At 49.7% G+C, this 285,176-nt stretch overlaps 4 protein-coding genes, 3 non-coding genes and 1 pseudogene across 19 annotated transcripts; 4 read left to right on the top strand and 4 right to left on the bottom strand.

Annotated features, from left to right (window-relative positions):
• Window positions 1–14,087: 14,087 nt before the first annotated feature.
• Window positions 14,088–21,462, bottom strand: PPP1R15B (protein phosphatase 1 regulatory subunit 15B). The gene is made up of 2 exons (XM_059674175.1): window positions 19,047–21,462; window positions 14,088–15,134 (listed from the first exon to the last, which is right to left on the bottom strand). Exons 1-2 carry the CDS (start codon window positions 20,871–20,873, stop codon window positions 14,922–14,924), a joined length of 2,040 nt encoding a protein of 679 aa, XP_059530158.1. The 5' UTR covers window positions 20,874–21,462; the 3' UTR covers window positions 14,088–14,921.
• An 8,977-nt stretch (window positions 21,463–30,439) lies between these two features.
• Window positions 30,440–107,413, bottom strand: PIK3C2B (phosphatidylinositol-4-phosphate 3-kinase catalytic subunit type 2 beta). Of its 4 annotated transcripts, XM_059674567.1 has the most exons (34): window positions 107,042–107,411; window positions 78,896–78,987; window positions 77,652–78,668; window positions 73,639–73,739; window positions 72,986–73,140; window positions 72,588–72,708; window positions 68,995–69,106; window positions 68,793–68,872; window positions 68,388–68,451; window positions 66,878–67,024; window positions 66,290–66,323; window positions 64,977–65,172; window positions 63,617–63,739; window positions 59,801–59,968; window positions 59,146–59,257; window positions 57,883–58,025; window positions 56,405–56,593; window positions 54,927–55,020; window positions 54,687–54,781; window positions 53,899–54,079; window positions 52,766–52,873; window positions 52,037–52,129; window positions 50,194–50,323; window positions 48,272–48,408; window positions 45,239–45,408; window positions 44,552–44,708; window positions 43,871–43,980; window positions 41,878–42,079; window positions 41,325–41,449; window positions 39,584–39,701; window positions 37,496–37,577; window positions 37,025–37,131; window positions 32,867–32,995; window positions 30,440–32,377 (listed from the first exon to the last, which is right to left on the bottom strand). In XM_059674567.1, the coding sequence occupies exons 3-34, from the start codon at window positions 78,579–78,581 to the stop codon at window positions 32,189–32,191; spliced, it is 4,902 nt and encodes a 1,633-aa protein (XP_059530550.1). In that variant the 5' UTR covers window positions 78,582–78,668; window positions 78,896–78,987; window positions 107,042–107,411; the 3' UTR covers window positions 30,440–32,188. The 4 variants fall into 4 exon arrangements, 3 of the variants coding, with proteins under 3 accessions (XP_059530550.1, XP_059530549.1, XP_059530551.1); XM_059674566.1 differs by lacking the exon at window positions 78,896–78,987; XM_059674568.1 differs by lacking the exons at window positions 52,766–52,873; window positions 78,896–78,987 and having other exon boundaries at window positions 107,042–107,412.
• A 6,548-nt stretch (window positions 107,414–113,961) lies between these two features.
• LOC132221502 (U6 spliceosomal RNA) lies at window positions 113,962–114,070 on the top strand. Its single transcript, XR_009450031.1, has one exon. It is a non-coding gene; the product is annotated as a U6 spliceosomal RNA (small nuclear RNA).
• Window positions 114,071–117,031: 2,961 nt separating this feature from the next.
• Window positions 117,032–117,104, top strand: TRNAK-UUU (transfer RNA lysine (anticodon UUU)). Its single transcript has one exon. It is a non-coding gene; the product is annotated as a tRNA-Lys (tRNA).
• Window positions 117,105–117,408: 304 nt separating this feature from the next.
• Window positions 117,409–117,481, bottom strand: TRNAK-UUU (transfer RNA lysine (anticodon UUU)). The gene has a single exon. It is a non-coding gene; the product is annotated as a tRNA-Lys (tRNA).
• A 2,099-nt stretch (window positions 117,482–119,580) lies between these two features.
• On the top strand, window positions 119,581–158,286 carry MDM4 (MDM4 regulator of p53). 9 transcript variants are annotated; one of them, XM_059674385.1, is made up of 11 exons: window positions 119,598–119,723; window positions 132,101–132,211; window positions 133,975–134,049; window positions 137,417–137,550; window positions 138,947–139,002; window positions 142,693–142,760; window positions 143,478–143,577; window positions 145,560–145,690; window positions 146,855–147,004; window positions 149,058–149,138; window positions 151,031–158,286. In XM_059674385.1, the coding sequence occupies exons 2-11, from the start codon at window positions 132,134–132,136 to the stop codon at window positions 151,601–151,603; spliced, it is 1,446 nt and encodes a 481-aa protein (XP_059530368.1). In that variant the 5' UTR covers window positions 119,598–119,723; window positions 132,101–132,133; the 3' UTR covers window positions 151,604–158,286. The 9 variants fall into 9 exon arrangements, 6 of the variants coding, with proteins under 6 accessions (XP_059530373.1, XP_059530372.1, XP_059530371.1 ...); XM_059674389.1 differs by lacking the exons at window positions 149,058–149,138; window positions 151,031–158,286 and adding an exon at window positions 148,643–149,014 and having other exon boundaries at window positions 119,594–119,723; XM_059674386.1 differs by lacking the exon at window positions 146,855–147,004 and having other exon boundaries at window positions 119,596–119,723.
• A 24,126-nt stretch (window positions 158,287–182,412) lies between these two features.
• LOC132221088 (large ribosomal subunit protein uL11-like) lies at window positions 182,413–186,906 on the top strand (annotated as a pseudogene).
• A 13,588-nt stretch (window positions 186,907–200,494) lies between these two features.
• LRRN2 (leucine rich repeat neuronal 2) lies at window positions 200,495–260,571 on the bottom strand. Of its 2 annotated transcripts, XM_059673392.1 has the most exons (4): window positions 260,107–260,571; window positions 215,656–215,869; window positions 209,633–209,850; window positions 200,495–203,492 (listed from the first exon to the last, which is right to left on the bottom strand). In XM_059673392.1, the coding sequence occupies exon 4, from the start codon at window positions 203,271–203,273 to the stop codon at window positions 201,111–201,113; it is 2,163 nt and encodes a 720-aa protein (XP_059529375.1). In that variant the 5' UTR covers window positions 203,274–203,492; window positions 209,633–209,850; window positions 215,656–215,869; window positions 260,107–260,571; the 3' UTR covers window positions 200,495–201,110. The 2 variants fall into 2 exon arrangements, with proteins under 2 accessions (XP_059529375.1, XP_059529376.1); XM_059673393.1 differs by lacking the exons at window positions 215,656–215,869; window positions 260,107–260,571 and adding an exon at window positions 210,830–210,949.
• Between the last annotated feature and the right edge of the window lie 24,605 nt (window positions 260,572–285,176).

Raw genomic sequence — 285,176 nt, forward strand, 5'->3', positions numbered from 1 at the left:
ACTGTTCCAGCTTTCAGTGTCTTCCCCTCTCATCTTTGCCACTCACCAGTCTACTCTTCTGTCTTCTATGTTCATCAAGTACCTGGGCTCCTTGCTCTCCATCCCTTAACTCCCTCATCTTGGGTGATTTCAGTGCTAATGTTAATGAGCTATCCATTGTCCTAACCTCACAGTACTTACTATCCTCAGCTCCAGGGATACGCACCTCCACTTCAATAAGTGGCTCACACCCAAGGCCATGCCTTAGATTTTCTCATCATTCAGATTTACTCCAACTTGGGAAACATAAACTCTAATCTCCCACTTTCTAACCACAGTTTTGGTCTTTCTAACACCCTGATTCCTCTCTTCCCTTTACACCTGTCCCTTGCCTTACTACAGTACCTTTAGCCTTTCAGTTATTTTCCTACTGTAGCCTGCTTCATTCCTGCACGATTTCGCCCAAACGCATGGCCTCACTTGATACCCTCACTAGTCAGTATCCTTGTTGACTTGTCCTCAGCTTTGTGCACACTGTAAAACCCTACTCTGGATTAATCTGCCCACCTTTTCTGCTCCTATGCCCAGGAAAATATCCCACCAAGCCATTTGGAGAAATTATAAACAAATGGGACAACATCAAACTAAAAATTTTTGCACAGCGCCCTAGCTGCTTTTACTCAGTGGATAGAGCATCGGCCTGTGGACTGAAGGGTCCTGGGTTTGATTCCAGTCAAGGTCACATGCCTGGGTTTCGGGCTCGACCACCAGTAGGGGGCATGCAGGAGGCAGTGGATCAATGATTCTCTCTCCTCATTGATGATTCTATCTCTCTCGCCCTCTCCCTTCCTCTCTGAAATCAATTATATATATACATATATATATATATGTATACACACACACACACACACACACACATTTTTTTTGCACAGCAAAGGAAACCATCAACTAAACAAAAAGACAACCTACCGAATGGGAGAAGATATTCATCAACTATACATCTGATAAGGGGTTAATATCCAAAATTTATAAAGAATTCATAAACTCAACACCAAAAAAACCCAAACAATCCAGTTAAAAAATAGGTAGAGGCCCTGACCGGTTTGGCTCAGCGGATAGAGTGTCAGCCTGCGGACTCAAGGGTCCCAAGTTCGATTCCAGTCAAGGGCATGTACCTTGGTTGCGGGCACGTCCCCAGTGGGGAGTGTGCAGGAGGCAGCTGATCGATGTTTCTCTTTCATCGATGTTTCTAACTCTCTATCCCTCTCCCTTCCTCTCTGTAAAAAATCAATAAAATATATTTTTTAAAAAAATAGGTAGAGGACCAGAATATACAGTTCTCTAAAGGGGACATATAGTTTCCAATAGACACATGAAAAGATGCTCAAAGACACTAATCATCAGAGAAATGCAAATTAAAATCACAATGAGGTATCACCTCACACCCATCAGAATGGCTGTCATCAACAAATCAACAAACAACAAGTGTTGGCGAGGATGTAGAGAAAAGGGAAGCCTCATGCACTGTTGGTGGGAATGCAGACTGGTGCAGACACTAAAGAAAACAGTATGAAGATTCCTCAAAAATTAAAAATGGAACTGTCTTATGACCCAGTCATTCCACTTATGGGCATATATCCAAAGAAACACAAAACACTAACCTGAAAAAATAAATTCACTCCTATGTTCATTGCAGAGTTATTTACAATAGCCAAGAATGGAAGCAACCTTAGTGCTCTTCAAGAGGCGAGTCCTAGCCGGTTTGGCTCAGTGAATAGAGTATCGACCCGTGGCTGAGAGGTCCCGGGTTTGATTCCAGTCAGGGGCATGTACCTTGGTTGCAAGCTTGATCCCCAGCCCTGATAGGGCACGTGCGGGAGGCAGCCAATTGATGTGTCTCTCTACATTGATGTTTCTCTCTCTCTGTCTCTCCCCTTCCCTTCCACTCTCTCTAAAAATCATTGGAAAAAATCGAAGAATATCCTCAGTTGAGGATTAACAAAACAAAAACAAAAGAGAGAGAGAGAGACAGACAGACAGACAAGTGGATAAAAATAGTAGCAGTATATATATAATGGAATATTACTTGGCCATAAAAAATAATGAACTCTTATTAAATATTACTTGGCTATAAAAAAGAATGAAGTCTTGCCCTAGCTGGTTTGGCTCTGTGGATAGAGCGTCAGCCTGTGGACTAAAAGGTTCCTGCTTGGACTCCAGTCAAGGGCATGTATCTTGGTTACAGGCTCCTCCTGGCCCAGGCCCTAGTTAGGGTGCGTGCAGAAGGCAACCAATTGATATGTTTCTCTCACATTGATTTTTCTCTCTGTATTTCCCTCTTTATTCCACTCTCTATAAAAATCAATGGAAAAATATCCTCGGGTAAGGATTTAAAAAAAAAAAAGGAAAAGAATAAAATCTTATCATTTACAACAGCATAGAAGGTAATATACTAAATAAGTCAAACAGGGTGAGACAAATACCATACAATTTCACTTAGCTATGGAATTTAAAGAACAAAATAAATGAATAAATAAAATAGAAGCAAATTTATAGTTGCAGAGAACAGACTGATTACCAGAGAAAAGAGGGGTGGGGGGCAGGGTGAAAAAGGTGAAGGGATTAAGAAGTACATTGGTGGCCTGGCCAGAGTGGCTCAATGCTTGAGCATCAACCCATGAACCAGGAGGTCACAGGTTTTGGTCTTGATCCCCAGTAGGGGGAGTATAGGAGGCAGCTGATTGATGATTCTCTCTCATCATTGATGTTTCTATCTCTCTCTCTCCTTCTCCCTTCCTCTCTCAGACCAATACACGTTGTAGTTACCAGAGTCACAGCATAGGGACTACAGCCAATAATATTATAGTAACTATGTCTGGTGCCAGGTGGGTGCTTGCACTACCAGGGGAATCACTTTGTAAAGTATATGGCTGTCTAACTATTATTTAGTACACCTGGAAGGAATACAAAATATTTTGGAATGTAAACTTTAATTGAAAAATAAAAAAATAAAATTTCACAGGTCAAAAAAGAAAGCATAGGAAAATTAGAAAACACGTTGAACTAAAATAAAATGAAAACACAACATATAAACATGTTTGAGAAGCAGCTAATGCAGGGCTTCTAAGGGAATTTATAGCATTGTGCACTTATATCAGAAGAGAAAGGGGCTTTAAAACAGTGGTCTAAGCTTCACCTTAAGAAATTAGAAAAAGGAAATCAAATTAAATGCAAAGACTATAGAAGGAAGGGGATGGTCTAGAAACCAATGGACTAGAACACAAAACTCAGCAAAACAAAGCAAAAAAAAAAAAAAAAGAGGAAAACCAGTGAAACCAAAAGCTGGTTCTCCAAAAAGATCAATGGAATTGATAAACCGTTAGCCAGAATGATAAGGAAAAAAAGAGAGAAAACATAAATTACCAACATCAGGAATGAAAGAGAAGATAGCACCAATCCCATTGACAAGACAAGGATGTCTGCTCTCACCACTTCCATTCAACAATGTACTAAATACCCTTAAAAAATAATAAAAGGCATACAGGTTGGGAAGAAAGGGGCAAAGCTATTTTTGTTCTAAAATGTGATCATCTGTGTAAAAAATCCCAAGGTCACAGGATATAAGATCAATATACAAAAATAGTTAGAAATTGAATTGAAAACAATCCAATTTACAATAGCATTTTAAAAATAGGAAACATTTAGGGATAAAGGTAACAAAATCAGAATATTGAAAACTACAAATATTGCTGAAGGAAATTTTAAAAGTCCCTAAAAAATGAGGCATATACTAGGTTTACGAATCAGAATACTCAATATTGTTAAGATGTCAACTCATCCTAAATCCATCTGTAAAGACAATGTAATCTCATTCAATAGCTCAGCAACTTTTTTGTGTGTGTGGTATGAATCAGCTAGCTTTAAAATCCAACTATAAATGCAAAGGACCTAGAATAGTCAAAACAATTTTTTTTTTGGGGGGGGGAGTAATTTCAAGACATTTATAAAGATACATTAATCAAGTGTGGTGTTTATGTAAGGACAAAGATGCAGATCGATGAAATAGAAGATCCAGAAATAGACTTCAATATACTGGTCAATTGATTTTTAATAAAGGTGTTAAGGTTATTCAATGGAGAAAATATATTCTTTTCATCAAGTGAATATCTATATGCAAAACCATGAATCTCAACCCTTACTTTATACCATGTACAAACATTAACTCAAAATGGATCATGGACTTAAATGTCAGAGTTAAAACTATAATTCTCCCAGAAGAAAATAGCAAAAATATTTGTGACCTTGCATTAGGGATAGATTTCTGTGATAGGATAGAAAAATCATAGACCATGAAAGAAAAATTTTGAAAAATTGAACTCCTAAATTTTTTTAAAATTTTGCTCTTCAAATAACACTATTGTGAAAATGAAAGAACAAGCCACAGATTAGAGAAAATATTTACAAAGCATTTATATGATAAGGGACCTATATCTAGAATATATTAAAAACCATACACATATACACAAACAAACAACTTGGTTTAAAAAAACAGACAATAGATCTAAACGCATACTACACCAAAGAAGATATTTGCCATTGCAAATAACCATATAAAGAGATGTTTCATATCATTAAACATCAAGGAAATATAAATTTACACCAAATTAAGATGTCACTACAAATTCACAAGACTAGCTAAACTTAAAAAGACTTACAAAATCAAGTGCTGGTAAGCATATGGAACAACAGAGCCTCTCATACGTTGCTGCCAAGTGGGAGTTTTCTTATAAAATTAAACATATACTTACCATATGATCCAATAATCTCACTCCTAAATGTATCCAAAAGGAATGAAAATGTATGTCCACAGAAATACTTGTATGCAAATGTTCACAGCAGCTTTATTCATAATAACCACAAACTGTTGTAAACAAACCAACTGTTCATCAACTAGTGAATGAATAAATTGCAGTGGAACACTATTCAGCAATAAAAAGGAATGGACTATTGATAAACTCAACAACGGAGATGAATTTCAAAAGCATTGCAGCCAGGCACAATGATATGTTGAATACCATTTTTATGAAATTCTGGAAAAGGTAAAATAGTGATAAAAATGGCTGCCAAAAACTGGAGATTGGTTGAATACAGAAGAGCATGAGGAAACTTTTTGGGGTGATGCAAATGCTTATTTTGATTGTGGCAGTAGTTACATGTTTGTCATTGATGAATTGTACTGTATGTAAATTATACCTCACTAAGCTGATAAAAAATGTTCCTAGCCCTAACCAGTTTGGCTCAGTGGATAGAGCGTCGGCCTGCGGACTGAAGGGTCCCAGGTTTGATTCTGGTCAAGGGCATGTACCTTGGTTGTGGGCACATCCCCAGTAGGGTGTGTGCAAGAGGCAGCTGATCGATATTTCTCTCTCATTGATGTTTCTAACTCTCTTTCCCTCTCCTTTCCTCTCTGTAAAAAATCAATAAAATATAAAAAGAAATTTTTTTTAAATGTTCCTAACTACCTAGGAAAACTGGATGAGTGCAACCCTGCCTAATGAAGAAGTGCTTTGCATAACATTGGTCAACTCCCCTACTCTCATGCTCTCACTTGAAAGATCAGTAATGAAGACGTAACATAAACTGATTTAAAACCTTAGGTTTAAAGTCATCCCTAGTAATAATAGCTTCTCAAATATATCTCAAGTACTACAAATAAACATAACATATACATTGAATATAGGCCTTTTCACACATTTGATTGCTTATGTGAAACACAAATTAATCAACTACTTAATTGTTGTGTGTGTGGGGGTGGGGTGGGGGGGGAGCCTATCCATTAGGAGGAAGCTGTGAAAACTGTCACTTGAGTTAAAGTGTACTATGCACCTAAGACATTCTGGTCCCTGTGCTGGGAACCCTCCCACCAAAGATGAGCTGCGATCTACAGGGAAAAAAGGAAGTGTGATAAAAAGGTTAATATTGAAAACAAGATCATGAACTATGAAGACAGAGATGGAGTCAATATCAGGGAAGCCTTGAGAGCAGCGGTTCTCAACCTGTGGGTCCCGACCCCTTTGGGAGTCGAACGACCCTTTCACAGGGGTCGCCTAAGACCATCGGAAAACACATATATAATTACATATTGTTTTTGTGATTAATCACTATGCTTTCATTATGTTCAATTTGCAACAATGAAATTGGGGGTCACCACAACATGAGGAACTGTATTAAAGGGTCGCAGCATTAGGAAGGTTCAGAACCACTGCTTTAGAGGGAAGGTGAAGGAGATCAAGGAAGGTTCAGAACCACTGCTTTAGAGGGAAGGTGAACGAGATCAAGGAAGGTAAATATTTCCAACAGGCCCAGGGGAGTCTATGCCCACGGGGCAGGGGGGAGGGTGCGGGGTGGATAAGAAGGGACACTGGTCTAATGTAACTTGTCATCCACGTGAAACAACCTGGGAAGTTAATTGCCAAGAACATGCACCTGATTCAACACTTCGACTTCCCAGCAGGACTTCTCTTCTGTGGTGGAATATTCCTCTAAGAAATGGCCACCTCTTAGGCCAAGAAAGCTGTGAGTTTAGGCAGGTTGTCCTGGGGAAGGGAATCTGTTCAAAGGTGAATGTCTAGAAAATATGACAATCAGTAGTAAGAATAAAAAAAAATAAAAAAAAACCTCCTCTGTAAATTCCTGAAGGTAAAAAAAAAAAAGAAAGAAAGAAAAGTCTTACCCTCCTACCCAGTCAAATCAAGCTGAAATAGCCCTAGCCCATTTGGCTCAGTGGATAGAGTACTGGCCTGCGGACTAAAGGTTTCTGGGTTTGATTCTAGGTCAGGGCACATGCCTGGGTTGCAAGCTTGATCCCTAGTAGAGGCGTGCAGGAGGCAGCTGATCAATGATTCTCTCATCATTAATGTTTCTCTCTCTCTCTCCCTCTCCCTTCCTCTCCAAAATCAATAAAAATATAATTTTTAAAAATCAAGCTGAAATAAAAGAAAGGAAAAGTACTGCCTGGCCAGAGTGGCTTCATTGATTATTACCCGTGCACCACAAGGTTGCCAGTTCAGTTCCTGGTCAGGGCACAACCTGGGTTGTGGGACCGAGGCAACTGGTTGGTTCTCTGTCTCTTTCTCTCTCTCTCTCTCTCTCTCCCCCCCGCCCCCCCCCCTCAATGCCCTCAGATGAGGATTTAAAAAAAAGAAAGGGCCCTAACCGGTTTGGCTCAGTGGATAGAGCATCGGCCTGCGGACTCAAGGGCCCCAGGTTCAATTCTGGTCAAGGGCATGTACCTTGGTTGTGGGTACATCCCCAGTAGGGAGTATGGGGGAGGCAGTTGATCGATGTTTCTCTCTCATCGATGTTTCTAACTCTCTATCCCTCTCCCTTCCTCTCTGTAAAAAAATCAATAAAATATATTTTTTTAAAAAGTAAAGTACACAATAATGCAGTTGAAAGGTCCTGTCACTGCAGGCACAGGAAAATTGTATGCAAATGCACAGTGACCTTCCGTTCTGAAATGGACCCAGGGCAGCCGTTGGAGCCAATACCAACCTAGCGAAGAGCAGCCCTGGTATCCACCTGTCCTTGGCTACTAGTTCTAAGAGGGCAACAGGCCACACCAGCATGAGCCCCAGGCCAGCAGTTCTCCAGGCGCTTTTCCTCCTGCAGGCCAGCCACACTGTCACCAGGTAACAGTGACGCTCCGTGCCCTGAGCAATGCGGCACCGTCTCCCCTCTCATTGAGAACTACCCTTGATGCCCAGGGATGCCATAGGAAGCTGGATGCTGAACATTCCGTAAAAACAAAGCCCCAACTGGGAAAATTCAATACACAAAACCCAGCAAATATCCCTACCTCTGACCTCCAGTCTCCTAAATCATCATTATGTTCATTTTATTCATTTGTTTGAGTTCAAATACAAATACAAATCTTGGTTCTCCCATAAGGAACAGCCCCCAGTTCTGTTGGCTACCACAAGCTGGGAAGTTGTACAGCTTGTTTATACCGAGAGATGACTTCCACCCTAGCAACTGCCATTAGGTTAGTGATGACGGGGATCCATCAGCCATTCCAAGATGGTAACACCATCTAGTGGAATCAACAGAGCATCTCTAGCAACCTAACGCCCATCTTCCCTCTGGGGCAGTGGGAAGAATACTCTTGTACTCCAATACAGAATATTAATTCCAGAAAAGAAGTGTCTCAGCTGATTTGATCACATATTAAATCCATAAATTAACATGCACCTTATTAATGACATTCAAATTAATTGATGTGGTATCCCTAGCCAAAATGAAATTTGTAATTACATGCTACAAAGTTAGAGCTTATTACTGCTTCTCTCTAAGGACCTTTCAGATCTGTGATTCTACATCATCTATGATTGTGGAACAGTTGTTTTTAATCAGACATAATTGTGTTGGTGAAACCTCAGTAAAGGCTAGATGAAAGGTGGCTTAAAAAGTTGGTGACTCATTCTACAAGTATCTACTGACTATCATGTGCCAAGCAGGTTCTGGGCTCAGAGCAGATAAGACATACAAGGTCCCTGCTCTCAGGGAGTTTACAGACTATTGAGGGTAGCGGCAGACAAGAAACAAGTAAAAATGTTAATAAAATGAGGGCAGAGTGACCATAATTTTAAAAGGTAAAATAAAAGGGAAAAGAGGGGTTGGGGTGGTGAGATGTCTCCTGGAGGAGATATCTGAGATCCAAAGAGGAACCAGTCTTCTCATGATGAAATTTCTTTTAAAAACAACCATTCCAGAACATAAATCCAGATGAGCCTTTTTCAACTTTTTTGGGACCCCTCTCTGGTTTTTGCTTTCAGAGCCAATGTATGAACTTTATTAAAAAAGCAGGCTTGCCCTAACTGGTTTGGCTCAGTGGACAGAGCGTCGGCCTGTGGACTAAAAGGTCCCAGGTTCGATTCTGGTCAACGGCATGTACCTTGGTTGTGGGCACATCCCCAGTAGGGGGTGTGCAGGAGGCAGCTGATCAAAGTTTCTCTCTCATTGATGTTTCTAACTCTCTATACCTCTCCCTTCCTCTCTGTAAAAAAATCAATAAAAATATATTTAAAAAAAAATAAAAAAGCAAGCTCGCCCTGGAGGTGTTGCCCCCGTACACTGAAAGATTGAGTTTGATTCCAGTCAAGGCACATACATAGGTTGTGGATTCGATCCCTAATGAGGGCATGTACGGGAAGGCAACCAACCAACCTATCTCTCTCTCTCTCTCTCTCTCTCTCTCTCTCTCTCTCTCTCTTCTCTTCTCTTTAAAATCAAGAAGCATGTCCTCAGGTGAGGATTTAAAAGAAAGAAAAAAAAAAAGCAGGCTTAACTCAAAGACGCATAATCCTTACTTTGACCCTGAACATCTCTGGAATATTTCTGAAAGCTGCTCCAGTCTCAGCGTATATATTAACCTGACGCTCTGGTCGGGGAGTGTGCAATTAAGCTCTGGAGAGAGCTCCAAGGTCCTTTCTTCTTGATGGAGAGTCTCTCTAATGAACACACACCGTGGCAATTGTGCTGTGCTTCTCTTATGAAGGTCCTCATCCTCTCCTAGGTGAGTCTCTATACAACAGTAGTGACAAAAAAAATCAGCAAAGGCAGGAGGAAACTAAGAAAAGGATAGTACAGCCCAGCTGGCATGGCTCAGTGGTTGAGGGTTGACCTATGAACCCAGAGATCATGGTTCCATTCCTGATCTGGGCACATGCCCAGGTTGTGGGCTTAATCCCCAGTGTGGGGCTTGAAGGAGGCAGCTGATCAATGATTCTCTCTCATTGATATTTCTCTCTCTTCTTTCCTCCCTGAAATCAATAAAACAAATATATGTATGTTTTAAAAGGATAGTACTGATTTCAAGGGAAGAATAAAAGAACAAAACCTGGAAAGCAGTTCCAAAACCTCTTCCCTTATAGTTCAGTTTTCTAGACCTTCTGTTCTCATTGTATCTCTAGGGTACCCTCCCAATGGGTTCAGCCACCCACCTTCCATAAACTGCTTCCCCTCCTTCCCTGCTGAGGTGAGGAAGTCTGCCAATGGTAAAACACTGATGTAACAATACGTACCCCACCCTGTGTTCTCTTTCCACATATGATTTCTCTTTAAATTCCCTATGTTTAACCTGTCACTAAAACGTATTAACTGAAAGCTTGCTTGATAAATCCTCAAAGTAAGCAGGATTAAGAGATCTATTTATCCTATTTATTACACCGATTGTTATAGATTTTGATATCATGCTGCCTCTGCATTTTGAAGTCATAACTGACCCCCACACACGTAGTTTTGCTGGAGCAAATCCAAGGAGAAAAAAGCTGTTTTGTATTGATTACAGAGCATTCAACCAAGTCCATAAGAATCCTAATTTCGGATGTAGAAGAATTCCAAACAGCTGACATTTGTGTCTTAAGCAGTTAAGTGAAGAAATATCAGCTTGGCCTGCATGGCTCAGTGGTTGGGTGTCAACCTATGAACTAAGAGGTCAAGGTTTGATTCCTGGTCAGGGCATATGCCCAGGTTGCAGGCTTGATCCCCAGTAGGGGGCGTGCAGAAGGCAGTTGATCAATGAATCACTGATGTTTCTATCTCTCCCTCTCTGAAATCAATATATATGTATTACCTCTTTACACACATAAAAAGAAATTAAGGCATTAGCCAGTTTGGCTCAGTAAATAGAGCATCAGCCTGTGGACTGGAGGGTCCCAGGTTCCATCCCGATCAAGAGCACATGCTTGGGTTGTGGGCTCGATCCTCATAGGGGGCATGTAGGAGGCAGCCGATCAGTGATTCTCTCGCATCATTGATATTTCTCTCTTTTCCTCTCCCTTCCTCTCTGAAATCAATAAAAATATATTTATAAAAAAAAAAAGAAATTAACTCTCACCTTAAAAGGTACCCTGGGGGCAGCATACTTACTTTTAGACAGTACCAAGAATGCCTTTATAGCCCCAGCTGGTTTGTCCCAGTGGATAGTGTTGGCCTGTGGACTGATGGGTCCCAGGTTCAATTCCAATCAAGGATACATGCCCGGGTTGCAGGCTCGATCCCCAGTAGGAGGCGTGCAGGAGGCAGCCGATCAATGATTCTCTCCCATCATTGATGTTTCTATCCCTCTCTCCCTCTCCCTTCCTCTCTGAAATCAATAAAAACATTAAAAAAAAAGAATGCCTTTATATTATCTCTATATTAGGTACTTTCATAAATGATACAATTTCTTTGAGAAAAAATTAAGTATTTCCATTATTTTTAAAAGGTACATAGAGGACCCAAAGAAGTCTCTAAATGAGACCACTAAATTCTATGTGTAACTATCGAAATTTCTTGGGTCAACAATTAAATCTTCTGTTAAAGTAGAAAAACCCACAGCACAATTTCTATAGGATATCAGGATAGTCATAGCAATACATCTGGTTTGATGTGAATATGGCCATTTTCATATATTTCCCTGGAAAGAGACAAAAATGCTTAAATCCCCAAGACAGTAATAAAAAGAACTAGCAATTCAATTGGTGCTAAGTACTAATTATCTGCAACTAAATGTTAGTTTCTTTCCTTCCAGTTCAGAAATATACCTTTAATAATTTTCTTCATTAACTAAGATCCATATGCCTTAACCCATTAAGGGGCTTGCTGTAACCCAAATGTTTATCTTTTTTTCAGAGTAGAACATTTTGTTTTGTTTTTCTGATGTTACTATCTCATCCAATATCATACAGGGGAGAATATCATGATTTACAAAACCATGGTTATCAATAATGCACAAAATAGAAAAACAAATTTCCCTGCTACTTAGGAGAAACACTGTGCTAAGCCCAGCACATGAATTTTACTGCTTCTTTTTACTGTTTTCTTTGCACAGAAGCAGATGGTTGGAGCCAATTTTGGATTCTAATCCCCAGTCTCTAAGTGGGGCCTTTCATACTCAAAGAACCAAATTCTTTCTACTACTAAAACGTGGTTTCCAGTTACTAGTATATTTACCCCATTATCATTCCTGTCCTTCAATGAACTGAGGTGCATTTTACATATCACAGCCATTTTAAACCACAGAAATTTGTCCAGCCCCTCTAAGCTTCTACAAAAATACCCAATTTAAACCTGAAAATCCTTTTCAGTAATTCCAAAGCCAATGTAAGGTACTATGAAACATAAAATATAAAGTTGAACCAAAATATCACATAAAATTTAATAATTGCAAATGTATTTATTACAATGTACAGATTAAATTATATACACAAATAGAATTTTACTATAAAATCCCAACAAAATGGTTACATTTTACTCATTGGATCAGTAGAAGCCAATTCAGACATCTTCTAGCCCCCTAAATTCACCTTCCTTAAATTATAAAAAAATAAAATCTGATAGCTTTGATTTCAAGTTAATGATGAAGAGGTGCTGTTATTACTCAAAAAGGGAAATTTTACCTGTCTGTACGAAGCCTTTCACATGTTACATTGATACATAAACCATTGAATAGACTTGAATTAAGCAAATGTTCAATTAGAATATTCAAGATTTTTAAGATTTGTATACTGGTCTGTTTAAATTCAACAAACTTTGAAGAATGACAACTTACAACAGAATTACAAGAATTTTTTCTCCTTCAATCCAACTTAAACGTGATCCCTTCTGTCCTTCTCCACCACCCTCTGATCACTTCTTTTAAAGGAGGGAAGTAAAAGGGAGAATTGTTAACCACGCTGTTACTCATTTGGTAGTGAGGTTGAAGTTGGAATTCCAAGTGAACAATCTCCCGCAATCCAGTTAATGTAAAATAGCCTGCTTTCCGTATCGGCAGAGCTGCTAGACTTCAGAAGCACAAAACACAACCTAAATCTCTGACATAAGGTAGCATACTTCACTCCAGTTTTAAAGAATGCATATGCATTTTCAACAAGCTTTTTTCAGGGCAAATAATGCCTTCTTTCCACCTGACACAGCTGGTGCCTGGAACCAACCTACTTTCATGGTGCTTCACATTCTCTATGACTACCTAACGCGGGGGAGCACAAAACACCTTGACAAGAATCTGACCATATGCTGCTGCACTCTCCATGTGTTTATGTGAAAAAAAAAAAAAAAAAAAAAAATATATATATATATATATATATATATATATGAACGCTAGAGGCAGTTCTTGGAGCAAACCAGATAGAAATAAAATGACCAAGTAGATTATTAACTGAGGTAGTAACCCTGCAAGCACTTCTAATGAAACATCATCCCTACAATGAAACTAGTTCAAAATTAAGAGGTCATCTATTCTACTCACGTTTTCCATGACAAGAGGCTCGTGGAGTAACAATTGACCGTTAAGGAGTTGGTTAGCACTCCCTCAACCTAACAGGTGCACACCAGGTGGAGCTACCTAAATGAACCAAGCACAACCAGTCACTGCAAAAACTTGGATTCAAAAGCAAATTTTGGGCTAGAGATATTAAGACTTCCTGGTTGTTAAATCTATGGTCCTTTCCTTTCCTGAACGTATAGCCCCTGCTTCTCTCATTATTCCTTCTCTCCTTATTAAAACAAAACACAATAAACTTGGATACTGACTGAAGTCTCTATTTTACATTTCAAACTGGAAAATTCCAAACTGCCCATTCCCAAGTTTACAGTGTCACCCTGACAGATTTTAAAAGTGACACAGTGCCGAGGCCTGACAATAATAACACTGCTTTCTGTTGAGAGCATATACAACAAAACCATATTGCTCTGATGTCTCTTATATTCTTCCTAGGAGAATTCTAAGCTTTTAATTTTAAAAAATATAAATACCTATGATGTAATTATTACTTTCTGATCTCTTTTACAACAATTTCCATCTGTTAAAAGATACAAAGAACCATTTACCTAGAAACTACAATAACATATACAGGACCCTCTCCAAAACATTTTGCACGGAAATTAAATATATTAGATATTAAAATTTGGCAGAAAGATGTAGCTTTCCTAAAGTAACAGAGTACACACATGTTGATTTTGTGGCAATCCTTGGAAATATCTTAGTAATAATTAACCTAGAAATGAAAGCCTACCCATTTTCTTACAAAGAAAAAAAAAGTGACACAAAATAATGTACCTTAAATTGGTAGCATACACAAGATTATTTTCTTAGCCTTAAGGTGGAAAGGCCAAGTCACTGAAATAAGATAATACAGAGAAAACATAAAAGCCCATTAATTTCAGAATGTTGGAGGGAAAAGCCCTGGCCGGTGTGGCTCAGTTGGTTGGAGTGTCATCCCAAAAGGTGTTGGGTTCGATTCCCAGTCAGGGCACATCCCTAATCCAGGTTGGGGCGAGTATGGGAGGCAATTTATCTATGTTTCGCTCTCGCTCCCCCCACCCCCTTCCTCTTTCTGAAATCAATGGAGAAAAAATAAAATAAACTGGGGCGGGTGTGGGGTGAAGGGGGGTGGTCAGTGGGGGGGAAAAAAGGACAATTGTAGCACTTTTAACAATAAAGATAAACTGGGGGAAAAAAGAATGTTGGAGGAAAAAAGTAAAAAGAGCCCAGTTTTCAGACAGGTACACGTAATTTAAATTAAAATATAAAATGGGCTGTGAACCCTACATTGTTTCCCAAGAAAGTAAGTTTTGAAAGTGCAGAGTTACACCTTAAGAGGTTCCTTTTTCACCTCAAGAAGCACACACAATCCAAAAACACATCTGACTAAAGAAACAAGGTAAGATTAGAAATTACACATCTCATCCTTCATTATCAGGGCTTGGCTTCCAACCTGGACATTTCTGAGTGGGATATGTTGCAAAACAATATTAAACAAGGTTGCTGGATCCAAGTTACATATCCTCTAAAAAAAAATGGTCCAAGGACAGCTGCCAATTTTTGTCTTGAAAGAAACCTCTGAAGTAAGAGTTATTTAGTGTATGCTAGGGCTGGAGGCTATTACGTCATCTGAACTTGGCTAGAAAGCATCAAGTCCCTTGAAGCATGCTTCCTGGAGTCTCTGAAACATTCTTTCTCTGTGCTCAAATGTCAAGCAATATCCAATAGCGTCTTCTGTTTCTTGAATTCGTTTCTGGAACCTGCATCCATCCCGTGCAAATTCTTCCCATGGTCCTTTGCGATCCTCATCACCACTTATATAATACTCAGTAACTTCTTCAAGGAAGGTTACCTATGAAGACAAAAACTAACTTTAATCACTCTCTAGGATCTTATAATCATCAATGAGGTAGTTAACCTTTTATGCTACTAACTCTTTAAGAATATCAAATATCTTACAAGAATATTTGGTCTCAACTATAAAAGGAAGTGAAAAAAAAAAAGGGTTCTGACTAGATGGCATCTGAGTAAAAAACAATGGGCAGCCCTAGCTGGTTTGGCTCAGTAGATAGAGCGTAGGCCTGTGGACTAAAGAGTCCCAGGTTCGATTCTGATCAAGGGCACATGTCCAGGTTGCGAGCTCAATCCCCAGTAGGGGGCGTGCATGGGGCAGCTTATTCTCTCTCATCACAGAAATCAATAAAAATATATTAAAAATAACAACAAACCAATAGGCACCTTGTCATCTACCCTATCCCTTGTGGTTTTTGATGTTAATAAAATGAATCCAGATGGGGAATTGCGATTTTCCTGATGCTATTAATCTTTACTTATTAAATCCTTAGTGATATTCAGTTCTGTGAAACCCTTCTTCGAAAATGATAAATGTCTTCAAACAAAAGTTTTCGGAAATATATACCTGGAAGTCAAGGCTATTATTTTAACACAAAAGCTTAAACAGAATCTTTACTTATTTCTATTCTTCCTTTTTAATAGAAGTTACTTGTCAGTGCTTTCCAATTTTTTAATCATGAACATGTGGTGTTATTCTTAATATTGCTTTTGTAATCAGAGTACAAAACAGGAATTTACTTAATTAGCAAAGTGTAACAAAATTAACATCTCTTTAAGGTTATCTGTATCTATAAACGCCTAAGCGACCAGTTGACTGTTAGCTATGACGTGCACTGACCACCAGGGGGAAGAAGCTCAACGCAAAGGCATGGAAACATGGAACAGACTGATGAACCTCAGCGGGAAGGGGGGAGGGAGGAGGACGGGAAGAGATTAACCAAATATCTCACATGCATACTAGAGGCCAGGTGCACCCATGCACTGGTGGGGTCCCTAGGCCTGGCCTGCAGGGATCAGGCCAAAACTGTCAGTCTGACATCCCCCAAGGGATCCAGGATTGCGAGAGGGTGCAGGCCAGGCCGAGGGACCCCACCAGTGCACGGACCTCTAATACTATAAGAGATTTTGTAACTAAGTTAAAAATCCTTCTTGTATTCCTCTTCAACATGCTGTCACTATATACAGGGTGTCCCAAAAACATGTATACACACTTTAAAAGCTGCTAACTCACTTAATTTCACTCCTTTTCAGGTTCAACTGATTTGAAATAATGGGTGAAACCAGACTAAGCTCTGAACAAAGAAAATTTATGCACTAGACATTTTTTGGGGATACATAAAGGATAAAGCTTACGGTACAAAACCATCAACAGCTGATGAATTGAGGCACACAAATACCGAACAAAATGATTCTTGATGTTTGCGATTCCATTGCTTCGCGTTATCAGTAGTGCCTGGACCAGAATGGTCATCGGTTTGAAAACAGGCATTGACAAAAAAAATTATTCATTTCTGTAGATTCTTTTACATTTTGAAAATGAACTGTATGTTAACAAACACTGACTTTATAATCATTCAAAGTGTGTATACATTTTTTGGGACACCCTATATACATAAAATTGTGCATATTGTCATACACATGATCACATGTAATGAGTCACAGTCCCCATTAATCCCTATTTAATTTCCAATAAGTCTCTTTGTAAGATATCAAACCCCAAAAGTAAATAGGTACTTGCTTTTAAAGTATGCTCAACAGTTTCATCAGCTAACCCCACTGTGGCCTACTACTTTCATTCCCTTTACATCAGGCCAATAAATGCCCCCGAGGACAATTAGTAGATATGGTATGTAAACCCTTACAGATATTGCATTCTAGTGTCACTTACTGTCACTAAGATAAATAATAGCAACATTTACATAGTGTTTACCATATACAAGGCTCTTTTTCAAAGCACTCTACAATTTTTATCTCGTTTAATCCTCACATCAACCCTATAGGGTACTATTATACAGATAAGGAAGCAGACAAAACAGAAGTTAACTGACTTGTTCAACTCACACAGCTTCTATGTGGTATAAATAGGATTAAAACCGTGAGTCTGGCTCCACAATCTGTACCATGTTAGGCATTTTAAACTCCTAGATCTAAGTAAGAGCTTCATTTTAAGCACTGGGCACCACCGATTATTCCCATATATCTGAAGAATGGCAAGTAAGCAAAGGCTGTCAAATAATTTAGCCATATTTTAGGCATAATCTTTGATAAATGTTGCTTCTAGTTCGGCCAACAGTCTCAAACCTACCTGACTCATTCCATTTTTACTCAATGAGCAGGCTAAAATGAGACATGCAACTGGCTTGACATCCCTGAACAATAAGAGCTACCATTTAAAGGCAAGACAATGAATTGCGAGTTTTGTTTACTCATCTCGTTTGAATCATGCAATAACTCATACGGTATTATTATTATTCCCATAAGATAAATGAGTTATTCAAAGCCATGAGAGGTCAAGTTACTTCCCAGGTTTGGCTGTATTCCCAAACCTCTTGGCCCTAACCACTCAGAAGTAGGGAACACAGGTCTCCAGGTGGCAAGTGGTCATTCCATTGCCTGGCTGTTTCTTGCATAATTCACTAAGTAGGTCATTGAGTCAGGGGCCCCTTAAAAAGATAAAGAAAAGCCCTAGCTGGCTTGGCTCAGTGGATAAAGTGTCAGTCTGCAGACTGAAGGGTCCCAGGTTCCATCCCGGTTAAGCGCACATGCCTGGGTTGTGGGCTCAATCCCCAGTGGGGGGTGTGCAGGAGGCAGCGGATCAATGATTCCCTCTTGTCATTGATGTTTCTATCTCTCTCTCCTTCTCACTTCCTCTCTGAAATCAATAAAGAAATATATATTTTTTAAAAAAGATAGAGAAAAGCTGTATTATGATAATACCTAAGTGTAAACTAAAATTTCCATTTTTTAACATGACTTACTTTGCATCTACAGGTAAGACATAAGATTATCACATTTTGACGATATTTTCTACCCCCAAAATAGTTTCAAAGTATTAAACTAGACATTTAGAGCCAATGGGTGAGGGTACTCTCCACTGGAAACTCCCAGATGCTGCAGAATGTGAGGTCACTAATCCACCCACTCCTTTCTCTGTCCAAATAAAGGTACAGGTAACCAAAGAAACTTTTCCTCTACAATAAAAGATACCCTGTGTGTTTGGAGAGGCTTTCTCTCCAATTAATAACTTTAGCTGAAAGATAAAATGCTCCATAAAGTTTTATAATTAGACTGGGAATAGGAAACAACTACTTAAGGTAAACCAAATAAGTGACCATCATTGCTTTACATAATTATTAACCTGTAGCGCTAATGACAATATTGCATTCTTAAAGGCAACACTATTTCCTGTGTTTTTTTAAACAGAATTAAAGTCATGTACATGTCACAATTTTTAATACTAAAATTATTTCCTTTCATGGCAAAAACAAAACAAAACAGGTTAATCTGACTTGCTCCTTGGTCCCATCATTCCTCTAAGTTCGAATGGAAAGGAATGAAGACACTTAGTATGACATACCACATTTAACAACATTTGAAAATTCTGTGGCTATACTAGGCCTTCCCAATCTCGGGAAATTAAATCATGTATACACACGGCTTAACTTTTCAATTCCTTAAAAAAGAGTGTAAAGTTGAAACTTGTAGGGATATACCTCCCAGTTGCCAACGAAAATGGCACTTCCCCGCTAACATCTGCACACGGGCATCTCCCACTTGGACAGGAACAACATTCTACTTGTCAAGCATATGCACTGTACTACTGCCCCTCCAGAAAAGTCATGCTGCTGTACTTAACCAAATCACAACAGTCTGTACATATCATCCAACAGGTTAAAAGAAACAAACAAACCTTTTTTCTCTTGATATGCGTGTGTCCTCCAGAAAGAACCCCACCCCTTACCAAGTCTGGACATTCACTGACTCGGCTCCCTAACAGTTGCACCTCACAGGAAAGTAAGGTGTGACACTCAGAGATGGTCACAATGGGCTCAGATGGCCTCTCTGAGTCATGACAGCCTTTCCAACTTTTCCCTGCTGTTTGAAAAGGAGCCTTAAAATTTAAAAGGTTGTAGGGGTCATCCGAATTACAGAAAGAGTTCCACAGTTTGAGGCTCTCTGCTTCATCTGCACTAGATTCCCAGTCATCTTCCTCCCCAGAATGACAGTCAGGAGACTCAGGAAGGAGGCTTCCAGTCTGGGGAGAATTCTCCTCCAGATCAGACTTGTCGGACAGATCCTTGTCTGAGTCAGAGGGGTCTCCAGGAGCAGTTCGGGCAGCAGTCTGGATCGCTGCTGTAAAGTTTTGGGGATTATAAGGATCTACACTGTGGAAAGAGTTCCAAAGGTGAAGCCCTTCAGAGTCTTGCTCAAGGTCTGATTCTGAGAGCGAGCCATCACTGTCAAAGCCGTCATCCTCAGCGTCCTCATCCCAATCCTCACCTTCTGAGTCAGAACTTGCTTCCAGGTCACTGGCCGCACCTCCCAAAATGTAATCTATCAACCGGTTGCTACAGGCCGGCCTGGCAGACACCGGAAGGTCATCGTCTATGTCTGAGAAGTCAGCTACACTTAGGTGGTCCTCCTCGGGCTCTCTTTCCATAGGTGCCTCACCAGACTGACAGCTTTCCACTGGGTCCTGCCTTTCCCCAGCAAGAGGAGCCTCTTTGGTCAACTCTTGTCTTTCTCCCGTGGGCTCCTGGGCGGTTCCGGGACTGGCTCCGGCAGGAAGAACGCCTCCGCACGGCTTCGGGTCCATCCGGAGGAGGCTGTGTTCCTCCTCCAGGCTATGGTAGCCATGATCTTGGTCAGGCGTGGGTAACGCCTGCCCCTTGCTAGGCGGCTGAAGGAATTCCAGCCGCTTCATGCGAACGTGGTGAATCTCGGGCAGGCCTTCCCTCGAGCGAGGCGGGCATCCCTGCCAGGAGGAGCAGGCGACCTCGGCCTTCAGCGGCCGCGGGGGAGAACGGTCCTCCGGGGGACAGCTGCTCTCCGGGCCGGTTACCGGCTGCAAGTCCACGAGCTCGCCACTGGCGATGAAGTTCTGACAGCTCCGCTCCACCGGGGAAAGGCAGTCCAGATAAGAGGGGCTCAGCAAATAGGAGACGGCGCTGAAACTGCTGACGCGGTGAACGTGCTGCGGCCCGGAGGGCGCCAGGCCAAGGTCCCGGCCAGATAACAGCCGGGCGGTCAGGCCGCCCTGCAACAGCTCCACGCGCCACAGCTGCTGCTCCAGCAGAGCCGCGTGGGGCGCGGGGTGCGAGGCCCGGCGCTGGGCTTTCGGGTCGGGGGGCGAGCACTCCCAGTGCATCCCCTCCTCCAGCAGGTCCAGAAGATCGGCGGCGGCGGGGTCGACCGAGGCGTCCAGCCCCAGCGAACTCAGAGATTTGGGCCCCGCGGGGGCGGCGGGCTCCTCCCGGGCTCTCAGGACGCTGTAGCCCGCGGCGAACTCGAACCACCGGGCCGGAACCAGGCCGCCGAGGAGCTGGCTCCACACCAGCAGCTTCTGCAGCAGGCCGGGGAGCGGCGCCAGGAGCTGGGAGAGCAGCTTCACCCAGAAGCTGGACCGAGCCTCGGGCCCGGGCGAGGACAGCGGCTTGGGGTCCCCGGGGTGCTCGGCGGCGGCGCCGGGTGGCGAGCGCCGGGGGAAGAAGGGCGGCAGGTCCGCTCCCGGCTCCATGGCCTCTGCTCCCGGCAGGGTCTCAGCGAGGTGCGCGGCCCGGCGGCTGGATCGGACGCGAGGCGGGGAGGCCTACACGGCCCCGACCTCGCCTCGTAGAGGAGTCGGCGTCCCAGACAGGTCCCCGGGGCAGCAGAAGAGCCACAGAGGGCGGCGGCCTTGGCCGCGGGCAGCAGACGGCAGTCCGGAGAGGCCGGCGCGGGCGGCGACACCCATCCCGGCGGGAAGGAGGGTCCTAGTCCGCTCGAGGCACCATACAGAGGCCTCTCGCGGCGGCAGCACGACTTTCCACCCCTCGCAGCGCGTCCCCCCGCAAGGGCTGGGCGGCCCAGCAGACGGGCGCGGGGACTAACCGAGCTCAAAATGGCCGCAGGGCCGGCGTCGAGCGGGACAACCCCGGCCACCCGGCGGGAACGTACGGCGGCCGGGACGCCCACCCTTCGCCGCGGAACGTCACTCGCAGAGCCCAGGGGGCGGGCCCTTCCGCCTTCTTCCCGCGGCAGCTGATTGGCCAGGCCCGGTCCCTGTCGGCTTCCTGACTCTCCCCGACGCGCCGCTCGCCGGAGGTTGCATCAGCCGGCCCCGGCTCTGCGCGTGCGCACTCGCTTCTTCGGTCTCCTAGGAGACCGCCCCTCCTCCTCCCTCGGGCGACAGGGAGCGTTTCCCAATAACCCGTGAGTTCCCCGGGGCCCTTTTAAGGGCCTAATGCAGGCACACGTGTGCACACGGGTTGCATGTATCAGGGGTCAGTGCTAAACAGATCATCACCTGAGATCTGAGTTTAGTAAGTGTTGGGCAACGCTGTATCAATACACCTCGAACAGTGTTAAGACAGGAACAGTGTTAAGACCTAGAGTAAATAACACGAGTGAAAAATTGCCAGTGAAAAGTGAATCATTCGCATGCATGCATTCCTGCCCCCTCAATTTCAGTGTTTCTAAATAATTCGTTAGCTTTGCCTGGAATCCAGATTTAAGGTTTCTCAGCATCCAACCTACATACATCCCCCACGAAAAAATGTGAATTCTTTTTTCTCAAGTAGGTCCCTAGTAGACTTTCCCTTTTCAGCTGGGCAAACTGAAGTCACAGAGGAAAGAAACATAGCCTCAGAACTGTGTCTCTCTTTAATGCTTCCCAGCAGGCAAGCATTCACATCACATTTATATCCTGAGCCCGCAGAACTAAGGATACAACAGCCAAAGGAGAAAGCAGAGAACATTGTCCTCTGAAAAATATTTTGTCATAATTTTATTCTTTTGTGAGTTTGGTCTTAGTTCATTTCCTTATTCCTGCCAAAACGTTTTTAATTGACACCCCTAAAGTCAAGTATCTATTACAGAGGGAGGGTAGCAGTTATGATCACTTGGGAGAACAGAAAGCTTTTAGAAGCCAGGAGAAGCCAGCATCTCCTCATGCTTCATTGGGACGCCAGCAGCTACTTCTTTCTGGAAAACTAAGAGGTCCTCAATTACCCCTTATTATATTATACACTAGAGGCCAGATGCACGAAATTCGTGCAAGAGAAGGCCTTCCTTCCCTGGCTGCCGGCACCAGCTTCCCTCTGGCACCCGGGACCCGGGCTTCCCTCGCAGCCCCGGCTTCATCCAGAAGGACGGAAGGATGTCTAGAAGGACATCCAGTCTAATTAGCATATTATGCTTTTATTATTATAGATTATCTCTGGAAATATCTCATTTTCAATCCTCAGAACTTCAAAACGATGGGTTAGTACTAGGGGTCAGCTTAATAATAGAAAAGAGAAATCCAAATATGCACATTAACAACTCAGAAGCCTCCGTTTCTTCCTTTGTAAAGTAAAGCGAATAATTGCTCTTTCAGTGGGTTGGAGAGAACACAAAATTCTTACTACAGAGCCCAGTCTAGATAGAGTAGGGGGACAAACACTAATTAATGTGTTATTTATCAGCTAATAACTGGTTCCCGCTGCCTACAGAATAAAGACTCTGTACAGATGCCTCCTACTACCCTTTTCCAGGCTTCTCTCCAGTAACTTCCCTTCATGCATGTAATGTTCGAGGAATGTTGGACTTGCTTCATGCCTTTACCCCTGCTCTTTTTCAGCCAAGAATCACCCCCCTCCCCCGTTCTATGCCCACTTATGTTTCAAGGTCCAACTCAAATGTCAGCTCCTTGAAATCCTGGCTAACTTCCCCAGTCAGAACCATACTAGAATCTTTTAAAGCACGCAGTTCACTACACTAGATACTGCGTACCTGTCAATGTTCTTCTATCCTGCTTGTCTCAGCTCCTTGAAGGCTATGTCCCAATACCCTAGCACAGTGGTTCCCAAAGTATGGTCTGGGCACCCCTGGGGATCTCATTTTAAGATGCTTTCAAAGGGTTCTCAAGATCAATAATATTGCCAAAACCGGTTTGGCTCAGTGGATAGAGCGTCGGCCTGCGGACTGAAGGGTCCCAGGTTCGATTCCGGTCAAGGGCATGTACCTGGGTTGCGGGCATATCCCCAGTAGGAGATGTGCAGGAGGCAGCTGATCGATGTTTCTCTCTCATCGATGTTTCTAACTCTCTATCTCTCTCCCTTGCTCTCTGTAAAAAATCAATAAAATATATTTAAAAAAAAAAAAAAAGATCAATAATATTTTCATAATAATACCAAGCTATTATTTTCCTTTTAACTCTCATTCTCATGAGTGTGCAGTGGACATGTATCTTCTAGGGCAGGGGTCCTCAAACTTTTTAAACAGGGGGCCAGTTCACTGTCCCTCAGACTGTTGGAGGGCCGGACTATCGTTTAAAAAAAACGATGAACAAATTCCTATGCACACTGCACATATTTTATTTGGAAGTAAAAAAACAAAACGGGAACAAATACAATATTTGTATTTGCATGTGGCCCGTGGGCCGTAGTTTGAGGACCCCTGTTCTAGGGCAAGCATGTCAAACTCAAAGGCTAACATGGGCCAAATAAACGAGGCATGCGGCCCACCGGCCACGAGTTTGACATGCTTGTTCCAAGGGACATATGATTTATGATCTGGCAATGGATTGAACGCAAAAGCAGATAGGAGGTTCCAGCTGTTTTCTATTAAGTCAGATATTAAAGATATTTGGGGGGGGGGGATGTAAAACTGCTGCTCTTCTTGCTAAACTTTTTTTGTTTTGAAAAATAATATTTTCATGAATAATGTTATTTATGTTAGCATGGAATGGGTATATTCTTTTTAAATAAATATTTTTCAATTCCTCCATTTTGAATTCTAAAACAGTAACTATCAATAGATATAATGCACATAAAAATTCCTTGGGGCCCCCAATTATTTTAGAGTGTAAAGGGGTCCTAAGACCAAAAAGTTTAGGAACTACTGACCTAGCATGTTGAATGGCACATAATAAGTGACCGATATCCCTATATACCACAGTTTCCGGTTTGATCCCTGGTCAGCAAACATTCAAAAACCAATTAATGAATGCATAAGTAAGTGGACAACAAATCATTTTCTTTCTAACCCTCTCTCTTTTTCTCTCCTTTCCTCTCCCTCTTCTCTCTCTCTCAAAAAAAAAAAATCAATAAAAAATTTAAAAAGAAACTAAAAATAAGGGATTAAATGTTGATTAAGAAGACTCGTAATGCTTTAAAATAATAGCATCTTTCTTATGACCAAGCATCTCGCATTCCACTCTCAACTTTATCACTAACACTACATAATCCTGAAGATAATTTCTTTAAAACTTTCTTGAATGGTCTTCCCCATCCCCATCTAGTCATTGGATACATAATTTTCTTTTTTTAAAGGGGAAAAATGCAATCAGAAAGAATTGGAAAGGCTGTAAGAATATGCAACTGCCTTGTCAGTCTTGACAGGTAAATAAAGTGTGAAACAGGCGCGTCCAGCCTGCTATCAACCGGAGGCAGAGGCAGGGCAGCTCTGGACACAGAGATAACGTGCCGCCTTGCTGTGTGCATCCGGGTGAGACAAGAAGTCTTTGGCCTGGCAAGCTGACTGGCACTTTAGCAGAAGATCATTTAAACCTCAGTTAAAAAGGTTTATGTATGTATTTATTTATTATTTTAATATGTTGATTTTTAAAGATTTTGCTGCACCTGAGGTAAAGGGTGTATAGCTTTTGACTTCATTTTTTCAGAGTTAGTAACATCTCCAAAATCTTCTTTCCAGGCATTCCACACTCTGGACACCACCATCTTTCTAACTCACTGCCCTGGTATTACTATTCAGTGACTTACAAACCCCCAAAACTTCAAAACCATTGCCATTACCACTTCCCTCCTTACTGAGCGTAAATGCCATGATCCAGCATTAAAACCACCCCCTTGCAAAGGCCCTTCATTCTCTCACCATTCTCCTACTCCCACCTTCTTTTCTGGCAAAGTTCCAGCCTTAATTAAACCCAACCATGCACTCATTCTGAGCCTACACTCTTGCAGCTAACCAGTGCCCGAGAAAAGCACTCAGCTATGCTGACACACTTCATATTTGTGATCACAAATTTCATCAATGCCAGGCACTCCTACAGATATCCATGTCCATATCCATAGCAGCTTTGTTGCTCCTACACTGAGACTGTTTCACGTTTCTTTATTCGTATTTCCAGCATGCCCGCAATCACACTCTCAATTTACGATCACACCTCTTGCTTCATTGGGAAAAATAAATACAATTAGACACAAATAACCTCACCTTTCCATCACCCAATTCACCAGTCTACCTGCATCTGGACCCACACACTCTGCCTCCAATCCTATTACAAGCAAAGAAGCCTCCTGGGTCCTATCCCTTCATGTCTATTCATGGAATTCTGGCCTCCCGTATCCTTCTTTCTTTCCTCTAATATATACTTTTATCTCCCAAGCTACTAGAGCGCTCATAGTAACACAGGTTAACATCACCTACTTTTAAAAATAAAAAAACTCTCCCTCTTTTGAGATACTTGCCCTTCCAAGTTTTTGTACCACTACAGCAAAATTTCTCAAGAGTTATCCATGCTAAAAAAAAAAAAAAAAAAAAAAAAAAGTTATCCATGCTGCTGGTCTCTGTTTTCTCATCACTTACTCTCCTTAACCTACTCCAATGTGGCTTTCATTGCCTCCACTCATTCAAATAGATCTTAACAAAGTCACCAAGAACATTTCTTTAAAATATATTTTTATTGATTTCAGAGAGGAAGGGAGAGGTAAGAGAGATAGAAACATCAATGATGAGAATCATTGATTGGCTGCCTCCTGCCTACCCCCTACTTGGGATCGAGCCCACACCTGGTCCTGTGCCCTTGACCGGAATCGAACCCGGAACTCTTCAGTCCACAGGCTGATGCTCTATCCACTGAGCAAAACCGGCTGAGGCTCACCAAGAACATTTTGCCAAATAATTCTGTCAGGGGTTGAGTTTTACTCCCCTATAAGATGTTGAGGTCCTAATTCCCTAATTACAGTACCTTGAATGTGACCTTTATTTGGAAATAAGGTCTTCACAAGTTAAAATGAGGTCACTAGGGCGGGCCCTAATCCAGTATGCCTATATCTTATACAAAGGGAAAAGTTGGACACAAACAGGCATGCACACACAGGGAGAACACCATCTGAACACGAAGGCAGAGATTGGGGTGATGCACCTACAAACCAGGAAGGCCAGAGATCAGCAGTCAGTCAGTCTGTGGTATTTGTTAGGGCAGTCCTAGAATGTTGATAATACTTACCGTTAGGCTCCCAGGACACCCATCTCCTGGTTTTCCTACAATTTCAGTGGCTCCTCCTCCTTCTCTAAATGGCCTGCATCAGAGCACAGTCCACCCATGTCTTCTTCTAGCCTCTCTAATCTAGGTGATCTCATCCAGTTCCATGGCATCTAATGCCACCTAAGTGCCGATGGCTTCCATATCTAAACTCCAGAAGGGGGCAAGGGAATCCTAACATATGGTAACAGGAGAAGATGACTTGGGTGGTGGGTACACGGTGCAATATACAGATCTTGTAACACAGAAACCCACACCTGAAACCTACATGTTCATGTTGACCAGTGTCACCCCAATCAATTTAATAAAAACAAAATTCCAGACTGACCTCTCCCTTTTCCACGTTGTCCCTGAGATACTGCACTATTACCTGTGACCCTGTCCGCCGCCTTAGCAGGACAGAGCTTGAGAGCAGGACCCACACCTTTGTCACCTGAGTAGCCTGAGCCTGGTGCCTCGCCGGACCCAGAGAAGGCCACCTCACACAAGTCCCAGCTGCCACAATGACCTCGGAGCTTAAAACGCTGCCTCACTTTCAACCTTTCAAAATGAGTCTTTGTTGGGTTACTTCGTTTTTGCCACTTGTCTTTGAACTCAGAGAACTGGCCTCCTGGGCTGCTTTTCTCTCCTCCCAGGCAACCCCGTCCTCTACTCCCCAACTCTCTCATTTCCACTCCCTCGGGGTGGTTCAGATTTCGACCCCATTTGGCCAAGAAATTTCCTTTAACTAGGACTCGTGCCAGATTCCCGTTCTGGCTTTGAAAAGGTCCACTGGGGCTTGTCCAGCATACAGTGACACCTCAACGCCGCTCAGAACCCCTGTTTACCACTGAAAATCCCTTGGAAGCTTCATAAATTTCCCAGCACGAAATACTACTCCCACTGGAGAGTTTTGAAAACTTCTGGGTAAGATGCTTGAACAAAGATCACTTCATCTCCCACTGGGGGGCCAGGGGGAGTTAAACTCTGAGCTACTGCTCTGCTCTTAGAACTTAACAGTTGCAAAGCAACTCAGAGGTCCAGTTCCCTCTCTCCTAAAATGAGGCTGGAGAAATATCACCAGGCAGTGAACTTCTTAAATGTAGAGGGTTGTCTCAATTTACCTTGTAGCCCTCCGCCTGGTACCTGGTACAGGAGGACCCGTGCGCAACTCAAGGCCTGTATGCCCTGTGAATGGAGGCCTGCTATGTGAACTAGGCAGCACTGGTAAGCACAGCAAACGTCTGGTGACAGAATGAATGAATGAGCCACATCTACTTTCCAGGATAGTTGTAATGGGAAATGACATCCTGTGTATTAAAACACTCTGAAAGCTAACATATCATACCACTGTAAGGGATTGTATTTAACATGGCCTAGGACAGTGTTTGGCAAACTGCGGCTCGCAAGCCACCTGCAGCTCTTTGGACCCTTGAGTGTGGCTCTTCCACAAAATACCGACTTCTGTGCATGGGCCACGAAGTTTCAATCGCACTGTACATGCGCGCCTACACGTGGTATTTTGTGGAAGAGCCACACTCAAAGGTCCAAAGAGCCGCATGTGGCTTGCGAGCCACAGTTTGCCGACCACTGGCCTAGGAGGAGTAGCACAAGATTTGGAGTCAAATAAACTTGCATTCAAATTCCAGATCCAAGCCAAGATAGTCTCTTCAATAAATGGTGTTGGGAAAATTGGACAGATATATGCAAGAAAATGAAACTAGACCACCAACTTACACCATATACAAAAATAAACTCAAAATGGATAAAGGACTTAAATGTACGACAGGATACCATAAAAATTCTAGAAGAATCCAAAGGCAAGAAAATTTCAGACATATGCCGAAGCAATTTCTTCACTGATACAGCTCCTAGGGCACTTGAAACTAAAGAAAAAATGAACAAATGGGACTACATCAAAATAAAAAGCTTCTGCACAGCAAAAGAAACCATCAACAAAACAACGAGAAAACCCACTGTGTGGGAAAACATATTTGCCAATGACATATCTGATAAGGGCCTAATCTCCAAAATTTATAGGGAACTCATACAACTTAACAAAAGGAAGATAAACAATCCAATCAAAAAATGGGCAAAGGACCTAAATAGACACCTTTCAAAAGAGGACATTCAGAAAGCCAAGAGACATATGAAAACATGCTCAAAGTCACTAATCATCCGAGAGATGCAAATCAAAACAGCAATGAGGTACCATCTCACACCTGTCAGACTGGCTATCATCAACAAATCAACAAACGACAAGTGCTGGAGAGGATGTGGAGAAAAAGGAACACTTGTGCACTGCTGGTGGGAATGCAGACTGGTGCAGCCACTATGGAAGACAGTATGGAGTTTCCTCAAAAAACTGAAAATGGAACTCCCATTTGACCCTGTGATCCCACTTCTAGGAATATATCCCAAGAAACCAGAAACACCAATCAGAAAGGATATATGCACCCCTATGTTCATAGCAGCACAATTCACCATAGCTAAGATCTGGAAACAGCCTAAGTGCCCATCAGTAGATGAATGGATTAGAAAACTGTGGTACATCTACACGATGGAATACTATGCTGCTGTAAAAAGGAAGGAACTCTTACCATTTGCAACGTCATGGATGGAACTGGAGAGCATTATGCTAAGTGAAATAAGCCAGTCAATAAAGGAAAAATACCACATGATCTCACTCATTCATGGACAATAGAGACCATTATAAACTTTTGAACAATAATAGATACAGAGGCAGAGCTGCCTCAAACAGATTGTCAAACTGCAGCGGGAAGGCCGGGGAGGGTTGGGGGGCAGGAGGTAGTGGGGTAAGAGATCAACTAAAGGACTTGTATGCATGCATATAAGCATAACCAATGGACATAAGACACTGGGTGATAGGGGAGGCTAGGGGACTGTCTAGGGCGGGGGGATAAAATGGATACATATGTAATACCCTTTGTAATACTTTAAGCAATAAAAAAAAAAATATTATTGAAAAAAAAAATAAAAATAAAAAAAAAAAAAATAAAAATTAAAAGGAAAAAAACACCCAATGAAAAAAAAAAAAAAAAAAAAAAAAAAAAAAAAAAAAAACAAATTCCAGATCCAAGACTGACTGGCTTGGTCCTTAGGCAAGTTCCTTAATCCCAAACAGCCTAAGTGCCCATCAGTAGATGAATGGATTAGAAAACTGTGGTACATCTACACGATGGAATACTATGCTGCTCTAAAAAGGAAGGAACTCTTACCATTTGCAACGTCATGGATGGAACTGGAGAGCATTATGCTAAGTGAAATAAGCCAGTCAATAAAGGAAAAATACCACATGATCTCACTCATTCATGGACAATAGAGACCATTATAAACTTTTGAACAATAATAGTTACAGAGGCAGAGCTGCCTCAAACAGATTGTCAAACTGCAGCGGGAAGGCCGGGGAGGGTTGGGGAGCAGGAGGTAGGGGGGTAAGAGATCAACTAAAGGACTTGTATGCATGCATATAAGCATAACCAATGGACATAAGACACTGGGGGATAGGGGAGGCTAGGGGGACTGTCTAGGGCGGGGGGATAAAATGGACACATATGTAATACCCTTTGTAATACTTTAAGCAATAAAAAATTAAAAAAAAAAAAGTTCCTTAATCCCAACTAGCCTCTGTTTCTTCATCTGTAAAATGGGGAAAATAATTCTCACCTGTTGTATCAAGTTGTGAGGCTACATTTCGCTGACACAGGTAAAACATCAGTGCAGTGCACCAGCGTATATAAAAGTTACCATTTGTAAACCATTGGTATTGTTTTCCTCCTGTATACCAGATGTTTACATCTAAACATTTCAACATCAACCAATAATGAAAAGGATAGTTTTGCTTTCCTCAAGTGTCATTTATTAGAAAATACAAATCCAGAGAAAGTAGGAGATACAAGGACATCTGGAAAGTGGGTACAATACACAGACCTCTGTAAATCGGGGAATAGAAGGTCAAAATAAAATGAGCTACCGGCCAAAAGCCAGTAACGCATCTATGGTCCATTCATCTGGAGAAGTCCACTCCTGTTCCCCACTTCCCTAGCCCCTCCCCACAGCAGCCAGCTTGATCCTTGGCATTTTTTAATGTAAAAGTTTAAACTTCCTGCTGCCCTATGGCTTCAATGGATGGAGCTTCTTTCTCCAGTTACGGAATGAGTCACCAAAAGGGGGAATTTCTGATCCTTGGAGCTGGGGAGGGAGCTGAGGAGGGACAGACAGTTCACCAAGTGTCCCCCATGAATTCCGCCCAGCCAATTCCAGTTTAAAACATTCATATTAACCTCAAAGTCTCTCCCTCATTTTTTTTTTTCAAGGAAGATAAGCCTTTAGAGTAAAGCGCAAGAGTGAATTTCAAATCCAAGCGGCAGGAAGTGAGGAGCATGGAGAGAGGAGAGCCAGCCTCTGCCTCCCAGCTCCAGGGGAGCAATCGCCGTCCAGGGCAGCCTCTGAGAGCCAAGAAAACCACTGGAAAAAACAAAGTTTTCATGGGGCCCCCACACCCCTTTCCTTCAGATAGGGCATCCCTTTGGCTCCAGACTAAATAGGTTTATGGCCCCACAGAATGAGGGAAATTCTTATAAAAACTGTGACAGAAACGGAGTTTGAGAGAGAAGCAGCATGAAGAAGTGGTGCCTTATGGACAAGGCCTCCAGGCAGCCACACTGGGGTCTGCAGCCCAGAGGCCCCTTCCCAGGGCGCAGATGCCCTCGGGTGAGACAAAACCACAGGGGCCTGATGGCTCCCACAAGGGCCGAGAGTGGAGGGGTAGAAGACATACACAGTCAGGGCCAGACCTGGCTGAGTAGGGGAAGACCAGAGGAAACACTCCCCCAGAAGAGCACGGGTCCCTGAACGCAGGTCCTTTGCGGAACCCCATAGAAAGGCCTTCCGTGCACACACAGGTTTCAATAACATCGCTCTCCTCTGGAGGCAAAACCTGAAAGGCCGGGCAGCGCAGGCCTCGGCGGGGCACCCGCAGCCCTCTCTGCCCCTCCCTGGCTGCCCTTAGGGACCGGGGCTCTAACCGAGGACACACTGGGCCCCACCCCAAACGATTCCTATAGAGAGAGAAACAAAAAACAAACAAACACCAAGTTAGGGGGAAGTCCAATCAGAACCTTAGTCATACAGAAGGTCCCAGTGGGCTTCCTCTCTCTGACTTGGGAGGCATACGCAAGTCCCTTCTCAAGGCTTCCTGTCCAGTTAGGACGACGTTACTATTTCATTTTTTAAAAATAAAAATAAAGATATCCCCCCAGCCTCCCTAAAACGCTACTTCATCCTACAGCCCCCCCACCCCGCACCCCGCACCCCTCACCCCAAACCAGGCTTTGCTCCCTTGACACAAGGTAAACTTAAAACTTTGCTGCAACCTCACAGCCTCCACGGGACTGCTCATCACAACCAACTCAAGCTCATTCTGCAGAGGAGGGGACAGCCGTGCCCCCCTCCGGCCACAGAGCCCCTTCCCCTGGACGGCAGCGAGGCCCGCCAAGGGCCCTGCCTCTGCACAAGGAAAGGACCGGTCACACCGGAGGAGTCCTCTCCCGCGGCTCCACCACCAGCCCGGGGCCCTGCTGGGCTCAGGAGGCCTCGTGACTCCGAGATCCCAGAGCGAACCAGCCGGTCTTCTCCTGGGCCAGGTCCAGCTCCCGCAGGCGGATGTGCACCTCGCCGAGGAGGACGTTCTCCCAGAATCCTTGCTCGCTCAGCACACTCAGCTGGAGCTCCCGCTGCTGCAGGTCTCCCTTGGGGATCCCGTCATACACCAGCTGCACACACAGAGGTGGGGACGAGGGGCGCGGTGAGGGGGGGAACGGGGCAGAGGGAGATGCCTGAGCCTGCGGTCACTCGGTCCGTGGAGGCGGACACCACTGCATCTCCCCAGCCAGAGTCCACGGGAATAGAGGGCACACCACACCGAACCCAAGGGAAGCTTTCGAGAACTTTGTTCTTGGCTCAGAGTTCAAGCAGGCGAGGGGCTTTTTCATCAGGGCCATCAGTATCAGCAAAGGATCGGCAGGCTCCTTCTCCCGGCGGGACAGGGTCCAGGCCACACCCCAGCTGTGGGAGCCCAACCCTGAGGCTTGGGGAACGGTCCATGTAGAGGGCAAGATAGGAAACCTGGCTTTCCAGGTCATCTCGTCTGGTCTATGTCCCCAGCTACTCAACCCTGCCGCTGCCTAAAGGGTAGGTGTGGCCACCTGCCAACCCAACTTCATTTACAAGCCCCGCCCCACCCGCTCGCCTTCCCCACACACCATTTCATTGTAGGTGGGGTTGCACGTTTTCCGGGCCACTTTGGTTTTCTTCTTAGTGGTTTTCTGAGGGTCCGGAAGGAGGTAAATCTTCACATAGGGGTCAGGGTCATTCCCGTCCGGGAGCACTTGCTACAAAGAGAATGAAAACAAACAAACAACAAAGATGAAGATTCTTGCATCTGCCTCTTTATCTCCAGCCCTGTGATCACGCCCTGATCCGGACTCTCCGCTCCCACACCTGGCTTCTTGCAATGCATAGTAATTTATTTGGCTGCTTCCCAGCTCACTCCATTCTGATAAAAAATATCTACCCTAGGCCCTGGCTGGTGTGACTCAACTGGTCCTCCCAAACAGAGAAGGGTTGCTGATTTGATTCCCGGTCAGGGCACATGCTTGGGTTGCAGAAGCCAGCCTATGTTTCACTCTCACTGTGGGAAGCTGCCTATTTCCTCTCTAGCAGAGGGGTGTGGACAAGGAGCCCGGAAGGCTGGTGACCCTTGAAGCCATGGCAAAGGTCAGAGCTATGCATCCACTGTTTAGTCCAGAGCCAGTGGTTCTCAACCTTCTGGCCCTTTAAATACAGTTCCTCCTGTTGTGATCCAACCATAAAATTATTAAAATTATTTTATTTTCGTTGCTACTTCATCACTGTAATGTTGCTACTGTTATGAATTGTAATGTAAATATCTGATATGCAGGATGGTCTTAGGCGACCCCTGTGAAAGGGTCGTTCGACCACCAAAGGGGTCGCGACCCACAGGTTGAGAACCGCTGGTCCAAACGAAGGTAGCTAAAGCAACTTCCCCACCAGATAGTCATGTAAATCCTTACTGATAAGATAGTTTGCCTTGCCCTAGCCTGTTTGGCTCAGTGGATAGAGCGTCGGCCTGCAGACTGAAGGGTCCCAGGTTCGATTCTGGTCAAGGACATGTACCTTGGTTGCAGGCACATCCCCAGTAGGGGGTGTGCAGGAGGCAGCTGATCGATGTTTCTAACTCTCTATCCCTCTCCCTTCCTCTCTGTAAAAAAAAAATCAATAATATATATATATATATATATATATATATATATATTTTTTTTTTTTTTTAAAGATAGTCTGCCTGTTACTGGAACTTGCCTGCCTAAGGGCTATGGGTGTATCCTAAACTCAATAAAAGGATGACAAGGCCTGAGCACAAGCGAGTCCATCCTTTTGGGATGGGCTCTCGCCTGGCCCCCCAATTTCCAAATTATCTCTTGTCTCCTCTTTCATTTGTGTGCGGCTCCTCTTCCAGATCCTGAACCCTGAACCATGCGGGGAAATATTACACACTCACATCAATGTTTCTCTCTCTCCCTTTCCCTTCCTCTCTCTCTAAAAACCAATAAAAAAATCTTTTTAAAAAATCTACCATGTTAGGTGTTCTACTAAAATATCAATCAGATCGCCTATTATATCCAGTTTATACTTTTTATACAAATGCTCAGGGTGTGCCATATACTTGGTCTGTTGTGAATGAACCATCATATCCCCAGATATCTCCCCGCCTAGCCCAGTGTCTTCGTCTATTTTGTTATTTGATCCAAGCAAACCCCTAAGAGGTGGAGAAATGAGTCAGATTAAGTTCCTTGCTCGGGGTCAACCAACTATTGATTCACCCAGCCTGATCCTTTTAAATCTTAAGTTAGATCTTATGTTTGTGGACCCTGAGAAGAATGATTGATTTGATGTGAAACCCAAGAAGGAATTTTCATGCTGAGATGGACTCCCCAGGGTCAACCTAAATTTTATGAATAATAAGAGCCTCAAGGCCATTTGCTGGCACAGGCTTCTCACGTACTCTGTATGCCAGGAAGAACCTGAACTGAACTCTCAGCTGTTAGCACTATGCCCTACCTATTTACACCAGCTGAGTCAACTAACGTAAGAGAGTTCCTGATGGAGTCTTCTGACCAATGTACCAAGACCTGCCCGTCCAATCAGAACTGCTTCATAATGACCAAGCAGAACGGAATAAATTTGAACTCATATTTGCATGAAATTGGGAACTTGGGCAGGAACTTTCCATATAAAATATAGTCCCCACCCCTGCCGGTGTGGCTCCGTTGGTTGGGCTCTGTCCAGTGTACTGAAAGGTTGATCGTTTGATTCCTGGTCAGGGCTTTGGGCTCAGTCCAGGGTGGAGGGCATGCAGGAGGCAGCCCACTGATGTTCTATCGATGTTTCTCTCTCTCTCCTTCCTCTCTATCTAAAAACCAATAAAAATCTTAAAAACAAAATAAAGACAGCCTTCCTTTTCATGGTGAAGCAAAAAAAAAAAGTTATTTTTAATTTTAGAGAGGGAGGAAAGGAGAGAGAAAAAAAATCAATTTGAGACAGACACATTAATGGGCTGCCTCCTGTACAAATCCACAACCTAGTTATGTGTTCTGACCAGGAGTCAAACCCACGACCTTCCTGTACATGGGATGATGCTCCAACCAGGTGGGCCACACCGGCCAGGGCTTGATGAAAGACAAGTCAGATTGCTAACCGAACCTGTGTCTCCCTGGTGACAGCTCCTTTTGCTCAAATGAATGCTTTTTCAGTCTTTATTACTCTCAAATATTAATTTTGGTTTACATGCCTCTGCTCAAAACCCTCTCAAGGTTCGCATCTCACTCAAGGTAAAAGCCAGTCCTGACTATGCCCTCTAGTCAGCTGTGCTCTCCCCAGTCGCATCAACCCCTTTCATCCCCCTTGCAGTTCCCCACGCACCTCAGGCAGGGTCCTGGCTTTTGGATTTAACAGGACCCTCTGTCTGAAACAGTCCTGTCATACATGCCCCCTCCTCACCTCCTTCCATCTTTGCTCAAATACCGCCTCAACAATGAGGGCTTCCCTGACCACTCCACGCAAAATTGCCACTACCCTCAGTCCACCCGTGTTATTTCTCCGCTATATTTCTCGCCAGAGCACTTGCCACATATTTGTCTGTCTGCCTCTTCCTACTGGAATGTAAGTTCCCTTAGGGTAAGGATGTTGTTGTTTACCCTGTACCCAGGGTTAGGGTAGCAGAGCCTGATTCGCAGTAAGCACTAGGTGAACATTTGTTGTATGGATGAATGAATGAATGAATGAATGATGTTGTAAGAGTGAAACCCAGGTTTGTCTGATTCCAAAGTTCCAGTTCCTTCTGCCACATACCAATGCCCCAACCTACAAAAGTCCAGCGCAGTGCCAAGTATTCAATAATAGTTCCCTTCCCCCTCCACTCACAATGTTCTTAGAATCATACCAAAATTTTTTTTTATATATATTTTATTGATTTTTTACAGAGAGGAAGGGAGAGAGATAGAGTTAGAAACATCGATCAGCTGCCTCCTGCACATCTCCTACTGGGGATGTGCCTGCAACCCAGGTACATGCCCTTGACCGGAATCGAACCCGGGACCCTTCAGTCTGCAGGCCGACGCTCTATCCACTGAGCCAAACCGGTTTCGGCCCAAAATTTTTTTAAAAAATATATTTTAGTGATATTTGACAGAGAGGAAGGGAGAAAGATAGAGAGTTAGAAACATTGATGAGAGAGAAACATCGATCAGCTGCCTCCTGCACACCTCTTCCTGGGGATGTGCCTGCAACCAAGGTACATGCCCTTGACTGGAATCGAATCTGGGACCTTTCAGTCCACAGACCGATGCTCTATTCACTGAGCCAAACTAGTCAGGGCCATACCAAAAATTTTAGTAATTATATACTGCCTTTATTATGCTCCAAGGTGGTCTTGTGGCTGCCTTATCTCTACAGTCAAGTAAAACATCCCTGGGCCTCTCTCTTATTATAATCACCATCATCACCATAATAATACCGAGCATTATGTTAAGCATTCTGGATGCGTTATCTCATTTAATACATTATCTCATTTAATAACAACGCTTTGAGGTAAATACTAACATTATCTTCATTTTAATGAGGCTCAGAATACTTAGGCCACTTGCCAAATACCACAGATGGTGAGACGCTGTGTCTAGCATTGCTTGGTCATACTCTATGCCTAGCACACTAGCAGGCCCCTTGGCGAGTACCCAGCAACCCTGGGGTTACCCTCAGGAAACAGGGGCAGAGCAGGCCTGACCAATCAGAAAAGCACCCGGAGAAAGATAAAAACATCGAATGAGTACGACGCAGGCACTTACCAAGCCTCGAATATGCATCACCATGATGAAGAGTTTATTGTTTTTGTAGGAAATGGACAGCTTCACCTCCCCACCCACCTTCTCGACCGGCTGGGCCCAAGAGCCCTCTGTGGGGACAAAGGACACAGAGAAAGGTCACGAGGCCAGCCATGTCCCCACCCCGTTCCGGGCAGGTATCTCCATGCTGGGTTTCTGAAATCCCTGGGGGACTGCCAAGCGGCATCTGCGGACATGAGTTGGGTTGGGATGGGTCCATCCAACTTGTGTGATCACCCACGGAACATCCAGTCCCTGGGGAGCTGCCCAAAGAGCAGGGGACCCAGAGCCTGAGTGGGAAGCCAGGTTCTCTAGCCAGTAAGCAAAGGAACAGAGACCAGGCAAGGAGAGAGAACTGGGGAAAGGTGGGGCAGAAGTTACCCTTGGGAGCGGTGCAGAGGGACTGGCGGACATGTCACCGAGAAGGCACTGTACCTGAGGACTTGGGGGCCAGGCTGGTGCCCGCAGCTTTCTCGTCCCGGGGCAGAGGGTGGAAGAAGGTATATACCAAATCACACTGGAATGGAATCAGAAAACAGGGGTGGCTCTTCAATGAGACAAGGGCCCAATAAAAAAAAAAAAAAAAGGAAAAGGAACTGTTCCAGATTAAAAGAGACTTATTACGCATAACAACCAAGTGTAACATGCAGTTCCTGTCTGTGGTAGACAGACAGACGTGAGCAGAGCAAGGACGGTACTGAGCAGGCTGCAGGAGGTCACCAGGACGGAAAGCCCCAGGTGCCTAACAATGGACAATCAATTGTAGGGCGAGACCTTCCTTGAGGGTGACCTTTCCTCCACTAGCATAGCGCTGGCCCTGGCCCTGCGGGTTGGACTCCCTCGCCTTTCCTCCCTGGAGATACCATCTAGGCCTCAGTTGTATTTCAGCTCCAGGCCCAGAAAAGCAACAAACCCAGCCACGTGGACGGGACGGGAGGATCAGCTGCATTCGATAATGACCCCCTGCCTGGCGCCGGCCAATCAGTGGAGACCAGAACCCTGAAAGGACACACCTGGAAAACCACTGAAAATTCTATTGCGATCTTCCCCTGGGACCTCCCCTAAACTCTCCACCCTTAGGATAAAAGACTCCGAGCCAGAGCAGCCCTGTCTTTCCTTTCCTCCTTCCCCTCCTGGCCTCGGGCACCTGACCATCAGCTTCCTCACTCCCAAGCTCCTGGGCCCTTCCTTTCAGTCTAGAGCAGTGGTTTTCAACCTTCCTAATGCCGCGACCCTTTAATACAGTTCCTCGTGTTGTGGTGACCCCCAACCATAAAATTATTGTCGTTGCTACTGCATAACTGTAATTTTGCTGCTGTTATGAATGGTAATGTAAATATCTGATATGCAGGATGTATTTTCGTTGTTACAAATGGGACATAATTAAAGCATAGTGATTAATCACAAAAACAATACACTGGGGCCTTGACTTACCAGTTTAATTCGTTCCGAGACCGAGCTCGTGAAGGAGCTCGTTAACTCAAATTACTCTGTCAGCTCAATGCAAAAAATCGGCAGAGAAACAGCTGGTATCTCAAAAAACTCGTTAGTCGGGACACTCGTAAGTCAAGGCCCCACTGTATGTAATTATATAGGTGTTTCCGATGTCTTCGGTGACCCCTGTGAAAGGGTCGTTCGACTCCCAAAGGGGTCCCGGCCCACAGGTTGAGAACCGCTGCTCTAGCGCTTGTTTGCCAAGCCCATTTCTTCTAGGAATTTCTACCCCTGTAATTTGCCCACTAAATGTTCTCTTGTGGTTTGGGCCTTGCTCTGAATTCTTTCCTAGCCAGCACCCACTTAGAGACTCTAAAACGTTTAAGGTCTGTGCAATGCTACCTTGTCATTTGCTGCAAGTTTCGCTGCTAGAACTGTTACCAAGCCTGGGATGTTTCTCAGGACCAGGCAGTGAACCAGCGGAAACCACCGGCGAGGCTGGGGCAGGCTGAGGACCCTCCCACGCCCGCCTCTGAACTTTCCTCTACCCGGGGGCAGAGATGCTCTGCCGGTTTTGAACACGCGATGCATGCACAACCTGGAATGCCCCCACCGAGACATGCAAGGAGGACGTCTGCCTTGACGTTTATGCGTGATTTCCCCTAACGCTCTTGGGTTGGAGGCCTCGTTGCGGGACACACTGCTCTGGGAACCTCCGGGGGTCCTGGCTTGCTGGCTCCAATGGCGCTCCTTCTCATAAAATCACCTCGGAGTGGTTGCTGGCTGGCAACTACAGAGCTGCGGTCCAGGAACAGATACACACGCCACCCGCTCAAAAAACTCCTTTCCTCGGGACCCCGTTCCTTCCTGGGCGAGCATCTGACTGTGTGCCTGGCTGCATCCCGTCCTTGGTTACCGTGCCTGACCCCTGAGGATGAGCCGCCACCTCGCCCCTCCGCCTCTGCAGCGCCGGGCAGACCAGAGGAGCCAGTGGCCTTCTGACTGCCCTTGGGCTCCGCACCTTCCGCAGCCTCCCCCACACCCCGCAGCGGCGCCCCAACAGCCCGGCCCAGAGGCCACGCCACCCACCTCGGCCACCTCCGGGGTGGCGCGGATCAAATGCCAGATGTAGCCGTTCAGCTCCTCCCTCCGCCGCTCGGCCCCCGCCTCTCCCCTCGGGCGGCCAATCAGGAAGCGACTTGGGAAGCTGAGGGGGCGGGGGTAAGTAAGACAAGGAAACAGGCTTCTGTCACATTCATTTGCATTTTCAGTCACCTGACCCACATTTCTTCCCAGGGACCCCACCCCATCCCTACTCCCACTCACTCCAGCTCCCTATGTCTGTGCCCAGGGCACCCCCCACACAGTGTCAGGAACCCCAGACAAGAAAGTCACACTGTTGGGGAGAGCCCTATGGGTCCCCAGAAGCGCCTCAGGGGCTTTGGAGCCCCCAGGGTACCCCATCAAGGTATAAATCATTAAAAAAAAATTGGTGGTGAAATACACTTAATAAAATGTACCATCTTAACCATTTGCAAGTATCAAGTTCAGGGGCATGAAGGACATTCACACACAAGTGCAACAATCACTACCATCATTCTGCAGAACTCCTCATCTTGCAAAACTGAAATTCTACCCATTAAACAACTCTCCATGCTCCCCCTCCCCACCAGACCTGGGAAACCACCATTCCACTTCTTGTCTCCATGAATTTGACTATTCTAAGTACTAATGTAAGTGGAATGTCGCATAGTATTTGTGTTTCTGTGACTGATGTTCAGTTAGCATGATGTCCTCAAGGTCCATCCGCATTGTAGCACAGGGATGGGGAACCTTTTTTCTGTCGAGGGCCATTTGGATATTTATAACATTACTGGAGGGCCATACAAAATTATCAACTTAAAAATGAGCCTGCTGATGGGACGCTGGGGGGTGGGGGAGGCCAGGGGATAGTCAAGGGCAGGGGAAAAAAAAAAAAAAGACACATATGTAATACCCTTTGTAATACTTTAAGCAATAAAAAAAAAAAAATTAGCCTGCTGTATTTGGTCAAACTTCTAATTAACTCACCCCTCATGCCTCGGCAGGGCCAGACCACATGATTTTGAGGGCCTATATGGCCTGCGGGCTGGACGTTCCCCACCCCTGTGCTATAATGTGCATGTGCCAGAATTTCCTTCTTTTTGAGGCATATATTCCATTGACACCAGCTTTTATTTATCTATTTGAAAAATACTTTTACTCTTTAAAAGGTTTGAAACCTTGCCCTGACCAGTGTGGCTCAGTTGGTTGGAATGTTGTTCCATACCCCGAAGAGTCGTGGGTTCTATTCCCAGTCAGGGCACATACCCAGGTTGCGGGTTTGATCCTGGGTCACGGTGCATATGTTTGACCCCTGGTCAGGGTGCATATGGGAGGCAACCGATCGATGTTTCTCTCTCTCCTCTCTCTCTCTCTCTCTCTCTCTCTCTCTCTCTCTCTCTCTCTCCCTCTCCCTCTTCCTCCCTCTGTCTCTAAAATCAATAAAACCAAACAAAAAAACCATATCCTCAGGTGAGAAGTTAAAAAAAGATTTGAAACCTCTTCACAGATTTAGTAAACCCTCTACCTTTAGACCCAGTTTGCTCGCCTTCCAGGAGGTGGACCCCGGCTTATTTTCAAGGCTGGAGAGCTTGGCCAGCCAGCAGGGGGAGTACTTGTTATCAAACTCATTACCAAGTTCCTTCTGGTGATGTGGACTCAAGAGTTTCTAGCTCCTGCAGTACTACCCAACCCCCATCCCTTCTCCCTCCCCAGTGTCCCTCTGGCTGAGAGTAAAAGGGATAGCTACCTGGGCAAGAGAGAAGAAGGGAAGAGCAGCCGCAGCTTATTGTGTAGCTCCTGGAACTCCTCAAACGTCCGCTGGATGTAAGTGGCCTCATGAGAATTCTCTCGCATCACCTTTACCACATAAATCTGCAAAGGTTCAAGTCTTAGAGAACACCTGCCACACCCTCCGCACCCAAGGAAGGGGGAAGGCAAGGGAGCTGAGGTGTGTGTGTGTGTGTGTGTTGGGGGGATGACACTTTCCAGAAGGGAGACGGCAAAAGTATCTCCAATGGAGACGAAGAGGATATGCCTAGGTACATATGCAGGAACTTGAGAGCAAATATTTCCTGCACATATTTCCCAAGACCCTTTACTCAGAAGGAGTAAACCACCCAATCCAGCTCCCTGATTCCAGGCAGGGCACTTGAGCAAGGGAGAGGGACGTGGTCTGTGACTGCCCCCAGCCCAGGATGCTCGGTGACTCCAGTGCCCACGGTGTGGATGTGAAGCAACAGAACCCGGTCAGCTGGGGACACTGGGGAGCAAGAGAGGATCGGACTGGAGAAGACGCTTACGTAGGTCTTGTTGGGGTGGAAGACCTTCTCCTGGCGGCAGAGAAAGACATCACTGAGGCGGCCAGAGCGCTGAAGCGTGTGCGTGCGGGGGGCAAAGGAAAGGGTCAGCTGGTCGTCTGAGCCCGTGAACTTCATCTGAGCCAGGTTATGGATGAAAAAATTGAGCTTTGTGGCTACGCTGCCCAAGCTGGATTCAATCAACCTGTTGGTGCAAGAAGATGGGAAGAGGGTGTCACCACGGACCCACATCCCCACTGCCTGGACAGAGCTAGCTCAAGGAACATCCTCTGACACCTGAGACTAACATTTCGCTCACATCAAGTCATTTCCCTGTGTGACATCCTCATAGAGCACATGGCTGGCACGCAGTTAACTACCTGCAATTTATTCATGCGAACCTGGGGGTCTTATCTCCCCCTGCTGCCCTCCTAAGCCAAAGACCAGCCGTGGGCAAACTACGGCCCGCGGGCCGGATCTGGCCTGTTTGAAATGAATAAAACTAAAAAAAAAAAAAAAAAAGACCGTACCCTTTTATGTAATGATGTTTACTTTGAATTTATATTAGTTCATACAAACACTCCATCCATGCTTTTGTTCCAGTTTAAGAACCCATTGTGGCCCTCGAGTCAAAAAGTTTGCCCACTCCTGCCAAAGACAGTTAACGCAAGGTAGGAAGGGATTAGGGATTCCACCTGGGGTCACCATGTAGATATGTAAATATTGTTGTCAAACTGAATTTCAAGGTTCAGTACCAAGCACTGCTCAATCTAGAGATTTCAGTTCAAAAGGAAAGGTTCTAAAAAGAAAGGAGCAAATAAAAAGAAAGGGTCTGTGTTACACCAATAGAAAAACTAGTTTGCAAAGTTCCAAAAAAAAAAAAAAGGGTGCATAATTAGCCTGGCCGGTGTGGCTCAGTGGTTGAGCATTGACCTATGAACTAGGAGGTCAAGGTCTGATTCCCAGTCAGGGCATATGCCCGGATTTCGAGCTTGATCCCCCTGGGGCATGCAGGAGGCAGCCAATCAATGATTCTCTCTCATCATTTATGTTTCTATCTCTCCCTTTCCCTCTCTGAAATCAATAAAATTTTTTTTAAAAGAGTGCATAATTAAATGGAAATATTATTTACACAGATAAAACTGTAGACATTTGTACATAGATACTTCCCTGCTTTCAGATATAGTGTGCTTAAAAACATTGTCAAATATGGGAACATGAAACCATGAAATTCATGTTTTGATAAGGGAGAAGGAAGTTTGGATCCAGAGGGCTAAAAATTCATACTTGCCCTATAAACAAATTCTTTGACCAAGACCTAGTGAGAGTGCAAGTAAGAGCAGACTGCAATCCTATATAATAAAAGCCTAATATGCTAAGTGTCTGGTCGGCTGTTCAACCAATCAAAGTGTAATATGCTAATGATATGCTAAAGACACTCATCTGCTCACTATGAATTGCACTGACCATCAGAGGCCAGACACTCCAACAGGTAGGTTTGCTTGCTGCTGGGGTCTGGCCGATTGGGACTGAGTGAGACGGGCTGGACGTGCCCTTGAGCCCTCCTGCTGTCCCTCCCGGGCTGGCCAACCTCCCATGTCCCTCCCCGGCCCTGATCATGCACTGGTGGGGTCCCTTGGCCTGGCCTGCACCCTCTTGCAATCCAGGAGCCCTCAGGGGAGGTCAGAGAGCCTGTTTCGGCCCAATCCCACAGGCCAGGCCAAGGGACCCCACTGGTGCACGAATTCGTGCACCAGGCCTCTAATACCTCTATAAACAAAGGTCAGCACCAAAGTGCATACGGGCAATAGTCTGAGAGATGTGAAGTAAGTTACCTAAGTCAGAGGCAAAGCTGGGACAGCACACCCATGTTGTCCACCAGGCTCTGCCACCTGACCTAAGCCTTTCCCATCTCCCTCGCCCGGCTCCTCCCCAGCAGGCAGCCTGGAAGTTAATTACTCAGTGTGGGCAGCACATTTTGTATGCAGGGCATTACCTAGTAAAGTAGGTAGTGGCATTGGCCTCTGTGTCCTGAGGCCTCAGGGCATCATACACATACTTGAGGTCCTCCAGGTCTGAGAGCTCAGGGATCCCACAGGACAACATCTAGAAGGAGAGTAAAGGAGGAGAGAGGGTGCCTCTAACAACCAGGAAGTCTTGCTTCTTCCAGACCAAAAAGCAAGACTTTCCATAGCTAGGCTCTTCTTCCCACCCTTCTAGGGGGGGTCCTAGAAGGTGGTAGACAGAGGCTGTGGATAGTGGCTAGAGGGCCACAAGAATGGATGGGCTGCCCTGGCCGGGTAACTCCATTGGTTAGAAAGCTGTCGTGATACTCCAGGGTTGTAGGTTTGCTCCGTGGTCAGGGCACATACAAAATCAACCAATGAATGCATAAATGGGTGGAACAACAAATCGATGTTTCTCTCTCTCTCTCTCTCTCTTTCTCAAATCAATAAATTTTTAAAAATATGTTAAAAAGAAAAGATTGGACGGGCTGGAGCAGGAAGTCAGACACCTGCACAGACACCGTTGTCCTGGGTAGCCTGGGCCCTCCCTGCCTTTATCTAGAGCTCAGAAAAGCAGATCTCCAAGAATCCTTTGAAGCAAGACAGGGTCGTCTTAAGGACAGTGCCAGAGGATAAGAAGGAGGGGTTCAGAAAGGGATGGAGCTCCTCACCAGGCCCAGAAGGTTGAGGAAGAGGTGGGTGTGCTTTCGAATGAAGTTGTAGGCTTGGCAGCAAAGGTCAACAAAGTCATGGAAGCGGCTGGAAGGCTTGTCGCCCCCGTTGATGACATACGCCATATCCGAGGTGAAGACAAAGGGGGCCCGGTCCCTGGGCCACGGGGAACACACAGGGAGAAGGTCAGCACGGAGGAGGAAGCCCAGCTTGGGGGCCACAGTGGGGATGGCTCCCCTCACCCCTCATCACCGATGCAAACCTGGGTAGGTGGGGCTTGCTCTGTTTTCTTTTTCTACCTAAAACGTCCCAGAGACATCCTCCACGGGTTTCCTGTCTGCGAGCTAGCAGGATTTCTTCCTGGATTTCTAATTGTGTTCCCTTTGCTGCAGTTTGGGCTCATTTCCCTTTGCTCAGTCCTCAACAGGGAGAGAACGGCTGGTCCCCGCCTTCTGCAAGGCCCTGCAAGGCCCTGACCTCTTTCCCAGTCTTCTCTTCTCCAAAGCTGCTCAGTTCAAAGACCGCCCCCCCTCAACCCCCACCCCCTGCAGTGCAGCTCCTTCCATCATGGGCTTATGTCCCGGCTCGGAACCATTTCTGCTGACCACGCCGCCCCCCCGCCCCCCCCCCCCCCGCCCCCGTACACACACATCCCTGTTTTCAGGACACCACTTAGGACCACTTACCTCTTGATGTTGCCAAACATCTGGGCGTGGCCCAGGAAGCGGCCAAAATCTATGTGGAACATGTGGCCAGTCGTCTTCAGCATGATGTTGTCATTGTGTCGGTCACAGATGCCCAAGACGTACGTGGCCACGCAGCAGCCAGCACAGGAATAGATGAAGTTCTCCACGGCCTGGGAGGAGGGGAGGGAGAGGGAGGAGAGGGTATCAAACTGTCTTGGAAGGGATCCAGGGGCACAGCAAGACTGAATCCGCCAGCTCTGGCCTCTTTCCCATGAGTCCCAGCAACACCTCACATCTGCCTGTTGAGCCTTCATCACAGACCAACATACACACGGGTACACCCAGAATCGTCTCTCGTGTCTTATGTATGAGAAGATGGAAGGTTTCTATGCGCGTCTTCGCCACTTTATCTGAAAGTCACCTTCTTCTGCACCTTTCTTTCTCCAGGGAGCACGGTTAGGAAGACAATGAACTCATCCGCAGCCCAAACCTGACCAGCCCAGACTGAAGAGAACTTAATAGACAGGAAGACTGAGGGGTACAACTTCCCCAACCAGTTGTGACGATCTTAACTCAAGGCTCCTTTCCTGACTGCTCAGAATCCTCCCATCCTTCTCCCTGCCCCCCAAAGGACACCCACCGCCAGTGTCCTTAGTAACAGCTACATGCTAACGGCACTGAAGTCTTCACTCCAAGAAGAGCTGAGGCAGCGGAACAGTTCTGGGTGCGTTTTACACTTGAAAACCAGCCATCTCTGGTTAGTAAAGGGCGTTAAAGATATTTCTGATTTTAAGGGAGGAGGGGATGGGGAAGGGGTTAGATCCACCTTATTTTATCTGGTCAACACCTGTTCCCTTATCTGTCTTCCCAGAAAGTAAAAATATGCGGAATTAGCAACTGGACACCTTTGACCTTCTAAATCCTCTTTGTGACGTTTACAGAATTCCCAAGAATTCAGGAAAGGCTCATCAGCAGAGGGCAACAATCATCACAGCCAACCAGATGTACACAGCTGGGAAGGGCAGAAAGCTTCCCAGGCAGAGAATGAGTGCCTGCCCTACACCCTCTACAAGTATCTGCCAGACGTCAGGGAGCTTCCTTGAGTCCCACGCCTTTCGCAGAGCTTCCCAGCTCACACCGACTCCTCCCATTGAGCCCCCACAGCCCCACTGCCACACCATTCCCTCAGGGCTTGGTCTCCTTCCTCCCTCAGGGTCTGGGTTGCAGGTTCAATCCCTGGCCCCTGGTCGAGGTGTGTGTGGGAGGCAACAAATGGATGTATCTCTCTCACATCGATGTTTCCTCTCTCTCTCCCTCCCTTCCCTCCCTCCCTCTCCCCTCATCCCCTTCTCTTTCTCCCTTCCTCCCTCTCTAGAAATCAATGGGAAAAATATCCTTGGGTGAGGATTAACAAAAACAATCAATCAAACAAAAAAAGAAGCCCAGTGGCTCTGGCCTGGGTGACTGCAGATAGTCATACCCTTTACTGAGAGGAAACACACAAAAAGCCAGTTTCAAGAGAGGAGAGACAAAAAGCTGAGTTTTGCCTACACCGAGTTTGAGATCTGGGTGAAATGCAAGTGAGATGTCCAGCAAGCAGGTGGCCAGAGTGCACAGCTCAAGGGAGGGAAGCGGGACGGGCTCTGGGAGGCATCAGCATATGGTGACGAGCTAACAGGAAGAATGGAGACAGTATAGCAGGTCAGGAATTAAACCCCGAGGAACGTCAACATCTAAGGTCATTTAAGATCATCTACTTAGATGTTCACTCAATAATATTCTGATTATAATTTGTCCATGTGGCTTTGCCTCAAGGATGAAATGCATCAATCAATGTACATTAGTATTTGGAAGCTAAACTATATAAATGAGCATTTCTGACTTACAGTCAGTCCCTTATGAGTTTAGTCATTGTGATTTGGTTCCTCCCCTAAACTCAGTTAACCCAGGGACTAGAGCCATGAAACTGTACACCAGCCATGGACCCTGACAGCAAGTCTCCAAGGCCCTACCACCCTTTGCCCTCATCTCCATCTCCAAACTAACGTTAATCCTGGCTTCCAGTTATAGCCTTGCCACAAACCTGGGAACAACTGAATGAATCTTGATTCACATCTATACATCTATGAAAGGATGAGTTGGATTAAAATGATCTTTAAGGTCTCTTCCAACTAACTCTTTTTTTAATCCTCACCCAAGGATATTCTTCCTTTGATTTTGATTTTTTTAAATATATTTTTTATTGAGTTTTTTACAGAGAGGAAGGGAGAGGGATAGAGAGTTAGAAACATCAATGAGAGAGAAACATCGATCAGCTGCCTCCTGCACTCCCCCTACTGGGGATGTGCCCACAACCAAGGTACATGCCCTTGACCAGAATCGAACCCGGGACCCTTCAGTCCGCAGGCCGACGCTCTATCCACTGAGCCAAACTGGTTAGGGCTCCTTTGATTTTTAGAGAGAGTGGAAGAGAGATGGTAAGACAGAGAGCAATATTAATGTGAGAGAAACACATCTATTGGTTGCCTCCTGGACACACCCCAATGGATCATGTACTCACACCCCAGCAGGGCCGGGGCTGGGGAGGAGCCTGCAACCAAGGTACATGTCCTTAAGCGAAATCAAACCTGGGACCTTTCAGTCTGCAGGCCGATGCTCTATCCACTGAGCAAACTGACGAGGGCCCAACTAACTCTTGTTCTACAAAGAACTGAACCCTTTGGAGGGCACAGAAGAACTGAACAGGATCCAGGAGCAGGAGAGATACAGGCAGGTTCTCAAAAGTTGGCCCCCTCCTCCACTATCCAATCTGCCATGGGAACCCGATGGTTTCCCAGTTGAATACCAAGAGGTTTTCTGTCAGCTTACCCATCATCTGACCCACACCTAGACATCTGGATATACCAGTCAGCCACGAAAGAGTATTTCCTTCCTCCCCTCTTCTCTGAGCATGTGCAGGTCTCGTGGTCACAGAACCATGTGCCAGAGTCGGGCACCCCCCAGCCCAGCCTCGTCTGCCACTCCCAGTCCTACCTTCTCGTACTCGACCTCCCCAGGGTTGTGCTTCTGCAGCCAGTCGGCCAGAGGCCGGTCCTTGAAGGAGCCGGTCACGCCGTGCTCCACCTGGATCTTGCGCAGGGTCTCGGCATTAGGGATCATCTCCACCATCCCTGTGGGGGAGGCACCGGGTCACTCTCCAGAGCAGAGAGAAGGGCCTGTCGGGGGAGAACTACACGCGCTTTGCCGGCTGCTTCTCCGGAAGTGACACGGTAGGGCATTTGGACCAAGTCTGATAATAAGGGAGCAGGTCAAGGCAGAAAGGACGCCATTCTCAGGTCTCACTTTCCACCTTGTGACTCTGGTTTCTCTGATTCTCAGCGGCTGCTTCTTTTTGTTTTTAATTTTTACTCTGGAAATTTTCAAATAGATTTAAGAATAAAGAAATGGATCATGGCCCTGACTGGTTTGGCTCAGTGGATAGAGCATCGGCCTGCGGACTCAAGGGTCCCAGGTTCGATTCCAGTCAATGGCATGTACCTTGGTTGCAGGCACATCCCCAGTAGGGAGTGTGCAGGAGGCAGTTGATGGATGTTTCTAACTCTCTATCCCTCTCCCTTCCTCTCTGTAAAAAATTAATAAAATATATTAAAAAAAAAAAGAAAAGAAATGGATCATGTACTCACACAGAACCACTACCCAGTTTCAAAAAATCATCAACAGTCCTAGCCAGTTTGGCTCAGTGGATAGAGCATTGACCTGTGGACTGAAGGGTCCTGGGTTCGATTCCGGTCAAGGGAACGTGCTCGGGTTGCAGGCTCAGCAGCTGATCAATGATTCTCTCTCATTATTGATGTTTCTATTTCTCTTTCCCTCTCCCTTCCTCCCTAAAATCAATAAAAAAAATATATTTAATAAAAAAATATCTATAAAAAATTATCATCACTTTGCAAATCTTGTTTATTCTCTTTCACTCATCCAACACTGCTGCTTCCACCCCCTGGCTGGAGTATTTTTTAAAAAATATTTTCGCTGATTTTTAGAGAAAGGAAGGAAGAGGGTGAGAGAAAGAGAAACATCTATGTGAGAATGGACCATTGATCGGCTGCCTCCTGCACGCTCCCTAACTGGGGATCCAGCCCACAACCCAGGCATGTGCCCTGACCCCTAACCTGGAATCAAACCAGTACCTTTGGGTGAATGGGATGATGCCCAACCAACTGAGCTACACTGGTCAGGGCATGGCTAGAGTATTTTAAAACAAATCCCAGACATGTCATTTCACTCTTACATTTTTATTTTATTTTATTGATTTCAGAGAGGAAGAGAGAGGGAGAGGTAGGAAGGGAGGGGGAGAGAGAGATTGAGAGAGATTGAGAGAGAGAGAGAGGGAAACATCAATGATGAGAGAGAATCATTGATCAGCTGCCTCTTGCACACTCCCTATTGGGGATCGAGCCCACAACTCAGGCATGTGCCCTTGACTAGAATCAAACCTGGGACCCCTCAGTCTACACGACAACGCTCTATCCACTGAGCCAAACCAGCTAGGGCCACTCTTAAATGTTTAAAGTAAGACTAACAAAGATAAAACCACCATGCCATTATCTCATCCAAAAATCAGCAATCATTCTTTAATCTCATTTCATCTAATCTCATCTAACCCAATCCATGTTCATATTTTTCCCACTTGTCTCAAAAATATCTTTTTACAGTTGGTTTGGTTGAGTCAGGGTCCGAAGTCTATGGAGTACGTTTGGTTGCTGTTTGTTTTGAAAGTCTCTATCCCCCACCTTCTTTTTATACCACCCCACAGCTTCTGAGGAAATCATCTTGCCCTCTCCATGTTTCCTGAGAAGCGCACAGTTGGTGTCGGGAATAGGAAAAAAGGACGGTAAGCAAAGGGCACCCCCACCCTACCCTCCACCTGTTCACAGCTCCGCCCACTGCCAACTGACCTTTGCCCCTTCCGGTGGAGAAGCAGCGGAAAATCACCATGCGCATGTCCAGCCCCTCCTGGACCCAGATCTTGTTCATGATGCGGATCATCTGCAGGGTGAGCATGTCCTGACGAAGGTCGTCCCCACACTGGAGGGAGGGAGAGAGCGATGACCAGAACCACCTCCACCGCCCCCGTGGTTCCCAGGTCTCCCAGGAGGATCCAGCTCCTGTGACAGGGAGGGCCTGTCCCGTTCTCCACCTCTGACCTGCCCACTCAGCTCATACCACGTCAAACCACCAGAGATGGGCATGTGGTGTGCCGGCTCTTCCCCAACCCCACGTTCCCATCGAACTGAAGTCAGGTCCTCTCCTTCATGCAGCCCTCCTGACCATCAAGCCTCTGTAAAACCTGAATGTTTATACCTTGGATTCAGAACTTACACACACTCTATCTATCTACCTACCTACGTACCTATCTATATATATATATGGGCAAAAGTAGGTTTATAGTTGTATGGAAAAATGATAGAATAATTAAATAATAATAATAATACAAGAATAAACTGTTTCGTGTACTCACAACTGTAAGCCTACTTTTGTCCATCCCTACATATACCTATACCTATACCTATACCTATACCTATACCTATACCTATACCTATACCTATACATATATACTAGAAGCCCGGTGCACAATAATTTGTGCACTGGCGGTGGGGTGCGGGGTCCCTCAGCCCAACCTGTGCCCTCTCACAGTCCTGGGACCCCTCGGGAGATAACCACCTGCTGGCTTAGGCCCGCTCCCCTGGTGGCAGATGGCACACCCAATTCTGCGGTGTCTGCCTCGTCTCCCCTGGTCGCAGATGGCAGGCCCGGATCCCGGGCTGGGTCGAGCGGCCAGTCAGATCATGCTGCTGCCCACCTCGCCCCACACATGGCAGGCCCTGGATCGCGCTGCCGCTCGCCTGTGCCGCACAAGGCAGGCCCGGATCCCAGGCTGGGGTGGGCAGTGGCTGGGGATCTTGCTGTCGCCCGCCCTAGGCAGGGCGGCACAGCGGGATCTGCCTGCAGTATGCAAATTAGCCACCATCTTTGTTGGTGGTTAATTTGCATATCACACTGATTAGCCAATGGGAGGCGTAACGAAGGTACAATTAATTACCATGTTTGTCTATTATTAGATGGGATATATATGTGTGTATATATACACATATACATATGTGTGTGTGTGTGTGTGTGTGTGTGTGTATGTATGTATACTAGAGGCCCGGTGCACTGGAGGGAGGTCCCTCAGCCCAGCCTGCCCCCTCTCACAGTCTGGGAGTCCTCAGGGGATGTCCTATTGACGGCCTAAGCTGCAGTCTTGCCTCCCTCTGTGGGAGGCGACCAGACCAATCAGGGGAAGGCACCATCCCCATCACCAGCTGCTGCTGCCACTGCTGGCTGCCGGCCCTCCTCGGCCCTCGCAGCCACTGCAGCTGCCGGCCCTCCTCCTCGGCCCTCGCAGCCACTGTGGCTTTGTCCAGGAGGACATCGGGAAGACGTCCGGTCTATCAGGTCTATCTGGTCTAATTGGCATGTTATCCTTTTATTAGTAGAGATTACAGCATGGGGGGGGGCAGGAGCAGGCTGGAAGAGGTTAATGGGGGGGAAGGAGGACCTATGTAATACTTTCAACTATAGGTTTAAAAAATAAATAAATAAGATCAATTTTTTAAAAAAACTAAATAAGTAAAATAAAATTATAGCACAGAGTAGCAGAAAGAGAACTGGCCTGGGGCTGCTTCTGCCACCTGTGGGCTCCCTCCTCCCCTCCCCTCTCCCACCTCCATCCCACCAGGCTGGAGGGAAAGTCCTCACCTTGAAGATGACTCTGATGTTCTCCCCCAGTGGATCCACATTCTGGAAGGAGAGCTTGAGGGGGACTGCATTGGAGTTGAAGTAGGAACAGTCCTGCCACGGTAAAGAGGGGAGGGAGCGAGGTCAGGGTGGGCCACACCCAGGAAGGAAAATGGCTGGTCTACTTGGGTCCAGCTGCTGCCGGTCCACCTGCTCAAGGTTTCTTCCAGATTTCCTCGGTATCCCCATCCCCTCCTTCCTGACTGCCCAAACCTATTCAGCTTGTTCCAAGCTCAACTCGAGCCCCTGATCTCTCATCCCTTTGGTTCATTCTGCACACAACTTCCTAGCTGTGTGACTTCTGGAAAGTCATGTGTTCCCTCTGTACCTCAGTTTACTCCTCTGTGAAATGGGGCTCCCAACAGGAGCGACTTCATAAGAGTCGTGAGGATGAAATGCGATGACCGGCCTGAAGCACTTAAAGCAGTGCCAGGAGCAGAGAACATTCATCCATAACAGACGACAGCTTCCCCAGCCGGCCTCAACCCAACATCCCGGGATACTTATCCAGCCCCCACCCCATCCTCCACCCGGCACAGCTGTCGGGCAAAAGTCCCTATGCGTTAGGGTTGGGGAGAGAGACCCCAATATGCCTTTCTTCCTCACTTTTCTCAATGACCAGGTCTGCAAGGGCCTCACCTCCACCAAGCCCTCCCCACTCCGAGAGCCCCAAACCCACTGGGCACTCACCCTGGGCACGATGCCCTTAACCAGCAGACTGGGGCTGAGGGGCAGGCGGCAGGAGCCATTGAGGGCAAAGAACTGTTTTACCTCTTCCAGGCCCGTGCGGAGGATCCCCTGAGAGGGACAGGAGGAGGCAAAGGAGGAGGGGTGAGGGGAGGGCCCCTAAGCTCCACTCAGAACCAAGCCCCTCCCCAGGGCAGGCACCCAGCAGGAACTGGTATGAAACAGCCCCCGGAGGAGCATGGGCAGCCTCCGGGAGACCACGGAGAAGGAAGACCACCCTCCCATACCCAGCCTGGGAAGCGGCTGCATGACAGCAGCTCACAGCAGGCCCCGTGCACTGAGAGGCCAGGCTGCGGGTCACGGGGGAGAGGCTGCTCAGACTGTTGCCAAGAAAAGCTAACAATTTGGCCCGGCCAGTGTTATCTCAGTGGTTGAGCGTTGACCTATGAATCAGGAGGTCATGGTTCAATTCCCGGCCGGGGCGCCCAGGTTGCATGCAGGAGGCTGCTGATAGATAATTCTCTCTCTTCATTGATCTCTCTCTCTCTCTCTCTCTCTCTCTCTCTCTCTCTCTCTCTCTCTCCCTTCTTCTCTGAAATCAATAAACACACACACACACACACACACACACACACACACACACACACATATATATGTAAAGAAAAGCTAACAATTTGGACTTTATAATCTCTCCGTTTTCTAATGTTAGCAGCAGGCACGCTGCTGGCCTAATACAGCCCATGTGTGCCACAGATAAAGGTGCCCTCTCTGAGTGGCAGCAGCCTTGAGCCGTGGCTCGCAGCCCAGCGAACAAAGTCTGACTGGATCCCAGCCCTCACCTGCCCCCGCTGCCTGGGTGCTCTTGTGCAACGAACAGCTTATACCCCGGTGCGTGGCCTTTAAGGCAAAACGTTCAATAAACATTGTGACACTTCGCCGGCCAAACAAAGCATATGCATGGGCTTTATCCAGCTTGTGACTGTCAGTGTGTGGCCTGTACCTCAGGGAGCGTCACGTCCTTCATCCCCTAAATCAGGGATCAGGTGCCATCCTGCTGGTTAGGATGCCCGAGAAGTTCACGACTGGCTGCAGAAGCCCCGGACCGGAAATGGTAGGAGCAGCCTCGCCCCACTCACCTGCCGTGCAGATGGCGTGGCCTCCCGGACCTGCTGGGCCAGCTTGGCCAGGGTGTTGACGAGCCAGCACTGGCGGTTAAACTCCTCCCTCAGCCCCTTGCCGCAGCAGCACAACAAGGCCGCCAGCAGGTACTGGTAACGGATGCTGAACTGGGAGTCCTTGAGGCCGTCCTTCAGCAACCTGCAGGCACAGGCGTGGGGGTCAGGCCACTCAGGGGATCACAGGCAAAGGGGGGCAGTCAGAACCCACTCCAGTTCTGGAAAACCCACCCCAAGCTTGGGAGGGAAAACAGCTCTGTATACACAAAGGCGTCACCGTAGCCCAGCCCGGGCCCACTCGGCCTTTAAGTAGAGCTCATGGTTCTTCAGCATCTGTTTCTCCTTTCTATTTTTAAAAAATATTTTATTGATTTCAGAGAGGAAGGGAGAGGGAGAGAGAATCATCGATTGGTTGCCTCCTGTACACCCTACACTGGGGATTGAGCCTGCAACCCGGGCATGTGCCCTGATCAGGAATCAAACCATGACCTGCTGGTTCATGGGTCAACAATCAACCACTGAGCCACACCGGCCGGGCTGCTTCTGCTTTCTTTTTGCCGTGTGTGGGTGGAAGGAGGGCCAGGGAAGGTCCTCGCTGTGCTACACGGCAGTGGACCGAGACGCCCTGAGCATAAGGGGCCCAAAGCAACATGCAGGGACCCAGCAGGCTCAGCTGCCACCCTGTGCCTGGGAGCGGAACATCCGGCGGAAAGGACCCACGTCTCTGCCCCTTTTGCAGGCGGTTTTACCAGAAGAAGTAGTGAGTCACCCTCAGGTCAGAGACGGCCCGTTTCAGGAGGAAGCGCACCAAGGGGCTGTCCAGGTAGCACTCGTACTTCAGGGCCTGTTCAGGAGGGAGGATGAGGCTGCAGGGACTGCCTGTCACCGACACCGACCACCATCTCCACCTGGTCCCGAGGGGCAGCATGCGGACCACACGGGGGCTCGGGGGTGGGGCCCCGGAACCGGAGGGCAGGCAGTCCACCCACCTGCACAAGCTGGGGCAGGTAGTCGAGCAGCTCGGCATCCGACAGCGAGCCGATCCACTGCACCGCCATGCGCCGCACCTCCTGGTCCGGGAAGCTGTGAAGCAGAGCCCAGCGCCTGACCACCAAGCCGCAGGCTCCAAGGCACCGCAGCGGGCCAGCACCCTCACACCTGAGCTTCAGGGGCGCGGGCAGAGACACGGCAATGTCCCCCCGGCTCCGCCAAAGCCCTTAAAAGCATCCTTAGCGCCTTCTCTGGATAGAAACCTCAAGAATGGCCCTGCCCCCGGTCAGAGGCGGACTCAGGCCCCGGGTGAACAGGGGGATGTCATGCTCCTTCCTGGTATGACTTAAAGAAAACAGGACACGGTCCTCAGTCCCACTCCCAGGGACCTTTTCCCGACTCCACTGTGCCAGAAATCCCCGTCATCAAAGAGCCCTCGTGAGGGTTAAAGCATTACTGTGTCTTTTAAAAATATATATATATTTTCATTGGTTTCAGAGAGGAAGGGAGAGGGAGAGAGAGGTAGAAACATCCAGGATGAGAGAAAATCATTGATCGGCTGCCTCACGCCCCCACACTGGGAATCAAGCCTGCAACCCCGGCATGTGCCCTGACTGGGAATCGAACTGTGGCCTCCTGTTCATAGGCCAATGCTCAACCACTGAGCCACACCAGCTGGGCACTACTGTGTCCTGGTACCATCCATTACTGCGGATCTTCCAGGTGAATGACAGACAGTCATGGAATTTCATACGAGCCGGTACCCCTTGGCAGAATTAGTTTAGCAGAGCAAACCCATTGCCTCAAAAAGTCCTGAAGGCAAGACAGGAGGGAGTGATTTCCAGAAAGGTGAGAAAGAAGCCAAGAAAACTGGGCACCCTCTGAGAGAGGCCGTCCAGCGGTCTGAGACTGGGAACCTTGTGGCCCCCGAGAGCCCTTCAGAGGGGAGAGGGGAGAGGGGACTGTTAAAGTGGAACGAAATGCGAAGGTCTGGGCCGCAAGGGTGCGTGCACTTGACCAAACTCAGCAACTGTGCACGTGAGGCTGGGGCAGTCCCTTACGTGTAAATTCTCCCTCAAAAGAAAGAAACAAACATTGAGCTGGTCAGTGACATTCATGCTAAAGGACTGAGGAGGGTGTTATGATGCCTGCAATTTACATCAAAATGTAAAGATTAAGATGGACTGATGGATGGATGGCTATACATACAATATAGCAGATAGAATAAAGGCAAGTGGTTAGAATCCAGGTGGTGGGTAGATGGATGTTCACTGTAACGTGTTCATTTTTGTTATGTGTTTGAGAAATGTTCTTACCATAGCACTGGGGGGAAATGAGGCAAAGACAAAGCGGAAAAGGAGAATGGGGAAGTGCCGAATTTCAGCCCCACTTTGCCGCCACTTTCTCCAGGGCTGGCTCAGGGCAGGGGGGGCAGTGCCATGCCCTGGCTTTCCCGGGGCGCGGGTTTACAACTCACGTGGCATGGAGGAGCCCCAGGGCATCCTGGTGGTTCATGTGGGTCCACTGCTTCAGGAGGGCATAGATGTCGGGCAGGCAAGCCCACTCCCAGCTGGGGGCGCTGGCCAGCACCAGGGGAAGTGAGCTCACCTCCGAGTGGCAATAATATCGCTTCTCCCACAGGCGCTTCTTGTCAGCATCAGCGAGCCTGGGGGTGCGGGGAGCAGGGGGAGGTGAGAGAGAACAGTCAGCCGAGGGTAGGGCCCTTGCTCGTCAACAGAATGCTACACGCTCTCCAACGCTGTGCTTCCCCGACTCTGCAGCCCATGACAGTCACCGAGGAGCTTTGTGAAAGCCGCATGCCCGGGCCAGGGCCCTTACCAATGCGCTCGGAATGCCTGGGGAAGTGACGTTGGCATTTTTAAAAGATGCCTAGGTGACTGCAATGTGTAAGGGAACCGGGGCCCAAACCTCCTCCTGGCTGCTGACTCTGGACTTCTCAGACTGGAGGCTGAATGCAGGGCCAGCGGCAGGGAATGTGCTCCTCCTCCTAAGGATGCCCTGTAGGGTGCCACTCTCAAGCAGAGCCGCCAGAGGGCGGTGGTCCCCACATGGCAGGGTTTGGGCAGCTCAGAGGCATCCCGGGGCTTTCTGGGGCCAGCTGGAGGCTTTATGGGACCTGCAGCTAATTAGGTCTTGCCTGAGATCAGGTGTCTAATGGGAGAAGGGAGCTGAGGGACTAATGAAGCCAGGGGTCCAGCAGAGGAGTGGGGGAGGGGAGGGCTGCAGCCACTCAGCTAGTCTGGCTGCACTGGGGGGCGGGGAGCAGGGTGGGTGGGGGGTGGACAGGAAGGAGAGAGATGATCCGATCTCTGTCTGTTCCCCCTCCCACAACATGCACAGGGCAGTGCAGGAGCCGGAGAGGTACAGAGAGGGCAGGCATCCCACCAGCTCCTCCCGGTCCTGATTCCTCCACCCCCTTCTCTGATCCTGGTGAGAGGAGTGGCCCAAGGATGAGATCAGCTTGGACCCGCTTCCCCCTGAGAGCTGCCAGTTTGCCGTGACACCTGATCCCTTTTGGAAAGTGACAGGGCCCGACTGTGGGTATCGCAGGGACAGGAGGTGGGGGCCGGGGGGCAGTCACAGTACGCCGTAGACAGCTTATCTGCAGTGTGGGGCAGAACTCCGGTCCTCACGGCAAGCTGAGTCCGGGCCAACTTCCCAGCGCGGGGATGGGCGTTTCTACCTTCCTGATCCTGACCCTGACCCTGACCCTGACCCTGACGGCTCCACTTTGCCTAGAGTCAAAAAGGCCTGGGGCTGCCCTCAGCAGAACTCTCTCCCCACCACTTCCTGCCCAGGTGGTAATGCCCACCCTATCCCACCTCTACTCCCAAAGCAGGACAAGGACATGGAGCTGGGAGGTGAGAGGTCAGACAGGACGTGGCAGACTTGGGGGGGGGCCTGTGCCACACGTGGGGGTGCCCTGGGCCTCACCAGTACAGGCACTCCTTCTGCATGATGTTTTTAAGCGCGCGTTGGTCTTCCTCCCGGAGGCTGCCAAACTCATAGCAGGGGCTGAACTTGTCTCCAGAGGGGCTGGTGAACTTGATGTCGAAGGCTGAGGTGGGGAAGTCGATCTGGAGGGTGGCAGCAGAGAAGCAAGGAGAGAGGAGAGGCAGGTGAGAGGGGGTGCCTCCTCGGGTCCCCAGCTCCTCTCTCACACGCCGGTGTCCTGCCTCCCTCCCTCACTCGCTCACCCTCAGAGTCTTTGTTTATAAAATAACCCCGTTCAACGTGGTGCTCTCTCAAGTCTCTTTCAGCTGTGACTTCCAGCAAAATAAAAGAAGGAAATGAAGAGAGAAATAAAAACGGGCAGGGGAGGAAAGGCTGGGCTGCATCTAGGTGAGGGGCCAGCCTCAGGCCAGAACTCAGAAGTGTCCCCAGGATGAGCCACTAGGAGCCTCGAAGCCAAGGTTGGAGCCTCCGTGAGGCCCTGGAGGGCACTAATGCCTGACAAGAGTCAGACACATTGGAGGGGAGGGCCTGACCCACGCTCCAGCCTGGGGTCCTGGGATCCTGGGTCCCTGCTCTATGCGGCCAGATGATTGTCCTCCTAAATGGGTGCGGGAGCTGAGAGAGTCAGTTCTCAATAGAGCTCTATGTCCCCTCATTCAGCAAATGTTTACTGAACCCTGCTACGTGCCAGGCGTTGTCCTATGCCCTGGGCATGGAGGAGTAAATCAGACAGACAAAACGCCCGCCTCCCGAAGCTTCCATTCCTTACCATTCTATCTCGTTCACGCCCACTTTGGTATCTCATGACCACAGAGGGGGAGCCGGGAACTAGTAACCAGACCTGGGTCCTGACCAGCTCCTCCTGTCCCCATGAGTCTGTGGGCCGCCAGAGCCCCGAGTGACTGCTGCCGGGAGGGCTTTCCTCAGCCCCAAGAGGGGACAGCTAAGGTCTCACCACACTTAGGGTTCAATACAAGAGACTCCAAGAAGTGAGCGTGGGTGGGAGGGTCTCAGGCCCTGCCTTCAGGCTCCTTCAAATCAACGTTAACCTCCAGGAGATGGGACACAGATTCCATAGAACTCACCCTCCCACCCCGTGCCTAACCACGTTCATCCAGCTGCTCAGCCACATCACCATCCCGCGCCCAAAGTCCCAGCACTTTCTCCTCCATTCCCACCCAAACGCAAGGGAGAACTTGGAGCTGGCTCTGGTGCGGTGCTGTGGGTGGGGCCGGCTCTCACCTGCAGGATGACGCTGTCGGGCTGGTGGAAGTTCGGAGTGCTCCAACGGGCACTGGAGTTTTCCTGCGTTGCTGGCCATAAGCCCAGGAGCTTCCGGCCACAGGTCAGGACACTGAGGAGGATGGAAGCGGGGATGAGCCAACAAACCCAGTGGCTAAGGACATGGTTTTCCTCCTGCCCTCCCTTCCAAAGATCAGCCTTTTCGACTTGAAGCCACTACCCAAATCCTCTCTCATTCTCCCCCTACACCTCAGCCTTTTTCTTCTTCCAAGTCCCGGGAGAGTGCCCCCTCCCAGGAGGCCTTTCGGAGCTCTCCACACCCTGGTATGGGTGACCTGGGGGCAGGGGTGCCTTCCTGAGGGAGAGCTCTGAACTAAGATGACCTTTAAGGTCCTTCAAGGACAAGGCAAGTGAGCCAAGCATTGCATGTCCATGCCCCTCCCCACCAGTCCTGTGCCACCAGTCCCACCCAGTAGCTGGTCACTGTCCGGTGCCTCAGTCCCTCCCACCAGGACTGGGACCCTCTGGACTCTACCCGTGAGCCCCCTCATGGCCAACACCCCCAACAGGCAATGACCAGTGTGACAGCGGGGCCCCTGTCTACGCCCCTCCTTTCCCTCCAAGGCCAAGAAGCCACGCCCTGGGGCTCACTTACTGCCTGAAGTTGAAGAGAGGGGTAGTGACCCAGCCCAGCGCCTCAGGCACCCGCCGCTGCTTCCCGGCCTCGGAGGAGCTCCCCGGTGGGGGGGTGGGCAGAGCATAGAGAGTGGCGCACAGCAGCGTCTCCCGGGGCAGCCGGTTCACCTGCACTGGGAAGCAGATCCTAGGAGAAGAGGAAGCCACATGAGGGGGTGCTGCCGGGGGGGTTTCTAGGGACAGGCAGCCCGGAAGTGCCGTGAGGCTGCGGACTCGGCCTCCCTCTCAGGACATGGGCATGGGGAGGCCTTGTGTCCGCGGGGTTAGGAGGAGGGAATGGGGAGAAGGCAACAGGTGACAGGCGGAGGACTGTGGGGGAGGGTGGGAGAGCCTCCGGCAGGAGCAGGACAGTCCCGACTGGAGGCTAATCCTGCACTGGGTGCTCCCAGGAGCACATATGGCGGGGGTCTCTGCAGCCTCTCAGAAAGGTGAGGCAAGCGCCCCCTAATTTGGGGGCCACCCATGGTGACCAGACAAAACGCACTTGGCCAGAGCCCTCTGAGTCCAGGTGACTACATGTCCCGCACTGTAAGCCACACGCCTTCCCGTGTGAGGATTTCCGCAGAGGACCGCCAGGAAGCTGCTCCCGGGACAGTCCTTGTCCATTTAACAAGCCCACCCTCCCCGAGTCGCTGGGAGAGCAACCCGCCCGCGGTCCACCCTCCCCCACAGGCCTCCACCTGTCACCTGCCGTCTTCTCCTGTCCCCTTCTCCTCGTCCCGTTCCTTCTCTCACCCCGTCCCCTTCTCCTGACCCTGGGAACACAGATGGTTTGTTCTCCTCCCCAAGCATTTTCAAAGCCAAAGGGATAAAGAGAAGGGGCTTCTCAGAGTGAGGTGGTGGGGGGGGGCGGGGGGGGCAAAAGAGCTGAGACAGGCAAGGCCGCGCCACCACCGCCCAGGCCCAGATGTTCTCTCCCAGGCCCCTGGGCCTGAATCACCGGCCACTCCCTGGGCGTCCAGGATAAGGAGCAGGGTGGGGTGAGGGAGAGCTGTGGAAAGAGAGGGAGGGCATTTACATTACCTTTCTGGAAAGCTGTCCCTGGGCCAAAGCCCACACTGTCACGCCCTTCAGGCTGGCCCAGGGCCCATCGGCCTCTACGCCAGAGGGCACAGAAGCAGAAGCAGAGCGGCCACCCCCACGGCCAGCAGTTTCCCGATGAAGCGGCCTCCCTCCACACTGCCCCTCAGTCCCCCAGGGGACTCTCCTCGCCACCCAAGTGAGGCGCTCCCTCCCTCCCACCAGAGACTGTCCCAGCTGCCTGGTGGTGGTGGGGGGGGGGGGGGGAGGTGGACACAGCTATAATTAGGGCCCCTCCAGCAGCCACGGGCCATGCCAGGCTGGGGCTTGGCTGGGGTGGCAGAGCACGGCTGCCGACCTATTTTGAGAATTAGCTGATCCCTGCACTAGTGCAGTGGGAGAGAGGAGCAGCTGACCCCCCAGCAGAGAGCAGAGGGAGCTGGGCCTGGTCCCTCTCTTTTCACCCAAGAAGAGGCATCCAGCCTCCTGTCAGAGGAAAAAGGGAGCGAGGAAACTTTCTAACTGAAACCATAACCCCTCGCACCAGCCAGGGCCCCTCTGCTCAGTCCTTGAGTGCATCTGGTATTCCACCAGGCGTCGGTCGGGATCATCAGTAGGAGCTCAAGCCACGGAGTTCTGAATCTGCAGCTCTGACCCTCCTCCCTGCAACCCATTCCTCAACATCACACCCGTATAAAAGGGCCTCCTCCTCCAGGAAGGGCTCCTGGGATGTGTTGTTCCAGCTCTGGTCCAGCCACTCACAGCCTAGGGCAACGACTCAGACCTCTGCACCTCCTTTTCTCATCAGTGAAAAGGAACACACAGCTTCACCCGTGCGACGTGTGCATGGTCTGTGTGCTTTCTGCGCTGTGACACTGTGGCTACGGCTCCGAGAAGCGGGCTCTACAGGTATTCCCGTGCACACGTGTCCCCGTGTGTCACAATCACCGTGTCAGTCACTTGGAACGGGACCTGAGAGGGCTCGCCGAGCTAAGAAGACGGAGAGGAAGCGCTAGGCATGGCGCCAAGGACTTTATTGGCCATGTCCCATAATCCTCTAGGTGGGTCTTATTACCATGTCCATTTAGGGTGGATGACCTGCACCTACAGTAAGGATGGGAGGACGACGAAACTCAAAGCCTGCGTTTGGAACCTTTCACCGCAGCGTCTTCTCCCAATGCCTCGGCCTTCACCAGGAAGGTGCCAACAGGTCTCCTGGGGCATCTGCATGGGCAGTGCTGAGGGGACACCCTGCACAAGGCTCCAGGCGGGCACCAGCCCTTTGGGATTCCAGGCAGGAATCTCGGACAGGGAGCAAAATGAGACCCAGGGAGTAGGCAGGCGAAGGCAGGACCGGCAGAGGGAGGGCCGGCCTGCTACCTCTGGGCCTCTAATACTCTGGGGACAGGGTCTAAGGCAGTGGTTCTCAACCTTCTGGCCCTTTAAATACAGTTCCTCATGTTGTGACCCAACCATAAAATTATTTTCGTTGCTACTTCATCCCTGTAATGTTGCTGCTGTTATGAATCGTCATGTAAACATCTGATAGGCAGGATGGTCTTAGGCGACCCCTGGGAAAGGGTCGTGCGACCGCTGAAGGGGTCGCAACCCACAGGTTGAGAACCGCTGGTCTAAGGGCAATGCTATAGGGTCTGCCTGGACTGGAGTACTGGACACCCCCTGCCCCTCCCTTGACAGAGGAAGTAACTAGGCCAGAGAATGAATGCCAAGGGGATGCAGAAAGTCACGAGCCACTAACGCACCATCCTCGGCCTCCAAGGAGGCTCCGTGCCCTGGCGGTTGTCTCCTGAGAGGGCTTTGTTCACACCTGCATTGCTCTAAGAATTACAGTGCGACCACAGGAGGCAGGGCCTGCCTCCCCAGCTGTCCATCTATAACGTGACCCCGCCTCCCAGCATGTCCACAGGCTACCTGCCGACTCCGGCTCCCTTGGCCTTATTTCTCATCAGCGAATAAGACCTTCCCAAGGACCTTTCTCAGTCTCTCTACCGTGCACTGCCAGTTCTGAAGCAGCAGTTCTGCTCTGCAAATAAACAAACACTCAGCTGCAGGCTGTTTGGGGAAGTGAACCTGGCAGCAAACAAGGGTGTCTGCCCATCTGCGAGGGCAGAGGGCAGCCCGGAGAGACCAGGCAGGCAAGCACCTGCCACCACTCAAGGCGTCCTCGCCTCCATTTCCTTCCTGCTTTGCCCGGCTGACGCCTACCTTCCCGGCAGCAAATCACTGTTGATAAATGCTGATGAATGCTATTTTGGGCTTACAGTTTCAGATTTATAACTTACCTACCCATGTCAGCGCCAAAACTGCCAACGAGTTCAACAAATGTCCCCACTTTACGTTTTGAGAAACTGAGGCACAGAGAGGCCGAAACAAAGGACTGTGGCTTCAAGCCCATTGCTCTTTCCACTAGACAACCTCCCTTTCTCACCTATAAGTCCCCTCTATTTGGTGGAAACTAGGGGAAGAAAAGTCAGTGAAACCTTTTAAGAAAGACAAGACCAAAACAATGAATTACCATTGAACCTACCAACTAACTAACGCTGTATATGACCCTTCATGGTTCACCAAGAGCCCTGCAAGGGTACTTCTCTTTGGAGTCTCCTAACAGCTTGAGGGGTAGAAGTTATGTGTGGCCGCACTTAAGAGTTAGGAAAATGGAGACTCAAGAGGTCAAATGACTGTTTGGTTAGTGAGTGACACGCCTGGTGCATTGCAGAGCCTGGGGAGGGCTTACCGCTGGTCCCAGATGATGAGGTGAAAGAGGTACTTGGAGAAGTGAGCCTTCCGGGTCTGCAGGGGGCTGCACAGCTCCTTGCCACCATGGCTGAGGGAGCAGGAGAGGTAGAAGTCTTCATAGCTACAGGGGAACGGAGCAGGTCAGGACTCAGCTCCAAACCCCATCTCAGTCCCCCACCCACGCCAAACTCCATTTCCCTCCCTAAAACTCCTCGGGGGTCTCTGGGGACTGTGAGGTGGGGTCAGGGGACAGGACAGCCAAATCGGATCTGCGGAAGTGCGCGTGGAGACACAGCTCCATCTGGATCCCTCTGCCCAGCTTCAGGCTCCATGTTGGGCCATGGCTGTTCCATGCAGCCCCTCCGTCCAGGCCGCTCCTGCCGGTCAGGGTCCGGGTGCGAGTGTGCACATGCGCAGGTGAGAGGGGTGGGGGATGGAAACGACATCTGCCCACTTGAATGCCAGCACATGGGGGTCCCTGTGGCTCATGACAGGTGCCTGACAGAGGAGGTCAGAGAAGGCCCTGGTTTCCCAGGCCGCCTCCTTTGTTCTCTGTCAGTCGGCCTAAAGGAATACATTAAGTGAGGAACAAAGAGAGAAGGGGAGGGAGGGGCAGGCAGGGGGGAAGAGCCGAATGCCTATTCCCCCAGGCCTTGGATGCTGGGGACCCTGAGCTGAGGATTTACCAACTGAAGGCCCCTCTCCACACCCACCGCTGCAGGCCAGACAAAGGGTCATCGCCCGCCCCGCCCCTCCCCTGTGCATCTGCAGGGGAGCGCAGTCATTGGCCCAGGGGCATGCACTGGCTCTGGGAAGCGGCCATCTGTCACGGAGCCGCCATCAGCTGGCCTGGGATGGGAGGGGGCAGGGATGCCGATGCAGCCAGCCCGGAGCCAGCACTGAGAGGCAATGGCAGATCTGCCCAACGCAACATTTCCTAGGAGACCTTTTCTCTCCTCCAGGATGTCCCAGCCCATGTCCCCTCAGGCACTTGCTGCTCCCTCTCAGCCACCGTGCACCATGATGCCATAGACAAGCGGTTCTCAACCCGGGGGTCGCGACCCCTTTGGGGGTCGAACGACCCTTTCACAGGGGTGGCCTAAGACCATCGGAAAACACATATATAATTATATATTGTTTTTGTGATTCATCACTATGCTTTAATTATGTTCAATTTGTAACAATGAAATTGGGGGTCACCACAGCATGAGGAACTGTATTAAAGGGCCGCGGCATCAGGAAGGTTGAGAACCGCTGCCATAGACATAAACGTAGGGCAGTGGGAGAAGCGGAGAAGCCGGAGAAGCCGTCTGAAAGCCACACTCTGCTCCTCCCTCCAGGCCATCAGCCCGGCTCACCTGGCGGCCCAGGTGATGGGGATGCGGTGGGTGGCATAGACCGTGAAGGCCAGCGGCCCGGAGAAGTGGCAGGCCTCCTGGACCAGGTCGTGCCGGTGGCTGCCGTGCACTGCCGTCTGGAAGTCTGCGTTGAACGTGTTGCAGTACAGCTCCACCAGGTCCAGGATGGCCGCGGTCAGGGCCTCCATGACCTTCTCTGAAAGGAAGGGGTCAGAGGGGAGGTGGTGAGGCCTCCGCCGGCCCCACGGTTGCCCCTGTGCTGGCTGCGATGGAAAACCCCAAGAAACAGTCCCCAAATGCCCGTTGCTTTTCTAACAGCTGTGACCCTGTCGGCGGTGAAATGAGAAGAAAGCTTCCCCGAAAATGACAGATAGGAAATTTAAACATTCTCCTTACCTTACATATTGCAACTTATTTAATGTGAAATGTCCTTTTAGGAAATAGCGGGAATCATAATGGTCAGTTACTTTTAAAAAGTCATTGCTTGGCAAAATAGAAGATGGCAATTCCTATGTTGGTCCTCAAAATAATATTTTTGGGCACATTTTATTGGTCCATAAAACCCAAAAGACTGGGAATCACTGACCAAAAATCCCAAAATATGGGCTTTGTAGGGCAAAGTTCTGCTTGAAAGACACAAGGAGGAATCCTCGTGAAAAATTCTTTTTTAAAAATATATTTTTTTATTGATTTCAGAGAGGAAAGGAGGAGAGAGAGAAACATCAATGATGAGAGAGAATCATTGATCGGCTGCCTCCTGAACGCCTTCCAACTGGGAACCGAGCCTGCAACCCAGGCATATGCCCTTGACCGGAATTGAACCCGTGACCCTTCAGTCCACAGGCCGACGCTCTATCCACTGAGCCAAGCCGCTAGGGCTCGTGAAAAATTCTTTACCTCCTTCTCCCCAGGCTCATCCTAACTCAGAAACAGGGGTTATGGGACACTCAGAGAATAATTACAACCTCCTCAAGGGAGAGTTTCCTTTGGAGCCCAGGGTAACTGCATGACTGCCCCTCCCACTCTCACACTTACACCACCTCATCACCATCTCCCAGGGAGACCACGGGAACAACTAATAAAAATGATGAGGACACATTTGTGGAAAGAAACACTGGTGATCTCCAGCTGTGTGCATGTGTGCATGCGTAATGTAGGCGTGTGCGCGTGCACACACACACACACACACAGGCAGACTTGGACCCTGCAGTTGTGGGGGGGCTGGGGGGAGGGCGGTGGGGAGAAGAAGGAATCCGGCAGAGTCTGCAGTGTTTACCTGCCCCTCCTGGACACAGACAGAGCAGCCCTCTTACCTCGGTTTTCCCTGGCAGCCAAGACAGTGGGGTCCTGTTGGGGAAAGGAGAGGGAGGGGGCTTCAGGGCCACAGCCTTTGCCGGCACAGCTGGCAGAAGGGCTTTTCACAGCTGGCTCATCTGGACCCGACAGGACTGAAGTTGGAGGAGCAGAGTTTCCCCGGGGAAGACAAGGTCATGGTCTGTCGCAGATCCATGTAATGGACAGAGTGAGCCAGACCAGGGATAAAGTCATCGTGTCCACCCAGATGAGGCCCTCTAGCCCTCGGGCCACTGCACTGCTGGCCTGGTACCTGTCAGGCTGTGGAGTCCCAGAGCCCCTGGCTCGGGGAAGTTTGGGATTGCACCCTGATGGCAGGCAAACTGCCAGGCAATGCCTCGGTGGTGGTGAGGAAAGCCAGGTGCTGGTCTGGGCTCCCGCAATCAGTCCCAGGGGGCAGACCCAAGCCCACCCAGAACTCTTCTGGCTAAACTATTCAAACATGAAAGATGGAGAGAAGAGCCTCTCAGTAGCTAGACAGCTAATGACCCGGTTGCTTGTGAGTATTCCTCTCCTCCTTCCCCATGCTCTCGCTCTGGGCCCATTACCTTCTGAATTTTAGGCTGCAGGCGGGAGGGGCAGGGGGGCAGCTGGTTGAGGGCACTGGTGATCTCGGGGGTCTCCACGGCAGCCAGGGCATTGCAGATGGCCTTGACGGACTGGACCACCCGGTCAGCCTTCAGCGGGAAGTCCCCCTGTGAGGGGAGGGACAGTGAGGCTGCCAGGCTCCGGCTGGGAGGAGTGTGGGCTCATGACCCGCAGGAGTAATAGCGGAATCCACACTTTGTTTTCAAACATCCAGCATCGGCGAATAATGGCTCCTACTGATGAAATGAGCGATGGTCCCCAGTTCTCTCAGCCGTGTCCCTGAGCCTCCTCTCACTCCCAGCTACAGCCTCCGTACAGACACACACGGGGCTCCCTCGAGGCGTCCACAGGGAACAGGAAGGGTCACCGAGACCGCACGGAGGCACCACTTGCCCACGGTCTTATTTCTCATCTGACCACCTAGAATTTCTAGACGGACCTCCTCTCAGTATCACAGAGTGCCAGCCGCACCCTCTCCCTCCCTTCTCCCTCCCTACCCCTCCGCCCTGCACTTCAGCTCCTGCAGTTTTCTCATTTGGAATTCCTTCCTGTCCGGCCCTGATGACTGTATCCATTCAAATCATGGACCAGCTGAAATCCAACCCTCTCCCAAAGCCTTCCCTGGCCAGTCCCCTCTCTATTCCTCTCCCAGGGCCCTTGGTTAACTAACTCATCACCATCCCATTCTGTCTACTAATAGTTTCATGTTACTGTTCCAGAGCAGTATCATGGGGCCGGGCCAGTGCAGAAAAGGGGCTCAGAGAACTACCCCCTCATCACAGGAAGTGAGCAAGCAGAGGCCGCTGGAGAAGGGGTTCTGGCATGGGGGAGAGGTCTGAACAGGGTACAGTGCTGAACTCCCCACAAGGGACGAGTCCATAGCCACTGCTGACTGAATCATGAGACAAGGACTGTTTTGCAGATCCCTATCTGATCTCCGTTAGCTTCATGACATTTGGGACAAGTGTTTATGATCGTGGTTTTGAGGCTTCAAACCCCTGTGAATCCAGGTAAGGGAGCGCCCTGGCCCCTCCTTGCCTCCGGGACCCTCCACCTCCTCCCGGTTTTCCACCTGTGATACCAGAGCCTCAGAACTTCTCCAATCAGAGGTCCCTGGGCATTCCTTCCTCCGGGACACGCTCCGATGCACATTCCAGGGCAGCGGTTGGATGCCCACTCCATGTCCCTTAGCTTTGGAGACGCCCCACTCCAGGGGCAGGGATCGGGGACACGGTTCCTGACCCACTTCTACAAGGAGCAGAACCCCTCTCCACACACACTCGCCAGCCACCCAACAGCCAGCAGTCTTGTTGGTTTGCCCGTGAGCCAGGGGAATGAAAAGAAGTGCTCTCCTGACAGACTTGCAGTGTCTATGCCAGATCCCTTCTAGGGCTGGCTGGTCCCAGGAGGACGGGGGGAGAGGTGGGGCGAAGCTCTGGGCAGCAGGGCCACCCCAGGATCTGTACTCACGTCAGCCAGCAGGAAGGCATCCGCCTCGTTGTGGTAAGTGTCAAACAGGAGACTCAGGGCCTGCCTAGGAAGTTGGGGGCAGGGAAAAGTCGTAGGAGAAGTCAGTACCGCACCCCCTCGCCCCTGCCATGTACTGGGCAACCCATTCTCTCCCTCCTTTTCCACAGCTCAGGAATCTGACTGGATTACAGGCGTTCCCAACCCTTCCATGCGCCCCATGAAGACTCAAGGACGGCCAGTCCTCTGTACTTTGCCACTGGTCACCCGGGGCATGATGGCCAAGTACTAGAGGGCAGAGATGTAACAGCTGGAGTGGGGGCCCTCCTCGTAAGGCAGGCAAGGGTATCTGCTGGGCTCCCCTCAGAGCTCCTGCTGGGCCCAAACCCCAGAGGGCACCACTCTCACCTGCTGATGGTCTGTTTGACGGGCCTCTCTTGCAGATGGATGAGGTAGTTCAAAGTGGAGGGGCTCTGGTCATCATTCACCTGCGTAACAAGTGCCCAGTTCAGGGAGGGGTGGTGCCTGCACCCCGACCCCGAGCTCCTACCCCACTCCCACTAAATGTGCTCCGTGTCACCCTCTGCTACCCCGCCGCCCCCACACGAACCGTCCGGGCCAGGTCGCTGCGTATGGATTTCTGTTCCATCAACTGTAGCCGAATGTCAATGTCAAACTTGCGGCAGTACTGAATGTACTCATGGCTGCCCAGGGCCTGCTTGCTGGAGGGACAGAGGGACAGACCATTAGCATCCCGGGAACTCAGTGGGGAAGGTGATGTAGACCCGAGCCTCGGGGAGAGAGAAACAGGAGGGCAGAAGGCGACCCAGAGGTCGTACTTGTGCTGTGCCTCCTACCGTGGCTCCTGGCAATGTCACGGCAGAGGTTGGGGAACGAGCAGAGGTCTGTCTAAACGGAAAGCCACCTACTACACTGGACCCTTAGTCTGTACAAACACTGGCTTTCCCAGGTACGTATTGCCTGTATTGTTATCAGGGGTCCCTTCCAGGTCGGAACTTCTGGTGCAGGGGGAACCAAGGGACTTCTCAGAGGGCAGTGTTAAACCCCACGCTCCGGGCTTCGGTATACGGGACAGGCTGGAAGTCAGCCAGTGGTCAGGCTTGGGTGTGGAGCTCAGTGAGTGACACTGTCCCCCTACTGAGGTCCTGGGTCTCGCACACCCTACTGTTACCAGTTGGGGTGCTGAGGTCAACCAAGCAAACCTAGCAAGATTCCAGGTCTATAGGAACCAGCAGGTCATGGTTTGATTCCCTGTCAGGGCACACGCCCAGGTTGCAGGCTTGATCCCGAGTGGGGGGCGTGCTGGAGGCAGCCAATGATTCTTTCTCATCATTGATGTTTCTCTCTCTCTCTCCCTCTCCCTTCCTTGCTGAAATAAATACAAATATATACTAGAGGCCCGATGCACGAAATTCATGCAAGAGTAGGCCTTCCTTCCCTCGGCTGCCGGCACTGGCTTCCCTCTGGCTTCCCTTGCAACCCCGGCTTCGTCCAGAAGGATGTCCAGGAGGATGTCGGTCTAATTAGCATATTATGCTTTTATTATTATTATTATTATTATTATTATTATTATTATATAGAGAGAGGGTGGGGGAGACTCCAGGCCTATCATCCCAGTGCTCATCCAAGGCTTGCTTCTGCCCTGACCCAGTAGCTCAGGTAGCTCAGTTGGTTAGCGTGTCCCATATGCCAAGGTTGTGAGTTCGATCCCTGGTCAGGGCACATATAAGCAGCAGCCAATGAATGCATAAGTAAGTGGAACAACAGATCAATGTTTCTCACTTTCTCTCTCTCAAATCAGTAAATAAAAGTCTGCTCTCCCCTTCCACTGTGGCTCCTGCCTGCATGCCATTCCCCCTGCTCAAGTGACAACCCATGAGACCCCACCCCCACCCCCGTCTCAGAGAAGGAGGCCCCTTCCTCCCGCCCAAATCACACCTCAGTCAAAAGGAAACCCAGAAGCGAGGCCAGGGCGTCCCACTACAGGAGCACCGCAGCCCGGGCTGGGCCCCAGCCGCCGCGGAACAGAAGCCGGAAAGGGACTTCCTTCCTCAGCAGAGCTGGCGTCTAGGCCAGCAATGGAGGGGAGAGGACAGGCGTGAAGGGGAGGGGTGCGTGCAGAGCCCGGAGTACCCAGGCCAGAGGCCACCAGGTGCAGTGAGGACTTAAGGGGGTTCTCCACGTCCTGAGGGGCCAAGCCCCTGGTGTAGGCCCTAAGCTGCTAAGTCTGAGCTGCTGCTAAGTCTGAGCTGCAGCCAGAAGCTAGGACTGGGCCCTGGGCAGGTCTGGGGGGAGTGCCTGGAAGGAAGAGTGTGGTGTGGTGGGGGAGGAGGCAGGAAACCCAGCCCTCCCCAGGGACTGTCTCAGGGCTCTTATCTAAGAGCAGCCTGCATCCTGGACGCGCCAGTTCCCCCTGGCAGCAGCCCCCTCCCACTAGGAACAGTGGGAAACCACAGGGCCTTCTTGGGAGTGGCAGCTGCTGGAACCCCAAGAGGGAACTTCCCACCCCACCCAAGGCAGCTGTCCTTGCTCAGGGCTCTGGACTTGCTGTTGGTGGGAGGGAAGAGACGAGGCTGGACGGGGGAGGGGGATCCTGGATATTTTTCCATTGATTTTTAGAGAGAGTGGAAGGGACCGGGAGAGACAGGGAGAGAGAAACATTGATGTGACAGAGACACATCGGTTGGATGCCTCCTGCAACCGAGGTACATGCCTTTGTCCAGAATCGAACCCGGGACCCTTTGGTCCACAGGCTGATGCTCTATCCCCTGAGCCAAACAGGGGAGGGCCAATCCTCACCACATTTTAGTGAAGAAACTGAGGGTCAGGGTTTTACAACTAGTAAGTGCAAGTCAAGACCCAAACCAACCATACTGACAAGACCTACTCTGCCCTGTTCCCTCAGCGGTTCTCAACCTGTGGGACGCGACCCCTGTGGCGGTCGAACGACCCTTTCACAGGGGTCGCCTAAGACCATCCTGTGTATCAGATATTTACATTACAGTGATGAAGTAGCAACGAAAATAATTTTATGGTTGGGTCACAACATGAGGAGCTGTATTTAAAGGGCCAGAAGGTTGAGAACCACTGCCTTAGACGGTGGCAGGCTGCCTAGGGCGCTCTCTACCGGGAGACCCCGAGTCTAGGACCCCTCTCATTCCTCCAAGGGAAATCGAGGACACAGGGAAACAGCCAGCGTTCCCTGGAGTCTGCTGCCTGGGGTCCTACCCCTTTCCTTTCCCAGTTGAGGGCACAGAGGCCAGAAAGGGCCCACAGCGTCCCTCAGGGTAAAGAAAGCAGCTGAGAACTGCTCTAGCCATAGACCCCTTGCACCCACACCTGGATATCAGCGAGCGATGGCACGTGTAGGCTCTCCTAAGACCCACGGTAGAGGCCTCTCCTATACTCACTCCCAAGGCCTTTCATGGGCATGAGGCAGCTGGGAGCTAGTGGGGGAGAGTGGATCTATTTCCTGATGAGCTGCCATCTGGCTGACCCCAGGCCTGCCACCCAGCTGCACCACCAAGGGGTGCAATCCCCCACCCCAGCCAGAATCCAGAGCTCGGGCAGTGGGCAGGGGAATTGCTGCTGCTGGCCCACATCCAACTGCCCAGGGAGGCTGCTTACGGCCAAGGGAGGGCACTGATGGCGAGAGGCTGGCCGACAGCCTCTGGTGCCGGGGCTCCCCACAGCACATGCCACGGGGATGGCTTGCGGGCAGGGGGAGGGGGAAGACAGCAACTGCGATTTCCCCCCTGGGTTCCCCTGGGCACTTCTGCCCAGTCCTCCTCTGCCCCTCGCTCTAAGGGCACCTCCCATAATCTAGGGCAGGAGGGAACCCCACACAGCCCCTCCGGCGCCCCTCCCGCCTCCCTCCACATGCAGAAGTCTGAGCAGTATGACCTAGACTTTGCGGAATCCCTGCTCCAAGCTCTTCCCACAGATTTGGCTCAGGAAGCCGCCAACCCCGCTGGAAGAGGGAGCTCCCGGGAAAGTGCGACGTGGCCGAGAATGTGCCTGGAGAGCGGGAGTCCTGCCTGAGGGGCTGCGGGCAGCTGCCAGCCCCGGGCCTGGGCCCAGCACCTCCCAGAGGAAGCCCCCCGCCCCCCCCCCAATCCTATGGCCCACAGGCAGGTGCCGCATCCCCTGCTGCTCTCCCCCGCCCCCTCTCCGCTCACTCACTTCTGCAGGAACTCCTCCAGCCCACAGGGCTTCAGCACAAAGTCGCCCACATTCACGCCCCGCAGTTCGTCACGGGTGTAGCACAGGGTCTGGTAGATGAGCAAGTCCACAGTGGAGGAACCTGTGAGGGGTGGGGCAGGGCAGCGATGATGGGGTGCTGGGGCAGGTGGGGCTCAGCACCCACCCTGATCCCCCATTTCCCGGCTAAGCATGACCCAGCACCATCACCGACCAGATAGAGCAGTTTGGGGCTGGAGGAAGTGGCCTTGGACCTAAAAAACTGGCCCCAGAGCCAGCCCCCCCCAAAGCAGCTCTGGGCCCCACCACGGGGTGGGAACTGAGGCCCAAGGATCCCGCCCCACCTCCAGGGAGGCCCCCTCCCCTCCCCTCGGACTTACAGTTGCAGGTAAAGGTGAGTGGCTCCCGCAGGCTGTCACACAACACCGTCACCTTCAGGTTGACCTCATCCCCAAGGTGCTCAGGGCTCGGGGTGACAGCGCTCCAGACGTAACCGGTGAGGAAGTAGTCCTGGACGTCGGAGCCCGATCGGAGGCTGTGCGGGGAGAGAGGGAGAAGGACCCTCGCTCTGCCTTCAGAAGAGAGGAGGCCTGCTGGGACCCTCCCGCCCCGCGGCCAGGCCCCTCCGTCCCAGTCAGCCCAGCCCTCCAGGTCTGCGGCCCAGGGAGAAGGGGGGGCATTGGGGGGGGAAGGGGGATCGCTCTAAGGTGACATGCTCATGCTAAGTGCCACCGAACCACTTCATCTTTTAGTTCTAGAAAACCCTCTTATCTCCATCCGGGGCCCTTGCTCCTACAGCCTGAAGCGACTGGGGTAATTTGACTGTCCACTGAAGGGTTTGTAAAGTTTGGTCAAACCTGTGAACCTTCTAAGGTGCCTCAATTTCAAAGAGCCCACAAACGCCTTTGATGGAGGAAGCACTCCATCGCTCCGAATTGAGATTTATTCATGTGGTTCTTCTTTCCTCCTAGAAAAAGGTGACCTCCTCCCCAGCCCCCACAACCCTCCACAACCCTTGTTCTTTAGCTCTTACACATCCAGCATGTGGCAAAACGCAGCAACTTCCTCATCTCTCTCCTCTGACACCTCAAACAACTCATGGCCATTGGCGATGGCGTGGGGCCGGGAGACCACCTTCAAGAGAAGAGCAGCGACTCAGTGCCTTTCCCCCCAAGGAACCCCCTTCCCACTGCTCCCAGACCTAGCCGACTCAACTCTGAGGACTTCCCAGGCATTCAACACTCAGTGAAAGGGGCACGAGAAAACATGGGAAATGCTGGGGCATAGGGATCTGCCATTCTAGGAGACCAAGAGCCACATTGCAAAAGAGAACTTGGGCCCTGACTGGTTTGGCTCAGTGGATAGAGCGTCGGCCTGTGGACTCAAAGGTCCCGGGTTTGATCCCAGCCAAGGGCACGTACCTTGGTTGCGGGCACATCCCCAGTTGGGGGTATACAAGAGGCAGCTGATCGATGTTTCTCTCTCAATGTTTCTAACTCTCTATCCCTCTCCCTTCCTCTCTGTAAAAAAAATCAATAAAATATATATTTTTTTAAAAAAAGAAAAGAAAAAGAAAAAGAGAACTTGGCCTAGCTGGTGTGGCTCAGTGGTTGGGCATCAACCTGTGAGCCAGGAGGTCACGGTTCAATTCATAGTCATGGCACATGCCCAGGTTGTGGGCTCCATCCCTAGTGGGCAGCGTGCAGGAGGCAGCTGATCAGTGACTCTCTCTCATCGCTGATATTTCTATCTCTCTCTCCCTCTCCCGTTCTCTCTGAAATCAATAAAAATATATTTTTGAAAAAGAGAGAGAGAGCTTGAAGCTTTGACTAAGGCCGGAAGCCTGGGCATGAGGGAGGCCCGATCGCTTTCCCACGAGGGCGGGTCCTGATCAGCTCGATGCAGCAGGCTGGGCCGGGGGAGCGGGCTGCCCAAACCGTCCTCGGGGGAGCTGGGCCCTGGGCCAAAGCCTCCACACCCACGGCAAGCCCCAGGGACCCAAAGTAGAGAGAGACCGAGAGTCCTGGGCTGGGGACAAGGACAGACACACGTGGCTTCTGGGTCAGCCCTTGGAGGAAGAAAGTGTCAGAGCAGCTTTCTGGTTGGGAGAGGGCCTGGGAGAAGGTTGAGCTCCTCCCGGCTCCCGAGCCTTCTGGTTCTGATTAGCTGCAACGTCAGGGAACCTGCCTGAGCCCCGCTTCCTGTGTGGTGGTGGGAATTTTCTCAGACAAGGCCTCACACCGACCCCTGTAGTCACAGCACTGCTTTTGCTCACCCACAAGGAGGCCCTCCCTGCACCCCCCCCACCCCCGCCCCCGTGGGCCAGCCGCCCAGCCCAGAGCAGGAGGAAGTAGGGGAGCTGGTGCGTGACGGGTTTCTGCCTGACAGGCCTGCCCACAGCCCCCGGCGAGGCCACCCCAAGGGAACGAAGCTGCAGCTGGGATGCAGCGCCCGCAGTCGGTGCCAACACCTGCTTCCGGGAAGCCCACAGCCTGGGCTGCACACACAGCAGTGCCTCACCTCGCACCCTCCCGCCGGCTCTGCTCATGTCCTCCAGCCCCTCAGGCAGACGGCAGCACTGAGCCCTCACTGGAATAGCCAGAGTTTCCTCTGAGTGACCCTCTCCTGTCAGCCTTGCTCCCCGGGGTGAGCAGGGGGGTTGCAGGGTGGGGAGGGCAGCAGTGGGGGCAGCTGGCATGTGAGGCCCTGTCTCTGCCAAGTTCATGCCTGTGTCCCAGTCAAAACAATAGCACCACTGTCAGCAATGAACCCACAAAAGCAAGGGCGAGAAAGCGACAGAGCAACAGAACGAGACAGAGAAACAGCAACAGAGAGACAGAGAAATAGAGAGAGAGAGAGAGAGAGAGAGAGAGAGAGAGAGAGAGGGGAGGGGGAGGCGACGGGGAGAGAACAGAGTAGCTACTGAGGCCATTTCCGTGCCCTTTCAGTGCCATTCCCTGGCTCCATAAGAAAACAAAGCCACTTACGTTCACCCTGCTGGCAGGCCCTGGCGGCCTCACCCGGCGCTGGCTGGGGGCGTCTGCCAGGCAGAGGCTGGCAGCGGGGGCACGAAGCTGGCATTTGGAGCCAACCATTTCCAGAGCTGGCTCCACGGGCCTGGGACAAGGAGAGTCCCTCTGGCTGGAAGCCCGGCGAAGGCGGGGTGGGGGTACAGGTCGAGGGCCCGAGTGGTCGCCCCGCCCGGTGGGATGGGTCCCTGCACCGAGTTGAGGTGGGGAACACCAAGGCCGCATTTCCCCACTAACAATGGGCAAGGCTTGGTGCGTGGCCCTCGCTTCCTCAAGGCTCGGACCAGCTCCCTCTCCGAACTCTGAAGACAAGCAGGGGACTGGACGGGGCGAGGGGGCCGGACAGGGGGCGACAGCGGTGACCACCTACCAGGGTGGCTGGACCAGGCGAGCAGGCCCCACTCTGTGAGAGGAACTCGGAACTGGGAACAGGATTCCGTGTCCCTATAAATAGCGGGGCAGCCCCACCTCTCGGAGCAGGGCCTTTAAAAAGCCCGGAGCTCCTCCGCCTGTGACTTGTCCCGGGAGCTGATGCTACGTCGGTGTCTCTCCCAGCAGAAGCACGGGGAGGAGGGGGCACGGAAGGAGGGAGCACGTGGCTGGTCCTGAGCTGTGCAGAGTCCCCGTGGCCAGGACCCAGGTGGGAAAGCCCCAGCTCCCTTAGACAATGTGCAAGGAGGAAGCGGGTGGAATGAGGTGAATGCTCGCTCTTCCCACGGAGGCGTCGCCGCCAGGGTGCCTCCTAACCCCTTCTCGGGCCAGGGCTGCCAGGGCTGCCGGGGGAAGCACAGAGCAGCCTTCAATTCCCACCCCTGGGGATGCTGCTGCTGGCACTTCTCTAGACCGGAAGATCCTCAGAGCTCTCCTGGACCCACCTGTGGCTTTGCTATTTCATAGTATGCTCGGATACAAGTAAAAGTATTATTGTCATACCACATGTTTTTTCTAAATACTTTCAATGTGAACAGAGATGACTGGTGGCGATGGTCGCAGAACAATGTGAATGTATTTCATGCCACTGCACTGTATCCTTAGCATTCGTTAAGACAGTAAATGTAACGTTATGTATATTTCTCCATAATAAAAGAGAGACAGAGAAAGAGAAGAGGGAGGTAGATACGGGAAAAGAGAGAGAGAGAGAGAAGAGAAAATGAAAGAGAAAAGGAGACAGAGAAAGACAGAAGGAAAGAGAGACAGTCAGAGAGAGTGACAGAAACAACCAAGAGAAAGATACAGTGGGAGAGACCGAGAGAGACACACACACAGAGAAGAAGGCACAGAGAAGAGACAGAGAGCGAGAACGAGCCAGCTTTGGAATGAGAGAGACCAGAGCTGGGTGCCTTAGACCAGCGGTCGGCAAACTCATTAGTCAACAGAGCCAAATATCAACAGTACAACGGTTGAAATTTCTTTTGAGGGCCAAATTTTTAAAACTTAAACTATATAGGTAGGTACATTGTTATTAACTTAATTAGGGTACTCCTAAGGCTTAGGAAGAGCCACACCCAAGGGGCCCAAGAGCCGCATGTGGCTGGCGAGCCGCAGTTTGCCGACCACGGCCTCAGACCATCAGGCAGGGCTGCTGCGGGGTCTGGACCAGGGTCTGGTGTTCAGTGAGCACAAACGATGGTGAATATGAGGCTGGAGCCTCATCACCGCGCAGAAAAAAAGCAGAAGCTACTCGCTCCAGTCCACAAGGCCACTGGGACCAACGGCGAGTCCCATAACCCCGGCTCCGTCCTCACATCATACAGCAGGCACACTGGACACTGGGATTCTGAAATGCCTGCTCCCAGGAGATACACAAGGTACACAAAGCTCAGCCCTGGGGAGGAGCCATGTCTCCAGGTACCCCGTTTCCTCTCCCCACCAGGACCCAGGGGCCCGATGACAGAAGCCGAGGGCAGAGAGGACTAAAGGGATGAGTAAGTAGCCGATTTGGAAAGCCAAGAAAAAAGGGAGACTCTTCTGTTTCCGAACGACATGAGAAAAGGACAAAGAAACACGATGTCCTCACCGAGGCAGCAGAAATCCGGTGGTTCTTGCCAGGCGTCGCATTTTTCCGGTTGGCACAGCGAGAGACATAGGTGCGGGGGGGCACCTGGGGGGGCATGGTCTTACTCCGGGCCACGGGTTTTCCAGGGGTGTCCTTGCCGAAGTCCAAGGGCCCCCGGCCCTCCTTCCAGCCCCTGGTGGCATCCCGCACCATCTCTGCATCATAGGTTGACTTCAAGTTGAGCCGTGTGATCGCATCATTGATACCATCGTAGTCCACAGGCCCCAGTCGGCGCCCTGTCCCCCCACTTCTTGGCTCTGCGTCTTCTAAGATCTGATGCCCTAGCAACTTGCCTGAAGGCTGTTCAACCAAAGAAAAAGTGTTGATGTCATTGGGCTGGGAGATCTTGGAGGAAGACGGGGCCCTCTTCCTGGGAGGTAGGGGAGGGGTGTCCCAGATAGAGACTCGAGGAGGCAGAGGAGGCGGGGACAGTTTCTTAGAAGAGCCATCTGTGTCCCCCGGTCTTGGGGACAAAGAGAGTCCCCCATCTGAACCATCAAATATGTAAAGATAGTCTCCAGCCAGGGAGCCTTTGGGCCAGGGATCTGGGCCAGGCTGGGGGCCCTGGGAGGTAGAGTGGTTGGGCAGCCCTTCCTGTGGGGAGAGTGAGTTGTAATTGAGGGTAGGATCCGAGCCAGAGAGACCGCGTAAGAGCTTGAGGTCCTTCTGCCTGCCTGCTGGCTTGTTGTAGAAGTCCAGCGCTGGCTCCTCCCAGTCGATGAGAGAGGGGTCTGTGTTCTGCTTGGTTCTGTTTTCCTCCTTGTCATGCCGGAGCCGGGACAGAGCATCATACTCCATCTGCAGGGCTTCGGCCATGGCCAGCTCTTTGCGGCTGATGCCCACGGACTCGAGGGACTCCCAGTGTTCCCCATTGCCCGGAGTCGACGACATGGTGAGGATGGGGACGGAGGAGACAAGGAAGGCTTCTACTTCCTGCCAAGGTCAGGCCTGCAGGGTTGCAGCATGGTGTCTGGGCACCTGCAGGTGAGGGGTAAAAAATATCAATCATGCAGTCACAAAAAGAGTTGCATTCATAATCTGACTTAGGTGACATCTACCTGTTTCTTAATTGCCTACAACAGAAAGATGGAGGGGAAACAGATACCAAGACAACTTTATCTATTACAGCCATTCACCCTTCCATTCATCTATACATGCCTCCACCTCCGGCCCCTAACTCCCATCCTCATCTCTCTCACACGTACCCAGAGGATAGAAGGAGGCATCAACCAGCTGGAGGAGACAGAAATAAGGGCTCTTCAATCAGTTCAGAGGGGACAGCTCTCAGATGCTGCTGCTGGGAAGGTGAAATGGTTTAACCACTTTAGAACACAGGCAACTTCCTGAAAAGATAACCCCATCCACCTACCACATGACTCGGCTATCAAAGTTACTTACGCAAGTAAATGAAAGCACACGTCCACACGAAGATTTATATGTGAATATTCATAGCGGCTTTATGTGTAATATCTAAAAACCAGAAACAACCCAAATGTCCACCGACAGCTGAATGGGTTAAAAAAATGTGATGTGTCCACAGAATTGACATTACTCAGCAATAAAAAGGAAAGAATTATTGACACATGCAATATCACGGACAAGTCTCACAATAACCACACTGAGCACAACAAGCCAGACAACAGAGTATGAGTATTTGGATCCCACTTAGATAAAATTCTGAAAATGAAGTTAATGTACAGTGACAGAGAGCAGATCAGTGACTCCCTGGGAAGGGGTGGGAAGCAGCAGAGGGAACTTTGGGGGATGGTGACTTAGGCTCACTATCTAGACTGTGTAATGGTTTCACATATGTCAAGACTTCAAATTGTATGTTTCAAGTATGTGCAGTTTATTGTATGTCAATTATAGCTCAATAAAGCTATAAATGAAGAGTACAGCCTGGCCGGCATGGCTCGGTGGTTGAGCATCAACCTATGAAACAAGGAGGTCACGGTTCGATTCCCGGTCAGGACACATGCCCAGGTTGCAGGCTTAGTCCCCAGTGGGGGGCGTGCAGGAAGCAGCCAGTCAATGATTTTCTCTCAGCATTGATGTTTTTATCTCTCTCTCCCTCTCCCTTCCTCCCCGAGATCAATAAAAATTTATATATATTTTAAAAAGTACAATAGAGCGTTATGAAACACATCTATGATTACTCAGATTGCACAAGGATTCTCCCCAGATACGCCAATATGAGCACCGAAACAAAGCTTTCCAGAGGGTGAGGCCCAGGGGCCTGATGGGATACAGTTGTGCCAAAATATTGACCCCTCCTAGGCCCTCAGGAAACCAGGCAGAGGGGCAGGACCACTGGCCCGCTGCCTCCAGCTGCAAGCAGTCCCCACAGTTACCCCAGTGTTGGCATCCTTTCCCCCAGAAGCCATGACATGGAGAAGACACTGAGCAAATGGTTGCAATGAAAGGTTAGCCCGGCTCAGCGGTTCTCAACCCCGGCTGCACATTAGAGACGCTGGGGGAGCTTTCTAAAAGTACGGTCCCGACACCCATGTTCTCCCGAGACAGTCTCATGTAATTGGCCTGCAGTAGGGCAGTGATGTGTTTGGTTTTTTTTTTTAAATATTTTTATTGATTCAGAGAGGAAGGGAGAGGGAGAGAGAGAAATAGAAACATCAACGATGAGAAAGAATCATTGATCAGCTGCCTCCTGCACACCCCACACTGAGGACTGAGCCTGCAACCCAGGCATGTGCCCTGACTGGGAATCGAACCATGACCTCCTTGGTTCATAGGTTGACGTTTAACCACTGAGCAACGCCGGCCGGCCAGCCAGGCAGTGGTGTGTTTAAAAATTCCCCAGGTTGCCAAAACCAGTTTGGCTCAGTGGATAGAGCGTCGGCCTGCGGACTGAAGGGTCCCAGGTTCGATTCCGGTCAAGGGCATGTACCTGGGTTGCGGGCACATCTCCAGTAGGAGATGTGCAGGAGGCGGCTGATCGATGTTTCTCTCTCATCGATGTTTCTAACTCTCTATCTCTCTCCCTTCCTCTCTGCAAAAAATCAATAAAATATATTAAAAAAAAAATTCCCCAGGCGATTCTAGTCTATAGTTGAAGGTGAGAATCATGGGTCCATGTGTGCACAGAAAATCCTCAACGTTATTTATAGGTTCTTGGAAACTGCACCTTTTCAACGAAACAACATATAATGAAACCAGTGTCACCACAGGCTAATTGATAGAAAAAAGAGTTAAGTTCCTAGGGCACATTTCTGGTCACAGAAACATCACCAAACTTCAAAATAAAGACCCAAAACATTTCCAATATTAAACATGGAAGTAAATGTAAGCTATCCATACATTTAAGAAAGATAAATGAAAACAGTGAGCTAAGTATTTTCCAACTCACTTATTCCAGTTCAGGGTCATGGGTGACTGGAACCTCTCCCAGTAGTTCAGGGCGAAAGGCCACCCACACCCACACCCACACCCACTCAGAGTGGAACAGTGTAGACACCCCAGTTCATCTAACGGTCACATCTGTGGGATGTGGGAGGAAACCGGCGAACTCAAGAAACCCACGCAGCCACGGGGAGAGCATGCAAACTCCACACAGACAGCGGCCCCGGCCGGGAATCAATTTTATTTTTTTCATCAATGTCATAACAAAACACTGTTATTCAAGAACCTGCTGTACGTGTGTTAGGGATGAGCTTGTGGGAAGTAAGTGTGAAGTAGCTACATCTGACCTTTAGCACCAGCAGCTAAGAAGTTCACAACTGCATACAATTATCAAAAATTGTGCATTCTATTGTACTGATTTATCCAGCAGATAATAAATACATGAAGCATGTTCTACCTCTGGATTAGAAAGTGGTAAACATCAACAGGAAAAGGGGTTCAGTTACATTCTTGGGTGGCAAGATCCAAAAATGAGTTAGCAAACAAACAAAGAAAAAAGAAAGCAAAATGAGTTAGGTCAAGGGTATCCCTTAACCCAAGGTTCCCCACACCCCGCTAGGACCCTTTGTATCTGCCAGGCACAGGCACAGAACCCTGTAGGGCCAGGGCTGGCTCAGCAAATTTTAGGAAGTAGCTTCTCAAAGACGAATGAGTCCAAGCCCAGCCTCAGGCACACAGAGCGCTCTGCTCACTTCTCTGCCTGCTGAGTTTCTCCACCCTTCAACAGCTTCTTACAGATTATTCTTTTATCAATTTGTTTTCATTGATTTTTAGAGAGAGAGGAGGAAGAGGGAGAAAGAGGTGAGAGAGAAACTGGCCGCTTCTCACGTGCACCCCACCCAATCGAGCCTGAAACCCGGGCATGTTCCCTGGGCCGAGAATCGAACCAGTGACCCTTCAGCGTATGGGACGATGCCCAACCAAACGGAGCCACACCAGCCAGTGCCTTATGGATTACTTTTTCTCTAAAGCGGGTAAGAGGCAGTCTTGCTATTTGAAATTCAAAGGAATTAGGTGACCAGCTGCAGGTACCCAGCACTTAGCTGCCCAGAGCTGGAAAACTAGTTCCAGGAAAAGGAGGTCTCGTGCTTTAGAGAGGAGACGCCAGATGACACCAGAGTCAGACGGCGTTTACGCCTTCCAATCCTGACTGTGGGTTTGCAGCTCCGAACCGGGACAGCAGAATACTAAGAGTTGCCGGCCCTGGCTAGGTAGTTCAGTTGGTTAGAGCAGCATCCTGATATGCCAAGGTTGTGGGTTCGATCTCCAGTCAGGGCACATACAAAAATCTACCAATGTGCCTGGCCTGCGTGGCTCAGTAGTTGAGCACCAACCTATGAACCAGGAGATCATGGTTCGATTCCCGGTCAGGGCCTGATCCCCACTGTGGGACGTGCAGGAGGCAGCCAATCCATGATTCTCTCTCATCATTGATGTTTCTATTTCTCACTCCCTCTCCCTTCCTCTCTGAAATCAATAAATTTTAAAAATGTAAAGAATCAACCAATGAATGCATAAATCAGTGGAACAAATTGATGTTTTTCTCTCTCTCTCAATATCAAGGAATAAAAATTTTTTAAAAAAGGGGGGTGCCTTAGCCAGGCACCACTGTGAAGAAAACGGAGACCATTGGAAAGAATCTCCACGTCCGGCCTCTCTCCCACTCAACATCCACACTTGCATCAGCCTCACTTGCTCGCCCTGGTCTCAGGGGACGCTGAGGGACAACCCGCTGGTGCTCCCATCCCCCCGCCACTGGATCCCCATCAGGATGATGCTCCACAGATTTCTCCTCCCTCTCGTGTATCATCTCTTCTCCTCAGCTGGGTCTCTCTTCAGCATGTAACCATGTCCAACCAAGCTTCTTCTACTTTAAAAAGGAAGGAAAAAGAAAACAAAACCTCCAGCGGATACCCTGTGTTCTTCCTTCCCTTCCCGACCCATTTGCCAATTCTTCCCTCTCATTTACTCCTTTTTTTTTTTTTCTTAAATCTTCACCAAGGATATTTTTCCCATTGAATTTTAGAGAGTGGGAAAAAGGGAGATTGGGGGGGGGGGGGAGAAACATCAAAGTGAGAGAGACACATTGATTGGTTGCCTCCCACACATCCAGATATGTGCCCTTGACTGGGAATTGAACCCACAACCCTTTGGGTGTGTGGGCCGACACTCTAACCACTGAGCACACCAGCCATGACTCATGTACTCTTTTTTTTTTTTCAAACTAAAGATATGATAGATTATAAGCTCTAACCTTGGTAATTGTTTGTTACCAAATAGTACAGTCATTTTACAGTGACCCCAAAACGTTATTTGGTCCTCCTTGTTACAATGACCATGTAAAGATAATAGTAAGCAAAAATGTTTGTTGTTAATACTGACCACAAAAGACAAGTGATTTGTTTATAAGGCACAATGTTAACATACAAAATTCCTTTAGAAATCATTTTTCCCTTTGCTCAGAATTTTCAAGCACAAAATCTGTGACCAAAAAATGAGTTACAAATCTATAATAACCCCAAAAGCATACATCTAATCTCAAGTGTACGCCAAAATCTCCATTTTCTTTTTTCCAAATTTAAATACTTTAAAAGCCCACATTTGGAGCATTTAAAGTCTTTTCTAAGACTCACCTTCCCAGCTTCAGATAAGCCACTTAAGGCACTTGCAGAGCGGGGAAGGATGTTAATACCCTGCCGCTGCGAGGTTTTGACACCCATCCTTCAAGTGACTGACACGCAGCTTTTCAGCCTCCCCCACCTTGCAGCGACGCAAAACCATTTTGCCTTTTCCTCTGCGCTGAGAGTTCTAAGTGCTTTAGAAAGTTTCCAATGAACTTTTGTGCTTTCAAGCAACAAGTCAGCTAGCACGAACAATTTACTAATATTAAGTAGTATTTTCTTCACCCACGAGCTATTAAATTCTCCAGAGCTCTCCCCACTGATGTTTTCTCCAGAAAATCCCCCTCAACCCACATTCCCTACAGCCCCACCCTTTGCCATATAGCTAGTAACCCCTCTTCCCTTTCTTCGCCCCACCCCTCCCAATACCAGTGTCAAGCTGTGCCCTCTCCCTCCCATTTGAATGCCAAGATTAGGTATTTTGAAATCCAATCAAGTAGAATTCAAGTTAAAAAATAGCAAGATGAACCAAAGGTCACCATCAGTACTCGACCATTCCCTTCTCTTTGTAACCTGCGATGAAATCCAAATGCCCAAACTACACCTGCCATTTCTTTAAAAAAAATTTTTTTTAAATATACTTTATTGATTTTTTACAGAGAGGAAGGGTGAGGGATAGAGAGTTAGAAACAACGATGAGAGAGAAACATCAATCAGCTGCCTGCTGCACACTCCCCATTGAGTATGTGCCCGCAACCAAGATACATGCCCTTGACCGGAATCGAACCCGGGACCCTTGAGTCCACAGGCCGACGCTCTATCCACTGAGCCAAACCGGTCAGGGCTTTTTAAAAAATTTTATTGATTAAAATATTACATATGTCTCCTTTTCCCCCTATTGGCCTCTCCCCAGCCACTCCCCACCACCCCCCAGCACAAGCCCTCATCCCCCTGGTGTCTGTGTCCATTGGTTGTGCTTATATGCATGCATACAAGTCCTTTGGTTGATCTCTACGCTCCCCCCACCCCCCACCTTCCCTCTGAGGTTTGACAGTCTGTTCTGTGCTTCTCTGTCTCAGGATCTATTTTTGTTCATCAGGTTATGTTGTTCATTATATTCCACAAATGAGTGAGATCATGTGATATTTATGTGTCTTTCTCTGACTGGCTTATTTCGCTTAGCATAATGCTCTCCAGCTCCATCCATGCTATTGCAAATGGTAGGAGTTCCTTCCTTTTTACCGCAGCATAGTATTCCATTGTGTAGATCAGGGGTCCTCAAACTTTTTAAACAGGGGGCCAGTTCACTGTCCCTCAGACCGTTGGAGGGCCGGACTATAGTTTAAAAAAAAAGCTATGAACAAATTCCTATGCACACTGCACATATCTTATTTTGAAGTAAAAAAACAAAACAAAACGGGAACAAATACAATATTTGTATTTGCATGTGGCCCGCGGGCCGTAGTTTGAGGACCCCTGGTGTAGATGTACCACAGTTTTTTAATCCACTCATCTGCTGATGGACATTTAGGCTGTTTCCAAATCTTAGCTATGGTAAATTGTGCTGCTATGAACACAGGGATGCATATATCCTTTCTGATTGGCGTTTCTGGTTTCTTGGGATATATTCCTAGAAGTGGGATCACTGGGTCAAATGGGAGTTCCATTTTTAGTTTTTTGAGGAAACTCCATACTATTCTCCACAGTGGCTGCACCAGTCTGCATTCCCACCAGCAGTGCACGAGGGCTCCTTTTTCTCCACATCCTCTCCAGCACTTGTCGTTTGTTGATTTGTTGATGATAGCCAGTCTGACAGGTGTGAGATGGTACCGCATTGTCGTTTTGATTTGTATCTCTCAGATGATTAGTGACTTTGAGCATGTTTTCATCTGTCTCTTGGCTTTCTGTCTGTCCTCCTTCGAAAAGTGTCTATTTAGGTCCTTTGCCCATTTTTTGATTGGATTGTTTATCTTCCTTTGGTTAAGTTGTATGAGTTCCCTGTATACACCTGCCATTTCTCACAGAATTTGGGCATGACTAACTTGTACCCTACCAGACTGCAGCACAATCCAATCATCCCCACCCCAACTTGCTTCACCAAGCATTTGCCTAAGGCACTTCAAACGTGAACAATTCCCACAGTTCCATCATCACACTGAGAATTCCTCCGACCAAAGCACAGGCAGGCAGGCAGGTAAGCAATGAGAGGTTCACTGCGCTCCATCTGCAAGTTCTATCTATAAGGCACCACTCTGCATTACGACATCAACGTTAAAATATTCTACAGCTTAAGAATCTTCTGGAAGCAAGGTTCATAGCAGAGAACTAGCATGACAGGAAGCTCATTATAGAAGCAGCGTCTGAAAACCTCCACCCAGAAAAAGGAGGGGTGCCTGCTGGCATTCATATGCCTAGAGGTTGGTGCTCCAAGATCAAGATTCAAATAAACGCATCTGCTGGTGGCCCGGATGCACCTGATTTGGACTTGAAAACTGCCCAACGCAGAAGCTCATCTGAAAACCTTAAAGGATGGGCTCCTGAACACAGGGCTTCCTGAGCAAGCCCTGGAAACACGTCATTGAAGCACTTCCTCCTCCTCAGACTCTGGAAATTGAATCTGCAGCCATCAATTGAGGGGAGCTCCCTCCTCCAGGGTCTCCCCTGCTGCTCTGCTGTGACTCACACTGGCCAGGGGCATGTCTCCTGGTGTCATCTGGTCGCCACAAGGAACACAGGTTACCGAAAGCAATGTTTTAAGTGAATGGATAACCTCGAGAGAGTTAAAGGGAGGAGGAGGGGCAGAGTGAGCTAGCACTGAATCTACAGGCAAAGTCCAAAGGGGAGCACTGCCACCACCCTGGGCCCGAGCCCTCAGCCCGAGAAGCTAAGTTCTATTTCCACAAGACCAGGCTCCTCCCCAGGCGAGTTCACACCCCAGGGTCAGGCTACCGCTCAGCGAAGAGTGGGGCTGAGTGGGGGGGATTCTTCCACCACCACCTGAAAAAACGTCCACCCCCACCCCTTTCCCTGCCCTGGCTGTGTGCTCGGCCTCAGGGGCAGCCACCATCCTCAGCAGTGACCAGCAGATGTCAAGGTCACACCTGGGAGGCGGGTTCCATGGGGGCGGGGGGAGTCCCCTTTTCCTCTAGAGGTGGTGGGGGTCCCACCGTCCCCTGAGAGAGCTCATGTACTCTTCAACTCACTGTCATCTATCTGGCTTGGGCCCTCCATACTCCACAGCAACAATGCCCAGGCCGACCAATTCTGTAGGCGGTTCCATCTGCCTGGATTAGCGACTGAATGGGCTCTAAGGCCATTCCCTCCTTCCTTAAACCCTCCGCTCCCTGGCTTCCAGGACACGGGGAGGCACTGTTACTGCTGTTCCCCACATCCTGCTTTGTCCTCCTCCTCTGCGCCCCTCCGAAATGTTGGTGTTGCCTCAGGATTCCGCTCTCAGCCCACTGTTCATGCACCGCCCTCTGCTTGGGCAACCTCATCTACTCTCTCTCCTATTCACACACTCACGTGTAGATGACACCAAATGTGCAGCTCCCCTCCGGTCTATATGCCCACCGAGACCTCACACCCAAATGTCCCAAACTGAACCAGCACCTTCCTGCCTCCCTCTGGTTCCCCACATGGTGAACGGCCCCACCCGGTCACCCACGCTAGAAACCCAGCAGTCATCCTGGATTTCTCCTCCCTTTCACTCCATATTCAATCATCGAGGTCTACCAACTTTTCCTTTTCGATACTTCCCAAATCTAGCCCCTCCTATCCTAATTAAATCCTTATCTTCTCTCACCCGGGCTATTACAACCGACTAATCTTTCCCTCTTTAAGGCTTTGTCCACAGAGCAGCCAGAGGGCCCCTTCTAGAGTGTAAATCTGATCATCACACTCCCAGGTTGACCCCCTTCAAAGGCTCTCTGATTCCTTTACAAGGTCTTAGTCATGGCCAGCACCTCCCTCTCATCTGCAACCATTCATTACCAAGCATTTGATACCTCCCTGATTTTGCTTCTACTCCTAGGTATGCCCTTCCCAACACTGCCCGACTCCAACTCCCTCTTCTCAGACTCGGCTCAGACATCATGTTCTTCAGAAAGCCTTCTCTGAAACCCCAGAATGAACCAAGGGCCCCTTCTTTATGCTCCCAATGGCAACTGTACATCTCTCCGACATAGTTATAAAGTTATTTTATTCAAAATTAAAGGTGTATGGGTCTGTCACCCCCACTAAACTCCTCAGGTTCCAAATTCACTTCATTTCCACTGCGAAAACTGTACTTAAACTGGGATATATAAGGGCCGAGTATTTTGGTGGCAAGAATCGCAGACATGGAGATGGGTGGTCAGAATGCAGGTGGGGTCCTTCAAACACAGGACTGGGTTTCAACTAATCAAGCCAGGTTTGGCATCCCTACAGGCAGGTGGGCGGACGGACCAGAATGCCACACGAAGTGACTTCTAGCTCGGGGAGTCTTTAAACCCCTTCAAGCAAATTCCTCAGAGGACTCCAACCCAGGCTATGGCCCCAGAAGGAAAGCGAAGGAAGGTCTGAGAAAAATCCCACAGGCCCAGTTCCCAAGGCTCTTCCCAGACTGGAATTCACAGGAGGAAAGCTGAGCTGCCCCTTATGGAACCACCATCCATTCCCTGGCTCCTGGCCAGCACAGCACCAGACTGTCAGCTCACGCCAGGGCGCCACGCTGAGAGCTGCTCCTTGCAAAAGGCTCAGGGCTGGGCTCACTCTGATGCCCAGGGATCCACTGTGAGGAGGCAAGACAAGCAGCACCCCCTCCCCCAGGACCAGGAGAGCCACCCCCAAGGGGGAGGGAAGGTTCGGAGGAGAGCAGCAGCCAGGCACAGGGGAAATCAGAGGGAAAGCGGGAAGGCAGAGCACCCAGGCCCAACAACCGGTAGCTGGAGCGAGCACGCAAGGGTCTAACTCAGTGGTTCTCAACCTTCCTAATGCCGCGGCCCTTTAATACCGTTCCTCATGTTGTGGTGACCCCCAATTTCATTGTTACAAATTGAACATAATGAAAGCATAGTGATCAATCACAAAAACAATATGTAATTATAGATGTGTTTTCCGACGGTCTTAGGCGACCCCTGTGAAAGGGTCGTTCGGCCCCCAAAGGGGTCTCGACACACAAGTTGAGAACCGCTGGTCTAACTGCATTTTCCAGGAGGAAGGGCAGGGCCGAGTATTTCAGGAATCAGTCTCAAGTTTCCTGCCTCCCCCTTCCCTAATTCAGTTCCCACCCTGCCAGCCTCCGCTGGGCTGACAACTTAGAAACTGCTCTCCTCCCTTCGTCCCCAAGGGCTAATATCCACGTAGGTCCCAGGACAGAGGTGAGTGGAGAAGGGCCTTGGTCTCTGCTACTCCGCAGCCCATCCACGAAGAGGTGGTTGGGCCAGTACTGCTGTGTCACACACCCCTGGGCGCACCCACGCACGCTGTATTCTAAATGAATGACACCCTTGGCCACAACAAAAGAAGTGAATGGCGCCTCCGGAGTTGTGCACCCTGGTGGCCCTGTCTGTGTTCGCTTCTGAGTTAGGATCCATCTCTCAGAGCAGATGGAAACCATATGAAAGGTGACTTTAGCCAGTTTCCTTTCACCACCTGCATGCACGGCTTGCTAACACTCGCCCGCATGCGCACTCTCTTTCTCTGCTTACCCATTGGAAAGAAAGCTGCAAACACTTCACCCCTAAATAATTCAGCCCGAACCACCTAAGAACTAGGACATTCTCCTATATTAACACCGTGCGACCCACAAAACGGAACACTGACACAGTAACATTATTTAATGTATAGTCCACATGCAAATGTCACTTGGGAAGTTTTTTCAAACATGCAGATTCCTGGTCCCTCTCCTGGAGGGTCTGACTCAGTGGAGTGGGCCCTGGACGCGGAATGTTGCTACTAGTGAGCCCCTCAGGAGATTCAATTGTGCAGCCAGGTTTGACTCACTCACTAGGGTGTCAGAACTCCCAGGAAGACCAGGGGGGACTGTGGAAAGGAACCCCAAAAAGCACTGGTCAGCTGGTGAAGGAAGTGGACATGCTTAGGGCCAAGCAGGTCGGTGCCAGGGTCTACGCCGCACCAGGCACCAAACTCAGTCCACACAGCTGCCAAGAGATGGCTGAAGGCTGGCGGGGGAGGAAATGGGGTCAGGGCTGAGCCGCACAATGGTTCAGAGTCAAAGGGTGGAGAGAAAGGAGGCACTCCCTCCAGTGAGCTGGCTCTGCTCTGTCCCGAGCCAGAGAGGGCGGGCCCCGGGGGCCAGCGCTGACATCCATCCGCTGTGGGTGGACAGGGCTTCCTGCTGTCCTGCTGGAAGGAACCATATTGGCGGCTCTGCTTTGGATGGCCCAACGGGCCTGGGTCCTCTTTGTCTGTTTTCTGAGCCACAGAATTGGATCCCAATGGGCATTGAGTACCGGCTACATGCCAGGCGCCATGCTAGACCTATAAGTATTCAGATGAGCTTATGATCTAGCAAAGGTGAAGGACATATCCATAAATATATTGACCCCCCTCCTGGGGCACAAAGCAGGGAGGATATCTTGACCCATCTTCACTGGGCAGGGAGAATGGAGAGCTATCAAGGAGGTGATGAAAGGCACAGAGGTTACAAGCCCCCAGCCACGGCATCCACCTTTTAGTACTTCTTACGAAAGAAGAAGACTCAGTTTTCGGACTGCCTGGGGAGCATCTCCTCTCAAGGACAGAACCGATCAAGGGGGTTGAAGGCCAGAAGGATGTCATCCGTTTGGCTCCCAGAGTTTTCTCTTCAGAGAGAACCCCTGCCCCTATCCAACCCCCGAGATCCACACTTACCCATACCCCAAATCCCACCGGCTTTGCAGCCAGAGACGCCCCCACCCCCTCAGCCAACACACCTGCGGCCCTGCTCCACCTCTCCCTCCCACAGCCCCAGCTCTCACAGGGAAGCTCAGCATACGCTGTGCCAGGAATCCAATTTCTCCAGCAGGAAGGTATACCAGGAAGGTCAGCCCTGGCCGGTGTGCTCAGTTGGTAGGAGCGTCATCCCATACGTATACTGAAAGGTCATGGGTTCCATTCCCAGTCAGGGCACATACCTAGATTATAGGTTCGATCCCCGGCCCTAGTCGGGCACATGCGGGAGGCAACTGATCCATATTTCTATCTCACATTGATGCTTGTCTCTCTTTCTTTCTCTCTCTCCCTTCCCTTCTCTCTAAAAATCAATGATTTTTTGTTTTAATAAAAGGTCAGGTAGGCCAGCTCCCTGGCTCAAACAGATATGCATCTGATCCCTGCTTCCATATTAAATACCTACAGGTTTTATACAGCTTCTCTGATGTCAGGGCCATCACTGAATCACACACACTAAGTCTTCCTCTTTTCTAACCTACATCCCTTCTGTGTGGCTCTCACTTAGTTCCAAATGTGTGGAGACAGAATAACTGCCTGTGTTTTCTTCTCACTCATACGGCCCCTCTCTAGTACCTTCTCTTTCTTTCTTTCTTTCTTTCTTTCTTTCTTTCTTTCTTTCTTTCTTTCTTTCTTTTTTTTTTTTTTCACGGAGACCCCCCAGCACCTCGCAGCCCAGCTTGCGGAAGTCCGTGGCGTGCTCACTCTCCTAGAGTACATGCCCTTGACCAGAATCAAACCTGGGACCCTTCAGTCCGCAGGCTGACGCTCCATCCACTGAGCCAAACCAGCCAGGGCTCTAGTACCTTCTTAGCCAGATTACAGTGGCCTCACATGGCTCAGTCTTTCCTACTGGAACTTATCTTCCATCTCTCCCTTCCCTAGGCCTGCCCTGGACTTTCCACCAATTTCAAGCCAAAGCGGATACAAGAGTTAGTAGAGGGCTCTCTGGGTCTTAGGCGAGCAGAGGGCCAGGGGCTAGGAGGCTGTGTGACATGGTTAGATGGAGTTCGGTTTGCACGGAGAGCCCTGGCGTCCCCGATCCCGGCTCAGAAACCATCTGTGCAGGTGGTTCTGGTGACACACGCACACAGAGAATCCCCAGGGAGCATAGCTCCCACCACATACCCTGCAGACTGGGGATCTGAATGTGAAGAAAGTCAGGGTGGAAGAGGTGAGGCAGCTCATGGCTCCTCTCAAAACTTTCCTTCCTAGAGCTGACGATTTCGGTGGCAGCGCCAGGGACCAGGAGCTGGCAACCAGCTGAATGGAACCTTTTGCGAAGAGAAAAGAAAGGTCTTGGCAGCGTGTGGATCTCTAACCCAGGAACCAACCCATGAGCCAGAGCAGCCACATCTCCTCTGTCTGGTCCACTTCCTGCTTTCTCCCCGCCACCACCACCTGGCCGTCACCACCCCAGCCTCAAGAACCAGCCCTTCTCGTTCAGATCGGCGGGGTTCCCTCCAACGAGCATGGTGGGTGGGAATGTAAACTGGTGCAGTAGGTAGGGAAAAATAGTATGGAAGTTCCTAAAAATATTAAAAATAGAACCATTGCCCTCGCTGGTTTGGCTCAGCGGATAGATCACCCGCCCGTGGACTGAAGAGTTCCTGGTTCAATTCGAGTCAAGGGCACATACCTCAGTTGCAGGCTGGATCCCCGGCCCTGGTCCGGATGTGTGCGAGAGGCAACTAATCGAGGTGTCTCTCTCACATCAATGTTTCTCTCGCTGTCTCTCCCCCTCCCTTCTACTTTCTCTAAAAATCAATGGAAAATATGTCCTCTGGTGAGGACTAACAAACAAACAAACAAAAAGCATAGAGCTACCATATGATCCAGCAAGTCCTCTTCTGGACATTTATCTGAAGAAATCCAAAACAGTAATTTACCAAGATATACGTATACACCCCTTATTTGATTGCAGCATTATTTCCAGTAGCTAAGATACGGAAACAACGTGTGTCCTTCAACAGACGAATGAATGAAGATGTGGGACATATAGGCAATGGGATATCACTCAGCTGTAAGAAAAGATGGGCAGACCACATGAGGACACAGAGAGAAGATGGCCATGTACATGCCAGCAAGGCCTCAGAAGAAACCAACCCCGCCGACATCCTGAGCTTGGAGTTCCAACTCCAAGACTGCACTGGGCCCCAAACACTGGCCCTTGCTGATGTCCGGAGCCCCGATGAACCATTGGCCCTCCCCTAACAACAGGTCTGCAGAGAACAGAGGCCCTCAGCCCACCTGACTGCTCGCACATCTGGAAAATGAAACGCACTCTTCATTCTGCCCTGTATTGCAACACAAGCTGGACACGAGGCAATCCTTGCTGAGAATCGATCAACTCCTCACACACAATCATTTTAAAGCTTCACCAGGGCCCTAACCGGTTTGGCTCAGTGGATAGAGCATCAGCCTGTGGACTCAAGGGTCCCAGGTTCAATTCCTGTCAAGGGCATGTACCTTGGTTACGGGCACATCCCCAGTTGGGGGTGTGCAGGAGGCAGCTGATCGATGTTTCTCTCTCTCATCGATGTTTCTAACTCTCTATCCCTCTCTGTAAAAAATCAATAAAATATATATTTTAAAAAAAAAAGCTTCACCAGGGATTGTGTCACCGGAGGAGGTGGCTCTTGCAAAATAACCCCCTGAAGGCACAACCGCTGGCACGAGAGGACAAGACCACAGACTCCTCGTTATCTCGATTCTTGCATACCATCTCTATGGACTGCAAATGTTAAATGCTAACTATCCTATGCCCACCACTGTGAACAAAGCATGTGTCTCTCAGCTTTATTCTTCATTCCATCTTAGAGATTTCTCCTCTTAGCTCTCTCCCACCTCTTTAATCTACTACCAATGGATTTCATGTGACCCTACTTGTGTTGTTTTTTTTTATTATTCTAAATGCATAAAAAGAATTGCAAGACTGCCCTAGCTGGTGTGGTTCAGTTGGTTGGGTATCGTCCCATGCACCAAGGGGTTGCCAGTTCAATTCCCAGCTTGGGGTGCAAGTTATGGGCTTGATCCCCATCATTGATGTTTCTGTCTCTCTCTCCCTTCTCCCTTCCTCTCTGAAATAAATAAAAAAATATATAATAATAATAATCAATCAATAAATATAAAAAGAAAAGGATAACACATAGGATTCCACTCGTATATGGAATATAAAACAAAAAAGTAACAAATGAACTAACAAAACAAACAAAAAACTCATAGACACAGACAACAGAATGTTACTTACCAAAGAGAAGGGGGTGTGGGGAGGGCGAAATGGGTAAAGCAAGTCCAATACATGGCAATGGAAGGAGACTATACTTTTGGTGGTGAGCACAAAATAGAGCACACTGGTAGAAATTATAATGTTGTACATCTGAAATGTATGTGTTAACCAATGTTACCGCAATAAAAAATAACCTTTAAAAAAAATTTAAAAAGAAAAGGAATTGCTTCCAGCTTCCTCAGCCTTCCCGAGAAAGGCGGTGGGACAGGAATGCGAGGAAAGAGGAACTGAACTACCTTACGAATCCTGGACCCCAGCTGAGGGGACCCTGAAGGAAATTCCTTACACACAACTCTCCCACCAGCACCACCCGCATCAGAAGGAGAACCCCGACATTTCCCAAAGAACACCTAGGAGACCCTAGTCTCTCCGAAGGTACTGGAAGCCCCAGGCGGTGGAAGCCCCATGGGAGGAGGACGGAAGAACACGGGTGCGGGAGGGATGGGACACAGCAGCCTCTCTAGTCTTGGCCTCTCCGCCTGCTCTCCCTTCCTCAGGGCCTCAGCTTTGCTTCACCGGGCCATTTGCTTCCTGCAAACGTGAGCTCCTGCAAGGCCAGACTGCCGCCCGCTGAACCTGCAGACCCGCTTACCCAGCTCATGAAGCTCCTGCAAGGCCCAGACTGCCGCCCGCTGAACCTGCAGACCCGCTTACCCAGCTCATGAAGCTCCTGCAAGGCCCAGACTGCTGCCCGCTGAACCTGCAGACCCGCTTACCCAGCTCATGCCCCATGGAATCCAGTTCTCCAGGATTCCTTCTGGGGCTGGGAAAACACCCTGCAGGAGACCAGCCCTTTAGGCAGAATCCAGCAAGTAGGTCACTGCTGTTCCCATCCAGCTGAGCACCAAACCGGGACAGAACATGCTCAGCCTGGAGGACTCACAGGAGAGGAGAGGTAAGAAGCAGCGCAGAGCTCTACCTGGTCTGGCTCAGTGGATAGAGTGTTGGCCTGCGGACTGATGGGTCCCAAGTTCGGTTCCAGTCAAGGGCACATGCCCAGGCTGTGGGCTCAATCCCCAGTGTGGGGCATGCAGGAGGCAACCGATCAATGACTCTCTCTCATCATTGATGTTTTTTTCTCTCTCTCTCCCTCTCCCTTCCTCTCTGAAATCAATAAAAATATATTTTAAAAAAAGAAGCAGCCGAAACCGGTTTGGCTCAGTGGATGGAGCGTCGGCCTGCGGACTGAAAGGTCCCAGGTTCGATTCCGGTCAAGGGCATGTACCTGGGTTGCGGGCATATCCCCAGTGGGAGATGTGCAGGAGGCAGCTGATCGATGTTTCTCTCTCATCGATGTTTCTAACTCTCTATCTCTCTCCCTTCCTCTCTGTGGAAAATCAATAAAATATATTAAAAAAAAAAAAAAAAAAAAAGAAGCAGCAGCAGCAGCGCAAATCCACCTCACACTCAGGTTCAGTGCTCCTGACACCCATGTGCACTCCTCATGTGCTGGGCGGGGCTAACCCATCAGACTCTGCAAGAAGCAAGGAGGCGCTTTAAACACGGTCCCACCCCACGCAAGGGAGCAGGATGCATCTCAGGGTCACTGCAAAGGCATGAGAGCCCTGGCCGAGGTGCCACTCAGAGCCTCATCCTGATACACCAAGGTTGTGGGTTCAATCTCCAGTCAAGGCACATACAAGAATCAACCAATGAATGCATCAGTAAGTGGAACAACCAATGGATCTCTCTCTTTCTCTCTCCTTCCTCTCTCTCTAAAAATCAATAATTTAGGGGGGAAAGGCACTGGACCAACCAGAATGCACCACATAACGCCAGTGAGACCACCCTCCCGCACATCCTCGCTGGGGATCCATACTCTGATTTGTAGGGAGTGTCGCCAGTTCATTCAATGACAACAATCCTATGGCTGTTTTCTGGTAGCACCTTCCTTAGACATCCGGACGGCTGTCTCTCTTCTCCACGACAGGGTCCTCCTGCCTTGCAGAGATGCAGAGTGAGGACCACTACGGGTCACCAACTTTGCCCTGGCTATCACACTGGAAAAGGGCTCAGACAGCGGGCACTCAGAAATAATAATCTTGTCCCCCGCCCTACACTCTCTCAACAAGCACACACTGGGCACAGGTGTGCCAAGTCCTAGGACAAGAAGGACCCAGGGAATGAGTCCCCAGAACAATCCTACACACAGAGTAGAGAAGGTGGGGCCAGCAGCTCGGTGTGATGGTGGTGTCCATGGGGAGGGTGGGGCGACTGCCTATCAGCCCAGGTTGGAGGGCCAGTGGGCAGGGGACACGCTGTGTGGGAGGCGGGCTGCTGCCAGTGGGCAGCCACCTGCTTGGCGTGGAGGAGGGTGAAAGGAAATTGAGCAAAAAAAGCCAGCCAGCCAGCCAGCCACGTGAACCTCCAAGAAGCTGAAGACCTGCTCCCACACCATGCCCAGGGCAAGCTCCTTCCGTTCCCCTGGGCAAGGAAGCTCTGCCCACTGTCCCTCCGCCACCAGTTCCTAAGCCAGCTATCTCCACATGCGGTCTGATAACAGAGAATATCTTCAATTAGCGCTAACTCCCCAAATCCAAAAAAGCCCTGATAGGGACCCAAAGCCATGGTGACCACACAAACCTGCACAGTGCACACAACCATTACCCCCCTTCCCCCCCACACACACACCCTCCAGCTCCCTCCCTCCCTCATCAGCTCCCTGAGGACAGGAAGCTAGCCTGGAGACCACCAGGTCTCCATCCTACTGTCCCTGGCAAAAAAGTCTGAAAACAGTAATGGAAGGTGGAACCCAGAAGAGAAAGGAAACAGGACCTTCAGCTCCAGGGCAGCCTGCGCCTTCCCAAGCAGGCCCTTCCCTGCCCACAGCCCAGCACACGGAGGGCATGCCCGGCGGAGAGTGCCAGGGAGCGAGAATGCCAGGGAGGAGGCCCCAGACAGCAAGCCCAGGAGGCCCCTGCCCAAGGCCCTCTGTAAGTCAGGGCTGAGAGCAGAAGCCCTGGGGTGCCCCACAGAGCAGGAAGGGAAAGAAAAGAACGCATGGTTCAAGCCCAGGAAAAACCGTACCAACAAAACACCACCCAACACCTGACACTAACTTACACAGGGGTGTTAGGGCGAGGCCCAGGTGCTAGTCCCTCCCAGGGCCATCTGCATTTGAAAAGCAGAGTGTCAGGGGAAGAGCGCCCATTCTGACGGGGTAAGACACATTTCCAGAGGCGCTGGGAGGAATGATTCCTGAAGGTGGGCTGGAGGATCCCGGGGCAGGCTGTGCCTCCCCATGGCCTCCCCTGGTCTCAGTCCCTGACGCCCAGGAATCTCTTGCTCCTCCCCACAACACAACCCCCCTCCCCCCATCAGGCAGCTTGTCCTTTTAAAAGTCACTGGCCTCTCCGAGACTCCTTGGCCTTGGCTGTGGTTAGCTAGCCTGACCCAGGCAGCCACCAGGCCTTCCCCAGTAGCCAATCAGTTCCACTCCACTCTTCCTGGTGGCCGGCCGGAAGGACAGCCTGCTCAGGGCAGCCTAGGACACTGAACCCAGGGGGAGACCAGGGATTCAATTTTACCAAAGGTGAACCCCACTGGGGAAGCAGGGCCTAACAGGGATCCCCCAGACGGCCTCTTAGTGTCCAGAATCCCCAAACTGTAGGGGAGGGAATTACCTAGATGGAGGCAGCAGGCAGTGGTCCTGATGTAGGTCTAGTGCTATCAGCGCAGCTCGTCTGCACATACAGCCTGGTGTAGACTCCCGTGCCCTGTTTCTCAGGCCGCCTGCCTCGGGGCCTCAGGAAAGCTATGGGTGCAGCCGGAGGCACCTTCCTTGCCCTCCTGCTTCCTCTCTCCTGTTTCCACCCCAACTCAAGATCCTCGGAAGCCTTCCCTGGCCGACCCTTTCAAACTCTCCTCACTTCTCTTCCTCTCCGTGTCTCCTTCACACTCTGACGCTGTGCGTGTGACATGACTGATTAAAATGCAGGCCTGGTGTCTGGAGCCCAAGAATAACCTTCCTGCCCGAAATGGCACAGAGACCATGTTTGCATCTCTTTGCATGAAGGGGTCAAGAAGATGTCTTTTCTAAGTAGGAAGTGATCTAGGGGGTGGGGGAGGAGAGCACAGAGTCAGGGCAGTTGGTCTTACTGTTGCTCTGCACATGCCTGATGCCTTTCTCTCATCTTCTGTGGCCCACTTTGCACAGGAATGCCCCAAGGGGGACAGAGGTCCCCCTAAGAGAGAGGCAAAGTAGACACTCAGCAGAAAGGTGAACCAGCTGCCCACCTGGCACAGTGTCGCCCACTCACACTCCACCAGCCCCATCCTCATGGGGCCCTCACTCAGGGTTTACCAGGGTGGCAACAGTCAAGGGCTATTCTCAGCAGGTAGTAGCCTACGCGCTGGGCAGCTGGCTATGTAGCCAAGGTGTGACTGTGCCCGTAGGCATATGTGGGAGCTGACCATCCACAGGCACCTTGCTGAAATACCATGACCAGGACCATAGTCACCATTACAATCAGTCAAATTAGTCCCTCCAGCGCTTGTCCACCATCAGTGATTGAAGTATTTGGTGAAAGGGAAAGAGGACCAGGAGGCAGGGAGAGGGGCGAGAGGGGCGGGAGGCTGAGTATGAGCATCACAGAAATGAAGGAAGGAAACAGACCTATTGTTTGCCTCTGGAATGTTGTGCCAAGTACTGTTTGTTTAATCCTCACAACAATCCTTACTAGTAAGTGTGGATATTATTAGCCTTACTTTATGAACGAGAAAACTAGAAAACAGGAAAGGGACTGAGTAAATTGTTCAGGGTCACACAACTAGCAAATGAAAAAATCAAGATATTTGTTGGAGGTCACAATTCAGTATTTTTCTCATCCTGCCAAAAAACCCAGACGTTTCACATTTTACCAAATGTTCAGGCTGATATCAACGATTATCTTGGCACACCCCCACTTCCTCCTCCCACACCACAAAACACTTCTTTACCCTCCCCAGCCACTAGGAAAATAAGCAAATAAATAAACAAGGGGGGGGGGGGGGATCCCAGTCCAGTTTTGCAGATAAGAGAACAATGACCAGAGGGCGAAAATCACTGTGTGTCACACAGCTGCTCAGTGGCAGCAGTGAGACTAGAAGCAGGTCTCAGACTCTCACTCTAGTGCTCTTTCCACACTGAGCCACAACCAGTCTGTCGTGCCCATCCTCAAAATCCTCCAGAGAGTGGGATTCCCCCAGCCTTCCTGTGTCAATCTCTCTCAAGTCGGTCTACTGCTTTCCAAGCTTCTGATTACTTTGATTAAGTGAAATATTAGGCACCAAAAGGTTATTATTCCTTTTTCTGACCTGAATGATTAAAACTTCACTAAGAATGTTTTTTTTATTAATTTTGAGAGAGAGAGAGAAAAAAAAACTTTGATCAGTTCCTTCCCGTACATATGCCTCCCCCCCCCTCCCCCACACACACACAGGCATTGAACCCACAACCTGGGTATGTGTACAGGATGATGCTCCAACCAACTGAGCCACACCAGCCAGGGCGTTCACTTGCACTTTTTAGAGCATAGCATGGTTACCTCGGGGTCAGGGACCACACTGAATTCAAGTTTGTATCCCTAGGGTTTAGCACAAACCTGCTATTGAAGGATAATACTAAAAGAATTGTAACCACCACCATTTACTGAACCCTTGCTATGTACCAGGCACTGTTCTAGGCAGTTCATTAATGAACTCATCCTATCTAATAAAGACAGAATATGCAAATTGACCATCACTTCACGACAAAGATGACGGTGCCCATAGCCAATAAGGAGGGAATATGCAAATAGATGCAACAAAGATGGCAGGAGCTGGGCCGGGAAGCTTCTGCCCCGCCCCGGCCACTCCGGGCCTCTGGGCAGTGTGCGAAGGCGGAAGGTGGCTCTGGGCCGGAGCGAAGGAGGTGCTGGCAGCCAGGGAAAGGAAGGCTTATTCTTGCATGAATCTTCGTGCATCGGGCCTCTAGTTTTATTTATAAACAGCCTTGTTTTCTCCTGGTACAATTATTTTTCCCCATCTTCCATATGAGAAAATGAAAGCACAGATAAATTAAGTAACTTTCTCAAGGTCAAACAACTAGTTCGTGGAAAAACCAGAAATTGGACCCAAGAAATCTGACCCCAGAGCCATCCTCTTAACCATATGCTGAATTTATACGCCTGTCCATTGAATGAATGAATAAATGTGAGAATGACAGAGCAGAGGTACTGAACATATTTTGTTGTTGTTTTCTTCCAACACGGTATTTGTTTAATCCTCACAACAAACCTGTCAAGTTAGTTTTTTGCTTTGTTTGGTTTTGGTCTTGTTTATCCTCACCTGATGACTTGCTGAGAGAGAGAAAGGGAAAAAGGGAGGGAGGGAGAGAGGGAGAGAGAAAGAGAGAGGGAGAGGGAGAGAGAGGGCGGGAGAGAGAGAGAGAGGGAGAGGGAGAGAGGGGGGGGGGGGAGAGAGAGAGAGAGACATCAATTGGTTGCACTCTGCATGTGCCCCAACCGGGGATCAAATCCCCAACCCAGCTATGTGCCCTGACCAGAAATCAAACCAGCAATCAACTGAGCCACTCTGGCTAGAGCAGCGGTTCTCAACCTGTGGGTCGCAACCCCTTTGGGGGTCGAACGACCCTTTCACAGGGGTCGCCTAAGACCATCGGAAAACACATCTATAATTACATATTGTTTTTGTGATTAATCACTATGCTTTCATTATGTTCAATTGGTAACAATGAAATTGGGGGTCACCACAACATGAGGAACTGTATGAAAGGGTCGTGGCATTAGGAAGGCTGAGAACCGCTGGGCTAGAGCTTAAGATGTTTTTGTTGGACCGACAATTAACCACCAATGAATGAGCTCAGCCTCTATTATCCATGGCGTTATCACTAGAGTCCTTCTTACACTTTCCTTGAGTTTTGTCAGAGTCTATGCACAATAAATTTCGTGATCTACCAGTAGAGAATCACTGCCAGTAAAATACACAAGATTGGCTTAATTTATTCCTAGTGAATTAAGTTCTTCCAGAACATAAACTCTAAGAAGACAGGGATTTTCTGTCTTAACCCATGAATGCATAACCCATGAATGAAAACTGAGCCGGCAACCCAGGCATGTGCCCTTGCCCAGAATCGAACCTGGGACCTTTCAGTCCATAGGCCGACTCCCTATCCACTGAGCCAAACCGACCAGGGCTAATGAGTTATTTTTAAACATTACCTAACAGACCTGCATCCCTTTGTGATCATAGCTTCTTCCAGAGATGACTTTACGAACTTTCTGTTGTCATTTGGTTCTCGGGGAAGCCCCAGCTCATTCAGAACTTGGGCCTCATTGACTTTTTTCTCACAGGTCCCTTCAGTGCAGCACAGGGGGAATCCTGGCCTAGTTTCAAACTTCAGCTTTTCTTTAATTAGTTGTACAATCTTAGGCATGTTTCTTAATTTCTTTTATTTTTTTTGCTAATCCTCACCAGAGGATATTGTTTCCATTGCTTTTCAGAGTAGAAGGGAAGAAGAGAGACAGGGAGAAGGAAAGAGAGGGAAGGAGGGAGGGAGAGGGAGAGAGAGAGAGAAGCATCCATATGAGAGAGAGACATTGACCCATTGCTTCCCACACTCGTCCATACAGGGGATGGGGATGCTCCCACCACTGAGTCACACTGCTCAGGTCATGTTTCATAATTTTCAGTTGGACTCTAAACCTAATATAAACCTCAGTTCTGCCAACTATAAAGGGGAAAGACAATTCCATCCTCATCCATTTCCTCCAAGGCTGGAGAGAGGGAGAAATGAAGATGTTTTAAAAGCTACAGGCGGGTGAACACTCAATGCCAGTAGCTATCCTCTTCCCTTTCTTGGTGCTTGATTCTTTGTTCAAGTAGTTCCTTTCCCCTTCCCTATTGCAATCACCTGCAACAGCACAGTCAAAACTGCCCTTCAAGAACGGCCAACCCCCTGGAACCACTTTTATCTTTCAAAGTTCCTTGTATCTACCTTTCCTCTTAATAAAAATAAATAAATAAATTGCCCTGACTGGTTTGGCTCAGTAGATAGAGTGTCGGCCTGCGGACTGAAGGGTCCCAGGTTCGATTCTGGTCAAGGGCATGTACCTTGGTTGCGGGCACATCCTCAGTGGGGGGTGTGCAGGAGGCAGCTGATCGATGTTTCTCTCTCATAGATGTTTCTAACTCTCTATCCCTCTCCCTTCCTCTCTGTAAAAAATAAATAAAATATATTTTATAAATAAATAAATAAATAAATAAATAAATAAATAAATAAATATAGCCGGCCTGGCTGGTGTGGCTCAGTCTTTGAGCGTAGACCTGTGGGCCAGGAGGTCATGATTCGATTCCTGGTATGTGGGAGACAGCCAATTGATGATTCTCTCTCATCATTGATGCTTCTCTCTTTCTCCTTCTCCCTTCCTCTATGAAATCAATAAAAAAATAAATATATCTTAAAATCTGCCTTCTTGAAGTCTAGAGTGAAAATATGACATCCCTGGTTATAAAGGTTTTTTTTGGAGAAAATATAGGTGCCTATCCCCAGGTTCCCCTATTCTCCAACCTGCAAACAATCTCTCCTTCCTTGGTCAGAACGGTGCGCCTAGTCCTTTGGAAGACACAACAGCGCGGCGGGTCAGAAATGTGACAGAGGCTCTGCTTCCAGGAAAGCAGGGCTCTCCCCAGAGGTCTCGGAAGTTGGCTCCATCGCGACTCTAATCTCGGTTCAGGGCTAGTGTGTGACCTGAGACAGGAAGAGCACACATCTCTTCCTTCTAACTGGCAGGGTAAACTGTAGTATTTCCTCAAAATAGAAACTCCTTGGTTCTGCACTCTTCTGCCACCTTACGCCTTCTGCTTTGCTGCCAAGAGCGCCAACTAGACTTCCAAAGAGAAATAAAACTTGGCTGGAAAGGATGCCTCCACACAGGCTCATTCCTGGTGGGCATGGACAGCCAGCCGCGTGCAGGGCACTCGCATCCCTGGCACCTCCTCCACTGGGAAAGAGGAGATAAAGTCAAAATCTAACCTCTAGATTTCTAGCCTCTAGCCCACAGGGCCAGAAACCGAGAAGACGACACAAACATAGTAGGAAGAACCACTGAGAAGAATCGCTGCCCAGGAGGTTAGTCTCGCAGTGACTAAGGTTGACTAGGGTTGAGAAAGGTCTAGGGCAGTGGTCGGCAAACCGCGGCTCTCGAGCCACATGCGGCTCTTTGGCCCCCTGAGTGTGGCTCTCCCACAAAATACCACGTGCGGGCGCGCACATACAGTGCGATTGAAACTTCGTGGCCCATGCGCAGAAGTCGGTATTTTGTGGAAGAGCCACACTCAGGGGGCCAAAGAGCCGCATGTGGCTTGAGAGCCGCGGTTTGCCGACCACTGGTAGGGAGCAGGGAGTTGAACAATGTTTTCAAGGGACGGGGCAGGAGTAATAGAGTTAAGCGGGGAGGACAAGAGTTTCTAGAGAGGTAAAAGTCTTTGAAGTAATATGGAGCCTCTGCCAGGTAAGACTGCCTCCAGGAAGTTCTCAAGAGGAGGAAGCAGTGAAAGGTTAAGGATTGCTTCAGCCATGAGCTCTCTGTTCTGCCTCAGGACAATAGAAAACCCCTCTCCTCTTCTCCATACCTCGAGGGTCTCTGCGCCAAAGCACAAATGATGCATTCATGCATTCTGGGTCCGTTATCTCTAACCAGCAAGGAGATGTGGGGAAGTGAATTCCATCACCAAAGTTCAGAGAATTTGCCAGCAATGAAGCCACGATGGGGTCTAGCAAATGTGCGACTTCCCATGGAAATGATGCCCAAGGCCCTTTCCAGTTGTAACACTTCACGTGATCATTGGAAATCCAAGAATCGTCTTTCATTTTAGAACACGGAGATGAAATAAAGCAGGTACGGAAATACCAAAACACAAGATTTGCCTCAATTATCCCACGGCCCCCAGGGCCCAAATCTCTCACTAGAGTTGCCCAGAAGGGAGCAAAATTACTTGGTTTGATTATCCCCAGTCTTGTCCTTATGCTGAGGCCAAGGATATGACTGAGAAAGCAGAGAAAGGCCTTTAAGACTGGAGCCCAAGGAATTCACACACATGTGCCTCAACCCTCAAACAGCTGGGAATTAAGAAGGTGCTATGCTGGACTGGGGCTGGGCCCCTGTCCTTAAGAAGCTTGTTATCAAAAGTACGTTCAGCCCAGTGGTTGAGCATCTACCTATGAATTGGGAGGTCACTGTTTGGTTCCCAGGCACGTGTCTGGGTTTCCAGCTCGATCCCCAATGTGGGTATGGTACCGTGTATGGTACCGTGCAGTTTTCAGAGTGCTTTTGCATACATGACAAGCAGTATATTTCCTCCTTAAAATAATCCGGCGTGCGTACGGAAGGCAGCCGATCCATGATTCTCTCTCATTATTGATGTTTCTGTCTTTCTCTCCCTCTCCCTTCCTCTCTGAAATCAATAAAAAATATTTAAGAAAACAAAGTACATTCAGTCTGGTGACATTTCACGGGCATTCAAGTCAAGGGACCCAATATGAATGAATTCTGCAACTCGACTGCCCCTTTCTGCTCTCCCAAGACTCAACGTCCACCCATAGTAGCATCAAAATGATGAGCACAGGGTGAGACTGCCTGCTTCAAAACCTCCCTGTCACTTACTAGCTGGCTGACATCAGTGTTAGCTATTATTATATTATCTGCCAGCTCAGCACTCCCCTGTCTATAGACAGCAGCCAGCCTTTGAGGGGTGTATGTCTCTCCCCAATTTCCTACAAATGTCATTAAGCAGCCTTTCTTTCCCCCTCAGTTCCCATCCTGCCAACCCTATTTAAAGAGAAATACCAAAAGAACAGTTACCTCAGTACTGTCACATCGCTCTTCACTTAGCCAGGAAGGAAAGGTTCCAGAACATTCTCCTCCAACGCCTCCCCCAACTCCACCCCACCAGCTCTCCCTCCCTTGTTACCAAGGCTAAACTCAGGATGAATAACTGACATTTGTATGGTACCGTGCAGTTTTCAGGGTGCTTTTGCATACGTGATTTTTTTCAGTTCATAGCAAGCAGTACATTTCCTCCTTAAAATAATCCGGTGAGGCACGGGCATTATTTCTCCCCATTTTACAGATACACAAACGAAGGCATAGATAGGTTCACAAGTTGTCCATGCTCACACAGTTAGGCAATAAGTCACACCAGGACTCAAGGCCAGGCCTCCTGACACAGAACCCACATCATCACGTCCAAGTTCACACCCTGGGAGCCTGAGAGCCTAAAGTTTAGGGCTAGTTACGAACCCCCACAGGGAACAAGGATCCCTCATTTATCTTCCGACTGGTCTGAAAAGAGCTGTCCAGGCTGAAGGACCATAGACACGAGACACCTACAAAACACCAGGCCCAGGTGAGATGAGGGAACCACAGAATGGGAACCAAAGGCTCACAGGTGTGGGAGATCTACTGGGGCACCACTGGGTCATGGCCAAGACCGCGGGCAGTCCAGGCGGCTGCCGCCTCAAAGGAGCAACAGAGAAAAGCCTGAGGCCTCCCTCACCCCAGCACACCCTGCAGGCCTCCCTCACCGAGGCTTCCAGGGAGCGGGAAATGGACAAGCTCCCTCTGGCCAGGGCTGATCACACACACCCATGCACACTCGGCAGTAAATTCAGAGCCATGGAAATGCAACCTGGGCTCACCCAGACCAATGGAGCAGCAGCCACCACTCCTCCGATGCTGGCTGCCAGGCGGAGCTATAAAATGTGCCTCGACTTAATTTTTCCATGGACACCATCCCAGACGGGACTGCCAGGCTCTGGAGGAGCTGCAATGCTGAGGCCTCAGAACCACGCAGTTCTGGGGCCCACGGCTGGAGTTGGGGAGGGAGGTGTCTTTGGGGGCCGGAGTGGCCACCCCCTGGGCCATTTCTCTTCCCATATCTTCCCAAGGTCCAGCGTGGCAACAGAGCGAGTTTTCATTCAGGGACGGCTACCGGGTTGGAATTCCGTGCAAATTGCTTACATCTGCTTGGCCATGCCCCAGTCAGGTAGTTTAGAGAGAGGAGGCGCCCTGTTGGCCCACTTTTGGGGAGCAGGAGTAGCTGTGTGCTACAGAACCCGGGGCCATGCTGGGACCAGCCGGCCCAGGGTGCAAAATCCTCCAATGGAACAGAGAAAAAAAATCAGGGCAGCCGGAGACAATGGATTCCATCCCAGGCTGGTGGGACAGGGACAGGGACAGGGACAGGGAAGCCACAAAGACCCCAAATGGGGGTGGAGATGCCAGGAGAGAAGGTTGGCGTGAAGCAGCCAGAGCAATGGCAGATTCACCACATACACCACACAGCCCTCAGCCACGGAGGGTGTGTGCACGCACTCACCTCTTGCACGCAGGACCCTGGACCCTGCCACGCCCCTGAGCTCCCCACCCAACCCCACCCCAACCCAGCTGGGCAGCCGCCCCCTTGGGCTCCCCGCTGCTGCACGGCTCCCCAGCATCAAAGCCACCGCTGCTGGGAGCTGAAAATGACTGACAAGTACAGGCCAGGAGAGGAGCCCTCTCGCCTCTGCAGGGCCCGGAACTGGGGCCTGAGGGTCCCTCTCCCTCTCCCAGGATTTCTCCTTTTGCTGCAGGATCCTTATAAGGGAGAAGCCAAGACTACCCTGCGTCTGGCTTTAAAAAAAAAAAAAAAAAAAAAGGTCTCTATTCCCCAGGCTGGATGATGACTTTTCACCCACTGCCCGAGAAAGCACCACCCCGACTCCAGAGCAGCTTTGCTTTTTATTTCTCATCTTAAACAAACAAACCACTGGTCGGTTCCGATCGCCTAGCAGCTGGGAGCTGGGAGTGTGTTGAACAGGGACAGGGTGGGGAAGGCCCGGGAGCTCGAGGTGCCCGAAGCGGGCGGAGCGGGTCGGCGACCTGCGCCGGCTGCGAGCTGGAGCTGTCGCCCTCCCGGCATCCCGGCTCAGCCCACGCGGGCACCCCCGGCTCCTGCCATTGTGGCGCCGCGGCTGTTGCCCCGCTGGAGGGGCAGCCCTTGACCTCCGCTCCCGCCACGCCGGGCCACCAGCAGCCCCCGGGCGGTCGCTCCGCGCCGGGCGTGCGTCCTACCTGTGCTCCCCGCGGGCTCCCCTCCAGACCCGGCCGCGGCGGCGGCTCGCCCCGCAGCTCCCGGCCCCGCTCCGGCCGCACAGTCCTCCGCGCGCTCCAGCGGTCGGGACGCAGGAAGGGGCGCCGGGACCTGCTCCGGGGAGAGAAAGTCCTCGGCCCCGAGCGTGCGCAGCCCGCAGTCAGGCCACCCCGCGGGAGACAATAGCGGGGGCCGCGAGCGCGGGCAGAGAGGCCATCTCCCGGGGACCCGGCGCACTGCACGGCGGCGCCAGGCGGCCAGACCGGCCCCGGGCGCGGGACAGGGCAGCACAGGCGCGCGGCCGCCGCGCCAGCCTCGGCCCCGGCCCCGGCGCCCAACTCGCCGAATCGCAGCGGCAGGCGGGGCGGGCCCGCAGCTCCGACTGTCCTCCGCCCCTCCCCGCCCTCCCCTCCCTCCCCTACTTCTCTCTCCACCCCTCCCCTCTTGGATTCCCCTCCCCTTTCCTCCCACCCCTCCCTTCCACCTTATCCTCTCCTCCACCTCTACTCCCCTCGCAGCACCCTCTACCTCTCCCCCCCACCTCCCCCTCGCCCCTCTCCCCTTCCCCGCTTCCCTACTCTCTTCTCCCCTCCTGCCCCCTCCCTCCCGCCAGTGCGCCCGCAGGAGAAACGCGCCGGCGGCGAGTTTTGCTTGGAAAACCCTAGAGCCAAGGTTTCCACTTCCCACTCGGGTGAGGGTTTCTGCAGACGGTTGTTACTCTTCCCTTGGCACTGTGGCAGGTGCGTGCCAAGTCATTCTGCTGGAAATGACAGCGTTTTGAGGTCCCTTATCGGTTTGAGGAATGTCTCAAATCCTTAGGAGAGCGATGCCCCAAAGAACCCCTCCTTGAGGTCTGACGTCGAGGTGAGGGCCTGAGGAAGCTGTGCCGGCGGCGCGGTCACACTCAGCCTCCTTGGTTTCTCTGTGAGCCCAAGTGGTCGTGGGACCTGAGCCTGAGAACAGCCATCAACAACCCCAGGGAGGAGGGGAGGGAGGTGGCGGGTCCCCCAACCCATCTGTGGGAGGAAAAAACCCTCTTTCATGCAGCATTAACGATTTGACTCTTAAGCACCTTTCTTTGAGTGGTGGTCTCTAGAAATTTCCAAAGGCTACACCCAAAAGAAGCCAGTAGATGGCCAGCTCCTCGTTTGCATTTGGTTTGCATAATAACTATGACCTATGATCTCAAAGTACATTTTTCTCAAACCATGAATCTTTGTTTTCCCCCAGGACTCTCTCTCCTTTCTTGCCAGACTCTGAAGATCAGCACCTGGTTCTCAGCTCCCTCCTCTGCAATCCCCTTCAGGTATCCAGGGTCTAAAGCAGTGGTTCTCAACCTTCCTAATGCCGCGACCCTTTAATACAGTTCCTCTTGCATAGTGATTAATCACAAAACAATATGTGATTATATATGTGTTTTCCCATGGTTAGGCAACCCCTGTGAAAGGGTCATTCGACCCCCCAAAGGGGTTGCGACCCACAGGTTGAGAACCGCTGGAAGGGCTCCCAACCTCCTTCAGATGCCCAGGACTCCCCAGCCAGGGTCCCCAGAAAAACATCTGCCACCTTCCCTTCCCTGGCCTCAAGGAAATACTTGCTAAAGTGCAACCATTAGTCTGTTTGGGATTCACCAGCGTTTAAAAAACAAAACAAAACACAGGTGTCAGAGAGGCCTTTTAAAAATGTCCTCATTATTATGAAACTGCAACAAACTCAACACAACCCTTATATTCATAGAGTAGTAGAATTAAAGGACTCCAGAGCTCAGTAAGAGGATAAGTGTTGGAAAGGGAATTTGAATGCCCAAAGGCATTCCCACAAGTCCTACAGAGGGGAGAAAGCAATTAAAAATCGAGTTCACAATTCAGAGGATTTATTGGGAAATGCTTTGTTCTCATTTAAGGTAAAACCTGGGCAAATGCAAAGGACCCTTCATTGCAGGCAACCCTGAGTGAACCAATGGGAGGGGCAGAAGTTTCTCTTGAGCCTGCTGCTGAGGTTGCTTCTGGCTCAAAACAATCTGCACACAGAGGCACATCTTGGGGTGACTGGTTCTGGACCTCCCCATGAGTGCAGGGTGGGAGCTAAGCTGGGAGGAGGGGGGCGGGGCATGACATTGTTTGCAGTGCAAGATCAAAACTATGCCAGGAGTGTGAGAGCCGGGCTGAAAAGGAGAGGGCAGATACAACAGATAGTTAGGAAGTCACATCAGAAATAGATGATAATGTATTGAATGCAGGCAATCGGGGAGGGGTGGGAATCTAGAATGACTCCCTACCTTAGGAATTGGTGGCAGGTGATGCCATTCGCTAAGCGAGGGACTGTGGTAAAGCAGAGACCAGGTGGTGGGGGAGCAATCGTGAGTTTAACTGTGGACATGTGGGGTTTGTGGCACCTACAGTATGTTTAGGTGAGGGTGTCTAGTAGACAGTGGATTTATGAAACTAAACTCAAAGTGGAAGGGTGGACAGGGGATATCAGTTTTGGACTCTTCACATTATAGGTGGTCAGCAAAGTTACGGGCATAGGCGAGATCAACCCGGTGGGCAGATAGAGGAAGGAAGAGGCCTGCAAAGGAAATCAAGAAAGCTAAGAACTATATGACTTCGCTCATATATGGGATATAAAACTGAAACTTGTGAACACAAACAGCAGCTGTGGTGATTGCCAGAGGGAAGGGGGTGGGAAGTAGAAGGGGTTCCTAGAATAAGGTGACAGTAGACAAATTAATTCTGAGTGGTGGGCACACAGTGCAATATACAGATCTTGTAACATGGAAACCCACACCTGAAATCTATATGTTCATGTTGAACAATGTCACCCCATCAATTTAATAAATACATATTTTTTTAAAAAATAATAAATCAAGGATAAACACCGAGGTTGATAGAGAAACAGAGACCACAGCGTGTCAGGAAGGAGGGTGGGAGGAAGTATCAGGAAAGAGGCTGGAACAGAGGCGAAGCAGGAACAGTCGGGAGGACAGGGCCGAGAATGGCCCTTTGGATTGGCAAGGAAGTCACCAGGACCAGTGGTGGGACAACAGTCATCGTTACACCACGATCCAGGGGGTTAAGGAGCAAAAGAGACACATGAATCTAGACCACTCCTTCCAGAAACTGGGCGATCCACGGGAAGGAGAAATGTGAGGCAGTGGATGGGGGAAGGCAGAATCAAAGGGAAGAGTTTTGTTGTCTGATTTGTTGTTGTTGTTGTTTTTCAGATGGGAAAGACTTAAACATGCTCATATGCTGAGGGGGATACAAAGGAGATGGAGAGATGATTAATGAAAAATGCCCCAGAGGAACTGGGATCTAGGCACGGGAGGGTGGAGTTGCCTGTGCTGTCTTTGGGAGAAAGAACGCACAAGCCGATGCATTTGTGGTAGACCTAGAGGTTAGAAGTTGAGAGAAGTGGTTGCCACCTGACAGCCTCTAAGTCATCTCCTGGGAGAGAAGGGGTCAAGATGGGATTGAGCATTAAGGAAAGTGGTTAAGGTTAAAAGAGCCACTGAAAGGAATGAGTGGTAGCTTGTTAGAGGAGTGGAATTGTTGGCAGAGCTGAGGATATAGCTGGGATGGGATATGTAGCGGTTTCAATATGAATATTTTTATCATTTTCTACTGCAGATCTGGGAAGTCAAAGTGTAGAATGTTAAATCAGGGTTGGGGGTTGCAGAATAAGTACAGTTGTAGGATAAAGGGGAAAGAGGGCTCCTGACAAACGAGGAGGTGCCCAAGGAGGGACATGAAGCTGAGGAAAAGCTGTTAATGTCAAAGGGGATGTTAGAAGCCCGGGGCCACCACAAGTGTTGCTCCCTCCAACCTTTTCTCCAACACCCCAGCCAGAGTGATGTTTCTAAAGCAAACACCTGCTTCCTTGCTGAAAACCTGCTAACCTATAGCTCCATAAAGGCAGGGAATTTTTACTTTGGCTTTTAAACTTCCTTAAACTTTCCTAGAGCCTCACACAGTGCCTGGCACATAGCATGTGCTCAATAAAATTTGTCTAATGGGAGGCTCCATAGAGCTCTTAGCTAACAGGCAAACTTCTTAAGAAAGGCAACAAGGCCTCTCACAATCCGCCCCTTGCTTCTCACTCTGGACTCAGAGGACAGGGCCTTCTTCATGTTTGTCCTTCCGTCCTCAGAACAGCACCTGCCATGTAGTAGGCAGTCCATACATGTGGGTGAGTAAGTAGCTCTCTCCTGCATCCCAATGCAAACTTCATGCTTTGGTCTTACTGATCTCCCTGCAGTTCCAGGAATATACACTATTTTCACCAAGAGGCCTTCTACTGACTTTTCCCACGGCCTGGAAAGGGCCTCCCACCGCCAATCGCCACCGCTCTCACCCTGCGTGGCTGTGTTTCTACATGGCAGGCAGAAGAATGGCCTTCCAGAGGAAGAAATGTCTGCTTCCCACTCCCTGGAACCTGTGCCTGTTGTCTTAGGTAGTGAACGGATTGTGCAGATGTGATTAAGATAAGGACCTTCACATGGAAGATTAGCCAGGATTACCCAGGTGAGCCCAATCTAATCACATGGGCCCTTAAACGCAGAATCCTAGTGCCTTTGCCAGTTGAAGTCAAAGGGAGAGGTGATGCCCTGGCCGGGTGGCTCAGTTGGTTATAGCGTCTTCCTGTGCACCAAAGGGTTGCAGGTTTGATTACGTGTCAGGGCACATACCTAGGTTGTGGGTTCAATCCCCAGTCGGAATGTGTGCAAGATGTTTCTCTTTCTCTCTCTCCCCCTATTTTTAAAAAAATCAATCAACAAAAATGTATCCTCTGGTGAGAATTTAAAAAAGAGGGGATGCCCTAGCCAGTTTGGCTCAGTGGATAGAGTATTGGCCAGCAGACTGAAAGGTTCTGGTTTGATTCCAGACAAGGGCATGTACCTGAGTTTCAGGCTCCTCCCTGACCCGGGCCCTGGTTGCCGGTGTGTGTGTGTGTGTGTGTGTGTGCAGGAGGCAACCAATTGATGTTTCTCTCAGCTTGATGTTTCTCTGTCTTTCCCTCTCTCTTCCACTCTGTAAAAATCAATGGAAAAATATCTTCGGGTGAGGATTAAAAGGGGGGCGGGGGGAGATGTGATGATGGAAGAATGGTAAAAGAATGGTAAGAGAGATACAGCACTACTGGCTTTAAAGTTGGACAATGGAGGTCCTGAGCCAAGGAAAGTGAGCTGTTTGTAGAAACAGATTCTCCCCTAGAGCCTTCAGAAAGGATCACAGGCTGCTGGCATCTTGATTTTAGCCCACGGGGGCCCATGTTGGGCTTCTGAAGCTGTAAGATAAGTTGTGTTGTTTTCACCCACTAAACTTTCAGTTATTTGTTACAGCAGCAGTAGCGAACTAATACACCCTGCAACTAGTTTTCCAGGAAGCTTCCCCAGAGTGCCTTCTAAGGATGTCTACCCATACCGGGTAGCTGCTTGGATTGTAGCACCAATCACAGCGTTGTAATTGTTTGCCTTTGTCCGAATTGGGGAGTGCATGGAAGAGGGGGTAACTAGTCTATAAGCTCCTTCAGGACTAGGTCATCTCTGTTGGGTTTACCTTTTAATTGCTAGGCCTACTTCATCGCCTGATGCTAAGTTGGTGCTCAATAAGGACTCGGTGAATGAGTGAATGAATGAAGATTTAACATTCTACACCCGAGAGTAACCAGGCTAGACCATGGGGCACTTGAGCATTTATGACTCTGGGGGTAATAACAAGAAGTAGGTTATTATCAGGGAGCAAGTGGATGAAATGAGAGGGAGGGGAAGGTGATTGAATCCATTTACTTGTGTTGTGTTCTCTCAGGGCTCAGCTGTGGGCTAGGGCTAATCTGTAAAACAAATTTGAGCTAAATTTGAAAAAGGCAATGTTTGTACCATTTTCATTTTAAAATGCTTCAGTAGACTTTCTTCAAAAAGATTTAAGTGTCTTTGAAAGATGAATGGAGCCCTAGCCAGTTTAGCTCAATGGGTAGAGTGTTGGCCTGTGGACTGAAGGGTCCTGGATTCGATTCTGGTCAAGGCTACAGCCCAGGTTTCGGGCTCAATCCCTAGTGGGGGGTGTGCAGGAGGCAGCCGATCAATGATTCTCTCTCTCATCATTGATGTTTCTATCTCTCTCTCCCTCTCCCTTCCTCTCTGAAAGCAATAAAAATATACTTTAAAAAAAGAAAAGAAAGATGAATGGATATTGGAGATGAGGTTACGGTTCTTGTAAATATTTGGTGGTTAGGTTGATTTCTTCAGTTTCATTGACATCAGTCCCTCTGCTTTCTCCCCTATATCTTTTCGGTGACCCAGCATTTTTGAGGGCTGATGCCAGTATCTGAGTTTTTCTTTTTCTTTTTTTAAATCCTCACCTGAGGATAAGTGTATTGGTTTTAGAGAGAGGAAGAGAGAGAAAAACATCGACTTGTTAGTTCCCATACACACCCCTACCTGGGGTCAAACTTGCAACCCATGCCATTATGGTTAATTAATATTTAACAAAGGAGGCAAGAGTATACAATGGAGTAAAGACAGTCTCTTCAATACGTAGTGTTGGGAAAATTGGACAGGTACATGCAAAAAAAGGAAAAAAATGAAACTAGCTCACCAACTTATACCATACACAAGAATAAACTAAAAATGGATAAAAGACTTAAATGTAAGTTGAAAAAACCATAAAAACCTTAGAAGAAAACATAGGCAATAAAAATCTCAGACATCTCACATAGCAGTATTTTCGCAGATACATCTCCCAGGGCAAGGGAGACAAAGGAAAAAGTAAACAAATGGGACTACATCAAACTAAAAAGCTTCTGCCCAGCAAAAGAAACCTTCAACAAAACGAAAAGGGAACCCCCTACAATGAGGTATCACCTCACACCTGCCAGCATGGCTACCATCAATAAATCAACAGTGCTCGCTTCAGAGACCACATATACTAAAAATTGGAACGATACACAGAAGATTATCATGGCCCCTGCGCAAAGATGACGTGCAAATTCGTGAAGCGTTCCATATTTAAAAAATAAGTCAATCAACGAACAACAAGTGCTAATGAGGATGTGGAGAAAGGGGAACCCTAGCACACGGCTGGTGGGAATGCAGTCTGGTGCAGCCACTGTGGGAAAGAGTATGGAGTTTCCTCAAAACTTAAAAATGGAACTGCCACTTGACCTAGGGATCCCACTTCCGGGAATATATCCTTAGGATCCCCAAACACCAATCAGAAAGAATGTATGCACCCCTGTGTTCATAGCAGCACGATTTACAATAGCTAAGACCTGGAAACAGCCAAGAGCCCGTCAGTAGATGACTGGGTAAGAGAAGCTGTGGTACATTTGCACAATGGAATACTATGGGGCTGTAAAAAAGAAGGATCTCTTACCGTTTGCGCCAGCATGGATGGACCTGGAGCTTAATATGCTAAGTGAAATAAACCAGTCAGAGAAAGACACATGTCACAGGATCTCACTTACATGTGGAATCTAATGAACAAAATAAACTGATGAACAAAATGGGTCCAGAGGCATGGATACATAGAAAGACTGACAGAGGGGAGGAGAGTTGGGAGGGCTGAAAGAGATGAAACAAAGACATGTATGTGTGTCTGTATAGGCCATGGACACAGATAATAATGTGGTTTAGGCCTGGGTGGGGCAGGGTGGAAGGTGGGGAGGGTTTTAAAGGGGGCACCTGTAATATTGTCAACAGAAGGAAGGAAGGAAGGAAGGAAGGAAGGAAGGAAGGAAGAGAGGGAGGGAGGGAGGGAGGGAGGGAGGGAGGGAGGGAGAGAGGGAGGAAGGAAGGAAGGAAGGAAGGAAGGAAGGAAGGAAGGAAGGAAGGAAGGAAGGAGGGAAGGAAGGAAGAAAGGAAGGAAGGAAGAAAGGAAGGGAGGGAGGCAGGCCTCAAATATAGAATCTGTCAGTTTAGACTGACCTCTACTGGGTGAATTATGTTCAACAGTCTATGTGAAGTGAAGCTTGAGGGAAACACTTATGATTTCATGCTAAATACGGTGCAGGATAGCACTCCTGGTGTGGTTTGCAATGCAGCATAGAAAAAGCTGATTCGGTTCATGTGACCTCAGATGGGACTTTGCAACGTTAACAAACCAAACTTTCAAATTTAACTGTTGCCCATTCGATAAAATTATTCTCCTGTCAGCTGTCTCCAATGTAGCACCTCTCTTTTACCTCCCTCCATTCCAGCCAGGTTAATTTATCCACCCCTCCTCCCCCCTTGAAACACCCCACTTTCCTTCCAGACTTACCATTTCCCCTCCCACTGTGCCTAGCTCACTGCTGGGGAAATTGTAGGTGCTCAAGAAGCAACTTGATGGATTAATCTCGTTCAGTCTATTTGATTTTAAACAGCCGTTTTATTATCCATCCAGAATGGGACGATAAAGCCATGGGGCAGGAAAAAAACACACGTGAAGGCTTCTTTAACTATCTGCCTTAAAAAAAGTTAGGTAGTGTACACCTGAGACTAATATAATATTGTATGTTAACTGTGATTGAAAAATAAAAAACAAAATTAAAAAAAAGTTAGGTGTAATGCATCTTCCTCATAAAAAGAGAGCAAAAAGTTTTTCCTTGTCTAATACATTGGGTGCTTAAGAAATGTCTGAATGAGTAAATAAATATCTGCCTGGCTCATTACAATGTCTTTTGTACACATCTCTGATCATGTGTTTACTTTGCTAAAAATTCAGGGACCTCCACCCTCATTATATAACCCCTGCCTTTCAGTCCATTCTCATCTCCTGCCACTCTTATTACTGCATCTATAACTTTATTAAAATTGTTTGCTTAAATGTCTGCCTTTTTTCCTAGACTGTGAGTAGGATCTGTGTTACTTGTCTCTGACTCTAGAGCTAGCCAGGAGCCTAAGCAATAATAGATGATAAAGAAATGTTTGTTCAAGTAAATCATCCCTTTCCTTTGCATTTTGAGTCTTTCCCTTCTAATCTTATTCACAGTGGGGAGAGTAACAGTGGTTAATTGTTAGATTTAGAAGGCTTCTTACAGATCAGCTAATCAATTGCCCTCATTTCATAAATGCGGAAACCCAGGCCCATTCAGGATCACACAATTTGTTGGTCCTTATTCTAAAAGAATCAGGCAATTGTAGGAAAGAAATTGCTCCAACTGAGGCTGAGCTATTTTGTTGTTCATTGTGTTCAGCAGCCTCAAGTTCCCAGAAACAAAAATGAATTCCCTTATCAGTCTTTGGAATTTCATAATCTTGTGTTCCACACCCTATGCGTCAGGGTTGATAAAACTGATTGTAGGAAAAACTGGGCTAAACTGGAAATTATTATTCTCAGTACTGTATATGGCTTCTTCCCCTGGTGCACACTTACACTGCTTTAGAAGGACTCACGTTGTGAGTCTGACTTGAAAACTGTAACTTGTCTGGAAAAGGGGGAAAGGCAAAAATTAATCAAAATTTGAATTAAAGTTCTAAAGCTCCCTTTGTCTCAATGTAAATTCAGGTCCACATTTCCACAGTCCCTTCTCCTGTATTAGCTCCTCTACTCCTGAATCAAATGTGTCGTCGTTTATGCTAAGGGATGGTTATCTGACAGCTACATCATCTAGTAAAGGGAAATGTATTTTTCATTTTAGGGAAAGATACTGTAATCTGGTTCAGCAGAATAAAATTAAGAGGTTCTATCTTTTTTTTTTTTTTAAGAGGTTCTATCTTAATCACAGGAAAGTGATGTTCAGCTTGGTTGCCCATTTTTCTGTAATTTAGTACCATTGAGTTTTAGAGAATCCAGTAGATAGTGACAATTTATCAAATATGAAAGAGCTTGAAGAACACATGCTTTAAATGTAGGAAAATAGAAAAGAGAGTTAAAAAAATTTTTCCTCAAGAAGATACTTTCAAACGAATTAATACCTAAATTTAACTTTTTGGAGAAGCAATTTATTAGAATTATATCAAGTAAAGAGAAGAGCAGCTCTTTCCTAAGAGCGCCCGGATAGCTCAGTCGGTAGAGCATCAGACTTTTAATCTGAGGGTCCAGGGTTCAAGTCCCTGTTCGGGCGTGTCGTTTTAATATCAATGCTGAAGTGTATTTATATTTTAAGTGGAATTCGCTTTGTTTTTCAATGATTTCAGACTATGATAGACGTTCTCAGGGGAAAAATGACCATGCGCAATTACTTCATTTCTTGGTGAGTACGGAGGTTTTGCGCAGTAGTTTCGCAGCGAAAAGGAATTTGTTTTTTCAGATTACTAATAATCGAGAAAGAAAAAAACCAACCTAACAAAGACAGAAGTTAACACAATGCGCCTGTTCAAAACAAGAAAGGGGGAAAAAAAAAAAAAATAAAAGAGCCAAAAACACAGCGCCCGAACAGGGACTTGAACCCTGGACCCTCAGATTAAAAGTCTGATGCTCTACCGACTGAGCTATCCGGGCCCACACGTGGAGCTGAGGCTTTGCAAACCCTTACAAAAAGTCAGGACTCTTGTGTAATCCCGTCCTTCCGCCTGCGCTTGGTGACGCTTTTAAACACGCGAAAGCTGAGGATTCATGCGCCAACGAAAAACTTAAGACCTAAATAAATCCTGCGCCTTTCTCCAGCATTACCAGCTCATTCAGAACGGCGAGATATTTGTGTCCTCAATAACCACCATTAGGTAAGGCAGGCTTCTTCGATTTGTACTCTCTGTGATAGGCCCAGGATTGAGAGAACGGCGAGGTAGACTACGTTTGAAGCGTCGCAGTGAAGTCTGGTCTATTATACTATTGATCATAGTATTGATAGTCGGGTGGATACCAGTTCTCAAACCTTCCCGCTAACAGAAAAAAATCAATGAGCCGAAGAGAATACACATACGCTGTTCTGAAGCTGTCGGGTCGAGCTGTGTAAGATAAAGCGGGAGATAGGACACTGATAGTGAGATTGTATTGTAAGTAATTTCACGCGAAGAAAACCTTGGGGTCAGAAGCCTTCTTAAGCACGAGAGACTGGAAAGCCGAACATGCCCGACGGGGAGATGTTATTGATCTTGGCACCCGAAGGCTGGTCTCGTCCACAGCCATCATCCCCTGAGCACCGCCCTCCGCAAAAGGGCTGGCGTTGAGAATTACCCACCGGGGCGCTCAGAGTGGGTCAAGCAAGGGTTTTTGTTAGCGGTTCCTTAATTCCTCTGCGATACAATATTAAAACTATAGCCACCATCCTGTATATAAGGCTTACCTTAATTGACTGGAATGGAGGGAGATGTAGAGAATTTAGAAAGCTGGCGATATCGGGTTAATTCTGGGCAAAGGGAGTAACGTTACCCCTAGATTTATTCCCCTCGTGCACATTACAAACAATAGCAAGGACTACCTTATTAAGTGTTCTCTGTAAGAATCACATCACCAGGGCTAATCGTCTACCCAGAGCTAGTGGTAGAATGGGTTCTAAAATGGGCTGTGTGTATGGAATGCTGAGGCATCAAATTAATAATACTAGACTGCCCCCCCCCCCGCTCAAAACCCCTTGATTCTTCCCTAGTATTTATTGAATAACAAGTGGAACTTTTCATAGCAGCATTCCAAGTCCTCTCCAATCTGGCCCCAGCCTACATTCCACACCAGTGTTATTTAATACAAATTATAACGCAAACTACAGGTGTAATTTAACATTTTCTAGTAGCCACGTAAAAAAAAAAAAAAAAAGAAGCAGGTGAAGTTAAATATATTTTATTCAACCCAACATATCCAAAGTATCATTTGGGTGTGTAATCAACATAAAACTTCATCAATGAGATATTTCGCATTATTTTTTCCTACAAAGACTTTCAATCTGATGTGTATTTCAGTCGTGATGTGCACGTCTCCATTTGGACTAGCACCTTTCAGGCCACATGTAGCTGGTGGTGATTATATTGAACAGTGTGATTCATCACCGTGTCAATCGTCTACACAACTTCCAACACAAATCAAACCCGACCCTTCTCTGTTTTAAGACCGTGTCTTCCGATTCCTCATCCTGGGGAGCGGAGGGAGAGGCATTTTTCTGATAAGCGAAAGGATGCTCCTAGGCTTCTCCCCTCCCAGGTTTCTGACCTCCTAGGACGCGTCTGCAAATAGCACCAGACCTCGCGGCTTCGCTCCGGAGCCCTCAGGCTCCCGGGGTCTAGGCCTCGCCACTCTGTCCCCCGGAAGAGGGTCTACTCTATGGTGGGGAGAACTCGTCCTCTCTAGCTCTCCAGCCCTCCAGTGGGCCATCTATGGTTTCCCCGAGGCCTCGCCGGAAGCTCCTGCGCGAGGTGGGTGGGAAACCGGATATTGCGCTCTCATTGGTCGCCACCCGGGTTTCAAATTGCGGCCGAGGCCTGAGCACCTTTGACTGACATCCTCTGGGCTTAGCGCGGGAGCGACTCGCGAGTGGCCCTCAGGTGTGGTTTTGGGGTTCCGGCGGCGCCGGGAGGCCGGGCGGGGGCGGGGGGAGTGGGGAGCGGCGGCTGCGCGGCGGGTTCCGCTGGCCCCGAGCGGGGAGAGCGGGCGGCGTGGGCGGCCTGGGACGGTGGCGCCGGGCGGAAAGGGCTGGCGGGGAGAGGGTGGGGAGGTGAGCACCCGTGGAAGACGAAAGCGGAGGTGCAGGGACGGTGCGGCTCCGCCATCAGTGACAGCCTAACGATGTTCCTCTGGGCGCAGGATTTTGGGGGTACGGAGGCACTTGGGAGCACGGAGGTGGGAGAGGGCGGCGGGAGGACCGGCGGTGCGTCAGGAGTTGAGGGTAGCGGTTTGCAGAGCTGCGGGTCCCCCGTCTCAGGCCTGGGTGCTTGCTTGCAGAGTGCTCACCTTAGGGCCGCATGCAGACCTCCCAACTGTATCGGGAGAGGAGGCTCAGGAATATGTGTTTTAATCAGCACAGCCCCCTCCCCACCCCCGGTGATTCCTGTGCACCCGAACGTTTGAAAACCGCTGTTTTAAAGCGGCGCCGGAGGAAACTGCTGCTGCTCATTCTGTTTTTTGTGGGTTGTTTTTTTTTGAGGGGGGTGGGGTGGGGACACCGGCTGTGAAAGAATTCACCACTGAGAGCTCAATGCAGAGAGGAAGTTTATTTTACTTTCCTGGAAGGGAAGGAAGGGAAAGGGCCGGTGCATTGCTAATCAATACAAGGGCAACAGTGACAAGGAAGGGAGGAGGACTTTTGGGCTGAAATTGAGCAGACAGGAGCGGGTGGCAGTTCGCTAGTTCTGTAGGGGACAATGCAGGCAGATGTCCTTGGCAGGCGTCTTATCAGCACTTTTCCAACGCCTGTAAAAATTCTTAGAACCGAAGTTACAGAGTTCAACAGAGGCTTGTTTGAAGGCGAGGAGGAGGGGAACTTTCTGCTAACGAGAGCCTTCTGGGTGCAAGTTAACCCTGAGTTGTAAAAACAGCAGGGAGGAGGGGGATGCAGGAATGGAGCCTTGAAAGTGGCGAATCTTGTCTTGCAGTTTGAACTGGGGGGCTGTTTGAATCAGGGGAACTAACCATCTTGGGATTAATTAGCAGGTGCTTCTCACAAATTGTGGGCGGCCACAGCAAGGAAAAAAGAGGCCTTTTTCCTGCGCTCACACTCGCCCTTTCCCCCTCGACTGAACTTGCCAGGGTGACAGTGCGTGCCAGTTTAAAAAAAGAAATGCGCAGAAAACAGAAGCCTGTGAAGTTACTCTGTCATCCCTAACCGGTTTCCTCCTCAGGCTGGCAGCTGTTAACTGCCTGATGCCACAGCCTTCCTGACTTCTCTGCACACATTCACAGATTGAGACAGTGGTGTGATCATTTTGTATGTATTGTTCCTGCACCTTACGTTTTTTCAAACAATATCAGGGACAGCTTTACATAAAATATACACGAAATACTTTCTTTTAAAGATTTCCCAGTATTGTGATACAGGGTTGTACAACAGTTTCTTGAAACAGTTCACCGTTGATGGATTTTTAGGTTGTTTCCTGGCATGTTGTTGGTTTTGCAAACGCTTGAACACTTATCTTTGTACATGTGTAACAGACCTAGTAAGAACTAAAAAGTCAGCAGTTTTTTCCTTGTACGAAAAAAGTTTTTATTAATTTGTTAAAAAACAAAATTCAACCAAGTAAATTTGAAGAGCTAATTGGCTTTAAATAACTCATGAATTGGGCAACATCCATCCCATCTAGCAATTAGAAGGGAGCATGAGGGGTTGTACAAAATGGAAGATTTTTATAGGAAGAAGGATGGAGCAAGGGAAAGGAAGGATTCCTTTTTTTTTTTTTAATCCTCACAGGATATTTAGAGAGAGTGGAAGAGAGGGAGGAGAGGGAGCGAGAGAAACACCGATGTGAGAGACACATGGATTGGTTGCTTCCTGCATACGCTCTGACCCAGGCCCAGGCTGGGGATTGAGCCTGCAACCAAGGTAAGTGCCCTTGACTGGGAATCGAACCCGAAACCCTTCGGTGCAGGGGTCAGTGCTCTAACCATTGAACACACTGACCAGGACAAGAAGTTTTTATTTTTATTAGTCTTAAAATCACAGTTGTCTTCAAAGGTAGAGATTTTTTTAAAAAATTTTTATTGAATTTATTGGGGTGACATTGGTTAACAAAGGTAGAGATTTGAGGGTGAGATGTAGAGTCTTTTGAACTAAGTGTAGGGTAAAAACCACTCTTTTTTCATCATCATGATGAATAGAACTGTTCTTGCTCTCTATGATTTCAGTGTAGTAGGGGATAGACATAAAAACATAAATATAATGTGGGAAGCGTTAATAGATTTGCTCTGGTGTCATCAGCCTCCCTTGGGGAGTCAGAAAAGCCTTGACCAAGGAAGTGACTTTTGACCTAGATAGAAGAATGAGTGGGAATTTTTGAGAACAGAAAATAGAACATAGAAGAGGAAAAAGGGCGAGTGCTAAGGCCTACGCTCCCCCAGTTGAAAATCTGATACAACTTTTGACTCCCCCAAAACTTAACTACTAATAGGTAATGTTGAGTGGATGCCTTACTGATAATAGTCGATTAACATAATTTATGTTATTTGTATTCTCTACTGTATTCTTACAGTAAAGCTAGAGAAAAGAAAATGTTATTAGGAAAATCATAAGGAAGAGGAAATACACTTATTGATTGGAAAAAACTTCGTGTGTAAGAGGACCCTGCGGTTTAAACCACTGTTCAAGGATCAACTATAACTGGCAGCTTGGTATAGTGAAAAAGGATAAACTTTTGACTTGAGCAAGTTTTTTGACTTCTTTAAGCCCCAGTTTTCTCTTTTAAGGTGTGAGTAACAATATCTAATCATGCTGCACTCAAAAGAGGTTCCAAGTGGAAAAGGAACAAGATCTTGCTTTGGATTCAAAGTCCATCAGCTGACTTCATTTTCTCACACACATCCTTGATCAGTGCCTTTGCTCATGGTGTTTCCCCTCCCACTTTTTCCAGGATTCTCCCATTTGAAAATCCTTCCACTCCTATCTCCATCCCCTCTCATTCCTCCTCTGCCTCATAGTCAACAATAATTTGTTCTGCTCTGAACTTCCCTGACTCTTAAATCAGTATCTTTTTTAATGGCACAACACTTTCTGCTTATGTTAAAGTAAGCATAAGAAGAGTAGGACAAAGTGGAATGCTAAATACATCCATTTATATCAATTACAATAAATGGTTAGAGATATGATTTGACAAATTGGATTTAAAAACTTAGAGTTCAGATATATGCTTTTTATGAGGGACACACAAAAATTTTAAGGCATGCAAAAAATTGAAAGTAAAAATTTGATAAAATACATATCTGGAAATATTAACTATAAGAAAGTTGGCATGACTATTCTAATATAAGATAAAATATACTTTAAGGCAGTAAGTATCTTAATTGGGATGGGAAAATTATTTTGTAATAATAATCACTATATATTGATAGTTTGCCAAGAAGATAAAGCAATTTAAGGCATATATATATATATATATATATATATATATATATATATATATATATATCTGATTAAAAATCCTTAAAATAGCCCTCACTGGTTTGGCTCAGTGGATAGAGTGTCAGCCTGCAGACTGAAGGGTCCCAGGTTCAGTTCTGGCCAAGGGCACATGCCCGGATTGTGGGCTTGATCCCCAGTAGGGGGTGTGCAGGAAGGAGCTGATCAGTGATTCTCATCATTGATGTTTCTATCTCTCTCCCTCTCCCTTCCTCTCTGAAATAAATAAATATATTTTAAAAATCCTTAAAATAGATGAAGCAGAATTGGTAGAACTATACTAGGATAAATGGACAAAACACCAATATAGTGAGAGATTTCATTACATCTCTTATTTGTTGGCAAGCTGGCAGATTAGATATATAAGATTGTACAAAACCAACAAGCTTAACCTAATGAACATAGAGTTTTTTGCAAGCATACATTACAGAATTGATCAACTAGACCAGAGGTTTTCAACTGGTGTGCTGCAAGAATTTTTAAAACATGCAGTATCTGACTATTTAGTCAGGGGCACTGAGCTCTTTTCCCTTAGATCGTCAAATAAAAAAAAATGACAATAATAGCCACTCGGTGTGAATGAATCGGAATTATACCTTTTTTTTTTTTTGTCACATCAAAAAATTTTTTTGGTGTGCCGCAGAACTTTAGTAATTAGCTTATGTGTGCTATGAGATGAAGAAGGTTGAAATCGCTAAATAGACTATGGTGCAAGCCATGAGTAAAGCGTTGTGCTACAACTTTACAAAGGCCCTGGTATCACTAGGCAATAGGTTTTTTTTTGTTTGTTTGTTTTTTAAATTTAAACTTTTTTTGGTTGAACCTTATATATGCCCTGACCAGGGATTGAAGCACACTATCTTGGCATATCAGGTGGATGCTCTAACTGAGCTACTGGGTCAGGGTTAAGGGATAGAAGTTTTTCAGCTTCATTATAATCTTAGGTGACCACATACAGTCCATTTGTACCAAAATGTCCTTATGTGGCACATGACTGTCGTAAGACCTAGAAACAAATCACCACACACTGGAATATTATGCAACAGTAAACATAAATGAAAAGTAAAGTATGCTTTGACATGGATGAACTTTGAAAACATTATGCTAACAGAAATGTCGGACACAAAATGACAAATGTTGTATAAGTTCACTTATATGAGCTGCCTATAATAGGCATATTCATAGAGGCAAAATAGGATAGTGGTTACCAGGCTCAGGGGAGATTAGGTGGGTAATTGTTTAATGAGTAGAATTTCAGTTTGGGGTGATGAAGTTCTGGAGTTGGATGGATAATGGTGATGGTGTACAATATTGTGAATGTACTTGATATCACTGATTTGTACACCTAAAAATGGTAAATTTTATGTTATATATGTGTAGTTTACTGCAATGAAATATTTTTAAAGAACTGAAGTGACAGTCCAGCAACTAATTATTTTAGTGAAACAAACATCCCTAAAATTACATATAACATATCTGCTTTTGTATTTTTTAGTTTTTAATATATTTTTATTGATTTCGGAGAGGAAGGGAGAGGGAGAGAGAGAGAGAAACATCAATGATGAGAGAGAATCATTGATCAGCTGACTCCTGTACACCTCCCCACTGGGGACCAAGCCCACACTGGGCATCAAACTGTGACCTGGTTTGTAGGTTGATGCTCAACCACTGACCCATACCGGCCAGGCAACATACCTTCTTTCAAAAACAAAACCAAAAGTTAAAGGCAACCAAACTATACAAACACACTTTTTAGGATTCCATTTTGATGCACTTAAAGTGCACAAAAAGCAAGGGAAGAAAATAAAAACTTAGGAATCAGGATGGTTGTTGGGAGGCAGGGGAAATGGGATGGGCAATATGGTTGTCAGAGTCCTAGTTTGTAGATGCTTATTGCATTATTATTATTATTACCATTTTTATATTTTTTAGAGAGATGACGGGGTGGGGAGAGGACAGAATGAGAAAGAAAAACGGGGGTCAGGAAATTAACCTGCAACCCAGGCATGTGCCCTTGACGGAATTGAACCTGCAACCCTTCGGTGCATGGGCCAACACTCTACCACGGAGCCACACCGGCCAGGGCTGGTCAAACATTTTTTAAATATATATTTTTATCATTTGATTACCTCCTATACATGCCCCAACCTGCAATCTGGGTTATGTGACCTGACTGGAAATTGAACCTGCTGCCTTTTGGTGTATGGGACGACACTCCGACCACTGAGCCCCTGAGCACGGCCAGGGATGCTTATTGCATTATTAAGAATCAGGTAGAAGTGAGCCAGGTATGGATGAACAGTGAGAGTATGTCTTGAAGGAAAGGATTGTGGTAAATTCTGTGCACTTGAGGTCTGAAGGGGAAAAATGCCAATAGTGGGGACTTAAGAGCACTTCTGAGTTTGACATTTTGACTGCAGCAGTTTATTAATTGGCACATCCTTATGCTTCTCCTGCCTCATCTATAAAATAAAGATAACATTGCCTACTTCATAGGGATATCTAATATTAAATGGGTTAATATATGTGCCTGGTACAGAGTAAACTCTCTAAGTCTTTCCATTTGTTTTATCTAGTGCTATGCAATAAACCACCAAACAATTTAGTGGGTAGCAACAGCTATTTTGTTTGTTTATTTATTACCGTTCTGTGGGCTGAGATGTGGTTTTTCTGGTGGTTTCATTTGTGGTCTGTCATTTAGCTGTAGACAAGTGTCAGCTGGGGCTAAACTGAAGACGTGTTGCCTTTTCAGGGTGTGTATGCCTGAAAGGCTGGGGCTCAGATATCAAATAAGACTCTCCAGATATCCCTTTTGCCCCCTTAAGTTAAATTTATCGGGGTGACATCCACACGTCCTTCCTGTGGGATCTCCAGTAGGGTAGCTGATTTTGGGGGCTTTGAAGAACATAAAAATGAAGCTGCCAGGCCTGGAATTGGGACATTTTGGTTCTTCTATGACTAGAAAAAAAATTCTGAGTTGTTCTGAATTAAATTACAGCTGCAGGAGAATGAGAGAGAACAGTTAGCCTGTTATTAGCTGTGGACCATCTCTGACAAAAGACTACTTACATTCCTGTATGTCTGTTGGAATTTGGACTTAATTTGTAGGTGGCTATTTTTAAAATTATCCAAAGGAGAATAGCCAGACATCATAGAACCCCAGGAGTCTCCGCTTTTTATTTAGATGAACATGAAATTTTCCAATCCACTGCCCTCAGCTAATTCATAGGAGCTGACACTTCTTTCTTGCTGACTGTGTCTCTCCCAGAGCTGGCCCTGTTTCAGTTCAGTTTCTCCCACCCCCTCTGTCTATAGCTAATGTAAATTCTTTCAGAATGACTTACATTCCTTCCTGCCCCACCTCCCACTTGCCAGGACAGTAGACGTGTCTCTTAACTTAGCTATGCTGCTGGTAGTCAGGCTTCCTGCTCCAGGACCTGGTCTTTCTTGCTGTCAATGGCCTAATCCTTTCTTTTATAAAAGACATCCCCCTTGGAAGTTAAAACTTTTTAACAGTTGCATCCTATTGATCAGCTTATGTTACAGAGCCAGTTGGGAGATGTGATTCATTGGGGACCGTTTTTGGAAATCATCCACACTATTATTAATATTTGTGTCCATTATGTTGCTGTGACATGTATATAATAGTTATCTTAGCTACTGGGAATATATTAATGAACAAATAAATACAAATCCCTCCCTACTTGTAGCTTATATTTTACATGATAAATAAAATGTGTAGTGGGTTGGTTGGTAACATGTCTTGTGAAGAAAATTTAAGCAAGAAGAGAGAGGGAACTCTGGGGGTTGGGAGTTGCAGTTTGAAAAATGGGAACTGACATTTGAGCAAAGACAAGAGGAGGTTAGGAGCTAGAGGAGCAAAGGTGGAATAGAAGAGGGGCATGAGAACTATATAAGTTAATTTAAGTCAAAGAAAATTAGCCCTAGCCAGTTTGGCTCAGTGGATGAGTGTCGGCCTGCGGGTCCCAGGTTTGATTACAGTCAAGGGCACAGGCCCCGTTGTGGGCTCCATCCCCAGTAGGGTCATGTAGGAGGCATCTGATTAATGATTCTCATCATTGATGTTTCTGTCTCCCTCTCCCTTCCTCTCTGAAATCAGTAAAAATATATTAAAAAAAAAAAAAAAAGTAAGTCAGGGCCTGCTATGTGCTACCTGACACAGATGCAAGTGGACCGCAAGGAGCCCCCAGAATGAAGAAAATTCCTGCAAAGATTGATTAATACTACCTGTACCATAAAAGGAAAACAGATCACAAAATATACCTCTTAAAGGTTAAAGTTGCCCTAGCCCCATGGCTGGCAAACCGCGGCTCGCGAGCCACAGGCGGCTCTTTGGCCCCTTGAGTGTGGCTCTTCCACAAAATACCACGTGCGGGTGCACATGTACAGTGCGATTGAAACTTCGTGGCCCATTCGCAGAAGTCGGTATTTTGTGGAAGAGCCACACTCAAGGGACCAAAGAGCCGCATGTGGCTTGCGAGCCACGGTTTGCCAAGCCGCAGTTTGCTGACCATTGCCCTAGCCGGTTTGATTCAGTGGGTAGAGTGACATCCTGTGGACTGAAGGGTCCCGGGTTTGATACATACGTGGGATGCGGGCTCGATCCCCAGTGTGGGGCGTGCAGAAGGCAGCCAATCAATGATTCTCAACCATCATTGATGTTTCTATCTCTCCCTTCCTCTCTGAAATCAATAAAAATATATTTTAAAAAAAAGGTTAAAGTTAACCCCAATGTTTTTGCCCACTCCCTATTTCCCCATACCAGTAATTTTCCATAGAAACTAAAAACAGCTACAAGCTCAACTTCTACAGACAGTTGGGGTCTTCTCTCCTCTTGTGAGGAGATCCCATTACTCCGTGAAGTAGCTTTTCTTGCTTATCCTCTCTGCTCAATAAACTTGCTCTGGTTTTAACCTCTCGTCTGGTTTGAGCCTTGAAATCTTTCCTTCATGAAGCCAAGAACCCTCTTGGCTCGGGCTCAAGTCTCCCCCAGAGACTTACCCCTCCGGCATCAGAAGCAAGAAAACTTTAAAAAGGCTAATGCAGTTTGGAGGTGGGTGGGTGGATTAGTATAGGGAGAAGTGCTCAGATTTTGAATACATTTTGAAGACAGCTTCAGAATTTATTTATGGACTGGGTGTGGAGAGAGAGAAAAAGGAAATTAAGGATGGTTTTAAAATCATTAACCTGAGGAGAACCAAGATGGCGGCATAGGTTAACGCCGGAGTTTGCTGCTTTGAACAACTACTTCAAAAGGGAAACCAAAAAACGGAAGGGACATCACCCAGAACCACAGGAACGCTGGCTGAGTGGAAGTCCTACAACTAGGAGGAAAGAGAAACGCATACGGACACTCAGAGGAGGCGCAGTGCTGAAGTCAAATTCTGAGGTACGGAGTGCGCAGAGCGGGCTGGCGGCGGAGGGCGCGGTTGTTGTTTTCAATCGGGAGGGAGTCACAGACTCTGAGCACCAGATCCGGGCGAGTCTTTAGGGACCCAGACTCAAACGGGAGAAGCAGGACTGTCTGGCTTCGGTCAGAGCGAGTGCAGCTTTCTCTCCGAGCTTTGCAGCGGGTGCTGGGACTCAGAGAGGCAGAGCCCCTTGCGACAGGACTGAGAGCCGCCATAACTGCTCTCTCCGGCCCACCCTGTTGATCCTGTGCGACCCGCCCCGCCCAAGCCCTGCACAGAGCCATTTGCCGGATAGCCTCAGGCAAAGGCTAGATTAGCACCGCCCTAGAGGACAGAAGTTCTCTCACTGCTGACACAGCTGATTCTCATAGCCACTTGGCCTGGAGGTCAAACCCTCCCTGGAATTAGCTACAACAATCAAGATTTATCTATAAGACTGCGAACAAAGACCACTAGGGGGTGCACCAAGGAAGCATAACAAAATGCGGAGACAAAGAAACAGGACAAAATTGCCAATGGAAGAAATAGAGTTCAGAACCACACTTTTAAGGTCTCTCAAGAACTGTTTAGAAGCTGCCAATAAACTTAATGAGATCTACACGAAAACTAATAAGACCCTCGATCTTATATTGGGGAACCAACTAGAAATTAAGCACACACGGACTGAAATAACGAATATTATACAGACTCCCGACAGCAGACCAGAGGAGCGCAAGAATCAAGTCAATGATTTGAAATGCGAGGAAGCAAAAAACATCCAACCGGAAAAGCAAAATGAAAAAAGAATCCAAAAATGCGAGGATAGTGTAAGGAGCCTCTGGGACAGCTTCAAGCGTACCAACATCAGAATTATAGGGGTGCCAGAAGATGAGAGAGAGCAAGATATTGAAAACCTATTTGAAGAAATAATGACAGAAAACTTCCCCCACCTGGTGAAAGAAATGGACGTACAGGTCCAAGAAGCGCGGAGAACCCCAAACAAAAGGAATCCAAAGAGGACCACACCAAGACACATCATAATTAAAATGCCAAGAGCAAAAGATAAAGAGAGAATCTTAAAAACAGCAAGAGAAAGGAACTCAGTTACCTACAAGGGAATACCCATACGACTGTCAGCTGATTTCTCAACAGAAACTTTGCAGGCCAGAAGGGAGTGGCAAGAAATATTCAAAGTGATGAATACCAAGAACCTACAACCAAGATTACTTTATCCAGCAAAGCTATCATTCAGAATTGAAGGTCAGATAAAGAGCTTCACAGATAAGGAAAAGCTAAAGGAGTTCATCACCACCAAACCAGGATTATATGAAATGCTGAAAGGTATCCTTTAAGAAGAGGAAGAGGAAGAAAAAGGTAAAGATACAAATTATGAACAACAAATATGCATCTATCAACAAGTGAATCTAAGAATCAAGTGAATAAATAATCTGATGAACAGAATGAACTGTTGATTATAATAGAATCAGGGACATAGAAAGGGAATGGACTGACTATTCTTGGGGGGGAAAGGGGTGTGGGAGATGTGGGAAGAGACTGGACAAAAATCGTGCACCTATGGATGAGGACAGTGGGTGGGGAGTGAGGGCGGAGGGTGGGGCGGGAACTGGGAGGAGGGGAGTTATGGGGGGGAAAAAAAAAGCAACAAATGTAATAATCTGAACAATAAAGATTTAATTAAAAAAATAAAATAAAATAAAATAAATTATATGACAAACTAAAAAAAAAAAAAAGAAAAAAAAATCATTAACCTGAGCTACTGAAGGATGGAGTTGCCATTTACTGAAATGAGCAAGACTACAGAGCTAGCAGGTTTGGGGAGATCAGGATTGGTTTTGAAGGGGACCAAAATTTTGCCTACCTAAAGCTGCCTCTTAGGATATTGATTTTAAACTGGTTATTAAGAAACAAGACTCAGAAAGAAACTTTGATCCTCTTCCCCTTTCTTGCCTGAGAGTTTCAGGTGGAACTCTCCACCTTAGCCCAATCTGAATTGAGTGTGGTGGATAGGAGGGGCTCATTAACTAGCTACCCCTCACAGCATCTCATTGTTTCTTGGTTGCTTAGCAGAAATTTATGTGGCCTGTATGTTCCACTCTTCCTCAGTTACCTATAAATGGCCGATTCTCACTTTTGAAATCTAAGATCCCATTCCCTCCTTTTCTCCTTGCCTAAAATGTCATATATACCCAATTTTAACTCACTGTCTTTGGAATTTTCATGCTTATGTGAATTCCTTGTGCATATAAATTAAAAATTTGATTTTCTGTTAATCTCTCTGTTAACTTGATTATTAGCCCAGCTAGGAGAACTTAGAAAGTGGGAGAGAAGTTATTTGGAGCCCCTGTTTTATTTATTAGGTTTGAAATGCCAATTAAAAGCTAGCTGTTTTAAAATGTAAGCTATGCTTGTGTCCTATTAGACTGCCCTTTTTTGTAGCAAAGGAAGCTGATAGGAAGGAGAAATTTATGCCTGCAATAGTTAAGTCTTCTCTGAAGAGTGAGGAATCTTGTTTTAGCTAGACTAATGGCTTTTCTAGGCTCTTTTCACCCTTTCCCTGATGTGGCTTGTTCATAAATTTCACTGATTGTCACCTTTTTACTAGAAAAAGGCCTGAAGTAAACCCAAGCAAGTTTATTTAAAATTGCCATTTTCCTTTCCTACAGTTTTTCTTTAAGGAGAAAAGGTAGAGGTGAGAATATGAAATTAAATCTTACTCTCTATTTCAGTTCATGCTGTATCTTTCCTTGATGATATATGTCCACCTTGGTTTAACCCAATTTGTAAGAATTTAGTTGCCATTGACCAGAGAAAATTTCAGATGGTCTAAATATAGCTGTTTGAGAGTGAGAAGAAACAGGAATAATTAACAGTTAATAGCTGTGGGCCAATTAACAAAAGAGTGCTTACATTCCAGAATAATACGTATATTGGAGCTTTGAATCAACCCCAGGCATCCTAATCCTGCATATGCATGAACTTTCTGGACTGTTGCTTTAACCAATCAAAAGCTGTAAATCTTTCTTTCTAACAGGCTGAGCTCCTGTCAAAGGACTGCCCATACTTCACCTTATTTTCTCCCCACTTATTTCAAGAGAGAGAGAGCAAACATGTGATAAACAAATTCTTACTGGGCCACCCACAAACAAGGGAACTAAAGGAAACTGGCTTTGCTAGATTTCTCCCTGACACATTTCGTTTATATTATGATATTAATGTCCCTTCTTTTAAGCAGGTTTTTCTATCTGAATTCTTTTAGGCAAGTGAAAGGGGGAATGTCAAAGTTCTTTCTGAGTCTTTTGTTTCCTAATAACCAGCGTAACTCAATATCCCAAAAGGCATATTTTGGGGTGGCAAAACTTTGGTCCCCTCAGTCCCACCTTTGAAACTTTAAAATGTTTCATGCTCCAGTAGCAAAGTTGGTAGATTGCATAGATGGTTCTTACTCTTGATTTAGCTCTTCAGTTTTTTTTTGCAGTATCTGGCCTAGAAAGTGACCAGAAGGGTATCAAGCATCTCCACATGGGTATATTACATTTGTGTAGGGTGTTCTGTAGGGCGTTCTGACGTGTCTTATTTCTGCTGGCTGCTTTTTTGGTAAATCCTAGAGAGAATTTTCTACTTCAGAAGAGATTTTGTAATTTTTTATCCTTTTACATTTATCAACAGACTAATTTCTTCACTGCCAAAATGGCATCACTTTCTACCTCTGCCCAGTGTTCAACATCTGGCAGTGCTTGCAGGAGCTCTCCAAGACAGATCAAGCAGGTAAGATGTTTTTAGGCATTCCTATTTCTCTTTAAGTTAAAAAAAAGTAAATAAATTGAGTTGGGGATGTAGCTGGCTTCACTGACTGTAGGTTTTTATAGACAGCAGAAGTATTTTAAAACGTCATATTAGGGAAACTAGTAAACAGTATTAATGCTCATAAATTTGAATGGATCATTGATTTCATAAATGTATAGAAGTTACTGATTGCTTAATGGTACATTTTGAAAACTAGAGTGTTTTAGGGTACAGGTGGCTAGTGAGGAGTTTGGGACGAAGTTATATAAATTAGTTTTTGTCTCTCACTTCATTCTAATTTGTTTTCTTTAAAATAAAATTTTAAATTGTAAATATAGCCAATGTATTAGAAAAGATTCAAACTTTATAATGTATTTAAAGTGGCTTTTAAAAAAATGTATTTTTATTGATTTCAGAGAGGAAGGGAGAGGGAGAGAGAGAGAAGTATCAATGATGAGAGAGAATCCTTGATTGGCTGCCTCCTGCACATCCCCTACTGGGGATCGAGCCTGCAACCCAGGCATGTGCCCTGACCGGAATTGAACCTTGGTTGATGCTCAACCACGGAGCCACACTGCTTGGGCAGTATAGAGACTTTTTTGACCCATGCCTTTCCCCAAAGTCCCTTTCCCCTAACATAACAATCAATTTGGTGTGTCTTGTTCCAGATCTTTTCCTCTAACATACCAAAATAATGTCATTTTGTGTTGTGTTTTCATAAAAATTGTACATTATATAATATTATGTAGCTCATTTTATTAAAATGGTGGAATTTGGATTTGATGGGAAAATGTAGCCTATGGTTTTGATGTAATTTGCTATCTCTGGAAGGACACAAATTAAGACCTTAAACCTAATGTTAAAACAAATTGCAGATAGATACTTAAATGTAAAAAATGAAATGATTAAAAATACTGGAAGAAAATTTAAGAAATACTTGTGAAACTTTAGAATGAGGGAGGCCTTATGATAACTGTGGCGGCTGTAAGAGGAAGAGAGAGACAAACTTTGACTGTATACAATCGAGAAAACTAAATTGTGTGGCTAAAGACAGACTCCATAGTCAGAGTCAAGAGATAGCAAACAAAGCCATTATGCCTTGTTTATATGTTTATCTGCCAAGGGTATTCGGGTGATTTCTATCTTTGGACTATTGTGAATAATGCTGCTGTGAGCACTGGTGTACAGGTAGTTGTGTGAGTCCCTGCTTTTAGTTCTTTTTGGTGTATACCTATGAGTGGAACTGCTGGGTAATGTGCAGATTCTATGTTTAACTTTTTGAAGAACTATCAAACTATTTTCCACTGTAGCTGTGCCATTTCATGTTCCCACCAGCGGTGCACACGGGTTCTAATCACTCCACATTCTCACCAAAACATATTTTCTTTTTTCCTCTTATAGCCATTTAGTAGTGTGAATGTGCTATCTTTTGAGAGTATGATTTTTCAGGAAGTAGTCTGCTTATCTGTAGTTACTTTATACTTTGATAGATTATATAATACTAGAGGCCCGATGCACGAAATTCATGCATTGGGCTTGGCCCTTGCAGCCCTGGCTTTGTCCGGAAGGTTGTCTGGAAGGTCATTCGGATGTCCGGTCTATTTAGCATATTACGCTTTTATTATTATAGATTAGATAAGTATCCACCAGTGTTTAAAAAGTTGAAGGAGGTTCTCATTCCCTATGGTATCAGAAATCAATCTAATTGAAATGTAAATATCAGGTTTATTTTATGTTTTTATTAGGTACGACCAAAGCTGCCACTTCTGAAGATTTTGCAGGCAGCAGGTGCGCAGGGTGAAATCTTCACTGTTACCCAGGTAAGCTATCAAAGAAAACTGTTTTAAGAACAGCTCAGAAATAGAAGCTGATGAATCTGTAGTTCTGAACTCAGCCCTAAGGAGGGAAGTTCTCCTGAGGTACTGGAGAGGCAACTTTTGCTCTGTTTCAAAGACCATGGAGCTAAGTTGGATTTCATATTTCCTTTAAATTCCCCTTTGAAGTTTGTTGTCAGCTAAACAAAACTAACCATGAGTTTATTGATCTCAGAATTAAAATGCAAAGCATGTATAAGATTTTTAAAAATGACACTCTGTGATTTACTGATGCTACTAGGCAGGAACTAAATGCTGTAGCTTTGCATTATAAATGTGTCAGATAATTTTTTGAACACTGTGAGTTATTTTAAACACTTAAATAACTTATTTAGCTTCTGAAGTTTTTTTTTAAATAGCAAAAACAAACTGAATTCTTTATGTGGAAAGAGTATTAATATGTTCATCTCTTGCCCTAACCGGTTTGGCTCAGCGGATAGAGCATTGGCCTGCGGACTCAAGGGTCCCAGGTTCGATTCCATTCAAGGGCATGTACCTTGGTTGCGGGCGTGTCATCGATGTTTCTAACTCTCTATCCTTTCCCTTCCTCTCTGTAAAAAATCAGTAAAATATATTTTTAAAAAAAAGTTCATCTCTTTGAACTGTGCTTACTTTTAGTAAGGTAAATGCTTCCTAAACAGAAGAAACAAAGTTATCAAGCTTTTTTTGAGTTTGCTTTTTTTATATATTTTATTGATTTTTTACAGAGAAGAAGGGAGAGGGATAGAGAGTTAGAACATCGATGAGAGAGAAACATCGACCAGCTGCCTCTTGCACACTCCCCACTGGGGATGTGCCCACAGCAAAGGTACATGCCCTTGACTGGAATCGAACCTGGGACCTTTCAGTCTGCAGGCCGACGCTCTATCCACTGAGCCAAACCGGTTAGGGCTATTTTTTTTTTTTTTTTTTTTTTTTACTAAAAGTTGGGCAGACATAAATATGTCCCCTTTTCTTCTCGTAGATGCTCTTCCCCATCTTATTTTTCTCTAGGCATTTGATTAGGTAGGAGAACTTTGCTAATACTGGGACACATTGTCTGGGATGGAGGGGAGCCCAGGAGCACCATTGCTCCTACTATAATGGGAACAGTGTAGGTAACACATTTCTGTGCAGATATCTAATAATTTCTAAGAAGTGGGGGCCTAAAGATAAAGATCGCTGCTTTGGTCTGCTTGTAATCTGAGAGAGCAAAATTCTTACTGTCATTAAGTGACCATAATTATTAAGCAATTTTAAAAAAATCTGTTACCTAGAGAAAACATTAGGATAAAATTAGATCATTTTTAAGTTTTTTTTTTTTAAATATATTTTATTGATTTTTTTTACAGAGAGGAAGGGAGAGGGATAGAGAGTCAGAAACATTGATGAGAGAGAAACATCGATCAGCTGCCTCCAGCACACTCCCTACTGGGGATGTGCCCGCAACCAAGGTTGGAATCGAACCTGGGACCCTTGAGTCAGCAGGCTGATGCTCTATCCACTGAGCCAAACCAGTTAGGGCCATTTTTAAGTTTTGAATCATGAACTTGTCTGTTTTTTCCATTTTGTGAACTTGTAAGAAAAGCCAGATAGATTAAATTTTTTAATAAGCACTTAAAGTCTGTTTTATGCACTTATAGTTTATTAACCATTGTACTTCATTTGTCAAAAATAATTATGTGAACACACAATAATTCTGTCGTAGTTATGTACCCCTGGACTTGCAAAATATTTTTATGACCCAGGAAAATTTAAAGTTTATGCCTTTGAGTAATAGGAGAGACTCCTTTATTTGGATTGGTGAGAAAATTTTAAAGGTGACACTAGGTAACTTCACCACTTTTTCTCATTGTCAGACCAATACATTTCTATTATAAAACTTAAGGCTCTGTTAATGTCCAGAATGATAATAAGTGGATAACCTAGTATTTGGGTCCAGTTATCCTGTTGTAGGACCACAGACCTTTATTTATTTTTTAAATATATTTTATTGATTTTTTTTTTTTTTTTTTTTTTTTTTTAAATATATTTTATTGAGTTTTTACAGAGAGGAAAGGAGAGAGATAGAGAGTTAGAAACATCGATGAGAGAGAAACATCGACCAGCTGCCTCCTGCACACTCCCCATTGGGGATGTGCCCGCAACCAAGGTACATGCCCTTGACCGGAATCGAACCTGGGACCTTTCAGTCCGCAGGCCGACGCTCTATCCACTGAGCCAAACCGGTTTCGGCTATTTTATTGATTTTTTACAGAGAAGAAGGGAGAGGGATAGAGAGTTAGAAACATCGATCAGCTGCCTCCTGCACACTCCCTACTGGAGATGTGCCCGCAGCCAAGGTACATGCCCTTGACCGGAATCGAACGCTCTCTCCACTGAGCCAAAACAGTTAGGGCAGGATCCCAGACCTTTATATGTTACCTCTTCCTCTAACAAACCAAACCCTTATCCTATATAATAATAGGGTAATATGCAGATCAACAGAACTGCGGAACAACTGGTTGCTATGACGCACATTGACCACCTGGGGGCAGATGCTCAACGTAGGAGCTGCCCCCTGGTGGTCAGTGCACTCCCACAGAGGGAGTGCCGCTCAGCACAAGCCAAGCCGATGGCTAGCAAGTGCAGCAGTGGTGGTGGGAGCCTCTCCCGTCTCTGCAGCAGTGCTAAGGATGTCGGGCCTAAGCCGTCAGACATCCCCTGAGGGTTCCTGGACTGTGCAGGCTGGGCTGAGGGGAACCCACCCTCCCACCCCCACTCAGTGCATGAATATCGTGCACTGGGCCTCTGGTCTCCCTATAATTAACCAGAGGCCTGGTGCATGATTGGACCGGGGAGGGACCATGGGAGGGCTCCAGGGCATGTCTGGCCCATCTTGCTCAGTCCTGATGAGCCAGACCCTAGCAGCAAGCTAACCTACTGGTTGGAGCATCTGCCCCCGGTGGTCAGTGCACATCATAGTGAGTGGTGGAAGGACCTTAGCATGTCATTAGCATATTATGCTTTGATTGGTTGAATGGCCGACTGGTCCACGGGACACTTAGCATATTAGGCTTTTATTATATAGGATTTGTGTATTTTAAAAAATATTTTTATTGACTTCAGAGAAGAAGGGAGAGGGATAGAGAGAAACATCAATGATGAGAGATAATCATTGATTGGCTGCCTCCTGCACACACCCCACAGCCTGGGCATGTGCCTGACTGGGAATCAAACTGTGACCTCCTGGTTCATAGGTTGATGCTCAACCACGAGCCACGCCAGCCAGGCAATTTGTGTGTTTTTGACAGCAGCTGGACAGAATTCTTAATAATAATTTATTTCTGTGCAGGTCATGCACTTTCTAGGCCAATATATAACAATGAAGCAGCTTTATGATCCTCGGGAGCAGCATATGGTATATTGTAGTGGAGATCTTTTGGGAGAACTCCTAGGATGTCAGAGCTTCTCTGTGAAAGATCCAAGGTAAAAAGAGGGGGGTGCTTATACCTAACTACTTGATCTTCATAAGTTATTAGTGGTTATCGATTCCTTTAGTCAATAAATATTTAAGGACCTATGTGTGTCAAGTGGCCTATGAGGCACTGAGAACATAGTAGGGAGCCATAGTCTCTGATTTATGGAGCTTAATTAAAGTGTAGTGAGACAGGTGCTCTTCCCTATCTTAATTCAATTATCACACTATAAGGTAAAATTATACTAGGGGAGGGGTTTATGGTCTTAGGGATCAAGGAAACGTTCCTAGAGAAATTGATTATTTGAGCTGAGAGCTGAAGGATAATTAAGGAGTCAGGATTCAAGTAGAAGAGGCTGGTTGAAGGAGGGCTTAGTGCCAATTGAGCATCACGTGTGAAGGCTTGGATATTAGGGAGCTTGATGTGACTAGGTTAGAATTTTATGAAACAGTTGTAGAGAGAGGGAGAGGGAGATGATGAGCAATGTAGAATTGCTGGGCAGCTTGAGATTGATGATGGGCTCCTACTGTGATCTCTATGACTTGTGTGTCTTTCTCCAGCTGCATGGGGAATTTGGGTATTTATGCAATCAAAGGCTAATTAGCAAGTGAGAAGCAGTGTTCTCTTTCTATATCTTTGTGCTGACTTTCCTTAGCTTCATTTTGTCTTTCTTTGGTAAGGCTCCCTTCCACCTGTACACCCTAACTAACTCCTAGAAGAAAGGAGTAGTTGCAAAGGAAATCTCCCCACTTGGGTTACTCTTAGCTAAATTAATAAAATGTCATCTTCATTGCATTGTTTATATCAAAGTGAGTGTTTTAAAGTAAATTATAGTCAAAATAAAAAATTAAATAAATAAAATGTCAATTAATTAATTTTTTAAAAAATATATTTTTTTATTGATTTCAGAGTGGAAGGGATAGGGAAAGAGAGATAGAAACATCAATGATGAGAGAGAATTATTAGATTGGCTGCCTCTACTGGGTATCAAGCCTGCAGCCTGGGCATGTGCCCTGACTGGGAATTGAACTGTGATCTTCTGGTTCATAGGTCAATGCTCAACCGCTGAGAACATCTTGATATTTTAATAATTAAAAAAGTTCTGCCTGGCTGGTGTGGCTCAGTTGGTTGGAGCCCCTCCCAACCCATATACCCAGTCAGGATACAAACCCAGGTTGAGGGTTTGATCCCTAGTTGGGACATGTGTAGGAGGCAATCAATTGATGTTTCTCTTTCTCCCCTCCTCTCTCTAAAATCAATTAAAAAAAATAATAAAAGATTTATTTTGGGGAAAATATTCTGTCTCTCCATATGTTATGAAGTTCAGAGATAGTGTTTGAGAAATACACTTAACATTTTAATGGGAAACTATTGGTTATTAATTTTTTATTTTATCTTCTTAACAGCCCTCTCTATGCTATGCTAAGAAAGAATCTTGTCGCTTTAACCACTGCTACTGCAGGTATGTCTCATCATATTTTTTCAGTCTATATCACAGCTTTAAGTTCAAGGGGGCAAATGATGGGAGGGAAAACAAGGATCAAGGTGGAGATGGAATGCTGTCTTGGCATGACTGGGAGGGATACCATCACACAGAATGTGATTACTGTGTCACTTAACTTTTAATTGTGAAAATTTTCCAATATACTAAAGATAGATTGTTATAATTAATGTGTGCGCCTCTTGGACTTAGCAATTGTTAACATTTGATCATATTTGCTTTATGTAGGCGTACTTTAAAAATTGCTAACAGATCCCGTCTTTTTTCCTTTGAGCATAACTATAGTGCCATTATTACACTAAACAAAATAATGGTAAACTAAAAAACTCCATAATAGTATCCAAAAGCCAGTTTTTGTATAGTTACCCCCATTTATCGCAAAAATAACTTTTACATTTGGCTTGTTCAAAATCCACATTTAGTTCAGAGCCCCCATACTACATTTGGTTGCTAACACTCCTTTGTTTTTATTTCATTTATTTAGTGAAGAAAGGAATCATTTGTCCTATAGCATGTCATTCTAGAGTTTGTAGATTGTGATGTTGTTTAACATGTTTCTCTGTTCTATCTTTGATAACTAGTAGTGCTTGAATAGATTCAAGTTTAAATTTTTTTCTGGGAAGGTTTCATAGGGGGTGCTTTTGTACATCTGTTGCATTACTTCCGAGTCATGTAAGGTCTTTGTGCCCTTTCAGTGGTAAGAGTCTGTGGGCTTACATGGTGTCAGTTTGATCCATCTATTATAAAGGTCCCCCAAGAACCTTTCACCTAATAGTTTTAGCTTTCTGTTATTTATTTTTTTAAAAACTTAATATGTTGTGAATATTCACCCATTTCATTCTTTGAAAACATTTTTTTAATGCTTTTGTCTTTTTCTTTAAAATATATTTTTATTGATTTCAGAGAGGAAGGGAAAGGGAGAGAAAGAAACATCAATGACGAGAGAGAATCATTGATTGGCAGCCTCCTGCATGCCCCTTATTGGGAATCAAGCCTGCAACCCAGGCATGTGCCCTTGACTGTAATCGAGCCTGGGACCCCTCAGTCCCCAGGCTGGCGCTCTATTCACTGACCCAAACCAGCTGGGGCGCTTTCTGTTATTTGAAGGCCAATTTGTCTAACCCTTTGCTTGATTGCATACCTTTTAAATCCTGCACTTTGAGTTTAATTTATTAGGTATGTGCAGGAAACTGGCTGCTTTGGATCTGAAGTGTGGTGTGCTAGAGATAAGTGAATTAATAAACTGGAGACAACTGAAATGCAGCCCTGTCTCATTTTCAAATAATGAAACTTTTCCCCTTAAGACAGCACTTTCGATTGGCTATCTTTCAGTAGGTTATTGAAACAAATAAGCTTGAAAAAAATGTATTCCTAATAAAGATTTACACTTTAGATGAGACGTTGCTCTCATTGAAATGTGATTTTGAACTTACATTGAATTTTGAAGCCTGTTGATTTCATTGAGTCTTTGCCCACTTCACCCAGCTGTAAATTTCTATGTGATAGGGAAGGCTTTGGGAATGATGTGGCTCTTTATTAAAATTCAGTCATTGGAAAAATAGTATGGCTTTTCTGGGATACTCACTATAGGCTTGAAATACACAGGATTTTATATTTGCTCCTTTACTTGACAGTAAAATTTGTTTTCTGATCTTTCTCTGAATATCTAGAGTAGGTATAATTCTCACCTTTTGTCTCTCATTTTCTTTCTTGCACTTCCTTTGCAGAATTTAACATGCCATGTGTTAAAATGAACATTTCTATAGCAAACATTTCAGTTGCTCCTCACAACAACCCTGTGGGGAAGGAAGATATGGAGATGAAGAGACTAAGATTTTAAAAAATAGAATGAGTGACTAGTCCAAGATCAGATGCCACTGATTAAGTGGTACAGGAGATATTTCTGATTGGCCAACCACCCCCCCCCCCCCGCCCCCTTTTTCCCATTGTGCCACACATTGCTGCCTCCTTAATCCTTGCTTATAATAGAATTTGCTCCAATCAATTTTTTAAAAACATTTTTTCTCTGAACATTAAATCTGTAAAACATCTTATTTTTCATCTTGTCACTTTGGAATAATTTCACCTACAAAAATACTGCAAAAATACTATAGAGAGTTCCTTATACTCTATATCTAGACCTTATAGAATCACAGTACAAGTAACTTTGTCTTTCTGGTTTGAACTTGGGTTAGTATCTGTGGTTGATCTTTGTAAAATGGGGTGCTGTTTTATATGAAAGGACAAATGAGACAAGTGCTTTCCATATACCTATTTTACACCTTTGCAAATGACCTAAATGCTTTATTTTGATGGCTGAGGAAAATATTATTTATAATGATGGTGGTTCTTTATAAACAAACCATTTCTCCAAATTTCCACATGCATCCTGATAAAATGAATTTTATATGACAAACTTTGCATTTAAGAATTCCTATGTATATTATAGTTTTCTCAGATAACTTCTTTTTTACTCCTAATTGATGTAACTGAATAAGGCTTTAGAATAGAAATGATAGTAATCAAATGGCAGTAAAGAAGTGCTTCATCAGTGTTGTATGCTAACTGAGCTTTGAGGACCACTGTGGTCAGAAAATGCTGTCTCTTAAACTTCTCAGTATCTCTGTTTGTAACAGTACTTCTAGAAATAATGCTCTTTATAATTACAGTTTCAAAAATGTTTTGTGCAAAACAACTGAATTGTGAGACCAATTGTAGGACCTGTCTTCTCTGCCAGTCTATTTAGAGGAGGATTATTTTCCATAAGATCTCTGGACCTGATAGTAGCTGATGAACCCAATCCATGATAGGCTTACATATAAGCGTCTCAGTTATGCATAGCCTCTGAGTGGTCCAGATTATTAAATTCTCTGAAGCTAAGCTTTCATCTTTTGTTCTGCTTGAAAATTTCCAAGTCCTTGAAATACATTTTTTTCAGACTATCTAAGAATTTCTCTTAGGTTATAGTTTCCTTTCTTTCTTTTTATTGGTCTTGAGAAAAACTTTCTCTGCTTCCTTCTCCTTCCTAGGAAATGTTTATAGTAACTGGGAAAAATCAGACTTGTTGATTAAAAAAAACCTAATCTATATTCAGGTGTTGGGAATTTAAATTGTGAAATCATTGACATTTATAATGTGAGTTTACATGAAGATGCTATTGTGTTATGAAGCAAGTGAGAAATTTTAGACTTTCGGATTTCATTACCCTTTATAACTTTTTAACATTTGAAAATAAAAATTAAATGAAAAAGCTAGTCCTTTTCTTTTTGTTGTTTACAACTTGGGCAAATTTGGTAATAAAATACCTATAGGAAGAGATGATAAAAATAGGCACCATTACTTCCTCCTGAAATCACTTTTCATATTAAAATTTGAAAGCTTGCTATGGAAGGACATTTTTTTGGTTATCTTTCATTTCCCCCAGATTATATTTTGGTAATATATCTTGAATATAGCCTGTTTTGGCTTTTGTGGTTTTTACCAATTTTGATTTTTCCATTTCTTTTGGATGAGAGCCCTGTTAAACCAACATGGAGAGGTACTTCTCTAGGGACCAAACCTGGCTCCAGGGTTGTTTGCTGAGGCCCTTTCTGTGTGGGAAGAATGGTTATTACCAGGGAAGGTTTTCCTTTTGTTTTACTTGCTATCCAGATGCTGCTCAGACTCTCGCTATCGCACAGGATCAAAATCTGGATATTCCAAGTCAAGACCACCTGAAGGTAAAATCACCACATGGTGACTTTTTTTGTTGTACAGAGTGGCCCCTTCTCTGTACCTATGGATCTTGGACTCCCAAGACCTCTTGCTGAATGGAAGAACTTAATAAAGGTTCTTGGGAGTTCACAGACCAGGGACAGAGTGAGAATTCTCTGTTCTGTCCATAACAGAGTTCCAGTCTCTGAATCTTTCTTTGGGATGTAGCACTTCTGATCTTCAGTTCTTCCAGTTGCATCTTTGTGTGTGCGCTTGTGTGTGTGTGACAGTGGACATTCATAGGTGTTGGAGGAAACTGCTTTTATTAGATTTTAACAGGCTTGTTGCAATTCAGTTCACGTCAGGCCAATTCTTAAAGCTTCCCCAAACCTGGGAAAACCTTATGATCATCTTGGTATATGGTGAGGATTTCACATGTTTTCTGAATTATGCCTAATTATGTAATAGGCTAAAGGGTTTATATTGATCATTTATTTTTAACAGTACATTTTGGTCTTTTGCGCAGAGATTTTTTTTCTCCCCCCAGGTTTGCGATTGTCTTAGCTCTGCTCACAATGGGTTGAGATGTTGCCTTTATTTGATGACTGTGGTGAATGTGAGTTCTCTTTCTTGTGTGTAACCCATTGTGTGGCACACTAACTGGTGAGCCAGAAAGGAACTGCTGCATCCCCTGGTCTCAGTCATTTCCATTGCACTGATAGGCGCCTTTCCCTTCTTTTCAGCAAAACGCGGAGGAAAGTCCCAGTTCCAGGAAAAGCACTGAAGAAGGCAATATTCTCACACTGCCTACCTCACAGAACAAATGCACACATTCCAGAGAAGGTACGTTTGGATTAAAGCTATGTAGACTTTTCTGTTGATAACTTCTAGGAATGACATCTATCCAAATTAAGCACTGGCTATAATTAATACCATTATATAGAGAAATAAAAAATAAAATGCTGTCTCTTCATGTGAAGTAGGAGGTACATATGTCATACTTCTTCCTCATTCTTTTTTGAAAATCTTTTTCTTTAAATCCTGTCACTGTTATTAACTGTGAAGAGCATGGCAGTGCTCTTAGCAACCCAGGTGACTGGGCTGGCGCAGACCCTTCCTTTAGCTGGTAAGCTAAGCGAAGATGGCTACCACTTAGCAGTTTGCCACCTGGTCACTTAGCTACCTTGGTCTTTTATTTTTTAATATATATTTTATTGATTTTTTACAGAGAGGGAGAGGGATAGAGAGTTAGAAGCATCGATGAGAGAGAAACATTGATCAGCTGCCTCCTGCACACTCCCTACTGGAGATGTGCCCGCAACGAAGATACATATCCTTGACCAGAATCGAACCTGGGACCCCTGAGTCCGCAGGCCGACGCTCTATCCACTGAGCCAAACCAGTTAGGGCTACTTTGGTCTTTTAAATCTTGGTACCCATTAGAATTTTTATTTTGATTTGTTTGCTTGGTGCAAATTTTCATAGATTTTTGAAGTTTGCAAAAATGATAAAATATACTGACTATCTCAGAGCCAAGAATGAGACATAGAAGCCAGGTAATTCCTTTGCCCTTGGGTGGTAGTAATCAGATCTTTGCCATACATACAGATGTGGTATGGTTAAGTTAAATTAGTGATATATTGGAAGTTTTCCCAAGCCCTATTTATAAAATATTCCCTAAATTATTTTCTGCAAAAATGTATAAAATAAAAAAATTCCTCAAAGGCACTTATATCATGATGGTTTCTAGTCTAGGCTCACATTTAGAGCAGTGGCAGGAAAGTTATGCTGTTAAAATTGTTTTAAATGTTTACATTAAAACTGAATCAATTTCTGTATTTTCCCAAATTTCATTTCAGTGTAAACTGAATATTGGGCTACCTATATAGCCTTGGAGCTTATTTCAGTCTGTGGCATTAATGTAGAATTTTGTTTCTTTAAATGCAGGTGTTTGCTTATTTTCAACTTAGAAGGCTTTTTAAAACATAAGAACAGCCAAATTCAAGAGACTGTATGTAGTTTTGATGTAAGTTTTGAGAACAAATAGCTTAGTATTTTTAGGGAGATGTATAGGTAGAGAGGACAAAATATTTATATGTGGAAAGAATGGCCTCTTTCCTTTCCCTGCATAAGAAGTTATAGAGCTTGACTAGGTGAAGATAACTTTAATATTTGTTTTAGGAGTTTGGTTTTTGTTAACTTCAGCAAAGAGAAAATAAAAAGATAGTTGAAGTTTCCCTGAGCACAGATAATACCTTTTGATAGGCAGGATCAACATAATTTGTAAGTAGATAGGGTAAACTTTTATTCTAGCAGGGGCCCATTATTGCAGAAATCTTTTAAACCATATGTATGTACCTCAGCACATTTAAACACCTGTGGCCGCCATTGGTGTGTCTAGTACAGTGGAAGAAGAGATAGAGGAGAGGAAGAAAGTAGGAAACAAGTAAAGCACAGAAAAAGATTGCATGATGGCAAAGAAAGAAAAGAATTTCATGTGGTAGCAACAAACATATGTTAGTAACTGCCTTGCGTGTCATTTAGATGTAGGGCACAGGATCTTCTACCTGAAATTTGTGGGGCTTTAATGTATTTTGGATTTGCAGTATTTGTAAATTTTAGATACCTTAACTCTGAAATAGCTAATAAAGTCTAAACAGGAGAGTAGATGTGAGCTCTGCAACCGAGACAGGTATTTGGTTTCTGATTCGTCCTTACTGGGAGCAGGAGTGACTTTCTACTTATAAAGAGATTGTAAGTATTATAAAGAGTCTTGATGCTTAAGGCTTGTGTACGTAGTTATGCTTTTCATTTGACTTCTGTAGACGAGACATCTAGGCTGGACCTCGGGCTTGAGGAGTGGGATGTAGCTGGCTGGCCATGGTGGTTTTTAGGAAATTTGAGAAACAGTTACACACCTAGAAGTAATGGCTCAACTGATTTACAGACAAATCAGGTAAATTTCATGTTTGAAGAGAAACTTCTTTTTTTTTTTTTGGAAACAGTAGCATTTGGTTGATTTCTTTCTCTGTCATAGGCCACAACATCCAAACATCCAAAACCTAGCCAACCACTTCTTATTACTTCCATTGCCACACCACAATTTAAGCCATTGTCATTCTGCTCCTTTCTCTTATTTTATATTCTCCATTGCACTTCTCACTTTGTAAAATGATTATTTTATCGTGTTTATGTGTGTATTGACTGTTTATCCCCACTGAAATGTAAGTCCAGGGCTTTAATATTATTAACCACTCTATTGCCAAATAGTTGACACATCATAGTCGTTCAGTTAGTATTTCTTCAGTAAATGAATGGACATATAATGGCAAAATAATAAGTTATTTCATAGGAATATTATAGAAGAGCATGTCATAAATGTCCATAGTTGAATGCAGAAAGAAAGTTATATTTAAAGTTGTTTAAGAAAGCAGTGAGAAGGTTTGAGTCAGTATTTCTCATTTTTCTTCATTAAACATTGACCATTAAAGGAGGGATATCTTACAAATTAATAGGATGTTTGCTAGGTTCTCAGAGTGCCACTTATGGAAAGGAATGCAGAGAATGGATTCTATTTACTTGAACAACTATGAGTCTTTAGCTTTTAGACCAGGGATGGGCAAACTTTTTGACTCGAGGGCCATAATGGGTTCTTAAACTGGACTGGAGGGCCGGAACAAAAGCATGGATGGAGTGTTTGTGTGAACTAATATAAATTCAAAGTAAACATCATTACATAAAAGGGTACGGTCTTTTTGTTTTTTAGTTTTATTCATTTCAAATGGGCCGCGGGCCGTAGTTTGCCCACGGCTGTTTTAGACTCTTCAGTACTGTTTCTCAGATGTTATACTTGATTTACTGTTAAAATACAAAATTCCAACTGTCCTCAGCTTTAATAAACATACTCTCAAAATTAAAAAGAAAAACAAAATTTCTTACTGGGCATCTGTATATCCATTAGCTTTTACACAGTAGGTATTTGTTGAATGAATAGATGTCCATTGGAGAAAGGCTGGGTGTTTGGGGATATGTGAGGACATTGAGTTTTGGGTTCATTTATGTTGGTTCAGTGTCTCTGATAAGCCTCTGACTACAAAACCTCGTTTGTTTTTTCTGTTAGGATATAGGTACTGTAATTGTTTCAGATACGACAGATGACGTGTGTTTTTTGAATGAGTCAGTATCAGAGCAGTTTGATGCTGGAATAAAAGTCGAAGCTGCTGATATTGAACAAACAAGTGAAGAAGTAGGGAAAGTGAGAGACAAAATGGTATGTTGTGGAAATATTTCACATTGGTTGTATTTATGTGTGTGTAGTATATTCTATTCATATCTGGTGACGAGATCTATTCCGCTTTATACAACAAATGACTCACATAATCACCCCACCCACTCCCTTTCTTACTTAGTATTTTTCTATATCTAATTTTAGGATTCACACTCAATTAACCAAGGCTGCCTTAAAAATAGGCTAGGACTCCATGGGTAAAGCTCCTCCTTTGTTAAAAGCAATATTCTACCCTTTTCCTGCTTGCCTAGTTTCTCATTGTATAGTTTTTTTCTTGTGGAGACTTTGTGTTGCTAACAGTACAAGGTTCTAAATGGCCACAACAGCCTGTAGAGAGAAAAAAAAATTCGTATTTCTTGGATGTGTCAATAGCTTTCATAACCATTTTATACCCAAAGGGAAATAGATGAGTTTTTCTATTATGGATTTTAAATAGGGGGAAAGAGGGAGCTAGAATTCTGAGTGCATAGTGGGAGTACACCAAGATGAAGAGTCATACAAGCATGTGTTCAAGTCTCCAAATAAATTGGGAAGCAGCCCTAACCTGCAGACTGAAAGGTCCCAGGTTCGATTCTGGTCAAGGGCATGTATCTTGGTTGGGGGCACATCCCCAGTGGGAGGTGTGCAGGGGGCAGCTGATCGATGTTTCTCCCTCATCGATGTTTCTAACTCTCTATCCCTCTCCCTTCCTCTCTGTAAAAAATCAATAAAATATATATTTTTTAAAAAATTGGGAAGCAGGTCCCAGTGCCTGACATGGTCAAGAGTCTCTGTAAATATCCACTGAATAAATAGAGCAAAAACAGAACTATATTGGGTCAGTCTTTTATATATATTTTATTGATTTCAGAGAGGAAGGAAGAGGAAGAGAGAGAAATATCAATGATAAGAGAGAATCATTGATTGGCTGCCTCCTGCACACCCCCTACTGGGGATTGAGCAGGCAAACCGGGCATGTGCCCTTGACCAGAATTGAACCTGGGACCCTTCAGTCCGCAGGCCGACGCTCTATCCACTGAGCCAAACCGACTAGGGCGGATCATTCTTTTAATCTAAGAGATTTTCATAATAATACGGGTTCCTGAAGGGGTTGTTCTGTATGTTTGTGGTGGGCAGACAGATGGTTGGGTTCTCTTAGACTAGTTATATGGGTAGCATTAGAAGAGAATGCAGGTGGCTAGAATGAAGACAAAGTTGACATTTGGAAACTTCTGTAGAGAGATGGGACTTAAAATAGTTAAACTATTGTGACAAAGTTGCTATACAGAAGGTCATAATTGTATTATAATTGGTTTTTGTTCCACATACTGTGTCATAAAACTAAGTTTTTAATTTTTAGAATTTTAAATTCTAAATTTTAAAATTCAGAAGCCACTTCCCACATTTCTTTTTGTTTCTGGTCTGTAGGCATGTTTTTATAGGACAGCTAGAGCATTAAATAAATAGTTGTACTTTTGAATATGAAGAATAACATTTTAAAATACTTTGTTTTTATTTTTCACAACTGAATTTATTTTATACACTGCTTTTATAGTGCCTACTTAGATTCCCAAGATAAATTTCCACATTTAATAATTTGTGACTTTTCTTCTCTAATACTGTTTTTTTTTTTTTTTTAAGATTTTTTAATCGATTTTTGAAGAGAGAGAGAAATTGATTGATCAGCTGCCTCCTGCCGGGGATCGAGTCCACAACCCCAGCATGTGCCCTGACTTGGAGTCAAACCAGCAACCTTTCAGTGCACAGGATGACATGCAGCAGCCGAGGCATCCCAGTCAGGGCTTTTTTTTTTTTTAAGTCATAACTTGGGGCATCCTCTTCCTTCTAAATGCAGAAGATATTTGGTAATCCTCTTGGTGCTAGGTGTATACAGAATTATTTTTGGCCTCATATTTAAGGTATCTCCTTTTAAAGTGTTAATGATGGAGGCAGGACGTGAGCTTTAAATTGAAGCTCTTTCATCTTTTCTGTTCTCAGGTAATAAATTCATGTGAAACAGGTAAACCTTACTAATGAGATATCTTTGCTGTCACAGGTGACTGAAGTGGGAAAAGGTGATGACCTTGAGGACTCTAAGTCCATATGTGATGATACTGATGTAGAGGTTGCCTCTGAGGTACGATTCTCTAGTCTGAGATGGTAATGTTCCAGCAGTTCACTGTGAAGAATGCTGTTTCCCCCCATTTTTGTTTACCTTTCCTGGGTGTTACGAGATGTTGGTTTCTTTACATTTTCTTAGAGGTTTTTATTGGAATTTGAGAAGAGATGAGTTGATCTATCTTCTTACCTTGAAAAGGGATGACTTAAATGCCTCTCTTTGTGCCTTTCTCCCTGTGACAAAAACTGTTTGGACACGATGCAGTGGGTACAGTTATTCAGGTAGTACTGCACTGCTTTTCCCACTAACACCTCTGCAATGCCAAAGACAGACTTATAAGCTATCTAAAATTTTTTGTTGGTATAAAAATTATATTTTTAATGTTTTCTTAAAAAGAAATGGAAAGGCTGTTTCCACACAGGTTTATATTAATTGAGGGCTAATAAATGATTTAGTATTAAGCTTTTAGGTAATAATTATGGATTTGTCACCAATTAACAACTAATGTTTAGACTCAAATGTGTTCCTTACTTTTCTGTTTTCATGCTAGGTCCCCATTTTCTGTTTAGTGTTCCCCTCAGCTAACTCACTAGAAAAAAGAGGGGTGGTAAGGGAAGGATAAGGAGGTTGATTTTACTTTTCACTGCTTGAGGATAGGAAAAATTTTAGGTTGTCTCTGGTGTTGATCCCTCTCCCACTCCCACCCCACCACTGGTTGACCATTATGGTAATTCATTGCAAATTATCTGTGCATAGCTAGGTGATAAAGTGGAATATATTGATCCGTTAAGTGTTCTTGACCGTAATACAGGTAGCAGGGTAAGTGTTCCCATCTTCATCAGACTTCTATGGCTATTTAGACCAAGAAAACCTATTAAGCAAATAGACCGTATTTTATCAAATCAAAGATGACATTGACTTTAACAAACCCTATTATTTTATGTACTACTAGAAAAGAAAAGATGCCAATTAGACTGTGATACATCATCAGTTACGAATTCCAAATCTTTATGACGTTCCTTTGAGTATTTGTGTAGTACTCATACGAGAGCTGAGGATCTTCAGCTGGCACAAGAATGTTTTGAGGCTTTCTGTGAACATCCCAGTTTAACAAATGGTCGTGTCCCTGCTTCTTGGGCTTGGCAATTGAGTTATAACTTCTAAACTTGAAGTGCTTGATTGATTTTCATTCTGAAAGCAGTCAAGTCAGTCAAATCATTGATCCTGTGAAAGCCAGGCCATGATCACGTTAAATATCTGGACTTGTTCCAGGTAGCTACCTTTGAATTAAGCAAGTCACGTAAAATTTATTGAGCTCTAGTATCTCTTAATTTTAATATGGAGAACTAGGAAAAACTTAACTTGGCATTCAACAACAGGAACATTTTTTTTTTTTTTAAGAACATTCATTTTTTGAGGGTGTGATTTAGGCATACAGTTAGCTACCTAAGATCCTGAGAGCAGTGAGAAAGCATGAATAAATAAGGTAGTAGTTTCTAAATCATAATTGTAGTTTTTTTGCCAGATTTTATAACATTTCTTAAATAGTAGAAAAGAATGACAGTAGTATCTCTTCATTCTTTAGCCTCTCAACATAAGTGTTAGTTGTAAAAAGAGAAATGACCTAAAAAGAAAGCAGAAAAGCAAACAGTGTAAATTCCATTCATACTAAAAAGCCAAAATAATTAATTTAACTTTTAAAAAAGATTGCTATATTAAATTTTGGCTTGAATTGGCAATTGTGTCACTATCAAAGTGGCTGTACAATGTCTTTTAATTCTAGGCTAGACCTGTGGTGTGGACTGTCTGTGCTCTCATTAGCTTAGTGAAATGATGAAGTTTGGCCCACCCTCCCTTTTTCTCAGTCATGTTCCCCACTGAGTATTAATTGGCTGCACTTCCCTTTGTAGGATGAGTGGCAGTGTACTGAGTGCAAGAAATTTAACTCTCCAAGCAAGAGGTACTGTTTTCGGTGCTGGGCCTTAAGGAAGGATTGGTATTCAGATTGTTCTAAGTTAACACATTCTCTCTCCACGTCTGATATCACTGCCATACCCGAAGAGAAGGAAAATGAAGGAATTGATATCCCCGATTGCCGCAGAACCATATCAGCTCCAGTTGTTATACCTAAAGATGCATACAAAAAAGAAGAAAACCCCAAACTCTTGGATCCCTGCAACTCTGTGGAGTTCTTGGATTTGGCTCACAGCTCTGAAAGTCAAGAGACTGTGTCAAGCATGGGAGAACAATCAGCTAACCTTTTCCAGCAGAGAACAGAGACAGGAAGCATGGAGGATTGCCGGAATCTTCTGAAGCCATGCAGGGTGTGTGAGAAAAGACCACGAGACGGGAACATTATTCATGGAAGGACGAGCCATCTTGTCACTTGTTTTCAGTGTGCCAGAAGATTAAAGAAGACTGGGGCTTCATGCCCTGCGTGCAAGAAAGAGATTCATTTGGTTATTAGGGTTTTTATAGCATAGCTGTGAAGCGGTGAATTTTAACAATATTAACAGGGTCATGTATTCAAAACGTCAGTCTTGAGCATCTTTGTTCAGTCTGACGTATTATTTATTCATGTAAATGTCATGTTTCAGAACATTTTTGCTTGTAAATATATGGAAATTGAGAATGAGTTCTTTAGAACTGGACTATTAATATGGGGACTCAGCATAAAAAGATACATTAATCACTTCATCTCCCTTCAGAGCTGAGGATCTGGGCCCTGGTTGGTGTGGCTCAGTTGATTGGATACCATCCTGTGCACCGAAGGATCTTGGGTTCAATTCCTGATCAGGACATATTCTCAGGTGGCGGGTTCAATCCCTAGCTGGTGCGCATACAGGAGGAAACCAATCCTTGTTTCTCTCCCGCTTCTTTCTTTCTATAATCAGTAATTAAAAAAAAAAAATCCTCACCCAGCCGGTGTAGCTCAGTGGTTGAGCTTCAACCCATGTACCAGGAGGTCACAATTCAATTCCTGGTTAGGGCACATGCCTGGGTTGTGGGCTCAACCCTTCTCATTATTGATATTTCTCTTTCTCCCTCTCCTTCTTCTCTCTGAAATCAATTTAAAAAAAATTTTTTTTTAAATCCTTGGGTGAGGTTAAAAAAAAATTAGGGTCTAAGAGGGAGCAACTATCAGTACAAACAAAAATATATTCATTTATTTACTTACCTGAAAATTTCTTTAGTTAATTTTATTTTCTATTATTTTCTGTTTGGGAATGTTCATTTTTAATTCAATTACAGTTGACATTCAATATTATATTAGCTTCAGGTGTATGGCATAGTGGTTGCATATATAATTTATGAAGTGATCCATCTTTCCGTAAGTCTAGTATCCTGTTAAGGAATGTTCTTAGGCATCTAAACCCAGGTGGCTATTAGAAATACAGCAAAGCTAACAATGGGAAAAAACCCAACTAGTCAAGTTATATAGTGTTGGCAATCAGGCTGCTTGGTTCAGAGAAGCCAAAAGACAAGTCTTAGGAAACAGATTTCTTCCATGTGTGCTGAGAATAATGCTATCAAACATTTTTTGCTAACAGACCCCTAAAATAATTTTGCAAGTATATGTAATCTTTTGCACATTTTGAAAATTGAGGTATAACTAGTGAACAATAGTGTTCCCTTCTGTAGACATGTAACTACCCAAACCAAGCTCTAGAAGAACACCTGTCACCTTAGAATATTCCCTGTGCCCCTTTCCAGGCAGTCCTACCACTTCACGGCTCTCACCCTAGATTAGTTTTCCTTTTGGCACATGTTTCATTGGACATCTGAATTTTAAGAATAAATTTTTGCCCTAGTTGGTTAGGCTCTGGATAGAGAATTCGCCTGTGGACTGAAAGGTTCCGGGTTCGATTCTAGTCAAGGGTACATGCCTGAGTTGTGGCCTCAATCTCCAGTAGGGGGCATGCAGGAGGCAGCCAATCAATGATTCTCTCATCATTGATGGCTTCAATCTCTCCTTCTCCCTCTCTCTGAAATCAATAAAAGTATATTTAAATGTTTTAAGTACTTTCAGAGGACATACTATCCAGTACATTGTGTATGTGCTTTAAAGATTTTTATCAAAGACTTGGAGCTGCAGATGGAGTTGATGGAATTTGTAGAAAATGTTCTGACATATAAACGGGCAAAGCCTGTTCTCAAAGTTAATGAGCCAAATCAGACTTAACTTTCAGTCAAAAAATGTTTGACTTTTTAATTAAATTTATTAACATACACTTCTGGCACAACCTTCTCCATTACAGTTCCGAGATAGAAAGATAAGGCTAGAATTCTTATAGCTCTCTTTACTGTACTCTGTCTTCTTTTGAGAGTTCTGAGTTTTTTGGTATGCTTTTTGTCCTTGTGTTGTTGGTTTTTTAGGAGCATTGTGAGGCAGTGCCCCATAGGAAAATTCTAGGTGTGTGAGAGGCAGTCTTTTGAAAATAGGGAGTGTGGTGATGGTGAAAAGGAAATTATTAAAGGGAAATGTTAGATCTGAACAGCCTTTATCTGAGCATATAAATCTTTGAACTGTACATATGGTAATTAAAAATCTTTAACTTGATTTTCGTATAGATATTCCCTATCTACTTTTCCCATGGAAAAAATCTTGGTCTATGCCCAGGGTTACCAGGATGTCAGTTTGAAGAGCAAGGCCTTAGAATTACCAAATGTAAGGATCTTAAGAATCACCTACATGACTTGTTTTAAAAGATGAGCTCACGCAAACACCCTCTCCCCCGTCCCCTTCCTCAAATCACAAACATACACACTGACCCTTTGGTCTGGGCCACGGATTTCCATTTGCACAGGTGTTCCTGGAAGCTGGCACAGTGGGCCGCAGACCACACTTTTTTGGAAGTCTTGGCCTTAAAGAAAGGGGTTTTCCAGGTATAGGCAGTAAAATGAGTTTCCTTTATTTAGCATCGCATTTAATTTCTAGAGGCTAAGTTTTGTTAAAGTTGGTGATTTTAAAAACTGGGATTATACTCAACCTCTTTTATATTGCACAGGAGACCAAAGGTCAGAGATCTACTCAAAGTCACAGAGCCTGAACTAGAATTCAAGTCTAAACTAGCTTAAACCAGACTCGCAATACATCTTTAAGCCATTATTGCTTTCTTCTCCTTATTTATTAAATATTTAAATGATGGTGCTTTGTTGAATTTGAAACAACCAATAACCTTAAAATACTAGGGGATATGACTTGGCAGCCAAAATTGGACTTCACAGAGAATAGTGGCTTTTAACACTTTTTCCCACGAGAGAGAAGGCCCAGGAAATGTCAGGCTTTCTTATATAATCAGATGAATTATTCCTCCCATTGGGAGGACAAGGAAAGGTGTCAGAGGAACCTGAAGCATTTTCTCCAGAATTGTTCCTTCTAGGCGAATGCTGCTCAAAAGTCTGCCTCTAGGCGTTAGGGACACACACACACACACACACACACACACACACACACAATAAATGGAACTAACCCTCTGAGTTTAATATTTTGTTAGGCTATGGTAAATGTTCTAAAACTTGAGAGAGAGAAATTACTTTCCTCCCTATTTTCCCCCAGTACGCCTCTTCATGTTAGTTTAACAGCCCTCAGTTTTATTCTTTCCAGTCGAATGTTTTTGCAAGTGATAAGAGGCAGGGGGGATTGGGAATCCTGTGTTCTCCTTATGTTAAGTTTCAGTATTTTAGAAAACTTAAAAAAACTGCAAAATATTACTTGTGTTTGTAGATAGTCGATGCTGGTTTGGGTACACCCTTCCTTGTACAGAATCCTCCGGTGATACTCCAGTTTCCTCCTCGTCCCCCGTGTTCACCTGGGTTTTCACTGTTCCCATTAGTACTGAGTACTTTGCTTAGAAGATACTTGAACTGTGTGTTTGAGCTAAAAATGTAATAAACCTACCCTCGGGCTTACTGTGCCTTACGGACCCTTTTGAGCCACAAAGTAATACAGAGAAGTGTATCTGCAGTATTTCTTGGTGCCATATCTGAAATCCAAGATGCTGCTTCTGCACTTGGTTTTTCCTTTACCCAGGATCCCTACTCCATGTCTTCTGGGAGTGTAGCACAAGAAGCAGAATTCCTTATTTCTTGAGGGCAGAATGGTGTAGTCAGCAGTTCCTCAGGTGCAAGAAACTAAACAGTCTTCATCTGTTTCCAATACTGTTCTTTTTTCGGTGCCACTGCGTTACAGGTACATTTTACTCAGTGTCACTAAAGCAAGCATTTGTAGGTGCAGTCTTTGCTGTTTGCTACTGTGTGATAGATTCTTGACTTCTAAACACTACCATTTGTACGTAGTGATCATAGGCTCTGAGTTGTTGGAAACGTGCCAGTTTACTCCCCATTTTTGAGCGTGCTATCTTCATCTCTTCCCTTTCACACTCAGATGTCTTCATTGAGAGTTAAATTATATGGTCTCCATAGAGGCCATGCTTGAGTTGAAATCCTGATTGAGAGGAAAGAGCCTGTTGAAGTAGGTGTCAGTGGAGTTTATGGTATCTTGTATTGCGCCTTAGACTTGTGATTAATGAAATCATCCCCCATTAGCAGCACATTTCTTGTTTTTGTTATTTAAATTAATATTTATGATCATGTATCTTGGACAAAAAGTTCAGAGCATCAATGACAAATCCTTACAAAAGCAAAGCAAATTTCTAGATTATAGTTAAAGATGTCTCCCACCCTTTAATATTAACTCATTATACTTGCACTGCACTTATATTTGATTTGCTTCTGTACTTGATACTTAAATCAGACTATTAAAATATTAGACTAAGCCTTTAAAATAATATAACCATTTCTCCACAGTCGGTCTATGGAATAGCATAGGCTCCCAATCCAAGCTTGAATAATGGATTGGCATCCAGCCATGCTAGCCTGCAACCCACCATGAACTTTTCTAATGTAAAATGGATCACTGCCAAGCATTTGAAATATGCAGTTGTGTTTTAATAATGTATATGTATTTAGATGTGTATAATGCTTTAGGGACATTATTTTGTTTGTAAGAATTTATTTTTAAAGGTAATGATCGTTTGTAGCTTTTTAAATGCCAGTTCAATGCACTGTTGGCTCCTTTGAGAGAAGTCATTAATGAGAAGTTGGTGACTGTTAGGTCTTGGGTTCTACAATGCTATTATATATTATAGTGTTACCTCTTGGTTCTCTTTAGAAAGGAGTCTTGTTAACCAGCTCTCTGGTTTTTATTCGACAGAGTTATGTGAACTGAAAGTATATGTGGCTTTAGATACTGTGAATCTTGTTTTCTGTTTAGTCAGTATCTGCTTCAGTTGTTCAGACCCATGTTCTAAAGAAGAGCTCATATTGATGGTTCTCCCATTGTTGGGTGTCCATGCATCCACACACAATGTCAGGATTGATGATACTTTTGCTAAAAATGGGCGTGGTCAGAAACTAGCTGTGATTAAAATCTGCACGTCAAAAGGTAAGGGAACCTGCATGCTCTTTCCTGTGCCACAAGTGAAGCGCACGCTATTGGCAGATGCCTGGGATTTTGCACTGCCATCGGGTGTGTGGAGGTGACTTTGTTGGAATTGCCCAGATTTGTGATTAGCAGAGTTGTGGTTTCGCATATGAGGAGAAATATCGAGGACCCTAAACTGAAAATGGGTGTCTGAGGGAGAGGTTCAAGTAAGTGGCTTCCCATGCCTAATTTGGGGATTGTTTTCTTTTTTTGTTTGCCATTGCTGTAGCCTTCCTTTATGGGAGCTACCAGATCTCTTTCCTTCTGTGGGAGAATGTCCCATGAGCATTTTAAGATCTTTTGATGCAATGAGCATGTAGTCCCAACTAATGTCGTTACTGGTGAATGTAGCATTGTTAAAGAAAATATAATAAATCCACACTTTGATTTACTGTACCTCTATCAAGAGCTTTTCGAATGGCTAAAAATGTTACAGAGAAAGAGTTGTATCTGCAGAAAAGCTGGTCAGTATTTCTCGGTAGCTTATCTGAAATTCAAGGTGCTAGTTCTGCAGATGGTTTTCCTTATCCGGGAGCAGAGCACAGCAAGTAGAATTCCTCATTTCCTGGAGGCAGAACGGGTCAGGGATCTAAAAGGGCCAAATAGTGCTATCAGCAATTCCTTTCTCAGTACAGTTGCTGGAATTTGGCAAATGCTTTATTGAAAATTGATATTTTAGCACCAAGAGTTTGTCGGGGCATCGCAGGGCGTTTTTAGTTCTCTGTTGACTTAGCAGTGATTAGTTTGGTGTCAGACAGTTCCCCTTCCTCCCTCCCTTACTATTTTTCCTTGGAGCTCAAAGTTGTTCTCTACTCTTGGGTATTGCTTTTACACCAAAGGCCTTCTGTCTACCACCCCTTTAGATGAGATTCTGCTTTTCCAGTCAGTCCCCGGAATGGTTCTGTTGCAGTTAGTTGGTGGATTTTAGCAATAAGGAAGGGAAGCTGTGACATCAGAGTTCCTGATGTCACACAGTTTGGACGGCAGTTCCCTTGGTGTGTGCCATTCGGGAACAGGGCAATGAGCTCCCTTGTGTCTCAGCGCTAAGAAATTGAGGTCAGCCTTCCCTCTTCAGGGGGATTGTATCTTTCCCCTCTACGTGGCATTGCTTTTTCATTTTCTCTTAATAAGAATCAAAATGTCTCCTTTGGTTTTTTCTTTCCCCGTATAAAAGTAGTGGACGGTGTATTCAAAGGGGAATGAAACGTTTCTGGCCCCTTGGCACTTGGCAAGGTAGGGTCTTAAGCAGCCTGTGAATGGGACTCTCCATAGGTTATAGCTGGACACTTCTAAGTGCCTCTCAGAGATGAGTAAGATTATTCCACCACCGTGAGTCCAGTCTCGACCTTTCTGCACCACAGTTTTTCTCTTTATACCTCATAGTTTAACCGTGGGGGAGCAACTTGAACTATAACTGCCTTGAATAAGATATTAGAAGTTGTTATGCCCTTGGAGACCAAGCTCTGGGATTGTCATAAAGTGGGAGAAAATGGCGATTCAAAATAGCTTCGAATAGTGGCCAGCTCACTGGAGCGAGGGAAGGAGACTGTCGTGTGCCCGCCTGGTCTTTGTAAGTCCACTGAGTTAATGGCCCTCGTCTTTTGTATTTGCACTATGTAATGCTTTTAATACCTGTTGATTCTGTTGTGCTTCGTGTAATAAATATCTTTCATTTTGCCATTTTGTGGTGTCATTATTGGGGAAATATGGAATTTTGTTCGTATTCAGCAAAATCTCATTTCTTGTTTTGACATATGATCTTTGGTCTGATTTGGGGACAAAGAGAATAGCTTTTGCCATAGAAGTTGTTATATAGTAGTGGTTCTCAACCTTGGCTGCACATTAGAATCACCTGGGAATCTTTTTAAAATCCTGATTTCTGGGCCTCATCCTCCGGAAATTCTGTTTCTTTGTTACTAATGTTGTGGCCCCACCCCATAACAAAGAAACAGAATTTCTGGAGGATGAGGCCCGGAAATTAGGATTTTAAAAAGATTCCCAGGTGATTCTAATGTGCAGCCAAGGTTGAGAACCACTGTTATATAGTCAAACAACAATTTTTGATATTTCCCCCCAGTTAGCTTTAAAGTCATTATATTTCATTTTTAGGTTCCCATCCCAAAGTAAACTTCAAACATTTGCGGAATATTTTTTAACTGAATTGTGGAGGTTTCCCCCCCCCCCCCCCCCCCCCCCCTTAGAGACCTTGAGAACCAGAGAGTATAGAGTGCCTGCATGTCCGGAGTGCTTTCAGCAAGCCCCAGGCACACGTGTGTGCAAAACTCTTCTGGGCCCATGATTATATCAGCTTGTCCACGCGCTTTGCTATTGAAGAGGTTTCACGTGGTGAGAGGACGGATTCGTCTCGAGTTTACAAAGAGGTGCCAGGTGAATTGTGTCAAGTGCCAAGGTACTGAGGGCTTGTCATAAAGTGCTCATTAGTCACTTGCTTAGCAACTGCTAAGGACTGTAGCAGTGGTCCTTAAACTTTTGGGGATTATAGCCCCTTTGAAAAGGGAATGACATTTAAGAAATCTCATAAAACACAACATTTTGTGTTCACCTTCAGGAGCTACATGGAAGCCCCTGGTCTGTGGCCTTCAGGTTCTGTTCCTTGGAGGGATACCGGGAAGGTGAGCCTGCCCACAAAGAGCTTGCTGGCCCACGTGCCTTCAGAAGGCTGATCCCTTAGCACTGAGCCCATTGAGAATGGTGAAGGTCTGGCCAGCTGTCCTGGCTTATGGCCACACATAGTAGTTGCAGGTTGGTGCCCGCTGCACACTGTTGGAGGCACCCTCGGCTGCCGTGGGGATGGCACCACCTGGGCTCCTGGTGCTGCTTGTGAGCTCACTCCGTGCGGACCTGGTATCTCTTGTGAAGCCGCAGCTGAGGAGATGCCGGCGCCGGAAAAGCCCAGGGAAGGAGTCAAGACTGAGCACAAGGATCATACTAATTTGAAGGTTGTGGGGCAGGATAGGTCAATGGTGCAGTTTAAGAGTCACAGCCTTAGCTGGTTTGCTCAGTGGATAGAGAATTGGCCCATGGACTGAAGAGTCCTGGGTTCAATTGCAGTCAAGGGCACAGGCCTTAGTTGCAGGCTCGATCCCTGGCCCCCGTTTGCGGTGTATGCGGGAAGCAACCAATCGATGTGTCACGCTCATGTCAATGTTTCCCTCTGTCTCCTCCCTTCCACACAAAGGAAAAAAAAAAAAAAAGCCTGGCCAGCATGGCTCAGTGATTGAGCATTGACCCAGGACCCAAGAGGTCACCGGTTCAATTCCTGCTCAGGGCACATGCCCGGGTTGTGGGTTGTAGGCTCAATCCCCAGTAGGAGGTGTGCAGGAGGCAGCCACTCAATAATGTTTTCTCTCATCAATGTTTCTATCCTTCTCCCTTCCTTTCTCTCTTTTTTAAAAAATATTTTATTGATTTTAGAGAGGAAGGGAGAGGGATAGAAACATCAATAATGAGAGAGAATCATTGATAGGCTGCTTCCTGCACATCCCCCACTGGGGATCAAGCCCGCAACCCAGGCATGTGCCCTTGGCCAGAATTGAACCTGGGACCCTTCAGTCCGCAGGCCCACGCTCTATCCAGTGAGCCAAACCGGCTAGGGCTCTCCCTTTCTCTAAAAAAATCAATAAAAAAGATTAAGAGGCACACACCATGTAGTTAACTAACGAAAGCCTATTGTGAAGGACAGGGTCTGTGGATGAGGCAGGAGGGATTCTGATGTGATGGGCAGGCAATCAATGAAGCAGACACAGTGCAGAGCTGAAGTGAAGGTGAAGATCCATTGTGTTCCAGCAGCAGGCAGGAGGTGTCTGCTCCAAAAAGGGAACTGCTCCCTACTCCAGAGCTCCGTTCCTCCAGACAAGAAGAATCAATTAGAAAACTGCAGTCTGTTCCGCCACTTCTGACCACAACCGCATAGCGTGCTTTCATCCTCCTCTTGCCCTTTCCTTTATTGCACATAAAGTGACTGATGTGCGCGCACAAGCATGTGCATTTTTTAAACTAAATGGCCAATGGTATGTTTTGATCACCATCAAATGGAGATGGGATGGGGCAAAATACGGAAATACTGTTTCTGTGAAAATCCGCCCTTCCCCCACCTAGTGACATGCTCATTCAGTGCTTATCTTTATATCCAGTAAGTTATTTTGCTCAAAAAAAGAGCAACATAAAAATCCTTGCATACCTTGTTCAATTGGACAATTTTAATGTTTTTTTTTTTTTTTGTGTGTGTGTGTGTGTGTGTGTGTTGGTTTCCCCCTCTCCCGCCCAAGAGCCCTTGAAAATGAGAGACTACAGAGGACCTGCCTGATGTCTGGAGTGATTTAGGGAGAGCCCTCTCTAGGCCAAGTCTTTACTGAACTCATCATTGTAAAACCAAGGACAATTTTGTAATTAACTGTACAAAGCTGCTACATGTAGGGCAGTCTGCCTTCAGGGATAAATTATAAGAGAAATGGATCCTAGATAGTTTTCCCTTCAAGTCAAGCTTCTGGTGTAGATACATTTCTTGTTTAAAAGGAAAACAAAATGAAATATGTAGTATATTCCTGTGTGAGGAGGCCCTGGGGGTGTGGTGGGGGGTGTGATACTGGACATAGCAGGGATCAAATTTTAAAAGTGAAAAGCAGGAGGAGCATTAGAGACAAGGATGAGGCCAGCTTCCTTGTCACAGCTCTGCCCACATGTATGGCCTCTTTAAGGCACTTTAATGATCCTAACTGCGTAACATGTTTCCTGGGCTTTTGCATTCTCCTCACCTTGGGGCTGCGGATTTAGCATCTTTGTTGAAGGTAGTCTTCAGGCCAGAAAGGCAAGCTAAAACTAGTGACAGTACACAAATGGCCTAGTAAGTATTTGCTAGAATTTGCACAAATCCAACCTCTAAAGGTATAAAAAGAATTAGTACTACTAGAGAGATTACAGGTCATTACAGGCCTGGGGATCCAGGGAAAGCCTGGCTACAGACATCCCCAACCTTGAACTCTTTTGAGTAAGTTTTCCTTTTGCTTTCTTTCCTCCTCAAAATAAAGGACAGGAATGGAATTCGTTCAGTGACCTAAGAGCTAGAGCTTGCTGGGTACTGGGAATCCCACAGGGAGTAAGGAACCTCCCTCCGGTTGCCTGTGGTCAGCAGTGGAGTTAGGGACCAGACACTTTCCATGTGGACGGAGGAAGCAGCAGAGGAGAGGACTGCCTGCAGGAGAGGCTCGATGGGAGAAGGATAAGTTCTGTGTCATGGAGGTAAGGACGAGGTTGGAGAAGCGACCAGAGATGTGGCTGGAGTGCTGAGGGGGCTGGCGGTAAGGGTGTGGCATGCCAAGCTAATTAATTCGAACCTTCGGCAGTGGAGAACCACGGAAACCACGGAAGGATTCTAAGCAGGGGTGTGACGTGGCCTCATTTGCATTTTGAAAGGTCATTCTGGTTGTATGGTTAAGAATAGACTGGAGTGCTGGCCAGAACGATCAGCTGTGCAGCTCTCTGAGCTGTAAATGATAGTCTAAGGCCATGCCCGCAGGCCTGAAAAGAATAGTCATAGATACCACTGACTGAACACTTAGGTGCTGACTTGCCATCTATTATTCCCTGACGTGTTCAAGGCTTAGGGAAATTAATAACTTGTCCAAGGTCACTAAGAAGCACAGTCAGTCCATGGTCAAACCATCGTGTCTATGTCAAAAACCCCCCAAAGAAGGGGGTGTTTACCAGGAAATAGTCAGCAGAGCAGTGGTTCTAACTTGTGTGGGGTCAACAGGCGGCTGCTCTGCTTCCTCTCTCCAGGGTAAGGGTATAGACATGTACCATGTTATATGCAAACCCAAAAAACTTCTCTGCCCCTAAGCCCTCTGAGGGCCCAGGTGAAGACCCCTGTTACAGAGCAGCAGCTCAACCCTCAGCAGCAGAATCACTGGAGGGCGCTGCCCGCAGACCGCTGGGCCCCGTTTCCAGCGGTTGCGGCCAGTAGGTCTGGCTGGGCCCCAGCATCGGCATTCCTACCGGGTCCTCAGGTGACTCAGGCTGGTGTTGCTGTCGGAGGAGCCGTACTCAGCATCACTGTGTAGTCACACCGTGATGGACAGCTAGGGGAGGGAGAGGGACAGTGGGACATTGCTAGAGACAAGGTCTTGGGATTAGGGCTGGGTTGTTTGGTTCTTCTGGACTCCGAGGTGTCACCTAGGCAAATCCTCACATGGTTCTGCCCACACAGAAACCTTTCAATGTGGAGAAAGGGGAGAGGAGTGAGCACCCATTTCAGATTTAGGGCAAAGCGTACAAAAAATATCGATGGAGAGCCTCTCTGATGGAGAACTAGTGACAGCGCCGTGGCCTGAAACCCATGTCTTTATTTTATAGCCAGATTCCACGAGATCAAGATGTTTACAACATTCTCGTGGGTTTCGATCCTACTCAACTACATGCACCTGAACTCTATCAAGCCCACATCACTCAGGCACGTGGGGCCACGTGTTCGGACCCTAGGTTCAAGCTCACAACTACAGCTGTTGGCTATCATTGTGCTGGGAGGGCTCTGCCCTCCAAGCTGGGACGTGCACGTGGCCGTGAGAGGACCGTGCCCTCTCATTAGTCCGAGGCTTGAACCGGTCCAAACACTGTGCCGCTCTCCACAAATATCTTTATGTTTACATTGTCCTTACAGATCATCTTCTTCAACACCCCCACTTGACAAAGAGGGGAAGTGATAAGCATTGCTTGGCTTAGGGACCATCTTGCCTCGTCTCACTCTGCTGCTCTTTCCCCTCCATCAGGAACCTTTTAAAGAATCACTAGCAGTCTGGCCAGTGCGGCTCAGTAGTTGAGCATCGACCCATGAACCAGGAGGTTAGGGTTTGATTCCTGGTCAGGGTACACACCCAGGTTGCAGGCTTAATCCCCAGTGATGATTCTCTCTCATTATTGATGTTTCTATCTCTCCCTCTCTCTCTCTCCCTCTCTGAAAACAAGCAAACAAACAAAACAAAAAAATCACTAGCGGGAAGGAAGCCTGCATTTGAATCAAATTAAAGACATGGGAAACTTCCGGCACACTCACTCTTAACTCAAACTCCAGCAAACCACTGCTCAAAACGGGAAAGCTGCTACCTAAGCATGGGACACATTGGGAGATGATTGCATCTACCTCCTCCTCCTCCTCCTCCTCCTCCTCCTCCTCCTCCTCCTCCTCCTCCTCCTCCTCCTCCCCCTCCCCCCCTCCCTCCTCCCCCTCCCCCTCCCCCCCTTGTCCTCCTCCTCCTCCTCCTCCTCCTCCTCCTCCTCCTCCTCCTCCTCCTCCTCCTCCTCCTCCTCCTCCTCCTCCTCCTCTCCCTTTCTCTAATGCTTGTAGCCAGGACTTTTGGAATCTTGGCACTGAATTGGGGTTGCCAGTTAGCTACTTGCTGGGTGACCCTAATGTCTCAGCCTCAGCTTCCTGAAAACAGCGTGATGGACAAATGAGGTAACGCATGTGCGGTGCTTAGCGCCTGATACTCCCTCTTGTTGCTTCCACCTTCAACACCAGCGATAAATCAAATGTCTAGCCTCCAACCAGCAGGCGTACCCTCTATCTCCCACCAGAGGGCACCAGGAACCTGTACAATCTTAGAGGAAGGTCCCTTTGCTTTCAAAACAGCAATTGAATCTGCCGGAGGATAAGGTCAGCGACTTTCAACATTGTCTCATGTCACGGCACACACAAACCAACTGCTAAAATCCTGCCGCCCGCCACAAAACCTATTTCATCTTTTGCCCACCTGACAGAAAGAAAAAGGGATGCTTCTGGCTCATTCACTCCGGACAGCTATTGTGTTGGCTGTTGTCATTGTTTTATCAGACAATCCGAGGGAAAAGAGGTCGGGGCCCCTGACTAAGTAGCCAGGGATTGCATGTTTTAAAAATCCTTGTGGCGCACCGGTTGCAAATCGCTGCCCTACGTTCAAGTCTTTATTTAAATTATTCTTCCTGCGGGTGCTTGGATGAATCATGGGTAAGATTCCTCTAAAACCCAGGAGGGAAATCTGAGGGAAGAAGGTGAGTGACAACAGCACTGTAACTCCACACTGGCCACCAAGGTCATGACATTTGTGGTTTTGATACTGGTCGTGTCTACCATCCATGCTCCGTCTCTTCAGACGATCTGTAACCTAGTTTCAAATGACTATAATAAGCAATTGCAGTCCCTTTCTTCCTGGTTCATTCAAATGAGCGGGACTGCTGGTTTCTCCTTTGGGGCCCTGATGGGATGTCCAACTTGTTGAAACCCAAAGCTGTGGGGCATGTGCCCTTCCACTCGCTGGGCAGGCAGCACTGTGCCTTTACAGGGGTCCTCAAACTGCGGCCCACGGGCCACATGTGGCCCGCCAAAAACATTTGTTTTTTTTACTTCAAAATAAGATATGTGCAGTGTGCATAGGAATTTGTTCATAGTGTTTTTTTTAAAATTATAGTCTGGCCCTCCAACGGTCTGAGGGACAGTGAACTGGCCCCCTGTTTAAAAAGTCTGAGGACCCCTGCTTTAGAAGCTGTGCCTCTGTTGGTTTCCGGCTCTTAGCAGCGGGATGGTCAGATGGGAGAGGCAGCGGGCCTTTGCCAACCCAGCTCTTGATGTGGAGGCCATAGCACACTTGCAATGAAAATAATATCAGAAACAAGTTTATCGGAACCGGGGAACAGGTTTTGACGCCAGGGTTAGGGCGCGGCCAGAGAGGAGTGGGAAAAAGTGGGAGCCGGGGCTCTGCTCAGTGGACTGAGGGCTGAGGGGAGATCTGACAGGAGCAGGAAGCAGCCGGGGAGGGTCAGACGAGTAAATGTAGTTTGTCCGGGGAGAGAAGTGAGCCCAAGGCCTCTGCCCTTGGACCCTGAGTAACCAGGGGAGGTGCAGGCACAGAAAGAGGGGTCCACCCACCAAAGCCACACCCTCCTCTGCACCGTCTGGGCAAGGAGATGCCTGGCTGCGGCCAGTGAGGCAAGGCCTGCGGAGGCTGGGATGGCCTGGAGGGTCAGGACAACGAGCCAGGCTGGCACAGCATCTCTGTGAGCCAGGGCTCAGGGGCACGGGCACATGGAAGTCGGGTTAGTGGGTGTCTTGGTGATGGATGGGAGTTTCCTGGCAAGTGTGACATTCCCTCTGTTGAGTCGGCTGGACAGACCTGGTGGCTCTAGGGCCCCTTGTCATCCATCCATTGCTTTGTGATGAATGTGCAAGCTGCCCATTCCCACCTCTGTCCCTGCTCCATGCTCCCTGGCTCCCATGTGGACCCTTCTGCCCTCAGGTAATTTACTCAGAAACCACTGTCCCTGGAATCTCTCAGCTGCAGGTAGTGAGGAGGGTCTGTGTGTGATTCCCCTGCAGAAATCTAACCGAGGACAGACAGGTGAGTCACACATTAGGGAGGAGTAAACATCGGCAATGGGCTAAGGGGCCCAGCAGAGGCCAGAACCTGCCCTGCGGGAGCCGCCCCTTCTTTCCTGCACAGACAGCGTCTCGTCAGAGTTCCATGGAGGATGGCCGCCTAACCCTGCTTTGTCGAACCGGAGAACTGCTTCTGGAGGAAGGTGTGGCCATTCGCCAGTCCCCAGCATGAAGCCAGGTCGCCCTGCCCCTCCCCAGTTCAGAAAACAGATGGTCCCAAATGGACACGCACTTTTTCTCTCCAACAAATACTTTTCTCACCTTGGCCTGAGATTCCAAACAAAGACTGTATACAAGCTACACCTAATGCTGATTTGGCTGCATGGACTTTATACCTTTTCAGAGCAGGAAAGACAGACTTGCATGCTGTTAACATTCATTCTACAAATATTTACTGAGGAGAGAGGGGCTGTTTGTGTTAATTCCTTGGGAAGAGCATCACATTAATAATGCTTTATGCTCTTCATCCTTTCACGCTGTAACAGAATCTCCTTATCCCCCACCTCACCCCACCCCCTACCTCCCTCTCCAGGGCAGATGAAATGTTTTTGCTCAATCTGAGGGAGGCTTGTAGAGTGAAGGATGGGGGCCAAATGCTCTATTTGCGATGTACGGCCGGGGTCCTGAGTCCTTGCGAGAGAATGTTGGGAATTTCTCCAAGAGCCCAAATGGGGGTTTCAAAGAGAAATGACTCTTGCGGTGGCGAAAGGTGAACTTGAAGAAGCACAGCTGTGTGCGGGAGGAAGCCAGCTGTGAGGATGGGAAGCCTGCACCCAGAGGCCAGAGGCCCCTCCTGCACAGAGCAGGGCACCAGAGCTCAGCCCCGCCCCCTGCAGAGCAGCAGGGTCCCTTTCCTGGTGCTGCACAAGGACAAAGGTGCCCTAGGATGTCCTAGGTGCCTGCTCCCTCATTCCCCAACTCTCCACTCTCTCCTCCATGCTCCTACCCCGTTTAGCCCCTCCCCTGCATGGCCCGGTCCTCCCACTCTCAGCTGTGGCCTTGGAGGACCACGCACAGGGGATGCTCCCAGGCTGCAGAACCAGGTGGGGCTGGTGGTGGTGGTGGTGGTGTGTGTGTATGTTCCTGCCTGCACTTCCAACGGGGCCTAGACTGGGGTTGGACCCCAGCACTAGACTGCTTTCATAGAACATCGTTATGTTGATATGTCTGTTACCGGGGTTAACAGGAAGCACAGTTACCCCAGGGCTTCTCATTCCCCGCCCACTCCTGGAGGGCCGGGACTCCATCACACACCCGGAAGGCACCTGGTAGAGGCCTTGCAGAGTAGCCGGTGAGCCAGGACTACGTGTGGAATATTAATAATGATAACCGCTTATGACTGTCAGAGTGACTTCACATGCGCTACCGTTTGACCCGTCCGTTCCAATCCACACACGAGTACTGGGCTGACCACAGGCCCAGACTCCACTCACTGGATGCCGGGGATGCGAGACGCATTACTCACCCCGTCCGTGCACAAGGAGCGCATAATCGGGGACCCAGGGGTTTCGGGAGCAAGAGACTAAAAAACAAACAAACAAACAAACAAACAAACAAAAACCAAAAGACAGCCAAAACCGTTTTGGCTCAGTGGGTAGAGCGTCGGCCTGCGGACTGAAAGGTCCCAGGTTCGATTCCGGTCACGGGCAGGTACGTGGGTTGCGGGCACATCCCCAGTGGGAGATGTGCAGGAGGCAGCTGATCGATGTTTCTCTCTCATCGATGTTTCTAACTCTCTATCTCTCTTCCTCTCTGTAAAAAATCAATAAAATATATTTAAAAAACACAAAAAACCCCCAAAACAAAACAAAAAAAACACACCAAAAGACAAAACGAAGCAAAACCTGAACACACAGAAGACTGCGCTGTGTGCAGGTCGGTGTCAGCACAGGTGCTGGCGAAGCCCCAGGAGCAGCCCGGTGGGGGGCGGGGTCAGGGCGGGGGGCGGGGCTTGCGGGGCAGGTGGGAGCCAGTCACCAGGTGAGGGGGTCCCAGACCCGCAGAGCCTGGGGGAGAGGGGGATGGAGGCAGGGTTTGGGGGTGATTGTACAGGTCAGTACCGTGCTGCAACTGCTGGTGTGGGGCGCATTTGAAGAACGACAGGCGGGAAGAAGGAAGAATGGAAACTCCTTTGAGCCGAAACCGGTTTGGCTCAGTGGATAGAGCATCGGCCTGCGGACTCAGGGGTCCCAGGTTCGATTCCGGTCAAGGGCATGTACCTGGGTTGCGGGCACATCCCCAGTAGGAGATGTGCAGGAGGTGGCTGATCGATGTTTCTCTCTCATCGATGTTTCTAACTCTCTATTCCTCTCCCTTCCTCTCTATAAAAATATCAATAAAATATATTTAAAAAAAAACAAAAAACAAAACTCCTTTGACTTGAACAGGAAGCGCTTCCTTTGTGTTTCTCAAAGCACCTGCACGTCTATTATCTCAAATTAGCCCCAATCCAGCAGCAGCGACAGCATGGAGTCTTTACTCCGCGCCCGGCTTTTCCCCAGGACTTTTGTGTATCTCGTTGAGCTTTCACCCTGAGACGTTGGTGCTGTTACCACCTCCTCCGTGTGGCAGGGGACACCCAGGACCCAGAGCACTGACATCTCAGGAGCGGGTGGTGGGCTCTGCCATCTTTTTTTTAAAAAATATATTTTATTGATTTTTCACAGAGGGGAAGGGAGAGAGATAGAGAGAGTTAGAAACATCGACGAGAGAGAAACATCGATCAGCTGCCTCTTGCACATCCCCCACCAGGGATGTGCCCGCAACCCAGGTACATGCCCTTGACCGGAATCGAACCCGGGACCTCTCAGTCCGCAGGCTGACGCTCTATCCACTGAGCCAAACCGGTTTCGGCGGCTCTGCCATCTTTACCCGACAGTCGAGGACAAGGAAGCCTGGGGGTTATGGACACGGTCCAGTCCTGAGATATACAACAGACCTGGGACTCGAACCCGGCCTCTGGGCTTCTCGCCCCGTGCTTTCCCCTAGAAGTCTCGCTGTCCCCCAGGACACGATGCCTGAGCCAAAGCAAATGGCCAGGTTGTGAGTGGGGATCTGTTCAGGCTGCCTTCGTGTTTCTCCAGGGATGAGCCACTGCCGCTGAAGGAGCATTTACCGGGCGGCCAGCTGCCGGACGTGCAGAGTCCACCCCGTCTCCTGGGCACACGCTGCCCAGCGTGCTCCGCTGCCAGGCTTGTCACCTAATTGGGTCTGCAAAGCTAACCCGCTATCCCAGCTCCAGCTTCGCCTCCGGGCCGTGCAGTCCTGCACCCCACCTGCCCGGCTTCTCCAGCACTTCCTGTTGGTTTCCTCTGCCGGGCCCTGCACCACCTCAGGCCCTGATCCCCGGCCCCCTGGACTGGTCTGCAGCATAAGCACGGTCTCCTCCGCACTCCCTCTGGCCTCTGAACCTTCCCTGATGGACTTACCGCTGGGCAGCGTGCGCCCCCTTTGGCTGAAGCGGCAGCCATTCCAACCTGCACGAAAGCACTCTGATCCCCATTTCTGAACCAGTTTGGCTTTTTCCTTGGTGCCTCATCTCCCTCGTCCTTCCTTCCAGGCGGGAGCTCAGAGCCCTGCTGTGACCATGGCTCTGACCGTAACCCCACCACCTGCCCTGACACTGCAAACGCTTCCCCTTGGCCCTCCAGCCGATGTCCTGTCTGTGGCCTACTTTGTCCTCTGCATGTTCCCTTCTATCTGGCTCGCTCAACCCCAAACGATCCCTTGGTGACCTCTATTTGCCACCTCACGCGGTTCTGGAATGATCCCTGTCTACCTGCCTCTTGCGCTCACCAATCCTCTGTCTCTGAGGCAGGGAGCAGGGGAGACAGGTCATGGGTTCTCAGGGTTAGTAGACCTGGTTGGCTCTGGCCCTGCCAACGGCCATGGGACCTTGATCATATTTCTTTGGGGTGTTGTGCAGAGATTATGACATCAAAATTGTAAGACATCTAGTACTTGTCCAATGGGCTCTCAGCAACTGGTAGCGATTTAACTATTAGTAATGAGGCCCTTTCACAGGATTTCTATTTCTTTTGTTCATGAAGGCTCTCTTCTCTCTCTCTCTCTCTCTCTCTCTCTCTCTCTCTCTCTCTGTCTCTTTCTCCCTCTATATATATTGGATGAATGAATAAACCTACATTGTCCTCAATTCTGATTTAAGGACTACATTTTAGTATGAATTCTTCCTAATTATAAGAGCAATACATATGGAAGGTAGGGGAGAGTGGGAGTAAGGGGGAGAGATCAACCAAAGGACTTATATGCAAGCATATAGGCCTAACCAATGGACACAGACACCAGGGCGGTGAGGGCATGAGTGGGGGGGATAGGGAGTAACATGGGGATAAGGACACATATGAAATAACTAAATCAGTTAAAAAAAGAGAGTAATACATGTTTTATTGTAGAAAAATTGGAAAATACTTTTAAAAACGAGGAAAACAAAACTAGCTGTGATCCTGCTCCCTAGAGACAGCCCGAGTTAAAGACTTGATGTATCTCCCTGCAGCCTTTTCTCTGTGCTCGTACATATTTCAAAATTTTTAGGCTCTGGTCGTTCAGTTAACAAAACGAGCATTTCCCTGTGTTATTAAATAATCTTCAGGAACATAATTTTAAGGGCTACATATATTACTCTGTGGTATGAATATCATAATTTATGTAATCGCTTGGCAATGAATGGTTGGATATTTAAGTTGTTCCCATTTTTCACCATTACAAATAAAGCTGCAACGAACAATGAGCATATCTCTGAATTAAGATGTCCTACCAGGAATAAATTCTACAAAGTCAATTACTGGATCTAAGGGTGAGCATTTTAAGGCCCCGGGTATTGTTAAATGACTCTTCAGAGAGGCTGATTTAATCGCCTCTCCTCCCACTACCAAAGCATAAGAATTCTCACCCCCAGAATATTATCACTGACTAAACAATCTTTGCTGGGTGCAGACCTAGAACCAACCGACGTTTCTGTGACGGATTCCTGCCGTGGACACACACACGGGTACTCAGTTATGCCGGGGTTTCTCTCGGGGTGTCAGTTTCTTCACCGGAAATAAGAATATTTGCCCTAAAAAGGTATTTGCTAGGAAATTGCTTTCAAACGTTTATGTAAAACGTTTATTTCACCTGGAGGGTGTGTGTGTGGCGGGGCGGGGGGGGGGGGGGGGACTCTAACTCCTTTGAAACCCCTATTGCTCAGCAGAGCAGAGGCAGCGGCAGCGAGTCCTCTGAGTCGTCCCTCCCAGGCCTGGCCAGCTTTCCGGGGCTACACCAACATTTCAGGGATGTTTCATCTACAAAGAAACCCAGGAACCTGAAAACGAGTCGAGTCCCTCTTACCTGTGTGACTGTGGGCATATTAATGCACCTCTCTGGGCTGCAGGCGGAGCGCCTGTACCAGGGAGTACTGGTGGCATTGACCTCTTAGGCTATTAATACACGTGTGGCACTGTGCCTGGCAGAGAGCAAGTGCTCCCTCGGGGTTTGCTCTGCTCATTCACACCGCAGTGTGCCAGGTGCCGTGCGGAGTGCCAGGTGGAGAGAGGCAATGAGAACATGACCCAGCCCTTAGGATGCTTGTGGGTTACCAGGGGCGGGGCGGTTCTAAGGCGGGTTATGAAGCGATGTGGCAAATCCAGTGACAGTGACCCATCTGCCCTGGCGTGGGGACCCTGCCCATGCTTCCCTGGGGCTGCGGGGAGATGGGACGGGGAAGGCAGGACCCAGGTAAACACCGTGGGCCCAGGGTCTCCGCGGAGCAGACAGTGCAGCACATAACGGCCCAAGGATCTGCAGGCGCGTCCTCCCCAGGCTCACAGGGAGCACTTCCGGTGGGGGGAGCCCCCTATGCTTCATTTATGTTTTAAATAATATTTTATTTGCGTTGTTGACATTGTTACAGATGTTCCCCATTTCACCCCCAAAGCACTCGCCTTTTAAAAGTAATTGCCCAGCAGTTTCAACCCTGGCGATGGTTAGGCAGGGGGCACCTTGTAGACGGGATGTAATGCAGTCAGTCAAACTGATCCCACACAGACGTGGAAAAGCCCCCGCTCTCCCAGCCCCTCAGGTCAGGGAACAGGAGGGAGTGCCCAGGGACTGTTACTGTGCGAAGACCTGCCAGCCACCGCGGACCAAGTAACCAGGTGGGGCCACTTCTCAGAGAAAGCGGAGATGCCTTAGTCCTGGGAGGAGGCTGCGCCCCGAACCAGGAGCCAGTGACTAGACCAGAGAGGGAGAGTGAGGGCCTCGGAGGAACAGGATCGGGAAACCCCAAACAGATTTGAGGACAAGTGCAAAGACCTGGGCCCAGATGGGGGCCCTGGGGGGCAAGGAGGTGCAGTGGGGGGGAGTGGGAAGGATGGAGGGTGGGGACTGCGGCGGGGACCATGGGGAGGGGGAATTGCCAGGAGGAGAGATGCCTGGTAAGGCATTTGCTGTCTGTGGTCTAGGACTTTGCTGCCGAGGCAGGGACTACAGAGGGGCTTGCCTCTCAGTGTGTGTGTGTGTGGTTGGGGGGCGGGGGTGGGATATAGCGTTCCATCTTCATTAAGATTAGAGTGAGTAAAATCGTATGCGCACGTGTATATGGACAAGAAAGTGAAATGAGGCACATTAGGGCGGCAGGAGGGTGGCTTGCTTGCTTTAGACCTTTCCCCCATTTCTCTCCCATGCTAAGATGTGAGTGGCACCACACGTCTCCGTCTGCATTTGCATCTGTCTCACATCCAGTTCTCCGCCCCTCCCGCCGTCCACGTTCATAGCTGCACTCACACTTATATTCATGTGTTTGTTAAGAAGTCCCCTCTCCCGCTGTAGGGAAATGCTAGCTTCCAGAAGTAAAAAAATAAAGTCAGCAGTATTCCTACGGGGTCAGCTCCTCACCCGCCTCTCTCCCTTCCTGTTTGTTCTCCTCCTCTTCCCCTCCAGGTGCCATATTTCCTTTGTCTCTCAAAGTCAGGCAAAATGGTTTCTGATGCCATCTTTAAAAAATATATATTTTTATTGATTTCAGAGAGGAAGGGAGAGGGAGAGAGAGATAGAACCATCAATGATGAGGGAGAATCATCAATCGGCTGCCTCCCGCACGCCCCCCACTGGGGACCGAGCCCGCAACCTGGGCATGTGCCCTGATTGGGGATCGAACCTTGATGCTCAACCACTGAGCCACGGTGGCCGGGCTCATTGCCATCTTACGAAGCAAGATGCTCTCCGTGACCACCAGGTCACCCCAGGAGGGGTGGGCCCATAGCACCTGAAACAAATGTTCTTACAGCGAGGTAAGTGGGCCTGCTAAGTTGTTTACTATGTTGGAACTGACAGCTCTTAACAAGCACCCGCCTGTGGCTACCTGTGCTCCTGGAGACTGTGTATATCACGCCCCTCCCCTTTTGGGCACAGAGATCCCCCCCTCTCTGTACATTCTATGGGTTTTGACACGTGTAACCTTCCATGTTCCACCTATTTTACCACCCCCCCCCAACCCCCCGGCAACCACTGATACTTTTACCTTTTCCAGAATGCCCTGCAGTAGGTAGCTTTTTCAGATGGGCTTCTTTCACTTAGTAATATGCATTTAATATCCCTCCATGTGTTTTTATGATTTGACAGCTCATTTCTTTTTTAACAAATATATTTTATTGATTTTTTTACAGAGAAGAAGGGAGAGGGATAGAGAGTTAGAAACATCGATGAGAGAGAAACATCGATCAGCTGCCTCCTGCATGCCCGCCACTGGGGATGTGCCCGCAACCAAGGTACATGCCCTTGACCGGAATCGAACCTGGTACCCTTGAGTCCACAGGACAACGCTCTATCCACTGAGCCAAACCGGTTCGGCTCATTTCTTTTTTAAAAAAAATATATTTTATTGATTTTTTACAGAGAGGAATGGAGAAGGATAGAGTTAGAAACATCAATGAGAGAGAAATATCGATCAGCTACCTCCTGCACCCCCCTCCCCCCCCCCCCGGGTATGTGCCCACAACCAAGGTACATGCCCTTGACCGGGATCGAACCTGGGACACTTGAGTCCGCAGGCCGACACTCTATCCACTGAGCCAAACCGGTTAGGGCGACAGCTCATTTCTTTTTAGCGCTGAATAATATTCCGCTGTCTGGATGCCACTTTATCCATTTACCTACCGAAGGCAGGTTATAAAGCCTGTGTGTTTCCAAGTTTTGGCGAACCTGAGTACAGCTGCTGTAAACATGCACATTCAGGTTTTTGTGTAAATGCAGGTTTTTAACTCCCTCGAGTTAATATCAGTGGCGAGATTGATGGCATGGTGGAGTTTTATTTTTGCAAGGAACCACCCACTGTCTTCCAAAGTGGCATTTCCCATTTCCACCAGCAATGAATGAGAGTTCCCATTGGTCCACGTCCTTGCCAGCACCTGGTGTTGCCAGTGTCTGGATTTTGGCCATTCTGAGGGGTGTCTAGTGGTAGCTCTTGTTTTAATTTGTGTTTCCCTGACAGCAGATAATGGGGAACATCTTCTCCTATGCTTGTTTGCCATCCGCATTTCTTCTTTGGTGAGATGTTTGTTCAGGTCATTTTCTAATCAGGTCGTTTGCTTTCTTATTTTGAATATTATGAGTTCTTTGTATATTTTTGATAACAGTGCTTTACCAGATATGTCTTTCGCAAAGATTTTCTCCCAGCCTGCGTCTTGTCTTCTCACTTGCTTGACATTGTCTCTCACAGAGCAGGCGTTTTCAGTGAGTCCAGCTTATCAGTTATTTCTTTCCTGTTGTGCTTTTGGTGTTGTATCTACTTCTATGTGGACCACACTAGTGGACTCTTTAAAATATATATATTTTTTAATTTCAGAGCGGATGGGAGAGGGAGACAGAGAGAGAGAAACATCAATGATAAGAGAGAGAGAGAGAGAGTCATTGATCAGCTGCCTCCCGCACTCCCCACACTGGGGGTCGAGCTGGCCACCCGGGCATGTGCCCTGGCCGGGAATCGAATCCTGGCCTCCTGCTTCATGGATTGGCACTCAAACCCTGAGCCACACCTGCGGGGCCAGTGGTCTCTTGGCTGCCCCAGGTCATCTCCTGCCCTCACTTTGGGGATCTCCGCGAACTCCGCTAACAACCGCCTTTCAGTCCCTCAGAGGCTCCTTCCTGCCTCAGGCCTCACCGGCTGTCCCTTCTCCCCCAGCTGTTCGCCCAGCCAACTCCCATCCTTCCTTTGAAACTCAACTCAAAGCTTTTCCCGTAAGGGAGCCTTCCCTGATGTCTCAGTCCAGCTCAGGTGCCCCTGCCCCATTGCATCCCTCCCAGCCCCTGTGCTTCTACCTCCCTCCACCCATCATGATCGGAGATGCGGCCTCCTGCTAAGATGTGAGGTCCATGAAAGCAAGTGGAATTCTATGCTGGTCACTGTTTAGAGCAGCGGTTCTCAACCTGTGGGTCGCGACCCCTTTGGCGGTTGAACGGCCCTTTCACAGGGGTCGCCTAAGACCATCCTGCATATCAGATATTTACATGACGATTCATCACAGTAGCAACATTACAGTGATGAAGTAGCCACGAAAATAATTTTATGGTTGGGTCACAACATGAGGAACTGTATTTAAAGGGCCAGAAGGTTGAGAACCACTGGTTTAGAGCCTAGCACTGCGCTTTAAACATAGTAACAATTATTCGTTTAATAGCAAATACAGCATCTACAGTGCTGTGTGCCAGAAACCCTCCAAAGCTGGTGACATTTTTAACTCTTCTGCTCTCTGCAATAACTCCACGAGTATCTGATATGTCCAGTTCGCAGATGGGGCGTCCAGGGTGAAGTCCGCCCAGGATCCCAGAGCTGGTCAGTGGAAGAGCTGGAGTTCACACCCAGAAAACCTGGCTCCAGAGTCTGTTCTTTATCAAACTGAACTGCCTCTCAAGCTCATTACATCTTTGTGGAAAGAGTGACTACATTAGAGAGGAAGACAGAGATGGAGACAATTAGGAGACAATTAGCCTGAGAGAGCAGGTGGGTAAAGGTCAGGGTAAATCAAACAGGCATTAATGGTTGTTGAGTGACTGATAGACGGATTCTGGAACAGGGACGCTATCCTGTCCCAGCCCCCCCTTCCCTCTGGGATGAGCAGCGCCGGTAGTTAATTGGTGGGACAAAGCCCAAGCTCATTTTGAGGGGCATGTTGGAAGGATGCCCAGGGCACATTAGTGCTGAGCCGCCTCCGGTAGAGACAGCCTGAGCCATAGATAATTACTGCTGAGATGTCCTGGACATCAATTTAGAAGATTCAGCTAGTCGTCCCCTGCAGCTCTGGCTCAGCCACAGCCCTTCTTAGGGGGAGACCTGGAATATCCAGAGAGTCCCAAGGTCATGGCTCCATTCCTGCATTTGACCCCATCCCATCAGGGGTCTCCGTTGTTGCAGATTCAGGATATTTTTCTACCCAGTTTTCATGTATAAAAGCGATTTTCCCAGGTGGTGAAACTGTAACTGAGCAGCACTGGGGAACGTGCTGCTCCTCTCTGGACAACACCTGGTGCCACACCCTCAATCGACAGGCCTGGTGCCCGAGCTAATTTGTTTATTCTGCGAGTCAAGCCATTTCTGTGGCGCCTGCTCTTTGTGGGAGAAGAGAGGCACTTGGCATGCGGCCGCAGGGACTGGTGGGCCTCCAGAAGGGGAATGGCTTTGACAGAGACAGGAGGGAGCCAGAAAAGCATGCACCCTGAAAAGAATGCATCCATCCTTGAAGGCTGTGAGCTCCTGGAAAACCAGAACCGAGACGGCGGCCCAGGATCTTGAGGGAGAGGGGGGCTCCTCGAGCCGTCTTCCTGCTTCCTGGAGACACGGGAGAGGTGTGCCAGGCTACAGCATGGCGAGAATGCAGGGGCATCCTGAGGCCACGTAGGAGTGAGTCTTCCTTACCCAGGAGGCTGGGGTGACTTTTGGGGTGACTTCACAGCCCAAGTACACCCCAGGTCTTACACCATGAAATGAGGTGAGGGGACAGGCTTAAGAGGGTAAAAGGCTCCCTAGACCCAGAATGTTGGGGTTCCAACCCCTGAGCCTCTGTGGTTGACACCCACCCCCTAGAGGTTTGGGGCAAGCAGTGCAACTTAGGGACTTGGGTGTCCTGGGCAGTGCCAACCCATCTACTCTTATCTATAGTTCAGGCAGAACGTGTGCTATGTCACTTCGTTACGTGAGGTATTTCTGAAGGGCTGCCCTTAACATCCTACAAAAGTCCCTTCTGAAAACCTGCTCTTGCCACGTTAAGGGGAAGAAGCCATTTACACATGTAAGTCCATTTACATGAAGTTCGAGAACGGGCACCACCCACTGTGGCGATAGAAATTCACACAGTGGTGGCCCCTGGGAACCTGTCTGGGGGATGGATATTATATATCTTGGTTTGGATGTTGGCTACACGGGTGCATACATTTGTCTGAACTTATTGGACTGTACCCCTAAGATCTATGCATTTTACTGAATGTAAATTATATCTCATTTAAACAAGACAACCTTGTCTTGCTGTTCTTGGGGGAAGAGGGTTTCCCTGCTCTTCTTCACTGTGTAGAGGCAGCTGGCTGGGCCCCCAGGAAGCAGCGAGTGGCCGTTGGAGTCAGACAGTCTTTGGTTCTAATCCTGTTCTGCCACTATCATTGTGACCCTGGACAAGCTGATCTCTGGTTTTCTAATGTTTCAAGTGGGCCTGGCAAATGCGCTATCCAGAAAATTGCCTGGTAAATAGATGGTGCTCAGACATCACCTCCTACAGGAAGCCTGCCCTGCTTTCTCCAGACAGTGTCCAATGCCCTCTTCATTCCCACACACCAGCCTCGGTGCAGGTGAAATTCAGATCTGTGTTTCAACAACCGTGTACATCTCTCTCTCTTTTTTTAAAAAAATTGTATGTGCATTTCTTGAAAAAATATATTGATTTCAGAGAGGAGGGGAGAAGGAGAGGGAGATAGAATCATCAATGATGAGAGAGAATCACTGATTGGCTGCCTCCTGCACACCCCCTATTAGGGATCGAGCCCGAAACCCAGGCATGTGCCCTGACCAGAAATTGAACCCTGACCTGGTTCATTGATTGACTCTCAACCACCTAACCACACTGGCCGGGCAACAGTGCAAATCTCTAACAGTCCCAGACTTGTGGTTGTTTATTAAGTACTCACACTGCAAATATGGAATCTGCAAGTGCCCAGAGTCTGCCATATTGTAATGTTTTTATCTTTCTGGTCCACACCCTCCACTAGGCTCTCAGACTATGAAGACAAGGGCTGGACCGCCTCCTCAGCTTGGATCTCCCCAGCTATAACAACTGCTTGCTAATTGTTTTGCCAGGGAGAAACCAATAAGTGAGTTAGTACATGGAGAAGTAATTGAACACATGCATGAAAGAACGCATCAAGTAGGAATATGAGGGGTAGAGGATGGGATGAAGGAAGGAGGGCTGGTGTGGGGGTGGCAGCCCCAAGGCCCAGTTACAGGGCCCTGGAAGAGTCAGGGCTGGGCGGCTTGAGGGACAGCCCTGAGGGAGACTTCAGCTGCCAGAGCCTCCAAATACAGCCATTCTGGAGCCTTCTCTCTCCTGCCTTCCGGCCACATCTCCAACCCTCCGTAGAGCTGCCGAGGGAGTGCGAGGCAGGGCAGCCTCTGGAGGCAGACAGCTAAGCCCATGGAGGTCCTGGCCCCTGGCCTCCCTGCCACAGGCGGCGGCCCGCTCCCTCCCCGGGTGCCATGTCCCGGGCAGATGTCTCCCCTGTCTTGTCAGCAGCAGAGCGGCTGTCAGGATTTGCATTATTTATCTGCTCTGTAACATTTACCAGGATTTAGTGTTTAATAACTGTCATTCCAATCTATCTTTTCTTAATCCCTTCAGATCTGCTGCTGAAGCAATTTTAAATATTTATCAACAGTGTGCGTGTCTTCGCTGACTGGGTTGCAATTTTTTTGTAATTAAAGATTTACAAGACACTGCCTGAGATTTAGGGAGGACTGGCGGAGATCAAAGGGGAGGAGAGGGGAGATCTGGCCTTGGAAAGCCTTGCTGGGAATCCGGAGCTGGAGTTGGCCTGCCCCGGGGAGGGTGGGCGCTCACCACTGGTTCCCAGGCTCTCCCCGTCCCCCTGGCACACAGCTCCCCGCGAGGGGGACACAGGAAGCGTGGGCCTGCCTTCTGCTGGAGCCTGCTGCCTGCCAGCCGTGGCCTGGGCGCTGGGTGACGCCCGGACTGGGAGCAAGACAGAGAAGGTCCCGGCTGACATGAAGCTCGCCTGTTAGCGGTGGAGATGGACAATAAACATGCAAACGGATTTCAAAAAATCAATTTGGATTTTGAAAAATGCTATAAAGGGAGTAAACAGATAATGACTAAAGCTGGGGTATTAGCATCAGGGTCTTTATTATTTTTTTATTTTTAAATTCTTTATTGTTTAAAATATCACATATGTCTCCTTTTCTCCTCACGGACTTCTCTCCGCCCGCTCCCACCCCCCAGCACAGGCCCTCACCCCCCCTACTGTCTGTGTCCATTGGTTACGCTCATATGCATGCATACAAGTCCTTTGGTGGATCCCTTAGCCATGGAGGTCCTGCATCAGATTCTTTATTGCAAGCAATAGAAACTAACTCAAGGAAAACTTAACCATAAAGAAATTTCTGGAAGGATAAGGGAAGTTCATAGATGAAAGGAAAGAATAAAGGGGGAAAAGAATAAGCAGGCACAGAAGGGGGGTTATTTATTTATTTTTTAAAATTTTTTTTTATATTTCTTTATTGGTTTCAGAGAGGAAGGGAGAAGGAGAGAGAGATAGAAACATCAATGATGAGAGAGAATCATTGATCGGCTGCCTCCTGCACACCCCCAACTGGGGATTGTGCCCACAACCCAGGCATGTGCCCTTGGCTGGAATCGAACCTAGGACCCTTCAATCCACAGGCTGACGCTCCATCCACTGAGCCAAGCTGGCCAGGGCAGGAGGGTTATTTTGTGGCAGGCACCCAGTCTCTTCACGGGGGGTGGCCTTTGGCACCAATGTCTCCCAACAGTCTTGTTTTGGGGACACTCTGCCCAGGAGTCACAATCCAGGGACAGATGGTTCTCACTCTTTGGCCAGGGGAGACAGGGCACCTCGACTGACAGTTTTACCAGAACTGAGTCCACTGGGGGAGGGGAAGTTCTCCAAAGCAAACTCCCAGTGAGGACATCTAGGTCAGGGACAGGCTGAGGCAGCTGGGAGCATTACCCAGAAGGCCTTTCTGAGGCTGTCTGACCTGAAACCAATCGCCGGGAAGGAGCCAGAGGCGTGAAGAGCTGTGTGAGGAGGGAACAGCGGTGCGGAAGCTAAGGGGCTCGTTTCGGCTCGTCTCACAGATTGGACTTGGGAGCGGGTCCAGCTCCAGTCCCCAGTGTCTCCTTGGGCCGTGTGATGAGCCCAGGTTTTTGTTGATTCCAAATGGAATAAACTAGAAGGCCCAGGCCCAGAGGGCATTCTCCTAGCTCCTGGGAAGGGGAAGCGAGTGAGGGTGGAATTCGGGTCAGTGAAGTCATGGTTCTGGAGGCCTGGGTGGACCTGGCATTGTGCTATGTGTGGTAGATGGGGGCTGGAAGGCTGGTGCACGCCCTGCTTAGAGAGCTGTGCTCTGGTGGGGAGATGCGAACAGAAGTGAGCTCGGACTGCTGACTTGAAACCTTTCTCCTTTACTATGTGTTGTGTTACACGTTCCCCCTAAGTACAGTTATAGCAGCACCCCGAGGACCTCGATTTGTTGTGTTTTTATTTTCATTCAATCCAAAATACTCCCTAATTTCTCTTTTCCTTGGCCCCTGGGTTATTTAGAAGTGTCATTTAGTTTTCAAATATTTGGGGATTGTCTAGTTATCTTTTTATATTGATTTCTAATTTTTTCCCATTGTGCTCAGAGAAGAGGCTTGGTATGACTTAAATCATTTAAAATGTATTGAATTTTATTTGTGGCTCAGAAGTTGATCTCTCTTGATAAAAGTTTCATGTCTACTTGAAAAAAACGTGTCCTCTGCTGTCATTGGGTAGAGTGTTCTGTGAATGTTGATTAGATCAAGTTGGTTGATGGTGTTGTTTAAATATTTTGTGTCAAAAGATCCTGACAACTTCTTCTATCAGTTATTCAGAGGGAGGTATTAAAATCTCTGACCATAATTGTGGATTTGTCCATGACTCTTTGCCATTCTATCTGCTTTTGCTTCATGTATTGAACGTTCCACGAATGATGGGGTTTTCCAGGCTGGCCAGAAGGGTACTGTTCCCAGGTTGTGTGTGCTGAGCAATGTTTCCTTAATTCCTTCATCTATTCAGATTATTCTTTGCCCCACCTCCCAGATTCCTGTGGGTATGTGCTGATCGGTTCTCAGCTGAATACTTGCGGGGATTTCGCTTTAGATCTCCAGCGTTCTCTCTCTGTGGAACTCTCTTCTCTCCGATTTTCTTTCCTGTGGGTTCCACCTGCCTTGTACTCTCAGCATTGTCTCCTTAACTCAGGGAGTCCACCAGGCTCGACCTGGGACGCCCATCCTACCCGTGACCTGGAAACTCTCTTAAGGTAGTAAGCTGAGGCAATCAGAGGGTTGGCCTTATTTATTTCCCATTTCAAAAAGATCGCTGCCCTTCGTGCCTGGTCTTGTAAATGTCTTATAAATGGTCATTGTCTTATAAATAGTGGTTTCAAACATTTTGTCTGTTTTTTGTTTGTTGGTTGGTTTGTTTGTTTTTGGTTGTTTTAGGTGGGAGAGTAAATCCTATCTCTCTTACTTTGTTTTGGCTGAACACCAGTCTCTCTGAATTTTGGAGACCAATCTTGAGATACCACGTGGAGCCTGTGGCAAACTCAATAGGAAAATGCCAGGAGGGCCTGAGACTTTGGGAGCAAGCAGATGCTCTTCTTGCCAGGTCACTATTCTTTTGAGAAATAGTTTGGCTTGTTGCTGGCCCGACAGACTAAACCACTGACCGCTGGATACATGAGCATCCAACCAAAGCTACTCATCATGGTGACGAACCCATACATGCAGGCCTGCCCAAGCAGCTCTCAATAATCAAGAGCAAGTGACATCTGTGGGACTGGCCCAAGCGGATGCCGATGGCTCGTGTAAGGTGTGGAGCAAGTCACTCAAGCTCTCAGTATGCTCATTCCTGTTGTCCTCCTCCTCTTCCTCAATCTACATGTATGGCCTCATGGAGAGTTGACCGAGGAGGAGGAAAACCAAGACTGCTTTGCAAAACTCTTCCTGAGATGGTGGCATCCACCCAAAGTAAACGACTTCAGCATTATAGCTCCGTTCAGGAGCGCACAGAAGTCCCGCCAGTGGGAGGACTCGGAGCAGGACAGCTGATGACTTTGCTTGAAAGGAGAGATGGCATCAGGTAAGGCTCTCACTAATTCATGTGCTTTGCTAATGACTTGGCCAGATGGTCAAGAACTTGGAGGGGGTACGATTCAAGAACTGGTGACAAGGAAATTTAAGGAAAAAATACGTGGATGGGCCCTTTGGAATGGGTACAGAACATGAGGATATTTGTCTTCCATGTGGATATCTACCAAGCTCTTGTTAGTAATCAGGTAGACAAGATGGCCCACTCTGTGCATGTTAGCATTTTCCCTCAGGAACCACAGGGTTTGCTCAGTGGGTTTGTGAACAGAGTGGCCATGGTGGCCAAGTTGAAGGCTTGGCATAGGCTCGGTTACATAATCTCAGCAAGAGTAACCTGATTGCCACCATTGTTAAATGTCCCACATCCCCAAAGCAGAACCCTACCCTGAGCTCCCGACTTGGTACCATAACCGAGGGGACCAGTCAGCTGCTTGAGGCCAGGCTGGTTATTTTGGACCCCATTCATGGAGGAGCTACGATTCATTCTCCTGGAACAGACACCTAGTCTAGTGGAACGAGGGTTCTTGCCAGCAGGGTTACTTTTGCGAAGATGTAGGTTTGTTTGTTTGCCTAAAGAGTAGAGATTAGAATCGAACGTGGCTGTGGTAGACAGACCTCGCTGCCATGGATGGGTCATTAAGAGGGTCTGGAGACAGCCTGTGAGGTGGCACATGAGTCAGAGATGGCTGCAGGGTGAATAAATAGCCAAGTCTTGCACTATCCAGGCTTAGCCCCGGGCTCAGTAATTGTTATGTTGGTGAGGGCATGACGGTGTGGTGGTGTGTACATGTGTGTGTTGCATGCCAACATGCCATCCTTCTGATCAGTGGGAAGGGCTTTTTTTTTTTTTTAAGTTGCTTGATTTATTTATTTATTTTTGATTTCAGAGAGGAAGGGAGAGGGAGAGATAGAAACATCAATGATGAGAGAGAATCACTGATTAGCTGTCTCCTGCACGCCCCCTACTGGGGATTGAGCCTGCAACCCAGGCATAGGCCCCTGACTGGAATCAAACCCGGGACCCTTCAGTCTGTGGGCTGACGCTGTATCCATGGAGCCAAACAGGCTAGGGCAGCGGGGAGGGCTTCAAGGCAATGACTAAGAGGTCTCAGACGGAAGGCAAGAGTGTGAGGTAGTCTCTGATCCCTTGTTTATTCAGGGTCTAGCATAGTTTCTGTCACAGAGTAGTTTCATTTGTTGAATGAGAAAGAGAAAAAGAAAAAGAAAAAAAAAATGAATGAGCGGGTCTGCATGTCCTTGGAGGTGGAAGGGATCTCAGAGGTGATCTAGTCCCACCCCCAGCCACTCTGAGACTGGTGGTTGGCATCGCCCACTGCTTGTCCTTATGTAGGACAATGGTTCTAGCTAAGATGCATCAAGTGCTTACCACTCTACTTTACCTGCATTAACCTCTTTTAAGCCTCCTAACTCAAGGCTTAAGAAGAAATAGTTTCAAGTAACCTCTTCAAAGTCATACAGTTAGTAGAGGGCAGAGTAGGAGTTGAAGCCAGATGTATCTGACTCCGTAGCCCAAGCTGTTAAACACTCTGCTGGGCTGTTGGGATACATATTGTGACAGGGTTCTCACCAGCCAGTGTCTGAGGGTCCTCACTGAGACTTCTGAGAGCCACGCTCCTCCCACCTCCACCGACCGCCCCACAGCTTCTGAGATGGCTCTCCCTGTGAGTGTGGAGGGTGGCATCTACCCCCCCGCTGGTGCCCTCGCTGACAGGCCCACGTTCCCACAGGCTCTTAGCATCAGCTCTCAGGCGGAGCCAGCGCAGTCTGAGCAGGGCAGAGTTTCGGGCCCATTGCCTCCTGTCTAGACACGATGCGTTTTTAATGCCGGCCCACCTCACATTAGCTTTTTAGGCAACAGAAATTCTTCCCCTGCTCCGGCCGGCTTGGTTGAATCCATGTGAGACTCAGCTCAAAGCTGGAAGTCCTAGGAGGGCAAGACCAGCACGCGCCCTGGGCCTGGTCTGAGTCGTCCGTGATTCTGGTTTCTGGGTCTAAGTACTGAGCAGAGAGGGAGGCAGGAGGCTGCACAGGAACTGGGGTGCTCCTGGTGTGCGGGGTGATGCTTGACAGCCGTCCCGGCTGGGGTGGAGCTGTGAGGGGTGTGCGTGTGTGTGTGTCCACATGTGTGCACATTCGTGAGTGTGGGTGATGTAGCAGGGAATCTTCTAGAACAGCTGTTGGGCATCTGTCTCAGCCTCATCCATCTGAGCCTTCCATTCTCACTGAATCTTGTTTCACTGGAAAAATCATCTTCCAGACCGAGCTGAACTCCGCACATGAGTGGCCTCTGGACCTCCCCTCATCCCTGCAGCCCCGGTGCGAGGAGATAACTAAGGAGGCTGCCCTTGCTAGAAGCCCAGGAGGCCGAAAGCCCCGCTCCGGTGACCTGTGCCACGGCTGCAAGGAGTCGGCGCTGCACTTCACCGGGGCCCGCACAGGCCTCAGGCCTCTGCACGTGTGGGTGGCTGTGGCTCTCCTTGCATGTGACCCTTTGTTAATTGCCTTGCACTTCCTCTCAATTAAGAAGTAAGGTGGCTCCTGATGCACAGAAGAGGATGCTCTGTCTGACCTTTCCGACTCCCCAAATGGGTGAGGGGTGGAGGAGCCAACCGAGTGAGGGAAGAGGAGGGTGGGGTGGGGGGTGGGGGTCGGGGGGGCTCTGCTCTGCCTCCCACCACAGCATGGCTTCCATCATGGCATTGCCCTGGGCCAGCTGGGCGAGGAGGGGCCACATTGCACCGCCTGGCACCTCGGGCGGGCGGGCACTGGATGAGGATGGCCCTGGAGAGCAGAGAGGGCGTGGGCTCTGGGATTCAGCAGACTCTGGTTTGCATTCCGGGCCTGGTATTGGTAAGTCACACACACGTTCCAGTTTCTTTATCTTTTGAATGAGATTAACACTTCCCACCTCCTGGGACTGCGGAGACGTTGAAGATCAGGCGCATCAAACCCCTGCCTCACAGGGGACACTAATAAAGCGGAGAAGTGACCCTGCCTGCCCCTCCCACCCTCTCCAGACGGCGCGGGAGAGACGGGCTAATTGATACGGCAGTTCTTCGGGCTCTGCCAGCTGTCGTTAGCTAGAGTGATGCTGGCAGCAGTGTTTACAGAAAATTCCCTGAGACTCTGTGTTTCCAGGATGTGCAGCTCCGAAGGCTCCGGGGAGCTACTGGCAGTTCGGGTGCATCCCTTTCTGCGCTCCTCCCCCCTGAACCTGCTCTCCTGAATGTCCCCAGCCCGGGAAATGGCTGTTTACCAGCGGCAGGAAAAAGATTCAGGATGCTGCAGGGGAGATTTTTGTCTCGCTAAGTCTCCACGCTCCATGGGGAATGGCCAATTAGAGCCCAGCTCCCAGAGATCCATCACCGTCGCACCTGGCTCCTGGGGCCCGTCAGCCTGGCTGGCTCCCTGGTAAAGGCCATAGATCACAACGTCTCTTAGCAAAGTTGGGAAGGGCCGAGGGAGGCAGGTGGATCGCAGGACAGATGCTGAGAAGCCGGGGAGGGCTGGGAGGAACCATAACCTTGTCAGCACTCAGTGGCACAGGGCAGAGGACAGCCAGATAAATTCAAATATGCCCTTAAATCCAGAGCGTTGGAACAGTTTCCAAAAGAACACCCGGGATTGTCCCATTTGCATGGCCTCCCTGTCCTCATTGCCCCTTAACTCTGAGGAGGCACTGAAGGTCGGAGGATAGGAAAGAAGCCAACGCCTTTGGCTCAGAGGAGGCCTCGGTGCAACTTTCTTCCGGATCCGGATTCATCCAACACCAGCTGCCTCCACCCAACCATCAAAGTTTGACCCCAGGGAGATCCAAGTCGTATACCTGAGGTGCACTGCTGGGGAAGTCCACGCCACGTCTGCTCTGGGTCCCAAGATCGGGCCCCTGGGTCTGTCTCCAAAAAGGCTAGCGATGACATCGCCAAAGAGCCGGCGATGGGGAAGGTCTGAGGGTTGCCGTAAAACTGACCGTTCAGAACTCACAGGCCCAGACTGAGGTAGTGTCTTCTGCCTCTGCCCTGATCATCAAAGCTCTCAAGGAGTCGCCAAGAGACAGAAAGAAGCAAATGCACATTAAGCGCCGTGGAAATGTCACTTTAAGAATATGTTTCTATTTATTTTTTCTTTAGAGAGAGAGGGAGGGAGAGGGAGAGAGAGAGGAACACCAGTTGAACATACAACCTGAGCATGTATGTGCCTGGACCAGGAATCGAACCGGCGACCTTTCGATGCACAGGACGACACTCAACCAACTGAGCCACAATCAGCCAAGGCTTTTGATGAAATTGTCAACACGGCCTGACAGATGTGGCACCGATCTTTAGCTAGAGAACTCTCTGGAACCATTGAGATCCTGGGGACTACTCAGTCTGTGGGCTGCAAGGCTGATGGCTGCCACCCTCATGACATCATAGATGACATCACAGTGGTGCAGTGGAATGCCCGGCTAGTTAAGAACCACAAAGGAAAATATTTCAGTTAAAGATCATTTGACAACCAAAAAAAAAAAAGCTCAAAGATCTGGCTAATTTTTTAAGTTGGCATTTGTGGTTGCGCATTAGAGCACTTTTGATTGGGGGTGGGGGAGAAGGTGGCAGTCGGCCAGCACCTCCACTCCTCCTGTGTTTCAGCAGCCTCCTGATTTGGACCTTCATGCATTCACTCATATATTCATTCACTCATCAGAAACCTTGTAAGGAACACTTCCACTGAGCCTGGCTGTGCGCTGGGTGCTGGGGATGCAAATGAAGAAGACTCTGCTCACAGGACCCAGTGACTTAGAAACACAGGCGAGCCACCAGGGAACACACCAGTGTGAGAGTCCTGTGATGACCTCATGGTAATACTGAGAAGAGGCCCTGACTCAGAACCCGGGAAACCATGGAAGGCTTCCTGGAGGAAGCGGTATCTGGGGTGAGACCCAAGGTTGACTAGAACTAGTTAGTTGATGGGAGGACAGTGGGTGTTGTTGGGGAGAATGTTCCAAGCTAAGAAAACCGGATACAAAGGCCCAGCAGATACACAGAGTGTGTATGTTCTAGCAACTGAAGCACTTTGTGTGGCTGGATCTCAGAGTAGGAGGACAGAGTCTGAGGGCAGTGGGGAGCCAGGAACCGTTTTCAGGGGGGAAGTGGTGGACCAAATTTGAATTTTAGAATGAGCCCTCTGGCTGCTGAGCCCCTAGCACAAAAGGAGGGAGATGGGGAGGCCAGGCTGGAGGCTGCCCTGGAGAGTTGAGGTGGCCTGGACTTATATGCCTGCCCTCTCCAGCTTCCCTTGGCCCCAACCCCAGGCGCTGTTATGACCACATGCCCCACACAGCGATCAGGAAGGGGTATAGCCCACTGTGCTCCTTGCCCCGAATCTGTCTCACCGCTGAGAGCCCTGCAGCGGGAGGAGCTCTGACTTGAGCACCATGCTCTTGGGTGTTTGCTTTGCTCGTTGCCTTGGAAGTCCGTGTGGGTGTGTATTCCTCCCAGGCTGCTGGAGGGCAGGACTCCTCAGGGACAGGGCGATGGCCAGGAGATTCCACCAGAAATGGACCCGGGGGCTCTGAGGGAAAGGCAGGAAAAGGCAGAACTGCGGTCATTCTAAGTTGGAGAGAGGTCCTGGGTTCCCATTTCAAGTCGAGAGGTGCTGGGGAGCCCCTGTTCTTAATGACTCCTTAAAGCAAGGCAGGGTGGAGAAATTGGAACCCCTGTGCACTGCTGGTGGGAATGCGAAATGCCACGGCCGCTGTGGAAAACAGCATGGCGATTGCTCAAAAAAAATTAAACATGGAATTACCACATGGTCCCGTAATTCCACTTGTGGGTATATATTCAAAAGAATTGAAAGCAGGGTCTCAAAGAGATATTTACACACCTGTGTTCCTGACAGCATTATTCACAACAGCCAAGAGGTGGAAGCCACCCAAGTGTCCATCAGTGGATGAATGGGGGAAAAATGTGGTATATACATACAATGGACTATTATTCAGCCTTAAAAAGGAAATAAATCCCAACACATACTACAACATGAACGAATCTTAAGGACATCATGCTAAGTGTGACAAGCCAGACAACTACTGAAAGACCCCCCTTTTTTTGAAGTATCTAGAGTGGTCAAGTTTGTAGAAACAGAAAATAGAATGGTGGTGGCCAGGAATGGGGGAGGAAGGGATGAGGAGTTGTTGTTTAATGGGTACAGAGTTTCAGTTTTGCAAGATGAAAAAGTTCTGGAGGCTGATTGCACAACAAGGTGACTATACTTAACACAACTGAGCTGTACATTTAGAAATGGGTAAGATGGATATTTTTATGTGTTTTTAACTACAATTAAAAAATGTAAAAATCAGATGATTTAAATTAAAAAACAAACAAACCAGCAAAGCAAGGTCAAGTGGTGGTGGTGGTGGTGGTGGTGGTGGTGGGTGTTATTAGCTTTTCATTTCTGAGGAGGCAATGGGAGGTCAATCAGATCCTGACTCCCCTCCCCTGAGCTGCCCCCCGTAAGGACATCCCTGGGCCCTCACTGGGGACTGGTGAGGACCGAGAGGCAGCTGGAGGGGCAGAGAAGGAGAAGCCTGGCACTCGAATGGCCAAGGATTCCCCTGCCTTTTCCTCTAACTGCACTGTCCCCTCTGAGCACACATGTACCACGTACTTCCCCCCTCGATATCAGTCTTAGCCCATTTCTTCTCTGTACACAGAGTGGGGAGGCTGGGAGGTGGGAAACAGGATGTAGACACATATCTACGGGTGTCTCTGCCATCCTGTTTCTCCTACCTGCTTCCTCTCTCCAGAGAACCGTAGCTGAGGTTCAGCTGGAGGCAGGCATGGTTGGGTTAAAGGTGGGGAGCCCCTTTCACCCAGCAGAGGAAAAGTCAGCTGGAGGGGAGGCCACCATTGATATCCCTTTTGCTCAAATGTGATGTTGCCCTTTCTCATGCCCGCTCTGTCCAAAGCAGCCAGGGCCACTGGGGGTTCGAGGTCCCAGCGGGCTGGCCCCAGCTGGGCTGGCCTGAGGTCCTTCTCCACCAGCTCAGGGTTCCTCCAGCCCTCGGCCTTCCTCTGCCATTTGGCCGGGTCCATTGCATGTCTGTGTTCCCAGGATCTTGACCACAAGCACAAGTTGCATTGCTCAGTGTGCTGGGTCGGTTCTCCTGAGCGTTTAGGCCTCTCTTGGCTAGGACGTGGTTGGTTCCATAGATGAGACAGAAAGGAAGACGAGTGGTAGTAACGGTGTGTGTACATCTTTCTTTTCTTTTTTTTTAAATGCACCAGGAGCCACACCAGCCAGGGCTGTAGATAGATGGAACTTTACATTTAGAGGGGTGAGCTGTGCCAGAACCCCAAACTTCTTTGGAGAGAGTATTTGGAAATAGGTCTGAAAGTAGCTCCCATGACCTTTGTTTGGTCCTTGCCGCTGCACTCGGGCTGCACTTGGTAGCAACTCAGTCTCATCAGAGGCTGCTTCCATCAACCTTATACTGAGTTTCTTGAGGCCACAACGGGCTGAACGAGTAAACAAAAGGACGCAACTTCCTGTTTCTCAGGAAGAGCTTTTACCAAGTATAATTGTTCATCTAGATAGGCTGCCTTGTGAGGTAAAGAGCTCTCTCTCACTTAAAGTCGTGAAGCTGGGCCTGGCTGGAGGGGCTCCATTGGTTGAGCGTTGTCCTGTGCCCCTAAGGGTTGCCGGTTTGAGTCCCAGCCAGGACACATACCTGGGCTGCGGGTATGATGGGGCTGTTCTACAGAACTTCGATGATGGGTGTGAGGTGGGGCTAGAGGACTCTTCCAAATCAGAACGTCTATTATTCTACACCTTTTTGTGCTTATGGTACAAACTTCTGAGGACAGGACTGGATTTTACTCATCCCCCCAAGCACCCCATAAATCCAAGGATAGCAGCTTGGTTGATGATTAATGAGTGAATGAGTGTCTGACTGGGTGGATGAGCCACTGAATGAATGAACTAGCTCTCATCTTCCACATGGTCCTCAGCCCCTGGCCACTCTAGAAGCCAAAGCCAAGGTTACACTTCCCTGCGGTCCTTCCCACGGGAACCAGAGTGGGAGATGGGACCCAGGAGAAAGACCAAGATCTGAAATGAGGGGCAGCTGGGTAGCTCAGAAAGAGTGTTTTAATTGTATTGAGCTTCTACTATAACGGCTCTCAACCTTGACTGTGCATTTAAATCACCTGGGGAGCTTTTAAAAAAAATCGTCCTGTCTGCCAAAGCCGGTTTGGCTCAGCAGATGGAGCGTCGGCCTGCGGACTGAAGGGTCCCGGGTTCGATTCCGGTCAGGGGCGTGTGCCTGGGTTGCGGGCACTTCCCCAGTGGGGGATGTGCAGGAGGCGGCTGATCGATGTTTCTCTCTCATCGATGTTTCTGGCTCTCTATCTCTCTCCCTTCCTCTCTGTAAAAGATCAATAAAATATATTAAAAAAATAATCATCCTGTCTGTATCTCACTCCTAGAGACTCTGACTTAATTGGCCTGAGGTGCTGGGCATCAGTTGTTAAGGCTCCCAGGTGCTTCTCAAGCACAGTGCAGGCTGAGAGCCTCCGTCTCACCAAGTGCTAGCTGCTTCACCTATATTTTCTCACTTAATGCTCACAACCACTCATGAGTCAGGTCATGGTTTCTCAGAGCGTGGTCCCCAACCAGAAGCATCCCTTCGAGGACTTGTGTGAGATGCAATTCTCAAGCCCCATTCCAGACTCTCGGAATCGGAACCTCTGGGGTCGAGCCAGGAATCTGTGTCCCTCCCCCTGCCCGGGTGGTTCCGGTGCTCGCTCCAGTTTGAGAACCAGGGAGTTACGTACTGGCAGCCCTCATTCTCAGGCCAGGCCGACAGGTGTGTAAGGGTCCCAGCAGGGATTCGAATCCAGGTATAGGCCTCTGCCCAGACCAGTGGTTCTCAACCTTCTGGCCCTTTAAATACAGTTCCTCATTTTGTGACCCAACCATAAAATTATTTTCGTGGCTACTTCATAACTGTAATGTTGCTACTGTTATGAATCGTCATGTAAATATCAGATATGCAGGATGGTCTTAGGCGACCCCTGTGAAAGGGTCGTTTGACCGCCAAAGGGGTCGTGACCCACAGGTTGAGAACCGCTGGCCCAGACGGACTGTCCTCCCTTCTAACCTGTGGCCCTCCCCCGCCCCCTTTGCTATGGGAGGTGACTGGGTCTTTTGCTAGCCCTGGGCTCATCCTTTCTCCGCCTCTTCATGTGGTGCCAGCATGCAGTTCCATCTGGAGCCAGTGCTCTTGTCCTGGGGAAACAAAGGGCGGAACACCCCAGGTTCCTCCTGAGCAGCTTTATTAGATGCTTAGAATAGCTCCTGGCAGATGGCTGTGTAGACTGGGGCCTGGAGCAGAGCTGCAAGTGACATTTACAATGTTGCGTGTTTGTGCAAGCACATGTGCTCACAGCACGTGTGTATGCGTGTGGGGGTGTCCGAGAAGCTGAGGAATTGGGGAAGGGGTATAAAGGAGAACGAGAACAGGACGGGTGATTCTCACCTACCCAAGATGAAAAGGGAGAAGGGCTTGAGACTGGCTTTCCCAAGTGTGGAACGCTAATCAATCAGAGTATGCTGGGTGACCAAGGCCCATTTGCCATACCCTGCGTGCAGGCGCGGACACAGCAGTATCACTAGGTGAAAGGCCCTTTTGCCCTACGCATGAGGGAGGGCAATGCCTCAGTAGCAGCAATGTATGTTCTGTGCAAGCACACCCTATGCAACCTGTTATGTCAATGTAGCACGAGAGTCACTGATTGGCACGTGGCCTCCTCTAGCTGCGTGTATCACTGATTGGCACGTGGCCTCCTCTGCCTGCGTGTATCACTGATTGGCACGTGGCCTCCTCTGCCTGCGTGTATCACTGATTGGCACGTGGCCTCCTGTCTGCGTGTATCACTGATTGGCACGTGGCCTCCTCTGCCTGCGTGTATCACTGATTGGCACGTGGCCTCCTCTGCCTGCGTGTATCACCGATTGGCATGTGACCTCCTCTGTCTGCGTGTATCACTGATTGGCACGTGGCCTCTTCTGTTTGAGTGTGTGTATAAGTTACCACGGACCAGTTGGTGTGCTCAGAAGGGACTGGCTGAGTGAGCTCTACTGTGGCTCTCAGGGTTGGGGGACCTGCAGGGCTGGCAAGGGAGGGGTGCGGTGGAGTCAGAAAGCTTGTAGGTTTCTGGGCCGGAAGCTTGAAGCTTTGATTGAAGGTTAGGGGAGACACAGGGGCCCTTGCTTTGCAGATGAAGATGCTGGGGACTCACCCACTTTCCTTATTTTAAGGGAAATGTCTTCATACAGAAACCTGACTCCCCTTTAAGTGCGGAGATGATGGCTGTTCATAATCTAATCCCCCTAACAGAGCCCCAGGTGGGGGTGGTTATTTCCCTTGGCAACTCCCAACTGCAGTCTGGAGCCGTGGCTGTGACTCGCAGACCCTCTGATGCAGCACGTTTTGATTTTTCTGGGTTTCCGACCCATTTCAGAATCTTATCAAACCCAAGGCAGCCTCTCTCCAGAAAATTCCACACATGCCTGTGAGCAGGAAAACTTGCCAGCAATTCACAGCAGTCCATGGACTCCCCAAGTCCTCTTTGAACCCCTGAGGAGTATGGCCAGGGACTCTCAGTCTAGCCCTGCCCTGAGCCAAGAGGCCGGGGTCTAGTTGCCCTCCAGCCTCACTGTGAAATGAATGGAGATGATGATGGTGAAGCCATTAGCAGGGAGGGGCCTGAACCAGGTGATTCTACAAGGCAGGCTGCAGCCATGAGGGGTTTTACCAGGCAGTGCCTTGTCTACCCAGGGCTCCTTGGCCTCGGTCAGCTCCGCCCCCACGAGTCCTGGGACCTGCCAACCACACACGCAGCTCCTACAATCCTTGTTGGTGCAAGTGGTGCCATCTCCTCCTCCTCTGTGGTTAGTATAGAGGCTGGCACCCCCCACCCCACAGAGGAGTGCGCTGCCCTCATGCCCTTGGTGTTCAGTGTGGGCAGGTGACTAGAGCATGGCAATTCGGAATTAGGGGACCTGGACTCGAACTCCAGCTCTGCCCTTATTGGTTGTGTGAACTTGGGAAACGTCTGTAAAATTTCCAAGCCTCTGCCCCCTTGCCTGTAAAATGGGGATTACAACCATATCTGTGTAAGAGCAAACGAGGAAGTAGGTACCAGTGAGCTCAGCCACGTGCCACAATGTACCGCACGTTATTTTTAAAAAAATATTTTTATTGGTTTCAGAGAGGAAGGGAGAGAGAGATAGAAGCATCAATGATGAGAGAGAATCACTGATTGGCTGCCTCCTGCACGCCCACCACTGGGGATTGAGCCCACAACCCAGGCATGTGCCCTTGACCAGAATTGAACCCAGGACCCTTTGGTCCACAGGCCGATGCTCTAGCCACTGAGCTAAACTGGCTAGAGCCTGCATGTAGAAAGCGGCTACAGTGTTTGGACAGGTTCAAGCCTTGGACTAATGAGAGGGCACAGGTCTCTCATGGCCACGTGCAAGTCCCAGCTTGGAGGGCAGAGCCCTCCCAGCACAATTATAGCCCACAGCTGCAGTTGTGAGCTTGAATCTATGGTCCGAACACGTGGCCCCACGTGCCTGAGTGATGTGGGCTTGATAGAGTTCAGGTGCATGTAATTGAGTAGGAGAACGTTGTAAACATCTTGACCACGCCCTTACTTTGCCTCGTGGAATCTGCTATAAAATAAAGACACGGCGTGTAGCTCGTGGCGCTGTGTCTCCATATGAGAGGGCAGCGTACCTCTGAGGCCCAGCTTTCTTCTCTTGTCTTTTTTCAACCCTTCACCGCCCCCCCTCGGGCTCACTGACCCTGGCCGAGCTGTTGCGGCACATATGGTGCCCCATGTTGGGCTGAGTATGCCATGGCCGTGCCGGCCCACCACACCCGCACATTATTCTTCTCACATAGGTTGAGCCTGGGTTCCTTCTTCCCTCCTCACAGGCTGACAGCCTGGCCCTTTTTGATTCCTGAGGTGGCAGTGAGCGGATGAGGAACAGCTCCTTAGTACTCCTTCAACCTACTGCGTTCTCTTGTTGCCAAGGGAGCTGCCGTTTTCCAACAGTAGCTCTTCAGAGCGCCCAGACACCCATGCGCAAGACCATTAGGCCCCTTTGCGTACAGAGGTGCTGCAGACGGGGGTGAGGGACTGCAGTGATTGGAAATTTCTACAAACGGGGGTGGGGGGGCGGGGAGAACTCCTTGTTGGGGGCTATAGGAAAGAGAACCTGGAGGGCACGAAGATTCGGGGTGTGTGGAGGAGTCCGGGGTGGGATGCCGATTCCTGACTGCAGCTGGGCAGTGGATGGTCACAAGAAGTGGCGCCAGCTTTTGGTGACGACAAAAGGAGAAGGGCTCAGGAGGGCATTGGGGCATGAGAATGCGTCGGGCCACGTGGCCTGAAGGGGCCCTCGCGACCGTGTTTTCTAATCAATGCTAAGAAATGGGTGCAGAGGCCAGGGGAAGCCGTGGTGGGGACTCCGGCTTGGGCACTGCCCAGCTCAGTGTCGAGCTGCTGATCAGCTCCTGACTTGCGAGCGGAAGTCTGAGCTCAGAGGCAAAGCAAGGCCGTGGGCAAAGGCTGCTCTGGACATAATTTCAACAAAGAAGAACTGATTGGGGAGGGGAGAGATCAGAACCCCCAGCAGAAGCCACTATAGGATTGTAGAGTTCATAGTATCTAAGGAAAGGAAGGATGAGGGGCAAAACGAAGCGCACCCAGACTTCTAAAGTGCATGTTTCAAGAATTCAGAGAAATTAATCAGAAGCTGTGATTCTCAAGACAATATAGTTCAGAGGTTTTAAAACTGAAGTCCCGACAATAAAGCCATAAATTATCCTGAATTAAAAACGAGGGCAGCATCTAAAAATAGAAGTGGCTGCACGGGGAGCACTCTAAAATCTCCTCGTGGGTTTTAGAAGTTTTCATGTTCTTGAGGAACCACTGACACACTTTCAAAGTAGATGAATTTGAATCTAGTGGAGCAGGTGGCGAAGACAGAGCCTTTGAATCCCGACTCTGCCACCTACTTACTAGCTGTGTGACTTTGGACAAGCCAATTAGCCTTTCTGAGCTCTGCTATCTAAATTTGTCACATGGGGATAATAGTATCTACTTGAGAAGGCGGCTGCGGATGAAATAAATGGCATGTGTGAAATCTGTACTAGAACGGCTAGCACACAGTAGGTGCTCAATGTCAGCTATCATCACGATTCTATAAAAACACAAGGACATGGTGTTGATCAAAGGGCAACTGCAGAAGGAAAGCACACGTGGGTGAGGACCGTACCGGGGAGATTAAAGCACGTGACCTGACATGTGGGAAACCCATGAGGAGCACACAAGGGTTCTTTTAGTAAAACCATCAAGAAAGAAGGTAGACATCAGGCCTGGAACAGCCAAAGGGTTGTCAAATGGTGACAGAGCAAGGGCAGGACGGGGACTCCTCCAGCCACTGCTGTCTCTCCCTTGGAATGACATGCTTGAATGACAAACACAACGAAGGTGGAACGGGAGGCCCGTGGGGCTCCTTCCTCGCTACCTGGCACGAGTTCCGGGTTCTGTGTTACAAGGCGGGACACTGACAGACGTGCAACGGGATGGAGCTTTGATCTCTGTGAGCTGCTTTAGATGATTCAGGGGAAAGGCAGAGGGGTCAGGAGCCTGCGAAAGAGTACATGTGGCTTTGATTTTCAGAAATGGGGGAAAGGAGAGATTTAGAAAATACCGGAGGTGTCCTTGATGTCCATCCCTGGCAAAGTTCTAGAAGCAGTGCTTAAACTGAGATGGTAATCACAGTGGGCTGACTCCTAACTGGCCTCTCTGCTTCCGCACTCAACACCCCACACCCCGTACCTCCGTGCTGTTCTCAGTCTAGCAACCAGAGGGATCCCTTTAGTCAAATCAGTTCAGGACCCTCCTGTGGGCCCCCTTCTTGCTGGAAAGGAAGGCCTGAGTCCTTCCCGTGGCCTAAAGGCTCAGAGCGACTGCCTAGCTATTCTCTGACCGGGACCGTTACTCTTCCCCCTCCCTCCTTGCTCTTGGCCTTCACCCATACTATTCTCTTTGCCTGGATCACTCTTCCCCCAGATAACTGCTCTGTTCTCTCCCAAATGGCACCTTCTCAACAAGGCCTGTGCTGAGCACCCTAGGTGAGCCCTCACATCCCCTCTCATCCTCTTCCCTCCCTGACATTGTTTCCCATAGCCATCACCTTCCAGCATACTGTATATTTACCGACTGGGCCTGCTCACGAGCTTTCTCCCCACTCTAAAATGCAAAGTCGGGTTCAGAATTACATCTGCACCCCCAGTTCCCAGAACTGCGCCTACCACATTGTCAAATTCATGAAATATCTGTGATTAGGAGGGAGCGAGGAGAAAGGGAGCAAGGAAGATGGCTTGGTACACTTAGAAAGAGTTCACTAGCCCAGCCAGCATGGTTCAGTGGTTGAGTGTCAACCTATGAACCAGGAGGTCATGGTTCAATTCCCGGTCAGGGCACATGCCCGGGTTGCAGGCTTGATCCCCAGTGTGGGGCATGCAAGAGGCAGCCGATCAATGATTCTCATCATTGATGTTTCTATCTCTCTCTCTCTCTGTTTCCCTTCCTCTCTGAAATAAATAAAAAAATATTTTTAAAAAAAGAAAGAGTTCACTAGACTAGGGTGACCAACCATTCCAGGTCTCCCCAAGACTGACAGCTCCTAAAACAAGGGACTTCCAGCGCTAAGACCAGGAAAGTCCCTCTGGTCATCCTACACAGAGCAGCCAACCTCATTTTCTTCTGTGACCAGGGACTAGACTCAGCTCCCAGAAACGCCACAAACTCACTGTCTCCTCATTTTGACAGCGACTCCAACGAAGCCAGCCTCTTGGGAGAACGCAGAAATGCCAGTGCAAGATCGTATAGTTCAGTGGTTTGCAGTTATCTGAACAGCCACGCCGGACAGGTTGATTGCTGGCCCTGTGTCAGGCTGGTGGTGAGCCACAGCACGTGTCCACCCAGGTCTGCTCCACAATCTGTCTGAGCTGTGGATGAGGACAGAGAAGGCAGGACAGAATGGAGCAGTGGCATGCAGGAGGGAGGGAATGCTAACACGTGCAATAGTTAGGCTGGGTTTGGAAATCATCTCGATAGATGGAAACGATAGGTCTTACATAACTTAACATTTAAACAGAAATAAATCTTGCTTTCTACTGAGGGTTAAAAAAGCAATCCTACACGTACAGAAGAGACCGGGTAAATAGCTATTTTGTTTGTTTTAAACGCAGCATGTTTAGTTGCCTACACGCTCAGTCTAGTGTGAACTTCAAATGCCACTTCGCCTGTGTTAATAGACATCAGGGCATGGTCGCCCATCCTCCCGCCTGCTCACAGGCACCTGAGCACATGCCAGCGCTGTGCCAGGGCGAGGCTGCTCACTCCCGTTTCCTCGGTTTCTAGCGATTCTAGAGAACAACAACCCACCAAGTGCCTCTTTCTCCTTCCCCCTGACGGGCATGTCCCTGCAGTGGCATCTCTTTCCAGGAGAAACAAGGCCGCTCGTCCCGTCCTCTCTCAGCTCACCTAACTGCTCCTGGCGGCCAACGCGCTCAGGACATGGGGATCCCGTTGAGAGACAGGTGTAATCGCCATAGCTGCCTTTCCTCCCGGGAAGAAGGGATTCATTTGCAAGGACTCAAGCAGCTGTAGGCTCCAGGGCACCCGGGACGCAGCAGTGCAGCCAGACACTGGGTGTGCGGAGACTGGGCACCAGAATGGACCCCCCTCTCCCCAGAAGCTTCTCCCCACCCCCCCAGGGCTTCCGGTCTGCAGCTGAGGGAAAGGGAGGTAGCAAAGAGGCCTTCCACCTTCCAACCCAGGCACGTCTGGGCTATTCGGAGCCAGCGGGAGCTGAGGCCTCGGGCCTCCCGCTGTGCGCTGCTCACTGTCCGGGTCTCTTGCTCCGCTGGGCCCAGGGCTCCTAGGGGAGGTGTGGGGTGGCAGCAGGTGCTGACAGGAGGGGGCTGCAGGGCTCCACAAGCTGCCCAGGGCTTCTGGGTGCTCACTCAAGGGAGCAAGACCTCGAAGCTCTGTGCCATGTGGGCCCATCCAGAAAGGCAGCAAAGCGAGGAGAGGCGTTGATTTCCAGCTGCAGTTTTCCATGATCCGCAAAAGCCCTGCCCGCCTCCTCCCCACATGCCTTCTGGATCACGGGTGGCGAACAGGCTAGCTCCCCAGGACAGCTCCAGTCAGTTGGCGGCGCTTCCTGGAACGTAGCTGTGGTGACCCCAAAGTTCACCAGGAGAGAACACCGGAGGCCACAGGAGTGTTGGTCATGGTGCCGGAAGGGGACGGGAGCATGCTTGCTGTGTCTTTGCTCGCCCACCCCCTCCACAAAGACCACATCAGCACCCATGGGAAGGTGCACGTGTGAATGGAGCCTGCTGACCTGAGCAGCCCACCAGTGAAGTGGGAGGCACGGAGGCCCCTTCCCCCTCTCTCCTGGGGGCCTGGAGCAGGAGTGGAACGTTCTAGCCCAGTGGTCGGCAAACTCATTAGTCCACAGAGCCAAATATCAACGGTACAACGATTGAAATTTCTTTTGAGCGCCAAATTTTTTAAACTTAAACTATATAGATAGGTACATTGTTATTAACTTAATTAGGGTACTCCTCAGGCTTAGGAAGAGCCACACTCAAGGGGCCAAAGAGCCGCATGTGGCTCGCAAGCCGCAGTTTGCCGACCACGGTTCTGAATCTAGCCACATCATGCTGGATGGAGCTCTGAGGTTCTCAAAGTGTGGCCCCCAGACCAGCAGCACCAGTGTCCCCTGAAAACGAGTGAGGAAGGCAGAGTCTCAGGACCCGCCCAGATCTAGGTCAGAGGCCCCTAGGGGAGTCTGGGGTGGGCCTGGCCATCCACGCTCAGCAGGCCCTGGGTGACTCCGAGGCAGGCTGAGCGCAGGGGCAGGAGGCTTCTGAACGGGCGTTTGTGAGGGTCTTCGGAGAACCCTGCTCTCCGGCGCTCACCGAGGGAGGAGCACCACCCTCTGGCTGGGGTGAGGGTGCTCTGTGTGGGTCCCGTGGGGCCCGATGCCCTGCCTCCTAGTCTGGCTTCCACCAGTGACTCCATGGCAGCTCAGCTCAGCCCCTGAGGAGTCTGCCGGCGTGTCTGGAGCTGAGGGGTCCTCAGGCTCACGCGCTGCTGCTTTTCAGTTTCAGGAGCTCCGTCACTTCCTCCAGACACCTCGGAACGAGGCCAGGGTCAGCGGCCTCTTGCTCTGGAGCTGCCCACTGCCTGGCCCATGGCAGCCCCTGCCCTCGCCCTGTGGCCTCTCCAACACACGTCCGCTTCACACGTGGGCTTTGGAAGTCAATCTGTTTTTTAAAAAATACCGTAAAAGCAAACCAGGCTCACTGCAAATTATACTGAAACGGACCGGAAAGATAAATGCACCGGGTTCATTGTCCCATAGCCCTTACCCGCCCCCCATCCCCTATCACCCCACACAGGCTCCTGCCCCAGTGAGCCAGGCTCTGGCTGTCTTGATGATTTGCAGTTCTCTGCATGACTCTGCCCCTTGGGTTTGCTTAATTAGAAAGAGGCCTGGGAAGTGCTTCTTAGGCACTGGCATGTTAATTGCTTGTCAGAGAATGAGGAGGGGTGACAGTGTTTGGTGATGGAAATTTCCACTCCCGCCATCTCTGGCTTTTTCTCCCGTTCTCTCCCCGACCCTCCTCCTTGCCGCCTGTGCTCTCTCCCTCTCTCGTCAGCCTCTCTGCTCTTTGTCCCTCTTCCCAGCTCCGCTGCTCAGGGTTACAGACTGTCTGGGAGAGGCCAGAATTGAAACCAATGCCCTGGTTCGCCATTCCCCCTCCTTTGCTTTCTCCTCTTCCGTTCCCGCCCCTTCCTCGCCCCCCTCTGGGCTCACAGGGATCCCCCCCCCCCCCCCCCCCCGAGCGCAGGGCTCCGGGTTTGTACTCAGGATTCAAAGGACTATTTCCCTTTTCCCTCCTTAGCACGTTTTTCTTATTTACTTTTATTTTTTACAAAACAGGAGAAAAGAGCGAACTGGGCTGGGGGAGGTGACACATTCCTCCACAAAGGTACAAAATAGCCTATAGAAAGTCAACCTCCGAGTGCCAACCGGGCTGCCAGGGGGAGGCGGGGGTCCTGGGCAGCCTCATCCAAGTGTCCTTCAGAGCAGGCTGGGGTCGCTGGGACGGTGGGAGGAGAGGCCTCCTTCAGCCCTTGCCCGGGAGGGGGAGGAGCAAGCAACTGAGGCTGAACAGAGAAACGGCAGAGGAGGGGCACATCCTGAGGCCCGAGGGCCTGGGGACATGGGCAGGGGACAGCCAGGCGCTGCCCAGGAGCCTCTGGGCATGTAGACAGCTGGGGAGGTGGGAGGTTTTCGCCAGAGTCCTTCTGTCCCTTGCAGAGGCTCCTCAAAGAGGCAGCAGAGGAGCCCCCCAGAAGGGAAGGGCCACGGTTGGGGTGTGGCAGGAGCAGCCCCTGGGGCCACCGACCCCGTCTGTCACGGTCCGGCCTTGAGCACGTGGGTCCATGTCACGTTCTTGGCAGGGCATCAGGCCCAGATCGCTTCCCTTTTGTTAAAAAGCGGTCCTTGTTTTCTCTCTACTGCGGAGGACAGGACGAGCTCCAGGAATTGTGAGACAATGGTGGTGACCCTGTCTCTCCCTCTAAGGACGTGGGCAGCTTCCGTCCCAGATTCCAGGGCCGGATGAGGGGTGCGGACACCACCCGGACTGAGGGGGCACCCCAGCCCCAGAAAGCCCAGGCTGGAAGGAGAGGCCGCCCGCCCACCCCCTGCCTGGGCTGGCCAGGGCCGAGGTGGGTTGCTATCCCGGCTGCCAGCAGGAGGACAGCCAGGGCCAGGATGGCGATGAGCCCAGGCCGGTCCCCTAAGGCTCTGTGGCAGGGAGTGGCCTCTTTAGTCCTGGCCCATACGCAGGCCAACTGGGTGTGGGCATCAGCAAAGGCCACTTGCAGGCAGGCCCAGTACTCCGTGGCCTGAAGGAGACGGGTGATGTTGTAGCTGTGGGTGCCCCGAGGCAGGCGGGCCAGAGCAGTGGCCCCCTGGCCCCGGAGGGAGGAGGCGCTGGACCAGGTGAGGTTGGTGGCGATGGTGTTGGGTGGGGGGACCCAAGAGAGCAGGATGCGATAGGGGTGGGTCTCCTGCACCCGGAGCTCTAGCCCCCATCCCTTGTCCCTGCCTAGCTTCAGGGGAGCCCGGCCCACCACCACACTGATGGTCTTGGTATCGGCCCCCACCAGGTTCTGGGCCACACAGGTGTACAGCCCCGCCTCTGCCACCGTCACCCTCCGCAGCTCCAGGGTCCCCTCGGGGTACACCCGGTGTCTCTTGCCTGCACGGGCCGCTGTCAGTCGAACCCCAGCCGGAGTGACCCAGTAGATCTCAGGCTCTGGCTCCGCCAGCGCCCGGCAGTGCAGCACCAGGCTCTGTCCGCCGGCCACGTGGAGGCTGGGAGGGAAGCTGCGGGGGGAGATGAGGGGCAGGCAGTGGTCCGTCATCTCTCGGAAGGGCACCTCCCGGACCGGGCGGCGCTGGAGGTCCGGCGGCTCCGCGCACAGGGTGGACTGCGGCTCGATGAAGCGGACGCGGCTGCCGGTGGCGTTGGCCCAGCGGATGACGCAGTCGCAGCGGATGGGGTTGCCGTGAAGACCCACCTCCTGCAGGTTGGGCAGCGACTCCACCGTCTGCCGGTGCAAGGCACTGAGCGCGTTGTTGTTGAGCATGAGGGTCTCCATCTGGGGCAGGTGGTGGAAGGCGCGGGGGTGGATGAAGGACAGCCGCGGGTTGTTGGTGACGTCCAGCTTGGTCAGCTCGGGGAGGTTGACCAGGGCGAACTTGTCGATGGAAACCAGCTCCTCCATGTTGTTCAGCCCCAGCTCCTTGAGGTGCAGCATGTTGGCGAAGTCCCCGGGCCCCACCCGCTGCAGCGGGTTCTTGTTCAGGTCCAGGAACTTGAGGCCGGGCACCTGCTCCAGCGCCCGCCGGGGCACCCGGACCAGCTGGTTGTCATAGAAGGAGAGGCTCTCCAGGCTCCGCAGCCCCTCCAGGGCGTGGCTGGAGATCTCCCGCAGGCTCATGCCGGCCAGCACCAGGCTGCGCAGGTTGGCCAGGGGCCGGAAGTTCATGTCCAGGATGGCGTCCACCTTGTTGCCGCCGATCATGAGGATCTCCAGGCTGGGCAGCATCTCGAACCAGCGGCTGTCCACGGCCCGCAGCAGGTTGGAGTTGAGGTGCAGCCGCAGCAGGTTGCCGAGGCCGGCGAAGGCCCGCGGGGCGATGCGGCGCAGCTGGTTGTGGTTGAGATAGAGCTCCTGCAGGCTGGCCAGCCCCGCGAAGCTGTGGTCCTCCAGGCGGGTCAGCTGGTTCTCCTCCAGGTGCAGGCTCAGCAGCTGGGGCAGGGCCCGGAAGTCACAGTCCCGGGCGTCGGAAAAGCTGTTCTGGGACAGGTCCAGCTCCGTGAGGTTGGCCAGGTAGCCGAGCTCGCTCCGGTCCACGCGGACGATGCCGTTGCTCTGCAGTAGCAGGGTCTGCGTGCCCGCGGGCAGCGCCGGGGGCACGGCCGTCAGGAACAGGTCATTGCAGTCCACGGTGGTGGCCTCGCGGTAGGACGAGCGGGGCGTATACCAGGGCCGGATCTGGCAGGCACACTGAGGGGGGCAGGGCACACGCCAGGGGACCACGGGCACAGCGGCAGAGGCACCAGCCACCCATGCTAGCAAGAGGGGGGCCACGAGGAGCCTCATGGTGGAGCCGCAGGGGAGGGGACCATCCACAGGAAACGTCTCAAGTCCCGCCCTTAGCGGTTGGCGGGCTGAGGGTCAGCAGCCTGCCAGGGCCTGGGGAGCCCCACTCCCAGGGCGGTCATGGGGGACGGCGGGGCATCACTCCTCGCCCTCCTGGGTGCGGCTCCCCATCCTTGTCCGCTGGGCCTGCTCACTCATCGCCGTGCCCAGCAGGCAGCCCTGGAGAGGAGGAGGCAGCGTTAAGCAGGCGGAGGGCAGCAGGGTCCACCCCTCCTCCCGCTCCCTTGTCTGACTCAAGAGGCGCAGAGAGCTGAGCGGCTGGGTCTCCTGGGTCCTGTCCCATATCTTAGGCTTTAGTGTCCTTTTCTAGGACCTGAGGCGGGAAGTGGGTGACTGGGAGGCTTCGGGGCAGGAGGAAGAGATTGGGCCTTAGAAGCTTCCAGGAGACTCGGGAAAGGGGTGTGTGTGTGTGTGTGTGTGTGTGTGTGTGTGTGTGTGGAGAGGGGACGGCTGTGATCATTGTCATCCTCAGTCCTCTGAGCCCGGAGAGATGTGGAGTGGATTCTCCAAGCTTTCTCCTCTCTCTCCACCCGCCTCCCTGGCTCCCTTGGTAAATGGAACATAAAGTGAGAGTTTGCAGTCGTCCCTCTGAGTGCTCTGGGCAGAGGATGGTGCGGCTTCTGCCTTCCAGGGTGGGCTCCCAGTGGCCCCTGATCCCACCCCAGACTGTCTGGGGAAGGGAGCGGTCCTGCCTGGGGTCTGCTTACTCCTCCGGGCAGGGTGCAGTGTGGGCTTTTGCCAACGTCCTTACCTGGAGGCAGGGGTTTCCCTTCCCAACAGCCTGGCCGAGCTGCCAGGTGCTGGGATTAAGAAGTCCAATCTGAGCTCCTTAGCACTGCAGGTAAGACCTTCTGTGACCCGCCCCAGCCACTTCTCCTGGCTCCTCTGGCTGCCATCCCACCTACCCTCCGGGCACAACCTACAGGTTGAAGTTACCCTGACATGTCCCCCTTCTCCCATCTCCTTTCTATTGTCTCCCAGGCAACCTCTACTTGTTCCTCAAGACTCCCCTTAAGGCCAGTCTCCTCCTCCAGAACCCCCCCCCCCCCCAACACACACACATACCTCCTGCCCCTGGCGGGCTTTATGCTCTTACAGGACCCCATGCTGCCTCCCATCACAGCCCTGACCACAGCACGTGGAAATGTCTCCCCATCTAGGGGAGTCCACGTCATTAGTCTTGCTCGTCACTGTGCTTGTAGCACAGGGCAGGTGCCCAGTGAGTGTTCCCTGTATGAATCAACCACAGGGGCCCCCCAGGAGGTCAGGCCCCATCCCCACCACAAACTAGAATCCAAGCCCTTGCTGTTTCCTCCCTCCCAACCTAGGAGACCAGTCCCCGTTCTCAGCCCCCGCAGCCAGGCGGCGTCACCCTGAGGAAAGTCCAGCCTTGGCCTAGAACCGTGGTGGGGAGACAGGGACCTTTCTGGGCCTGGCTGACTCCTCCGGGGAGGTCCGATTTGGGGAGTCTTCCACCTGCAGGCAGTGGGGCGGTGCACATGCTCATCGAATGCTGCAGTTTGCCAGGACTCTTCAAAGACTCTGAATGTCTCTTTCTGATTTAACCTTCACAATTAGTCTACAGGGCAAGCATTAATACCGCCAGTTTGCAGATGAAGACGCCGAAGTTCGGAAGAGGTTAAAGAATTTGGCTGGCAAGGGGCAGGAGCTAGGAATCTCCCCATGCCCAGAGCTTGTGCCAGTTGCACCACGCTTCTTGGTTCCCAGGTCTGGCCAGAGCCTACCCTGGGCACCCCGGGGTGCACTGGTGGCTGCAGCGGCAGGGTGGGTGCCCATTCTTGTCTCCTCCCTCACTAGGGTGCTTTAGGAAGCGGGGAGCTGTGTCTCCTACCACCTTTCAGACGGGTGCCGCTCAGCGGGCCAGAGGAGCTCTTTGCCCACTTCACCCAGCGTCCAGGACCCTGGGCTGGCAGGACAGCCGTGGGAGGCCTGGCGCCTTCCCTGAGCAGGAGCGCGGCACGCCTGTCTACATCAGGCAACCTCCCTCCCACCTTCTTTTGCAGCCACCTCGGTGCATTTTGTCATGGTAGTTTTTTCCAACCATGACTTATGTGGGCACTGACCCACAAAACTCAGGGCAAACAAACACATGTGCACACATGCACGTGCACCTGCATACATGTGCCGGGGGAGCCTGGGGTGGGCGGGGGACGGCCACCCGAGCCATGCCTGGTGGCCGGGAACAGGGGGAGGGGTTCGGCGGCACACTCCGTGGGTGGAGAGGCAGCAGGGACAGCTGGGTTCCCGAAGGGCCTTGACATGGAACTGGGTCCAAGGCCAGAAGTCCCGCTTCCTGCCTAGACCTGGCCCGAGGAGCAGACCCCACCAGCGAGGAGATCTTGCTGTTGCGCACCCACCACCTCCTACCAGAGCCCCGTGGGAGCAGTTATGGGCTTCCTGGAGCGCCTGTTCCTTACGGATAAGTGAGGTTGTCATTAGGGCTAAGGGAACTGTGTTGCACAGGGAAAGAGTTCAATTAATGTTAGTCTCCTTCCAGCTCCGTTCATCCCCTGGGGTTGGGAGGCCCTGCAACCAGGGCTTTCAGGAGGAACAGAAGTAGGATCCCAGAGCTTGACAAGCCCCTATTAAGCTTGCCCACTGTGGGCTCAGTGTTGCCCCCAGGTGATGGGGTGGGGAGCTGTGAGCAGAAATACACAATAGCATGCCACACCTTCTAAGGCTGCCTCTCAGGCAGCACCCAAAATGCAAAGTGATCGGGAGAGCCGGAGACCATTCACAGGCAGAGAGAAGGCTGGAGTGGGTGGGTGGGGAGGGGGCTTCAGCGGGGCCCAGGCATCTCAGACCCTGCCTGAGTCCAGGGCATCTCTCCTCCTCCACCTTTGTTCTAACAATTTAGTGACAGCGAAACCATTAAAAACAATTAAAACCCTCCGAGAGGGGCCTTTCCCTGCACCCCAGGCTGGGATGGGTGATTGAGGCAATGCTCTGGCTCTCGCCAGGAGGCCAGATGACTCATGTTTTCACACCTCTGATCCCGGGGCTTGACAAAGGCCAGAAAAGCCCCCCACCCCCTCCCTGCTGAGCATGCAGCCCGGTCCAGGGTGGAGCTCAGGGCTGCCCACTCACCTGCCATCGCCATTCAAGGCTGTCTTGCACACGGCCCACTCATGCAGGCTGATGAGCAATTTCTGCCAGGAGCGCAGAGAAAGCTAATTGTCTTGTATCCACAATCTCCCGGGTGAGCGGGAGTTCAGACTATCACGTGTACATTTCCCACCTGGGTTCCAAACTCCTGGCGCAGGGGGCATGTCTTTCATGCTTTTTGTGTCCCCATCGTGCGGGGTGTAGGACTGTGCGGGAGAGGGTACGTGTGAGTGGATACAAATAGTGAAACGTGTCATCTTCCCACAACCCTGCGTGTAAGCAGAGAAGGGATTTGGCCTCCTTTTGCAGGGAAAGCAACTGAGGCTCTGAGAGGCTGGGTGACTTGTCAGAGGTTGCACAGCTTCTACGGGCGGGGTCAGGATTCAAACCTGGGTCTTTGACTCCATAACCTGAGCCGCCAGCCCAGCCAACGCTCCCTGCCCTGCGATCAATGCCTGTCTCATAGGAGCAGGGTGCAGGGTTGGCCCAGCGTGCCCGCCCAGGCGCAGTTCCCTTCAGAGATGGCGTGAGTCCGAGCTCCTTCTCCCTGGCTACCCTCAGACGCCCCTCCTAGGCTCCTGACGAGAGAGACCTACTGGCGGGACCATAGGGAAGACACTGTTCCCAGGTGAATGTGGCTGGGCCTGGAACCACAGGGCAAACAGAGCCAGCAGGCCTCACGCAGACCCTGGCCTGCCTTCTGACTGGGGGCTGGGGGTGGTGCTCTTTGTCAGCACTGCTGCCCACACGGCCTTCAGCCACAGGAGACAGAAGGCCCAGGACCTACAGTCAGGGAAGCAAGGTTGCCCACTCCAGGGGCCATGTTTTCTCTTGGAAGGGCTGGCTCTGCAGGCCCCACCTCCCCCAGGCAGCTGCTCTGGATTGAGCAGAGTGAGGACCTGATTATTAAACTAAGCTCTGCAGACACTGTTGTCAGGAGCCAGAGCAGCCCTTTCCTCCTCTCCAGCCCCACCCCGCCCCAGCACAGTGCCTGTGCTCCTGCCACATCTAAATTGCTGCTCCTGTAGCCTCTCACAGCCTCCGTCCCCGAAATCACCCCCCACACACACTTCCACCCCACCCCTGGGAGCTGGGGTTCTGGAGGGGGGGCAGGTGGGCAGGCGGTGATCGATTGCCCGGCCTTCGCAGCTTCAGTGCCAGGCCCCCCTGAGCTGCGCAGACAGATGGGCAGCATAATTGAGTGTAGCGTTGATAAACTCCGGCCTCCGCACCGGCAGATAAGCGCTGGGTGGAAGGGCTGCAGAGGGAGGGAAGCCAGCGCTCCATCTGTGCACCTCGCCTCTGCCCCTCCTGGGAGGTGAGCATGGCCCTCACTCCCACCTCTCACTTAATCACAGACAACTAGGACCTCAGAGCGGAAGGAGACCTCAGCGGGGGCGTGGGCGGCGTTTATTCAGTATTCCAGAGCCTGGATTCCATGCATGACTCATGCAAAGGGGGAGAGGCAAAGGGAGGGTCCTGGGCTTTGCAATAAACAGTTTGAACCTGGCTCTGCCCCTTGCTGTGTGACCTTGGGCAAAGTGGGTCATTCTCTGAGCCTCAAAGGCCCGGGCTGGGACGTGGCTCACAGAATAGCTGTGGGCGTAAGGCAGAGGCCACGCTTCTTAGTCCCTTCATTTGCCCCTGATGTTGCCTCTTATTCCATCTTCTCTTCTTTCTTCTCATCTCTCATCGTTTGTATTCAACTTTTAAAGAATATTATTGGGGTGTAACATTTGTACAGCAGAGTGCACAAATAACACTAATTCCAAGGGCACGGCTGCATGAATGTCTACATTTGTGGATACCAGTATAACTACCACTGAGCTCAAGACAGAAATATTTCAGCCTTCTAGAAGGTTCCTTTCCAGTCCCATCCCGCCCCCCATCTGGCGTTAGCCACTGTCTTGACTTCTGTCACCATCAACCAGTTTCATCTTTTTTGTTGTTGTTAATCCTCCCTCAAGGATATGTTTTTTCCATTGATTTTTAGAGAGAGCGGAACGGAGGAAGAGAGACAGAGAGAGAAACATTGATGTGAGAGAGACACATCAATTGGTTGCCTCCCTCCTGTGCCCTGACCAGGGCCAGGGATTGAGCCTGCAACCAAGGTAGTCACCTTGACTGGAACCGAACCCAGGACCCTTTAGTCCGCAGGCCAGTGCTCTAACCACCGAGCCAAACGAAATAGAGCCAGTTTCATCTTTTAAACCCAGATTTCCCTTCCTTTTCCATCACAGCCGGAGACATGGTCTTTGGAAACTTTAGGAAATGCCAGAACTTCAGACTTGAAGTTCACCCAATTCATCCTTGTGTTCCCTGAGGGCTCTGGCTTCTCAGGGTCTCATGCGTCACCAGCCTTCTCCAGGAAGGGAGACTGAGTCCTCTTTCTCGTTCCATAGTTCCCGTATCGGGAAATTGCTCTACGCCTTAGGGCCCTGCTCTGGTTGGATCCTTGGCCTGGGCCCGTGAGTGCCAGGCTGCCTAGAGGCAGAGAGATGGCAGGATGACCTCCTGGCCCTGTGCGCCCCTGTGACTCCCTTCCCCACAGCCCTGCTGGGTCCTGGCCAGTGTCTGCTGCAGCGCTGCTCACCCCCTTTCTGCTCACCCCCCGGTCTTCTCCTTAGGGCTCTGGGGCACTGGGCCGAGAACATGCCCACAGGTGGTCAGGAAGGCGGGGCCCAACCTCACTTCTAACTGCCCCCAACGCCTCCACCTGCTTGCCTCCGAGGCTCCTCACACTCAATGTGCCCCAATCCCAGCATCTTCTCCATCTTCTCCCACCAATCCTGCTCTGCTTCTTCAGCCCCATCTCTGTCAGGCAGCACCCCTGCCACGCGCCTCCACGGCTGCAAACCTCTGCCATCTTGACCCTTCCCTCTCCTCCCTCTCCACCCCGCCCCCCCCCCCCCCGTGCTCTTTGGTCTCTCTTCCTCACCCTTAAGTGAGCCTCTCATGCCATTGCCCTGTGCTCCCACTAAACCAGACTTGCTACTTCTTTTCACCCCTTGGGCATCTCAGGCCGCCTGCAAAGCAGCTTCAACTACCGAGCTCCTCTTCAGCCATCAAAACCCCTCCTAAATGCCCCCTCCTCCGAGGTGCTTTCCCAGTCCCCTCGAGAAGGGTGGTTACCCCTCCCCTTCCACCGCAGGCCCAGAGACCCTGGGACAGACCTCCACACAGCACCGTTCTCGCCGTCAGGCTGCAGGTGTGCCGTCCTGGCCAGGCTGCGGGCCCCTCAAGGAAACGATGCTCCGCTATTGATTTCTGTCTCTCCAGAGTGCGGTCCAGGGCAGACCTCCCCTGCAGGGGCGGGGCGTGCTCTACTGCCGTGAACTGTGAAGGGCAGCCCATCAGTGGGCCACGAAAACAGTTGAAAGTGGGTCACAATCTGCATTTTAAAAACAGAAATGAAAATAGAAACATCAGAGTGCATTGTATGTAGTTAGACTAAACATTGCTGAGAATCCCCCCTATTTTACACACACACACACACACACACACACACGCACACACGCACACACGCACATGCACACGCACACACACTGTACAGGGACGTGATGAAAAGGCATGCGCGTTTGGCCTTGGGTTGCAGCTACAAAAGCTGGAAAACCATTGTTCCACTGAGCATCCCCCTCTTGGTAAGTGAGTCCCTTCAGCTCTGGTTGACACCAGGGCAGGGCTGCAGAGAGCACAGCCCCAGAGGAAGATGCGCCTCCTCCCTGCTGGGGTCTCTATGTGCTGGCCGCACCCCGCAACCTGGGAGGAGGCACTTTTTAGGTCAGAAACCCCAAGCTCAGTGGCCAACCCAAGACCCACAGCGAAGTGTGGAGAGCCAGGACTTGGGCCGGGTGTGTTTCACTGGCAGCCCTCTCTCCTGTGATTCTGGTGCCAGAAGCTGACTTCCAAGAGTAAATGGTTTGCGGGGGGAGGGGGGGGTCTTGGAGGAGAGCAGGGAGGGAAACTGGGGGCATCTCCTGGGGAAAGAGGAGGTGTCTGGTGTCCTTCCCTCCCCTCCCCTCCTCTCTGGAGAGGCGTCAGGGTTCCAGTGAAAACCCCTCCTGGTCGGGGAGGGAAGGGGCTTATCCGGGCATAGCGCTGTCCCCAGGTCTCCTGGCCGGCCCGGCAGAGGGTGGTAGAGCTCTGGGCCTGGGAGGCAGCCTGTCCGGCTATTTCTGAGTTAGGAGTGGAGGGCGCCAGTCCTTCTGTCTGGTCGCACTGCACCAAAAGGACTGCAGGGAGTGGAGCCATCCTGCCCGCACGGAGAGCAGTACCCAGCGGGTCCCACCGCCAGGCGCTGCCAGGCTTTTGCTCCACCCCTCCCTCTCTGGGGCTCCTCTGTGCCCCAACATCCCTCTGTCATAAACTACCTGTTTACTTGTCTGTCTGCCTCCTCCACCAGACTGTGGGCCCCTCAGGGGAAGGGACTATGCTCCAAGTGGCCAGTTCCTCCAACTGTCTGGCACATAGTAGGAGCTCAGAAAACATGTGTGGGAGCAGGAGAGAAAGGCAAGAAAGGGAGGGCAGGGAGAGAGGAGGGCCTGGTTGTTCAGAGCTCCGAAGACCAGGGGGCTCGGCGTCCGGGCTCAGGCCCCTTCCGCCTCCTTCCTCACCAACTGGCAGGAGACACAGTGGCACCCAGAGCCTGGCTTCCTCAGGCCCGCGCCCTGCCCCTGCCCCTGCCCCTGCCCATGGCTCTGGCCGCTGCTCAGCCACTTGAGCCCTTCCCTCAGGGAGAGAAGGCGCTTCTCTCTGACTCAGTTTCTGCTTCTGGATTCAACAGGATCCTCTGATGATGCTCACCCTTCCGGAGCTCTCTCCGGCTCCCCTCCGGCCAAATCCTGTGGACTCTACGCCCCCCCACGCCCCGGCCCCCGCCCTCCGCCCCGCGAGGACTAGGCTAGTGGTTCCCGTGTGAATCCTGGCCCTGGCTCTTGGCCTTGGGCATCCTCACTCAGGTGCTCCTGCCGCATGGGGGGATGTCCATAAGTGCCTGGAGCTCAGTAGAGCCCCCTTCCCTTTCATCTCCTGTTTGCTGAGGCACAGTCCCTGGCTTCTAGACCACCAGACAGACACTGGAAGGGGGAAGAGGTCCCTCCGGCAGAGCCTAAATGTCCCAGCTTGACAGCATTCCACCTTGGCCAGTCTGAAGCCAGAGGGGCAGCCACGCCCAGATCCGTGAGCCCTCCAGCCTCCTTCCCTATAATCCCCCTTGTTCTTTCTAGAATCAGGTGGGGGTGTGGGGCAGACCCGGTAGCATTCTCAAAAGGCTCCCTATGGAAGCCAGGGCCCCAGGACATCCCTTTGGGCACAGTGGGTTCCTAGGAGCTAGATGCAAGGGCAGGGGGAGCCTTCAGAGAGGTGCAAGCAATACTCCGCTGCCCCAGTGCTTTTGCACATGCAGGGCCCTTGCCTAGAAGTTCGCTTTCTCATGTGTGTAATGTCTTCCCATCTCTGAAATCTCAGTTTATACTGCACCTCTCAGCTGTCCCTGACCACAGCCATCACCAATTAACCAGCCCCTCGCCCCTTCCCGCATCCTCTAAGAATCCAATCCAGTATCATGCTCATCTCTTCTCTCAGACTGTGAGCTGCTCCAGAACTAAAGGGAAGCACCATAAATCTTCCAGTCTTGTTTGAGGTGAATGGGGGAGATCGATGGGGCGGGAGGTGTGTTGGGTTTCTCTCTCCAGTATTTGTGCACAGAGGGAGGGACCCCCAGGGCATGGGGGTGGAGCTGGGGGGAGATGTTGGGGACAGGCTTGGGGGCCAGGATGGCTGAGGAGAATGGGCAGTGGATCAAATGGGGAGGCCAGTTAAACAAGGAGAAAGGCTGAACGTCTTCTAACGGAAAAGGAAAATGAAATGAGAATGAAAATTGATGAGGCGGAGAGAGAAGGAGACTCGTTTCATCAGCAGGTTTGCCAGATGAAGCCCAGAGATAAATCGCTGGCGGAAGGAGCCTGGTGTCTGCCGGGCTCAGCGCCTGCTCCCTCTGTCAGCTGTCTCAGGCAGCCTGCGAGATGAATGGCTGCAGCTGAGGCCTGCAGCAGCCCCTCCCAACGCCCTCCCTTCTGACTGCGGGGAGAATGGCTGTCATCCCTCACCTCCTCCTGCAGGCCTGCCCTGGCCACTCGTTCACCTGGCCCCCGCCTTTGGTCCCCTCTCCAATCCCTCTCACCTCTCCCTCAGCAGCCCCTCCCCATCTCCCCTCCCCAGGTGGGCCCAGGCCTAGGGGAAGCTCTGTCCACCTTCCGCACCCCTCAGCCTGCTTCTCTGAAGCCAGAGGGGGAGGCAGAGGCCAGGACACAGGCCGGGGTTTTAGTCTGGGCTTCAGGACCGACTGGGAACATGTCCTCTCATTTCTCCAGGCCTTGGCTCCTCACCCAGGTAATGAGAGGGCTGGGCCAGAGCGGCGGGCAGTTCTAACATGGTGGTTCCTTGGCCCCGGCATCAGCATCACCTGCAAACTTGTTAGAAATGCGGGTTCTCGGACCCAGCCCCTCCTGACTCAGACTCTCTGAGGGAGGGGCCAGTGGCCTAGGTTTGCCCAAGCCCTCCAGCTGCTCCCATTTGAGATAATGGCCAAGCTGAGATTAGAATTATGTATATGTATGTGTATGTGTGTGTGTGTGTGTGTGTATATATATATATATATAATGAGTTTCTTATCATTATCCTGACAGTTAAGACTAGAGTTTCCAGAACGCCCCTCACCTCCACTGTGCACACAATGAGCATTCCCCGAGCCCTGATTGGATGCTGGTGGGATGCGGGTGTAGGGGTACAAGGTTATGGGGAGGGCAGGCAGGAAGGCACAGATAAAAAACCGCTCTGCTACAGCATTTTGGCGGTGTCACAGGCACTTACCAAGGGCAACGGGCACAAGGGAGGAGAGAACACACTTCTGCTTCAGGTGGGAAGTTGGGCAAAAAAATCAGAGCAACGTCATTGAATTGCACACTAAAAGTGGGTGAATTTGATGGAATGCAAATTCACAACTTCACTAAAGCTGTTTTAAAAAAACCACCAGGGAAGTGCTGCCTGAGTCAGCAGGTCAGCAGGCGCACCGATGGCGGAAGGCGCTGTGCGCATATTGGAGGCAGCCTGGGTAAAACGCAGGGCATGAATTCCGAGGTGGCCGCCCCCAGGTCCCGTGTGCGTGATGTGGGGAAGAGGCTGGAGCAGCGCGCCAGAGCTGAACGGTCTGGACACGGGAGTGCAGGCAGAGGGCCGCCAAAGGGCGCATGTAGGGCAGTGACCACGATAGCCATCAATGCTCATGATCCGTCAGGAGTGGATGCTCCTTGCAATTTAAATTCTTCCGTATCCACCATCCTATGTGATTCTCGCAACAGCCCCGCAGGGTCGGAGGTGCCGTTACTCCCATTTCAATGGAAAGGATGTTAAAATGAGTTGCCCAAGATCACACAGCCAGTGAGTAATGGGGCCGGGGCTAGAAGACAGAGTGTGATGCCAAGTCTAGGCCTTCTCTCCCAGGGGGACAGCAGCAGTGACCATGGTAGCCACTGACTGAGGACGGAGCCAGGCCTTGGGCTGGGGCCTGCCCTGAGTGGCTGCACTGAATGCTCACAACAACACTGACATGGGGTGACTGGCCCTTCTCACAGGTGTGAGATGCTCAAGGACGCGCAGCTGGTCGAGCCAGGACTCCAGCTTGGTGGTGGCTGGTGCCGAAGCCTGTGCTCTAAATCCTGACCCCACGTCAGCCTCCTGCAGCGCCCCCTGCCCAGCTCTCCTCGGGCCTGGAATGGGACTGGCAGACTGTCAGCTGACTTCTCATTCAAACTCCCTGAGTCTGGGCCAACCCAAGAGAAAGAGACTGGCCCCTGGCCTAAGCCGAGCAGCCCTTCCTCGGGGGAGGGCCCACCCCAATCTGGCCTAGAGGCTCCCTCTCTTCAAGTTGGTCCCCGCCTCCTGAGCCCAGCACCACCCCCCCGCCCCGGGGCGGGGGGACGCGGCTCCCAGCGCCCCCAAGTCTGGTGGCTGGAAACGCTTCCACCCACGATCAATAACAGGCATAATTCAGTGCCTGCAGCAAGTACAAAGGAGTGGAGGTTAAATCAATATTGAGAAGTCTCGAAATTAAACTAATTAAGAGCAAGCCTTAATGATTTTTACTGTCTGGGAATAGAGAGGACAAAAGGCCCAACTGTATTTCATGATTCTACCTTAGCATCTTGGTGACTTGGGAAGCAGAAGATGAAAAGTGCTCCCAGCTCCCTGTCTTGCAGGAGAGGGGAGCGCCTCGTCCTCGGTGGTGAGAGATGGGGAGGAGGAAATGGACGGGATGGGGCACAGGATGCAAACTGCACGTGTGGAAGGCCACTGGCTGGGGTCAGGGAGGGTATGGTTGACCTGTGACCTCTCCTCCCCCAAAGATATATTGAAGCCCTAACTCCCAGTACATGTGAATGTGACCTTCATTTGGAAATGGGGTCTTTGCAGATGGGATCAAGTTAAGACGAGGTCATCCCTAACCCAGCGGTTCTCAACCTGTGGGTCGCGACCCCTTTGGCGGTCGAACGACCCTTTCACAGGGGTTGCCTAAGACCATCCTGCATATCAGATATTTACATTATGATTCATAACAGTAGCAACATGACAGTGATGAAGTAGCAACAAAAATAATTTTATGGTTGGGTCACAACATGAGGAACTGTATTTAAAGGGCCAGACGGTTGAGAACCACTGCCCTAACCCAATGACTGGTGTCCGTGTAAAAGGAGGGAAGTTTGGATGCAGACACACAGGCACTGGGAGAATCATGTGGGGATAGAGGCGGAGATGGGAGGGCTGCAGCTGCAAGCTGAGGGGAGTAGCCAGGAGGGAGTCTCCCCTACAGCTTTCAGAGGGAGCCTGGTCTGATGGATGCCCTGACTCCAGACTTCTGACCTCAGAGCTGTGAGACAACGGATTTCCGTTATTTAAGCCTCGTGGCTTGTAGTGCTTTGTGTATGGCAACCCTAGGACATGAACACAGGGATCCTGGGTTCTAGTTCCACGCTGCACAGTGAAGCTGTGCCAGCTGGGCAAGATGCTTAACCTCCAGGAGCCTCGGTTTTCTCCTCCGAGAAGTGGGGACAGGAGTCTTTTGCACAGAGATGCGGCACAGATACTTGAAAGCACTAGTGTGAAATATGTACGATGAGCTGCACGTGCTACAAAACATCACCTGGCTCGTTGCTAGTGGGAAGACTCTGGGAGGGACTCGGGAGCCATCGTCAGACGGGCAGGAAGCTCCCGGCAGCTCGCAGGGCTGGTCTAAGCTCCAGTCAGACCACAGGCATGGGGTGTCTTTGCGTCTTTAGAGATATATGTACACGAGGGTATTTTATTGTTCTCAACAGGGATTTTATTTGCTGCCCACGTGGCCCAGGTTTTCTCATCTGTAAAACAAAAGGGTTGGGCAACGTTATTTTAAAGGTGTTTTTCAGCATCGTTCTCTGGGCTTATTTATATACTAAAAAACAAAAAAGTCTTAGCAGCCCAACCTCTTACTTGGACCTCCCTCCTTAGCCCAGTAGCCCAGAACAATTCAGAGGGACGCCAGCTAAGCAGGGGCTTTGCATCGCTCTGTCCCCTGTCGCCTGGGTTAAGGGAGGGGCCACATCCCCTCTGTCCTCCCTCAAGACTGTACCCGGTATGGAAGGACAGGAAACCACACAGGCAGCAAGTAAAAGCCCTATCGATCACGAGAAGGCTGGCATCCCAAGTCCAGTGGCTCCCAGGTCTGCTCATCCCAAATAAACCTTCCCAATGACCCTCTCGCACTGACTCCAGGGGCCGGGCCTGGCAGTGGAACAGGGTGGCTGAGCGAGGGCTGCAGCGCGCAGTCCGGCATCTTCCAGGCTCCGGGGGTAAAGGCTCTCGGGTGGCCTCAGCATTTCGGAAGGAGCTGCGCCTTGCAACCGTGGGGTTCTCCGGTGGGAAGACCGAACCTCCGGTTTATGTGACAACCAACACTTTCCCAGGTGGGCATCAGTGGGCGGATAAGCACCTGCCTGCACATCGCCCTCAGAGGGTGACGTCAGCCGTGTCACCACGATGACCACCTGCACAACGCATCACCTGGTGACCCCACCTGCAGCCCATCACCTCTATCAATAGCACCAGACCCACTGTCGCCGCTGTCCTCAGCTGTGACCGCCAGGACCCTATGCTCACTGCCATCGAAAGCTCAGAACGCCCTCCACTAGCATCATTGTCTTTTCCATCCGCTCCACAGTCTGAGTCCTCACAAGCACCCCGATAAGCAAAATAAAGTGTATGCAGCTTCATTGTTGGCACACGCAGGGCATCTCAACCGGATATGGTTTCTGCCGTTGGGAAATGGACACGACGCGAGGACCCCCTCTTAACGCGAACACGAGAACAATGGGTGTGCCTGGACGCCGAGGGCCACACTAAATAAACAAAGCGTGCACTTGGAGGTGGAGGGCATACACGGAGAGCACCTGGTGGGAGGGGCCTGGGGCTTAAAGGGCATGGCCAGGGGAGTTCCACATTTTGCTTGGGGGTGATAAAAATGAGAACCGCTGCCCCTGTCCCTCTCCAGACCAATTCAGCCAATCTCTGGGGACTTGGCATTTAAAACACACACAAAACTCTGCAGGATTTCTTTGTATGTAACTTTTATATCAAAAGAAAAAAAAACAACCCTAATTAAAGTCCAAAAATTAAAGTCCATAGCTACACATACTGAAGAATTTAGAATAACGTGTACTGATGTCTGCAATTTACTTGGAAATGCACCCAAAATAAGATGGATTGAGGGACAGATGGAGGATGTGATAACACAAGTCTAGGAAAAGGTTAATGGTAGGGTCTGGTAGATGGTGGGCATATCATGGCTCACTGTAAAATTCTTTCAACTTTGCTGTATATTTGAAAATTTGCATACAATGTTGGTGAAAAAATCCCCCAACTGGTTTTAATGGGAAGCCTGGACTGTATCTGAAGGAAAAATCCAGAAAGAAGTGCAATCCTCTGCCCTCCACCCTCCACGTGTGAAAGCACAGACTCCTAATGGGACTGGTCCAGTGCATCCCTCCCTTCCCCGGTGGAGGCAGGCATAGACAGTGTATTTGTGACGTGCCCCTGGGGAGGGTCTGCTCCTCTCAGAGCCTGGGCTGGGGAGATGAGACACACAGCTGCCCCAGGCCCCCCAGGGCTGTCCTGAGTGCCCAGTGCTGGGCCTGGGACCTGCCACAGCCATACCAGTTGGCCAGCTCTGCTTTGCTCAAATGCCCCCATTGCCACCCTGAGTCTCCCTTTGCAAGGTTCAGGCTCAGCATTCCTAGTGAGGATAAAGCCTTTCCCAGGAAATCAGAGCCTGCCTGATTGTGTGTGTGTGTGTGTGTGTGTGTGTGTGTACACGCAGGGTATGGGGTGGACACTGTGGGCAGGGGCCACCCCCACGCCTCATCTGTATGTTCCTCCACACCCGCTGGCCCTGTCTGTCGGGGGTGCCATGGCAACACCGTGCTCTTTAAACACAGGAGTTTGTGCTGCCATCGCAGAGCGGCATTGGGCAATTTAATTAAGGAGCTGGCAGCAGACAAACTTTGGGAGTTAAAGGCATTTTATTAAATCCCATTGTATTACGCAGCTCAGTTCCTCCAGGAGCTGAGGAGCGGGGCGCACAGAGGAGAAAGTGCTGGGGTTTTCTCTTCTCCACTTTCCCTGGCCTCTCTCCTGCTCCAGGAAAGCATTCCCTGAGTGTGGAGGGGCCCTAACTGTGAGTGCCTGCTCCCCGGCCCAAGCATTAGGCCTTGGGCTTGTCCGCAGGCAGCAGTCTGGGGATCTAATCACCAGCACTGATCCCATGTGTCAGGGTTCACAGAGTTATTATCCCGGCGAGGCCCCCCAACCCTCGCTTCAGCATCTACAGCAGCACGGTTTTACGTTGGCACCAAGCACAGCCTTCCCTTGCCTGACCTCGTTGAGTCCTCCTCCCCCGTGGAGTAGGAAGGCGGCATTCTCATCACAGACCGGGACCCCGAGGCTTACAGTGACTGTCTGAGACCAAGGAAGGGGTCTGTAGCAGAGGCGTGGTTCAAACCAGCGCCTGGCCACCTCCTATGGCTTGTGACCTTCTCTTATCCTGAGAATGGCTTCCACTCCAGTCCCCAGCCAGGCAAACATTCCCGCATGAAGCCGGGGGGGGGGGGGGGGGGGGGAGAAGGGGGGGAGGGGGGGAGGGGCTCTCCCTGGCACTCATTCCTAACCCCCCAGGCCTAGCATGTGCATGTGAAAGGTCACACCCAGGCCCCAAGGACTGGCCAGCACACGCAAAGGCCCAGCCTCTCTTCCTGGCTGCCACAGGCAAGTGTCTGGCTGGGGCCTGAAGCCAAGTCCATCTCCCCTGAGTACCAGGGTCAGGAAACCAGATGACATGCCATAGGACACTGTGGCTGGGTATGGGGGAGAACTTCCTGGGTAAGAGAGAGGGTGAAACCAAAAAGGCATGACTTGCAAAGAAACCACCCGGCACCTAACCTGCCCTCAATGGAGCCGGGCTGTGGGAGGCCACCCCAGGCTCCCACCCTCCGGCTGGCGAGGCGTCTTTGGGCTCCATGACCCTGAGACTCAGCTCCCACCTTTGGGAATCCCTCCTTTGTGCCCAAGTGCAGGGAGCCCCCACCCCCTGCAGTTGTGGAGAGGCGCTGTCCTCCAGGGCTGCAGTCCTGGCCCAGCTGGGCCTCCTGTCTCCCAGGGGCCAGCCTGGCCTGAGGGGAGAGCCCAGGTTTGGAGCGGTGCCAGCAGGAGGCCAAGCGCCTCCACTCTGCAAACACAGAGCCTCACACGGCCCACGGCCTCGCATGAGGGAGGCAGAGTGCCTGCCTCAGACCTGTGCTGGGGACCCACCTCTTGGGCTCAATCCCTTCCATTCTAAAATGGGGCTGTTGACTGGATAAACAAAAATAAAAATAAATAAAATGGGGGCAATGACATATGCCTTGTATAGCTAAAATAGATGCAAAAGATAGCTAATTTCATTAAAGGCTTATTCTCTGCTGGGACTTGCCACTCACTATCTCTTTTCATCCTCATAACAACTCACATAACCCCCACTGTGCAGATGAAGAAACTGAGGCTAAGTTAAGCCTCATGCCCAAGGTCAGACAGGTAGTAAGGGCAACAATCCCATATTCTCTCTCTCTCTCTCTCTCTCTCTCTCTCTCTCTCTCTCTCGGCATGCATGTGTGTGCATGGATAGCATGTGTGTATCTGTGCATGTGTGTGTGTAGCATGTGTATATCTGTGCATGAGCAAGTGTGAATGTGTGTATCTGTGCACGTGTGTGTGTGTGTGTGTGTGTGTTGGGCGGCCTGGCAGAGGCAGAGAGGCACCATGCCCGGCCACGTGAGCCAGCTTGGAGGGGAGTGAATTGGGAGACTGTACTTTGCCAGTGCTTGTTCTCCTGGGCACTGGGCCTGGGTGGCGCCAGCCTGTTTTCCCAGGGAACTAACAGGGGAACACTCTCCTCTGTAATAATGATAAAAACAGTAGTAATTAACAGGCCTGTAGCTAATATTTCCCTCGCGCCTCTGTCCCCAGACCTCCAAACTCTGGGTAAACAGCGAACCTACTGGCTTTATGGCCACACCCGTGGGCCTGTGAAGTCTTAGGACTTGCCCCATTTTCTGTCCCCTGCAGCTGGGAGGCCAGTGCGGGTGCGCACTCCAGCCCCACCTGTGCCAGGAGCTGTCCTTCGGGCGCCAGTGGCAGAGCTGGGCAGCTGTCTCAGGTCCTCTCCTCCCGCTTCCCAGGATCACCCTGGGCCCGCGAACAGCAGAGTAAGGAAGGGAGGGAGCCAGGTGTCAGCTGCCTTTGCCCCTCAACCCCTGGGCTCCCCAGCCGGCCAGCCCTGCCTCAGGGAGAATGCCCTGCTCCTGCAGCCCGTGGGGCCACGTGTGGCCGGCGGGTCTGGTCCCTGCAGAGGACAGCTGATGGCTTTCTCTGGTCCCAGCCGGGAGTCATTGCACTCCACATGTCTAATTTAGACAAGCGATTAGGCAGCTCTATTAGGATCGCCCGTGCTTCCCACCTGGGACGGACAGAACTTCCCCAGGTGGCTGGTGGGAGGGAGGTGACCGCAGCAACCGCCTCCTCCCTCCCAAGCTTTCCCCAGAGTTCAGTGTAAGGGGGAGCATCCCAGGCCCTGAGAGCCAGCCTCCTGAGCAGTGTGAAGTGGGACCAATCTTCAGACAGAGCCCACTCCCCACTGTCCGGGCAGCCCACCCACACCCTGGCAGGAAGGACCGTAAGCAATTTAAATGGACAGACTCTCTTGTGGTCGGTGGCTTCAACCTCCCCCCACACCCCTGAAAAGCAATGACTGGGTGTGAGTTCTAGTCCGCTGCTTTCTCCCAAAGTTGTGGGACAAGGAGGGGGCGGGGGAGGCACAGCCAGGACTGGTCCATCGTAAGCGCATTCCCCCAGCACGTCCAGAGAGCGGGAGAGCGCGCCTACGTATCCCTACAGGCGGAGTGAGGAGTGGGAGCAAGGGCAGTTGTGTGCAAACACGTTTGTGAGTGAGCCTGTGTCATGCGGGTGAGTCTTCCTGGAGAGAAGGCCCAGAGCTTGCATCAAATGTCCCTCAGCCAGTTCTGAACACGATGGGTGGTCGCCTTCCATAAAGGGGACTCTCTTTCGGAAGCCAGTGGTGGATGTTGGGGACTGGACTCTGCCTGCTTGAAGAGGGGGCTTAGGATGGGTTTGGGGACACCGAGGCAGACTATGACAGGCAGGCCTGTGGCTGCCCCCAATACCGAGGCGGCCCCCAAGTGCCTTCCTCATCACCTCATTTTCCCGATTGTGACAGCTCCGTACCTACTGTTTCCTGTCACCCCGTGACAGCCTTCTGACGATGAAGGCGGCGTCAATGTCATCTAAATTCCCCCAGAAGCCCGGGGGCTAGTCACAGACCAGGCTCAGGAAGCTGGGAACTAAATGCTCTGCAGGGCAGAGTGGAAGGAACAGCCTTTAGATTATGAAGACCCTAGTTCAAGGCCTGCTTCTGTCTCTTACCAGCTGTGTGACCTTAACCAAATGACTCACCTGCTCTGGGTGTCAGTTACTCTATCTGTAACATGGGACGTTCTCACAGGGTTATGTGGACGATGAAGCGACGTCGTGCTGAGAGACTGGCATGGGCCCGCACACAGCAAGGGCTCAGTGAGTGCGTTCTGGCTCCAGCAGGATGGGGCGGGGCGTGTACCCCTCTAGCTCTGAGCTGCATCCCGGCAGGACCAGAGAAAAGGTTGCTTGGTGAGAGGTGAATGCAGCCGGAAGCCATTTCCCCTACACTGGCGACCGACATCTCCCAGTCCTCCGGGCTCACCCGGGCCCCTCTCCTCCTTGAAGCTCCCCTTACACTGCTCTTTCCTGACATCCCACAGTTCCCGTCAGAGCTCCCATCCGTCTCCTGCTGCCTCCACTGGTCTCTCTCTGATGGGAGGGGTCACCGGCTCACCTTGATCAAAGAGCAGACCCTCAGCTGCTCCAGCAGCTGCCCCCACCCCATTCTGCCCACCCTCCCTGGCCTGGCCTCCTCTTCCCTCCCCTGACCTGTGCAGGAACTGGCTGCTCTCGGGGCACTTTCAGGCCTTTGAGCTTGTAGCTCTGCAATGTACTTCCATTCTCCAAGTTGAGAGCTTTTAATTATCCTCCAAGTGTCAGCTCTGTTGTCATCTCCTTGGTGACACCTGGCCCCCCTCCTGCTCCCGCAGCACCTACCCTAGTTTAGCAGGAGCCACGGAGGGACCGCCTGCCTCCCTAGACTGAGCTTCTCCAGCAGGGGCCGAGCCTGCTCCATCGGCTGCCCTCTGCCTTGCACGGGGCCTGGCACATGGGGGGTGCTCAGTACATGTGGGCTGGGGTGAAGGGGCAAATGGCGTGGTTGCCCATGGCTGGCAGTGGGGTCCCCTTTCACAGAAGGCTTCTTGTAAAGGTGGCAGTCCCCCGTCACGGGTGGCTAAATTGGGTCCTGCTGGAGTTTGATCCAACCCTGTCCAGGCTAGATGAGCAGGAATCCCATCTGGATTCCACACATGGCCACTCCCAGCCACCAGGCCAAGGCCGACAGAGGGCTTGCCGGTCACCTAGAACCTTCCCTGCCTTGCACCTGCACGGGGAGGAAGAGGGAGAGGATGGGGAGGGGGGAGGAAGGGAATTCACAATTGTGAGCTGGCAGTGTTGGGTCTCACTCAGTGGGACCGGCATCCTTAACGGATTTCACCGTGAGGACACCGAGCTCCAAGGGGACGGACTTGCCCAGAGCCATGTAAGAAGTTGCAGAGCTCAACACTGGAGCCGGGTTGGTCCAGCTCTAGAATGAGAGTTCTTTTTTTTTCTTTACAGGGGTGGGGAACCTTTTTTCTGCCAACGGCCACTTGGATATTTATAACATTATTTGTGAGCCATACAAAATTATCAACTTAAAAATTAGCCTGCTCTATTTGGTCAAACATTTAACTAACGCACCCTGAATGCCTTGGCAGGGCCAGACCAAATGATTTTGAGGCCTGCAGGCCACTGGCTCCCCACCCCTGCTTTACAAGATGCTGCCTTCGGGGTGTGTGTGTGTGTGTGTGTGTGAGAGAGAGAGAGAGAGAGAGAGAGAGAGATTTTCACTGACGATGAAGACAGAATGGATGGAGGACGGCTTGAATCAGCTGCCAAGGTGGCTTTCCTCCAGCCTGTCTGGATGGTGCCAGAAGATGCGCCCTGGGGTTTAGGTTGTGTTTACAAGGCAGCCCTCTGAGCAGGCACCCCCACCTGAGGAATGGCTATTTCAGCCAAGTGAGTTCCTCCTTTAACTCAGTTAACAACCCGGGGCCTTTATCCGCCTGTTTCTGTCCGACCATGATTGGTTACTTGTGCTACTTGGCCAAAGCCTCCCCCAAAGGGGTGAGGAAGAAGATGGAAAAAGTGAGGGGAGGGAAGGAGGAAGCCCTCCATGGTGAGAGGAGCGGGAAGGGAGAGTGGGGGGCGGACTTCAGACAGAAGGGGGGCCAGGCTGCTCGGACCGGACCAGCCCATCTCATCAGGGACTTGAGTGCCTTTACTTCTGATCAGAAATATATGGCCTGAAAAAACCTGAGACTTACTTCTGTGATTTTCTGATGTGCTTTTTCTTTAGTTTTTAGTGAATGTTCCTTTCCAAACAAACTACTTTTGTTTCTGTTGAAACTGAGAGGAACTAGGAATGGTAGGCACCTGCAGTACAGCCCCTCAGGGGTAGCAGCCGGCAGCACACGTGGGAGGACAGGACAGAGGACGGGGGACAGAGGACGGGGAGAGGGGAGGACCAGCGATCACATCCAGAAAGGCACATGGCTGTGAAGAAGGTGGGATTTCCTCCCCCACGGGAGCTGTTTCAGGCCCCAGGTGAGATTCCTGGACCACCCGGAGCACCTATATTCCGAGTGGGGTTCTGCGGCAACTTTTACAGCAGCTTCCTGTGCGGTGCCGTGAGGGTGGCAGGAGTGGGCATGGAGGTGCCCGCAGGTGGCCTGCAGAGAGGAAGCCTCTGGCTCCATGTGGGGAAGGAGCAAGGAGGCAAAGAGAGGTTGGAAAATTAAGGGGGAAAGGCCTCAAGGAGCCTGGTGCGGCAGGGTTAATGGTTCCTTTCCTTCAAGAGCGAAGCCATACCCCGTTGCATGAGTAAAACACTCCGCGATTATAAAAGACGGTTCCACAGTGTATTAGGAGCCACCACCCTGTTACCCCTCCGTCAGCCACCAGCAGGGTGACTGATGACTTATCAGAAGCCACTGTGACATTTCCAAATGAGATGTTTTGATAGAGGTGCCATTCAACAGGGCCAAAAAGCCAGCTAGACTCCGAATGTAAATGAGGAACATCTGTCACCTTTGTCTCACCTGTTTAAAGGGGTCTTGTCTGACAACAAGGCCTTCTGCAGGAGGGAGTGGGGAGGAGAGGGAGGTGTACTGGAAGATGGGCGAGTGAGAGGACAGGGGAGGGCTCCCTAGAACAGTAAACATCAGGGTGATATCGGACAAAGTGATGGGTCCTTTTCCCCATGGGTGCTGGGGGTGGAGTCCTTTGGATAAGAATTTCCTGAGACTTGCATGGGAGAATGAGTGATTTTTATTGTGTGGAATGATATCCCTGGGTTTCTCTTAGTCCAGTCATCGAGGAGGTGCAGCTGGGGTTTCAGTGCAGCGCGAAGCAAAGCCAGGGTCCAGAGTTTCCATTCCATGTTGCATTTGGGTCCAGTACAGCATCAGACTAGTCACAGCCCATCGGTCCATTGTGTGTGGGGTCCTCATGGCCATGGGCCATGTGGGCGAATGCAGGAGAGCCCAGACGTACAAGTCCCAAGAGTCCCAAGAACAGCAAGGGCAAGTGAGGGAGCTCTTGTGTTCAGGGGATTACATATCCCAAATTTCTTGCCCTTGCAGTGGCCACACCCATTCTGGTCAATGACCTTTGTTCTCAGGGGTGACTGACAGCAAGCACCTTCCCTAAGTCACCACAACTTTACTGGGCATGTGTCTATCTCCCCTTTGTTGGGCCCCTGGGGAGTGTAAAGTTGTAGCTTCCTGGCGAAGCTGCCCAAACAACCTGCCTATAATATCTGGCCTTCCCTCTGCTCCCTCCTATTATTAATAAGTAGGTTAATGACAGCAGTATCGGGGCAGCAGACGCCAGGTGAGATGGCTCTCACAGTGACTCAGCAGAACGGAGCCGCAGCAAGAAGAAAGGCCTGTGCTGTCCAGTGCGGTGGCCCTGAGGTGGCCCTGGAGCACTGGGAATGTGCCCCGTCCAAGCCGAGCCGTGCTGTAATGTAAGTGCACACCAGCTGGGAAGGCTTGACACGGAAAAGGAATGCAAACGATCTCACTAAGAACTCTGTTATGCTGATCACATTTGAAAAGACAATGTTCTGGATATATTGGGTTCAATAACGCTATTACATTTTACTTTTTAAATGTGACTGCTGAAATACTGAAATCACACACGTGGTTTGCATTACATTTCTACTGCACAGTTTTAGTATAGACCCGTGGTCGGCAAACTGCGGCTCACGAGCCACATGCGGCTCTTTGGCCCCTTGGGTGTGGCTCTTCCTAAGCCTTAGGAGTACCCTAATTAAGTTAATCACAATGTACCTACCTATATAGTTTAAGTTTAAAAAATTTGGCTCTCAAAAGAAATTTCAATCGTTGTACTGTTGATATTTGGCTCTGTTGACTAATGAGTTTGCCGACCACTGGTATAGACTATGGATCGGAAAGAGGTAGGTTCGAGTCCCAGCTCCACCCCTTATTCAAGGACTCTTCATTGAGTCCATTAAGCTCTCTGAGCCTCAATGTTCTCATCGTGTCCAATGTGGAAATACGGTCCTGGTTGGGTGGCTCAGTTGGCTGGAGCGTCGTCCTGGGCACCAAAGGGTGATGGGTTCAATTCCCGGTCAGGACACATACCCAGGTTTCAGGTTTGATTTCCAGGTGGGGTGCTGTATGGGAGGCAACTGATTGATGTTCCTCACACTGATGTCTGTCTGTCTGTCTGTCTGTCTCTCTTCCTCTCTCTAAAATCATTTCTTAAATGTGAAAATATGGTGTGTTCTTGTGAGGTTGTTGTGAGGATTGAACACAGTGACACATGGAAAATACCTGGCATGGTACCAGCAGATGGATGATCAGGGACTGCCAGTCAGCCCTCCTCCCTCCCCTCTTTCCTGGGAGCCATCACTGACCTCACCACTAACTACCTTCGTGCTTAGCTGTTCTACTGGCCCTCTGTGAGAATTTGGGAAACTATTGCCTCTTTGTAGATACCGATTCTCTCAACTGTAAAACGAAGGGACTGGGTCAGATGACTTCTGAGTTCCCCCAAAAGCCATATGGTCCTTAATCTGAATCACCTGACTTCGGTGAGCCTGGGCTTCCTCACCTGAATTATGGAGAGGGGTGAGTACTGTAGCAATATTGGCCTGAACAGAGACGGGGCACCCTCGGTGCTCCTGCCCTCCTCATGGCACAGACCCACTGCCATTAGTGTCGGAAACCTGGGCCGTGAGCGGCGGAGTGAGCCTCGGCGAGGAAAGTGCTTGATCATGAATTGTGTCTAGAGAAAGTGGAGGAAACCTTAAAACCTTTGGCCAGGAGCATGCGGCATTGCCTAACCCCTGGGGAAATTAACATCTCTCCTACAGAGCTTGTCCTTGTCCCAGCTTCTGTCCCAGCTTCTTCCCAGGCTAGTGCAGTGGGGATGGAGGTTGGGCTCACCTGGGAGACTGAGGCAGGAAGAGGATGCTGGTAGCAACCTAAAGACCTGGGGTCAGCCAGTCCGCAAGGCCTCTGACCAAGGCCAGAAGAGGGCTGATGGCTCTTCTCTCTGACCCTAAATGCCAAGCCCTTACATATCAGGACACAAGAGCTCTTCTTGGCAGATCTAGAGCAAGCACGGTTTCAGAGGGTGGTCCATGGCTCCCTTCAACCAGAATCACCAGCCAGGTGCTTGTTCATCAGGAAGATGCCTCCACTCCACCCCAGACTTCTGGAACCCAACTCTCGGGAGGTGAGACCCAGAAACGTTGTGCTAAACACACTCTGGAGGTGATCTCTGACAACCACGGATGGTCTCCGATAACCACTGATGCAGACCCCAGGAGGGGACTCGTCTAGTGACTTCGAGGTGGGAGAGGACCCTCGCCTCCCCGCCCCAGCCCGACATCCACTTCTCCACTGAGCAGCCTTCCTTTCGGTCAGCCCATCAGCAGGGTGGGCGTGGTATGTCTGAGCAGAGAACGTGTATGGGAGAGGGAAAGTGGGGGTTGGGGGAGCATGACTGCACACCGTTTCTCACATCCATGTGGCCCTATATGCAGAAGGTTCCCAGGCCCGTGGGAAGCAGTGGGGGTTGTGATGAGGAGCCAGCCACACTGGAAGGGCTGCTTCCTCTTCTTTAGTGACCAGAGGCAAGTACATGAGGATGTGCTCTCAGCCCTGTGAGGGGAGCAGGCACTACCGAGGAGAGGCTGTGTACCCAACCTCCCAGCACCTTCCCTCGGGTCAGGCCGAGGTGGGAGATGAGGCAGCCAGTGGCGGCAGGCACGGGTGGGGGAGTGTAGGGGGAGGAGGAACTTGAGGCAGGTGGCCCAGCTAAAGTGACCGAAGGCAAGAGAGCCGTGGGGCAACAATTCAAGGCTAACTGCTGGGGTAGGGGTGGGTGGGCGGAGGCAGACAATGGGGGAAATGCAAAGAGAAGGTTGAGAGGAGCAGCCATTGTGCCTTCTGTCAGGAGATGGGGGAGGCAGGTCTGGGCAGGACACAGATGAAGCTGGGCCTCTCCCAGGGCTGCCCTCCCTGGTGGGTAAGTCTCAGCTGCTGGATCCCACTGCCCGAGAGCTGGAAGCCCGAGAGGTGACCCAGTCCAACGGCCCGGGAGGCTGAGGCTCTAAACAAAGGAATCCCTTCCTCCGCAATTCCAAGTTCCGTGCGCTTTCCACCTTCCCAGGCGCCTCGGGTCAGTGCTCCCACCAAACGGGGCTGGCACCGGAGATGAGGTGCCATAACGCCATGAGGGCACACCGCAATGCCCCCTGTGCACCCATGCGGGCGTTATTCCAGGGCTCACACAGGGCACCCGGCGCCTGTCCACGGATTGGCAAACACCCGCACCTGCACAGCCTCATTACCACGCAGTGGTCACCACCGCCTTCACTCCAGGCCTCTGACCAAGGCCAGGGGTGGAACAAGAGGCTCAGGGCCTCCCAGTGCCCCGGTGCGGGCAGCAGGCCTGGACCCAGGCTGCTCCTGGCCGGGTGGGGGCCTTTCCGCCAGCCATGCTGCCTCCCAAGCATGTGGCAGGGCAGCACCTGGAGCTGGGATGAGGGCCTGCCGGTCACAAAAGGCAGAGATGGAGGCGCCAGCCCCAAGGCCCTGGCTGCAGGACAGGGACCCGGCGAAGGGATTTGTGGAGGCCACAGCCCGAATCAATGGCAAAGCCAGGACAAGAGCTCGGAGTCCTGATTCCAAATGCAGCTCCTCCAACTGGGGACCCAAAGCTTTGCACTTGGAAACCACTATGGGGTCCTCGAGGACAGGGCTGGTCTTATCTCTGCGTCCTAGCATCCTGCATGGTCCCAGCACACAGCTGCTGTGACGAACACATGAATGATGTGTGAATGAATGAATCAAACCGAACTAATTATAAGTGAGGCTGTGAGCAGGATGGTGTGGTAGAAGAACAGAGACTGGGACTCAGGACTCTGCCTTCTCCTCTCCTGCTTCAGTGAGTGCACCAGGCCCTGTGCTGGGTGCAAGCCATGGGCAAGCGAGGGAAGAAGTGTCCCAGGAGAGAAGGGACGTTAAGCAATAGTGAGGAAGCATGATGGGCGACATGTCCTACTGAGCCTGGACCTTTGTGTGACCCAGAGCAAGTCCATGGCCTCTCCAGGCCTCAGTTAGCTTAGTAGGAGCTAGGGATAGATGAGATGATCTGCGCTCACTCCCCACACTGCCCCCCATGACCGGCATGTGGTGGGCATGCAGCCCCGCCCCGCTGCAGAGCACTGTGGGAGGTGGGGGGGGAGGCAAGGCCAGGCAGAGGCACCCTGGTCCCAGGGAGGCAGACAGACACTCCTGGAAGCTGGGTCCGCAGAGACCGCGCAGTCAGAGGTAACTGGCTGTGACAGAGGAGCGAGCCAGTAGTCAATTCCATTCAATAACCCCTGATTGCCAGGGAGCCCTGTAAACAGCAGGCTTCCCCGGGGGCCTGAGGCGCGCTCTGCTTCCCTCCCTCCTGCCAGCACCTGCTTGGCTCTGTTCAACCCAGCCCCTTGCCAGCTTGAAAATGGAAGGTGGGCAGCCAAGGGCTACGTGCCCCCTGGCAGGTGGGGGCGTAGGCCATGGGGCAGTGGGAGGAGGAGGGAGCCGGGATCACTTAGCCCTCATTAGTCCAAATTAAAATCAGGAGTGAGATGACAGTTACAATTTGCAGTGGGCTAATTGTTTTCCCTCAGAAGCCGAGCGTTTTGCAGACTGGGGAAATTAATTGTTTCAAGTCCCAGGTGGATTCCCTTTGGCAAGGCCGCTCTGCCTCCTCCTGGACTGGCCCTCCACCTCTTCAGCACCCCTCAGGCCAGCCACCCAGCCACAGGCTTCTGTCCTCTGGGGTCCTCAGGCAGGGAGAGACTGAGGGTCTGGGGTCCTGGTGGGAGGAGGGGACAGCACTGGCAGAGAGGCAGGGTTAGGAAGCAGCTGGTCAGAAGGTGCAGCTTCAGAAGCAGCAGTGGAACTGCCAGGAGGGGGCGCTCTAGCCTGCGGGTGTCCCTGCCTAACAGCCTCCCATCTGCCCAGCTGAGGGGTGGGCTCTGGAAAGCCTCCTTGGACTTGTCAGGAGTTCCCATTTCCACAGAGCATCTGAGAGTCACTGCAACATTCACTCATTCATTCATTCACTCATTCAACCAACACCAATGCCTACTGTGTGCCAAGGACTGTTTAAGGAGGGCTCGGGACACTGTGGTGAGCGATACACACACTATCTCATCTCCCGTGAAGCTTACAATGGGGGAGGAAGGATGGAGGATAAACAGTAGATAAGATATCAGGTGGTGACCAGGGCCAGGAAGGAACATGGCAAGTAGAATGGCCCGGCCCTTAAAGGTGTCCACACCCTAATCCCTAGCACCTGTTGAACCTGTTACCTTACCTGGCAAAAGGGGCCGTGAAGATGCATTAAGGTCGTGGACGTTAAGGTTAGGGACTGTCCTGGATGATCTGGGCAGGATGAATCTAAGCACAGGTGCCTTCAAAGCAGAGAGCTTTCTCCAGCGGGCAGCGGAAGAGGGAGCCAAGCGGGAGAGGCCTTGGTGTCCTGCCGCTGGCTCTGACTGGAGAGGCCTCTGGAGCCACCAGCCAGCAAGGAAACGGACCTCAGTCCTACACCCACAGGATCAGGCTCCCAGGCACCTGAAGGAGCTTGGAGGCACGTTCTCCCCAGAGCCTCCAGAGCTGACACCTTGATATTGGCCTTTTGAAGCCTCGAGCAGAGAACTGACCAGCCCATGTGGACTGTTGACCCACAGAATTGTGAGGCAGAAAATGTGTGCTGTTTCAAGCAGCTGAATGTGTGGCAAAGTGTTACAGCAGCGACGGGAAACGGTTCAGGAGCTCAGCGGGGGACAGGATAGCGTGGCTGGGTGCTGCTTTAGGATCTCAGGTCTCAGTCCTTCCAGGCTTCTGAGGACCGAGACCCGAGTGACCTGGAGGCAGAGCAGGGTGACCCAACACCCCCCTTTCCCAGCTTAAGACTTCAATCCTGAGTCCCCCAAACCCCCCAGTCTCGGGTGACCAAGCGGTTGGTCGCTGTCAGGCAGAGGGGACAGGAAAAGCTCTGCGGTGGGGCTTTCCGGCGAGATGCCCGGCCAGCCCCCCGAAGGAAGGCTGTCAGATGCAGGAGCAGGTGACAGGGCTGCGGGGAATCTCATGCAGAAACTCTTAGAAAGGGGACTGGGCCATTCTAGCTGAGGTGTAGGGCTGAGTGACAGCTCTCCTATCTAGAATCTTCTGGGCCCTCCTCCCAGCCCTGGGGCTTTAGAATGACTGCCACCTTCTCTGCCCCCCCCCCCAAAGGCTATTTCCTTTCTCCCCTGCTCTGCCCCCCCCCCCCCCCCCGCAGGGCTCGGCCAGGGCCCAGGCGATGCTGCTTCTCCTTGGGGAGGGGATGCTGGCGCATCTTAACTTAGTGAGACAGTGGGAGGCTGGGAGGGAGGGAAGCCAAGATGGCAGGCTTCTGCCCAGTCAGAACAGCACCTCTGAGCCGGAAGGATGCCCGGAGGCAGAGGGCCCCGCCCACTCTCCACAGGGCTGCTCCCCCTTTACCTGCACCACCCCTCTCCCAGTTCAGCTGGCCACTCCTAAGGCCAGGCAGGCAGGACGCAGCTGGTTAGGCCCGGAGCAAGGATGTGTGACTGGGAAGAGCAAAGAAGGACCTGAGTTAAATTTCTGGCTCTTGTCTTGTTAGCTGTGTGATGTCTGGCAAGTTAATTGCTCTGGGTCTCCGTTTGCTCTCCTGTACAATTAGAGTAATAATACCTGCTTTGCAGGGTGGTTGTTGTAAAGATTAGAGATGTCAAAAAGTGCCCCACGTGGAGCAGGTACTGGATAAATGGTAGCTATTTCAATTATGAGCACTGAACCTCCTCTCCCGAATGCCAGGCCCCCTTAATCCAATGTTGCGCAAACCAGAGCGAGCCCCAGTCACCTGCGGTGCTCATGCAAACACCCCCTGCTCCTCTGGCCCCACTCTGCAGGTGATTCTCATGGAGGCAGCTGGGGCCATGCTTGCTGTCCCAGGCCAGTGTCTGCCTCCTGGAAAACATACGAGCTGGCCCAACGCTGTCCTGTCTGTCCCCACTTCAGAAGCTGCCTCCACCGATGGAAGAGCTGGCTGGGAGGTGATGCCTTCACCCCACCCTCTGCCCTCACCTGAGGGTCTGTGCCTTGGCAGCCTCCACACCTAAGTAAGGTGAGTTGATCCTCAGTCTCTTGGGCTGTAGTGGGTCCCTAGAAGATCAGAGCTGGAAGGCACCACATTTTTTTGGTGTTTTTTGTTGTTGTTGTTAATCTTTACCCAAGGATATTTTTTCCATTGATTTTGAGAGTGGAAGAGAGGGAGGGAGACACACAGAGAGAAACATTGATGTGAGAGAGACACATTGATTGGTTGCCTCTGACATGCAACCAAGGACCTGGCCAGAGATCAAGCCTACAAGCAAGGTACATGCCCTTGACGGGAATAGAACCCACGACCCTTCAGTCCATGGGCTGATGTTCGATCCACTGAGCCAAACCGCCTAGGGCCACCACCTCATCTGCTTCCTTGTTTTTCAATGGAAGAAACTGAGGCTCAGAGCAGGGAAGTGACTTGTGTGGGGCACACACTGCAACTCTGAGCTTCTGGCTCTCGTCTGCAGGGTGAAAGCACTTGGCTACATGACTGCTAGTCCCTCTGAGTTTGAGGAATTATTTACTCCAGAAGTCGGCTCCACTGGCCCAGGTGGGGGGCCCTGAGGGATGCCCAGGGCTGACTGACTTCCTTGATCATTAATTGACCTGATTTCCCAGCCAGGAAGTCTGCATCCCCACTCCAGGTCTTATTCTGTTTATTGTCTCCATTTGGAGGGATTTATCATTTCCCTGTTTTCCTCCTCCCTTTCTCTCTCTCTCTCTCTACATTCACTGAAGCATTGACTCCTGCCTGCTCTCTGCCAGGCACTGGGAACAGACAAGATGAACAAGACCCAGCTGCACTAGGAAACAGTAATTTAGGAATGATAAGTACTGTTATTGAAAAGTTAGAAAACATGGACAGACACATGGAGAAATGTAAACCATCTCCTTTCCACCCTAATGCTAACCGCTGTTATTCCGTGCATATCCTTCCAGGCTTTTTTCCATGGTGGTGAATATTCCTCCTGTTTGTCTCTCTCCCCGGGTCCCATGTCTGAATCTTTCTTGTTTTGGTGGAGCACATTCTTAAGTTACTTTGGAAAAAGAGGCACGCTTCTTGAAAATTTACATGTTTGAAAATGTCTTTATTTGCTCTCCATAATTAATTGATAGACTGACTGGAAATATAATTTCAGATTGAAAATAACTTTCCATCAACAAATGTTATAAGATTGCACTTACATGTAAAATCTAAAAAACAAAATAAACAAGCAAAACAGAAACTCATAGGTACAGAGAACAAACTGATGGCTGCCAAATGGAACAGGGGTTGGGGGATTGGGTAAAGCAGGTGAAGATATTAAAAAGTACAAACTGGCAGTTACACATAGTCATGGGGATGCAAAGTACAGGACAGGGAATGTAGTCAATAACATTGCAATAAGTATGATGTTAGGTGGGTACTAGACTTACCAGGGGAATCACCTCTTAAGTTATATAAATGTCTAATCACTATGCTGGACACCTGAAACTAATATAATATTGAATGTCAGCTGTAATTGAAAAATAAAAAAATTTTTTTTAAAGAAAATAACATTCCCTTGTGAGTTTGAGGAGCATTTTTCCATTATCTACTTGCTCGCAGGGTTCGGTTGAGAAGTCTGCTGTTATTCTTAGCCTGTCTTTTTCTTCCTAGATACTTGTAGACCTTTCACTTTATCCCTGACATTCTGAAATTGAAAAACGTTGTGAATCTGTGAGGGTCTCCTTTCATTAATTGCGCTGGGCACCCAGTGGATCCTTCCAATCTGCAAAGTGACCATTTTCATTTGAGGGAACGGAATATAGTTTCCATTTCCAACAGCTCACTCTTGTCCTCAAAATCACCCAAATGCCCATCAACTGATAAAGTGGATAAATAAAAGGTGAAACAGCCATACATGCAATATTATTCAGCCACAGAAAGAAATGAAGCGCTGATACGGCTACAACATGGATGAACCTTGAAAACATCATGTGACATGAAATAAGCCAGACACAGAGGCCACATATTGTATGGTTCTACTTCTGAAATGTCCAGAATAGGCGAGTCTAGAGAGACAGAAAGTAGATTAGTGGCTGCCAAGCCTGGGGGTGGTGGTGGAGGAAAGAATGGGAGTGACTGCTTATGGGTCTGAGATTTGTTTTGGGAAGAGGAAAATGTTTCAGAATTAGATTGTGGTGATGGTTACACAACCTTGTGAATGTGCTTAAAAACCCCCACAAAGGGTATACTTTAAAAGGTTGAATTTTATGATGTGAATTATACCTCAGTTTTTTTTAAAAAAGGCCCCTTGTTCTCGTTCTGTGGGAATAAAACCATCTCTTGTCTCTCTGAGAATATCAATTGTGGTGGTGAAGGTGGTTTTTCTTTCACTCCCTGCATAGTGTTCGCTTTCTTCAAGCTGTTTCCTATTTACTTTGGCTTATGCTTTCTTATACTGGATGCTTTCCTTAATATAATCTAGGAATCCTTGGCTGATGGCTCATATCTACGAGTGAGTCTTTCAAAGTTGCCTGGAAGCTCTGTGCACGGGCAGAGCTTCTAATGGTGGGTCTCGCCATGGGGGGGGTTTCAGTGGAGTCACACAAATGTCACCATTTGCCCAGCTACCCAGAGGCCCCAGGGGGAAAATGGCAAGTTTTCCCATCTGGCTTGCAAACTTACAGCAAATCACCATTTTTCAATATATTGCCTCATCCCCTCCCATACTTGTCCCCATGTCCCCAAGCCAGCACTTCCGGGGTTCAATCTCTGGTGAATAAAGTTGGCTTCGGGATGTGGTTTGCGTAAAGCAGGGATAGTTCCTGGTGAAATGGGGTGAGGAACCACTCAGGGGTATCATGCTCCTGATTTGGGCCCTGCTCCATACCCTGTCTCCAAATGGCATCAATTTCTGAGCTTTCTGTGGTTCTATGGTGGGGATCTGCCCATGCCTCACTGGCAGCTCTTTGCGGGCGGGGGGGGAGGGGGGCGGTGTTTCCAGGTTTTTCTTTCTCTGTCCTGCCGAGTCAGTCAGTTTCTCAACTTCCTGCGGACACTTCAGTCTCCTCTCCCGTGCCCTGTGGGCTTCGACCTGTTTCACTCCTTTCCTTTTGCTTTAATGTGGCAGCAGAGAGAAACATGGAGGTGCTGAGTCTACCATGCTTAGTCAGAATCCCTCTTTGCTCTCTGTCGTTTGAAAAGCAGCGGACATTGGCATTCTCAGGTCTATCATTCAGTGGATTCTTGTAACCACCAGCCCTGATATTGTGGTCGCAGTTAGACAGACATGAGCAGAGCAAGGACGATGGGCCAGGCACAGAAGGTCACCAGGATGAAAAGCCCCAGGTGCCTAGCAAAGGGCAAAACTGGGAAAACAAGGACCTCACCCCCAGGGGGACCTTTCCTCCTGCAGCGGGTCATGGGGTTTGGAGCCCTTGACCTTTCCTTCCTAGAGATAACATCTAGGCCTCGGTTGTATTGTAGCTCCAGGCCCAGAAAAGCAGCAACACCAGTAAGTGCCTCCTTGGCTGACCCCAGGACCAGCTGCATAGACGAATGACTTGGGAGCCGACCAATCAGTGGAGACCAAGACCCTGAAAGGCCCCGCCTGGAAAGCTAGTGAATATTCTATTGAGATCCTCCCCTAAGATCTCCAGCCTTAAAAGGTTTAGGATGAAGGATCCAGCCCAGGAGAGCAGGCTGGTGCCTCCTCTTTTCCCCCTCCCCTCAGATGTCACCCTTACCTTCCTCACTTCTAAGATCCCAGGGCCCTTCTTTTGCCTCTATAACTTGTTTTCTAAGCCCATTACTTCTATGAATTACTTCTTCTATCTCTGTGATTTTCCAAACAAAAGCTCTCTTACTAGGATGTTTGAGTCTTGGCTCCGAATTCTTTCTTAGCCAGAATTCAAGTACTGCGGTTGCTGAACCAGGTCTGGTCCCACCCCACCAGTCAGACACCTGGTGCCATCCTCACCGTTGCCAACAACATGACATGAAAAGGTGTACAGTGCTGACTTGCAAGCACCGAGAGTGATTCAGGGGAGGCTCCTGGCAAGCTGAGAGTTAGGGCACTGCCCTCGCTAGCCATCATTACATCTCTCAGTCATACTTTACTGCATTTTATGGGGAAAATTACATGGTCGTCTCTAATCCATGGACACATGAAGGGCTATGATGTATCCCTTGAGAATGTCAAGGGTCCAGTGTACCTCTGTCGCTATGGAAACTAGTTCCCTGGCGACAATCCGGCTTAGCAACATTCACAATGGTGCAGTGCACATTCTGGCTCTGGTAATGGGCAGAGTGCAGCGCCTGGAGAGAGGGCCACACTCACCCTAATGAGCAGCCATATCCTTCAGGATGTCTCCTGGGTCTCCTCTCTTGAACAGCTAGCACGGGGCCTGGCAGGAGCACGTCTACTCAGAAAATGAGGAGGGAGAGGGTGAGCCTGTCTCGCCCACCACGATCTGGATCCTTGAAATGCTCCTGGAACCGCTTTCCAATCCAGCCCCCAGGACTGCTTCACAGTCACCCAGGTGGGGGGGAGAGTTGGCTCAGAGCTCTTCCAGTGATCAATAGTCCATCACCAACTTTCAGAGTGTTTTTCTGTATCTGCTTTGTGTCCTTTGTCTATTCCCTCCTACAAACACACACACACACACACACACACACACACACACACACACTTGCTAGCTTCCCCTCAAAGCCTCTGGGGCTGCCCCTCTGCCTGGCTGGGTGTGTGGGAGGCTGTGTTCCCATCCCCGGGACAGCCTTTCTGAGGAAAGCCTCGGCTGCAGGAAAGGCTAAATGGGTTGCCCAGCTCAGCATGTCAGGACTGATACCTGCTGATGAGGCCCAGGCTTGTTCTGTGCAATTTCCAACTCATTTGTCTTTTCATTTGTAGCTTAAATTGGCCAATTTCATCTGGAATGTGCTTGGACTCTCTGGCAATCCACACATAACAAACGAGTGTCCCCGTAGCTGGAACAGAGAGAGGCTGGCAGGGGAAGGGGCCCAGGTCCCCCGCGGCTGCACAGTGACGGTCCTGACCCTCTAGAACAGTGGTTCTCAACCTGTGGGTCGCGACCCCTTTGGCGGTCGAATGACCCTTTCACAGGGGTCACCTAAGACCATCCTGCATATCAGATATTTACATTATGATTCATAACAGTAGCAACATTACAGTTAGGAAGTAGCAACGAAAATAATTTTATGGTTGGGTCACAACATGAGGAACTGTATTTAAAGGGCCAGAAGGTTGAGAACCACTGGCTTAAAGGATGGGGACCGGACCTGATGTCCACGGGCCTGAGGTGGGAGGACAGGACCAGTCTGCAGGGAGAAGCCCTCGAAACACCCATTTCTTTTCTTTTCTTATATTTGTCCCTATTACCCCCTCCCTCCCTATCTTGAGGCGAGTGTCAAGTACAGGGAATGGAATAGTTGTTTGGGCGTTTAAGAGTAGGCAGCACTGACATACTGTGGCGTGAAAGAAGCCAAATACTCTGATCACATGAAATTCAAAACCAGGCAAAACAAGTCCATGGTGCTAGAACTCTGAATAGAGGTTACATCTTCAGGTGTCACGGTGGGAGAGGGTGCATGAGGGAGTCTTTGGGGGCTGAAAGCTTCCACATTTTGATCTGGGCTGCAGTACTGGGCGGGGGTGGGGTGGGGTGTAATTGTACTTCCGTGAACAAATTCACCAGGTTGCACACCTAGGATCTGTGTGCTTCACTGTATGAGTTCTCCCTCAATAAAAACGAGGAAAAAGTCACAGCAATGGCTTCCCAACTACAGTGCATACGCATCATGTGGGAGCTTATTTAAACGCAGGTTTCTGGATGCCATCCTGGAATCTGGCTGGTCTGGACAGCTGTCCGGGAACCTGCGATAACAGCCCCCTCTTCCCTAAGGGTGGTCACAGACCAGACGAGATTACACAGGGGCTTGGACATCTGCCCAATCAAATGGCCTACGTGCCATACTGCTGGGAGCCATGAGGGGCAGCTGGGTGCTCAGGGCTCGCAGATGACCTTGGCAGGGAGGGTTAGAGGTTGGCCGCCCGGTAACACAGAGGAAACCTGACAGCGGAGGTGGTAATGGACACCGAGGGGCTAATCGGGGTCAGGACAGGGAGTAGGCCCCTCATCACGGAAGAGAATTGCTCTGAACAAGGACAGGATGGCTGGGCAAACATCATGGAGTGGCCTGTGTTCTGCAGAGGCAGTGGCTGGGGAGAGCTGGTCCCCAGCAGAGGTGGAGTGCCAGATGACTTTACAGGGATTCGGGATGGGGTCGGGTCAGTCGTGGCTTCCTCTGCAAGCACCTGCTGTTGGACAGAAAGAGGAAGCCAAGACTGCAGACGCACGCCTAAGGAGACGCTGGGAGGGTGTACTCAAGGCGGCGGTCCCTAAATGCCAGGCTGAACTTCGGCTCAGAGAATGAGTCTGAACATGTGTGCCAATGATGTCCTCCGAGCCATCCTGGACTTGAAGGCCTGGGAGCGCTGAGCTGGAGGAAAGAGGAGCTAGATACAGGGCATGAGGAAAGGGAAGGGAGAACACTTACCCTATGCCAGACCCTTACAAACACCACACCCTCCGATCCTCACCGTCACTGACATGGCTTAGTTATGTGTACTTTACAGATGACCAAACCACGACGAAGAGACAGGCACCAAATTGTCAAGACCACAAAGCACACACATCGGGAATTTGAACTCGGGTCCTTACGACTCAAGCCCGTGATCTTTCCATGTTCCCTTCTCCCCCTGCCTCTCAACTCCTAACAGTGGTCGGACACTGAAGAATTTGCACAAAGTTTTCTCACACGTGCTCTTACATGATCTTCACAATCACCTTGTGTTAGGCAGGTCTAGGTCTCACTTTAGGAATGGAAAACTGACCTTCAGGTGAAGAATAACCTGCCCCCGGTCAAACAGACGGTAAGTCACTGGGTCCTGGATCTTAAACGCCAGTCATATGGCTCTAAACTGGCCACAATCCCTGTCTGGACACATAGTCCAGCTCTGGCGTAAGTTTTGGGGAAGTTGGGGATACGCTGCTTGGCGCACACCCTGGTTTCATGATGACTGGAAACGGATTTTACATGAACTTCTGAGGGACTGACATGGAAAAATGGCCTCATCGGGGACATGGAGGTCCAGAAAGCTTTGGTGAGTAGCTCATGATTACACAGGACACTGAGGTTGGAACTGAGACTAGAACCCATGCTTCCTCAAATGAATCATTTCCAGAGGCCTTCTGGGAACTTCCTCCCATCCCATGGTCTCTGCCTCAGGGGCCCTCCCCTCCATCCTTCATTTGGACCATGAAATGCTGCCAAAGGAGAGAAGGAAGCATCAGCCAGTGCTGGGAGAGAGGGAGAGGGAGAGAAGGACAGCAGCCCCTGGGGTCTTCATGCCAAAGAGCATCCAGAGGCATCAGCTCATGGACCTGGGGCACATCGCCAAGGGACAGGCAGGGACAGGGATATGTCATACTGGATCACTGTCCTGACACTACCTACAGGGGTTTTCCCCGGTCTTCTCCCTGGTTCAGCTGGCCATTGGGAGTCCCCGCACAACGTGTGAGGAGGACGGCGATGAGGAGGCTGTGTTCTGGGTCACCTGACAGGATCTGAGCTGCTCTCTGTGCCAAGTCTTCAAATAGCGGCAGCCATTCTGGACCCTCCATTCTGCTGCGTGTGCCCCTGGGGACTGTTCGCTTGTGGCTTCCCCCAGCAAACAGTGTTTGCCCATCCTGGTTTCTCCTCGCTGCCTGGTCTACTCTGGGAAATGCAACCAGTATTCTCCAAATCAGACCTAATTGGACCGGGCACTCGAGTCATCGCGGCACACTCCAAGCACAAGTGCAAATGCTGTTTGGATTATCCTGCAAGCTGCTTGTTGTGTCTGTTTGTGTTTCCTTGGATTACCTGTCCCCTGCTCCCGCCTTCCATCATCCCCCTAATGGAGAGGCAGGATGCAGTCCCCACAGGCTGGCATTCATCTTCCCAGCCTGACCCTCTCACAGGCTATTAAGCTGCTGTCGCAAGATAGAGGAGGGGAGAAAAATGAGAACGGTGCACAGAGAGCAGCGGAGGGCAAATGGGATTCTCTTAGACCGGATCCATGGATACATCGGGCCGAGAAGAAATGGCCTCAAGCTGTGCAGGGGGGAGAGCGCCCCACACAGCAGGCCAGGTGAACGCACCTCCTCACTGGGTGGTTCGCAGGAAGAGGCCGGGCTGGGTGAGTCTCTGCGGAAGGCTGGACAGCCTAGGAACCCAGGCAAAGGTCATGAAGGCCATCGCTGCCCGACTCAATAAAAACATTTAGCAACTCTCCCTACCCTGCCCCTGCTCCTCTCAAGAATTGCAGGAAGAAAAAGAAGAAGCCGAAAGCCCAGCCCTGTTATAGATTCAAGATTCCAGCTTTGCTCGGCTCTCTTTGCTGCAATCCTCTTATTCCTGGCGCACCCTGCTTCTTGCTGTGCTACCATCTGCACGTGCCCTCTGGAAAGATGACCTTGCTGACCTCATGCGGCCGCTGGGATGGAGAGGCGTGACCTCCTTTGCCCTCCACCGCTGTGCCTCCATTCTACACCCCTGCCCGGCTGCCCATTCTCTCTTTCTTCCCTCTGACTTAAGGAAAGACGTTTCCTCCTTTTAATAACCACCCTCACCCCATCCACCTGCTCAGGAACTTCAGTCCTTTATTTACCCTCTCTCCACCTTTAAACATCCATAAAAATGGCGCTCTTGTCTAATATCCCCTCTAAACGCAGACCCTGCTTGCTTAGGCCCGTGAGCTGCTTTCAATCTCACAGCCCTTCTTGATCCGCCAGCATTTTCTCCGCTTTCAGTCCCAGCCAGCACAGCTAAGAACCCTTCCTTCGCGAAACCTCTCTGTCTTTGCGCTTTCCTGGGCTCGCCCTCCCTCTGGGTCAGCCTCTCCTGCGCCCTCATGCAGTCTCTTGTCACATGGGCAGCTGGACCGTAGTGACAGCCTCTTGCTGTCCTCGGCTCTCCGCCTCCAGTTCCCTGGAGAACCGAACTTCCACTTGAGCCCTTCGAACACTGGTCCTAAATCAGACACGTCCCACCCTCTGCCCCAATACTGGCCCCACTTCCTACCCTGCCCATCCCCCCAATAGTCCATGCAATCTCCCCAACTATTGTTCCATTCTCTTTAGGGGGATGATTCTTCAGCTCTTCCTTGGAGGTGCCCCTGGCAAGAGGGTGCTCACAAGTTCCCAGGGTCTGAGGACACATCCCTGATGGCCTCTAAAAGGTCAAAATTGCTTTGAAGTCTTGTTTGAACCTCTTTGTGAGAGTCACACTACGTCCACGTTTGCTTTCCTCTAGCGTTTGCTCCCCGAGTCTCAGGCAATGAGGTACCACCGCTGAGAACCATGCTGCTCATTCCTCAGCCTCCAGCGCAGCCTCACCTCCTCAGGACGCCTTCGCCCTCTCTTTCCCACCCACTACCACGGGCTTTCCAGTCTGGACAATTGACTCCGGCATTTAATTCTTCTCAATTGCTTCAGGGTGGGTCAACACCATTAGCAGCTCATTGAAGGCAGGGCCCGCAGTCTCACCCTATTAACCTCACCAAGGACCCGTGGCCCCAGGTACGGCCTTGATTGGACTAAACCACAGGTTCGCCTTTGACATCATGGCACACGTTTCCAAACACCCTCCGTGAAAGTCCCACCTGGAGACCCCACTCATCTCCAATGCGTCCCTGGAGGCGAGGCTGGCTTTCTTGTCCCCTCACCTCTCCAGACAGAGAAATGACAGAGGCGCTTAAGCAAGTCCATCTCCGGGGTGGAGACTAGTCCAACTGTGGTTCCACTGCATTCAGTTAATTGCATTTGGCGCTCCACACCTGAGGCTGAGGACGTCCAGCCGCCCCACAATCCCTTAATTAAACCTCCTGAGGCCCTGACGTGCGGCAGGAACGCGGCTCCTCTGCCGCAGGTAAAAACACTCGGTGGGCTTGCCAGCTTCGGGTGGGCACTTTCAGGACCCGACCCACTGTTTCTGCAGCCGGCACTGCGCAGCCTGACCCGGAGCAGCGGGGAGGGTCCCTGGTGGTGCAGGAAGCAGGGGCTGCCAGGGGTCTCTGCCTCCTGCTAACATGGGCGACCTGCAAACGAGGCGCGAAATGCCATGCAAATATGACACGTATTCATTTGGAACAATTAGCTTTGGGCATTTTAGTCAATAAAATGCCAGCCCTGTATGCGATCATATTTATTGCCCCAACTGTCCTTTTCTGATATTCTAAGCAAAACTGAAGGCGCGGTATGTAAGATATTGAGAGGGATGTATTCGTATTCCTCCCTTGTGAGTGTCTGGGCACAGGGGTAAGGTGGACATTACTGCTACCTATGTAACTATAGATGCCACTCTACCCACATCCTTACTGGCAAACATTATGGAGCCCCTGCTCTATACAAAACACCAGGCCGGGTGCCAAGGGAAGAACATTCTGCTGAGCTCGGTACGTTACACATCTATGAGGTGCCTATTACCAAACACTTATTAAGTGCCACTTATTATTCCTGTGACCCTGGGCAAGTTAGTTTTCTCGCTTGTAAAATGGGGTGGATGGTTACACTGGCACACCCCTCTCACAGAACACGCCTCAGCCAGAGGAACAGACTGCTGAGACAGGCAACAACTTGGATGAACTCAAGGAAATTATGCTGATAAAAAAGCCAATAGAAAAAAATTATAGACTCTGTGATTCCATTTACGTAGCATTTGTGACATAACAAACTCAGAGATGGAGAATCGATTAGTGGCTGTCAGGGGTTAGGGATGGGTGTGTAGCTCTAAAGCAGTGGTTCTCAACTTTGGCTGCACATGAGAATCACCTGGGAATCTTTTTAAAATCCTGATTTCTGGGGCCCCACCCCATCACAAAGAAACAGAATTTCTAGAGGATGAGGCCCAGAAGTCAGGATTTTAAAAAGATTCCCAGGTGATTCTAATGTGCAGCCAAAGTTGAGAACCGCTGCTCTAAAGGTTAGCACAAGGAAGCCTTGTGATGGCAGAGTTAAGTGTCTGGGTTGTTGTGGCGGTTAGACAAACACACACACACACACACACACACACACACACACAAATCAATGCAGGTATAATCAATGAAATTTGGAAAAGCTCTATTAATTATATCAAGGTCAGCTTCCTGCTTTTGATATTACACTATAGTTATGTAAGATAGGAATATTAACATTGGGGGAGGCTGCATAAGGGGACGCAGGACTTCCCTGCTCGTTTCTTTGCAATTCTATACTTATTTTAAAATAAAAACTCTATACTTTAAAAAGTAGGTATAATATAGGGTCATTTTTAGGGTTTGGTGAGTTAATATAAAACACTGAACATGGCGTCTAGCACATGGTGAGCCCTCATTATGCCGTCATTATTACCACATGCCAGACACGGGGGTTCCAACATGGATAAGCCACAGTCTCTGTCCTCAAGAAGCTTCTGCCCCAGCAGAAGAGGAAGACCCCGCAAAGAGGTTTCAGCAGAATGTGATGATTGTGCTTGGTGCCCACAAGGAGGTCTCTGGGCTTTGGGGACGTTTCCTGGAAAGGATGTCAGGAGAGCCGAGTCAGGTCTGGTGGCATGAAGGGCACCGGGCAGAGGAACAGCTGGGCAAACACAGCACTGTGGAGCAGCTGGCGTGGGGGAAGCAGAGGCTGCTGGGCTTCCTGGAGCATTTGGAGGCAGGGAGTAGAGGGGAAGAGGCTGGCAAAGTAGGCAGCAGCCAAGCCAGGGAGGCCATGTATGCCCCGTGCCCGGACAGCACCCTTCTGGACACCTGGAGTCCTGCAGCGGCCTCAGCCAGGCTGGCTCTGGGCTCTGTTGGTTCTCTGGGCACTCCTTCTCCTGGGCCCCAGAGCCAACCCTGGAGGGCACTCTGTCCCCAGCACTGAAGGGGGGACTACTGAGTGTATGAGGCAAGCGAGAGGCCACCGGGGCCTCCACAAAGCCACCTTGGACTGGCCTTCACTACCGAGCAGGTCAATCTACTACAAACCCAACCGCAGGCCACGTTCCTGGCACACTTCTCCCCACATGGGAGTGTGTGGGAGGCAACCAATCCATGCATCTCTCTCACATCAACAGTTCTCTCTCTCCCTCCCTCTCTTCCTCTCTCTCTCTCTCTCTCTGAGAAAGCAATGGAAAAAATATCCTCCAGTGAGGATTGGCAAGAAACACACCCCCAAAACACACACACACACACACACACACACACACCCCTTTCATAATGAATTCACTCCCCAATAAATTTGAACACCTCATCTGAGCTACAATGGTGAACTGCACAGACAGGGTCTCCGATCTGGGGGCAATGTCTAGCGGCAGAGAGAGTCTTTGATCTAATAAACACCCAGTTAGGTAATTAGACATCTCACTGTGTGCTGAAGGAGGCATACGGGACACAGGAGTGCTCACCAGGGGCCTGGTTGATCTGCAGGTGCCTCGAGGAAGCTTTTCAGAAGGAGGGCTGTCTGAGCTGAGGGCTGACCGAGAACTAACATGTGGGGAGGAGAAGTATGGAAAAGTGACACAGGGCCCAGTGACAGCGCATGTGGAGGCCACGAGGCAGAAAGGAGCCCAGCAGGCAGGGACTGAAAGAGGCCAGTGTGCGGAGCGGAGCGTGGGGTGGGGCGAGGGTGCGGGAGAGGAGGCCGGCCAGGGCCTACCAGGGGCTGCCCGCCGCTGCGCCTCCCGAAGAGCACTCGCTGCGAATGACTGAAGAGCTCTGAGAGGGCGAGAGATAGGACCGGACTGTGCCCTTAAAATGTCATTCTAGCAGCTATCTGGAGACTAGATTAGAGGTGCGGGAATACCAATTAAGCGAGTCCAGTGGCCGGACGAGAGGTGAGGGCGGCCTGCTGTAACACAGGTTGTGAAGATGGGGAGGAGTGGGTGGATTCGGGTGCTGTTTTCCTTTGTGGTTTCTTGTTGTTGTTGTTGTTAATCCTCACCTGAGGATATTTTTTCCTCATTGGTTTTTCGGAGAGAGTGGAGAGAGGAAGCTGGAGAGAGAGAAATATCGATGTGAGAGAGCCACATCGACTGGTTGCCTCCTGCACGTGCCCCGACAGGGGGATGGGGAGCGAATTACAACCCAGGTAACTCCCTTGACTGGGAATTGAACCCGAGACTCTTGGGTACGTGGGCTGACACTCTAACCATTGAGCTACACCAGCCAGGGCTGGATGCTGTTTTGGAGGTAGAGTAGACACGACCTGGTACCAGGTGGACTGGACCTAAGCGGTAACAACTCCAAGTTTATGGCATACAGAACTGGTGGGAGGTGGTACCATTCACAAAAACAGGTAATGGTGGAGGAGGACCAGAGGTGGGGGGTGGAGGGGCGGGAGACAGTGGCGGACTTAGAAGGAGGATCATGACTCGGACTTTAGATCTGCCCAAGCTGAGTTTTTTTTTTTTTTGAGACATCCAACTTAGCTAGGCAGGTGGATATAAGGGCGTAGAGCTCAGATGAAAAAGTACAGGTTACAGACTGACACCCGGGTGTCACCTGAACGTGGCTGATAACGGAAGCCACTGCCAATGAGATGGCCTGGGACAAGAATCCAGTCAGAAGAGAGTCCCTTGAACCAGGCCATAAGGAATCCGAGGCTTAAAGACCGCGGAGGGAAGGATGACTCAGCGAAGACGACTTGGACGTAACCAGAAAAGCCGGGCCTGTGGGGATAGGCGAAGCCAAGGGACAAGAAAGTATCAGAAAGGAGGGAAATATTTTTGAGGACTAAAAAATGTTCCTTGCATTTAGCGATAAGGAGAGCTGTCTTAGCAGGATGATGGGGGAGGAAGCCAGACTGAAGAGGGGCAGGGGAAGAAGTGGGAGGTGCAGAAATGGAGAGGGTGAGCACAGCCAATTCTTTCCAGAAATCTGGCTGGTGAGGAGAAAAGGGACAAGGCGGTGGCAGAAAGTGGAGTTGGGCTTGAGGAAGGCTTGGGTGGTGGTTGTTGAAGATGGGAGGACCTTGGGGATGGTGGGAAGGAGGTTCCTGAGACCAGAGGACAGGACCAAGAACAGAGGTGGTGGACGACCAGCCTGCCACGGGAACGCCTCCTCTGCAGAAGCAGGAGGGAGGGCGGGAGGGCTGGTGCGGAGACAGGCGTGTGTGGGGCTGTGGGGATGAGTGAGGGGGATGCGGGAATTCTGCCTGCTGACTTCTCCTGCTCTGCGAAGTCGGTGAGGTTCTCGGCTGAGAGTGAGAGTATAGGCGAAGGTTTGGGGAGGAAGGTATGAAACGGTCATTGTGGGCAGGGAGAGAGAGAGAGAGAGAGAGAGAGAGAGAGAGAGAGAGAGAGAGAGAGAGAGAGAGAGGAGAACCAGGGGGAGGTGGTAGAAACAGCAGACACTTCGGAGGGATCGGTTGGGTTGGTGATGGTGAATTCTCAGAAGTACCAATCTGCTTCACTCTGTCTGATTCTAGCAGGTCGAGCTGTCTGTATAAAGGCAGAAAGAAGCAGATAGAGTGATTAATCCAGACTGGGACTCTGCCAGCCCGGGGCAATAAGAAGACAGAAGGTCAAGAGAGTTTAGAATATTGGCAGGAGAGCTCTTAAAATGACAGAACATAGAATCTATCTGGACTCAGAGAAGCAAGACAGAGGAAGGTAACGGATGGCAAGGAAACAGAGGTGCCAATGGACAGAAGAGCCTGATAGGTCAACGAATGGCTGGGTGGGAGTCGATGAGCAGCAAGCTGGCAGACCAGGAGGTGGTGACCAGAACACAGGAACCTCTGCGAGGCCATTTTCAGGTGATGGCAAGACCTAGGACACGACCTTGGGAGCAAGCAGCTGAGGTGGGGAAGCCGGGGAAGGGGCTGATGGTAGGATGAGTGGCTCATGTAGTCACTGGTCTCAGGCAGGACAATGGATAGACTGGGAAAGGGGAGGACATCTGTGAGTAGATGCCGAAGGTTCACTGAACCAGGGAGGTGGCTGGGGATCGTAAGGGGGAGGGAGGGTAGCCTGATCGTATGAGATGTGGGGAATAATGATGTCTTAGAGCAGCGGTTCTCAACCTGTGGGTCATGACCCCTTTGGGGGTCGAACGACCCTTTCACAGGGGTCGCCTAAGACCATCGGAAAACACATATATAATTACATATTGTTTTTGTGATTAATCACTATGCTTTAATTATGTTCAATTTGTAACAATGAAATTGGGGGTCACCACAACCTGAGGAACTGTATTAAAGGGTCGTGGCATTAGGAAGGTTGAGAACCACTGTCTTAGAGAAATTATGTTCCCTTCCACCCGAAGTACATTCTCCAGCATGAAAGGCCAGGGCAGCAGATGGAAGGTGTCTAAGACGAGGTCACGGGTACAGCACAGGGCCAGAGGTTGGTAGACTGATAACGAGCCCTGAGGACACGAACATGCCTGGGGCCTTGGGCACATCCTTTCTGCTCCCTGGGCCACAGGTTCTCATCAATGAAAATAAGTTGGAGGAATTAGTCAGGTAGAGCTTCCGGCTGACGTTAGGGAGCCACAAATAGGTTATAGCTGAGATCAAGATCCCATTGCTCATATTTATTGGAGTAGATAATTAAGAGATTACTTTAAAAAATATATTTTTTTTATTGATTTCAGAGAGGAAGGGAGAGGGAGATAGAAACATCAATGATGAGAGAGAATCATTGATTGGCTGCCTCTTGCACGCCCCCTACTGGGGATCGAGCCCACAACCCAGGCATGTGCCCTTGACTGGGAATCAAACCAGGGGCCTTTCAGTCTGCTGGCTGGTGCTCTATCCACTGAGCCAAACCAGCTAGGGCATTAAGAGATTACTTTACAAATTCTTTCATACTTATTGATGCCTACTATGTGCCCAACATTTTACAAGTGTGAGCTGGTTTCATTTCACAAGCCTGTGAGATGGGTATGCTAACCCCATTTCACAGATGGGCAAACTGAGGCTCAAAGAGAAGTTAAGAGGCATGGCCAAGGTCATAGAGCTGGTAAGCAGTGGCCACAGGATTCTAACCCAGATGTTTCCTTAACACCAGGCTGCCTCTTACGAGGGCATACACAGAACGGAATCCAGCGGAAGCAAAAGGGAAGGCAGCAGTTTGCCTGGAAACTGTCTGAGGCGCCCCACTGCCTTGTTCTGGGGAAGCAGTTTTGAGGTTGGCAAGCTCTGCGGAGAAAAGAGGAGTGTCAGGCCTTCGCTCACCTCTCCCCTTTGATTGCTCGGCTGGCTCACCCACTACCTCCGCAATCTGGCATTTCGTTCAGTGCCACCCGGCTTGGTTCCCTGAGCCTGAGAGGGGCCAGGAGCTGCAAGGACCTCTCCTGTGGATGCAGTGCCCCTGCTCCCCTCCCCAGAAGGCAGAGCGACTACTGGCTCAGGGGGTACCCCTTATCCTCAGGGCCCAGGGAGCAGGCAGGAGTGGCAGAAACACGAGTGGTCTGACCTGGCACGGATGAACGTAGCTGCCAGCCCCTCCGCACCTCTTTCTCCAACTGACAGGTGAGCAGCTGTGCGCTACAGCTGTCTGTCCATCTGCCTCCCTCTGATCTCCTCAGAGGGGAGGACCTGGACCTGAAGCAGCAACCTTACTCGGGATATTAATCAGCAGGGATGGGGGGGGGGGCAGGAAGAAAAGCGTGCCCTTTCTATCCCAAACCAGAACCCCCTCCCCACTGCCCAGTCCCTCTCACTGCCTCCTTCCCTCCCCACTACTGCCCTAGCTCTGCCTGCCAAGCTCTGCAAATCACCACACATGCCAATAAGTCATTAGAAACCAGAATGGCAAATGTGGGGTTGCTATGGAGACCAACACCAGGAGCTGGCAGCCCTGGGGGCCAGCCTGTGGCTCAGGTGTGCTGTGGGGAGAGCTGGGAAGCCCCAAAAACCTGGCAGTGGGGAGATAACGCATTATGCGCTATTGGGGTGCTGTTTCCAGGCAGGGCACCAGGCTCTGCCGCCTCCTCTCCCCTCCCCAAGGCTCTGGTCCCACCACCTGCAGCTTGTTAGGTGTGATAAATGACATAGAACAGCGGTTCTCAACCTGTGGGTCGCGACCCCTTTGGCGGTCGAACGACCCTTTCACAGGGGTCGCCTAAGACCGTCCTGCATATCAGATACTTACATGACGATTCATCACAGTAGCCACATTACAGTGATGAAGTAGCCACGAAAATAATTTTATGGTTGGGTCACAACATGAGGAACTGTATTTAAAGGGCCAGAAGGTTGAGAACCACTGACATAGAGGCTGCAGCCTGGGCCAATGGGCCAGCCCCCTCCCTTCACAGACATGTCTCACCCAGAGGAGGTGGCTGGAATAGAGTCCACTTGGGGACCAGTCCCCAGGGTCAGGGACCACAGACAGCCCTTCTTAGCAGCCTGAGCTGGTTGCCTGTGTTTGGAGGAAACTGAGGCCAGTGAAGGGCTGAGGGCAGACCCGCGCTCAAGCAACACTCTCTCATCTCCCTGACCCTGGAACTCACTTGGCTTCTGCCCAGTGCTGGGCATAGTGTCTGGGCCCTTCTAGTGCGTGCGCGCGCGCGCACACACACACACACACACACACACACTTGTTGAAAACCGCTGAGAGAAGGTGTGCAAGCATCCGGAATTTCTGACAAGACAGCAGCAGGCCCTGGATGGGAGTCTCAGCTCTCCCACTAACTCAGTGTGACCTCCCACAAAGCCACGTCTCTCTGGGCCCTGTTTTCATCATCGGGGAAATAACTGGGGTGTGTTTCCGACACAGTCTATTCCGAATTGGGCTCTGCAGAGTTATGAAGCGATTCCTGGGGGTCAGGGGTCAGGAGGAGGCTGACAGTGGGTTCTGGTCCACCTGCTTTGCTCTAGCTGCAGCAGCCTTCTATTAATTTCCTGTTGCTGCGGTGACATATCACCACACACTTAGTGGCTGAAAACAGCACAGATTTATTCTCTTACGGTGCAAAAGTGAGTCTCACCGGGCTAAAATCAAGGTGTCGGCAGATCTGCATTCCTTTGTAGAGGATCTAGGGGAGAATCTGTTTCCTGGCTTTTTCCACGTTCTATAGGCCCATATAGCCCTCCCCCCTCCACACCACCCCCCGCCCCGCTTTCCTTGGCTCATAGCCCCTTCAGTCGTCAAAGCCACCAATGGCCACTGAGTCTGTCTCACATGGTGTCCCTCTGACACTGACTCTGCCTCCCTCTTCCACAGTTAAAGGACTCATGTGAGGACACTGGGTCTACCAGATATTCCAGGACGATCTCTTTATTTCAGGGCCAGCTAATTAGCCCCTTAATTCCATCTGCCACCTTCATTCCCCTTGCCACGTAACTTGACATATTCACAGGTTCTGGGGACTAGAAATCAGCCACCTTTGGGGCCATTATTCTGCCAACCACACCCATTTTGAAAAATGGATCAATTTCTACAAATGTTTGAAAGCCGCAGAACCAGAGGACTTTCAGTTCCCATCCATTTTAAAGGACTATGCCTTGGACTCCTCCTTTTCTCCCTGGGGGATCATTACAAGAATTCAGAGGAACTCTGGGGCCTGACCTTCAAGTGTGAATGCTGGCAGTCTTGGGCGGTCCTGGCGGGGTGTGCAGAGAGAGGGTCTCTGTGTCCACCAGAAAAGAGGTCTCCAAGGAGGAAAGAATAAGGGCTGTTCCGGGGTACCCACCCATCTCAGCTCTTTCCTCTCCAGTCCATATGCACATACATATTCAGAGTGTCCTGCAGGGATCTGTTTTGGCGTTTGCTTCCAGGTAAAGTCAGATGGAGGGCTGTGTGTGTGTGTATGTGTGTGTATGGTGTGTGTGTCCATGCATACAAGTGAATGATCTCTCCCATCAGACAGAATGATCGCCGAGGCCACGACTCCGTTTTCCTTCGCTGTCCCCTTCTCCCGTCCCCATCCGCGGCGCTGCACCCAGCGCAGAAGGCACACTGATTTCAGCCATAAAGTTGAGACACTGTCCTTCCCTCCCACACCTTGACCTTCAACACTGTCCTCTTCCTAGACCCACCCAGGAGTCCCCAGATTATTTGTAACAAACTCTAGATCAGGGGTGGGGAACCTTTTTTCTGCCAAGGGCCATTGGGTATTTATAGTACAACATCATTCACGGGCTATACAAAATGATCAGCTTAAAAACTAGCCTGCTGTAGTTGGTCAGACATTTAATGAACTCACCCCTAATGCCTCGGCGGGGCCAGACCGAACGGTTTAGCGGGTCTCATGCGGACCGGACACCCCCACCCCGCCCTAGAAACAGTACCAAGTTCAGAAAGCGTGGGTCTGAGAACCTTCCTGCCAGCGCCCCTCCAGGACCATCGTGACCCAGCATCTGCAGGTGAGACAGGCTCTGACGGGCCCTGAGGAGAGGGTGGCCTCTCATTCGCCTCCCGCACAACACAGCTTCGGTGAGATCCCCTCCGCCCGCTGCCTGGGACCCCGGGAGGCTGCATCACAAAACTCTGAGGAGAACAGTGTCCTGGGTATTAATCACAGCCCCTGTGTTTTAGGATGTTCTGCAAATTACTCACCCTCTCTCAGCTGTATTTTTTCCCCTTGGTATAAGCCGGCAGCTCACTCTGATTCCTACCCCTCTCATATGTCCCAGGGGATGAGGAAGAGAAATGTGATGAGTTAGGAGAGAGCTATTCTTTGGAGGATGGGCCCTGGGGAAATGGAGGGGGGAAGGAACTAACATTTATTGAGCTTCTGCTTTGTAGCAGGCACTTTACACAGATTAGCTCGTTGAAGGCTGAGAACCAGGAAGAGTTGGGGGCTAAATCCAGGCGCTGCCACTTGCGGGCTGTGTGTGGCCTTGGGCAAGTTACTTAATGTTTCCCAGCTTTAGTCTCCTTGGCTGCAAAGTGGGGGGGATCATATCCACTTCACAGAGTTACGTGGATTAAATGAGATAAATGCAGGGGAGCTTTCCGGCACATCATGAGCACTCAGCAATGTGAGCTGCTGTTATTAACAACCGGAGAAGTGGGTGTTGTTAACCCAGATTTGCAGCTGGGAAAACTGAGGCTCTGAGGGGTTCAGTCAAATGCCTGAGGGCCTGTGGTTGAGGAACAGGGGCTCTAACCCACTTCTAATGGACCCCAGTTCCTCCGGATTATGAGTTCAGGCCTGGGTCTTAGAGACTATGCCCAGAGCCTCCAGGTGGGCTCTCCTTGCTCAGGCTGCCAGGGCTCAGAAAGGGTTGCCCACGTGAGTCTTGGCTCTAGCTCTTCGGCTGGGGGCGGGGTGCGGGTGGGAAGAGTGAGATGTACTAGGGTCCCCACTCCAGGGCACTCTCTCTACAGGTCAGAAGTGAGCCAAACTCCAAGTCACAAGACCCAGGCAGCCCCTCTCCAGCGAAAGGACAGACTCACCCTTCATGGGGGAATGTGTGCTCCCTTGGGTACAAGGTCATGTCCAATGCACTATCTATGAAACCAGTGGGATTGCTCTAGGAGCGACCTCCCAAACCAGAGCCTGGCAGGGAGAGGCAGGGGGAGGAGAAGCAGGCTGCAGACTGCACAGAAAATGGAGCTTAAGGAATGGCAGACAATTGGGCCCAACATCAGCGGGGCAGGGGGGGCTGGTGGCAGCAACCGATTAGGGGAGTGCAGGTCTCAGTGTGGTTTCCTGGGAACGGGAAGGGGGCCTTTCTCAAAGCAAGACGTGTCCAAGGGTGGAGGTCGCTGGCTCCGCGGAGAAGGCAGGAATGTGGGCCAATAGGTTCTCATCCTCTAAGAAAGGGCGGCTCTCCTCTCCAGAGAGAACAAGGGAACACCAGAAACCCTACGGTGGGGAGGGGCCTACTCCAGAGACAACACTGCTCCCACCCAGGGGCCCCCCCTTTGGCCACCCCGCTCCCATTCCCACCTCCAGACCCTCCCCTCCCCAGATCCAAACCCCAGCCCGCTTTCCAGGCCCCAACCAGCCGCACCCCTTTGAGGCAGCGTTCCCTCCGTACTCCCACACAGCTCACAGTTCTGATAACATTTATAGTCTAAATCAAGCAGTTTAGCACTTGGTTTTAAATACTGTCTCGTGTTATTCCCTTGTTATTTCTTGGGAGTATAAGTTTTGCCTCCCCAATGGATCTGTAGATTTCCTTTCCAGCGAAGACTGGGACTTCCGGTTCTTTGTATTCTCCCGACCCCACACCCCACACCCCACACCCCACACTAGGACAGAGCTCCAAAGGTACCTGGTGGGGGTGGGGGGTGAGTACTAATTGACTAAATTAACTTCAATGGCTGGAGAACCCCCTGACTGCCTAGTGAAATGCTGAAATGGATGGCCAAAAGCCTGGGTTTTAAAAGGTCAGATCATGTGACCTCCTGCCTCAAACCCTGCAAAGTGTCCATCCCACTCGGAGGAAAGACCAAACTCCTCACCCACCCCAGCTCCAGGGCTTCCCGAGATCTGGCCTCCTCCACCAGGCACGGCCCTGCCTCTGAGCCCTTGCACCTACTGTTCCCTCTGCCTGGTGTGCCCTCACCACCTTGCCGCCACTTCACCTTTACTCATGCATCAGTGAGGTCTTCCCAGACCACCCTGTATAAAATCACAAACTCTCCTCTTCCTCGCACATCCTCTCCTATCCCCCTTCCTCGATTAATGCTTCTCCTTAGCACTTGCCACTTTCTAATTGACTGTTTCCCCAGGCAGCCAGGTATAAACTCCACGAGGGCAGAAGTCTGTTTGCTGGTTGCTCACTTTTGTCTACACCAGCAGGCCAGGCACAGATCTTAAAAAAATACTTGCTAAGGGAAGAGATTCCAGTCCCACTCTGTGTCTGACACAGCTGCGACGTGACGTGTTTCTGCAGAGATGGGCAAGGGACAGGACATTTCTGTAGCTTTCCCCAGATGTGGGATTCCACCCTTCCACGCTGGGCCAACTCTGGGCAAGCACCTTCTGAAGTTCAGGGGCCTGGAGCTTTGAGAGCCCGCGCTACCTCCATCCCATGGGGAGGTCTGTCCAGAAGTAGAAGATGGAGGGGTGGGGGTCGAGGTGGAGTGTCAAGTCCCCGCCCTCCCCATGCACAGCATGCCCACCAGCTGCCCCTCTGAGGTCGCTCCATCTCCTGGCATCACCACCTCTGCCCTCCTCGGCCAAAGACAGATGCTTTCATCACCGCCTTTGAATGCCCACTTTGAGAACATGTTATAGAGCAGTGGTTCTCAACCTTCTGGCCCTTTAAATACAGTTCCTCACGTTGTGATCCAACCATAAAATTATTTTCGTTGCTACTTCATAACTGTCATGTTGCTACTGTTATGAATCGTCATGTAAATATCTGATATGCAGGATGGTCTTAGGCGACCCCTGTGAAAGGGTCGTTCGACCGCCAAAGGGGTCGCGACCCACAGGTTGAGAACCGCTGTTCTAGAGGAACAGAACCTCTCCTGTCTGTCTTAACTCTTCCTTCCTTTTTTCTCCCCCTAAAGGATCAGGGAAGACATACCCACTTTACAGGGGAAATCAAGCCGGTTGCCTAATCATCACTGCCTCTTCTTCCATATGTTTTTTTTTTTTTAATGTTTTTATTGACTTTAGAGAGGAAGGGAGAGAGAGAGAGGGATGGAAACATTAATGATAAGAGAGAATCATTGATAGGCTGCCCCCTGCACACCCCCCTACTGGGGATGGAGCCCGCAACCCTGGCATGTGCCCTGAAGGGGAATCGAACCATGACCTCCTGGTTCATGGGTGGATGCTCAGCCACTGAGCCACACCAGCCAGGCTTCCATGTGGTTTTCCCCCCGAAGGATCTGCCTTGTGAGTTCGAAATATGAAGGGCTGTACTCGTTCTTTCCAAGACACATGAGGCTCCCTTGTTAGAGACTCCCACTGACAGCACCATTCCCAAACCGTCCCCACGTAATCTGCTCAACCAGGGGCTGTGTCCATCCCCATATCTCCCAGAAGTCGTCCCTACATTGGTTCCATTATTGTGGCCACGGGGGCTGACTCTTAGGGTCCAGCTCCTCTGGGGCCACAGGCTCCGTGTGGGCCCCGGGGCACTTGGCTGAGGCAGAAGGAAACAATGTTGGCTCTCCAGGAGCTGTGAGAGACCCCACAAGGGGACGGGCAGCCCCTGGCTTGGACAGGGTGTCCGGAGCTTCTTATTGTAGCAGGAAGGGAGGGGAATGGGCTGGATGGCCCCAAAGCACCCTCCAGGTCCAAGGGGGTGGTTAGGGAGCAGGAGCCCTTGGGTCAGAAAGGCTAAATTCTCCATTGTTGTTGTTTTTTGGGTTTTTTTCTAGCTTTATGTCTTTAAGCAAGTTACTGAGCCTCGGTTTTCTTGAATTTAAATTAGAGATAGCAAGAGTACCTACCTAATAGGGGTATTTCTGAGGACTGAATGGGAGAATGTAGGTAAAGCACTTGGCACAGTGTGTGGCACATAGTAAATGCTCAATAAATGCTAGCTGCTATAATTAGTGCCATTACAATGTGAGAAGTGGAGGTTGAGAAATGGTTATTGCCCAGGGATCCCTCTGCCTGATCTTCATCTTGGAACTCATTTCAAGCCCATCAAATGCTGAGCAGCGGGGAAGGTGTGGGCGGAAGAAATGTACAGAGAGAAACGGAATTCTAAACCAAACGTGGTTCAACTCATCTCCTAACAGGCAGCTCCCGCAGCCCAAGATGTCCACTGGGTCCCCAGGAAGTGCAAGAAGCCAGAGGACACAGGCCCTGGCAGCTCTGGGTTTAAGCGGAGACTTCTCGATGATGGCTTAGAACACTCAGGAAGCCATGGTCGTGAGACCAATCCCAGCAGGGATGCATCAGGTCCCCGCCCAACTGTTTTAGGCTGGAGAATGGAGGGATGGTCTGAGTGACTTGTCAGCCCCACTGGAAGCTCAGCTCCAAGCAGTGGAAACAGAGGCTGAGGTGGGACCTGTCCACGGTGTTCCTGATATCTACAGAGGGCAACATACACAATGTGGCACCTCTTCACACGCTAGCCCTGTGCCCCATATACCCCTGGCACCAGGGTCCCTAGGCCCACCACCTCTGCCTGGCGGACTCCTTTTCAAGCCTTGCCCCAAATACCATGTGTTTTGAGAACCATTCCCTAATCTGCAGACAGAGATAGTCACCTCTTTATCTGCTCATCCTGTATGATAGCACTTATTTCATTACTGTAAGACTGACTTCCCGCTCAGGCCAGTATGGCTCAGTTGGTTGGGTGTCCTCCCATGCACGGTGCACCGAAAGATTGCTGGGTAGATTCCTGGGTTGATTCACGGTCAGGGCACATGTCCAGGTTTTGGTCTTGATCCCCGGTAGGGAACACGCAGGAGGCAACCAATTGATGTTTCGATCTCACATTGATGTTTCTCTCTCTCTTCCTTCCTTTGTCTCTAAAAATCAATAAAAAATCTTTAAAAAAAAAGACTGACTCTCCCAACTGAATAATAATTACAGAATAATATAGTTACATAGCACTTACTATGCCAGGCACTGGTGTCAGCTCGATATGTGTATTAACTCGTGTAATCCTTATAACAGCTCTATGAGGTAGGAAACTGAGTCACAGAGAGGTTAGATGACTTGCCCAGTATCACTCAGCTGTAAGTGGTAAAGCCTGCATTTGAACCCCAGGAGTACAGCTCCGGAATCTATACTCTTACTGTGAACTCCTGGAAGACAGGGGCAACACCTGGTTGTCTCTCTGTCTCTAGCATCTAACACGGGTCTGAGCACACCGCAGGTGCTTTGAAAAGATGGGCTGGTTACATAAGCAAATGCCTGGTGACTATTCCAGCCTCTGAGCTGTGGGACTGAGAGACCAAGGCCCTAAGGAAGTATATGGTGTACGCGTCCTTCTTACGCACCCTCTCTTAGCAATCCCACCACACTGCTGTCTGTCCTGTCTGCTTATGTCTTTTCTTGTGTGCCTCCTGCCTTCTGATGTTTGTTTCTCAGTGTATCTTCTGCCGTGTCCTCCTCCCCTACTGTTCCTGGCCACTCTCCCCCTTTCCTGCCCCATGCACCCTCCGTCCATTGTCTTTGCCCTTCTCTGTGGTCCTTGCAGGCTTGACAGCCTCCCACCCCCATTCTTTGCCTTGGAGCACTTATAGGGTCCAGGCTTGTTCAAGGGGGCTGAGGACACCAGTGGCATCGCCCCATTAGACTCACCATGGATGAAGCTCCTGCCCCCTGCCCCTCAATGAAACGGCAATTTTCCATCTACTTGGGTGCAGGGTGTGGAGCGGGGTTGCCTGCCTACCGTTGTCACACATCTGTGCAGCATCAGAAAGACCAATGCTCACCCTACGTCCTCCTTCGGGGTCCCATCTCCTCCAGCAAGCCTTCCCTGATCACTCAGAGAGCACTCAGCAAACCTTACACCTTCTCATATTCTAACTGAGGAGACAAGGCATGCCCCGGAAAAATCCAATTAAAACGTAATCTTCAGATAACTGTACCACTTGCCAGATGTCACACACATCCAGGGGCCAAATGAACTGCAGACAATCAGTGATTTCAAAACATAGACCTATGGGACCTGAGGCAAGTGGCTGATCCTCTCCGGTCCTTGATTTCCTCCGCTACGAAGCAGGGGAGGATAACCCAGACCTTAGAAGGCTGTCAAGAGGACTGAATGAGATCATTTTTGTAGAGCTCCCGTCACACTGGTGCTTAGTAGGCACTCGGTAATGAATTTGTGTCTTTCTCTCCCCTCTGTCTAAAGCACTGGACTTCTGGGAAGCCCTCCCCGATAAATGGTAAGGTATGAACTGGCCCACCCTTTTAGGTCAGAAATGCCTTAAGGACAGGACAGCCCCGGCTCCGTAAGCTTTGTGGTACCTGGTATGTTGTAAGGAGATGGGCCTGTCATGTTAGAAGTCACTCAGCCGGATGATGACAATTCACTAGGACTGTCCACACTCGCAGCCCTCCCACTGAGCAGTGGATCTCTGAGAGAGCCTGGTGGGCACAGAATGATCACCAGGGAAGTCCAGGCACAAGTTCATTCTGCCCTGAGACCTGGGGGTTTAATTGCTGTATCCTCAGCTCCCAAAATAGTACCAGGCACATAGTAGGTGCTCAATAAATCGTTGATGGAAGGAACTTTGTTTAAAAAGCAATAGATTTTCTTTTTCCTTTCAAATAAAAAGGCGGGGGGGGGGGTAGGAGAACCAAATGGCAGGATACAGGAGACGTGCCAGGGACACACAGCCGCCAGGCCCACCAGCCTCGCTCTCTTCTGCAAACGGGGGTTGAGCAAAGCCAACAGCAAGTGTGTTCCCACCATTACAGTGTCCGGAGCACAGAGCACGTTTAAGACTGCGGTTTACAGAAGAAACGGGGGGGGGGGGGGGGGGCAAAGGTGGCGACAGCGACCTGGAAGGGAGGGAGGCAGAGGTCCTCGGGAGAAGGAGGAGGGTGAAAGAAGAGAGAACACTGTGAAGAGAAAGGGTGACTCCTGAGGAAAGAGCGTGAAGAGGGGAGGAGGAAGAGGAGGAAGGAGGGAGGCACAGGGAAGAACCGTGGGGAGTCACAGAGGAAACGCGACTCAGTCTGAGAGAAAATTGTCTTAGCAGACCTCTGGGTTCCCACTGACATTTGGTGTCTCCTTTGGGGTAGGCTGTGCTGGGGGAGGGTGTGGATTTGGGGGTGCTCCTAGACACTATGTGTCTGCCAAACCCTGGGCAGGTCTCAATCCCTGGAGCACAGTGACCTTTAGTGCCATCCTTGCCAGAGGGACCCCGGAGGCAGGAAGGAGGAGACTCAGTGTAAGCCAGCCCAGGGGGAGGCAAAGGGCTAAAGCCTCAGACCCGGAGCTGTGCTATCCTCTCCCCACCTTCTCCCCACAAGGGCACCTGGTCAGCCAGGAAAGTGGGTCAGGCCACCCACATGTGACTTGTTCTGACAACAACAGGGCCCACAGGCGAGCAAGGGGGCCTCCGTGCCTTGTGCACAGCCTTGCCCCTTTCCCCTCCCCGCCTCCCCGCAGCGCTTCTTGCTGGAGGGACCTTTAGGGAGCAGTGGGCAGTGGGAGTATCCTGGCTTCTCATTTGGGAAGGGGACACTGGGCCAGCGCCTACCCCAGGCCTGCGGGAGGGGGAGCTGCCGGTGCCTGGGTTCCTGAGAAGATCCGGAGCTCCCAATGATGGTGACCGGGCTGGCAGGGAGCCATCTCTGTGGCCCTGACCCAGGGAGTCAGGTCTCTCTACTACCCACCTCCTGGGCTCCAGCCCATCTGTGCCCCGGGGGGAGCGCTGCGCCCTGCCCTCCCTGCGACCTGCCCGTCCACGAGAAGCCGCGCGGCGCCCACAGATGGGAGCTGCGGCAGCCAGAGAACAGAGCACAAAGCCCAGCTGACACGTTCCTCCCTGCTGTTCGGTGGGGAGGCAAGCCAAGGGGCGCACAGCAGCACCCCTCGGCCCTCGCCCAGGGTCCGGGTCTCCCGCACCTTCAGCGTCTCAGCTCAGCCCCCGTCACCGGCACCCGGGGCCCCTCGCTGGCTGGGCAGCCAGAGTCTGCGCCGCCCTCGGGTGCAGGACAGAGGGACCACCTGTGGCTGGCCAACCCCTCCTGCCTCCCGGGGGCTGCGGTGGGCCGGGCGCGGTCTCCCCGGCGCCGCTTCCACTCCCAGCGCCCCAGGCTGAGCCCCGGGCGCCCATCCCCCACCCCGAGGTCCCATCCCGACTGCGGGCGGACCCTGCCGGCCTGGGAGGAGCCTGGCTCCGGGTTCCAGATACTTCGGACAGACATCAAGGCCCCCTCGTCCCTCCGCACGGACACCCACCCGAGTTCCAAGGAAGGCAAGTCCCAGGGTCCTGGAGCGCTGCCACCCCACCCCTGCCCGCCCCTGTCACGCCTCCCTAACCTCTCCGCCACCTCTCGGCTCCCCGACATCTCAGGGCCCCTCTCTCCGCAGCAACAGTTTGAGGCGGGTCAGGCCCCTCGGGATGGCTTCGGCCCAGGCGCCCCCTCGCCCGCCGCTGGGGGTCCGGCCGGCGCAGTCGGTCACCTCCTTTACGCACCAGCCCCTTCCCTCGGTGCCGCGGCCGCCCCTCCCCGAGTCACCAGCTTCCGCCGCGGCCCCGCCGGCGCCCCCAGCGCTCCCGGGGTCAGCCGGGGCCGCACACTCACCCGCGGCCGCCGTCAGGTCCCCGCGCCGCTGGGCTGCAGCCCGGGCCGGGCTGGGGAGGCTGGTGCGCGCCCCTCCTCCGTGTGCCGCCGCCAGGCCGGCCAGGCTCGTGGCGCCTTCCGCCGCGGAGTTGTCCGGGGAGCGGTGCCCGGCAGAGTCGGGAGGGCGACGGCGGAACAACGATCCGCTCGCTCGCGCCCCGCGCCCCGCGCCGGGGGCTCCGCGCCGCCCTGCGCGCCGGTGGCGGGAGCTGCGGGCTCCAGCCGGGCACTCCCTCCGCGCGCTCGGCCAAGTGCACCCCGCAGGCCTGGCGCCCGCGCCCTCCGCGCCTCCTCGGGCTCCGCTGCCCTCCTCACTCGCTGCTCCGCCGCTCTCCCAGCCTCCCCAGCCCGCTCTGCTCGCCGCCTCCCCGTCTGCAAGCCACGCCGCCCCCTTCCAGGCCCGCTGCCATTTTAACTCCTGAGTGGCCAGAGGTACCTTCTCCCCAACACACATCCACACGCTGGAGGGGGGAGTTGGGCGGGGCCCGCTGCTAAAGCTGGAGTGTCTGGGGCCAGTGGTGTTCTTGCGCCTTCAGTGCAAAGCTTGGCTGAAAGAAGTGGGCACAGGGCCTGAGAGAAGGGGGCAGCTCTTAAGATCTCTCTCTTACCCCGTTGCAAAGGCCAATAGGTTCTACGCTTCGGAAGTTAACAGAGGACTAAGGAATTCAGTGGGTGGGTTAGAATTTGTTCAACGGATACAGGCGCCTCTTATCCCAAAGGATCGAGTGGAATACCCCTGAGGTCTCATGCCCTTAACGCACTGCCCCCTGAGCAGGGGCAGTCCTGGCGTCTTGGAACAATCCCCCTGGCCCTTAGCAAACGATGCCATCTATTTAGGTATTAGGCAGGAACCAGCACGCCCAACCAGGGCCGTGGTTTTGGAGGGGGGGGGTGCTCACCCTGCAGACTGGGCGTTGTGAACACAGGGAAAGGAGGAGAGGAGCTGATCGTGCTGAAGGTGGGAGCTGGGTTGCTTCCCGGGGGCTTAGAAAGGCGGGGTCCCCTGCTATGCATCTGGCTTGGGAGAGAGGGTCTCCTACTGGAGCGCAGGCTGAAGGCCGTGCTCCACCGGGCCTCCCACCAGGACCACTCAGAATGGACACCACAAGGTCAGCCCCCAGGCAGGCCACACAGCGGAGGGGTCTTGACCAGAGCCTGCAGAACCAACAGCAGGGAGGGGGTGGGGTGGCGTCCGAGATGTGGGGCGTCCTTTGAGGAGGGCATCCAGGGTGTCTTCTGCACCCAGAGCTTGAGCTCCGTGCCTCCTGCGGGGTGAGCTCTGGGCAGACAAGGACAGTTCTCTGGCTCTCTCTTTTCCAAGGGCACAGCCAGTGGGGACTCCATCCCTGGAGGCTTTTATAAAGTTGTCTTGAAGGTCTGTGTGGTCTGTATGCACAGGTGGGGTTCCCACCTTCATGTACTGAAAAAAGCACACATTATGCTCCCATTGTACCTCTCTGTCGCCACCCTCCACCCCTGCTGTGGGGTATAATAGAGGGACAAGTTGGAACTATATGAAACATATTTTTAACATTTCAAGGCCATGGAAGTGCCAAAGAAGTACAGACAGAAAAAGCCATCATGGGCTGGGGTTATTCATAGATGGTTTTATGGAGGAGTTGAGATTCAGGCTGAGTCCAGATGGAGGGATAGGTTTTGAACTGGCGGAGAAAGCACGGACCAGACCAGCCATGGCAGGAAAGCACAGTAGAATGGGTCACCTGGAAGGTAGGGGCAGGGGAGGGAATTTGTAAGACAACTTCTGGGTGCCGGGCCTGCTCACATCTCTCATTCAATCCTCTGAGCTGACTCCTACCCCACTGAACTGACAGGAAGATGAAGGTTCAGAGAGTTTAAAACCAACAGTCAGAATGTGAACTCTCTCTGAACCCACAGTGTCCTTGCCACAACACCACATTGGATATGCAGAGGGGAGCCGCTCACAAGGAGCCCGCATTGCCGGGCTGAGTTTAGCTCGGCTGTGCTCACATGCTTTGGGATGAAACAGGCAGGAGGACGGGAGGCTAGTGGGGAGGCTGTGGTAGGAATGAGGGGGAGGGGAGCACTGAGAATGGACAGCAAAGGGACTTTGTGAGAAAGACGTAGTAGAGCTTTGACACAGACTAATTGAGTGAAAGGAGTCAAAACTTGCCTCCAAGCTTATGTGATGTGCGTGAATGTTTGGGTTCCTTGTCAACTCAGTGGAGCCACCACAGGGCCAGGGTCACTGTATACAGACCGATGGTGAAAAGGAGGAACTGTTACCACTCCTTTACCAGCTCAAGAGCCTGGGCTCTCGACTCCAATGTCCCTGCCTCCCAGCCCCTCCGCACAGCCTCGTGTATCTTAGCTCCCAAACAGTAAGTTTCTGGAGGGTGAAGACTGTCCACACAGCATCAAGGCATGACTAGTAGGTGCTCAATATCTGATTGTTGAAGAATGCGATAAAAGCAAGTAATATTTGCTAAGCGACTGGTTCCTAAGTGGCAGACCCTTTAAGGCACATGCTGGGCAAGGGGTCGGGGAATTGCATTGCCCATGGGAAGAGAATGGGGAGACCATCTCTTGAGCTGACTCCAAATCTCTTACAACCCAATGGGACTCAGGAAAGAGCAAGAGGTTTGAAACCCTGCTTATCACTTCCTCTGTGTTGCTTCAGGAGACGTGCTTAACTTCTCTGAGCTCCACTGATTCCTATGTAGAAATATTAATTCAAGTAATAGAGGTTAATAATTGTTGAACATCTACTACATGTAAAGCACGATGCTAATCATAATTAGGCATGAACTCATTAAAAATTCCGCCAACTCCAGGACCTTAGAGATAGGAGGGGAAAAAGGTTTGCCATTTATATAACCGGGACAGAATTGAGCTGAGATCTGAACCCAGGGCTCTCTGATGGTGGAGGCTAAGCACCACACTATCCTAACGATGAGGTGGCAATCAGGTATTAATTCATACTCGTAGGATGGGTGTGGGATGTGACAGGGTACAAGCGTCTGGCAGTGACCACAGTGTCTCGCACGTGGCGCGCTCTTCTCTCTCAAATCATGCTGTCATTCTGAGCCAGATACTTTCCTGGGGGAAGATGGGGACTCAATTCAGTCCCTTGGAAGCTCTTAGGTAATTACCCAGAGGATTTAGTGGCCCAGTTACTGACCTTTCTCCCTCCAAGTTTAATCTCTAGGGTTAGCCATGCACAACTTCTTGCCAGGAAGCCTGGATGCTGGGATTACACACCCTTACAAATGATCCTGGCTCAGCTCCACTTGATGCTTTAATGGAGGGTCAGACGCTGGGCTAGCAGGCATGCTGTTTAGGGGGCGGGGCAGTGAGGGGAGGAGGGCTTCTGGAGCCTGGCACAGGAGCCAAGTCAGAGAAGGGAGGCTGAGGATGTGGTGCCACCTCCCTCAGTGGACCCTCCACTGCTGGATGCAGCCTCTGCCCGGTCTCCACCTCGGGAGGCCTTGGGCGGGGCCTTTGGGGTCACTAAGGACTATTGGCCCCCCAGGGAGGCCCGTCTAGGATGGACCTAGAGCAGTGGTCCTCAGGCTTAAGCATCCCTAGAGTCAGTGTACAGATGCAGATGCACCAGTGCTCCCCCAGAGTCAGACTCTGCAGCTCTTGACATCTGCACGTTGGCACACTCTCCACGTGCTTCCGATTCAGGAGCCTGGGTGAGCCCGGCTTTGGGAACACGCTGGCCTGCGGTGCCCGTCGCTCTCTGACCTCTCCCTGTCTGGGCTCCGTGACAGCAGAGCCTGGACTCTCGCTATTGGGGAGAACAGTCAGAGAACACGGGATCCCTGCCAGAGGCAGGCTCGTGGTGAAGTTGATGAAGCTTAAGCTTTAGGGTTGCTCACTTGTGGGGTTCAGGGAGGGGGCTGTCTTTGAGGTCTGGGAGTCATAAAGTGTTCTATACAGGGAGGGGAGGCTGGTTTGTAAACAGGAAGCATTTCTGGAAAACTGGATGCAGAGATGTCACAAGAAAGGGATGTGAATTTCCAAGACTTGTGTAACTTGGGATTTGTCCAGTTCTAAAGAAACATTACCATTGGACCTAATTTTGTGTTTGTTCCTTTCCTTCAGAGGCCCCACCAAACCTGGGGCTTCCCCTGGCCCCTGCCCTCAGGGAGGTCCCAGCGTCCACAGACAGCCTTGGGTCACAGAGAAAGCAGCGAGGCAGGAGGACACTGCAGATGGCGGAGCTGCGTGGAGCGGCGGGGAGTCCTCGCTTTCCTGGAAAAGACACTGCAGGTAAAAATGATGTAGGCTGAGTCTGTTTTTTGCCCAGAAACAATGTGATAACGGAAACTACATTCCTCACCAAGATCCTGGTGCCCAGATTTTTATAGGAATAAGCGCAAACACCATAAACACCATATTTATTCAACTGTGACTGATACACCTGTACTCTGTATTTGTTAAATTGAACGTAAGTATATAAAACAGCTAAACCGGGCAATATGGTAACCAAATCCCATGCTGTTTAATTTAATGTATTCAAAAGATTCCTGGGAGAAATGTTATTTTGGGGAATGGGTGGAGGGAGCCATGGAGAGGGCTCCCACTTCCCTCCATAAGAAACCTGTATGGCAGTGGTTCTCAACCTTCCTAATGCCGCAACCTTTAAATACAGTTCCTCATGTTGTGGTGACCCCCAATTTCATTGTTACAAATTGAACATAATTAAAGCATAGTGATTAATCACAAAAACAATATGTAATTATATATGTGTTTTCTGATGGTCTTAGGTGACCCCTGTGAAAGGGTCATTCGACCACCAAAAGGGTCGCGACCCACAGGTTGAGAACCGCTGCTGTATGGGGAAGAGGGGGACTCCCAGGGTTGGAGCTGGGGGACAAGGGTCTTGTGTCCCATGGCACATCTGAAAACAAATTGAGCCACGTGTGGGTCCAAGTGGCCGACTCTGAAGTGCTTGTCTCTGGAGCCAAGGGCTGCCTACACACAGGAATGGGCCACTGGGGAGGGCTTGGAGGGCGTGGCGCTGGATTAGGATGATCCCGGGTGGCTCTCTGGAGGAGGAAAGCTGTGAGAAGATACTTTGAAGGCAGGAGAGGCGAATGGTTAGGCTTCCTGAGAGGCCAGTCCCAGGGCCCCTCGGGGACCTTTGCATCTGACCTCTGAGCCACCTCACAGTCCTCCAAGAAGCCTTTGTCCCTACGTGCTCATCACTGACCTTCCATCCATTTCAGTGTTCGCAGGTGGAGACCTGTTAGCGGGTTACAATAAGAGCTTGTTTAGAAAATGAACCGGAATGGGATGGAACATCATCCTTTTGCTCCTGTTTCGTGTACACATATGGTGTACTGACTTGTGCTGTTCAGGGTGTTTCTCACCATGGGGCTCCAATCAAACCTCGGCTATTTATTCCCAAAGCCTGCAAGTAAGAGACACAAGGGCTGGCTCACATGTTGGAAATAACGTATTTAACCAAATCCAGCCTTTCTACGTGGCATGACTCCTGCAGATTGTCTTCTTTTCCAATCCGAGCCTGCTCCTTTCTGAACGTTTCATTTCAGAGACGGTTCACAGGGCAGAGAGCCGGGTTCCCCGCATCCTAACCCCATCCTTTCTCTCTGTACTGTCTCTGACCCCTACGTTTCCTTCTTATTTTCTCTTAAAGAAGGAAGTCTTTGTGGTCTTACTTCCAATATTTGAACTAATTCCAACAGAGACCTTCGAGCTCACAGGGCTCTCCAACGATCGCTCCTAAGTTTTTCCCCCAGCAGCCACCTGGGTCTAGTTTTGCTTTCTACACCTGTGCAGAAGGACCACCTGGGGAACTGACTAAAATACGATTCCCTGGATCCCACCCAGTAGGCCTGAAGTGTGCCCCCCGAACTGCATTGCTGACCAGCTCCCCACAGTGTTCTGAGGACCAGGCTTGGAGGACCATGATGAGTCATGGAGACAATGTAGTTCCTTCTAGGAGGCTTCCCTGGTTGCCACCTGGTTCTGATCACTTCCCTGTTTCCCTTCTGCCTTGGTTTAGGCCACTTTAAATATGTTTTTCTTGATTTCAGAGAGAAAGAAGAGAGAGAGAGAGAGAAATATCAATGATGAGAAAGAATCATTGATTGGCTGCCTCCTGCTATCTCTCCCCCCCCTCCCCCCGCCTCTGGGGATGGAGTCCACAACCCAGGCATATGCCCTGACCAGTAACTGAACCCTGTCCTCCTGCTTCATACAACGCTCAATCACTGAGCCACACCAGCCTGGCTTAGGCCACTTTATATTTATTTGTCATCATTTGCACATTGAAAAGTTACTGTCTCTGTATCCCATCTTTCTGTTTACATTATAAACTCCCCCAAGGAACTGCATGATTCATTACTATTGCCCCAGAGTGTCCGGCAGAGGACCCTGCTCATGGCCAACTTCCCATAGCTCTTTGTGCATGGGACAGAGTCCTCCCATACCCCCCCCTCCTGCCCCCTCCTGGCTTCCATCCCCAGGTGGGAGTCCCCGCCCAGGAGTGCTAAGGGGAGGGTTAAGTGTCTGAGTTGTTCCCTGGATCGAACAGCATTATTGACTGGGCAATTTGGCTGTCTGACTTGCTCCTTTCCATCTAACCGCCAGGGTTTAGGGAGAAGTGAATTGGGAAAGACGAATGAGTCCAGATGACCCCTGGGGTTGCAGCTTCATCAACGGCTCTTATATTCTTTCGTCTAGAAGCACATGGAGCAGCAGAGGCAGAGGGCTGAGCAGCAGGGCCAGAACTAGTGAGCCAGCTAGCCCAAAGCAGCCAGAAGCAAGCACTGCAGGCCCTGAATGCCGACACCCAGGCCTTAGAATGGACGGGGGAGAGGGCTGAGGAGGCCGTGGGCGCAGCCCTGTCCCTGGACTAAACGCTCCCTCAGACAGAGGTCAACTTGGTCCATTCTCTTGCCCTGAGCAGCTGTCCCACATGATAAGCAATTTGGGTAAAAAAAAAATATTATTTTTTCTTTCTGCACATAACTAGTTTATTGAAGAATCTGATTCACTGAGATACACATATGGAATGGCTTTATTATTTTTTTTTCCAATCACTGCCTCTAACTGTGTTGAATCTCCGTTTTCAAATCTTTAATGACGTGCAGGAGAGACCCCATAGATTTCTGATCTCGTTCACATAAGAAACACTCCAGTTTAGTCTTACCCATTTATCCCACTTTAAATCCTCAATCTCATACCCTTTCTGCAACCTCATTCAGCCTGACCCCGGCTAAGGGGGACTGGGAGTGGGGGTGACATCTGGTCTATTCTTTTGCCTCTTCCCCTCCTCCCTCCTCTAGGTCTCTCTCTCCTCCATGCACTGGAGTGGAGGTGACACTGGGTGCTCTGTGCCTTTGAGGTCCTCTCTTGGTGGACATCATCTGTCCTTTGATGCTATTGAGTTGGCATGCATCTTTCTTGAGCAACATGAGTGTGTTCTTCCTGAAACCGATGAAAAGCTCTAAGCTGACCTCTTCTGACCCACCTTCCTAGTGGTTCACACCCTCTCCTCTTGCTGAAGCAATTAGGGTGAAATGGACACTGAGCCCTGATTCTGTGCTGGGAGCCTTCAGTGAGTTGTCTCACTCAGTCCTTAGGAGGTTCACAGTGCTGGTCTCCTGCCAGGAGAGGCCCAAACTGGACTCAGCACCATGTCCTCTGGGTTGTTGTTGTGTGTTTTTTCCTTTTTTCCCTCCAAACTCCCCTGGCTCCTCATGGAAAAGAGACCCCACAACCCCTGAGAGCCGGTTGTCAAAGGGATTAAATTCTCATGTCAGAAAGCTCACCCTTATGTCTTCTCCTTCTCGCTCCTCCTGCCGGGAATGACATTTGTTCCTGTGTGAACCTCAGGGGAGGTGAAGAACAGCCTGTCACTGGGCACGGCCTGGGGTACCCAGGGCCTTCGGTCATGAAGCCTTTTCTGTCTTCTTCAGGTGCTACAAGCCCATCTCCTTTGCTGGGGAGGGAGCTCTTTTCTGGAAAAAGAAAAATTACAAGCAGAGGAAGGAGGAAGGCAAGGGAGGAAGAGGGCTGAGGAGATAAATTAGGACCACTCTCCCAGAGCTGAGGGAGACCGATCAGCCTGAAGGCAGGACGTGAGGGGTGAGCCCCCAAATGCTGGGCTCCTTGCAGGCCAGGACGCTGGGCAGAGAGTCCAGGAGCTCGGGCCACGTCTGTGTGCTTCTGCATACATGGCTAATGGCCCCCCTCCCTCCACAGACCACAGAGCCCGACCTCTGGAAGGGAAGCTGGGTGACATGGCCTCCGGAATGCCTCAGTCACAGGTGCGTGGAATTTGCTGACTCCAGAAGGGAGAACGGAAAGCTGCGGACAGGGGTCAGACAGCAGCCCACTCCTTCTCTGTCCCCCTGCCATTCAGAGCCCGTCTCCCCATACATTGAGGAGGGCGGCGGGAGCGGATGACTAATGCATGTCATTTTCAAGATGCTCTCTCTGCACAGGAAAAGTACATTCAGATCCAGGTTTTAATTGTGTGTGATTTTAGCTGAGATGGCGTTAATTTATTTCCTTTGCTACTTCAGCGCTTCTCCCTCTTTCATCACCGTGAAATTATCTGGAATGTATCTTTTTTTTTCCTGAGGACAAAGAGAAGAAGCTGATCTTGCTCCTTTCCCACGGATTGAGGTTTAGAACATTCTGGAGGCTGCCAGATGCTGTTCAGTGAGGGACTCCAGGATGGAGACCCTATGGTCTCCCCCTCCCTCGCCTCCCTGGCCTCAGACTTCCCCCAGCGAGTGCTGGATGAGGCAGAACCTCACGCTACAGGCAGCCCCTCCAACAAATCCACCACCAGCGGGGAATTTTCAGCCAGGGCTGGCTCCAGTCGGTTTCCAAAACGAGAGATGCTTTCTTCCTTCTACAACCTTCAGAGAAAAGGGGAACAGAGCTCTTCTTGGAGGAAGGGGCCAGGGTTACTCACAGAGAGAGGGTCGGGAGGCATCGAGGGCCTCTGGCTGCTGCTCTGAAGCTCAGGCTTCTGACTTTGGCTGGGAGAGGGTCTGTCATGTAGGAGAGTGGGCAGGGCCAGGGTGAATGTGCTACCCGCTAATACAGTGTTTTTAATTTTGCTCTTTTTCACCCGAACGCTCTTTGTGAAGAGCATAATAATAGCACACACACTCCTTCAGACATTCTGCTGCATCTTGCCCCAGAACTTTGCCCTCTTGGACAATTTTTATTTTTCTGTGTATCTGTACCAGTGAAGACCATTTTATCAAGCCTGCTTTACTCCAGTTTTTATGATCCAAACAAAATAATTGTTATTTTCCAAATATAGAATTATAGCCTCATCTTGAATATGCTTTTTCAATCTCTATGTAAGTCCCAAATTGGAGCTTGAGTTCCTCCACTCCTCCCCGTGGGAGAATCAGAGAGTCATGCCTTCATATCCAGAGAGAAATCAGAAAGGCACTGGCCATGCTGGACTGGGACGCTTTAAAGGCCCTTCTGTCTCCTGTCCAAGTTGCTCTCCCCATCCTGTGAAATCAGTGTCCTCTTTGGTCTTTCTGGCACATAGTAGGACATTCACTAGTATATGTTGCATAAATCTTACAGTATTAAATGATTACAAAGTGCTTGGCACTGTGTTGGTTCCTGGTACCCGACAAAGTGATCAGTAAGTGTTAGCTATTGTTCCTATGGCCCCCGATACCCTGCCTCTTCCACACGTCCTGTTGTCTGCCCTCTGTTAAGAAGTCCAACTGGCCCAGCCAGTGTGGCTCAGTGGTTGAGTGTTGACCCATGAACCAGGAGGTCACAGTCCGATTCCAGGTCAGGGCCCATGGCCTGAGTTTCAGGCTTGATCCCCAATAGGAGGCGTGCAGGAGTCAGCCAATTGATGATTCTCTGTCATCATTGATGTTTCTATCTCTCCCTCTCCTCTCCTTTCTCTAAAAATCAATAAAAAAACATATATATTTTTAAAAATAGAAGCTCCAGCTGGTAGAGATGCCAGTTTTCTTGGGGTGTCCTGGGATGGCCCTCAACATCTTGTTCTGCAGAACTTGCGTCCCACCTCCAAATGGTGACCCCCTGTCCAGATACTGGCTTCTTCTAGTTGAGTCAGAAGCCTAGCACAGTGCTATGCACATAGTAGGGCCATTTGTTGAGGGAGCAGGCGAGGCAGAGCCTGGGGGGAGCCGTGGCTGGACCACACAGCTGCTTACTGAACAATTAAGCCTCTGACTGTGCTCTTTACGCACAGGGCTCTGATGGACCAGCACATTCTCATGGCTTCTAAAGCACCCTGGGCAGCCCATCATTCTAGTGTGTTTAGGGGTTTATTAGAGGCCAGTATCACTCTGCTGTTTAAAATTTGTTTCTGAGTCCTCCCTGGATCGCTTTGAATAGCTTTGGAGTCTGGATAGCTCTCTTTTCCAATTGCTTTTGGTCATTTCCTGGCTGTGTCAGCTGCAGGCTCAGTCTCTGCAGCGTGATAAGCATCAGCTCCGCTCCCAGCCAGGCCTAGCCTAGATTTAGTGGACGACTCTGGCCTGTGATGGAGGTACCGCAATTCCCAGATGTGCCTATCTGTCCATTTGCCCTGACCTGCTGTTTCTTAAAAACAAAACATATACTTATTATAGTATGGGCATGCAGTCACCTTCTAGACATGTGTCCCCCAAAAATGAGCACTTATGTCTACATAAAGTCTTGTACATGAATGTTCATACAGTTTTATTTGTAACTAGAGGCTCAGTGCACAAATTCATGCACGGGTGGGGTCCAGCCAGCCTGCCTCGATGGGGGCCAATCAGTGCCAGGATGGCAGGGGTAGGGGACTCGGAAGGTTGGCGGTCTGGCCCCACCCCTGATCAAGGTGGGGAAGCCGATTGGGGGTGGGGCCAGCTGTGGGGAGGGGCGTTGGGAGGTTGGGGGGTTGGGAGGGCCGATCGCCCTCCCGCCCCACCCCCCCGGCCTGATCAGGTTGGTTGGCCACCGCAGTGTGCGTCATAGCGACTGGTAATTCCAGTCATTCCATCATTCAGGTCGCTTGGCTTTTATATATATATAGATAGCCCCAGACTGGAAACAACCCAGATGTCATTCAGTGGGTGAATGGTTAGACAAACAGCAGTCCATCTATGCCACGGAGTACAACTCAACAACAAACAGGAACAAACTATTGATACACAACAACTTGGATAGATCTCAGGGCCTTGTGTTGAGTGAGAAACGTCAATTTCAAAAGGTTACATACTGCATGATTTCATTTAACATTCTCAAAATGATAAAACTGTACAGATGGAGAACAGATTAGTGGTTGCCAGGGTTTGGGGAGAAGGGGTGGTTAAGAAGGAGAGGGGTATGGTGCTACTGTGAAGGGAAAGCACGAGGGAGCTTTGTGAAGGGAATAGTTCTGTGTCTTGATTATGGTGGTGGTTACACCGGATAAAATTGCATAGCACACGCACGCACACACACACACACACACACACATACACACAAGTGCGTGTGAAATCTGAACTAGGTCTGTGGATGGTCCCAATGTCCATTTCTTGTCAGCCCCTGGTCTGCCTCTGGTCTCCAGCATGACAATCAGGTAGGTTTAGAAGGCCAGTCTCAAATATCAGGAATATAGCTGGCATACGTTAGTTCTCCCTCTAACCTACCATGAATTCATTTTCCTGGAATCGGCATAATCTCTCTTGGGAGCTCTACATATTTCCAGCTTATGCCTTTTCTTGAGGTATTGTATTCTAAGTGGATTATCTACCCTGTGAAGGAGGACTCTAAACGTATTTTGTTTATTTGATTATTCTAAGCCTAATCCTTTCACCTTCAAGTTCAAGGAGGATCCTGAATTCAATTACCACAGGACTTGCATTCTATTGCTGCCTTATTGTGCAGCCAAGTCTGTATTCTCTGAGCCCCCTCCCCACCCCGACCCCCACTCCCTGTTTTGCTCCTGGCGGTCTAAGACTCCACCCTGCAGTTGTCATGGGATACGCAGTGCTGCCTGCCCTAGAGGGGCCAGGGTGGCTGGCATGAGAGCCATTCTAATACTTGATTCATTTACACCCTCTCTCCTCACCCTAAATCTCTGGAAGGGAAAGACACAGGCCTCATCCTGCCCAATCACACTCATTTCCTTGCTGCTCATCTAGGCCCACCCCCATCCTTTGCATCCTGATCTTGTGGGGCTCTCAGGAAGGCACACAATCATCCAGGAGTGTATCTCACCCTTTGTCCTATTTTGTGGGTAAAGACCCCGAGACCCCATTGTAGGTAATGGCAGAGCTGGTCTGCAGCTCACCGTGGTACTTCAGGCTGCCTCTCTTAGAGAATGAGTCCCATAAATGTGTTCCAGTTCTGGTTTGTTAATTGGGGAGCTTGGTGACCACAGAAGTAGGACTTCACCTGAGCTGTCCTCGCAATAACTTAGAGTTGGCCTTGGGTCTCTGGGCCTCCACCCTCTATTTGCCCTGAGGCTGGCTCTTCAAAGGGACTAAAGGAGTGGGTAAAGCTCAGGAAAAAGGAGGGATGCCTCTGGCTCTTCTGGGGGCTCCCTTGCTTTCTGGTGCTCTGGCTTTGGGAGCATCAGGTTTATATTCTGAAGCAGGGGTCCTCAAACTATGAAAACATTTATCCGGCCCGCCGGGTGTTTCTGCCGCCACTGCCTATCCTGCTTAGCAGCCGACTCGTCCCGGACCCACAGTGCGCATGTGTGGAATGTCTGCGGGACAGTGAACTGGCCTCCTATTTAAAAAGTTTGAGGACCTCTGTGGGTCAGCCCTTTTCAGGGACAAGAAGGCTGAACCTGAAAATGTGGGCAGTTGGAGTAATGCTGGAAAGTACTGTGGGCAGACTGGAATAACATTCTTCAATGGGTTAAACAAACACCCCCCTCCCCCCCCAACCAACACCCCCCATGCACACACACACACACACACACACACACACCCCATGGGATTTCAGCATACTTATTCCTGACCTCTAGTATGATGAATGGTTGAGGGCACAAAGAATTATACCTATCTTACCTGGTTTGAATCTTGATTCTGCCACTTCCTGGCCATGTGGCTTTGGGCAAGTCTTGTAAATACTCGTAGCCTCCACCTTCATCTCTAAATAGGGTTAATGAATGGCAGCTATCTCATAGGAATGTCATGAGTATAGAAGAGAATATATGCCAAGTACCCAATCCAGTCCTTGGTACTTAGTGATGGCTCAATAACTGTAAGTTATTTTGACCATGCTGATCATGATGCTAGTGAGTATGAATGTTTTTAAACTCATTCTGTATTTTTATCCTTCATGTTTTAGTCTTGACACCACTTCCTCTAGAAAACCTTGCCTGGCCCCACAAGAAGAGATGACAAGAATAGGGACCTCTGGGTCCCCTAGCATCCAAACGTGTCTACCTTAGTGTTTCCACATCGCACCAGTGGTCTGTCAACTACACCGAGTTGAGAACAGCACCCACACCTTGTTCATCCTTCTATCTTCAAGGTGTAGCACAATGCCTGACAAATGGTAGGCACTCGAGAAATATTTGCTGAATGAATGGATAAGTGAAGAGGTGAATAAGTGAATGAAAAGATGACATGTAGATGTGGGGACTCAATATTTCCTCTCATTCCACTTCTACTTTCTGGAGCATCTACCCATACCTTTTCATTTTTCTTGAACATTCCCAACCTTTAGGGCCCATCTATAGTCCCTGCCTCTTCTGTGAAGCCTTTCCTGATCACTCCAACCTGCTGTGAGTCCTCCTGGGTTGGAATTACATGAGAATTAGGTAGCATTGATTTGGACCACCAGTTATCTTTTTACATTTATGTCCTTTCTCCCCCAAATGTAAGTTCCTAGAGCACGGATTTAACCTTATTCTGCTCTATATCTTCAGAGTGCTTTGTAAACCCCAGGGGCCCACTACATGTTTATAAGTTGAGAATCAAACGAATTATAGATGAGGCAGAGGGTCCAGGAGAGCCCCAGGCAGGATGTAGGGTGGGGCGCACAGTAGTGCTTCTCCCATCTATTAGCTGGGTCACCTTGGGCCCATTCCTTGCTTTCTGGGTCTCATTCTCTTCAACTGCACTGAAAAGTAAAAGTGTCTGCTCCAGGGGGTTGATGAGGAAACGCACACAGAGTCCCTGACACAAGACCCAGTAGCCGCCATATTTGTTCTTCTACATCCACTTCCACTCCTGTGGTCGCCATGGTTGCAGGGCTAGAAAAATGTCAGAACTGGGAGTCAAGTCCAGGTCTGTCTGACATGAAATTCATACAGAGTACAGTGCATTCTGGAAAGAGCCCTGAAGTGACATGGAGCAAGTCACTAACCCTTCCCAGTTTCTTCACAATGAGGTGGTCCGGCTCGGTGACGTCATAGCCGATATCATGTTATGGTTTTCTACTCAATCGTGAGCTCCTCAAGGGCAGGATCCAGATAGCAGTTGAGGTCCTTTCCGCAGCATCGCTCATTCTCCCTACGTAGAGGAGGCTCATACAACTTGTTGGTGGATATTAGCCTAACGGGCTGTGGTGGGTGAGTAGGAAGGGTGCTGGGGCAATGTTGGCTAAGAGTGAAGGGAGATGGTGGAACCAAGTGTCCTTGCTGTCAGCAAAGGGAGGCCTGGCCAGGCCAAAGAGAGGGTGGTTCTTCTGTCTGCCTGGTCTGGGTTAAAGCATGCAGGCAGGCGTGTTGCTGAGGCTGGCAGTTCTAAGGCCAGGCATTTCTGAATGGGTCTAGGTGAGCGTGTGGTTTCGGTGGCTGTGGAGAGAGGTGGCCTTGACTCAGAGCTGTGGCTGGACCTGTTTACCTGTGCTGAACCACAGCACCCAGAATTCAGCAGCTGAGCAACCATGGCCTCACCGCTTTCCATGTCCCTCGGTGCCCTGGTAGAAGCGATCCCTCTCTCCTGCTCCTCCCCCATGATTAATGCGAGGCTGGGCCTTGACATTTATCACTGCTGAGAAGACTGTTTGGAGCCCTTGATATCTGACCAAACACATGACGTATTCAAGGCCCCTGGTCCTCCTCCCAGAGTGGCTCCCAGTCCTCCCTGGTGATCGATCCATTTACTTAACCCACCACACGCTCATGTCTGCCTGCTGCCTCCTTCATGTGCTCTTGCCCCCTCTCCCTCCCAGAATCACACTGTTTAATCCCTCATGCATGGATGCATCACCTGCCCACGCTGGGCCCAGCTGCCGGGTGTGCTTGGCCTGGAGCCGGCAGGTTTGGACAAGTCTTCCTTTTTCCGGGGTAGGATCAGGGGTGGAGCTTTTTGCTGGGTGTCCCAGTGCAGTGAGCCACCGTGGTTTCCCCACTGGCCTCCTCGAATGTGCTTCTCACCCTCTCCGGCCCGAGAGAGTGATGTTGGAGGGTGTCACAGAGGATCTCAGCTCCCGGCCCTCCGACGGAGGCCCTGACACAGCAGACAGGCCGGGAGGGCCCAGGTGGAGGGGGACTTTGTTCCTCTGGCTACTTTATTTCTTTGGTTTGTGGCTGTTTGACAACAGCAGTAAAAACAGCTTATAAATTAGGCGCGCGGCTGTAAACTGCAGACACAGCCGTTGTGCGGGGCACAGAGCGCTCTGCTCCCCGGGGCCCCGCCAGCTGCCTGGCAGACGGGACCATCCTCCCCCAGCGCCCAGGCCTGGGGCAGAGCGGGAGAGGCCCAGCTTCCACCTCAGGGCTCGCCCTGATCACAGAAGGGCAGGAGCTGCTGGCGCCCCTCAGAGGCTCTTCAAACGGAGAGAGGTTTCTATCTTTTCAGTGTGGTCCCAACTACAAGCAGGAAACTGGAGCTTGGAGAACATAAACCAGGCATGCAGGGGAGGGATTTTTTAAAAGCTGGATTTTAATCAACTTCTAGAAGATCTCAAACGGGGCCAGAGGGGAGGAAGAGCTGCAAGAAGGAGGCAGGCAGCCTGGTCGCCAGATGCTGTGGATTAATGGCTGACCACCCCTGCCACCTGGGGTACCCAGGAACCCGTATTTCCCCGAAGTGTGGGGCCCTGAACCAGTGTGACACTCTTAGTGTGACAGCCCTACTGGCCACCCTTGCCCACACTCTGGGACCCAGGAGACTTTAAGATGACCCTGGATATAAATCTGGATCCATTTGAGGGGACTCTCCTGGGCCAGTAGTTCCTTTGGGGGTCAGGGTGACACCCTGGAATACTCTTTGGCTGGTCTATATGGTGTAGCTGTCCCCAGTGTGGGGGCCTCCTCGGTAGATAGCTGCCCCCCAACGATAAGGATCTGTGAGCTTCAGGAAACGCGTCCATGGCCACCAGGAGCAGCTCCCGCCTCACCGGGTGGGTTTACAACCTAAGAAGTCTTTCTCTTTTAGCAGAACGGGAATCAAAGGATCTTTCTTGTGTCTGAACTTCAGCTTCAGCTCTGGAGAGAGTCTTCCCACCGGGTGTCCATAGCAGACGTGCAGGCTGATCCACGTCAGGCACCTCGGGGAGCTCCCAGAACAGGGGCCCAGGCCCCTCCCACTGTCCGCCTGCATCAGTACATGACTGGTTACCCAGTTGGCCCTGGCCGACCCACAACTGCAGATTCCCCGGGATTTCTATAGGGCTGCACCCGGGCTGAGCCACACTTAGAGAAGGGCCAGTGTCTCCATGGATCTGGAAACACATTAGCTGCAGGTGGAGGCTCACCAGAGGGGGCTGGGGGTGGCCCCTCCCTCCTCCCACAGTTCCTGTCTCCAGCCACCAGGAGGGGCGGTGTTGGGCTGGGGAGGGGCTGTGAGTGCCTGCATCCCCACAGGGAGTGAGTGTCTTTCGGGCTCTCTGCCCTGGTTCTGCTGCCGCAGGAAGAAAAAGGCCTCACACCAAAGCCTTCCTCCCTGCTGTCCCCAGCGCGGCATTTTCCCTCCTACTCCTCTGGCTTTGTATCGATTTAAATAGAGAGAAGGCAGGTGGGGGAGAGAGGAGAGCGACCATGGGAACAAGAGGCGGACTAAAGCAGAGAGGGAAGGGGAAGAGGACTGAGCAGCAGGGTGGGCGGAAGAGAGGAGAGGCAGGAAGAGAATGAGCTGAAAGAAGATAAGCAGGGGACTGGGGAGGAAGAAAATCCAAAGGGAGGGAGAGAGGAGAGGGGAGCAAGGAAAGAGCTCCTCCCAGGCCCTCCCTCCTCCACCCAGCCAGCTGAAGGGATTGGCCCAGTGGGATCCATCAGAGCCCAGCACGGCCATCCTACCCCCACCCCCATCTCCCACCGCAGGGCAGAGCTGTGCCCCCCCCCCACCGCCCCGACCCACCTCCCCCCTCCCTGGCCTGGCAGAGGTGATCTCTGAAAAGAGCCCCTAATCCCACCTCTGGCAGGCGGTCCTGCCCCATGCAGTGCCCAGCCCTCCCCACTGCAGGCTCTTTGGGGGTGATCTCTGAACCGGGGCTCTGCTGTCCCCATTCTGTTCTGTCCTGGGGCTTGGCTTAGGAAGACTTACACAGCGGTGTTTGCAGGCACAGTTGAATGTGTCGGTGTTGCCATGACAACAGTGAGGGCTGCCCCTGTTCTCTCACCCACCCCATACTCCCTCCTTCCACAGGCTAAATACCTCTGTCTCTCAGTTCTCCCCACCCCTTACCCCATTATTCCTAATTTCCATGGGGCTTCCACTCCCCTCCTCTATTTCTCCTCCCTCAGTGTAACGCCGCACAGATTTCTCTTCAGTCCTAACAATGTAGGTTCCCGAGTGCTGGTCCCATGCCGTGAGGCTGGAGGGGTGACCTCTGCTGTGATGGGAGCCGAGGGGTGAAGGGCCCCGGCCGAGGTTTGCGGGCGTGCTAGGGCCTCAGATCTCCAGCATTGCCTGGGAAATCACCATTTCCTTTCTCAGAGTACCCCTCAACACACCCATCCCGGCCCCAGGCGCCCCCAGGACCCCTCAGCCTCCTCTGCCCCAAACAGCTTTTGCCCCCTTCCTTCCAGTTCCTGGTCCAGCTCAACTCCCCCCGAAGCCAGCGATGGCGAACCTTTTGAGCTCGGCGTGTCAGCATTTTGAAAAACCCTAACTTAACTCTGGTGCTGTGTCACATCTAGAAATTTTTTGATATTTGCAACCATAGTAAAACAAAGACTTATATTTTTGATATTAATTTTATATATTTAAATGCCATTTAACAAAGAAAAATCAACCAAAAAAATGAGTTCGCGTGTCACCTCTGACACGCGTGTCATAGGTTCGCCATCACTGCCCTAAGCGTTTGCTGTTCAACTCCACGGGCCGCTACTGGGGGTTGCAGCCTCCTCTTGGCTCTGAAGTGCACTCTGGAGTATTGATCTGCGCCGCGGCTCTTGGCCGTGCCCCACATCTCCGTGCTGGGCGGGATTTGTGGGCAGCCTCCTCGGCAGACGGAGGCAGGGTTTTTTTCTGTCCAGCACAGCTTGCCATCCCGCTGCCCACGCTCTTTCCGCTCTTTCCGATGGCAGCCCATCCTGTGTGGATGGGAAGGGTTGACCAGCCGCCTCTCCTCCGTCCTGCCCCATCTGCCCAAGGGCTAGGCCCCCTGGCCAGGTGCCTCCTCTGAGACCCGCTGTTAGGACCTGGGACTCTTCCGCTGGACTGGGAATCGGAGAATCATTTAGCCTTGGGCGTCCAGGTCCACGTGTTCCACCACAGGAAAAGGAACCAGTACACGGCAGGAAGCAGTGTCAGGCGAATATATTCTATTGACCCATCATTCTGGAAACTTCCTTAGAGTCAGGGATGTGCCACCCCTCCCAGGTTGGCACTCCGGGGGGCAGGAGCTGGGGTCCCCCATCACATTGGGAACTCCCAGGGTAGGAGGGTTTCTTAAGTGGATTAGGTGCTAAAGTCTTTGTGGTTTAGTTGGCAAACTATCAGGCATTTAAGGCTCAGCACCAGGGTTTAATTCCTTATTTGGATAACTTTATAGAAATTGCACCTGACTATAGCTCTGTCTTGTTCACCATGTGAGGGGCTGAGTCTAAAGAGAAAAGCAAGACAGCCCTGTCTGGGTAGCTCACTCAGTTAGAGCGTCATTCTGATACACCAAGATTGTGGGTTCAATTCCTGGTCATTACACATACAAGAAACAAATGAATGCATAAATAAGTGGAACAACAAATAGGTCTCTCTCTCTCTCTCTCTCTCTCTCTCTCTCTCTCTCTCTCTCCTTCTCTCACTCTCTCTAAAATCAATAAAATTACATATATAGCCGAAACCAGTTTGGCTCAGTGGATAGAGCGTCGGCCTGCGGACTGAAGGGTCCCAGATTCGATTCCGGTCAAGGGCATGTACCTGGGTTGCGGGCACATTCCCAGTGGGAGATGTGCAGGAGGCAGCTGATCGATGTTTCTCTCTCATCGATGTTTCTAGCTCTCTATCTCTCTCCCTTCCTCTCTGTAAAAAAAAAATCAATTAAAAAAATTACATATATATATGTATGCAAGGCCATCTTTGCCCATGGGGACTTACAGGCTGGCAGAAAAGCTGGTTGTGCGAGGACAGGAGGCCTATAGTGTCCAGTGGGGGTGTGGGAAGGAATGGCAATACTGTCAGAGGGCAGGTCTGGCAACTCTTCAGAGAAAGCTCCCCATGCCAAGTCCCAGAAGAGGCCTAGGAGGTTGTCATCTGGGCGGGGCGGAGGATGGCACTCCAGACCGAGGAGCAGCCTCAGCAGAGGCACCAGGTGGGAGCCAGCCTGTGGGCGTGGGAGCTGTGTGTGCAAGGTGTGGCAGGGAGGATGAGCTGGAGTCCCCCTCACGCTCAGAGGCATCCTCCCTGTCTCTCCTCCCCTGGACCCTCCCCGGCAGCTGCTTGGCCGCTGCAGTCCTTCGGAGCCGGGTAAAGATGCTGGCCACACACTCTGCTTAAAGGGACCGCCTTCCTTAGCCCTGGCCTGGGTTCCCATTAGTCAGAACGGTCAGTTGCTGGTACCAGTAAGTCCTTTAAGCATCCATCAGCTCAGTTCAGCAGGAAGCCCAGTATCTCTTCCTTGATGTCCCTCTCCTCTTCCCCAGCTCTTGTCCCTTATAATTGTTAGAAAAGTCCCAGGGCTTGTGCAGTGGGGAGGGGCCAGTGAGTAGATAATGGGAGGGCCTGGCCTGTCTGTACTTTTCTCAGAACCTCAGGAAATGATGCTCCGACAGTGGTCTCCACAGTCCGGGCAGGGGGCGGGGGGGGGGGGGGGAGGGGGTGTCTCCGTTGCTGCCTTGATGCCCTTGATGATTGGGTTCTTGAACACAAGGTGCCAGGGATGTTCCTCTCTTGGGTCCCTGACTTCCTGCAAATAAGAGTCTGCTTCCGTGATCAGCCATTGTCCCCCAAAGTCACCATCTAAGTAGATGGATCGGGGAGAGTTATTCAGCCGAGTAAATGTGAAGATCTAATTGGCTTTTTTAAGTGATTCATGACTCAGGCAGCATCTCATCCATCAAGTAGAAGGTCATTCTGAGGGGCCGTACAAAATGAAGGTTTATATAGAAATAAGGGTGGGGCCAGGGGGCTACTAACAAAAGAAAAGATTATTGGGGGAATGGGAAGATCATTTTTTATGCAAATTGCCTCTTCTTTCTGGGGTGGGGTGGGGTGGGATGGAGAGTGTGCTTGTGGCAGATTACCTCATTGGTGTTGATCAGAACATTCCAGACTGGTTGATTAAGATTATGTTTCTATTCCATGCTTCCATGTCTCTGGATCAATTTGTTTATTAGATTCCACATATAAGTGAGAGCATGTGATACTTGTCTTCCTCTGACTGGCTTATTTCACTTGGCATAATACTCTCCAGGTCCCTCCATGTTGTCTCAAAGGGTAAGAGAGCCTTCTTTTTTACAGCTGCATAGTATTCCCTGGTGTAAATGTACCACCTGGTGTCCAGCATTGGATGAATAGACAAAGACGATGTGGTGTATGCATACAATGGCATTTTATTCAGCCAAGAGAAAGGAGAAAATCCTGCTATCTGTGACAAGGTGGACCTTGCAGGCACTGTGCTGAGTGAGATAAATCAGACAGAGAAAGACAAATATATACAATATAGGCGGCATCTAAAAAAAGCTGGAGTAGAATGGTGGTTACCAGGGGCTGGGGATGGAGGAATTGGGGAGGTGTTGGTCAAAGGGTATAAACTCTCCGTGAGAAGATGAGTAAGTTCTGAAGAAAGCACATGTGATGATTGTAGTTAACTACTGTATCAGATGCTTAAAAGTTGCCAGAAGACTCCATCTTAGATGTTCTCACCACAAAGAAAGAAATGATAATTATGTGATGTGATGGCGCTGTTAGCTCACACTATGATGGTAATCATATTGCAATATGTAAATAAATGTGTCAAATCAACATGTGGTGCACCTTAAACTTACACAATGTGATTCTATTGAGACAATTATATCTCAATAAAAATGCCAGCTAACAAATGTTTAATAAATGATGGAAAAAAATAAGATTCTGTTTCTAGGAGAGTTTGAAACTGCGATTAGACCAGGTATCAAATCTAGGCTTGATGTCATGGGCTGGTAGCATACGTGTCACCATTTTGGGCGGTTTTCTCTTTAACAATTGGCCCAGCCACATGCTGTGCCCAGAGCAGCCCCTCTGCCATCAAGATAATATAGGCTCCAGCATCCAGGCCAGATGGTCAGTCTAGACCTGTGGTCGGCAAACTGCGGCTCACGAGCCACATGTGGCTCTTTGGCCCCTTGAGTGTGGTGCTTCCTAAGCCTTAGAAGGACCCTAATTAAGTTAATAACAATGTACCTACCTATATAGTTTAAGTTTAAAACATTTGGCTCTCAAAAGAAATTTCAATCATTGTACTGCTGATATTTGGCTCTGTTGACTAATGAGTTTGCCGGCCACTGGTCTAGACCAGTGTTCCTCAAGTTTTATTGAGTCTGGGAATTACCTGCAGAGAATGTCGAAGCACAGACTTGGGGCCACGCCCTCAGAGATTCTGATTCAGCAGGTTTGGGGGGGGGGCTTAACAATGTACACGTCTCACAAGCTCACACCGGATGCCAATGCTGCCCGATGCCGGTCCAGGGACCGCACTGCGTAGCCCTGTCCAGATTCTCCCTCTTCAGGCTGAAGTCTCCCCGGTGACCCTTGGGGTCGATTCTCACCAATAATGTTTAAGGTCATCACCATCTCAGTCCATCAGGACTCACTTAACTTGAGTAAATAAGAGATCAGTGTCGCGATCCTTTTCCTCTCAGCGGCTCCTTGGGCCCTATGCACATTGGTCTGTTCCTTTCCCAGCTGCCATTGAACCCTCTCTACAGATAGTTCTCAAAATGGGTTCCCCGGAACCAGCACCATAAGCATCACCTGGGAACTTGCTGGACATTTAAATCCTTGAGCCTCACCTCAGACCTAGGTACTATGTGTTCTTTTATATGATGGTCAGTCACGTGTTGCCACAAGAAGAAACGTAGCAGAGGTTCAGGAAAGCAAAGTTTATTGGTACTCACAGCTCCTAGAAATAGGATGTATGTTACTTAGGGCCACGCGGGGAAGCACAAGCATTGTTGGGAGCCAGAAAGAGGAGGAAGGAAAGAGCTCAGGTCACGGCCTTCATTGGGGTGTCCTCAGGAAAGGCAAGGGCAGGGCAGGGGAAACAGTTTAGGATTGGCTAGTGTGAAGATTCCCATGAGCTCTAAGAGACCAGGGTGGTCCCTAGTTGCCTGGTACCGGGCCTGGGGGTGATGGAGGCAGAGGACTATTGCCTCTGGATTAGTTTGCATATCAGAGACTCACTGCGAGCTGGGCCCTTCGCTCTCTCTAAGAATTGGCGGCTTCTGGGAGGGTAAGTCTCTCTCTCCAGCCAGAAATGTTTATGTCAAAGCATCACAATATACAGGAAATAAAAATCTGAACACTACACCTACTGAGTCAGAAACTCTGGGGGTGGGCGGGGCTCAGCGCTGTTTCCACACCCTCCACGAGATTCTGGTTCTACGACCTACTGGTCTACCTGAGATGGGAGAAGTCCACTCTTCATCAAGCCATCAAATTGGTCCCTTCCTGTGTCCACGCGGGAGCCCCTTCGCCAGGCTTTGCCAGCAGGAGGGGCTGCGCACGTGACTTTCCTAAGGCGACTTGCAGAGTCAGCCCTGTGCCTAGGGAGGGACAGGCCGGTGGCTGCTGGGTGCTGTCAAGCCCTTTCTAGCCAGTCCTGCCACCACCTGGTCTTTGGGCTTGTCACTGCCTCACCTGTGACTTCTCAGCAGAATGAGGGGCTGAACCTGATGATCTTGAAGTTTCTTCCAGCCCCGCCTTTCCTTGATTCTCTTCATCACTCCCAGGTCACTCCTGCATATAGAGTCCGTGGAATGAGTGTGGAAGCAGGTGGCAGAGGCTTGATAATGGTAGTTGAATTTTAAAATATTCTCTTGTCCTCCCAGTTTTGCCAAACCTTCCCTTAAAATATGTATATATTTAAATTGATTTCAGAGAGAGAGAGAAAGGGAGAGGGCGCGAGAGAGAGATAAAAACATAATTGATGAGAAACATTGATTGGCTGCCTCCTGTATGCCCCCCACTGGGGATCAAGCCTGCAACACGGGCATGTGCCCTGACCGGGAATCAAACTGTGACCTCCTGGTTCATTGTTTGATGCTCAGCCACTGAGCTGGGCACCAAATCTTCCCTTTAATTTTTATTTCTGCCCCCACTCTGTGCTTTTATCAAGCCTCGGGCCCCTCTCTGCTCCAGAATGGTCTCTTTCCAGAACTAGCATCCTTACAGCCCACAAATATTGTGGGGAGGGGAGCACCCATAGATTTTTCTCAAGAACCAGGTGATGGAGAGTTTGCATCAGGCACTGAGTGAAGGACAGCCTCAGACATCCGCTCAGCTGCTTCCTGTTAAAATCCAATCTCCCGTCCTCGTCAGGCCGGCCTCGGCCAGCCCCTCTGTGGAGCAGCTCAGAATATCTGTGCCCAGAGCCCAGCAGAGACCCCTGAGCGCCTTCCCCGCTCTGAGCCTCGCCCACCCCACTCCGCTCTGCCAGGGAGCCTCTGCCAACGGCTGGTTATATATATCCTGGAGCAGCTGCTGACAGACAGCTGGGAGCTGGGAGGCGGCTGACAGCGATGAGCGAGGTAGAGATGACAGGGTGGTGGGCGGCGCTGTCACTCTGAGCAGGACTGCTGGGCACAGCCTCCTCCCCTTCGCCCTGGGGAGGGAGCCTTAGGCAGGGCTGACAGGCACATCTGGGAAAGGGCACCTCAGAGAGAAGGAGCGAGGGCTGTGAACCTTGGGATGGGGAGGCAGCTGGGGTTGGAGGAAGAACTTGGCTCCTGCTGACCTTTGTCAGAAGGAGAGGGAGCAGCTGTGGGTAGTGATCCGGGCATTTGCTCAAGGCATCTGCTCACACGCTGTACGACCTCGGGCAAGTCGCCCTGGGCGAAGCGAGACGGTTGGGCATGATGTTCTCCCAGTTATAAACACCAGCCCTGCCGCCTGCTTGCTGTGTGGCCTCGGACAATTCACTTAACCTCTCTGTGCCTCCCTTTCCCTCTTTGTAAAACGGGGGCTCTTAGTAGTGTCTGCATCAAAGGCTTTTTGTAGAACTGGAATGAGTTAATTACTACACGTGATTGCATGAGAACAGTGCCAGGTACGTGGTCATCTGGTCTCAACGGAACCATGAGTCTGGTTCTTTGCATGTGTCCCTGGCTGAAAGAATGTAACTGTAAAAAAAAAGTAACTGTATTAAGAGAAAAGGGTGGGCCCTCTTTATATTATTGCAGGAGGAAGGGGAAGGGTTTGGGGTTCCTATGTCTTTATCGCCAGGTGGGTGACCTGCAAATTGGGAAATGTTCGGGGTACGGCCACATTTGTTCTAAGCCCGAGCCCTCCTCTTCTGACTCGTCCTCCATCAGTGATCTCTAGGGACTGTTGTTTGCTCAAAATGGCAAAAGGTCAAAAGGTCATTGCGCTCGTTTTCTGACTCTGTCATTCTCTCTTTCCTTGCCGCTCCCCAGCTCCTGTCTTTATTCCAACCCCTTTCCATCCTTCTATTTTAAAAACCAATACCTGGTCTTGGAGAGAACTGAATCCCAAACATGTAAT

This window comes from Myotis daubentonii, chromosome 18 (assembly GCF_963259705.1).
Source record: "Myotis daubentonii chromosome 18, mMyoDau2.1, whole genome shotgun sequence".
Lineage (NCBI taxonomy): Eukaryota > Metazoa > Chordata > Mammalia > Chiroptera > Vespertilionidae > Myotis > Myotis daubentonii.

Bases quoted from the DNA above. Each gene is read 5' to 3' on its own strand.
- PPP1R15B (XM_059674175.1), bottom strand. From the start codon at position 20,873: ATGGAGCCGGGAGCGGACCTGCCGCCCTTCTTCCCCCGGCGCTCGCCA. The intron at 15,135-19,046 runs GTTTGTTTGTTT...TTGTCTTCATAG, and splicing joins CGCATATCAAGAGAAAAAAG to GTAACCTTCCTTGAAGAAGT.
- PIK3C2B (XM_059674566.1), bottom strand. From the start codon at position 78,581: ATGTCGTCGACTCCGGGCAATGGGGAACACTGGGAGTCCCTCGAGTCC. The intron at 66,324-66,877 runs GTAATGGGCCCA...TTTCCCCAACAG, and splicing joins TGCAGCCTAAAATTCAGAAG to GACCCCACTGTCTTGGCTGC. The intron at 48,409-50,193 runs GTCAGTTGGCAG...CCTCCCCCACAG, and splicing joins CTCCACCGGAAGGGGCAAAG to GGATGGTGGAGATGATCCCT.
- MDM4 (XM_059674385.1), top strand. From the start codon at position 132,134: ATGGCATCACTTTCTACCTCTGCCCAGTGTTCAACATCTGGCAGTGCT. The intron at 132,212-133,974 runs GTAAGATGTTTT...TGTTTTTATTAG, and splicing joins CTCCAAGACAGATCAAGCAG to GTACGACCAAAGCTGCCACT. The intron at 142,761-143,477 runs GTAAAATCACCA...CCTTCTTTTCAG, and splicing joins CAAGTCAAGACCACCTGAAG to CAAAACGCGGAGGAAAGTCC.
- LRRN2 (XM_059673392.1), bottom strand. From the start codon at position 203,273: ATGAGGCTCCTCGTGGCCCCCCTCTTGCTAGCATGGGTGGCTGGTGCC.